Raw genomic sequence first — 266,897 nt, 5'->3', positions numbered from 1 at the left:
GAGGGTGCTCTGGGTACCAAATAGCCAGCTGGGCACGCAGCACTGCATCCATGGTGACCCCGAGATGGGGGGGGGGGGAGGTGGGAGGTGGGGGGTGCGCCAGGCTGCCTTGCGCTCACCGCTGGTGCCAGGTCCACGCTGGGAGGTGCAGGGAGCCGGGGAGTCCGGCGATGCCGACTCCGGGCAGGGCAGTACGGGAGCGCTCGCCCCCCGCCGCTCGCTTGGCAGGCAGCTCACAGCCGGCCGCGCCGCTATTGATCCCAGCCACCTGCACGGTGGCTGCTTGGCAGAGACATGGCAGGGCTGGGCCTCTGCGCACCGGGCGCCTCTCCAGCCCCGTGCCCCGCACAGCAGGGCACCCCTTCCCTGGGGAAACCGAGGCACAGGTGGGGGACGAGGGATCCCAGGTGGGGGGCAGGGGCCCCTTGCCTGCCGCGGCGGAGCGGTGCCCCCGGTGCGGGCTGCCTGACGGGGTCCTGGTGCCCGCAGGGACGAGGGCGAGCGGATGCGTGGGCTAGTGCTCGCGCGCAGGCAGCGGTGCGGGGTGAGCTGCCGGAGACGCCGGGGCTGCCCAGCTCGGCCACCGCACTGCACGGTGGGCAAGGGCACGGGGGGCAGGGTCCCCCCTTCCCTGGAGCGACCCCTGCCCCTTTCCCAGCCCAGCGCTGCCCGTGGGTGCTTCCCCTTCCCCTTGGCATCTGGGACAGCTGAATCTCAGTCCCCCAAGTCAGCCAGGCCCTAGTGCGTCTCCCCCCCGGCGGCAGGCACTCACCCCAGCGGGATGCAGGCGGTGCTGGGGTGGAAACCCTGCACGGATCACACCGGCACCCCTAGGGCCGCAGGGCCTGGGGGCAGCTCCCAGCCGTGGGCTCTGCCGTGCCGGGCGCTGAGCGGCGCTGCACCGCGGGCTCACCTGGCTGCCGGGACCCCCTGTGCGCTGGGCTCCTCCGCAGGCAGCCCCGGCAGCAGCAGCACCCCGCGTGGCACCCCGCGACCCGGTGCCCTGCAGCCCAGACCCCAGGCGGCTGCACCCTGCTCGGCGCCCCGCAGCGGGGCCTGGCTGGGTGCCGGCAGCCCTGCAGGGCAGGCAGGAGGGCAGGGTGCCCGGGCAGGGCCGGCGTGCGCCATGCGGCCGGGAAGCTGCCGTGACGGCTGTCAGCGCGAGCGCGGCAGACGCAGCCTGCCCAGGGCTGTTTGTTCTGGCTCGGTGCCGCGTGGGGCTGGCACTAAATCAAACCTTGCGGAGCCTGACAGGTGCTTGCAGGAGGGGACCGTGGCGCTGGCGGTGCCGCCCGGCGCTGGGCCCCCCTCCCTGCAGAGCCACCTCCTCCCGGCACTGCGGGCGCCTCGCAGCCCGCGGGCGCAGCTGAGCGCGGGTCCCGCCTGGAGGGCTGGCAGGGCTCGGTACCACCCAGGGGCTGGTGCCGGTGCCCGAGGGATGTCGGCAGGGGGACCGTGCCCCGTGCCGGTCCCACAGAGCCCGTGGCCTCCACCACCCCCCGCTCTGCACCCAAGGGTGCTCCCTTGGTGCTGCAGCGCTCCCACGCATCGCGCACATGCCTGCGGGCAGGCTGGCTCCAGACGGGGCGTGCTGAGACCCCTTCCCACCCCGGTGCCGCCTGGGTGCCCATGGTGCCCGGGAGCCCTTGACGCTGCCGGGTGCTGGTGCACGCACCCCTGGGGGTGTAGGGCTGAGCACGGCTCGTCCTCGCCCCCCGGGCAGCTGCAGGAGCCGGGGGATGGGGGCTCGGTTCCTTGGCCCCTCCCGGACAGCCCGTGCCGCCCCAGGGACGTGCCGGTCACAGCCGTGCACCTCCTGTGGGGCACGGACCCATGGCGGGATGGGGAGAGGCGGCAGGGCCGGACCCGGCACCCCAGCCTGCCGCGTGGCCGGGGGGGCTTTCCTGGCCTCCCACCTGGTCGCCTCCCTGCTCCAGCCCGGGGACCCAGGGCTGAGGGTGACCTTGACGCTCCTCCCAGCAGGGACACAGCTGAGTCGGAGCGTTTGATCTTTGCCGTCAATTAAAGGACAGCCACAAAATCCACTCGGCTCCAGCCGTGGCACGTGGTGCTGACCAGTCGCGTCCCCACCACGCTGTCCCAGTGCCAGGCTGGGCTGGGGGAGCCCTCCGGTTCCCCACTGAACCAGGGCCAGGACAGGGCCCCCTTCCCTGTGCTCTGGTTGCCGTGTCGGGGCTGGCATGGCTCGGCTCGGCTCGGCTTGGCTCGGCTCAGCTCCCGCAGGCAGGCTGGTGCTGGGGCACCGTGGGGCTCTGCGGGACCCCTGGGGCCAGTGGTCGCGGCGTTGGGTCCAGCTGGGAGCAGAGCCACAGGGCAGCGTGTGATGGGGCCGAGAGAGGCCTGGCTCCAGGGGTGCCCGGGAAGCTGGCAGGGTGCCTGGCACCCCGTTGCCCCCCAAACCGCGGGGGAACGTAGCCCAGCTCCAGGCTTGGGCACGGTCCAGGCCAGACACCCCCGGGCAGCACCCCGGAGCGGGCGCTGGGGCGGTGCGAGGGTGCTGCGTGCGGGGAGCGGCGCCAGAGCTCACACATGCTAATTGCATGTAATGGGGAGAATGTTATCAGCTAAAATCCGTAATTAGGCAGCTCCATTGTGATTGCAAACCCGCCTGACTAATTCATTCATAACAATCGTGCGCTTAATCAGCGCCCAGACGCTGCCACGCGCCCGCCGGGAGACGGCACCCTCTGCCCTCGCCGGCCCCACGGCGGCATCTGCCCGCGGGCCCCTGCGTGGGTCCGGCCGCGGTGGTGACACCCAGGTGGGGACGTGCCTGCGGCGCTGGCGCACATGGCTGCCGCGCCGTGGCTGCCCGCCCCGTGCCCCGCGGGCCCGACCTCCCCAGCCGCTCGTGGTGGCTGCGCCGGGCCGGCCTGTGAGCTGAGCAAGAGCTGGGGAGCTGGGACACGCGGGTCCGGCCTCCGGCTGGCTTGCAGGGACGCGCCAGGCGCTGGGAAATTGGGGCCATGCTCCTGGGGCAGGCAGGGAGTGCAGGCAGGGCTGGGGCACCCCCCGGCACCGTGCCCCTCGTGCGCGGCTGCCCGCCCTGGAGCACGGAGGACGCGTCGGCAGCCCTGCCGTGCCAGCGCCCGTCACCGCGCTGGCTCCACGTCCCCGCTGCCGGGGGCTCGCCGCGTGCCAGACCGGCCTGGGGCCAGGCTGTGTGCCCCGGCGTTGGCGCCCGACCCTGCTGGCTCCCTGCCCGGCTGGGGCTGGCGCCGTGCGCTGGCGTCCCCGCACCCGCCCGCGTGGTGCTGCCGAGTGCCGCTTCGGCGCCCAGCGCCGTCGCCCGTGGCAATGGGTCCAGGAGGGCCCTCGCTCACCCTGGGGGTGCCAGGGACCTGGGGGTGCCGGGTGGGCAGCCAAGGCGGATGCAGGGGCTGCGTTTGTTCCAGGAGCTTCGGAGCAGGGTGTGCGGCTGGGCAGCGCCAGGGCGATGCCGCGGGTCCTGGGTGGGGGCCGGCGGGACCTTGCGGCTGGGCTGGGGTATCCCGGGGGGCCCTGGAGCCGGGCAGCACGGGAAGCAACCCGGGAGCTGGCAGCGGCTCCTGCGGCTCCTCCAGGCCGGCCTTCCCAGCAGGATGTTTCCATGCTCAAAGCCTCAAAAGAATTTTTGATGAAGCGAGTTGTGCCAGTTCCCTCCTCCGTGCCGTGCCGAGAACAAAGTGCCGGCGTCGGGGCCCTCCTGCTGCTTGCGCTGCTCCCGCACCCCGGCATCGCTCCGGCATCCCCCCAGGCCATGGCGAGGCCCCGCTGCCCTTGCTGCGTGGGGCGGTCGGTGCCGGCAGGCACGGCCAGCACCCACAGACTCTCCCTGGGTGCTGGGCACCGTGGGATCGACGTCCTCTGCCCCCCAGCGCCTGCCATTCCCTCGTTTAGGCCAGCCCAATCAGCAGCAATTACTGCTTTAATTACCTGCTGTCGGGGTGCAGGCCGGGCGCTTGTAAAGCACGATAAAATCTTTCATTTTAATGGAGTGCCAGGCCTGGCGCAGGCCACGATTTATGGGGCTCCAGCTGGGGACTTAATTTGCTGCCTGAAAAGCCCGTGGTGATTCGGGGAGGTCCCCGGAGCGCGGCACCGCCTGCAGCACGGTGCCCTGGCGCTGTGCAAGGTGCTGCTGGGTGCTTGCGGGGATACGGGTGCACGGCTGGGGCAGAGGGACGGGCTCGCCACTCTCCCGGTGCCCGCTGCCAGCCGGGGTGTCCTTGCAGGGAAGAGCCCGAGCAGCATCGCGGGAAGCTGGTGCCGTGGGAGGCGCCGCGGGACGGGAGCTGCCGCCGCGTGGGCTGCTGGCAGCCGCCGAGGACAGCCGCTCTCTGCGCGGCGCCCGGCTGCACAGCAGCTTTCGGGGTGGATTGGAGGCGTCGGAGAGCTCTCCAGCTGCAAACAGCTGCTTGCTCCCTTCTCCTGGTGCAGCTGCGCCCGAGCAGGAGCGCGCTGGCGTGCCGGTCCATGCCGGGGGCCATGCGTCCAGCGGGGCAGCCGGCTCGGCTGGAGCGGAGCTGGGTTGGCAGCGCTACCTTGGCACGGCCGTGCCCCGTGCACGTGCCAGCGTGCCCCCAGATAGCAGGAGGGCGTGCGCCGTAGGACGCGAGCTGCTGCATGCACGCAGCGCCCTGAGAGCGTGGCCTGCACGCCGGCCCTGTGCGTGCTCGTGCAGCCTCGTGTGGGCAGGGTGCTGGCAGGACCCTCACCCATCCGAGGGAGACCAGTGCAGCCACTCTCACCTGCGGCCTCCTGCTGCCTAGCGCGTCCTTGTCGGGACAGGGACCGAGCGAGCCGGCGGTGCACGGCTGCTGCTGCCGGCGAGGGGGCGCGGGACCCTGGCGCTGGGGAGCAGGCGGGTGCGCGTTGCAGGCGCACGTTGCAGGCGCACGGCGAGCTTGCGGTGCCACGGGCTGGCGCTGCTGCAGCTGCCCGCGGGCAGTGTCTCCTCACCAAGAGCACGCTGACCTTCCCGGCGTCTCCGCGCGCGGCTGCAACAGGCTGCAGGGCCGCGCTGGCACCAGTGCTGCGGCTCAGCGCCGCCGAGGAGGCTTGGCATGGGGGCCAGGCTGCAGGATCAGCCCCATGGGGCCTGGGGCACCAGGCTGGGCAGAGGGACCCCCCCAACCTGCTGGTGCCTGGGGTCGTGGTGGGTCCGGCAGACCCCCGTCCCTGCCGGGCCATGCACGGTGTCCCGCGGGGATGTCCCTCCCTGCCCAGCGGCACCAGTGCGCCTGGTGTTTCTGACGCCGGAGGGTCCCGTGCTGGCGGTCCCCAGCACCGCCTGGAAAGGCAGCACGGCCAGACAGGCCCCAGGGCGGCAGCGCCTGGGGGGGTGCAGGGAGCAACCGGGCATGGGGAGGGGGCAGGCAGCTGCCCCCCGCGGCGCCTGTGCCGGGGCGCCCCATCCCCTGCGGGGGCGGCAGGGCCAGGCCAGCCCCTCTGCACCCTAAATTGGGGCCCCTGGCCCTGCTCTCCTGCCAGCGCCCCCAGCCCGCTGCCGCCCTTCGTTAGGCCTGCCAGCGTGCTCGTTAGCCCACGTGGGTGGGGGATAATTGATAATAAAGCCCTGTCTAATGCGCTGGGTTTACTGGCGGTGATTTATCGGCGCCGGTAGCGAGCCGCGTTGCCGATCGCCCGTTCCGCTGCTGAGACAACGGTTGGTGGGGACCGTGCCCCCTGCCGCGGTGCCGGGGGTCCCGGGGGTGAGCAGCACCCAGCACCCTGCTGTCCCCCCCCCCCCCGTCCCCCATCCTCCCCGAAGTTGCGCGCCTCCGTTTGCCAAGGTGACATAAGCATCTCGCCTGTTTCCATGGCAACGCAGCGGCAGGTGAGCGGAGAGGCCGAGCTGAACGGTGTGGGCCCGGCGCGTGGGGCGCCCACGGCGCGTGGGGTGCTCGTGGTGTGGGGGGCGCCCACAGTGTGTGGGGGGGCCCATGGCACGTAGGGGTGCCTGCAGTGCTTGGGTGGGTGCATGGGGTGCCCGCAGTGCGTGGCGCACCTGTGTCGTGTGGGGCACCCGCCGCGCACTGGGCAGCCGTGGTGCGTGGGGTGCGAGCGATGCCTGTGGTGCACAAGGTGCCGGCAGCGTCTGGGATACCCGCGCTGTGTTGCATACCTGCGGTGTATTGGATACCCGCAGTGCATCCCATGTCCGTGGTGCGTGGGACAACCGTGGTGCATGGGGTGCCTGTGGTGCAGGGGGCACCAGCTGTGAGAGGGATGCTCGTGGTGCATGGGGTGCTCGTGGTGCACGGGGCATGTGCCGTGCATGGGATGCTCGTGGTGCCTGGGGTCCCTGTGGTGCACGGGGTGACCATGGTGCACGGGGTATGTGCCGTGCATGGGATGCTCGCGGTGCCTGGGGTGGCCGTGGTGCCTGGGGTGGCCGTGGTGCTTGGGGCACCCACACTGCAGCCCTGCCGCTCCCTCGCTGGGGGCTCCAGGCCAGCTCCAGCCCCTGCCTTGCGGTACGACTCCGGCCCCGCTGGGGCCTGTCGGTGCCCCTGCCTCAGGGCTGGCCGTGCCCGGGCTGCAGCGCAGAGCCCTGCCGGTGCCCAGCGCGGTGCAGAGCGGCAGCACGGCAGCCTGCCCAGGGCTCTGCAGGTGGCTGGTGGCCCCCCACACTCTGCTCGCTGCTGGGCACATGGCCCCAGCCTCATTTGCTGCCGGGGCCTGCCACTGCGGGCGGCTGAGACCGAGGCGCTCGGCACCGCGCTTCGGTGGGTGGCTCGGGGTGGCCGGGGCGCTCGGTGCTGGGCTGCACTCACCGGGGGTCCTGGCTTGCCCCAGCCCATCGCTCCCCCAGCCCCGGGCTTCCCCGCACCCCTGCACTCAGCCGCAGTGGATAAATGCGCAGCTCAGAGCCCGCTTACTCATTTCACGTGTGATTAAAAGGCAGGTCTCCGGAGAACCGCTATCCCATTAACCCGGCGTGCCAGCCCCAGCCAGGCAGGGGAGAGGCTGTTTTATTGCCGTGCAGAGGCAAGCCGGTTATTGAATAAATAAAGTCTCGGGCGATTGATTGCGTTTGTGCCAGTCCATAGCCTGCCGGCAGCGGCGTGCCGGGTGCGGGTGCCGGCGCAGGTGGCACCGGGGATGCCGGGGTGGGACGGGGGGAGCGGGGCAGGCGCCCCGCTCGCGGCATGCTGCATGGCGGGCGCTGCGGCGAGCCCTGCGCCAGGTGTCTGTGCCGGCCGCGCGGCGCGTGGGGGACCGCAGCGCCTGGCCGCACCGCGACCCCGGGGCCGGCCCCGGGCTGCGCTTTTGGGGGGGGGGGGGTTGTTAAATCAGTGAAATATGAACCGCCGTTATATCCCGGACAGGGGTTTTAATTAAATTAATTGCCAGCGACATTGTAAAAGTGCTGATGGGGTAATAACCAGCGCGTTATGGCGGCCGTTTATCTTCCCGGCGTAAATTAGCTGCCGCACCGCGCCGGGTGCCCGCAGCCGTCCCGGTGGGCGTCGCGGCCAGGCTCGCTCGGCGCCCGCCGCCTCGGCCCGCGGGGGCTCGCCCGGCCGGCGGGGAGCAGCGTGGCCCAAGCCCCGCGGTGCCCCCCGCTCCCGGGGCAGCAGGGCTGCATGGGGCGCCGGGGCCGCCCAGGGGGACTCCGGCCCCAGGCGGGCGGGGGGTGCTGCGGGGGCACGGTGGGGGGCCTGGGGGGGGGGGCGTGCAGTTGCCAAACGAAGGCTCTTAATTACTGCGCATTCCATTCCATTTAATTGCTTATTAAATCCTAACCAGCCAATTAGCAGCAGCAATTACAGCTTCATTCAGTGACACAATCGCTATTTTATCGTTTGTTAATCAAATGCTTATTTAGGGCCCTGTTTTATTAACTCTTTCTGCAGCAGGCGCCCGCACGGGCAGGGGAGGGCAGCGGAGGCGCCGGCCGCCGGGCCACCCAGCCCTGGGTTTGGCATGGCCGCGTCTGGGGGCTGGGGGGAGTTGCAGGCAGCACCGGGACCCTGCCGTCCCCGCGGGATGCCTGTCCTTGTGCCCGTGACCTGCCACCCCCCGGGCGGAGCCCAGGGATGGGCGACCCCGCGATGGACCAGGGCGCCCGGCGGCCACGTGTGCAGCTCCGGGATACCGGGCCGAGGAGGCGTTCGGGGCCAGCCAGCGCCACTGCGTGCTGCCCCAGACACAGGGAGGGGGCAGGAGGCCTCCCCCGGAGGGCCGCCCCATGGCGCGGGGGCGAAGAGGGGCTGCGGGCGCTGCGCTGCGCCCCCGGCGGAGTGAGCGATGTCCCTTATTGGTCACGCTACATTTCCTTTTCATTAGCGCTAAGCGTGGACATGAGGGATCGGCGCGGGTTCAGTGGGCGCAGCCACCGTGCCGTTACTCGCCCTGATGGATGAGCAGGGCCGGGGGGGCTGCTGCATCACCGGCAGGGGACAGGGGGACACCAGGCACATGCCCGTGGACGTGGCCGAGCCTCCCGTCTCCTTGCAGGTGCTCAGCAGAGCGCGACCGTGGCCAACCCTGTGTCCGGTGCGTCCCCGGACCTGCTGCCCCGCTTCCTGCTGGAGCCCGAGGACGTCTACATCGTGAAGAACAAGCCGGTGAGCCTGGCCTGCCGGGCCACCCCCGCCACCCAGATCTACTTCAAGTGCAACGGGGAGTGGGTGCACCAGGGCGACCACGTCACGCAGCACAGCACCGACCGCAGCACCGGTGAGCGCCGTCACGGGGAAACGGGTGCTGCCTTGCTCGCCGCGACTTACCTTGCACCAGGACACTGGGAACGGCGTGGAGCCGCACGCTGCTTTCAGGGGGTGGCGCGGCGCCGGGGGCACCAGGGCTGCAGGGGGACGGTCGTTGCAGGGTCCCTGGGGCAGGAGCCGGCCCTGCCACACACCCGCCTGGCCGTGCTCCAGCTGCCCCAGCGTGATGGCAGGGCCGGCAGCGGGGACCCTTCTCCGTGTGCCGCTGTGGCCGGTGCTGACGGGCCCCTTCCCGGCTGCAGGGCTGCCCGTGATGGAGGTCCGCATCGACATCTCCCGCCAGCAAGTGGAGAAGATCTTCGGCCTGGAGGAGTACTGGTGCCAGTGCGTGGCCTGGAGCTCTTCCGGCACCACCAAGAGCCAGAAGGCCTTTGTGCGCATCGCCTGTGAGTGCCGCGGGCCGGCCGGGGGGTGGAGGTGTCGCGCTGGCCCCTGGGGCCGTGGCTCCCGGTCTGCCGCGCAGCACTCATGGTGCTGGCGCACCGCGCTCTCCGGCGGCGCTGCGTCCCCAGCAGTGGAGCAGCCTGGTCCCCCATGTGTCTGCATGGAGATGCCTGTGGTGCTGTGGGCTGAGCATCCCTGGCCAGCGTGGGCGCTTCGGCGCTTCGGCGGGGGCGGCTGGGCGCTGGCCCCTGCCAGCCCCGCTCACCCTGTGCCTCCCCAGATCTCCGCAAGAACTTTGAGCAGGAGCCCATGGCCAGGGAGGTCTCCATTGAGCAGGGCATCGTGCTGCAGTGCCGGCCGCCCGAGGGCATCCCCCCCGCCGAGGTGAGCCGTGGAGGCACCCCGGGGTGGCACCCTAACAGGGTCCCCCGGCCCTGCCTGGGCGCCCCCGGTGATGTCCCCGTGCCCCGCAGGTGGAGTGGCTGCGCAACGAGGAGCTGGTGGACCCGGCGCTGGACGCCAACGTCTACGTGACGCCGGAGCACAGCCTGGTGGTGCGCCAGGCCCGCCTGGCCGACACCGCCAACTACACCTGCGTGGCCAAAAACATCGTGGCCCGCCGGCGCAGCGCCTCCGCAGCCATCACCGTCTACGGTACGGCCACGCCGGGCCCCCGCGCCGCGCTCCCTGCCCCGCTGTGCAGCCCCGGTGTCGCCCTCCCCATCGTCGTCGTCGTCGTCCCCCCGGCCAGCCCCGCAGCGCGCCAGCGCCGGCACGGCGGGGCGCTCACGGCTCCCTTTCCACCCAGTGAACGGCGGCTGGTCGACGTGGACGCAGTGGTCGGCCTGCAGCACCAGCTGTGGACGGGGCTGGCAGAAGCGGAGCCGGACTTGCACCAACCCCACGCCCCTCAACGGGGGCGCTTTCTGTGAGGGCCAAAACGTGCAGAAAAGCGCCTGCACCACCCTCTGCCCAGGTACCCGCCGGGCAACGCGGCACAAGGCTTGCCTGGGACGCACAAACTCGTGTCCTGCATGAGCGCTGGGCGCCCCGCTGCTCCCCAGCGCTGCCCTCTGTGTCGTCCTCCCACCCTCCCTCCGTGTGTCCGTCTCTTCCGTCCCGTCCGCGGGGCAGGGGAGGCCGGGGCGCCCCGCGGCCGGGCGCTGACCACCCCTGTGCCCACAGTGGACGGGGCCTGGTCGGAGTGGAGCAAGTGGTCAGTGTGCGGCGCCGAGTGCACGCACTGGCGGAGCCGCGAGTGCTCGGAGCCGGCGCCGCGCAACGGCGGCCAGGAGTGCCGCGGCCCCGAGCTCGAGACCCGCAACTGCACCTCCGAGCTCTGCAGCCACAGTGAGTGCCGCCGGGGGGGGGCAGCGCCGCAGCTCGTTAGCGCTGCCAGGGTGGGGGTGGGGGGCTGCCAGGCCATTTCGGCGGTGCCGAGGGTGCTGGGGTGCGCGTGGCGCTCACGCCCTGCCGCCAGCAGCCGCCTCGGGCGCCGAGGACGTGGCGCTGTACGTGGGGCTGGTCGCCGTGGCCGTGTGCCTGGTGCTGCTGCTGCTCGTGGGGGTGCTGGTGTACTGCCGCAAGAAGGAGGGCCTGGACGCCGACGTGGCCGACTCCTCCATCCTCACCGCCGGCTTCCAGCCCGTCAGCATCAAGCCCAGCAAGGCGGGTGAGCGAGGGCCCTGCCTGCTGCAGGGGACGCCGGGGGGGGTGCACACCTGCACTGCGACCCGCGTGCTGGCGGGGCGCTGCGGCCCTCGGCCCCTGGCCGGCTGTGCCCCACGGGGTCCCTGGGACGGGGTGCTCTGCCCTACGGGGTCCCTGCCCCTAGGTATGGGCTCTGCCCCATGGGGTCCCCAGCCTTGGTTAGGAGACTCTGCCATATAGGGTCCCGAGCAGAGGCTCTGTGCTCCATGGATGCCTGACCCTGGATCAGGGCTGGATCCCTGGCACTGGGCAGGTGCTCAGTGCCCTATAGGGCTCCTGGCTGTGGGTTGGGAGCTGGCTGTAGAGGGTCCATGGTCTCGAGCAGGGGCTCTGTGCCCCATGGGGGTCCCTGGCCCAGCTAGGGGCTTGGTGCCCCATGGACCTCCAGGGGTGGCCATGCCCCTAGGGCATCCCTGGCCCTGGGATAGGTGCCCTGTGCCCCCCGGCTCCCCAGGGTGAGGGCTCTCCCGGTGCTGTGGTGCCCTGTCCGAGGGCTCTGGCGCCACGGCCCGCTCTGTGCCCGCAGACAACCTGCTCACCATCCAGCCCGACCTCAGCAGCACCACCATGACCTACCAGGGCTCGCTGTGCCCGCGCCAGGACGGCCCCGCCAAGCTCCAGCTGCCCAACGGGCACCTGCTGAGCCCGCTGGGCGCCGGGCGGCACACACTGCATCACAGCTCACCCGCGGCCGAGGGCGCTGACTTCGTGGCCCGCCTCTCCACCCAGAGCTACTTCCGCTCCCTGCCCCGCGGCACCACCAACATGGCCTACGGCACCTTCAACTTCTTGGGGGGGCGGCTCATGATTCCCAACACAGGTACAGCAGAGTGGGCAGGGGGGCGCGGGGTGCACGGGGCTGCACATCGCTGCGGGGCTCACCCTGCTGCCCGCGCCCGCAGGGATCAGCTTGCTCATCCCGCCCGATGCCATCCCGCGGGGCAAGATCTACGAGGTCTACCTGACGCTGCACAAGCAGGAGGAGGTGAGGTAGGTGCCGCGGCTGGGGCTGACGCGGTGCCGGTGGCGGGGCCCCCGCCGTGCCAGCCCCCATCACCCCTCTCCTGCCGCCCCAGGTTACCCCTCGCCGGCTGCCAGACGCTGCTGAGCCCCATCGTCAGTTGTGGCCCCCCGGGCGTCCTCCTCACCCGCCCCGCCATCCTGGCCATGGGCCACTGCGTGGAGGCCAGCGCTGAGAACTGGAGCATTCGGCTCAAGAAGCAGTCGTGCGAGGGCACGTGGGAGGTAGGTGCCTGCTGGGGTGATGTCACCCCCCCCCGCCGAGGGTTCACGGGGGGCAAGCGGAGCCGGCCAGGCCCCCCCATGCCCGGGCAGGGACCGCATCTCTCTCTCCGTGCCGCAGGACGTGCTGCAGCTGGGCGTGGAGCCATGCTCGGAGCTGTACTACTGCCAGCTCGAGGCGCAGGCCTGCTACATCTTCACGGAGCAGCTGGGGCGCTTCGCGCTGGTTGGGGAGTCCCTCAGCATGGCGGCCTCCAAGCGCCTCAAGCTGGTCCTGTTCGCGCCGGCCGCCTGCCCCTCGCTGGAGTACAACATCCGGGTGTACTGCCTCAGCGACACCCAGGACGTGCTCAAGGTACCGCCGCGCGGGCTGCCCGCCTCCGGCCCGGCTGCGGACACGGGCGCGGGGTTTGTGCCCTGGCCTCGGGTTGCCTTGGGGCTGGGTTTGCGCCCCGGGCTCAGGGTGCCGTGGGGCTGGTTCCCAGTGCAGAGGCGGGTGCAGGGTTTGCACCCTGGGCTGGCGGGTGCTTGGCTGACCTCCACCCATGCTGGCAGGAGGTGATCCAGCTGGAGAAGCAGATGGGAGGCCAGCTGATCGGAGCCCCCCGGGTGCTGCACTTCAAGGACAGCTACCACAACCTGCGCCTCTCCATCCACGACATGCCCAGCTCCCTCTGGAAGAGCAAGCTCCTGGCCAGCTACCAGGTAAGAAGCCCGGCTGGCCCTCGGCTCCGCTCCCTGGCACAGGAGCCCATGTCCATGGCAGGGGGGGGCCCTGCCGCCGTGACGGCGCGTGTCCCCGCCGCAGGAGATCCCCTTCTACCACATCTGGAGCGGGCTGCAGCCCTACCTGCACTGCACCTTCACCCTTGAGCGCCTCAGCCCCAGCACCTGCGAGCTGGCCTGCAAGATCTGGATCTGGCAGGTGGAGGGCGACGGGCAGAGCTTCACCATCAACTTCAACATCGCCAAGGTGAGGGGAGGGCCGTGGGCCCGGCGCTGGGGCCGGCGGGCCCCGTGCCAGGCTCACCCCCGCCACGCTCCCCCAGGACACGAGGTTCTCCGACTGGCTGGTCCCCGACGGCGAGGTGGGCTCCCCGGCCCTGGTGGGCCCCAGTGCCTTCAAGATCCCCTTCCTCATCCGCCAGAAGATCATCAGCAGCCTGGACACGCCGTGCGCCCGCGGGGCCGACTGGCGGACGCTGGCCCAGAAACTCAACCTCGACAGGTAACCGCCGACGGGGCCGGCGCCGGGCACCGGGTGGCCGCGGCCGGCCCCTGACGCTGTGCCTCCCGCCCCGCAGCCACCTCGGCTTCTTCGCCTCCAAGCCCAGCCCCACGGCCATGATCCTCAACCTGTGGGAGGCGCGGCACTTCCCCAACGGCAACCTCTCGCAGCTGGCGGCCGCCGTGGCCGAGGTGGGCAAGCAGGACGGCGGCCTCTTCTCCGTCTCCGAGGCCGAGTGCTGAGCGCGGCCGGCCCCCCGGCCCCTGTACAGCCCCTCTCCCGGGAGACCGCGGCCGGCCGCGGGGCAGCCGGGGGCCCCCACCGCCCCGGGCGCCCCGGAGCCAAAGACGAGTGGCGGCGGCGGCGGCGGCGGCGGCGGCAGAGCCCCCGGCCGGGGCAGGGGCGGGGGGCCGTGGGGCGGGCGCTGGGTGTGCGTGGTGCGTGCGGTACCGTCGTGCTGTCTCCGTGTGGGGCCGGGCGGCCCCGGGCCCCGTGCCGTGTTGTGTAAAGACCGTTTTTTTAATTCTGTATTAAGTGCATTCAAGTATTTACACTTGGCCTTATGTACATAGCGGTGCCGCGGGCGGGCGGGGGCCGGGGGGAGGGGGGGTCTGGCAGACGTGACTGTAAATAAATTCGATATATATTGCTACGTGGGGCTCTGCCCGGCCGTGCGCTGCGCCCAGGCCCCCTCCCCGTGCCCCCCCAGGAGGCGGCGGTGCGGAGCGAAGCGCTTTATTGGGGGGAAGGAGGCGGCGGCGGCGGCTACGGCGGTCCCTGCGCCTGGGCCACCCGGCAGTGCACGGCGGCCACCAGCGCGGCCCCTTTGCCCGAGCCGTCCTCCGACTGCAGGAAGGTGACGGTGCAGTTGGGCGCCAGGTCCCGCAGCGTCCGCTGGAGGTGCTGGGAGAAGCTGCGGGGACGGGAGAGGAGGGTGAGCCGCCCCCGGGGCTCCCGGCTCCGCTCCGGCGGGCGCCTGCTGCCGCCCGCCCGGCCCCGCTCACCGCGGGTGCATCTTGTAGAGGGTGCCGTCCACCCCCACCGTCACCGCCAGCTGGGCCAGGCCCCGGCTCTCCCGCATCTTCTCCACCACGGCGGCCAGGCCGGCGGCGCAGAGCTGGGCCGCCCGCAGGGACACGGCCTGGCACACCTCCCGCACCAGCACACTGTCCTCGAAGCTGGCGTCGAGCTCCAGGTCCCGCAGGACCCCACGCACCTGCCGCAGGGCCAGCCCATCGCTGCCGGCGCAACACAGGCCCCCGTTAGCGCCACCAGCTTGCGCCGTGTGTCCCCCTGCCCGCGGCTCCGACGGAGATGGCGTCACCCCGCCGGCATGGCACAGCACGGCATGGCACAGCACAGCCCCCCACCCCCCCCCCCGCTGCCCACGGCTCCAGCACTCACATCTCGATGGTGGAGAGGAACTTGGTCTGGAAGATGTCCCTGGTCTGGAGCTTGGGCGAGGGCTTGCCCCGGAACAGGATGTGTTTCTCCACCAGCGCCAGCAGGATGTGGCGCACAATCTCGCCCAGGTACATGCCGCTGATGAGCTTCTCAAACCTGCCGGCGGGTGGCCTGAGCCAGGCACAGCCAGCCCCACCCCACCCCGAGGAACCCCCCCCCGCCCCAGGGCCCTCGCCCACCTCTGCTTGCCCGGGTTGATGGTTTTCTCGTCCACGAGCTGGTCGAAGTCAGTGAAGATGTCGTCCAGGCAGCCGTTGTCCCCAAAGGCCCCCCACTCCATGTTAATGCACATGCGGCCCTGCTCCCCCTCAGCAGTGCCCACGTTCTGCATCTCCTCCATGTAGCAGGCGTTGGTCCCCGTGCCTGCGGGCGCAATGAGGCCATGCCCAGCAGGCTGGGGTGGTGGCGGTGGGGATGTGACACCCCTCTGTCTCGTGCACGGGCACGGGGTAGCGCTCACCCACAATGAGGCCGATCTCGCAGCTGGGGTCGTCGTAGCCGCAGGACATCATGGTGCCCACAGTGTCGTTCACCACAGCCACCACATCCAGCCCAAAGTGCTGCAAAGCAAGTGTTGGGGACGTGTGTGGCTTAGAGGCACCCAGCCAGCTCCTGGGGATGGTACTGTGCTGGGTGGCCCTGGGGCTTGGGGGGGGGGGGTGCCAGGTCCCCATCCCCATGCATGGCAGCCCCACACCAGCCTGTCTCTACCTGTTTGCGCTGGGCAGCCTCCCGCAGCATCTGCACCACGTCCTTTCCCACGCAGCCTGAGGCACTGAAGCCTTTGGTCCAGCTCAGCAGCACCGCCTGGAAGAGAGATGGGAGCAGGGGCCGGGTCTCCATGGTGCAGCCCAGCGCCTTCCCCAGCCGGCATGGGGCTGGAGCAACTCCCTCACCTTGTCCAGGCCCAGCTGCTGGCAGGGGAAGGAGAAGGTGAAGCCAAGTGGCAGGACCTGCCCTGTCAGGCCCTGCTTCTGCTGGAAGTCCATGATGCAATCGATGATGTGGTCGAAGAGCTGGGTATGGTGGACGCCGTGAGCTGGGCTGGACCAGGGTGCAGGGCCAGCAGCCACGTGGCAGCAAGGTGCTCACCCAGCTCCTGCGGCCCCAGCGGCACCCCTGCTCCCCTGCAGCGGAGGGAGATGCGACCCCCCCACCCCCACCCCACCCCATCCCGTCCCATCCATGGAGTGCTGGTCCTGCATCGCTGGCAGGGCCGGGAGCAGCCCAGCCAGTCCCGCCAGGCGCCTCACCGCCTCGCCGGTGCCCTGCATCACAGCCAGCGGGATGGCGTAGATCTCGCTGGCCATGCGGATGCCGTCCTGCGCCACATGCACCACCAGCACGCGGAAGTTGGTGCCCCCCAGATCCAGGGCCAGGAAATCACCTCTCTCTGCAGGGAGCCGGCATGGGGTGTCAGCGGGGCCGCAGCACCCCCCCTGGCCGTCGCGGTCCCCGTGCCCCTGCCCCAGCCCTCACCGGTGCCATCTGGCGTGCCACAGACGTAGGTGGGCAGCATGCGGACGGAGGACTGAGCATTGGTCTCCTGGCCCAGCCCCAGCTCCATCTCCCGCCGCATCAGCGCCTGAACACGCTGCAGGTCAGTGGGGCCGAGCCGCAGCGGGGCCAGGAGCTGGTCCACCTCACGGCGCTGGGCCGCCAGGCGGAGAGCCACCGCCATCACCACGGCGGCCCCCCGCCCACCCCCATCCGCCGAGGGCACCAGGGTGGCCACGCACTCGGGGGCCAGCAGCTTGGTGACACGCTGCAGGATCTCCCCGAACCTGCAGGAGGGAGAAGACGGCGAGGGCCGGGCTCCCTGCATCACGCTGGGGCAGCCACCAGCACCGCGGGGGGGGGGATCCCACATGCCACCTCACCTGGCGTGGCCCCGGTACACGGCGCCGTCCACCCCCACGTTGGCTTTCAGCTGCTCCAGCTCCCGGCTCTGGCACATGTGGCTGAGGATGGCGGCCAGCCCCGCGGCACAGAGCCCCGCGGCACGGGTCACCACCGCCCGGCAGACCTGCTGCACGTGGCAGCAGTCCTGCTCGCTCGGCGCCAGCCCCAGCGCCTGCAGGGTGCCCCGCGCTGCGGCCAAGCCTGCCTCGTCGCTGCAACACAGAGCACGGCGCTAGCACCCGCTCCTGGCTGGGTGCCACCTGCCCGCCTCCACCCTGTCGCGTGCCCGCGGCAGCCCCCAGCCCCGAGACACTCACTCGATAATCTCCAGGACCTGCTGGGTCTTGAGTGTGTCCTTGGTCCCCAGGATGGGGACACCGCTCCCGCCAAAGAGCTCTCCCTCCGTGGCCAGCTTGGCCAGCACGTGCCGGACAATCTCCCCCAGGTACAGGCCACCGATGAGCTTCTCAAACCTGTGTAAAGCCCCCTGCGGGCATCAGCACCCACAGCCCCCGCTTCCCCAGCATAGCCACCCTCACCCATGCCCAGCGCTGCCCCAGCGCCCTCTCAGCCCTGTGAGAGCACCCAAGGGCATCGCAGAGGCCATTTGCTCGTGTTTGTGGGCCCCAGGGCTGGGTGAGCACCCAGGGACCCTGTGCTTGCTGGGGAGGGTGTTGCACCTCTTCTCCCCAGGTTTGGCAGACTCCTGGTCCACACACTGGTCATAGGGGGTCAGGATGTCACTCAGGGCGCCATCGTCCCCAAAGGAGCCCCACTCAGTGTTGACACACATCCGCCTGCTGGTCTCCTCCGCCATCTCCACGAGCCGCCCTTCAGCCATGAAGCAGCTGTTGGTGCCCACATCTGCAGGGAGACGGGCAGCAGGGGGGTGAGCACCAGCGTGGGGCCCCCCCCAGCACCCACCGTGCCGGCCCATGGGGCACCTGCTGCTCACCGATGACCAAGCCGACCTCACAGGGCATCTCCTCCATGCTGCAGCTCATCATGGTGCCCACCGTGTTGTTCATCAGGGCGATGACATCCACGCGGTAGCGCTGGCCAGGAGCAGAGCGAGAGCCGCGTCAGCCCCTCGGTGGGGGGCAGTGCCTCATCTGGGACCCTCGCCCAGCTCCCCACCTCCTGCTTGTTGATGGCCGCCTGCAGCAGCTGCACGACGTCCTGCCCCTCCACCTCACTGCAGCGGAAGCCCTTGGACCAGGCGATGAGCTCGCCCTGCGGAGAGCACGGCCGAGCTGTTGGCCTCCGGCACCAGGCCAGCTTGGCACCCCGCTGCGAGCACGCTGGGGGGAGCCAGCCGCGGTGGGCATCCCTGGGGATGCCTCGCTCACCTGGTCCAGCCGTGTCTGCCTGCAGCTGAAAGGGAAGACGAAGCCCAAGGGGAGGCGTTGCTGGGGGTCGCCGGGGCAGACGCCGTCCAGGAACTGGCACAGGCACTGCGCGATGAAGTCGAAGAGCTGCCAAGGCACAGCCGGGGGTTACTGCTGCTCGCCCTCCCCAGCGCCTCAGGGCCGGGTGATGTCCCCGGTCCCTGGCACTGGCCCCAAGAACAGCAGTGTGCCGGTGGCCACCCTCCGCCGCAGCCCTCCCCATACCTCTTCCCCCTTGCCCTGCGTGACGTCCTCCGGCATGTCAAAGAGCCGGTCCCTCAGCTGGGGGCTCTGGTTCCCATCACCCAGCAGGGTCACCCACAGGGTCCGCACGTGGCGCCGGCGCAGCTCCACCACCAGGAAGTCACCCTTTTCTGCAGGGGAGTGGAGGTGCCATCAAATCCCCCTGCCAGCCCAAAATCTCCTCCTTACCTGTCCCAGCCAGAGCTACTCGCCCCCAGCGTAGGCAGCGATTCCCAGCCTGGGACCGCTGCAGGGGCTGGGGACACTGGCTCCTGGCCTCTGCCCCACGGCAGGGCTCTGCCCCATGGCAGCAGGGCCGGCGGAAGCCGTGCAGGGGCGGCTTATGGCCCCGTAACAGGCAGGAGCCAGCGCGAGGTGGGGCCTCCTGTTGCACCTGTCCCTGGCAGCCCCATCCCCGGAGAGGCGTGTGGGGCCGCAGGGGCAGAGCAATACGTCTCCCCAGCCACATCCCTGGCTGGGCTGTCCTACCGGTGCCGTCAGGCGTGGAGCAGATATAGGTGGGCAGCATCCGCATGGTGGCCTGCGCATGCATCTGCCGGCTCAGCCCCTTGGCCATGGCCTCCAGCATGTGGCCCTTCACCGCCTGCAGCGTCTCCAGCGAGAGGGTGAGCTCCAGCAGGGCTCGTTGCACCTAGGGGCGGCTCGTTAGGGCTGGGCCAGGGGACATCTTGCCCTGGGGGGACCAGGGCAGGGACCAGCCTTACCAGCGTGAGGGCAGGAGCCTCATCGCAGCAGCCCGGCTGTAGGTTCTCCTGAGGCCTGCAAGGCAGGAGGTGGCCCATCACCCAGCTGAGCCTCAGCCCACAGGAGGACACAGGCCAAGTGCTGGGGCACATGCCTGGATGGCCGTGCACCCAAGGGGCTGGCGCCTGGCACTGCCCCACCACCTCCCCGCTGCGCCCATGCTCTGCGGGGCCAGGAGCACCGTTGCTTCCCACCGTCCTTCCCCTGTGAGCATGACCCAGGAGCCGGGGCCGGTTGTGCCACACAGTGCAGATGGTACCGTCACAGTCCAATGTTGCAGGAGAAGGGGTTGCCCCATCTCACTGCGCCCATCCTGCCCACATCTCCCCTCCGCGGGGAAGAGGCCGGAGGCTGGTTTGTCTCCAGGGAGGGGAGGTGCACAAGCACAAGGGGAGCTGCTCAGCCCCAGCTTGCGCCCTGCTCCCTGCCATGTCCCCAGTGCTGACAGCGGCTTCCCCTCCCAAGGTGCGTGGCTTTCCCCAGTCAAGGCCACGCCAGTGCCGGGGGCAGCACCTGGCTGCAGGAGCACCTTGCACCTCAGCCCCACGGGCCCCTCGGCTGCAGGCCCAGCAGGCCCCGCGGACCCGACCCCTCACCAGTTCAAGGAGCGGGCTGGGGGCACCCAGCTCCTCTCGTCGTGGACCACCACCAGGCCCCGCGGGAGGAGGAGGATGACGTCGGTGGTGAGGGTGGTCGGGCCCCGGCCCCGGGAGGCCCTCGCCTCCCCGCCACGCTGGCCAGAGGGGGGCTGGCCACCCCCAGGGCCGCGGGGCGCACGGTGGGACATGGCTCCTGCGGCAGGGGGGACCAGGCCCGGTGGCGGGGGGCCGGTGGATGGTGGGGTGCTGGGCTCAGCGCCTGGGGACTGTTGCTGGCACGGATGCCGTTGCCTTGGCAACGGATGCAGAGCCCCCGGGGATGCCCTGCCACGCCATTGGTCAGGACGCCGTGCCGTGGGCCCCAGCAATGACCAATGGGGTGGCCTGTTGCTGCCCAGAATGCCCCTGGGGGCCCCGCGCCCATCCCCAGGGCGTCCGGCACCACCCCGGCCCGCCTTCACCCTGCCTTCACCCGGCCGGCACGGGCGCACCCCCGGCTGGGACTCGGCCCCAAGCCGGGGTGGCCTATTTCCAGGCCAATTTGCATTTGGCTGCGTTTCCAATTAGCACTTTTAAATTTGAGCCCAAATTTTAATTAGCTCAGCGTCAACTTGTCCCATTAATTAAGCAGGCACATTAATGAGCCCTCCCCTTCCTAATGAGGGGCTCCGCAGCAGGAGGCGAGGCTGCTCCCTGGTTAAGCAGGAGGCCGTCCCAGGAGGCCGTGTCAGGGCCACCGCGGCTGCGGCAGGACCCCTGCAATGCAGTGCCCGCAGGGAGGCCGAGTCGCCCCACCGCCCGAGGGCCTCCGGGCACCAGCAGGTCCCAGCCCGAGGCTCTGTGCTGCCCTCGAAGTCCCTGGGGCTGTGAGCATGAAGTGGCAGCAACCCCGCCAAGGCAGGGGGGGACGCTGGGGGCAGGACGAGCCCCCCCAGGCTCCAGCACAGGGCACTCCACACCCCGGAGCTAGGAACAGAGATGTCCTTCTGCCAAGGAGAGCAGACCAGGGTCTCGCCTGGCTTGACACAACTGCACGCTCAGCACCTGACAGGGCCACCCAGCAGACGGGGTGAGGACACCAGGGTCATGGCTCTGGCACTGCCTGCCTGGTCTCCGTTTCCCCTGCCTGTGGCTCTCAGCTGGCACCAATGTCCTCCGAAGCTACTGGTACCAGCAGACAAGCATGAGCCTCCCAGGAGGGAAAGTCATTCACATGCAGCTCCCCCAGTGTGGAAAGGGAACAGCTGGCAGCAAAAGTTCACATCAAAGCACCACCGTAGGGGGCACAGACAGGCTTCCCCCTGCCAGGGGCGCGTAGGGACGCTGGCATGTGCACAAACCGATGCCAGAGAGGACAAAGGACCCCACAGCAGCTGGATTACACCAGCCACCAGCTGAGCTCACATCTGGCACCAGCATGGCTGGTCAGGGTCCACAGCTCCTGACTCAGCTCCCAGCAGCGTCAACCTCCCAATCCAGGGCAGCAGCAGCCACGCAGTTGTCCGCACTGCTGCCTGCTGCACGCTGTCACCTTGGAGCTCTCCCAGAACGGGCACCGCAGCACCCTGCGCTGGCCCCACACTGCTCAGGCAGGGACAGCCCTGTGCTCACACCGCCTCGCAGCCCCCAGGAGCCCAAAGACAGGCCTCAGGAAGCGTGATTTTAGATGCATCGTCTGCTATTTCTCCTCTCCTCCCTCCAGCGCCTCCCCATTCCCCAGAGAAAGACAGCACAGCTCCTCCGTGTTGCTGCAGTTTCATAAAAACATACATAAATATATTTCCATTTCTTTAACGGGAGAGCAAAGCTGCACAGGCACCTATAAAACACACAGTCACTTCTCCACCCAGCGCTCCCTGCACAGATCGTATAAAACATATAAAACGGGGGTGGGAGAACAAGGCTGCAGGTGAAGCATGGGTACGGCACTGCGCAGATCCTCGCTGGCCGAGCACTCCTGCGGCTCACGAAGCCACCCTGGGAGGCCCTCTGCACTGCTTATCTCAGAATTTCCTCTTTCTCCGCCGGCAGGCTTTGGTCTGTTGCCGACTGCCCAAGCGAAGAGTCAGGTGTGGCTCCAAGTCCACCAAGCAGTCTGCGGCTTCTGAAACGGAGACGCGCGTTTTTGCAGGGGAAACGCTGAAAGGAACGTGCAAAAGGGAGTTCGGGCTATCCTCAGCCTTGTCCTCAGCTCGGGATGAGAAAGCAGGAGGCGACTGTTGGTCTCTTAGTCTAGAGTGGGGGGTCCCCGCATCAGCACCTGGAACGAAAGTGCACACAGCCAGGTGAGAGCACTGGTGAGGGGAGGAGGATGCCATGAAGAGCATTTCTCCATGCTCAGTTATCACCTGTCCTCAGACCCATGGGGGAAAAGCGCCCACGTCCAGGCAGGGAAGGCAGTGCTCTGCCACCCCCAGGTAGCAGGCAGATGGACGGACGTTTCTTGGCACACTGGCTCAGAGCACATCCCTGCCTTCCTGGGCTCTGGGCATCAGAGCAGGATCCCGGTCTGCTGAGTGCCCTGCCAGCAGGAACAGACAGGGACGTGTCTGGCCACAGGAGCTTTAGTATGGTCCTCAGAGCCTGCAGCACACTCAGCAGGCCAGCCACTGTCTTCCCAGTCTGGGAGCCACCAAGATGGCACGACAGTTCCCCAGCAACACAGATCTGGGCTATGCCATCACTGACATGTCCTTCAGCATGCCAGGGTTTCCTGCCCCAGGTCTTTGTGGCAGCTTCGGGCCTCCTGAGGGGGATGCAAAAGGCCAGCTAAGCCCACAGCCTTCTGCTCTGCTCAAGAAGAGCAGGCTCCTTCAAGGGTAACATGCTGCCCACACAGCCCAGGCCAAGCCGGGATCTGCAACAGCAGCTGAAGGACCCGAAAGGAGACAGCTAGGAAAGGGAAGGTTCGGCAGCCCTGACCTGGCCAGGCAGGCACAGAAAGCAGCTTCCCACCTGCAGATTTGCTCTCCGAGAGCTCCAGCATGCTGAGGAGTCGCCCCTCATGCCTTCCAATGTCCTGCCAAAGGAGAGGAGAACAGCCATCACAGCACTGCCGCAGAGGAACACGTCCCCTCCAGATGCCCATGCCCAAGGTGGCCCCTTGGCTGTGTGTTCCCCCAGCACACAGGGTCAGGCTGGGCACAAGCAGGGGTGGCCACATTTCCAGAGCATACAGCTGAGCAAGGCCAGCAGCCAACATGAATGGCACTGCCCCGGACCCAGCCTGACCAGTGCCCAAGCAGAGGCAGCCGACAGCAGTTAATAAAGCAGAGCCTGATCAGAAGGGAGGCCAGAGTGCAGGAAGCCATCCCCAAGTCCAGCGAGTGAGCACGGGGCTGTAACACAGAGATCTGGGCACAAGAGGCTCTGCCACACCTCAGGCACATCACCCAGGCACTGTGACTCTGAGCGCAGGCTCCATCCTGCTCCATCTTAAAGAGATCTTGGTGCTGCAGCGAAGGGACTTCCTCCATGGCACAATCAGATGAAGAATTAGCCCCTAGGAAGACATGGCCATGCTGGTCACACAGGCTAAGGGAAGAGCACTTTGCCTGGCTGCTCCAAGCCTTGCTTGCCCAGCAAAGTCTCCTCTCCTGGCTGCCCTCTGTCCCCCAGAACTGCTGTAGAAGTCACTGGCAGCCCTGTTGCAAGGTTGGAGCTGAAAATCACCCCAAAAGGGGCCTGGGCAGGAACCTGCAAGCCCAACAGTGCCACCAGGAAGCTTTCCAATGGCCCGGCCCATGCCCAGGCATGACTTGCTCCCCACGGGTGAGCTGCCACCTCAACCTAAGGCAGAGCCAGAGGAAACACAGAGCATTGCCAAACTGTCCCAAAGGACAGTCTGGCTCCAGCACCTTTCCCAGTGCCCTGTGCCCATGCCTGCACGCAGGACCTCCAGCATGCCAGCTGGCTAAGCAGGGCAGGGGCAGAGTCAAACAGTCCCATGGAGCTGGTCACATGCAGGAGCAGCCATGCCCTGCAGTACTCTGAACCACACAGCGCTTGGCTGTATCCCAGCCAAAAATCATCAACCAGAAATCTCATCATCTGCATCTGAATCCCCAAAGGGCTGAGGCCTGCGATGGATTTAAGGGATTATATGAAACTTAGACATCATGTTGCATCTTCATGCTGAGAATCACATTTCTGAGCGCAGGCAAAGCTGCTGCATTAGGGCTTTGCCCACAGGAACCAGCGGGGAGGCCTGGCGGGCCCCTCTCTGTGCTCCCCGCGACAGCCATGAGCAGGAAAAATCATGGTGGGGGTCAACACGTGGCAAGCAACTGTGTGTCAGCTGCTACCCATGCTAACTGCCTCCCACCTCCCCTAGCAAGGCATGTCCCCCACATACCCAGCACAACAGCCACCATGCTCGCTTCCTCACGTTTCTCCTGAGACGCTTCGGTTTGCTCCTGGCGCTCAGTGATTCTCCCTACTTCGGCTCTAAAGCCCTCCCTGATGGGAAGGGGGTTGTGGATAGAGTCAGATACGCTTGTCATCCTGACACTGCCCTCCACTCCATCTATATTCAGCCAAAGAAGCCTGCAGGACTGAGGCGCACTGTTTGGCAGCAGGACAGCCCTGGCTCCCTGCCTGCTGGAGAGGTTACTGGCAGCTCCGCTGGATTAGCTCACCCCCTGGGACTGGTCCATGCTCTTGCAAAACGCTGTGAAAGGGAGGGCAACAAGTTCTCTGGCCACGGCTACCCACACAGGCAGGCAATCCTACACCAGGTCAGCTCATCCCATCATCCAGGGAAACGGCTCCTGGTGGCAACCCACCCCCAAACCCAGCACAAAGCAAAGGAGACGGTCTGCAGGGTCGCCCCTCACCTTGGCACTTCGCAGCCTCCTGGTTCCCTGAGCTTGCCTAGCAGCCTGAAGGCAGCTGTCCACATGCCTCTGATACTGCAGCAGTGGCACCAGTGACTTACAGAGGTAGCACTTCTCACACCTGCCAGGCAGGAAAGGACAGAGCACTGCATTAGGATTCACCCTGCACTGGGCTACCAGCCACCAGCGGCGACTTTCCTCCTCCAGGCCATGCCACAGAGGAGACATGTCAACAGATCGGGACTTGCTCAGTGGGGTCAGGCCAGCACCAATGACAAAGACTGAGTGATTATCAGTTTTCCCTGCCTGCTCCTCTGCATCCTGCTGCTGCAGCAGCAGGACAGTAATCAAATCTGCTCATCTAACTATCTCAAACACCACTGACTTCTCCCCAGACATAAAGCACCCTGTCAAAATTCGCAGAAATGAAGTGCAAGGGCTTTGCAAAGGGGAGTTAAATTCTGCCTGAAAAGCAAACCAAGTGTGCTAAATCAGAGAGACATTTTACCAGGGCTGGATGAACTTGTCTGACTAGTAAATCAAGTCTTTCTCTGTACTGTCTCCATTTTACATCAAGCCATGTTGGGAGAGGAATGCGGAGCACATATTCCTGCTGGGCGACTGTCACAGGCACCCTCTCTTGCAGCCGCGTTCCTCAAATCCCCTCATGTGTGCAGAAGATGCCCAGGCTCATGCAGGATGGATTGAATGTGCCTGGGAAGAAAATTACCCTGGGTGAAGGGAGATGAAGGTCAGGCATGGATTTATACAGCAATAGTCGCTTCCACGCCAGCTCTCAGCATGGATGGTACCATGCAGAAGAGGGCACTGGTTCTTCAGGAGAAGAGCATCCACCCGGGGAGTTACTCAGGAATGGACCGTCTGCATGAAGAGACGAGCCCTCAGGGACCAGCCCCAGCAGTATTGTGTTCAGTTTGATAAGCAGCACTCACCTAGTAAAACTCACCCCGGGCTCTAAAATGCATATGGAGAGCCCCCATCGAGCAAAACTCTGCAGTACTTTTCCTGTATTTTCTTTCCAGTCAGTGCTGATTACCCAGATAATGTGTCTAAACAGAAGCTGTCCTCTCTATAATTAGCCTAATTCCATTAGTGATGTTGCCATCCACTGTTTGTAACAGCAAAATTGCTTCCATAGCAGGGATTTTACTGTCAGATCCTCTCTTATGATGCTTTGTGTGGGTGTGAGGAGGAGGGGCTGCATGGGAAGAGATTAAACAAAGCCACTGCTATTCTGAAAGTCTAATTTAATTAAGAATATCACTACAGGTGCCATGTTGACAGCCTCCCTGTCCAAGTCTCTCCTTTTTCTGGGGTTACCAAGCTCAAATCTCTCATTAGAAACTGGCTGAGTTAGCACCGTTTTAACTACAGCTCCCCTCACAATGGCCAGAGACTGCACATCCCAGCTCACCATGGATTTGGGCAAAATGAAGTTAGTGCAAAAATAAACAATCTGAAAACAGCAAATTCCTCTTGCTTTGGTATAAAAATATCCAGTACTGCAACAAGATGGACTGAGGGAAGGCAATTTCTTAGGAAGATATTGCTAGAAGGCCGACTCCCAGCATTTATTCAAGTATAAAGACATCCACAGACAAGCTAGAACTGGAGCACAGGAAACAATCTCAGAGGAGCAAGCATACCTACTTACTTGTCAATGTCTAAGGATGCTGGGCCACTTTCACTACTGACAGCTTTACTTCTTGCTTCTCTCTGACGTCGGGTAAGCACTGGAGGCAAAGCAGAAAGGGTTACCCACCATCCACCCAACCGCATCCCTACACAACATCCAAAAAGAATATATTTCAACCTCTTCCACTCAGGTCTGCAGCAGAATTCACGACAGAAAAGGCAAAGAAACACTGGCCTGGGATAGGCAGGGCCTTCTTTCCTGCAGAAGATGTCGCTGGCCAATTGTCCTTTTTTTCCTGGAGGGGATACTGAAGAAGTTACCTTCCCTGCACCTGCAGAGCAGTTAGCCACTTCACACTGTAATTTGTCTTGACCACCGGAAAGAGCTTTATCAACAGTACGCCGTTTACAGTAATTTTAAAGCTGATGTGCAGCAGAGCAACAGCCTGGGAGAAGAGTTACACAGCTGCTCCAGCATCATGGTACTGCTCACTGCCAAACTGAGCACCCATGTCTACCGCAGGGGAGCGAGTCTGGCAACTGCAGGTTTGCAGAGAAAAGGGAGCTGAAGCAGGGGCTGTGAAAAGGTATCAGCCCTTCTGTTGATGTGATAGGAAGAGCTAGTCTTGCTGCAGAGAGACACAGCTCATGCTGGAAAGGGAAGGTTTCAGCAAATAGCCTAAACGGTCACTGCTTTTTCCCCCCCTCAAAGTGAAAGGGGGGGTGATCTTTATGATTCTCTGCATAAAGCTCTATGAGGTCTCTGGATGGCTCTACCAAAGTTAGGCATCACTGACACTTCTCTCTAACAGCAGCAGGGAAGGGCCTGCTCCGATATGCGTAGGCAGCTAGCAAAATCCTGGCCTGACTAGCATGCTGATCACAGGAGCCAACATTTTCTGTTCCCTCAGCAATCCCAAGCAGTCTCTCCAAACCTGCTCTCCAGGCATCTGCAGGGAGCATGTCTAAGTGTTGTCTCTTTCAGTTGAATTCCTCTCAGCATACTCCTGTTGACATGCCACCAGCAAAGATCCTCGGGGAGCATATCAGATATCTTAGCTTGCTTCACCAGGGACATTCAAGATTCCAGCTCCAAAACAGATGTTGCAGTAAGCACTCTCAGCAATCTGGCTAAGGGAGAATGCACGGAGCTGTTTTACAGCCTGGTAACATTGCTTCCCATACTTGATATTCTCATTAAAAGAAAGGCCTGAATCCACTGTATAGGCCTGTTATTATTGGCACAAAATCTGTGGGAAAGAAGGGGGGAATTCTGCACAGAATGGGGGGAATCCTTCAGAGCTTTAGTAAAACCCCATTTCCAGAGCATTAGGCAACCCTGCAAGCCCCAATATTTATCCCTGATACTGATACAATAAGGCCTCTTCATTACTAGCCACCTCTGATCTGCAGTCACAACCAGCAAAAGCGCTGTGAGCCCCTTGGGAGTTCTTGGGCCTGAAGGGAGACATCCACGCTGAAGCTTGGTCAAGCTTGAGCACTTCCTAGGACGTGGATATCGTCATCAGGTGATGATTGAGACCAACAGCTTTTTTCTCACAGGCACCAAAGCAGGCATCTCTGTTTAACTTAGCCTGGCCCAGATTTGAAGTGGCAGTCTGATTAGGAGGACTGACAACCATGGCCAACCCCCAAGCCATCCAGCCTCCCAACAACCCAACTAACATGTGCATTTGACAGCGTGGTGAAAGCTGCTCTCCAAATCAGTGTGCACTTGTTAATATTCTTTTAACACCGTCTCAGGAGCCTCATGCACTAGCTCAGGTGTTAATCAGTTCTATTTTTTTCCAAAAGCAGTGAACACATCTGGCATAATGGGCCCATTAGAGATCTCTGGGACCAGCTCTACAGATGCCCAGGGGAAGACCCCCAGCTGTGCTGCTGAAAGCAGGAGCACAGGAGAGAGAACAGGGCCAACAGTGCGATAGGCTTGGTGAAGCACAGCAGTCAGCCTGCTCCCAGTTCACATGTTCACACACACTGGCAAGGCACAGCCCCTGCCAAAACACACCAGCAGCCTGCAGGAAGGGGGTTCAGAAGAGAACTTGGAGGAAGAAAAAAGCTTGCCACAGGGAAAATCCCCACTGCAACTGAGCAGCCCTGACCGGCTGTGTGATGAGAGCCTTGGAACTCTCCCAGATGTAATGCTCTTTGCTAGGTCAGACACATTCTGTAGCCTGAAAATGACCTTTTCACCAGCTCTGCATTTCTTCGGGTTGACAAGTCATCCCTGGCCTGCTCTGCTCCAGCTCTCACCCGGGGGAACAGGATCAAGCCCTTCCCAGCACGGCCCCGCTGTTGGCATGCCCACCTCTAGGCTTACCTCCTGGGGCTGACAGGGGAGGTCAGCCAGCATGCCGAGTTGCAAGGCCATATCGTACTAAGCTCCTTGCCTTGCTGCACTAGGCATCTGCTGTTCACTGCACCAGGTTTCTCCTCCATGCACCCAGATCCCTATTCTTACTACCAGCTGTACTATTTTTGTGCAAAATCCTATTAATGGCAGGCTCTCCAGCATCTTGTCCTTTTTCACAAGTGATGAAGCTTTTCTCCGCACACGTTCTGTTACTCTTTCTGCTGTAATAGTGCCACTTCTATTGATGTCAGGAGCTTTTTAACAGTACCATCACTGCTGCTTCTGCCACTCTGAAGATTGACAGCTGCTTCAGGTTGTATTCAAGGCTTTGGGAGGAAGGGATGTATCAAATCCTCTTTTTCTTGGGCTCACTTGGGAACTGAGAAGTTGTGAGTGCATAGATGGAGGGCCACAGGAACAGAGTACGTCTCAAAGCTCAAGCCTATTCAATATGCTCAGTAACAGCCAAGACTCGCTTCCAGACTGAGACCAGCAGATTCTGGTACTGGCAGCAGCAGAAGGCGATGGATCTGACGACTTCATCGGAGAGCCCCTCTCACAAGCAAGCCCTTCAAATGACTGCACATAGGAAGGAGGAGCTGGCACAGCACTTCCAAGGGGTTCATTCATTCTCCAGGAATTAGTAATATTCACGGAACTGGCAACTAGGGCTCAAAGCCTCCCCAAAGCAACAGCAGGCTCTTCCACATCATTTACTCGGATGACAAGGAAATGGAAATTCATGACCAGATTTTCATACAGTCCAGGTATGTGGTGATCCAGGCATCCAGCCAAGGCAACCATGTACATACACAAGGGAAGCAACTGTAGCTCATCTTGCCCAGCTAAATAGTCTGAAAACCTGTCCTTAAATATCAGCCAGCCTGAGCTGGCCTCCTTATACAAAACACTGAAAGGCTTTGGTGGACGATTAGAAGAGGGAACAAGTGGAGCAAAACCGAAAGAATCCTTTTGTAATTTTAAAACAGAAAACACTAAAGATTACAGCAATCTGCAGTACTAAAGATATCAGGAGTAAATCCAATTAGTAAGTCCTAAGACAAATCAGAACCCCTAACCCAGTGCAGTAAAAGGAAACTGAAGTCGCATTTTCTAAATAGATCAGGACAGGGCTTAGGGGGCCAAAACTTTGATTTTCTTTCACACAAGGTTATTGCTGTATTCTTGGGGTTATTGCTTCTGTTCTTTGCTTCAGAAGACAATTCTCCCACCTTTTTCCCCCTCTTACATTAGCTTTACGTATGGATTTTGTGCTAGTGGAAGACGGCACAGTAACAGCCTGGAAACAGAGTCCCTTTGTACCTCCATAAGACATGTTCCAGGCTACAGTCTTGCCTCACCTCAGAGCTAAACATCATCCCTGCCTACACGCCCCAAATGCCTCTGATTAGCTCACCAACTGAGACCTTCCAGGGTGGTTTTTGTTTTCGTACAGGCAGTGGGAACTGGACTGAGGTGCCCTACAAGCCAAACCTCAGCCAGACATCATGTTTTGCTCTAAGTGCAAGTAGCCCACAGTTCCGTGAAGATTTTTGGCCCAAACAACACAGGCATCAGAGACTGTTATGGCTAGCAAAGCCTGGTGTCTACAGGGAAAATGCTAGACTAACTGAAAATCAAAAACCCAAATTACTGTGATTTTGTCCCAGAACCATTGCTCCTCTTAGAGCCATTATTGCAGAACAAAATCACTTCTATTCCAGGCTAGTTTTCATATGGGGGGATTGTTCTGAACAAGCCAGAGTAGCAGAACAGCAATTCCAAAATAGCTACCCATACAAACATCCCCAAGGAGACCAATCTGGAAGCCGAGTGAAAAGGTCAGCCTTGAACTCTGTCCTGCTGAAATACAACATCAAAGGAAAAAACAAGTTCCCTTGCATTGCCAAAAAATTCAAAGCCTTTTCCGGATCACAGTCAGGATTCCCTAGGATCAATGGATATACTCTCAGTCCAGGCACACTGGGGACTGGATTACCACAGGACAAAAGATATCCTGCTAAAAGGTATATTAAAAATTCTGCTTCATTTTGTAGCACGGATAAGACCTTTATGAGTGTTGAGGATGGGAGGGGAACTGTGATAATTCAAGATTTGCATGAGCCATTCCCCTTTTGCAGAAGTAGTTAGTTTGTGCCTGCAGAGACAACTCCCCACCAAAATTCAGCTCCAAGCAGTATCAGCTGCTACTCTGGCTCTTTCTGTCTTGACAGGACCCACATCATATCTCCAAAGATTTATATAACAAGGACCCTGTATTTTAAAACTACATCAACTCTGCATTAAGGTTACATGGTGAAACTTCCTTTTGCTAGAGAAATGCAAAAGTTACAGTTCTTGTACCAGCTCTGATTTGCTCACATTGCTTAGACATCATAGATTAAGGTTGTACTTAATAACTCAACATGTAACTGAAAATTATATATGCACAACCTGAAAAGTTAATCTTATTACAAGCTACTACTTTGATATTACCTGACATTATGCTAATACAGGCTTTACATATCAAGCAGAAGCTAAAACATAACTTATTGAATATGTTGATAACCAACTGGTGTATTTGTTCACTTAAGCTCTACAAAGGTTGGTTATGAAAAACTGACATGGAGAGAACTGCAAAGAGGGTTTAATATCAGCATTCTGACCACACTTCTGTGCTTCAGTCTTCACATGAAGGAGAAAGATCTGAGCTCCCAGGTCGATAGTTATCATTTTATAATTTTAGAGGAACAAGAGGAAAACTTTTCTACAGTCTCTCACTGCTGAACAAACCATTTTTACAGATACAAATGTCAGACTCGTTGTACAGTGCAGACTGTGCTCGGAGTCGTACAGAAGATGCTCCCTTCCTGAGAGCCCTGAAGGACGCTCTCACTTGCTTGGCTCTGGAGTCTGTCATTTTCTACCACTGGCAAATTCTCTGCAGGTCCTCACAAAACGCACAAAAGATGTGCTTTTTGAGTGAAGCAGCCAGGGCCAGATCCTGGGGTAATATTCAGCTTATACACTTTCCAAGGGACTAATAATACGATCAATTATGAAGCCATTCAGAGAGAAGAGCTATCTGTGCAGTAGGTGCTGGAAAGACAGGAGCATCCAGTAACTCTCTCCCTGGCCAACTTGGAGATGGAAAAAGGCAGAGAGAACAAATCAATCTCTCTACATGCCACAGACAAAATATCCTGACAGGGACAGCATTACAGAACAAGGCTGCAAGCAATAGGAAAGGGGGACAAGCACAGAGAGCAAATACACAAAACCAGTGCTTGGCAGACCTGGAGTGTCCTCGCCAGTCTCCTCTCCCATGATGCCGTTGCAGTACATGGCGTGCAGCTCGATCTCCGTGGCTGGAAAGCCTTGGTCACACAGTGGGCACGACACACGGTCAGCAGCTGCAGGGCTGCACTCAGACGCAGTCCTGCCAGCATTTTCATCTCCCCCAGCCTGAGGAGGAAGAAGAGGAAAAAAAAAAATCAGCCAGACAGGTCATTGTGCTGCTTCTCTCCTTTTGCTAGCTGTTGAGCTCTCTGCTGCCTGGGAGCTACTCACCCTCCCATAGACTCAGCTTTTCTTGGAAAGTTTTATTCTCCCTTCACCACATACAGGGCAGAAATAACACCACTGGCTGAGTAAACTGTGCAGTACTATCTAATTCTTCTTCCAAAGGCAACACGTCCTGCTGAATCACAGTGAAACTTCCCTGCACAGCCGTGCACAACATTTAAGGCAAACATCACCTGTACTACTGCAGAAAAACAGCAAAGCCTCCATTAATCAAGAAAGCTCAGAAGCGAAACTGATGGAAAATTCATGGCGCAAAGCAAGAGTTCAACACCTGACTTGTGCTCATCAGTCTCTGGACATGATCCACGCTACAGAGGCTACACTGTCTGGGAATAGATCTTCTTCCAGGATGAAAGGAGGCTGCTGTGCACTTAGCAAGTATGGCGAGATCACTGGGGAGCGCCTCCTCTCTAGAGGATGTGGCTGGAGCAGTCATCAGAGGGGACACAGATCAAGGAGAGAGGCAATATAGTTAAAATCCATGTCACATAAAATTACTAGAGGTGGCTTTTCACCAGTGTTGCGAGGGCAAAATGTCACAGCCCATCTTTGTTCTTTGGGTGCCGTTATCACTGATACTCTCCTTTTGCATTGATTACACAACGGCAGAAGTGCACCACTATTCACCCTCTGAAATGCTAACTGTTCCCTACACTATTAATGTGCCCAAGACACAGCAGACTGCCACCATCTCACTAGTAACTAGAGCTCTGCCTAGTCAAGCTTTCTGCAAGATTTCTATAGATTTAAGAAAGAATTTATTTTTTACAGTGATTAAAAAACTTATTTAAATATTAACCATGTAGAAGAAACCTGTAGGAAATTAATATAGGAGAGTTTTCTGTCCTTGGTTCTAAGCAGTGACATGTATGCAGTATGCAGTTAAACTGCTGTCTGCTTCCCTCCAACAGTGTAATTTCGGGGAAGCAGTAATTGGGGTCAGCCAAGACGCTCAGTGCCGCTGGAGCAGTTTGTCGTATTACTTGGTTTATCACCTGCTTTGCCAAATGAGGGTTTGATCCTGAGCACCCATCCTCATTTTTATGTCCTGAGGGGAAGAAGAGCACTTTACTGACTTAGAAGAGCTGAGCAAAAGATTGCAGAACTGGGCCTTGAACTGAGAATCCAACTCAGAAAACCCTTCCCGCCAGTATCTGGCTGACAGGCCACGGGTAGCGACCCCCAAGGACAGACAGCACATTCATTTCCAGGGAAACTCTCTGCACTATGGAAGAGCTGCTACAAGAATTTCTTCATCCAAACCTAGGCTGTTGAAGTACATCACTTACAGCATTTGCTCTCATACTCTGCTCTCACATTTCAGTGTCACTACATCTTGTGAAGTCCTCACCATAGGGTGTCACAAAGAGGAGTCATACAAAACAAGACATGTCAAATATGAATGATCAGATCAAACCTGCGTTACTCTAGTCAGACAACACGGAAATATATGATGGGAAAAGCAGCAGGCACTGCTCCTTCTAGCTGCCATTTTTAAAACAATCTTAGGAGATCACCAATTCTGCACACCCTGCCCGCCTACATTCTGTGGTAAATTACTAATTTTAAATGGAAATGCAACATTCTGTAACAAAAGGCACCACGGTCCCGAAACTGCTTGTACCAAACCTTGCAGGAACAATCTAAGAAACCTCAACTGCAAAACCAATCACCCCTGCCAGAGGCAGGAATTGTTGCCTCTGCTGTTCAGCAGAGAAAAGTGCCTACAAGACAAAGTGCTTGTAGCCAACAGCCAGCCAAGAGCAATGCTAGAGGCTGAACTCAGGAACAAGACTCCTCTATCCTGGCTCAGCATCTGCTGGGAAGAGGTCAGTCCCATGGGCCTATGCCTGCTTCACGCTACCGGCTGATCTATATGATAGTTATTTCAGCAGTCTTCCTGGAAGGCTGCAGGCTCAGGACTGGTGCCTGCTGCCAATGATAATGTTGTTGAACAATCCCTAGGAAGCACAACCACATCACTCCTGGACATTGGTTTGACCATCTTGCGTCCAGCAGCTGTCTAGGCAGAAGCTTAAGACCCAAAGGCACCATCAACAAAATGTGAGGGACAGGCCAACGTTCTGGCCATAACTGAATGGGTCACGATTGCACTTTAGTGGCGAAGGCTACAGGGCCCTGCACAGAAGGCTGACTGCCTCTCCCTGCTGCAGTCTCTAATTGACTGAGGGGCGCTTTGAGATGCCTGCAGAATGAAAGGCACACAAGAGCAGAATCTGGTTTACTAAGGGGCCTGTGACAATGAGACACTGGAGCTGCAGACACCCTGTACAAGCTGCAGACTCCCAGAATGAGCCTTCCACAAATGAATCCTCTTGTCAAGAGCTGCACGATTCTGTATTCATGTACCCTGCCAGAGCGGTACTTGGCAACCCCTTTGATACAGCTCTCTAAATTACTAGACAAAGGGAGTTTTATCAGAAGCAGGAACTGAAGTCAGATGTTGGTACCGTGACAGCTGCACAGCAATTGCTGCACAGGTGTGCCAACACAGGAAAAGGAGCCACCCAACAGCGCACATCTGCATCAGGAGATAGAAAGGATGGCCCTGCCACTGACTTACTACTGCTATTAACTACTGCTGCATAAAAATCAAGATTCCTGGGCTCAGCTCACTCTCCTTGAACTGCAAACCATCACCAGCTCTCAACATTTCAATGTCATCTTTATCCCAACCCAATCTCTCTGAGTGAACCTCTCCTCTCAGGCTTTCAGAGATGGTCTGTGGAAAACAAAAGACACTGAAGTTCAAAGGACTGTAGCAGGGAAAAATGTGTCACAACATGATGCGACTAAGATTTACCAGGAATCCCACCAGAGCTCCTGGAATCCCCTGCATTGCTGACCACCACAGCACTATGCTTCTAAACCTGGGCAAGCAACAGCGCTGCTGTCCAGACTGAGGATATCATCCAGCCCAGGAATGGACACGATATAAAATAACAAGCTGGAACTGATATCAGCTCCCCAGCTCCAGAAGCAGCTGCAGGCAACCCTTGGCCAAAGGGGACTGGAGTTACGAAGCAATTGAAAGAAAAGTGAAAAGAGAAGTGATTATGAGGATCCTAGCAGCAGAAACCTATGCTCTCAACCACCCAAGGGGAAATACTAGCATAGCCCAGCTGAGCAAAAGACCTAGAAAGCAAGACTGGAAACGGGACACTTCCCAAGCTTCACACTCTCTTGCCTGCATAGGTGCATCTTTGCTGTCCGAGCAGAGTTCTTCTCTCTCTGGCTCATTATCTTCCGATGGACTCGGCTGGGTCTCTGCAAAAAACATTGCCATGTCAGTGAAGGTTTGCAGCCCCCAAACTTTCTCCTCACTTGTTGGTGTAACTTAGCCTATTTCTTAACAGTGTTTTCACAGCTTCTAAACATTTTTTAGACTTGACACAAATGTTAACAGACAATGTGCAACAACACAGCCGGATGAGGGGTTAAAAGTCACAGCACAATGGTGTGAGGACAAAGCCACTGTAGCTTTGCAGCTTCATGGGGAGTGAGACTAGACACAGGGAATGTGCGTGGGACACTTGCTGCGATAGAGACAATGCAAGAATAGAGCTCTCCCTTACACCCAAGGAGCAAGACAGAGCTCCCATTCTGTGGTCTGTCACGCAGTCGCACCTTGTTCAGACCTCCATGTTTTCCTTAGCAACAAAAAAATGCCTCCAAGCACCATCATGACCTCTCCCTCTACAGCTGCTCGTGAACAAGAGCGGTCTTTTCATCAGGTTTCTCACTTAAAACCCTGAACTGGAAAATCAGTTGAAGAATCACACATGATAGAAAAGACCAGGGAAGAAAAACTCATTGGTCCCAAACAGGTTTGTTAATTAATATAAGATAAAATCATTTCAGCTCTCATGCTTTACATAGCTTCACACCAAAGGATCTGAAAATTTCTTGATGGTATTGAAGAGACCACTCCTGACATGTCATTTTGAATGAGCACTCTGCCCTGACATACGTCCTGGCATCTCTTCAGCAGCAGGTCCCTAGCAATTTCTGTTCACAGAGCTGTAATACTGTCTTAAAGGAAATGGGCCCAAAAACCAGGGAATTAAACAAAATAAGTTAGTTAATTTCAGCCCTGATAAACAGAGCTGGGAAGGAGATCTTGTTTTGCTCAAATAACTTGACAATTCTCTTCCTTTCTCTGAGTTTTATCAGTGTGTTACTTTCAATGCAATATTCAGAACATTCCCAAGTGCCTCTTACCCGGGCAAACAGTGACCTCTTCTTCAGCAGAGTTTTCTGTGGCAATATCTGGACTCCTTCTATTGCCAAGTGGGGTCAATACAGAGATGCTGTCAAAATATAAATATACAGCATAAATTTCACATCAAATAGGTGTTACAGTATGCACCTGCCTGTCTCACACAGTTTAGAAAGGCACACAACTCTTTAATTTCCAATAACCAAGAGAACAGAGAAATACATGGGTTTAAAATGCTATTCTAAGCAAAAAAACCCAAAGGAACTACTTTTCTTCTAGAAGCCCTTGATAAAAAGACACAAAGGGTCATTATTTCATGTGAGAGGAGCAAAATTACTTGCTCAGATCTGTGGGACTCTTGATTTTTCTACTCTTAGATTAGGGAATTGTGCAGGTACCAGCACTTCCTCACCTGTGTCAAGGCTCTTCTTAGAGAGGAAAGACACAGATTTGCTTGACACTGTATTACTCTCCTTCCCTCTTCATACTGCTAATTTTCTTTCTTATCACTGCACGTGGCAGCCAGAAGCAGCACCAATGCAATACAACACAGAGCTTCCTTGCAGCAAAGTCCTGCCAACATTGGCGTAGCGGTTCCTTTGCACAGCGTTGTGTACAACTCCTCTCTTTTTGACCTTTGTATTCCTCCGTATTTTTTTCCCCATAGAGCACAATGTCTTTCTGAAACAGGCAGGCATTGCTGAGTAAGTCTGGCACCCATGCTGACACCCTCAGCGCTTTGCATGGCTTTCTGATTAGTCTGATCAAGTATGCAAGAATACACTTTAAAAACATGAATCCCCATACTGACAAACAGAAGATTTATTAAGCTCAACTACAGGCCTTAGAGAGGAGAGAACAGCCACTGCTGATTTATGATAAATAACAAAATTCTGATAGGAAATCACAAGTGGCTTCTCTCTCTAAATAAAGCATCTCAAAGCATTTGTTATGAATCTAGGCTGAGCGTGTTTTACTCTGTGTCTAACATCAGGGCTCACTTCAAAAGAACTCACACAAAACAACTTGCTATGACATTTATAAAATGGGCTAATCAATTTGAAGTCAAACCACATTGCTTGCTACACCAGCTATCTCCTGGTAACAAAGCCTATAATCATTTATTAAAACCCCAATCTACCAGACTCTGCACAAAGCATAAAACAATCAGGCAGAGTGGCCCACAGAAAGCAAAGCAGCTTCTTTCCACTACTGCTGCTTCCGAAACTGTTTCAATATCTCAAGACTCAACTCAGAGCAGTGTTTTTCCATTAAGTGGTGCTGAGGCCAGCCAACGAGGGTGCCTGAGCTTTACCCAAGACTGTTCTGGCAAATTACCAGGAGCCAGATGGTAACACTTAATGTGCACAAAACTGAGAAGACTGCAGCCATCTTTTGTCCTACTACAGTTGTGCCAGCTGCTAAACGAGGGGCACAGCACACCGAGGTGAGACTCAACCCTAAGGAGGGCAGCCAGGAGCTCTCAGCTGGCAAAGGGCAGGAAGGTTTCACCAGCTAAACAGCGTATCTTAGCAAATAGCCAAACCAGAAAAGCCTCTAACCCCATCAGCTACACAACAGAGAACCCTCTCTTTTCGTATTCAACCCTGGCCTCTTCTGCCTTAGACACGAGGGAGGCCAGAGCTCCTGAATTCATACCTTAGTGCCTTCCACACAAACGTGCAAGCTAACAACTCAGCTGTCACAGACGCATCAGCTTCTGCAGCAACTGCAGCCGCAGGTTCCTTTGCTCCCCAAGGCAAGCTTTAAGCTTGTTAGAAAGGTGCAAGCAAGAGAGATTTTCAAACCCTGCATATTAATATCAACTGTTCAGACCAAATATCATTAGACTGGAGAAAAGCTGGCAGTTTTGCTCCAAAATAAGTTTGAATTATAAAACCTAGCAAATAAAAAACATGACATATCTGCCCTCTCTTGTGACTTCCTCCTTGAATCCTCTCCATTTGCCCTGCTTTTCCCACAGTCTTCACTGCAGAACTGCATCCCAGAGGAAAAAAAAAAGGAAAAAGAAGAGAGTAGGCTTAAATCTGAAGAAAATCATGTTGACTTGTCCCACACCTGTCATATTCTGAAGTGGCTTTTCTGGAGCACTGCACTCTATCTTTGGCTGATAGGCAGTGCCGTCTGGCTTCCTCCTCCCTTCTTTCCTCTTCTGCAGTAAGGCAAGAATATAAAAATACACACACACACATCCAGTAATCCATCCACCATGCTGTATATGTGCCTTTACAGACAGGTCCCTGCTATAACTCACCTTCAGCTCACCTACCCCACTCTAGAGCTTTACTGTTCACCAAATTAGACACAGCTTTAGAGGGTAAGGATCAAGTCCTTTTATTTGTGCTAGAACCAGCTTGCAAGTCTTATAAAGTACCAATAGTAACTGATCCCTCTCCCTTGTTGCACCTCACCTGTCTCTCCCACAATGCTCCAATGCCACATATTTTCAGTGCTATATACCAGCAGCAACTACAGGCAGCCTTTGCAGCAAGACCTGCTGCCAGGCTCTGCAGCTCCCAGGGCTCCAGAGAGCCCCAGCGAGATTGTGCCTCAAACTGCTTCAGGGAGAGTGGAAGAATCCAGGCCACAGACCCCATGCTTGGAAATGACTCTCCTCACCTCTGTGTAATTTGCATTGGTTCCCCATCTTCAGGCACATCCTCTGCAGCCAGCACCTGGGAGGCCTGAAAAGGAAAAATTCTGATATTATATAAAACAATGTACGCAGCTAAGAGGGTCAAAAGGGATCTGCTGGGTCATCAGGTTCTGTCCATGGTATTGAACCCACTCTGTCATGTATTTTTTTCCAAAATGGTTAAGTATTCATCTTGAACTAGTCAGCTTTTTGCCTCCATTACTCCTTTTGGTGTGTCAGCAGTCCTCTGCAATAATGGCTGGCAGTACCTCTTGCTACCTTACTGCCCAGAGGTATTCCTGGACACGTTCCTGCCCATCGTTCTCACTCCAACCTTGTCCTTCAACTTCCATGGCCTCTGCCGGTCCCTGGTATCTACCCTGATGTATTTGTAGGCAGCAATCACAGCCCTTCTCCACCTCCATTTCTGCTGAGCTAAACAACCCAAGCTTGTTAGCGTCCTCTCGCATTCCCTCAAACACTCTGGCAGCCCCCATCTATTCCAGTTTAAAATCTTGAGCTTGGCTGACCTGATCAACCGTTACAGCTGATGTTTGACCAGAAGAAGTACTTTTCTGAATTTCATATAGATAAGCTCTGTTGCATTTTTCTCGACTAGGAAATCAGCTGTCCCATCAAAGTGAGAAAACAGATTAACCTGCACAATCTACAGCTGGTAAATCCATGTGCGTTTTATCCCATTTTCCATTTACCTCTATGACTTTACTTATTCTTTCCTTTAAAAATTGTTCAAAAGCCTTATGCACTGCTGAGGTCAGGCTGACCTGCCAGTCATTACCCAGATCTCTTTCTTCTTCAGTGTACATATTACACTTGCCATTCTCTAATCAGATGGAATTACAACAGTTTATTAGCAGTCCATGCTATCAGACCTGCAATTTCTCATGCCATTTTCTCAAAGAAATCTAAGGGAGTTTTCTCCCTCTTTCCCTGAGTATATTAAACTCTCCAAGTTTGATTTTCACCATAGATTTTGACTTAGATCAACTCCAGTCCTGGATGGCTGATGTATTTCCCCAGCAACCCCCACGCAAAGCCTCTGGCCAGAGTTCCCTAAAGTGATTCCAACCCAAAAAAGTTCTGTTTTATCTAAGATGTTCTTTATTTCTTCGCAGTGTAACTCATCATTAACATAAAATACTACACCTCCTCCTTTATTTTTATTTCTCTCTTTCCTGAAAAGTGCATATCTTTCGATATCTCTGCTCCAGTCACAAACACTGTATCACCATGTTTCTGTTATTCCCAATAGGTATGTTTGAGGGTATGGCACCAGTTCAGATCACAGATTCTAAATCTCCAGAATTTGGTCATTTTTCTCTAAATCTTTTAAAGACTAGGAGTCTCCTAACCTTATTTGAAAGAGTATGAAGAAAGGCATTCTATTAGCCCTGAAGTTTGTTAGTACAGGTTCACAGGCTATGAGATCTCTGGACAACAATGATTTTCTCTGTACCAACATTACTCGGTTGCATGTTGCAGTTGCAGCGATTGACCATTGCCTGGATGGGAGGTCACTGCCCGCTGGAAATGAGAGGTTTCAAAGCAGGCGTACAGATGGGCTGCCTCAAGCAATCGTTTGCACCCTCATTTCACTGGCACAACACAAGGCAAGAAGCTTTTCCAAGAACTGCTGAAAAAATAGCCACTGCTTTAAACAATGGGTGTGGCGAGTCAGAGCACAGCTTCGAGTCCCCAGGATGTTTTCTAGCCTTGGCACAGCCTAAAATCTCCCGCGATTCCCACCAGCCGTGCAGCCCCCACGGCAGCGGGGAAGCCCTGGGGCAGCGCAGGCAGCAGTGGCCTCTGAGCAGTGCAGCACACCAGGGACGGGACTGCTCTGGGTCCTCCTTCATCACTGCTGGTGGAATTGTATTTGATAGAGAAAAGAAATTGAGACGAGGCACAAGCAAACATCAAACATATCGATCTTGAAAGTAAATCACCTGCACTGGCCTCAGCAGGCAACTGCAAAGAGAGGCAAAAGGAGAAGGGAACAACCTCTTAAGCTAAAAGTGATAAGGCAGATGAAGGGATATTTAGAAATTGTTTTCTCTCAAGTAAATAAAAGACTCGTAGAATTTTGCCTGGGGTTGAAATTTTAAGTTTGCTTTCCCCTCCTTTCTTGTTTTTTCATCTTAAAATATCAGAAAGGTTAAATCTACAATTCTGTGGCTCTTCTAGAGAGCTCCTGTGGTCAGGATGAGTATATGCAGGTTCCCACTCAGCACCACTAAAACCTCTTTTCTCCCCAAGAATTAATTAGGTATTAGCGTTAAATGGATATCAACAAAAAATACCCCACATTTTTCAATAATGATTAAAAGTTCTTGCCCCTCCCAGGTGCTGCAGCTTTCCTAGAGTTTTAGCTTACACCTTCACAGATCAGCAGTCACCCCAATCTTCCAGAATAAAGAAACCTCAATTTCCGAAGGAAAAGACACAGAGAAAAAAAGCAGTTTGCATTAAGAACCTTTCAGGTCTTTTGTATCTATTCTAAAGAAATGAAAAAGGGCTTAAGTCCATTTCTTTCCTCTGCAGGTCACCTCTAAGGCTTGTTTAAATCTATACCTGCTAAACCCAACCCAAGCACTGTCATGAAAAGTCACATTTCAGCACAGGCTGCTCTGCACTTTTTCTGCAACCAGAAAATGCAGACATGACGTTTTTCCTAAGTGTTCAATATTACAAGACAGAATATAAATATCACAAAACAAGTTAAGTATCTTTCTAACACCAGGGTAAATGATCAAATACACTTGAAAACAGGAACAACAGAGCTGAGGCTTCAGTCACAGAGAAGATAAAGTTATACAACGATCCGGTAGTGAAGTCATTATGAAAAATGAGGGTTGGAAAAGGCTGACACAAACCTAAAATACAGCAGTAATAAATACTTCATCTGACTAGCAATCTGTTTAAACTTAGCAGTGACAGAAAGCTGCCTTCCGCTCCAACAAGAGAACCCTGACAGAGACAGAGGCTGACACCTAGCGTCTACCAAACCCAACAAGCAAGTGCGGAGAGAGGGTGCCCAACCACCAGAACAAGGACAGTGAGGGCTGCTGTGATGACAGATCACCTCTGGGCAGGCAGAACACACGTGCAAGCATGCAGAGCCTCTCAGCTACAGCCGGAGGAACAAGGGGAGAAAGAGCACATGCAAGGGTGAAGCACGTTCAAACACAAATGACCGTGTAGATGCAAAAGGAAAGATGCACTGCAAGCACAAAAGCCACGTTTCTGTCTGCAAAAGCTACAGCTAAGCACAGCACAAAGGAAAACGGAGAGCTCCCCACAAGGCCCCAGGTTCCCCTAAACTGCTTTGTAGGGCCTGCCAGTGGTCAGCATTCTCTCAGAGCTTGCTGTCCTGATGTACTGCCATACACCCCTCAGAGAAAAAGTGTCAGCTGGAAATCGTCTCAGTGGTGCATTAATGGACAACTGCCAGGCTGCACTGTGGTCACTACCATTTGTGAGCTGGATCCCAGCCTGTAGACTTTTCCTCTCCCTTTCACAGTAAGCTGCATGGCTAGGGCAGGAAGTCCTTAAATTTAAGAGAAACGTTCATCAGCAATACCTGCTTTGCAGAAGGAACTGAACCCTAAAATGGAAGGAAAGCATGACTCATCCCTGCTCAAACTCTGATCTGTGGTCAAGCTCTTACCTGGCAGTAGCTGGTGGTTGGTTCATCATCGGAGGCAGAGTTCTTCTCCTCTTCCATGTTCTGCCCTGGACTCTCCTCTGCCTCCCTCCTCTTTGAAGGGAGGAGCCAGGTGATGCTCTCTGATTCCTTCTGCACTTCTGAGTCTCCATCTTCTGTATCATCACCAACCCCGTTCTCCCTACTTATCTGATCTCCTTTCCCAAGCTCATTTTGGCTCAGGGAAGAAGAGCTGGGCACAACTGGGTTACCAAACTCCTTCTTATGCAATAGCTGCCTCTGAGCCTGCTTCAGGCTCTTCTGGTAAACCTCCAGCTGACACAAGATGACTTTGGTGTACTGGTTGGGGTCCACCCCTTTGGGGCAGAACGGAATGCCCCAGTAATAGTGCACTGTGTCTCTCGCCTCCTCCTTGCTTCTGCTCTCCTCTGGCACATTGAGCATGCAAAGCTCTGGGGCACTGTCAGGTTCCTCGTTCTGTTCTGCTTGCTCTGTGGAAACACAGACTTTGGTGCCATGCCCGGACTGCCAGGTGTGTTTGGTGCTTGCCCCTCCACAGCTCCTCCCAGGACTGTCACACTGTTCCACAGTCCAGGTCTTCCAGAGTGTGGCTGAGCTCCCAGCACCAGCTTCTCCCACAGAAGGACCAGTGCCAGGCAGGGGTTGCTCTTTTCCTTCGTGGTCCGCTGCTTTTGAAGGGCTGCAGGGGCTTGTGAACAGTCTCCGAGGCGTCAGTCGCCAGGAGCCTGAAGCAATCCTGCCAAAGGTGGGACTCAAAGAGATGAGGTCCTCTCCAAGAGCGCTGGGTAACATGTTACTAGAATCACTTTTTGCTGGTGAAAAAGGCTTTTCACTTGACCTTGTTAAAGGCTGGCCCTTCCCCTGAGACACGATTATGCTGGATACTAGTGAGCTTTCAACGATTTCCTGGCTTAACCTCCTCAACACTACAAGGGGACTCCGGGCGACATCCATCTGTCCATTCCCATCAGCTCTTGCACTCTGTGAGCGGGAGCTGCACTCAGAGCGAGGGGTGTCAGAGCAAACCGCCAGACCTCCCAGGATCTCAGAGCCTTCTTGCTCAGTGGGGTGGTTTTGGCCTGGTCTGTCCACTGCTTCTGCAGGCAACTCAGGCGTTGCGTCAGAGGAATCTGAGGGCTGACAGCTCTGAAAAACAGAAGGTTGATTCTCTATCAGCAGAGCGTAGCAAGGACATTCCCAGCATACAGGCAGCTGCAACTTGGACTGCTGGAACCTGGGCACTGTCCCCCCACAGATCAAAATTGTGCACCCTAAATTAGAGGACAGCCTCGGTTAGACTTCACATGCCTCGTTAGGAATGATATAAAACAACTCTCTGTGACTGTTCTATCTCCAGCCTGTGCCAGAAATAGCTAGGCCCCCAGTAAAATCTTCTTTTGTGCAATATGGCAAAGCAGCCACAGAAAGCAATGTTTCTGAAGAACCCTAGTAAGCCTCTTCACAGAAGCACACTTACATTAAGGCTCTCAGCAATGGCCTTCCTCAAGAGCTCCTCCTCTTCCTCTTCCTGACAGTTCACTTGTCTGGCTTCTTGCTCACTCATTTTCAGGGCCAGAGCAAACTGTTCCTCTTCAGTCATCTCTACAGTAGAAAGAAAGGATAATGTCAAGTCACAGCTGCAGGTGTACGTAAACACCCAACATTTATCCAACTTCTGAGAGAGATGCCCAAAGAGCCCCACCTCCCCAGGATGAGCACAGGGCAAAATAACCAGATCTCAGCTTTCCTTAAAAGGTACTACCAAGTTGGAGCAGGCAACACTAAATGAAAATAGTACATCTGTGCAGAGCTGAATCACTGAACACAAATCAGTTAATTCAGTTAGGGTTTCTATAGCAATCTAAACTCTGAATCCTTAGGTGTATTAACGACCATGGGACATCTTACCACCCTCATCCAACAACATATGCTATAGCTACAGACAGCATGTTCAAAGACAGAGGAGAAAAAGGTAGATTTCCAAAGTATGCGTGTTTTTGCATGGGATAGACTCAGAAGCAAGGCAGGATAAAGAGTAGACCTTCTCTAATATACTTCATTACTAGCCAAATAGCATGTTCCATTGCCTTCTGACATAAATATACTTGCAATACCTCAGAGACCTAACCAAGAGCAAAAGAGCTACATGTTATTCACCCCAAGCCGCAGGTGTAAACCTTTGCAGAGGATAATGTTACTTGCTCGGTGGTACCATGAAGGATCTTTCACATGCATACCTCCCCCTTCTGCTCACATCACTACTCCACTGTATCACTGAGCCATTCAGGCACGGGAAAAGGCTTCTTAGAGTTGTAAGTACTATTTCAGCAGAAAATTTCTTCCTGAAAAAATTCCTCACTCAGAGCAATCTAGAAGTTGAGACTGGCTATTTAGAAACAAAGCAGTTAGTTACTTTGGAAACACCTGTTTACTTAGATTCAGTCCAACATTTTCACTATTCTTAAAATATACAATGCCTGCAGAACAGAGTGCAGCTTGGAAAACAACTGAGCAGCTCTCCCAGGAGCTGCAAAATACATCTTCACACTCGCAACAAACTGACAGATTTCCTTCAAAACCCCCTCGCTCCTTCAGGCAGAATCGTGCACACGCCATCTCATGCATGAACCAAAAGGCTTGCTTTCTGATGGGTTAGGCAAGCTTTAAAAGACGGGAACTGAACAGAAAGGCCGCCCAAGCACGAAACATGCCTTCACCACAGCCAGTTTCAAGACAGAAGTTTCCCTGGGTAAAGCTGCATTCAGAAGTTACAGGCTCCCATTTTCTAACCCATCCTCTTCCTACCAGCTGCCACCAAAATACAGCAGCACAGCCTCCCTCAAAGAAGCCTGGTATTGCACTGGTCTTAGCAAAGACTGTGCATTACAGCACGACTGCATTGAGGCATCTACACAGCAGCAGGCTTTCGTTTGCCCTTCCCCCAGCTTGCTGCTAATGTCAGGTTGATTTTTTCCCTGCTGAGGCAGGATCTGAGCATTTTTGACTGTTCTGAATACCAGCAGTAGATTCCCTTACACGTCCTACCAGATCAGCACTTAGTTTTTGGTTTTTTTTCCTGGGAAATTTCTTTAAAAATCAAGAAAGAGGTTGAAGTGAAGGCAGACTGCAGTACACTCAGGACTCATGGGGATCTTTTGTCCTTGGACAAAGTCACTCTATAATGTTACAGCCAGAAGGGACTAGAGAAAAAAAAAAATGTCCTTTTAATGGAAAACACTACAATCTGGTACATGAGGAAGGCTCCCTGTCCCCCAAAACAGCAGTAATACTCAGCACTTCCATAATACCCAGCACCTCCCAAGCACTCAGTGAGTACGTGCTGACTTGTTTCCCTGCCCAGACCATCACAGCAGGGAAAATTAGGCCAGACCCTGCAAACTTTGACACGTGCAAGAAAAGTGGTGCATGCGATCACTCCCCCCCTGAACACAATACTTCCCACGTGCTTAAATTAAAACAGGGGCTTAAGTGTTCACCAATTCAGGCTATCAACATTCATGAAGCTTAACATAAAGAAACATTTTCTGGCGAGTTACTAGTGTACATTTTGTTTTCTTCTCCCTCCCTGGCACAGCAATTTCCCCTCTAGGGACAGGGAATGTGCCAGACAACCGCTGCCTCTGGCAAAGAAACCAGAGACAAACAAAATGCACTTAGTTCACATTCCAACTGAGTAGGTGCTCTGGTGATGGGGAAATCTTGAGTTTAAATCCACCTGGAATTATGGTGGGAAGAGCAAGTAGCAGCTCTGGTCTCGCACCTTCCAAGAGAGCTGACCTGCTTTAAGCTGAGGAGTCTGGAGCTGACTAGCTGGCGGTACGCTGTGCTTCACATCTCATCATTTCTCTGCAGCGCGTGCAGAGACTCGCATTTTGCTAAACTTGATGTTGATTACATTGGTCATAATTTATGATGATTAGAAATTCTGAGTATTGTGTTAGCCTCCGACTGATGTGTACAAATTTGAGAACTCCGAGGAGCTAGCACAGAAAGCATGTTTATGGGGCAAGCCGTGTTTCAGGAGCGTCCCAGCTGGGCAGTGGGTTACTCGGGCTTTCAGAGAAACAACCCTTCTCCTTCCAGACAGAAAAGACTGTTATGCTCACACACATCTTAACTCTTTCTAGGTGGATGTCTCTGCTGTCTGGTGCAAGAAGTAGGGATAGCACTATTATCCCAAGCTGGGAATTCTGTATTTCACATTTCAAAATCCATTAATGACACATCCATCTCAATGCAATACGAAATCCAGCACAGAACGTCTTCTGGGACCAGTCCCATCCAAGAAACACACAGAAGGGAAGGAGGGGTCAGGAAAAAACTGTTTTGAAGGCATTACAGCTCTAAACAAATTAAACCATTTCAGAGCCTTTTTAAATGCTAATATGGCAATTTGCTAAGCGATTTATGTTCCATTTTGACGTTTGCAAAGTGAATTAGATGCAAAACCCCACCAGTTGTAGTTCTAACACTTACTAATAAGAGATTTACTCAAAAATAATGGAAATGCAAGATCTCAGTATTTCCACATATCCAAAGTGCAATTACAGTAAAAACATTCAAATGTGCTTTAAAGTACTGACTTCATCCAGAAAAAAAGAGGGAGACTTCTTTAGGTTTTTTGTATTTCCATTTATCCTGTCAGGATGAAACGTCATAGATATATTTTAGTTATGGCTTTAGGTTAAAATGAATAAAACCACAACAAAGCAAAAATGGGAGGATATGCTTTATAACCAGAGCCTGCAAATATCTGCAATTTTCCAGTTTTGAGGAGAAAGAACTTACTCTACCCAGGAGCATCAAATCTTTACAGAAGACCAATTTGCCTTGCAATTCAAGGAATATATTTAAAGACACTGAGAAAAAATAATTACTACTTCAAATCTCACTTTGCCTAAAAGCAAACACCAAAAGTCTAATTATAGTTTCCAATAAACGAGGGAGCAGACCCATCACATGTGCTTAATAAACAGGTGACCGCTCTCTAACAGAGAACACTATCTGGCATCCAAATGTACCGACACCTTTCGTTCCAGCGCAGGTTCTGATGAATGATAAAGCTCTGCCACGAACGTCAGCGTTCCCCAAGCAAGGCTGCGCGCCCCAGCCTGGCACCACGACCCAGCCCACGGAGCAGGTTGTGTGCTGCAGTGCTCCTTGGCGGCAAGGGGGGGAGAACAGGTGAGAAGGGCAGCCCATCCAAGCAGGAATCCCACTGCAGTCTATATCCCCGTTAGGGAAAGGAGGTGACTCTGAGCTATCTGGCCCGCAACAGGAACAGCCAGTGAAAAAAACCACTCCCGGTCCCTCTCCTACCCGTACGCTGCTCCAAGCCCCAGGCCCGGGGGCAAGGTGCGAGTGAGACCGGACATTTCAACGCACTCGGAACCAACTGCTGGCCAGATACCCCCAACCTATTGCTTCAAGGACACAGAGACACCCACAGAAAAAAGGGCAGCATTTGCCCTAGGAAGAGAAAAATTATTATCAAGAATTTCAGCATCTAGAAATGCAGCAAAACTCCCCTGTAGTACAACAGCTAGAGAGCTGGCAGCGTCTCGTGCAGATTTTCTGGAGCACCCAGAGCACCTTTCTCACAACACCAGCTGCTTAAACCAGTCACACTCAAAGATGCAACGAGGACATCCAACTGCAGCAATATGGCATTCTTAGCACTGTACCTTTGGTCACATTTTAATGGTACCTCTGAGGATTTTTAGGGGTATTATTTTGTTTATCTAAAAAAAACCAAACAAACCAAGCAAACAAAAACACTCGTCCCCTGCTTCTGACTTTGTTATCTTACTTGTTTGACACAGGATGTGCACAGTGGATTTCAACTCCCACAAAGAGCCAGGCTGTTTCATGCTATGGCCTTAGGCCTCTATTAAAAACAATTTAATTCACACAAGCCCTCTGAGGACAGACATGCCCAACTGCTGCTGCTTGCGGAGCACCAGAGTGCTCCATTTTGTTCAATGATTGCTTTGGGTTTTGCAGTAGACAAACGTCCTCCAATTTTAAAATATTCTGAATTTAACATGCTAGATGGACTGCTGCCTTACAAAGTATAAGAACACGAGAGCTGATCCACTGGGTCAGAGCAATGGACCGTTTGGCTAAGCAACTGTAGCAAAAACTGAAGCTATATAGGGAGTGCACACAAGCTGGCACTTTCGGTGGTCCCTTCCGCTTGTATACCCACAGCTTTCAGAACTGCTGTATGAGGGGTGTTAGAGGGAATATGCCAGCCTGTTCTCTTTAGCATCTGTTTATAGACTTGTTGTCCATGGATGTGTTTAATCCATCATTAAAGCTGCTGATACCAACCTCTCTGCAACCTCCTGTGGTAAAAAGTTCCAGGAGTTCACTAGGTGCTGTGTAAAGATTTACCTTCTTTTATCTGTTTTAAACCTATCTCCTGCTATTTCCACTGAGTGCATCCTAATTCTGACTTTGTAGGAGCTGTTAAACAACAGCTCTGTGTTCAACTTATGTACTGCCTTCCTGACGTGAACTTTGATTCCATCCCTCTCAGCCTTCTCTTCTCCTAAATGAAGAGTCCCAGGCTTTTCAGTCTCTCCTCATAATGCCGCTGCTCCATCCCCTTAATGATTTTACCTGTCTTTCTCTGGATATCCTGTAACTCCACTATGTCCTTGAGATGCAGAGACCAGAACTGCATACAATGTGTGATGTGGGCACACCTACATTTTATATAACAGCAAAATGACACGTAACAGATCTCTTGCTCTTAACACCCTTCCTGATGATGCCCAACATCGCTGGCTTTTCTGGCTGCCCTGTGCTGTGAGCGAATGATTTCAGAGAACCGTCAACTGCAACTGAAATCTTTCCTGAGCTGTGACTGCTGGGTCAGAGCATCATGAGGCTTCAGGGAAAGACAGCAGCAGAGGGGCCTGAACGGGAAAGCACTTTATGACCGACAATGCCTTCAGACCAGCTTCAACTAGTCTTGAAGCCTGAGGAGGGACAGACACCCCCACACACCTATTTTAGAAGTGCACCAGTTTGTGCACATGCAGCCCTGGGAGCAAACAAGCAACGGTCTGCCTATTCAGGAAGGCAAATTTTACCATTGAGGAGGGTCTTCTCTGAGTTGTACATCTCAAGCTCCATCACAGCCTTTCTGCAAGGGAAATAATGTCTAACACAAACAGTGGAAGCTGCTCAGGACCAGTCTGCTTCCCCAACCCCACACTTGAGACCTACGTGCAATTTTTCTTTTAGCAGCAAACTTTGTTCTATCCAGCTGCTGTTTTGTTCTTTTCTTTTGCAATCCACTCTCCTCCTTTGACTCCTGCTGCAATGGAAAAAAAAAAAAAAAAGTGAGTGCACACAATATGTAAAAAATACTACCAGCCTCCTCCCCCCTGCCACTCTGATACAAACATTGGTTCAAGAACAAGCCTCCATTTGTGTGAAATTTGAATTTCAAACATAATTCAAGCACATTCTGTAACTATTAAAAGCTGTGTGATAAGCATAATGAGCAACAAGAGTTACAGACTGACATAAACATAGAAGTAGGAGAGACAATAGACTTCATGCCAGTCACCACCAGGCACTGCACCTGCTGCCCATGATTTTAGAGAGGATTTGTTTGGCCTTGCTAAAACACTGGTATTTGCAAGCATTCAAAACAGAAAAACAACACCTTTTTGTAACAAAACATCTCACACCTGTAAGCCAGGACTGTTTCCTTTCATACAGCTTCTAGTACTCTGCCCACACAATTTTAAGGGCCCAAAACTAGAATTCTTCTAGCCGTTCTTTGAGCACCCAGGCTAACGCATCTCGAGGGCAGGAGGGCCAGCTGCACTAACTTCTAGTGCTATTCTCATTGTACTGCCCTGAGTATTGCCACAATTGTTTAATTTTTGATGCTTGAATACCTCAGATATTTGTAGTCATGTGGCCTCCTGGAATATTACTCACAAAAACAACCTAAGACCATGTTACTTTAAGCACACTGACTTCAACGAGAATGGTCGCAGGCTTAATTGGCACACATTTCTGCAAGTCGCTGTCCTAATGCCTTAAGTGAGGGCGTACACATTAACAAAGGCTGGCACTGGACTCCTTCCAATTTGTCTTTCTAAATCAGGTAGGATCAGAATCAAAAACAGTGTTTCAGGGAAAGACACCCACACCCAGCTAGGAAGGGACTTCATATGACTCTGTCTGCAGTTGTACTTGAGGTTTTTGCAGTCCCATGAGACCCATGGCAAACCGGCTACGTGCTCGTGCCTTACAGCACCTTCAGCCCCTCTGCGCCAAAAGGCAGCCTTCAAGGTGGTGCATGTGGTTTGGACTATTTTAATGCAAATCATTACACAGCATATTTACAAATGTAATCTATTTTTTTCTGTTCGTTGCCCATGCGTCTTAATCTATGTAGTCCTTTGGACTGCATCTCTATGCTGAGTTTTGTTCAAGACTATTCAAGTGCTATCTGTAGACTTTATTAATGTATATATACCACTTGCTCCCTCTTACAGATCATTAATGAGGATGTTAAAACACACACAGCCCTAATATTGATCTTCTTGGCCTCAGCCTTAGATCTCCCCAGAATGAGCCTCTCTGTTGTTCATCACAAGCCTTTGCTGACAGTCTCTTACAGGATTTCAATCCAGGAATGTTACTATCGAGACCAAATTGAATTATTTATCCAACTAAGATTTTGCAAGACATGCTATTAAGTGCTTTTCTGAAACCCTAATACATTACACCTTTTACATCCCCTAATGCATACTTCACTCCTCTCTTCTACTGATTTAAGAATCTGCTCACAATAAGGAAGCAATCATGCTTAGCAAGTCGTTCTCGCCCCCCCACACTCACGCTCACTCCTAAGGGGTTTTTCCTTTGGTTGATTCCTTCCCTTCTCCAACCAACCTGGTTTTAGTGCCCCATTTCTAAGAGCTGCCCCTTTGTCTCCAAAAGACTGTTTCACAGCCAGATTCTCACTTGCTAGAAGATAGATGCTACCAACTTCTGAGCATGTCTAGCTCAAGCTCAGCAGTTAAAATCCCCTCTCTCCCAAGGCACCTCGCCCCCTCCACAGTTTTCCATAATGCCGTTGGCTCTCCTCTACCAAATCGCTTACCACTTGCTAACCTGCAAATTGCCCTGACATGGTTTGCACTGGCATCCCCCATGCTGACCCTGTGGGTGGCTCACACATAAGGAAGTGGGGAAGAGTCTGTGGGATCACATCCAGATCTTGTTAGAATTACACACTGGAGGATGTTATGCAAAAGCTCTCCCACTAAATGCTGTCCAACAGTGCTAAACAGTGCTACTCCTGCTTAAGACGGGGCAATTTAATCCTAGCAGGCTCTGTAAATCCCCAGTTCTTCTCTGTAGGCATCAATCTTCCCCTTACCACTCTTGCACTTGCCGGAAGGTCAACCCTGACACTCATCTGCAGCTCTCTTCCAGGGCACTGATGTGATTTATGAGCACACCAAACTTTCCATGGCTACCAACGTTTGGTTTGTATACAGAGACACACATTTACAATAAGCAGTACAAGACAGTACGGGGCTCAGACTCCTCCGGGGCTTTGGGCTAATGGCAAGCCTGGGTCCCGGGAGAACTGCCTGGTCTCCTTGCTCAGTGGAGTACATACCTCTGTTCCCCATGCTGGGTCCTGAAGAATGTCGACATTTACACCAGTTCCAGGAGCAAAATTATTGCAGGACACGTGCTGTATGAACCTCATACATTTGAGAAAGATGTTTAAATTGCTTAGCAGCATTCTACTGAACAGCTACAGTACAGGGAACTGCTGAAGCAAATCCAATTAATCCTGATGGGCCAAAATATACACACACATCTCAATTCCAAGAATTCTTAAATCTTCTTTATTTTTAAAACCAGAAAATAAAACATACCTTTTAATTAGGATTTATGGCTGTTTGTACCTCTGCTGGGAGACAGCCCCGCAGGCCCCAGAGTGCTCTGCATAAATGCAGGCATGGATGGTAGTAACAGAAGGGGCCAAGAAAATTCAGAGAAGACAACGGGGCTTGCTCTATCTGACCCAACCTTTTAATGCTCATCTGTCTACAAGGATAATAGGAACTCAGGGGGCCACTCAACCAACTGCCTTTCTAATAAGATCACTAGTCCAAAAATAATCTTAATCAATTAAAATATTCCCAAATTGCAACCAATGCTCTTAGTTACAAGGTCATCTCCAACACACAACTTCCAGGGGAAAACAATTATTATAGCTGAGGCGAGGTGGGAACTGCGCACCTCTGCTCAGTGCCAGCCTGGATAGTGTCTCTCCTCCATTGTCATCAATTTAAAGCATAAAGGCCAGAAGGAATCCAAATTTTCTTTCTCTGTGTCATGCTCTGCAGTTTAATTTATGATGCTCTCCTATGAGCAATTTCACTGTCAACATTGTACACAGATCAAGAAAAAGACAGGTTTCCAAAGTTCTTTACACATTCAGTGGAAGGCAGCCACTATTCTTCCTCCTTTTTTAACCTGCTGGGTTGCGACAGACAGCAGAAAAGCAAACTCCCATTTTAAAAACACTTTGGCACATACTTACAGGACCTGTCAGCAGAAAATACACAACTCTACTCACTTCTAAAAGCCCATAAACTGAATCTAGTAGCCACTCTCCCACATGCAGCTCCCTTGAATCCACATTATAAATGACAAAAACCAGCTTCTACTGACTCAGGAAAGGAAAGGCTACAAAAGAATGTCTCCATAGCTAACAGCACAGACTGCAAAGTCAAAAGGTCTGGTTAATTTTACTGTTCAACAGCAGTTGGGACCATCTAACAATAGGGCACAGCCAAACAACACACGTCCTGCATGGGAAATGCGCAGATGAAAACGAGACTAAATTATTTTTAAAAGCCAATTAGATGTTGGAAGTGCCACATTTTGGCTCTAGCCAAGGCTGCTGCTGAAATTAATATCACACCCTACTTTATTAGTCTCTGACTTCAGTTCAGAATTTGTTTCAGCTCTGCTCTGTCTTTCAGCTCATTAGAACAAACCTCCTGGAAGTGCAGACTTGAACAATGAGACACAGCAGAGCTCATGCCAGACTTGTAGTTTCAGACCCACGGGAGGGAGCCCTGTGTGGAAAGAAAGGGCTTTTACTGGGCTGTCAGGAGGCTGGTTCAGACCCACTCTGACTTCCAATGAGAGAACGCAGCAGAGCCGAGAAGCCTCCTCAACAGCGTACCTGAGACAGCGTTTTTCCCTGGGGACCGGAGGCACTGGTTCCCTTGGTACTACAGCAGAGACAGGAAGCCAGAGGGGACAGCGGGGTGCTGCAGTGATATTCTCATACGGTTCTGGTTCACAAGAAGATGGGCAGCAGTATAACATGGGCACTACTATCCTAGCTGTGATGCTTTCAGCACCGTCATCTCTATAGCAAGACCTTCACTGGAGAGAGGGCCATCAGGCTGTGTCTGGTCCCAAGATGAAATGCCCACTGTCACATCTGACAGAAAATAGGACAGGGCAGGGGCCAATTATTACAGCCAATGCCTGAAAATGCTTCCCTTTTTCTACTAAGACCAATATGGTCTTATCTGAAACATCTATAAACTTAATGCTATTTACCCAGACACTAAGTACCTCCAAACACAGGAATATTCAAGCAAAGAGATCCACATCTAAAGGAAGACAGGCACTGGATGCCATGCAGAAGTAGATGGCACTGTCACCCTGGAGTCTCGTCATGCACCCCAAGGGCTGGCAGAATGATGAACAGAAGATCTGGCAGAAGGAGCCTGCAAGACTTCATGCAAACTCTATAAGTGGAAGCAGGTATCCTCTTGGTTCCCAAAGGATCTAAGAGAAATGGGTTAAATCACCTTTGTGTGACCCTTCTGCAAGTTCCCCCAGCAGATTAGCAGTCTTTTAGGATCAACTGCATTGAAGGCTGCAGATCAGCCAAATATTTTAGCACCACTATTTGGCCTCTAGCCATGTTCAATGTTCTTGCTTGACCAGACCTCCTGCTGGGTGAAAATCATGTTTCAGACACGGCTTCAGAAAATCTTGGCGGCCAAAGTGTCTTTATCAGCGCCCCAATTCAAGCAGGAGCATCAGGAGATAAGCCAGTATTTGTTTGAAGAAAGCTTTCCTTGGCACTACCTGGAATATTGCGTATTTGAGGGCAAGTGAATGACTTACCTTTCTTCTGGCATTCCCTGAAAGATTCAAACAGTCAAGGGAGACAGTAACCATTTTATTCATTCATCACGTCTGTGTTTTCAGAGACCCTGTCTGCACACGGCGAAGGTCATCTCCTCTTGCTTCCACAGAGCCAGAGAGACTATTCTTAATTCGTCTGACCCTACTCAAAAAAGGGACACATTCCCTGAAACCAGGATTAGATATAACAGAGATCAGAAAACCCCATGTCCAGAAAAATTCCTTCTGATGCAGCTCCGCAAATGCCACAGCATAGACATGAGCAAAGAAAAAAAATTTGGCAAAATAACATGGATGAGCTTGATAATTCAGCATGACTGAAAAATTCCTGGGAGAGGCAGTCTGCCAAAGATCATCAAAAGTGAGAAGCTGGAGGCTTTCCAGGTGCAGCTGCTACAAGATCTGCTGGTCTGGAAGCAGAACTAGGGACTTGTTCTATAGATACCTGCCAAGAGACTGCCAAGGAAGAAAGCCATTGAATCAGTGATGCCCAAATTGTCCTTGTAGCTTTTGATTCATAAGAAACCATGTCCTAACAGATGCAAGATTAATCGAGAATGTATTGTTCTCCAAAATTGCTATTGATCTGAGATTCTCACACCTCTTCTTGAACACATAACAAGGTCTTACTAGAGCAAGAACAACAGTTACAAGGTCTGAGATTGAAATTCAACTTGATGCACACGGAAAAGCTGAGACAGTTACAGAAGCCAGACAGTTATTTTTTGAGATCCCATGTAAATCAAATTTTTGGTTGTTTTTTCCAGAAAATAACACTGCAAGAGACTGTGGCTCTGGATCTGGAAGCTGATGACTCACAGAAAGAAAGAGACTGAACTGAATAAATCCACTTATTCAACTGACTGAACTGTTGTCACTTAAACAGAACCTAATTGGCTCTTTAACGGCCTCTCTGAGCATATCCTTTTCTGTAATATGACCGATTATGCCACCAGAATTTATTGTTTATAGACAAACTTACAGAACAGTCAGGGAGCCTAACCTTTTTATAGATGTGTTTTAAGAGACGTTTGTTTCCTCTTTTTCAGATACGCGCACATTGAGATGAATAATTGTAGACAATAACAGGTCCTGATCTTTTATGTACTGCAGCATCTCTTATAACTGCTGATTTCTTTTTTCCTTATAGGTTTCACAATAAAGGCCAGCGATGCAGCAGACATCTGAAGTTAACTTAGCATATTGCAGAGCTAAGGGTTTAACCCCAATGAACTATTACTGCCATATGTTCCATTTCTTTCAGGGAATTTCCCAATGGGAAAGAACTCAGACAATGTGAAGAAAAAACATCCAATATCATTTGCCCTACAGCTTTTTACTGTTTATTTCTAGTGCTTTTCCCCTTCTCACATGATAATCCCCTTATTGTAGAGACTCATGCTCCAGATGTGGGAGCGAAGGGGACTTGATTTAAGATCTACAGCTTGAGAGTGAACTGAAATGCTTTTGAAAATGGTGGAATTACAAAAAGCAGCTTAGGATCCCAAATCACAGGCAAGACAGAGCAAAGCCTTAACAGCCATACGTAAAGAACTGATTCTAATAACTTCCTCTCATGTACCTCACTTTGGTTGAAGCCAGATTCTCAAGGCTCTGGATTTCCCTCCAAAAAGTAGCACCACCAGTGCAACAGTTACAGGCATTTCAATCTTTTAAGGTAAGGCTGACATAAGCTAATGCTAGGGATAAATGATCTGGGCCTGTAGGTCTTGGCCAAGCAAACTGACACTGCAGTTCACCTTTACACCCTATGGAAGTGCATTAAAACCTCAGATCTCCATAATTCAGGATCGGTTTATCAGACACCAGCTGTGTTCTGAACTACTTGCAAGCCTGTGTTCTGAATCATTTTCTTATCTATTTGCACATAATACAGAATCATGTTTCTGTGGTTTAGCTGGAAATCAATCAAATAAAAATTATGAAAAAAAGATTTGTAAAGGGATTGAGGAAAGGTTACTTTTAAATTACGTTTCAAATTCAGTACTGAGAGGATTTGGTTATCAAATCCCAGACTCATAACTCACCCTCACCAAGCACACCATTCATTTCCTAGTCAAATAGGATTTGATTCATCTCATATATAAGAAGAGGAACAGCACAATACACGCAGAGCGAAGTCTGACCCCAGCACATACAGTGTGGGATGCTTGGGCACTCTCCTGGAACAGCAAGGCCCTGCACAGATTCTGGACTCCACATTCTGACCACTGACCTCTCCATCGCTGTCAGATATAACAATAAATGCGTCCACAAAACTGCGCTTCTTCTTGGCATTGACTGCACCCCTCTTCTCTTCCTCCTCTTCCTCCCCATCCTGACCTCGAGAGTCAAGGCCCTCTGTGGGTTTCTTCTTCCTTGGCATCCTTCACTCTGAAATGAAGGGAAAAATTAAAAGCCGTTTGTTTCCTTCTGGTTTAGATTTCCCCTAACAGTCATCCTTTTTTACTATTTTTAGGCAAAATACTCCAGGCATTAGAACCTTATTATAAAGCGCGGTAGATTTAGTGTTACTGGGAGCCACACGTACAAGTCACCACTCGTCTAGTTAAGAATACTTTATTACAGCCGATTGTTAGAAAGGAGTTTCAGGGGAACAGCAGCGCAGACAAGAGGCACTCTGAGTGCCCTTGCTCCAAAGCAATGAGGCAATCTCCTCTCAACTTCTCCTGTTAAAGCTCATCAGCAAACTCGTCCAAACCTTCATTTCACAGCACGTCTCCCGCCCTCCATCATGGCCCCAAGCTTCCCCTCCTTGGTCCCACACTTTCACTGTCCTGATGCAAAACAAACCAGGATGCGGCAGTGAATCAAGCTAAAATTTGCAAGCAAGAACAAGACACCACAGCAGTAGAACCATTTGCCAGCTTTTATATTCAGTAAAACACGGGGGAAAGGCGTGTTTCTCAGAGGATGCTATTTTGCTCTCAGAACAGCAGCTCCATGGAAGGCTGCACAAGCCCTACAGGAACGGAAAACACAGACAACGGCAGTAGGTAGGCTGGAAACAAGAGCACAGGTTTATCTCATGGCTTGGATTTCTCAACGAGAAGCAGACTCCGCAAGTCCTCTGCACAGACATGCCTGAACCATTTGTATTAAAGAGGGCACTTGACAAGCAGGGAGGAACCTGCTGAGCGTTATTAGTGCAAGCCTGAGTGCTCTATGAACAGCACAACCGAGGGCAGGTGCCCACGCAATACAAGCTAGTACTTCAGTGGCTCCGTTCCTTGCCAGCCTCTAGACTGTTGGAGAGAGCTGCACAGCAAGCGTTAGCTGCTTTGATCAAAAAGGACTCAGACAAGAGGACCAGGAAGAGATCTCGGTGAATGAGAGCAGCAGGATGGCACACAAAGTTAAACCCCCATTTTCCTTCTCTGTTTGCCTTTCAGTTGAGCAAATGACTTACAACAACATCCAGTGCTTCTTGGACGGTGATCTAAAAGAGCCTGACAAAGCAGACTGAACATTATCAGCTCTGTTTCAGTCAGAAGTAAACATGTGCAGAGCAGTTAAGCAACAAGCCCATCGTTACACACCAGACACTGGCAGAGTTGGGAACGCGGTTCAAGTTGGCTGGTTCCCAGACCAGTGTCCTTCCACAGGACCACTCTGCCTTCCTTCAAGATCACTGAAATAGCTCAAACGTACTGCTTGAATCTAAACTAAGAATATAAGAGCAGATGCAACAAGGACCCTACATTACCCAATACAGAGACAGATCTTCTACTGTAACACCACAGAATTGCAGACAAACAGCAGCTATGTATAAAAATGCTAATAGGCAAGAACTTCAAAATCCACATTAGTACTAAGAACAGCAATGCACTCCCCATCTACAGGACGCAGCAAGGCAAGACTAAGGGAGGAATATATGCAGCCCCCCCAGATTATCTGCAGCCTTTGAAAACTCTCTTAACCTCTCTGCCTCCCTTTCCCTGCAAATACATGCACACACATGCCTAGAGGAAAAAGATGATTACCCTGGTGAAAAATGATTTGTACTAGAGGTTTGCTGAGCACTGTGAAGCCAGAATATTGTACAAATTGCACGCGTAGCTTCATAAGTGATTGCAGCTATCACTGCAGAGTCCACAAATGTCTGTCTGTTTGGAAAGGGGAAATAAAAACAAGCGTGGCTTGTGGAAAAGCATTGGCTCTTGCAAAACAAAGTTGTTCTGCTCTAGCTGAGCTGAACTCAGCTCTTGTTGGAATATCCTTGTTACACTTTCTCCATTTCTTATCTTTTGCTCCAAACAGCTTCTTTGCCCTCTGCCCTGAGAGATGAACGAAGCTTCATACCCAACTGCCAAGAACTGCCACCACAAGACGACTCTCTCTAGGTGGGGAATACTCTTTTATCAGAAGAAAAACACTTATGCAGACAGGCTTTTTGGCACGATGGCAAGGATGAGTACTGGAGAGGCCTGTGCTTCCAATACGCGAGTCTATGCAGGGTCACTCTATATTTGGAGAGACAGTCTGTAAACCTTTGCCACTCAAACAAAAGCAAACAGCAACAAGCAACTGCCTCACAGTCTTTTTTTTTAATCCATTCTGGTATCACCAGCTCCCCTCTGACTGCGCGATACATCTCTTGCCCGATACACTGTGCTAAATAAGAAATCATGGAGAAATATCAGCTGGAGTTATGATGAGTCACCTACCTCCAACATTTAAAGAAAATAAAAAAGATGTAAGAGATGTAACCACACAACTCCCACTATGCTTCTGAAAACGAAGGGACTTGTGGCAAAAAGAGTCTCTGCAAATGTAACTAAGGGAACAAGACAAGTAAGAGAGCACATGTAGCTGTGCTAGTCTGTGGGTATGAGTAGGAGAGCAGTAATAGCTTTTATTAGACAAACTGATGTAGCTGAGGGAGAAAAAACAAGTGTTAGAGCACACACCCCCCTTCTTCAGGTAAGGAAGTTAAGTACAGAAACTGTATTTTGCTTTTAGCACTCTTGGAAAGGACAGTTATCTAAGGTGAAAATATCTGGTTTCAGGTTCAGTGAAAAAAGGCTAAAAATACCTTTGCAATGCAGCTCATGGACTAGTTTTCCAGTTATTCACTTTTCCCAACTTTGAATTCAAGAAAATTTCTTTGTAAATGCTCTGACAGCAAAGGTGACCTCCTGACAAGGGAACTCACGCATGCCACATTTTTCCAGTCGCATTTTTAGGGATATCCTTGAAGATCCCCAACTTGTGATTATTTGTCATTTTCCCTCTCATCTATCATTTTGATGAATCAGAAAGCAATTACCGACAGAATAATTCTAAATCTTGACACTGCAGCTACAGACCTGCCAAGCTGTGACAGCTTGAAAAATGCTTGAAAATGAAGCCAAAAATGAATGACTCTCATCCCCGGATGAGTTTCTGAGCCGTTTGAGACACAGGCTGTCGCTTTGTAAACAACTCCCCCCACCTCAGAAACAAGAGACACGATGCTCTCGGGCAGCGCCACGAAGCAGCTCCCTGCTCACGCAGGTCAGCACCACATGCACCCCTGGAAATACCATTCCCGGAGCCTTTGCTTTTCCCTGTCACGCAGGCACCAGCTGATGCTCTGTGACCATCACGACATTACGGTTCGCAGCACCCCGGAGGGAAGGAAATTGTTTACAGGAATTATCCGTTTATAGGCCTGACCCTTCCCGAGAAGGGGCCCAGAGACCACAGAGGCCAAGTACGTCCAAGCGCTGTGCATCCGCAAATGCCGCTGAGCTCCGCAGGAGACGCTTACTGCTCAGCTCCCCTCTAACCAAGCCCAACAAGTCCTGCACACGGCAGCTCTCTCCGCCAAGGAGAGGCCCTGCGTGGGGAGAGAACGACCCTTCCCACAGCACCCATCCACACGCCCGAGGTCCTCCCATCCCCTTGCGGCATGGGCACGGACGCGCTCTTCCCAACCCACTGCCCTCAGGCACGGAGGGTGACGAGGGCTGGGCTGGCCAGGAGAGGATGAGGGCTACTCAAAAAGTGTCACCTCGGGGAGGAAGCACGAGTGGGGGGTCATAGGCTGGACGGTGCGTGAGCTCGGGAGGAGCAGGATCAGCCAGAGGTAGGGTGCACTAAGGGAGGGGGAGCGCTAGGGCCACCCCAGGACGAGGGGAAGGAGGCAGCCCTGGGGTCAGCCTGGCAAGAGGGAACCGGGGAGGCAGGGAACCGGCCCCAGGGCTGAGGTAGCAGCACCCCAGGGATGGGGCCGGGGTGGCCCCTGGGGGTCAGGTCCCCCGGGGAAGGGGGGTCACGCCCGGGGAGTCAGTACCAGGTCCCCTCCGTAGAAGGGACCGGGGACAGCCCCGGGGGGGCAGTACCGGGTAGCCCGGGTGCAGAGCCCGGCGGCCGCTCGGGGGGGCGGGCCCGGGTTCCCCCGGGCGGAGGGGCCGCGGACCGGCCCCGGGGACCCCGCGGGGGGGCGCGGGCGGCCGGTGCCGGGCCCTCCCCCCCCGCGGCGGATCGGGGCCCGCGCGAGCCCCGGGGCAGCGGGCCCGGAGCGGTGCGGCAGGCCCCGGGGGGCACAGGTACTCACCGGGCCCGGGCCTCCCGCGGGCCGGCGCCCCGCCCCCGCCGGGCCGCCCCGCCGCGCAGCGACAGGCGGCGGCGCTGCTGCCTCCCCGCCGCGGCCCGCACCGCCTCGCCGGTCCCGGTCAGCGGGTCTCTTGCCCTCACTCAAGTTGGCGGCGGAGGCCTCACTGCCCTCTCCCAAGATGGCGGCGGCGGCTTCGCCGCGCGTCACGTGGTCGGCGGCGAGGCGGGCGGCGCCATGTCGCGTGCGGGCGGCAGCCGTTAGCGGCCCCGGCGCTGAGGCGGCCCCGCGAAGAGGTGTCGCGGCCCGCGCCCGCCCCCGCGGCGGCGCCGCACCGCGCTCGTGGGCCGGCCGCTTCCCCAGGCGGCCCTGAGGGGCTCCCGCGCCCGGCGTGTGCGCAAAGCCCGGGCTGCATCCTCCCCCCACGAGGGACATGGCTGAAATAGGGTGGTTTGGAGAGCCGGTGGTTCCATAGAGACAGCACAAAGCTTCCCTGCCAGGTCTCTTGGGGATGCAGAAGGAGCGCTGCCCCGATGAGGCAGCGCTGAAGATTTAGTGACTTTGCTGTGTGTCAGTCACCTAGAGTTGTCCTGTCCTAGTGGGGCCCACAGCACTAAATCCGGCCGCACCAGTAACAGGGGCTGTTGGGGGTCACCCCGGCGGTGGAAGCTCCTCTCCCGGCCTTTGCGGTGCCCTGGCGCGTAAAGCAGGGGCAGCTGCTGTGGTGGATAGTTTCATTTGTGGTTTTATTTGCTTGGTGTTTTTGTCATATAAAAGTTTTGGATTAAAGTGATTTTACAGCCAGACTGAAGCTCTCAGAAGTATTTATCCAAGACCCAGTTGCATGGCGTTTTGGTTTTTGCACAAATATCGTTTCAACTTGCAGTTGTTCTGGGGCTTTCTCAGGAATGGGGTGTTTCTGATCCAATGCCTCCACGAGGGCTGTGTACTGCGGGTCAGCGCGAGGGCTGGCGGCACAGGCCGTACGACTGCCACGAGGTCAGCAAAGAGCAGAAACGCATCAGAGCTGAGAACAGGGGATCGTTAGCAGGGCAGACGCGCTGATGTGCCTACTCTCTTTAGAAATCCTCCTGCTTGCAGGTATTCATTTGTAAGCTGTGTTTCTGTTTTATGTTAAACGGAGAATACCCTTGTCCAGTCCAGTGCAACCTGAGCTATGAATGATTTAAAGCATTTTTCCTGGTCAAATTCACAGGGAGAAAAGCAGTTTAGGTCTTTTGGGTATTGCTCAGATTTCATTATGGGCTTTAAATCCAAAAGCATCCTCTTGCTTAACTTTTTCCTTTAGAGAAAACGTGATGAAAACCAGTAGCGTCATTTAAAGACCCAGATAGGGAAGCCGACGTGAGACCATGGGTGACCAGCTCAAGAGCACTGCCCGGACAGCCGCGGTGGCAGCTGCAGGGCCGTGCCGTGACCCGGGGCTGCCTCGGCCCGGCCCGGCCCGGCCCGGCCCGGCCCGGCTCGGTGGAGCCTCCGCTCCCCGCAGGAGCCGCTCTCACCGGCCGGCCGCCGGCGCTGCCCCAGCAAAGCGACGTGCCCACAAGCAACATGGCCGCCCCCGCCTCCAGCGCGAGCACGTGACGGCGCGCGGCGCCTTCCGGCGGGGCTCTCGCGGGAAGCCGCCCGCCGCCGCTTCTCGCGAGAGGTCGCCGCCTCGCTCCGCCCTCCCCCGCGGTTGCTAGGCGCGAGGGAGCGCGCGGAGCCCTCGCGAGAGCGGCGGGGCGGCGCGGGGCGGGGCGGCGGCGGCGCGCGGCTAAGATGGCGGACGGGGCGGGTAGCAACGGGGACGCGGTGGCGCTGCCGGTGGGCAAGGAGGCAGGTGAGCGGGGCCGGCGGCGCTGCCGCTGCCCCAGCGCGGGCGGTTGGGTCCCGGCGCGGGGCCTGTTGCGGCCGCGCCGAGCCCCGCCGGGCCGCTCCGCGGCACGACCCGACCCGACCCGGCGGCGCCTCCCCCCGGGGCAGTGCCCGGGACGGGCCGCGAGTCCCCTCGCCGCCTTCGGGCCTGCCGCCAGGGCAGCTCCCGGGCCGCCCCCGTTCGCCTGGCGGTGCTGGGCGCTGGCGGCCGCGGTACTTACGTCTCCCACCTTTGAGGCAGCAAGTGGCTTTTCGGGAAACTTGACTCCCCTGTTGTGTTCTTTGCAGTCGATCGTATGATCAGAGAGAACAGTCACATTTTCACAGACGCCCAGTGTAAAGTGTGTAGTGCTCTGCTCATCTCAGAGTCCCAGAAGCTTGCTCATTACCAGGTTAGATCACAGGCTGTAACTGAATTTCTTGATTTGCCTTTAATTAAAGAGAGGATATGGAAAAGTGTTAAACAATAGGGTTTTCTGTGCTTTCTTCAGAGTAAGAAACATGCAAACAAAGTGAGGCGGTATTTGTCTATCCATGGTGAAGAGGAGCTTGCACATGGGAAGAAAATGAAGCTGGATGCTAAGCAGGTAAAAGTACAGCTTTTTTTATTGTTATTATTATTAAAATTCAGAAAGTTGATTGTTACATGATCTGGGGGCCCTTGAAAGTATATGAAGAATGTGCTCTCACAAAGGGTATTGCTGGAACCGAGTAGCTCAATGGTAGTTTTGTCACTAAGCCATATTCAATGAGTACGGTTTCTATTGCCTTTTGTATTTAAACAACTACGTTTCCTTTTATTGGTGGTCTTCCTAGGAATTATTTGAAATGACAGGGAAAGTGTATAGGAATGATTTTTCCTTTCAGTGAGGGCATGTTGTGGAGTGACCAGCTACTGGAATTCACTTTCTGGGGTGATCCCTTATTACTTGGCTTTTTTTAACTGGTAATTAGGAACTACTGGTCAGTAAAGGGAGCGCATTCCGCTCAGCCATCTGTCTGCCCCATGACTCATTTGGGAAACAGATTCTACTTTTATGATTGCTTCAGCTTTAATCCCTAACCCTCAAGCATTTGTAGCAGAGGGGAGGGGGGATAAAAAAAGGATTCCTTTGCACATAATGTTAAGCTTAGAAATGACTGCTGTTGTCTGCTCAGCTAGCATCGTATTGCAGATGACCCAGTTGATAGTGATGTCTGTGCCGCTCAGTTCACACCTTGCGGAGAATAGAGGGCTGGCTGTTCCAATTCTGGCAGCCACTCATTTAACCTTATCCTTAACCCTTGTAGGCCGGGACTGCCCCTCTAGCTAAAGTGTTTCACTAACAGGTGAAAGCAAGAGGCTAGTCTGAAATGAGATCACTGTCCAGTGAAGGCAAGTATGGTGCTGCATCGTGGAAATCCTGTTCAGTCAAATCTCCTCAACTTAAACATCTCTGATTATCTTGTTTTCCTAGATACCTAAACCATAGTATTTCCCCTTGTAAACAGGAGAGCAAGCAGGAGAGCAGCAATGGGGAAGACAGGAACAAGTGTTGTCCCATCTGTAACATGACCTTTTCCTCTCCGGCTGTGGCAACCTCTCACTACTTAGGCAAGACTCATGCCAAGAACATGAAGCAGCAGTCCCCCAAAGTGGAAGGTATGTCTGTCTGCAGTGCCTTTGCGTGGTACAAAGGGAGGCTGTTCAAGCTAAAAATTGCTGTGTGTAAAGATTCCAAGCTGAGAAGTGGCGTTGGACCCCATGTATAAGCTTTTGTGAGTAAACAAATGCCCTTACGTATGAGATAGGGTAGGCTAGCAGTGCACTTGCTGAGATGCAACCTCTCTCGGCAGTAAAGTAAAAGTTGGGTGGGGTTGTGTTTTGTTTAGATAAACACAGCTTGCAGCCGTGTTGTATCCATCTCTGTATGCTGGGAATGGGAGAGAGCTCTTCTTCATGGAACGTGAAGTTAAGCTGTAGAAACGTTTGTTACAGGATATGGTGCCTGCTAAAAGCTTAGCGACTGAAATGATTGGGGGAACTCATAAAAGACAAATTCACTAGGGCTATTCAAAACAAAGATGTAGCCTCTGTGATTCAGGGACTTCTCAGCTGCAGATAGCTGGAAACTGGGAGAATATAGCTGGAAAGTATCAGTATGTGCTTGTCCTGACCTTGTGCTCTTCCCACAGCATCTGCTGTTGACTGCTGTCAAGACGGGGTACTGTCCAGGCAGACCTTGAATCTGACCCAGTAACAGCTGCCTGTGTTTCCCACCCCTTTGTCAGCAGATAGAAGGGTCTGGTGGGTGGAGGGGAGCAGGTAGGGACATCTGAGAGTCCTGGGTGGTGTAGCTGGTCAGGACAAAATAAAAATGTGGCCTGGGTGCCCCTGGGGAAGATGGCTTGTGCTAGCACCAAGCTGCAGTAAGCATGAGCAGTCTGGAGCATACCCACCCTTCAGTCCGAGAAGAGTTCTTGGGTACTTAGAAAGTTTGTCTGTCTGGTGTTTAAGTACCCCTTAATCAGAAAATGTAGCAGGTGTCTCCATCATACAGGAGTGCTTGACTCTCTGTGTGAATTCACTTCATTAGACCTAGTCCTGTTTGTGCTGTTTCTCAAGCAAGACTCTTCTTGACTTTGGTTCAGGATCAAGTCCTACAGTTACACAGTGTTTCCAGAAACCTGCTTGCTTTTTCTATAGAAGGGCTGTGTTCTAACTGCCTTCTGTTTTCTTTGCCTGGATGATAACAGCAGAAGGGAGACAATCTATGCAGTGTCTTTTGCATAAAGCCATACTTATGTTAACTCTCTTTAAGGAGAAATATGCAAATCTGATTATTTTTAACCCTGGAAGTACTTCTGGCCTACTCTAAATTGTCTTACTGCATGCTTCTGATTCTGGAGTGTTAAGAGGTAGGAGCAACCTGAATTTATTTAGAGGTCTTGCATTCTGTCTAAGATTGTTTTGGTTTTCTTGTTTTTGTTTTTTTAATATGGATTTGGGGGAAATGAAATGACTGCTTTTTACATCTAAGTTCTGTGACTGATCAACAGTTTCGATCCACCCTACAGAAGTGGTGCCCCCCCAGAAACATCCTGCCACCCTCCCTGCCTCTACTGTGTCTTCTAATGAAGAGAACAAGGACATTACTGACCCAGACAAGTTCTGTAGCCTCTGCCATGCTACTTTCAACAACCCCCTCATGGCAAAACAGCATTATGTAGGCAAGAAGCACAGAAAGCAAGAGACCAAACACAAGCTGATGGCGCACTATGGCCGAACCCCTGATGCACCAGCATCGTCCTTCATGGGTGAGTTCTTAGCAGGCAGGTTAATAAATCGCTGAAGAGCAGGGTGGGAGAGTAGCAGTATGTGTCTGACAGGTCTCTGGGCCAGACAGTCCATGAGGAGGGAACAAGGGAGAATTGCTTGTGATGGGCGATAGTGATTATTCACTGTAAGATTGATTTGATTGATGTTGTAAACCCCTGGCAGCAAGAGAGGGGTTGAGACTGCAGCTTCTTGTGACTAGCTTTGGGTTGTGTTCTGCGATGTTGTCTAATCGGGTATGTCCGTTTTATTCTCCCTGTGGGTAACCCAGGGATTTTGGCCAGTACTGTTTCTAGCTGGGTGGATTATGTCCAAAATGGAAAGATAAAAGTAGCATTTGATACAAAAAAAAAAAATCTTCAGAGGGGACCAGCCAAAGATGGAAGAAATAGGTTTGACTGCAGCTGCTGCTTCAAAGCGCATGAAAGCCGGAGAGATTTCTGCCTTTTTGCCTCTGTGTGGGCACTTCTATCTGATGAACTAATGTAGCTCTCTGAAGCAGGCAAGAATGTGAAAAATGGAGCTATTAAGGAGGAACTTTAGGCAGACAGTTCAAACTCTTCACTTGGTTTATGATCTGCTGCTTATGAGTACTTCTAAGTGATGAAAGCTCTTGGAGTCCAGTGAAAGTGTTAGGAGCCCACAGTAAACTTCCTTGTTCTTTCCAGCAGCCCTCTGTTGGACCAGGAAATCTAGTACCTGCTGGATGCTTGAGGTAAAAAAAACAAGCAGATAAATTGTCCTAAGATCCTCTTCAAAGGCTTCTTTCTCTGACATAAAAGCCCCCATAAGCAGAAGATTAATTATCCTAACTCTTTGCAAGCCACCTTTAGATATTGGTAGCACTTATGAGAAATGAGGCTCAATTATCCAAGCAGTATTCTCTCCCACATTGCATAGTCATGTGGGAGGTGGAAAAGGTGCTTGATATCTAGTGTTATCCATCTGTTCTTTACCTAATTAGTGGGTCCTGATCAATGGCTCCACTTCACTGTGTCTCGGGATCTGACAGTGGCAGGAGCCCCAGCCCAGGCAGGTTGGGTAAGTGGGTGGTTCTGTGGGATTGATGTCTTCTGTGAAGCGCTTACAGAGCTGGAGTATCTATGTCCACATTTTCATGGCACTTAAGCTGTTCCAGGCAAGGTTTCAGAGCTTGGACTATAATCAGGAGCTGTTCTGATGTGATGGGTGGCTCAAAGGGCTTCAGTCAGGGATGTTTTCTCCTGCTCATTTTGCCCCTCTCTGTGCTATCAGCCATGCCAAGCTGGCATGCCATCAGATTTCTTCCCAGCACAATCCGCTTGGTTCTCTTTTTTATAAAATTGAGTTCAGATTCTGATTTTTATTTTCTGTGAGGATGCTGGTATCTTTTTCTGGCATGTCCTATCCCTAAACCTATCTCTGCTGGGATCTGACTGGCAGCAAGTGAAGGTGTTCTTCTCTTCACAAAACAACACCCGCATATTATCTGCCTAAAGTTCCTCTAGGAACCATCAGCCTGGGGTGCAGGAGTGCAGCTTAAAGGACTTAGTACACACACCTGTTTGCCAGAACTGCAACAGAGATCTTGACCTCTGTCTTGCAGGGGAGCAGATGTGATGACTGTAATGGGTTGTCTGGCCTTTCATGCCTGTGTCCAGCTCTCCGTTTTGAGAGTTAAATGCCCACTAGTGTCTGAAATATCTCTGCAGTGAAGCAGCCAGATGGGGAAATGTCTGCTGCATTGTGTTGTGCTTCTTGCTCTCAAAGTTTACATTGCTCTGCACCCCTAGGGTGAATGTCTGGAATTTTTCACCTTAAGGAAATATTTTCTTTATGTGAGACTCAGAGGCAGAGCCCTTCCCCAGAGAGCTTGAATTCGAGAGTAATTAATGTCTTGAGGACAACTGCCAGGAGTTTCCCCTCTTACAGGCTCCTGTAGAGAGCTGTACTACCATGCTTGCTTGTTTGGTATCTGTGACCTTCAGAACTTTCATTCCAGCTGGAGTTGTCATGTTACACAAGACCGTTGATCTGTCTAGTACAACTATTGTTGGAAACTTTTTTACAGTTAACTGATACACTGACTGTAGCTGAACTGCTTGAGGATAGAGTTTAGTGTTCTCAATTCACACTTCAACAAGGCTTAACAGAACGCTGCATTGTGGAACTTGACATAGTGTATAATCTCCTCTAACTTTTTTTTTTTAATTGAAACATTTCAGACTTACAAATTTAAGTATCTTCCTTACATTCTGTTATGAAATATAAAGATCAGGAGAAGTGAAAATTTGGGAGAGAAGTGGAATTGCAGTGTAGTATAACGTCAGGTTTAGTTTCCTAATGCTAAGATTTTACTAGGCTTGACAGTGTGAACTGTTCATAGGAAATCTCTATTAATTTTTATAGATAAACCTGTGTGACCAAGAAAACATTTCTGGCTTAGTGATTCCCTCGCACCTCTCCACAGTGACTGACCAATGTCTTAAGCTGCTGATGGGGTGGTTGGAATCTGTGACCTCCCTGCCTGGTCAGGGTATCGACTTGTTATTTCTTTCTTTAACAGTTAACTAACACATAAAGTGATTGATTATCTCACTTGTTTCTACCTCAGGCACCAGGTTGTTGGCTAGCTGTGTGTGTTAACATTGATGTCTGTTTCAGCTGGGAAGGGGTACCCCTGCAACACATGTAACATAGTACTGAACTCCATAGAGCAGTACCAAGCTCACATCAGTGGCTTCAAACACAAGAATCAGTAAGTAACTTTCTTGTTTAAGTGTGTTTCCAGCCTCGCTGTTCAAATCAATGGCTTAACTGTACTGTAAAATACAGTTTTGAATGCATATTTCAAGCTGACTTGCAAGCAGAGCAATACAGTTTTGTGAAAGCTTGTGCTGTTTGTTCTGGAGCAGATTCACACTTGTGGTGCTTTACACCTGCTCAGCTTCTTCCACAGCTCCCTCTGCAGACAGCTCTGGGGTGCTGCTGAAGTAGAAGCCCTTCGGTTGCTTTTGGCTCTCGACGGCTGAGATCAATGTGGACCTCTGAAGTGAATGCATCCAGCCTGACACCCATTAAACAGTTTCTGTAGCAACCAAGACTTTAATTTAATTCAAGACTGGCTTAGTGGAGGTCTGCTGGCCATTCTAGTCTCTCGTGGAGTTGCTTGTCTTACAATTCAGGATGTAGTCAGCACACTCTGGAAACCTGGACTATATTGCTGAACTCACTCTCATGGTTAGTGAGTTAAATAGCAGGATCCCCTGGGAGTATTATTGACCTGAACACTTTAGGCTGCCAGGGAGATGATCCATGATACTAAAAATACTTGTTCTGGACACTGTTAAAGTTGGAATCTTTAATTCCAGAGCCTTAACTAAGAGATGGTCAGTAATGAAGCCAGGTTGGTTGGAGATTTTCTTAGAAGAAAGAGCAATGCATTAGAAAACCCTGCCTGAAGTGCAGACAGACTCCTAGCCGAATTTCCCAGAGAGGGTAGGGGGAAAAATGGAACCTTCTGTTGCTTACGTGTGGAATAACGGCCCCTCGGCATCCTGGTACTTGATAAGAAGACATATGCTCCATCTTTCGTCCCACAAAAGTTTCAGCTCTTGGAAGAGCACAGCAGGAGCAGTGAATAGCAAGTATCCAGCCTGAATTCATCCCACTCTAGAAAGATAAACGTCGAGGATGTTCCCAACACACATGCATACTGTTCCCATTAAGGGCACAAATGTTGTTCCAGTTTTTGGAGCTACACAGCTCCCTTTCAGAAAGCTGCTTTTGGACTTAGCTCTGACATGTTCCAGGCCAGCTCCTACAGTCTGAAAGGAGAGCAAGGATGCTTGCTTCCTAATGGAAGCTCTTAACAGCCTTTAGCTGTGCAATAGCTGATTCCGCCACGCTATAGGTGGCTGTTTGCACTCATGTGCATGCGCACACACAGAGGATAAGAATGCACTTGAGTGCTTTTTTGGCAGGTCTGTTGACTTGGCGGTAGTAGGCCATTACTCCACTGATAGCAGTGCTTGCTGAGCAGTGTTTGCAGCTGACGGATTTCAGAGCAGTTCTGACATTCTCCTTTCTCCATTCTCTTCTTATTGCTCCCTTGGATGTCCAGGATGCCAGGAGCAGTGCCGATTGTAGGACCATTCCCACCACAGCAGTATGTTCGGGAAGAGTCAACTGCCCCAGGAGGCTACAGTTATTTCAGCCAAGACTTCTAGAGCAAGTTGCAGCACTGTTCTTGGAGTTGTTGGTGGCCCAAGAACGCACATCCTTTGCCAGCCCACAATGGTTTCATTATCCCTCTGGATAAGCAAAGCCCTGCCCTCCTGTATGTGCCCGTTGAGCAGAACGGGGGCTGAATCTGTCAGAAAAAGGATCCAGCTGGAAAAGACTTGCTAGACAGCAAATACTTCACTCCCTTAGAGTAGTTTTCATTGTGTAATTGCTTCCTGTAAAGGTGGGTGCGGTGTGAGAGGAAGTGTGTATCTGGAATAAGGAGGGTTTGGCAACAGGCTGGTGAAGGCCACCTCCTCCCTCACCAGAGCAAATAATGGATTCTTGCACCTGGAAGGCCAGCATCCCTTGCTCAAAGGTGTCTGTTGCTGGAGGAGAGCTCCTAGACCCTAGCAAGCAGTGCTTATGCAGTGTGGATGGACACTGTGCAGGCTGCCCGGCTTTTTACAGACCTAAAATAGGAAATAGCAGTGTGGCATCTCTTTGTGCCTCCTCTGGTCAGGTTTGTGTGCAGGATTTTTTGAGCTGCCGCTTGCTGTTACAGCCTTTCATAGTACTGCAGCCATTGGTTCTGGAGCTCTGTTGTCTAGGTCTGGTTAACAAGTAGTCGCAATTTCTGTTGTACAAGCTGCTAGTAGTAGGAGTGGAGGGCTGAAAGAGGAGTTAGAGCTCCTGGCTCTCCAGACAGCTCAGCCCTCTGCTTTGAGGATTTCCATGTGGAAGGAAGTAACTGTTTAGCCTGGTTTCCTATGGAAACAGGTGTATGTGATCATTCACCATGTGTGTCTTTGTATCCCTTGTAACTTAAATCAACCCCAGCCAAACTTGGCAGTGATGGAGATCTCTAAGATCTAAATGCAAGCAGTAAAGAAAGGTAGAGTGAGATGAACTTATCCCTAACTTTAATTCTATCAGGGTCTGCATTGGAATGCAGAATTTTCCATTTTGCCACCAAAATACTCTGGGGAAGGAGGGCTTTAAGGAAAACAGGAGGGAGTAAATCTGGATACAGCAAAAAAATGGTACAACTCAGTTGAATTGTCAGCTGACCAAAAAAACCTACAAATCCTCTGGAAACCTGCCTTCATTAGTCCTTTGCTAGATGCTACTTGCCCAACTCTTCTCCACAAAGTTCTTACAGATTTGTATCACCCTGGAAAAAAGCTGTTCTATATTTCAAACATGGAAATTAAAACTTAATGGTCTCTTCATGGTGCTAATGCACAAGATCTGTTAGAAAAAGCCCTGGAAGGAAGGGCAGGCTTCTGAGACTGTGTTTTGGATGAGTTCTTCAAATGTTCTACCCTTAAGCTAAGGCATTGCCTTAGCTTGCTCTGCTGGCCTGCCACATGAGCCATGTGTGTTGGGCTGGCCTTACGTTCAGTGCCAGTGCTCCAAGTCAAACACCCCAGGGTTTTGTCCCAGCCTTGGTGCCTCCATGGAGCTGAGACTTTGCTAGTCTGTGGCTAATCTCCTGCTGCTTTTCTTCTGTGGGCCAGAAGGACAGGGATGTGGCTCCTCTCAGGACTTGCCTGGCCAGCCCCAGCTTCGTGGGGCTGACAAGAGTGTGGGTGATGGCTGCAGACGCCCTGCGCTGTTGGGGTGGACTGAGCAGAGCTGCTGTCTCCCATCATGTGGTTTCGGCAGCTGTTGGAAGGGCAGGCTGGGGCCCTTCGCTCCAAATGTTGTGTTCCAGGGTGAGCAGCTGACGCCCTCACGAGGCTGAGAGCCAGTCTTTGTAAAGGCACTTCCAAAAACCAGTGTGTGCACTGATCAGGTTAACCGGGGGGAGAGAGAGTTGGATGTTAATCTCTATGCTTGGAGCGAGTGCCTTCCCCTCCCTGCTCCAGAGTGTGCATGTTCTTTGTTTTTTCTTCACCCTGCACAGAATCTGCCATCTTCCCTTAGGACAGGCTCCTGCTGGTCTGGGTTTGCCTTCCTAATGTTTTCCAGTCTTGCACTACTGCTGAGGTCTGACCTTAGTCTCCTGCTAAAGAGGGAGTGCTTTTAAACCTTGCAAGTTGATCAACGAGCAGAAAATTGCAATGAACTGAAGGAAGCATTGTGTGCCTGGGAGCACTGGATGGCCTCCAACTCCGAACTCTGCTGCTTAGCTCTCGTCTCGCTGTATGAGGGCAGGTGCCTGCTAGATGTGCTATGCATTGACACCAAGAGGGATCCACTTCCAGCACTGCCCAGTCTGGTGTGTCACTCCACGGTCTGTGTACTGACAGTTTTGCCTTCTCCTGTACCCAGTGTTTATGTATCTGCTGTTTCCCTAAGGTGAAGCTCTCCAAATAGAGTGTTTATTACTACTTTTGGGTGCTGTGTCTCTGGTACAGCCTGTCCTGGGTTTTTGCTACCCTTCAAAGCAAAGAACAGGATGCAGACACCTTTGAAATATTTGGGATGGGAGGGAGGCTTGTGTTCTAACCCACCTTCCTCAAGCCCCTGCTGTCATCCCAAGGCACCCTGAGGTCCGGACAAAGCTGGTTAAGTACCTTCCTCCATGCTCCTCTGGCATGTCAGTGTGGCCTTGGGCATGCCGCAGTTGCCGAGGGGAAAGCGGGACAGTCTGGACTTAGGCTGCTGGCACTTCTGCAAGCTGTTGTGTGGCTCGTGCTGGAAAAATGTCAGTGACTGTCGTAAGAGGCTGTTCCCTGTTTTCTGGCAGTCCTGTGGCAGCACAGGAGCAGCATGATGGCAAGGCTGTGCTGCTTCTGTCTGTTCGCACCATGCCTCGTTGAAGCAGACTGTTTGCTTGCTCTCCTACTTGATACAATGTGCCAGATCTGAGGCTGTCTCAAAATAGCTTGTCTTGTGCCGGAGTGTCTACACGTGCTGGGCAGAGCAGTGCTCCCCTGCTTTGAGAGGGTGCTGCTTTGCTGATCCGTTCCTGCATGAGAAATGCCATAATCCAGGGCAGCTCGCTTGTGTGCCGTGTCCTGCTCCTTGGCAGCCAGGGCTGTGGCGGATGGCAGAGCACCAGAGTCCTGGGAGCAGTGCAGAGCCTTGTGCTGGCACAGAGGATGGTGCTGCCCTCGCACCCCCCCCCCCCCCGAGCATGGTACTGACACATGCTGGGAGGGACTGGTTGAGTCCTGCAGGCCTGGCACGGCATGTCCCCTAGGGCTGCGTGCCTGCTGCTCCCAGGCTGTCCCTCACTGAACCCTCCTGCTTGATCACAGCTGGGCTGCAGTGTTTCCTGCAGCTCCTGGCCCTTAACTGGGTGCAGGTGCTCACTGAGGGGGGTGCCCGGGGTGGAAGAGGTTCCTGGGCAGCCCGTGCCCTTAGCATGTCCCCTTCCCCAGTGGAGGGACGGCTGGCAGCAGTTTTGTGGTGGCAGTCACCGCCAGATGGCAGCCCTGCCAGCCACACCTGGTGCTGCGGTGGGTGTCCCACAGCCCAGGGTGCTCGGAGACATGCCGGCCCATCCCTGTGCTCCAAACGTGGACCAACCCGGGTGCCAAAGTCACTGGCATCCCAGCTCTGCTGGGTGCGTGCTGTCCTAGTGGCTTCTCCAGCTGGGGGGCTGCTCTGATGGGGGCCTGGCAGCCTTGGTGCCCATGCAGCACCCAGCTATGCCTGCTTGACCAGCCAGGCCTGTGGCTCAGCCCCTCTGCCAGGGCCCCTGCACTGGTTGCTGTGGTGCAGCACCCATGGGCGCCCTGGAGCGTGATGGGACAGACTGTGGCCTTGCTGTGGGGCTGGAGTGACCCATGCACTGGGGAAGGCTGAGGTCTGAGTGTGGCTCTTCTCTGCAGCCTCTGCTGGGCAGGCTGCAGCACAGAGCCCATGCCGGCGCGCTGCCCCGTGCTGCTGCGCGGCTGCCAGCCCTGCTCAGCCTCCCTGCCCGGGGCCTCTGCAGGCGGCACCTTGCTGGGCCGGGGCTCTGGCTGCCTGCGACAGGCCCAGCCCCAGCGCCTTCCGGGCTGGCAGGCACCGCGCAGGGCACGGAGCCACCAAGTAGCCACATCCCTCCGCGGAAACGCCGCCGTCCCCTGCCCGTGCCGGAGCCAGCTCCTTGGAGCCTGCCAGTCTGAGGAGCCAGCTCATCCTCTGGCCTGGCACTGGTGCTGCCATGGGGCTGGGCCCCAGGTTCCCCCCTCACCGGGGGGATGTGGCCCTGTCTGCAGCCCTAACCGCTCCCATCCCTTTTGGCCCCACTGTCTCTAGCAAGTAAATCAGGTACAGATGTAGAGGCAGGGCCAGGCGCCTGCTTGCGATTAGGGGCTGGGAACATCAGGGTGGCCCTGTTCCTGCCTCGCACCCCCCTGCTGTAGCCACACTGCTTCCAGGAGGAGCCACGAGTGCCTCACGGGGGACGGAGCTCGCGGCAAGGCTCTAGCTGTGCTGCGTCCCAGAGGCTTTGCCAGGCCCTGCTTGTTTGGCCTGTAGATGGGCTCCGGCTGGCACCATGGCTGTGCAGTCCAGCACACAGGGTGTGCAGCTGCCCAAAGGGGAGCAGCACCCATCCTGGGCCCTGTGCACCCCTGTCCCGGAGCCTGGTGCACCCGGTGTTACGTGGGCATGGCTGTGCCAAGCAGGGATGCAGCGGGGGCAATCTCTCTGCTCGCTCCTTGCCAGCAGGCTCAGTGCTGCAGGGCCAGCCCCGGCCCCACCGAGCTCCCCACTGGGCCTGGAGAGCTGTTCCTGCCCCATCCTGGAAGGATGTGCCCGTCTCTGCGGGTGCTCCCGCGCCAGGCTGGGGGCTTGGCCAAAGCCCAGGGTCGCGGTATCGCTTGCCTGGGAGCCCCTGCACCCGGCCCTGCACTCTGAGCTCCCCAAAGACAGCAGCAGGTTCATGTTTGCCGAGTTCTGCCTGGTTAAAACTTAACCGGGCTGAGTTGCTCCATCAGTCCCTCCCTGCGGCAGATAAGGATCGCCAGGCGCGCCGGCGTCCCCGTGGGGAGTGCTGCCCTAGCCCCGTGCTCAGGCCGCAGCGCAGCACGGGCTCTCGCTGGGGTGCTGGGGGAAAGCAGAGCGACAGGGCCAGGCTTGGCACAAGGCTGAGCTCCTGCCCTCGCCACGCGGCCCCTGCTCCGCCAAGCAGGCTGCGGAGCTGGGACCCGCTCCCCATGCGCACGTCCCGGGGAGCCCCTAGACACCGTGCCGCCCCGTGCGCAGCCCACGCAAGGCGCCCACCCGGAAACGCCGGCACCTCCGGGCCAGGTGCCAGCAAAGGGCCCTGCGTGCAGTCAGCACCAGCGGCAGGAGGGCAGCTACCGGCAAGGCTGGAGCCGGGATGCTGGAGTGGGGCCTGGCTCCTGGCCTCCCCGGAGCGCTCCTGCCCGGCCTGGAGCCAGCCAGCGTCCCCTCCGCAAGGCACCCAGTGCAGCCCCTGCCCTGGCTCGCCGGGTCCCTGCTGATAAGAGGGCTGCAGATTGCGGCCAGGGCTGTAAAGCTGCCGGCATGTCAAGGCCAGTGGGGCTGGAGGGAGCCAGGAGCCTTTGCACTGGGACAATCCACCCGCTCCAGGCCCCCTGCGCACAGCCCCTCACGCTCTGGGGCTGCCCTCTTCCCTCGGCACTGCAGGGCTCTGGTGGCCTCCACACATGGAGCGAGCTTGCTCGGCCTCAGCATCTGGACCCTGTGCACGTACGGGCCTGGGGTGCTAGGAGCCAGGGGAGCCTGTGCCCCAAACAACAGCCGTTCAGGAGAGGCCAAGAGAAACTTCCAGGAGGAAAGAGCCCCCCGGGCTCCGGCCCCCCCAGGAGCCACTGGGCCGCGTGCACTCATGCTGGCCGCAGGTGCGACCGCAGCAGGAACGGCGGCGAGCGCTGGGGCCAGGCACAAGGGGCGGCTGTGTTCCCGCAGCCCCGGCTGCCTTCCAAGAGCAATATTGTTGGCACCAGGCAGGCTCCCTGCGCCGGCAGCGCATACACGGGCCTTTCATGAGGGGAGCAGGGATGATTTACTGCCTGGGGGAAGGGGCAGGGGTGGGAGGATGAAGCCCTGGCATGCCTGCCCCTGCGCCCAGCCCCGGGTGCGTGCTCGCTGCCGCTGGGCTCTGCACACACGAGCGGGGCTGTGGGTCTGGCTTGGCGTGGGGCTCACCGCAAGTTGCCTCCCCGCAGGCAGCACGGGGCAGAGCGGGTGCCTCCGGGGACGGGGAGGGTGCTGGGGGACGCAGGTGGTGGCACCAGGCTCTGAGCGGCAGGCATGAGTGAGGCGAGGGTGCCCACGTCAGCTAATGCGGCAGGGAGCAGGAAGCCGTGCCACCACGGGGGCAAAGCCGGGACCGCGGCAGAGCTGCTGCGCCCTGCGTTTCGCCAGCGACACCACCCTGCCTGGAGCCGCGGCGGTGGGTCCCGGTCTGCATCATTCCTGCTACCTTGCTGCTCCGTGCGCAGCGCCCGCAGGGCACGCTCCCTCTCCGGGCACCCCTGCCGTGCCTGAGCTCATGCCCTCCGCGGGGATGGGAGGACGCGCGCTCCCTGCAGCGCTGCGGCTGAAGGCAGCAGCCGGCGGGGCCGGGTGGAGCGGAGCTGGAGCGGCAGGGGCAGCAAGGGAGGCTGCTGGGGCAGGGGCGCCCCCGCGGCACGGGGGAGCCGGCGCTGGCACAATCCCCCCTTGTTGCGCTGCTGGCGTGGCGGAGGCCGCGGCGGCGCTGCCGGAGGCGGGCAGCAGGCGGTGGGCTGTGCTGCCGTGAAGGGCTTTTTGTTTGCCTTCAGTTGCTGTTATAAATCAAGCGAGGCAGCCGGAGCCCCCCGGCCCAGCTCAGCCCCACGGCAGGCAGGGGACGGGCTGGCAGCCTCCTGCAGCGCAGCCCCCCAGCACAGCCCCGCCGTGCCCCACGCCTGCACCCCAGCACCTCCCTGCCCCGGCGGGATGCTCGGCCTTGTGCAGGAGGGAGCTCTGGGGCAGGGGACCCGTGGGCGATGCGGGGCTGCAGGAGCACATCTCGGTGCCAGCACGGGGTCCTCTTGCCCTGCTGCCATCTGTCCACACTGTCCTGGCTGGGGTACGTGGGGTCTCAGCCAGACAGGGATCTGGGGGCCCATGAGCCATGTGCAGAGCTGGGCCAGCACCCGGCTCCTGCTCCCACTCCGGAACAAACACGTGAAATACGGGCAGAAACTGAAGGGAACCTCCTGCCCCTGCTTGGGCTGCAGATAGGGGCAATGGTGGCTGCTGGCACCTCCTGCCAGGGGACATGGGCATCGCTGGGCATCCCTGCCTTCGCCTCGCTGCTGCCCACATGCTCCCCTGTCCCCCCTGCCTGCAGAGCCCCTTGGCAGGTGCCCAGCCTGGTCCAGCCACAAGCCACCAGCAGACGTAGCCCCAGGCACCAACGCGTGGGAGCGGGGCCGGGCACGGCAATGCCCCGGTGCCCCGGAGCAGGGCAGCTGCCCAGGCTGCGGCTCCTGCGGGCGCTGCGCTGCATGGCCACATGCACTGCCCTCCCCTGTGTCCCAGTGCTCCTCTGGTGTTGTCCGTGCTGGGAGGTGACACCTTCCCACGCTCGCCCCAAGCGCCCTGCACTTTGCACACCCTGGCCCAGGCAGCCGGGGGGGATTTGCTGCCCTCCAGCCCCTCCGCGCACCCTGGTCCTGCCTGGCTCTTCCCCTCTCCAAAGAGGGGAGCAGAGCGGGGCCAGCTGCAACTGCTGCCTCTTGTTTGCAGGGGCTTTCCGGGCTCTTTCTGGGTTTGATTTGGTTTCGGTTCGAATCGAGCTGAAGCCAACGTTTTTCTGCGCTTCCCGCATGCTGCAAGCTCTGCAGAGGCTGCTGCTGCTCCGTGAAATTGATGTTCTCATCCGCTTCACGCACCGGCAGGAATGTCGACCGCGCCAAACAGCTGCCGGCGGCCCCAGGGGCTCCCAGCCCCAGGGACTGCTCCATGCACCAGCACCCTGGGCCCCGGCCCAGCGCCCCAGGAAGGGCATGTGTGCACTGGGTGGTGATTGCCACCGGCGCTCATAGCACAAACCGGCCAAGCCACCATTGCAATGAGATTTTATCATGCTGGAAGTTGCCATCTTTGCGTGACGAAGCAGCATGCGAAAAGCTGTGCCTGGCCCTGCTGGCACGGCCCTGCAGGGTGGCGGTCTCAGACAGCGACAGCGCTGTCCCCACTCACGCGAGCCGCATCGAGCACAGGCAGGCCATCGGCCCCAGCAGCACGGCACGTGGTGCTGGCACATCTCGCCCCAGCTCGGGGCACGTCTTGCGGGAAAGCAGACAGACGGCAAAGCAGAGAGCAATGCAGCAAGGCACAGCAGCCGCTCTGAGCCAGCCCGTGCACAAGGAGGGGGCTCTGGGGCCGCATCCTGGCTGGGTGCTGATGGTCCCCCGTGCCTTCCCGTCGTCAGCGGGAAGCTGCGCCTGGGGCGCCGCAGTGCACGGAGGGGCCACAGCTGCCTTGCCGTGCTCAGGGGTCCTGCGCCGGCGGCACGAGAGGCGGCGGGGCCCGGGCCCGGCGCAGGCTGCGGCTGCGGGAGAGCAAGGCGACGTGTTTATCGGTCGGATTAGGGCCCCTCCAGCCCTGGCGCGCGGCCTTGCTGTGTTTTACAGCAGTCTGTTATGGGCTCCTAATGAGGGTCACGGCCACTTTATGGCACCGGCAGCGATAACGCTGCAACTAATTGCGGCAGAATTAGCGAGCAGGCTGCTTCCTAGCGAGGAGCGGCGCCGGGCACCGGGCAACGCGCCGCGCCGAGCCGCCCTGGCAGGGCCACGTTCCCCACACCGCGGGGCTGGGGACAGAGTGGGTGGCTTCCACGGCACCCTCGGCATTTCCAGCACCTCGCTCGCTCCACTGGCTGGCAGGGGAGAGCAGACGCGTCCCTGCCGCCCGGCAATTGGAGCCGCCACACAGCAGCGCGGGAGCGAAGGGGGCAGAGGTGACCTTGCCTCCCCGTGAGCGATACGGGACCCACCTGCGCCCAACGTGCACCGGGAAGCAGCCCTGGGGCTTTCACAGGGAGGGGGAAGGCCAACGTGTTTCCCGTCCAAAAGCCTCCCCGTGCCGCCGGGGGCCCAGGCTGGGCCTTCCCCGGTGCACGTCCTGCCTGGCTCCCCGGCACGGACACCGGCCCTCCGGGGTGCCCCTGTCCTCGCGCTGTGCAGATGCGGGGGCTGGCGTCCTGCCTGCAGGGACCGCGGTGACTGCGCGGGCACCGCAGCTCCCCGTGGATGGGTCAGGGCACCTGGGGAGGGTGCCCACGAGCCACCCGTTGGGTTCTGAAGGGGAGGCCCTGGGCCCCCGCGGGGCTGGCGCCTGCCCTGGCTGCTGCCCTCCCCCAGCTGGGCAGCGCCTGGGTTTGCAAATGAAAAGGTGCTGGGCAGAGCTGGGGCTATTGGAGGAGCCATTAGCACAACTGGGGGGGGGGGGGAACCTCAGCCCCAGCCCGAGGGGAAGGCAGGGGCCTGGCTAATGTGTCTGCGGGAGGGAGGCTGGGGGCACCAGCGCATGGAGCCAGGGGACAAAGCCGGCTGATGGCCCGGGGCATTGGTATGCAGTGGGGCAGGGAGGCTGGGGGTGGCGGGGGTTGAGATGCCGGCACTGGGGATAACGCGTGTTGGGAGGTGCCCCTGGCATCTCCCCACTGCTGCCTCTCCCCGCAGGCCTGGCCATAGCGCCTGGCTGGAGCATCTGGTCTGGGGGTGACGGCGGCAGCGGGGGCCCCGTGTCCCGCTCTCCCGTCCCTGCCCGCCTGGTGGGGAATGACATTTTCATGTCCCTGCAGCAGCCAGGGCCAACCTGTCCCAGGCCAGCTGCTCCCACTCCGGTCCCAGTCCCAGGGATGCTGCGGCACTTGGCACTGGGAAAGCCCGGCAGCCAGGCGTCCCCGCTCCCCGGGCACACAGGGGCGCCGGGCTGGTCCAGCCAGGGCCCGAGCTGCCATGTGCCCCCACAGGGCCTCCCTCACCCCGCTGCCCGGCCCCAGCACTGCCCGCGGCCCCCACGGACCCCCGCCGGGGCCCGGCCTGCCTCTGCCCCACAGCAGCAGGCCTCGGCCCCACGGGGCTGCCTCGGCCGCACACCTCATCCCCACGGGACCTCACTCAGCCCCACGGGGCTGCTGCAGCCCCCGAGGCCGCTCAGCCGCGGGCAGCGGCGAGGCCCCGCGGGCCGGGCAGGGCCGGGCAGGGCGGCGGGCCGGGCCCGGCGCGGCGCGGCGCGGGGGAGGGCGGCGCGGGCGGGCCGCCCCCGGCGAGGGCCGCACGCGGCGCCGCTGTAACCCGAGCGCTTCCCTACAAAGTGCCCGCGCCCGCGGCCGCCGCGGCAGAGCCGGGACGGCGCGCACCGAGGGCGGGCGGCGGCAGGCGGGCAGGCAGGCAAGCAGGCGGGCAGGCAGGCAGGCAGGCGGGCAGGCAGGAGGGCAGGCAAGCAGGCGGCGGCGGCGGCGGGGTGCCGCCCTCGGCAGCCGCTGCGCCCGCCATGGGGCCGCGCTGCGGGCCGCCGCGGCGCTGAGCCGGCCCCGCGCCCCGACGTGAGCGGCGGCGGCGGCGGCGGCGTCGGACTTTGCCCGGGCCTTCCCCGCGGCGTGCGGGCGGCTCCGCCGAGGGAGCCCCTCACCGCCGGTAACGACCCCCGCGACCCCCTTCCCCTGGGCCTCCGCTGTGCTCGGGATCCCGGTCCCCTCTCCCCTCGGGGCTGTCCCGGACCACCCCCCAACCCCGGTTCCCGGCCCCCCCCCGCCCCCGTCTCTGAATCCCGGGACCCCCCCCCGTCCATTGCGCCCCCTGATCCCTCACCTCAGGGCTGTCCTGGCCCTCCCCCCCCATCCCTGTCCCCTCGGGGCTGTCCCCTCCCTGGGACTTGTAATCCCCCCACGTCGGTGGGGCCCCAGAACCTCCACCCCCCACGACGCTGGTCCTGGGACCCTCTACCCTCGGGGCTGCCCCGGGACCCCCCTCACCTCGGGGCACCCCGACCCTTGCAGCTGCAGGCCCCCTCGGACAAGTGGACCTGTCCCCAGTGCCCTGGCCAGGCAGGGTCAGGGTCCTGGTCCCTGCTGCTGGCTTGCAGGGGTGAGGTCCCTGTGCCCAAGTGGGGTCCCCCAGTCGTGTCCCCCCACCCAGCCGTCGAGGTTTGAGGGCTGGAGGGGGCTCATCCCATTCGGGGTTCCCCCCACTGCCATGACGACATGCAGTGGGGACTTGTGTCACCCAGGCGCCCCACAGCGTGCCCCCCTGGCACCCCGGGCAGGGCTAGGACGCAAAGGTGACACCCCCGTCCCTCCCCACACGTCCCAGTTGCGGGGGCTGCGCGGGGGCGGGAGCTGGCTGCCCGATCCAGGGCACGGCGCTGGCGGCTGCGGGCGCTGCTGCTGCTGCTGGCTCCGGTCACCGGGCTCCTGCCTCTCCTGCAGGGTGCGAGCCGCCGCGCCGGCGGGGCCTGGAAGATGTGGCTCCCGCTGCACATCCTGCCGGGGCTCCTGCTGGCGGCCGCCGCGGCTCGGCCGGCTGCTTCCCAGGGCAGGACGCTGGAGCCAGGTACAGCTGCCGGGGCACGAGACGGGGCTTGGGGAGAGGGGACGGTGGGACTGGGGTGCTGCCCTCTGAATGCATCCCCAGAGGCTGCAAGCTGGGCAGCAAGCCCTTGGGGCTGGGGTTGCTGGCGCGCTCAGCACCTGCTCTGCATGCCCGGGGCTCGCGGAGCCGCCCAGCTCCGTGTGTGTGCGTGTGTGTGGCCGGGCAGCGGGGGCTGAGGGAGCGGGCAGCACCCGCGTGGCTGGGTGCACGGCACGGGAGGTGCTGAGCCCTCGGCTGGAGGCTCTCTGGAAGGAGTAGGGTTGGCTCCGGACGGGCAGTTTGCTTGGGGTGGGCGTCCCCGCGTTACCGGGGGCTCGGGTTTGCTCCGTGGACGAGTGCCGCAGAGCGGCATGGTGTGAAAGCTGTCGCTGTGGCACTTGCATGTCATTCATTAGCGAGTGGGAATGCCCAGGAGGTGCAGGCAGCCCGAGCCTCTTCTGGGGGCTCGAACGTGTACCGGAGAAGCACACGTGCGCAGAGGAGCAGAGGCCACCCCACGTCTTGTCTCTGGTGGCAGAGCAGATGGCTGGGGAGCACATGGGGGTGCGTGTGCAGGACCCACAAAGGCAGTGACCAAGACAAGGCTCAGCTGCTGGCTGGGTCTGTGGGAGGGCTGTGGACGGGCAGGGCTCATGTCATTTGGGGCCAGGCTGGGAAGGGGTAGGTGTTGCTGGGCCACTGTTCCTGCTTTTTGCAGTCCTTGCGTATTGGTTTGGTCCCCAAGATCCCAGCATGCAGACAGTGAGGGTGCAGTTGGTGTTTGCCGAGCTGGCGGTTGGGTTATTTCTGCTCTTGATGTTCACACGAGATGGCCGTTAGCTGGACACAGCCAGGGCTGGGTTCCCGGCTGTGCTTGGGGCGCGCAGACGTGTTGCATGTGACAGGCGGTCTGGCGGAGGAGGGTCTGCGGACAGGGCTTCTGCGCCCGGTGCTGTGCGTCCCTGGCTCTGGGTCTGCTTTGCAGGCGCTCGGCTCCTAACGTCTCCCCCAGCCAGGGCTGCGCTGTCCTTGCACCGTGGCCCTGGCCCAGCCTGGCTGCTCCCGCGCTGGGCTGGGTGGGTGAGGGTTGTCTTTGCTGGGGTTTTGCTCCACGGTGGGCTTTGGCTCCGGAGCTGGCTTTCGCAGCGGGGGGAGAGCAGACCATTCCCAGGGAATGTTGGTCCAGGAGCCAGCACTGAGCACTGGCTCCCAGTGAAGTCAGGGCTGGCCCAGGCAGCACCCAAAGGGACAGGACGACCGGGGCTCAGCCTTTGCCCAGGCAGGGGCACGACTGCAGGCCAGGCGTCAGGCCGTGGGGAGCAGCAGCCCCAGTGCACGGCAGGAGGGGGTGCAGGGCATGGAGAGCCTGGCCCCAGCGGAGGGGACGTGGGACAGCGTGATCAGAGATCCTGAGCGGCCGAGTGGGCCAGACCCTGCAGGAAGGGCTGCCAGGGAGCAGCAGACCTAGGGCGGCTGAGAGGGTTTGATGCCAAGCGCCCCTGCTCCTGTCTGGGGCAAGGCCAGGGGTATGGAGGAGCCGGGGAGCCCCTGCCCTCGGTCAGTGCCAAGGGGCACCCGTCCTCCATGGGGCACAATGGTCTCAGGCCCCCTGCGGCACAGGGAGCGGCGCCTCCAGAAGGGCTGTGTCATGTGTGGCCTTGGACAGGGGCACGGCAGTGCCAGGCAGGCGGCCGGGGAAGCCTTGTCCCACACCCGAGGGCAGAGTCCAGCCCTCACCCATGGCCACAGCCTGGATGGGCTGGTGGAGCCGGGCGCTGGGCCATGCCGTGCCGTGTGCTCTCTGCACCAGGGTGGGTGTGTGCCGGGGGTCCTGCTGGTGGGGGCATGTGAGGAGGGGTGAGCTTTGGGTCTGGTGCTCAACACGTTTCTCCTGGGCTGGCAGAGATGTTCGAGAGCCCTTTGCTGGAGTCGGAAGAGGAGCATCTCCTGCTGGACCCAGGCAATGTGTTGAAGCTGTACTGTGATGCCAACCACAGCAGTGCCAGCGTGGTCTGGTACAAGGAGTCCAGGCCTCTTGTCCCAGGGGGTCGCATCCGTCTCCAGCAGAGCCTGTTGGAGATCTCAGAGGTCACCTATGAGGACTCAGGGCTCTACGTGTGCCGGGCACGGGCGACTGGGGAGATCCTGCGCAACTTCACCATCTCTGTCGTGGGTAAGAGCCCAGGCGGCACCCAGCCCACTGCCTGGGGCAGCCATGGGGAGGAGGGCACCCCACATCCCATGCAGTCCTGCAGATAGAGGTGTCCCTCTCAACCCATCTTCCCTTGCAGACTCATTGGCATCTGGTGATGACGATGAAGACAGTGATGGGGATGGTCCCCACGGAGACCGGAACGAGGAGCCCGTCTATGTGCACAGAGGTCAGTGCTGCCCAGGGTAGGGAGCAGCTCGGCCCACATCCGGGGTCTGGCTTGCCCCGGAGAAGGCCGTGTGGGGCAGGGCCTTGCTCACAGCGTGAGGGGCTGGGAACAGCTCAGCCAAGCTCCGGGCTGCCCCTTGGCCCCTGAGCTGGGACATGCACCTCGTCCTGCTGTGCATTAACCACGTGCCTCCCCAGCGCCCTACTGGACACATCCGCACCGGATGGACAAGAAGCTGTACGCGGTGCCCGCAGGGAACACGGTCAAGTTCCGCTGCCCGGCCTCGGGCAGCCCCAGCCCCAGCATCCGCTGGTTCAAGAACGGGCGCGAGTTTCGGGGCGAGCACCGCATCGGAGGCATCCGGGTAAGGACACAGGTTCCCCCCTCAGCATCTGCCTGTCCCGGGCCCAGCTCAGCAGCAGCTGTGTTGCCCTCACCCCCCCCATCACCCCTCACCACATCGCCTCCCTCTCTGCAGCTTCGGCACCAGCACTGGAGCCTGGTCATGGAGAGCGTGGTGCCCTCCGACCGCGGCAACTACACCTGCCTGGTGGAGAACAGGTTCGGCAGCATCCGCTACAGCTACCTGCTGGATGTACTGGGTGAGCAGCGCTGGTGCTGGGTCTCTGCTCATGCAGGGCTCTGGGAGAGGGGCACAGGCTCACGGGGAAAGAGGCAGAGGAGTCTGGTCATGTCCTCACTGCTTGAGCAGCCCATATGTCCCTGGAGAGTCCTGAGCACCCAAGGGACATGGGGATGCGAGACCAGGCTTGGAGCTGCACTGATTCACTGCCAGGTCCTGGGAAGGGCTCACCATGACTCCGGAGGTTCACAGAGGGCAGGGAGGGAGGCAGAAATAAGGCCCTGCCCCAAGTGTCACGTGCTGTGTTGGTGACACTGCCCTGCTTTCCTCTGTGCAGAGAGGTCCCCACACAGACCCATCTTGCAGGCTGGGCTGCCCGCCAACACCACGGCCCTGGTAGGCAGCGACGTGGAGTTCTTCTGCAAGGTCTACAGCGATGCCCAGCCCCACATCCAGTGGCTGAAGCACATCGAGGTGAACGGCAGCAGCTACGGTCCTGATGGTGTCCCCTACGTGCAAGTGCTCAAGGTAATGCCCAGCCCTGGGAGATCAAGGCTGAGCCACCTTGCAGGCCGGGACTGGAAGTGCCCGGACCCCAGATGCCCACCCTGGAGTGGTGGCGAGGGGTTTGCACAGAGCCTGCCTTCGAGGAGGGGTGCTCACGCTCTGTCCCCTTCTCTGGCAGACCGCGGACATCAACAGCTCGGAGGTGGAGGTGTTGTACCTGCGCAACGTCTCCATGGAGGATGCCGGCGAGTACACCTGCCTGGCAGGGAACTCCATCGGCCTCTCCTACCAGTCAGCCTGGCTCACCGTGCTCCCAGGTGAGGGCAGGGGCTCCCGGGGCAGCAGCACAAGGCTGGTGCGGGAGCAGGGGGCCTGTCTGGGAAACAGGGGCCTGGGTGTGTGGGGACCAAGGCTCTGGCCAACTCGTTCGCTCCCTCCAGAAGAGGACCTGGAACGGGAAGCCGAGGCCCCCGAGGCCAAGTACACAGACATCATCATCTACACATCGGGCTCGCTGGCTGTGGCCATGGCTGTCATCATCGTGGTGCTGTGCCGGATGCAGACCCAGCCAAGCAAGCAGCCTCTGGAGCCCATGGCTGTCCACAAGCTCTCCAAATTCCCACTCATCCGACAGGTGCGTGCCAAGCGGGAGCCCTGGGAACATGGAGGGCCGGCTTCTGCTAGTGCCACCTGCACCCATCCCTCCTTACTGTCCTGCCAGCCCTCCCCACTGCCTCCTCCTGCCCTCAGCCCCGGGGAACTCCCTCGCCCCATTGCTCTTGAGTGAGGGTGTCTCTGCGGCACCACTGGATCCCCGCATGTCCCTGCTGTCCTTGGGCTGGGAGCTCTGTTCGGCCCCAGAGCACAGGGCCAGATGGCTGAGGTCTCCTGGGCTCTCTCCACAGTTCTCCCTGGACTCCAGCTCCTCCGGGAAGTCCAGTACGTCCCTGATGCGCGTCACTCGTCTCTCCTCCAGCTGTGCCCCGATGCTGGCTGGGGTCATGGAGCTGGACCTGCCCCTTGACTCCAAGTGGGAGTTCCCCCGAGACAAGTACGGTGCCGCGCAGCACGGGGGAGAGGGAGGTCTGTGTCCGGGGGCTGCTGTCTGCAGCCACCCCTGGGACCAGCAGCTTGCGGGCGCTGGATGGGGAGGTCTCCTGGCTGCCCTGGCTCCCCGTCAGTCTGTAACGCAGACCTGTGGGTCAGGGCCCCCCATCACCAGCGACCGAGAGCCAGCACCGCTGTACCCCAAGGCTCTGCATCAAGAACTGTGACAGCCGCAGCTGGTGCCAGCGCTGGGACTCTGCACTTGCCCCGGCCCGGGACAGAGGGGGCAGCCACGCCGGCTCTGCCCCACGGTGTCGGATGGTGCTGTGGGGTGGGCAGCAGGGCTCTCCCTGCGGGGCGCTCACGGATCCGTCTCGCCCTGCCAGGCTGGTGCTGGGCAAGCCCCTGGGAGAAGGCTGCTTTGGCCAGGTGGTGCGGGCAGAGGCGTACGGCATCGACAGAGACCGGCCGGACCGAGCCGTCACTGTGGCTGTCAAGATGCTCAAAGGTAACCGTTTCCGTGCGGCGTCCCAGGCACAGAGGTTGCAGCGGTGCCAGGCGCGGGGCCAGGCTGCGCTGCCACCCCCGCTAGCACAGTGACGCGACCCTCCTTCCCCAGACAACGCCACTGACAAGGACCTGGCTGACCTCATATCCGAGATGGAGATGATGAAGCTCATGGACAAGCACAAAAACATCATCAACCTCCTGGGAGTCTGCACGCAGGACGGTGAGGGGGGCTGTGCAGGCAGGGCTCGGGGGATCGGGGAGAGCAGGCACAGGGCTGAAAGGGGCCAGGTTGTGAGCAGAGGAGGGGGGACTTTGGGGTGGGCTGCTGGGTGGGCAGGGAAGGGTTGGAGGGGGCCCGGACGGGGCGCTGGGGCTGAGCGGTGTGGATGCCCTTTCCAGGGCCGCTGTACGTGATTGTGGAGTTTGCTGCGAAGGGCAACCTGCGTGAGTACCTCCGGGCCCGGCGGCCCCCGACGCCTGACTATTCTTTCGACATCACTGCGATGCCTGAGGAGCAGCTCTCCTTCAAGGACCTGGTCTCCTGTGTCTACCAGGTGGCCCGTGGCATGGAGTACCTGGAGTCCAAACGGGTACGGCTGGCACAGCCCGTTGGGCTGCCTGTGCCTGCAAAAACCTTGGGGTGGGCACAGCGCTGATGGAGGAACTGTGTGTTTCATGTCCCTGCTGAAGCCACTGTCCTCTCTCTGAATGGAGAGGGGGAACCCAGCCACCTCCTCCAGGCGGTCCAGCAGCTCCCAGCCACATCCAGCAAAGCTCAGGGCAGCATCTCGGAGATCTCCCCAGAACCATCTGTGCAGGACAAAAGACCTGTCCTGCCTCCTGGTTCTCTTCCCCAGATGCTCCTGTCACTGCAGCCAGCCCCGTGTGGGGGTGACCCTGACGTGGGAGCGTGGAGGGGACTGGTGGGGCCGTGGGGTGCATGGGAGGTGTGTGGCGGTCAGGGTGTGCGGAGGGGACATGCTGAACCGGAGCCACTGTCTCAAACCTCCTGTGGGTGATGGTTCCTTCCTGGCAGTGCATCCACCGTGACTTGGCTGCCCGCAACGTGCTCGTCACGGCGGAGAGCGTGATGAAAATCGCTGACTTCGGCTTGGCCAGAGATGTCCACGACATCGACTACTACAAGAAAACCAGCAATGTGAGTGTGGCGGGGACTGGGAGAGGGGAAGGAACGGGGACGGGGGCCCGTAGCCCTGGCTAAGCAGAGGGTTTGTTCTCGCAGGGCCGCCTGCCCGTGAAGTGGATGGCACCAGAGGCCCTGTTTGACCGTGTCTACACGCACCAGAGCGATGTGTGAGTCCTGGGGACTGGGGGCTGCTGTAGGGTGTGGGACGAGGCAGCTCCATGGGGCTATGCCCACACTGGAGAGCCCCCATAAATAGGCAGACAGTGCCCCGCAGGGATAGCAACGGCAGGGCACATCTCTCCCAGCGGTGACGTCTGGACCTGCCACCTTCTCCCATCCCTCCTCCCACGGCACAGCAGGGTGCTGTGGGGGCAGCGAGGGCCCTGCCTGCGCAGGAAGGGGTCGAGGACGTGGCTGACCCCCCCTCCCCTTGCTGCCTGTGATCCCAGGTGGTCCTTTGGGATCCTGATGTGGGAGATCTTCACCCTGGGGGGCTCCCCCTACCCCGGCATCCCCGTAGAAGAGCTCTTCAAGCTGCTGAAGGAGGGGCACCGCATGGACCGGCCATCCAACTGCACCCACGAGCTGTGAGTAGCGGCCAGGCAGGGGCAGGGGCAGGGGCAGGGGCAGGGGCAGGGGCAGGGGCCGCGGCACGGCCCCGCTAACGCGCCCTCGCTCCCCAGGTACATGCTGATGCGGGAGTGCTGGCACGCCGTGCCCTCCCAGCGCCCCACCTTCAAGCAGCTGGTGGAGGGGCTGGACAAGATCCTGGCGGCCGTCTCCGAGGAGGTGAGTTGCGGAGGGGAGCGCCCTGCATGGTCCCTGCGGGCGGCGGGGCAGGCGGCACTGGGTGCTGATGGCCCCATCTCCCCCCTGCAGTACCTGGACCTCTCCATGCCCTTCGAGCAGTACTCGCCCTCCTGCGAGGACACCACCAGCACCTGCTCTTCGGACGACTCTGTCTTCACCCACGACCCGCTGCCGCTCGCTCCCTGCCTCTTCGCCTACCCCAGCGTGAGGACATAAGGGCGGGCAGGGACGGGAGATGCCGAGGGCGCCGCCGCTCTCGGGGGCAGCGGATCTGGGCATGAAGCGGGCGCAGGGCTGTTCCCTGCGGTGCATGGGCAGGGCCCCGAGCCGCGGCGCTGGGGCAGGGGGTCCCTCTCTCCAGGGCCTGGGGGGCCTGGGCTCTTCCCTGCCTGGCCTCCATCTCTGCACGGTGCCTTCAGTCCAGGCTGAGACCTGCAAACCCGGGCCTGGCATTGCATGAGCCAGTGCCTCTCTGGGACGGGCACTGCCCGGGGCACCTGCAGCGTCACCCGGAGAGCCGGGCTTTGTCCGGCATTGCTTTGACTGGACGTTTTGATGGAAGTGTCTCTTGGCGGGAGCCCTGCTGCCTGCCTGGCTCCCGCCTGCCCCTGTACATAGCCATAGAGATGAATATTTATGTACATGAACTATCGAGCTGATAAATTATTTTTTGGAATAGACCCTGGTGCAGTTTCTGGGCTGCTCCCGGTGGGCGAAGGGCCAGGCGAGGGTGAGCAGGGAACGGCCGAGCGGGGACGGCAGGTCGCTGCAGCCCAGCCAGTGCAGGGGGGTGCCTGCGCTCCCGGGGGGCACCGAGGCAGTGCCACAGGTGCAGGAAGCAGTGTCCCCGCTCTGGTGCCTCCAGGCGCTCCGTGCAGCGCTCCTGCACAAAGCGCTGGTGCATCTGTTCCCCATTAGCCGCTGTTGCACTAAGCCACCGTGAACTCCGCTACCAGCGTCACCCTGAAACTGATCCACCAACTGCTGCTGGCTCCCAGGCTGGGAAAGCGCTCCCGGGCCCGGCACCGCACGCAGGGGACCCCCTGCCCCCTCCCCACCTGGGCCGGCCCCCGGACACCAGATAAAAGTGAGTTATGGGCTCGGTGCTGCCTTCCTCTAACCCCGGCGCCCCTGTGCTCCTGGGAGCGTGGGCTGGGGAGCTGCAGCCCCAGGCCCTGCTCTTCGCCTCCCCCGTTGCCCCACGGCACCCAGCCCCACTCCCCAGCCGGCTCTGCGGGGAGCGTGGGCAGGCAGGGGCTGCAGCTGTCTCTCCCCCTCCCGCCGGGCTGCTCGCGGGGTCTAGGGTTTCACCTCGTCTCCTCCGCTCCGGCGAGGGCTGGGCTTTGCCGGGCCGTTAGCCCCAGGATCCTGTTTCCTTCTCCGGCTCCCAGCTGCATTCGGAGCTCCCGCGGAGGGAGGGGGCAGGCCCCCACCCGGCCTGGGAACCGGCTCTCGCTGGAGCAGCCCTGGGCGCACGGTGCCGCAAACCTGCCCCGGGGGAGCAGCGAGGGCAGGAGCCGGAGACAGGAACAGCCCGGTGCCAGACGGGCTCAGGGCGGCTGCAGCCGATGCCTCTGACTCTTGCCTGGACGGCTCCGCTGCACAGGCACCAGGGCCAGGCCTGGGCCCTGGCTCGCAAGGGACGTGGCCTTGTGGCTGGCTCCTGTGCCACCTCGGCAAGCTCGTGAGCCGTCCCGGGGGAGCCCTGTGCGTGTGAGCCCCGGGCCGGCCCCGCTGTGGTGCTGCCCCGGGTGCCGAGCCTGCCGGGCGCTGCACGTGCCGGGAGCCCAGCAGCGCGCAGAGCCGTCCCAGGCACCCTCCTCTCCACAGCCCCGTCGCTGCCCGCGGTGCCCCCGCTCACGCAGCCCCGGCAGGGCTGCCGGAGGGAGACCAGTGCCTTGCAGCCTCGGTCCCCCCAGCGCTGCTGGCAGAGGGGCCCTCCGGCCGCAGCAGGGCCTCCCCCCGCTCCCACGGGGCTGGCGGAGGCAGACGGACCACCAGCAGGTGTGAAACCTGCCATGTCCCAGCAGCCTCCGTGCCCCGGCGAAGGATCCCAGCTGTCTGCTAATGTGCCAGAACCAATGCATTTATCACAGCCCTGAATGGGGCATTCACACGCCGGAGGGCAAACTGCCCAGGCAGCCCGCGGGGGCGGCCGGCCCCGGCTCCCCGCCGGAGCGCCCTGGCTGGGGCCGTGAGGGGAGCCGGCCTTCCCCAGCCAGCCCGGGGGAACAGCGTGAGCCGGTGCCCAGGGCCGGGGTCGAGCCGTGGTGTTGGCGCCCTGCCCGCACCGCCGGCCCCGGGGTGGCTCCGCGCTGGGGCTGCCGTGCCGGGGGCACCGGGGCGGGAGGCAGGCAGCACCCGCTGCCCAGCGCGGTTCGCAGAGCGCTGCCCTGCTCGCTTTCTTGGCATTCCTGTTTTCACGGCTTCCCTGGAAAACGGAGCCGCGGCCAATTGCGAAGGCTGGGGAGGAGGTGGGTTCGTTAATCGTTAACGCCAGGTGCGGGGACACAAGGGGAGATTGTGAGCAGGGAGGTGACACCCCGAACGCACGCCGACGCTGCGCCCCGCGGCCCAGCGCAGCACCCGGGGCTGCCAGGTGCCACCAGGGGGGACACAGCACCGGCACCGGCACCGGCACCGGCACGGGCACGGGCACGGCACGGCGGCCCCCACACACAGCCTGCTCCGCACGGCGCCGCTCCTTTGTCCCCGCTGGCCTCGCCAGAGCTCCCGTCGGGAACGCAGGCGCCTCGTCTCCGCGGCGTGGTGGCATGTGCATGCCCGGAGCCACCGAGTGCTGCTGTCGTCGCCTTCCCCTCTGCCTTCGGGTCCCCTCCGCCCGGCGAAGCGAGGAGGACGCCGGCGCCGCGCAGCCCCGGCGCTGGCTGCCTCCCTCCGGGCGCTGCCCCCGCGGCGAGCGCTGCGGGGCGGCTCGGGCCGCGTGCGGGCAGGGGAGGCAGCCGAACAACTGGAGGCAGTTTTATTGTTGAACATTCCTGGTATTTTCTGTCAGGGCTGAACCAATTGTCCTTAATCCGCCAGGCTCTGCTGGCCAAACAAGTGCGGCTGAGCCACCGGCATCCTGTCCCCGCGAACAGGCCCCCTTTGTGAGGGGGATTTAGCGTGTAGCCCAGTAAATCCCGCCGGTTTCCTGAGGCCGCGTTCCCACACGCCCTCCCCCAGCCGCCCGCCCCGCGGCCGCCGGGCCCTGGCACCGCTCGCCCGGCCCGCGGCACCCTGCCCGCCGGGGGCTGCGCCTCCGCTCCCCGCAGCGCCCCGGCCCCGGACGCCTGGGTCCCTCCCGAGCGGCACCCGGGCCGGGAGGCAGCCGGGAGCCGCGGCCCGAGGAGATGCCGGACAGGGACTAGTTCCTCATTCCAGCTTTCGGGACGTGGCTCCGGCGCCATGCTCAGAGACGCCTTTGCTTAACGACTCCCTGTTGTAGGGCCAGGAGTTCCTGTTGTCCTTTCTCCCCCAAACAAAGGCGAAGGGATTTTTATCTCTGAGGAGAATCTGGCTTTTGTGAGATGCAGAGAGCCTCTGCCCCGGGGCTGCCGCTGCCCCTGCCCGGCAAGGAGGGATGAGGGGGGAAGGCAGCAGGCTCCTGCCTCCTCCCTGCCTGCCGCTGCCCCTCTGCCTGCTCCTGCTGTGCCCAAACCCAATGGCCCGTGTCCCATGTCCCGCGTCTCGTGTCCCATGCCCCGTGTCCTATATCCCACGCCCTATGTCCCATAACCCTTGTCCCGTGTCCTGCAGCCTGTGTCCCATGCCCCAAGCCCCATGCCCTGTCCCCTGTACCCCATGTCCCATGCCCGTGTCCTGTGCCCCAGGCACACTGCCAGTGCCCGGTGCCCAGGCTGGGGGGAAGGAAGGGCCCCATGGGCCAGAGGACAGTGAAATGGGGCCCATGGGGACCCGCGCGCATGAGCACGCTGCACTGCTTCCTGGGCGCCATGAGGAAAGGGTCTGTCCTCTGCCGTGGAGCAATCTGAACACAAGCAGACCCTGGACATGCGCACATACACACACAGAAATCCCCCACACAGCCCCTACACACCCCCCAAGCACCCCCCCCCCTCCATGCACACAGCTGCCCAGTGCACACACATGCTGCTGCACACACACACACACACACACACACACACACCCCCTGTTTGCACACATCCCCTCGTGCACACAAACACCTCATGGACATGTACACACACACACACACACAAACATATCAGCATATTCCCCCCCCCTTGCATTCCCATCATCCAAACTTCTACACACCCCATGCACGTGTGTACACCCCCCCGCATCCCTAAGCACACCGCCACATGTGCACATACACCCCATTCATGCACGCACCCCAACGATGCACGCACATTTACATCCCACGCACATACACACCCCCGTGCACACATACACCCCCCATGTAGCCCATGCACACACACACATCCATACACACCGCCCCGTGTACACACTCCCACACACCCCCGTGCACACACATGCACACATCTGCACGCACACGTACACACACATGCACACATACACGTCCCCGTGCACACAAACCCCATGCACATGTGCACATCCATGCACGCACACGCACACACATGCACACAACCCTCCTGGCTCTCCCTGCGCAGGGCAGAGCTGCCTCCCACCCTGGCGCTGCCCATGGCTCTGTGCTCCAGCCGGGCTCCAGGGCAGCCCGAGCTGGGGGTCCCAGTGAGGGAGGGCCGCAGGGCTGCAAGCCCCCTCGGCCCTGCCATGGCCCCGCAGCCCTCTGCGCTCCTCCGCCATCCCCAGCTCCGCGCGGGGCGGCTGGGGGAAGCTGGGCTGCGAGCCCCATCTCCTGGCGAGCAGGAGCAGCTCTGCGCAGAGCGGTGCAGAAATGGGACCGGACAGGCAGCTCTCCCGCTCGGCTCGGCCCGGGCCCCCTGGGACGCGGGGCAAGAGGGGGGGTCGGGCTGCAGAGCCACGTCACGCCCCGGTGCAGGCCCTGGACCTACCGGCATGGGAAGGCTCCCGTGCCCACATCGGGAATACGGCTGTGTCTCGAATGGCCGGAGCAAAGCCCAGCCAGGCACGGAGAGGGCTCAGCTGTGCTGCGCCGGCATGGAGATGCATCTCCAGGCCGGGAAGTGGGGAGATGCCTGCAGGGCCCCCTGAGCGCCGTGAGCCTGGCCGCAGCACAGCGTGGCGGGGCGCTGGGGCAAGGCTCTCTGCAACGGGATGCCAGGCAGGCTGGCGCTTGGTGTAATGGCCCTGGGGTGGGCAAGCATCCCCTCCGGGAGCAGGGGGATGGGAGCGCATCTCTCCCTGGGGACTGGAGGGAGCAGGAGAGTCCCCAGCATGCAGGGCAAACCTACTGCACAGAGCATCCCCCACGGGCTGTCCCCAAAACTTGCCCGGAAGCAGCCGGCCCCTTGGCACCTGGGGCTGCACTGGAGAGCTGCGCTGGACTAGGAGGTAGAGCAGCCAGCAGGGAAACCCGGGGGCAGAGGAGAGCGCCAAGCCAGGCCTCTGCCACCGAGCCTGGGCCCTGGGCAGGGAGAGCAGTGTCCTGTGCCAGTCCCCTTCTCCCGGAGAGGGCAGCTCTGGGGGTCCCATCCCCCCATGTCCTGCTGGTCCTCAGTGTGCCAGCTCCAGGGGTCCCGTCCCCCTGTGCCCTGCTGGTGCCCAGTGTGCTGGCTTTAGAGGTCCCATCCCCCCATGCCCTGCCAGTGCCCAGTGCACCAGCTCCGGGGGTCCCATCTCCCCATGCCCTGCCGGTGTCCAGCATGCCAGCTCCAAGGATCCCGTCCCCCCATGCCCTGCTGGTGCCCAGTGCACCAGCTCTGGGGTCCCATCCACCCATGCCCTGCCAGTGCCCAGTGCATTGGCTTTAGACATCCTGTCCTCCTGTGCCCTACTGGTGCCCAGTGCACCAGCTCTGGGGGTCCTGTCATCCCCCCCCCCATACCCTGCCAGTGCCCAGTGCACCAGCTCTGGGGGTCTTGTCCCCCCCATGCCCTGCCAGTGCCCAGTGCACCAGCTCTGGGGGTCCTGTCATCCCCCCCCCCATACCCTGCCAGTGCCCAGTGCACCAGCTCTGGGGGTCTTGTCCCCCCCATGCCCTACTGGTGCCCAGTGCACCAGCTCTGGGAGTCCTGTCCCCTCCATGCCCTGTTGGTGCTGTGCGCCAGCTCCGGGGGTCCCATCTCCCCAAGCCCTGCTGGTGTCCAGCATGCCAGCACTGGGGTCCCATCTGCCCGTGCCCTGCTGGTGGCCAGTGTGCCGGCTCCAGGGGTCCCAGCCCCCCATGCTCTGCCGGTGCCCAGTGCACCAGCTCGGGGGTCCCGTCCCCCCATGCGCTGGTGTGTGCTGGGGCTGCTCGTGGCCTGCTCGTTGCAGCAGGCCCCCAGGAGGGGGAAGCTGGCAGCGCAGGGAGGCCGCAGCGCCGCAGGGCCTGCGAGGCCGGGGCTGCCGCCGCACGGGGAGCAGGCAGCCCCGTCTGCCTGCAAAGCAGGGCCGGCCCAGGCCCCGGGCCGCAGGCTGCGGGCACGGCGCAGCGGTGCCACCGGGCACGGAGAGGGGCTGTGCCCAGCTCGCTCCGCGCGGCTCTTCACGGCTCCATCCAGAGCGGCTGCAAGCCTCGGTCTCGGGCCTCGCGAGCCGCTTCCCGGGGGAAAGGGGCCCCCGGCAAGCCCTCCGGGCAGGATGCTCTTCTCCTCCTCTGCTTCCTTCCTCTCCCCCGGCCTGACCAGCCCTCCCCCATGCCCACCAGAGCTCCTTAACCCTTTCGCCCGCGCTGGCTGGCCACGCGCCAGCTCTCCGGCCCCAGCTCCCAGCCACCCTGCCCGGCTCTTTGTGCGCGAGGGCCTGGGCTCGGGGCCGTGCCGCAGCTCCCCGGGGCCGCGCTCCCCACCCCAGGCCCCTGCAGCCCCCCCGGCCTTCCCCCCCCCGCCGCTGCAGCCCCCCGCAAGCCCCTTCCCCGGGGCTCCACGCACTCGCTCCAGCCGCCCGGCCGCGGCTGCTCTCCAAGTGTCTGCCGGGGATTGGACAGCCGCGGCCGGGCCGCCTTCTCCCCGGACGCTGCTCCGCAGTTATCCCAGCCCAGCCTGTGTACGTCGCTGATCCCGCAGGCCCCGGCGGGCGATAACTCCTGGCATTCGGAGCGCCCCGTGGGCCGGCTCCTCTGCGGATGCCGCAAGTGCCTGTGGCCCCCCCCCCCCCGTGCTGTTTTCCCCGGGAAGAGCGAGCGAGAGCCCCCCGTTCAGGCTGTGCGCTTCCCCGCGGCCAGAGGCGCTTCCCGCTGCATCCCTCTCGCCCCCCTGCACAGCGGAGATCGGCCATGGCGGGAGCCAGGGCTGCACCTCGGGGGCTGCGCGCCCGCCGGGGAGCCGCGGGGCGACCGTGCCACGCTGTGCCGCGGGACCGGGGCCTCCAGAGGGAGCCCGCAGCGCCGCGCCAGCGCCAGCGCCAGCGCCAGCGCCCGCGGCCGGCGGCCTAAGCGTCTGCAGGCGCGCGCAGCCCGCCCCGGCTCCCGCCGCGCATCGCCTGCAAAGTGGGAGCTGGGAAGCAGGGCTCGGAAAGGGGGTGAGGAGAGCCCCAGGGTGGGGAGCTGGCAAACGAAGTGCGGCACGGAGGGACGCCTCCGCGCGAGGCTGCCGGGCGTCTCGGCTCCCTCCCCGAGCCCGCAGACAAAGCCCTGCGCGGCCGGCAGCAGCGGCTGCCCTTGCGCCCCCCCTGCGCCGCACATCCGGGCCAGGAGCGTGCAGGCGAGTGGTGCCATTTGCCTGCTCCTGTGCCGGAAGAGAGGAGCCGGGGAAGTTCCCCTTCCTGCCAGGCTCTAGATGCGGCGCAGGAAAAGGTGACACAGCAGAAGCAAAGTGCATCTGAGGGCAGGGCGAGCCGCGGGGCCGTGTCGGGCCTGTGCCACATCTGCACTGGGCAGCCGCGCGGGCAGGCCGCCACGGGCGCTGGATGCTGCCAGCCGAGCCCGCAGCCGCCCCCAGCCCTGTGCTCAGCTGCACCCATAATGAAATGGCTGCGGAGGGCAGCACCGCAAAGGGACCCGCTCGAAACGGCTCCCCCGCTGCCCCGGGACCATCGGCAGGGACGGGCCACACGGGCGGCAGGGCAGCAACGTGCCTTGGGGCTGCCGGCGGGAACGTTATATCCCCCCCATCGCCACTGGCATCCCCGCACCCGTGCGACCGAGCGGCGAGCTGCCTCGCCTGGCTCTGCTGCCTCACGAGCCTGCGCGGGTGCTGCAAGTGGTGCCGGCGAGGGCCGGCGGCGGGCTCGGACTTCAGCAGGGTGGATCAGACACCTAGGTGCGAATAGGCGCTGTCACATGCGCGGCACTTCTCGGGGCTCAGGCTGAGGCCGGGATGTACTCTGTAGGCAGCCTTGACTCTCCCTGCTCAGCAAACGTAAGAGGAGGCAAGTCAGCAGGGCAAGAGGAAAAATTGGTGCTGGTTTGGGGCATGGAGGCAGCTCCCATATTTTGGGAATGCTGTCTTAAAACTCTTTGCAGTGCCACGTCAGCTCTCATTTGCTGTGGGTTTTTGTCTGACTAAAACATCAGGGAATGAACATGGGGAAACTGCTCCTCCAAACGCATTCATCCTGTGCAGAGCCCTGCATGCCCCTGGGGTGTTTATAAATAAAATCATTAGCTTTATTTTGGGCATGTGACGGAAATGCATGTGGCAGGTTACTCCAAAGAGGAAGAGAAAGTCGACTCCTGAGCCATCGCCTCAGCCAGGTTGGGGCATGCAGCATCACTGTGAGAGGAGATGGGCCGTGCTGGAGTTACATTCCCAAGTGGTTTGGGGAAATGGTGCAAACCAGGCCATTTGGCAGCCCTCGTGCCAAACGGGGGTGCTGCCCCATCACCGCTGGCGTGGGAGAGGACCAGTGGCCTGCAAGGTGTTTGGGGCGAGGGCTGGCGGCGCTCCCTTTGTACAGCACCGCACGCGGTGCGCTTCCAGCTCCCGCGTGTTGCTGCAGCATGTTGTCACCGGTGGTGCAGGGCGAGACCGCTCACGGGCAGGTTGGGTCACCGGCCTGGCCCAAACCCCAAGCTGGGGACCTCTTAGTTATAAACAAGTCATGAGGAAAACCTCCGACTGTGGTGCTTCCTGCCAAGTCACTCCACCCTCTGTGGGTGTGCTGGAAAGGCGAGCGGTACAAACGAAACCAAACAAGGCAGTTTCACTGAAGGGTGACACGCTGATGGGATGGGGGGACAACAGGTCAGGGGCCTTGCACGGCCACAGCGTGACACCTTTGGGGTGGACGCCGGGGACAAACGAGTGGCCCATGAGACGGGGCAGGAACGGGCCAGGATGCCCCGCGAGAGCTGCAGCGCCTAGCAGCGAGGGCAGGGGAGCGTGGCACAGCCAGACCAAAGGGGATGAGGAGGGTGTGGAGAAAGCCACGAGCCCGCAGCACCTGTTGGAGCGGTGGGATGTGCGGAGAAAGCCACCAGCCCAGCTGAGCAGGGCGCTCGGGAGGGGAAGAGAGGCGGCGCGGCACCGGCCTGCAGGCCGGATCCTGCCCGCCGCGCCGCGCCGCCGTGCCAACCCGCAGCCGCTCCGGGACGCTCTTTTCGCTGCGGGCGGGCTGCGTCCGAGGCGCGGGCGGCCGCGCCGCCCTGCCTGAGTGTGCAGAGAGGCTGCACCGGCGGCGCCCCGGGGCCGCCCGGCAGCCCGGGGCCGCGCAGCCCGGCTCGGCTCGGCTCGGCGCGGCGCGGCTCGGCACGGCGGCTGCGGCCGCGCCGCTGCCCTGCAGGGGAAGGAAACGCGGCGCAAACACACCAGCGGCTCCTGCACAGCTGGGCCGGGGGGGAAACAAAGGGCAGCGCCGTGCGGGGGGGAGCGGGCGAGCGCGGCCGAGCCCCGCGGCTGCACCCAGCCCGGCACCCCGGGGGGCGCCAGCCGTGCCCTCCCCCACCGCCACCGCCGGGCAGCACCGCCCCGGTGCCACATCCATTTACTGCCCCGGCCGCTGCCCCCGGCGCGGCCGCCCCCGCCCCGCGCGTCTGCGGAGCCGGTGCGGCGGCGGCGCGGCGCGGCGCGGCAGCCCGGACCCCGCGCCGCGCTCCTCGTCGCGGAGACCCCGGCCCCCACCTGGAGGTAGCGGCGGGGCCGCGGAGCCCCGCGCAGCGCCGGCCGGGGGGGTCTCGCTAATGGCCGCCCCGCCGTGCGGGCGGGCGGGCCGGCGGCGGCGGCGGGGGGCGGCGGGGGGCGCTCGCCGGCGGCCCGCGCTGCCCGCAGCGGCGGAGGCAAGCGAGGACGGGCAGGCCGCGGGCGCCCGGGCGCCGCTCGCTCGCCGGCGGCCCCGCGGAGGCGGCCGCGGCCGGGCCGGGCCGGGCCGGCGGTGCGTGAGGGGGGTGCGCGGCCCGGCGCGGCGCGGTGCGGCGCGGTGCGGTGCGGGGGCGCCGGGCCGGGCCTGGCCCCCGGGGCGCCGCGGACAATGGCAGCGGGTGACCGGGTAACCCGAGCCCGGCGGGGGAGGGCCGCGGCCCGCGCCGCTCCCGGCCCGCCTGGGCTGAGGAGGGGCGGCTCCCCGCGGCCGGCGGGCAGGAGCCGCTGCCCACCGGGTGCCCCGGCGGGGCTCAGGGCCCGGCCGCCTCCATTTTGTTCGCGCCCGCTCCGCAGCCGCAGCCGCTCGCAGGCCCGCGACCCGCCCGGCGGCCCCGGGGACGGGGACGGGGAGGTGGGTGGCGGCCGCACGGGGCGCCGGGGCCCGCAGGTGAGGCGCGGCCGGGCCGTCCCGTGCCGTGCCGTGGCGTCGCGGCGGAGCTGGCGCTGCCCGGCGGCCGCCCGGTGCCCGATGCCCGCCGCTGCCTAAGATGGAGGCGGGGGCGGCGGGCCCGACGGCGCGGGGCAGCGGCGGGCCCGCCATGTGCGCGCGGGGCCGGGCCGGGCCGGGCCGGGCCGGGCCGCAGGTGGGGGAGCCGGGCCGCGCCGGGCCGGGGCAGGCCGCGCACCGGCCGTTGGCAGCGGGCGCGCCGGGGGGGGGCAGCACTGAGCGGCCCCCGCCCCTCCCCCACCCCCGGGCACGAGGCGCGCGCGGGAGGGGGGGGGGCGCCCGGAGGGGGGGGCGCGCGCGCGCGCGCGCGCTGATTGGCCGCCGCCGAACCCCGAGAGCGGGCGCGGGGGGCGCGCGCGCAGGCGCGCGGCGCGCGGCGGGGGCGCGCGCCGGCGGGATGGCGGCGGCGGCGGGCGCGCGCATGCGGGGGAGGGAGGGAGGGAGGCGGCGGAGGAGCGCTGGCGGGGCCTGGCCGGGCCGGGTCGGCGCGTCTCCTTCTCGGCCCGCACCGGGGCAGGCGGCGAGCCGGCCGCGGCGGCCGCAGGTGAGCGGGCCCCGCGGGCGCGGCGCCCCGCGGGCGGCGAGGCCGGGCCGGGCTGCGGCGCCGGGCTGCGGTCTGGGCCTAGCGCGGCGGCGGCGGCGGCGGCGGCGGGGCCGCGGCGGCGGGCGGCCCGCGCGGGGCCGGCGGAGCGGAGCGGGCCCCGCGGGCGCGGCTGCCATTTTGGAGCGGCGGCCGCTGACCCCATTGTGCTGTGCCCCCCGCAGGTTGATGCCCGCGGCCCGGCATGGAGCAGGCCTGCGAAGTGAGCCGCCGGAGCTGCCTCGTCCCCTTCGGCACCTCGCTGGCGGCCGCCGAGGCCAAGGGCGGCCCCTTCGGCGAGGGCCGCGGCCCCGAGCCGCCCGCCATGCAGCTGGCCGCCGCGGCCGCCAAGCCCGTCTACGGCCAGGACCCCTCGTCCTGCTACATCCCGCTGCGCCGGCTGCAGGACCTGGCCTCCATGATCAACGCCGAGTACCTCGGCGGCGCCGCCGACGGCGCTGAGGCCCTGCCCGACCCCGGCTCGCCGCCGCTGCGCGCCCCCGCCGCGCAGGACCCGGCGGGCGGCGCGGACTGCCCCGGCCTGGCGGCCGACGTGCCCCGCGGGGGCCTGGCCTTCCCTCTGCTCCTGCGGGACGGCGAGGAGGAGGAGGAGGAGGAGGAGGGCGCCGAGACGCCGGAGGAGGAGGAGGAGGAAGAGGAGGAGGAGGACGACGACGAGGAGGAGGACGAGGAGGAGGACGCCGAGGAGGCCGAGCTGGCCGCGGCCGGCTCGCGGGAGCGCGGTGGCGTGGCGGAGCCGAGCCACGGCGGCGCAGGCCGCCCCGCGGGGCCGCCCGGCGCCGGCTGCCGGGATGCGGCGGCGGCGGCGCGGGAGCTGCCCCCGCCGCCCTGCCCGCAGCGGGCGCCGCCGGCGCTGACGGCGCCTCCCGAGCCCCCGGGCAGCCCCGGCGCGCTGGGCAGCGCGGCCGAGAAGCCGGAGCCTTCGGCCACCGCCGCCCTGCAGCTTGTAAGCAGCGCCGGGGAGCGGGGGGAGGCCGCGGGCATGACCCGGGACAGCGGGCGGGGCCGGGCCGGCGGCGGCGCCGGTGCCCCGCGTCTCACAAAGCGGCCGCGGCCGCCGCTGCCATTTTGCGCGGAGGCGGCGCCGGGGGGGGACGCGCCCGGCCGCGGCCCCGGCCCGGCCCGGCCCCGGCGGCCGCCCGGCAGCTGACATCTTTGAGGTGCCGGCGGTGGCAGCCATCTTGCTTAAGGGACAGTTTTGACACTCGGGTGACTCCACGCCGCGCTCGCCGCGCAAAAGTTGCTGCCGTTTACAGCCCTGCCGGCCGTGCCGCGGGGCCGCGCTCCCCGCCGCTGGGGCTGCCGCGGGGCCGCGCCGAGCGTCCGGCCGGGCTCCTCGCTGCGCCCTCTCCGCTGGCGGCGACGCGTGGGGTCAGGAGGCTTGTCTGCATTCACGTGTTTGCGTGCTAGGCCTTAAGAGCAAACTGTCATTAACAGATGAGACCTGTAGCTTTGTTACAGTGCTTTAATTCTCTCTCCCACTCTCTCTCTCTATTTTTTTTTTTCCTTCTTTAAAGGAAGAGACATCCAGTTGCTCCATCACAGAAGCAGGATGGCTACAAAGTTCTGGCGGAGTTTCTTCCCATTATGGGATTTTTATTTTTGTTTTTTTAGGCCTTTTTTTTAATAACAAGGGCAGAAGCAGAGCTTTCGTGTCTTTTAGCATGCCGTGTTTTAAGGCTGTATCAGCCTGCTCTCTTTGTTTGGTCTAGCTGTAAGTTACCCAAGCCATCAGACTTTCATGATCGCTAGGGAGGGGCTGTGTCGTGGCCTACTAGGTCTCCCTGTTAGGAAGTCTTGCCCGTTACCCAGACTGAACTTTTCCTTTGTAATTTCGCTCCGCGGTCGCAAATATATTCCCTGAGTTGATTTTCTGATGCGCTTTTTGAGAGGCAAAGCAGATTAAGCCTACAGAGTTCTGAAAGTAGTTAGATGTGTATAACATTTTTGGTTTATTTATGTCTTGTGAATGTGGACATAGTTCTTGGATTGGTTTCAGCTTTCCTTAGTGGAGATTTTATCTATGTTTTATATAGATATATGGATAAAAGTTGATGCAGTACTTAAATATTTTCCCTGAGTACTTTTAATACGTTTTTGTAAACTTACAAGTTGCTTGATCAAGGATATTTTGTGCCTGGGTTTTCAGTAATACTTGATGCAGGGTGTGCAAATTACCTAATGTGATGACATTGACCCTTGAAACCTTCTTATTCTTTTTAATTTCAGTATAGATATTGAAGCCAGACAGATGCTACCTGTGCACATAGTATTTGAGGAAAAATTACTTGTTTTCAGCTGTGTTCTTTGAGCAAAACAAATCAACCCACGTGGGAACCGGTAAGGTTTCTCCTGTGTGCTACGAGAGATGGGGAGCAGTTGTCACAAGTGCCCGCAGAAGGGGCGACTCCAGGAAGATGTTCAAGGCAGCTTAATTTTTGTGGCACTGTGTTAGGCTCCGCACTTGATCTGGGTCACGGATCCTTTTGAGTGTTTCATAGGAAGAAGCAGTGTCCTTGTGGAGACCCCTCCTTTTACCTTTTTTTCGGGGGAAAGCTGCAGTTGGTCTGAGGTTTGTGTATGCTTAGCTTTGTTTTGCAGAGTAAAGCAGGGACCTCTCAGCAGACATGTGCTCAGTGATGCGGTTGTGGGAGGGTCTCGCTTTGTAAACAGAAGCTAGCAGAGGTACTTTCACAACTCTTGCCTCTACTATCAGTGGCTTTACACGCACCGCAGAACACTGGCTTGTACAGCGGGAAAACTTTTTTTAGTGATTGAGCCTGTTATTTGAATATGCAACGAAGGGTTGACTTTCCAATAAAAAAGGCAATCCTGTTTGCTGCAGGGTGAGATTAATCTCATTGCGTTGTTCTGGTGGCTTAAAAGAATAGCTGCGTTTAGTAAAAAATACGAAAAAGAAAGGCATGTTTTTTGACAGCGTAGCATCCTTCTCTCCTAGAGTCTTGCATTCTTTCTTTAATAAGTAAGAGGTTTTTTGTTTTGAGTCTGTTTTTGCATGGTTGGGGAAGGTTGACTATTCCTTCATTTTAACCCTGCTGATTGTGGGATGGGAAGAGAGATTTTAGTCTGTGCCAGACACCAGTGGGATACGTAGAATCTTTTAATTGCTAAACATGACATCGTAACTAGAAATAACCAGACTTGCTCTTCAGATCCCGTATTTGTGCAGGCATTTAATTCTTGTCCCATTTTGTATTTGGGTAAGCAGTCACCTTTATTGGAGAGCCTGCTCAAATTAACAAACAAAACCCCCCAGGAACTCTGCACTGCTGCTTTTAAGGTGACTTGTCGCAGTTGGGCCATTCCTTCGGATAATTGCTTTTACCCCCACCCGAGGATGGAGCTCCACCTCACAGGAGGCCTTTCTCTGCGCTTTTATTCATGAGGCTCACAGCTCTGAGTATGCCAACTGCTTCTTAAACTTCCTGTTTTGCCAAGAGAAAAGCATGCATGTATCTCAGGCCTCATCTTTATGCCTGGTTCAGCAGCCCCTCTAACCCTTGCAAATTTTGGGTTTTTCAGCTGGATCATTGAGAACTCGCTTTGAAAAGGCTGCTTTCCAAAATGTCGAGGGGGCTTGCAGCAGGATGAACAGGATTTGATTTAGAGCCTTTATTGGGATGCAAAGTCCAGCATTTAAGTGATGCCTTGGGTGAGGTGAGGCAGCAGGCAGGTATTGTTTTGTATGGTGATTTGTTAATAGCTCTGGCATCTGTTAGCACTCTGATTGCACCAAGCTGGGGAGGGGTTGCTCAGTATTCAGGTGTAAACAGGGATGTGCATGTTCTGAACCGATTTTTTTCTTTTTTTTTTTTAATACTGAATTTCTGTTAGTTCAGGATGGACTGAAACTCTTCTTACAGCAGCTGCTGCCAGATTTTGTGTTGGAGAGAAACGAATTATAACAGCAGTTCTTGGGACCACTGTTACTGCCCCAGAAGTCACCGTACAGCGACTGCTGGCATCTGAGGTGTTATTTCATTCTGAACATGGGGTTGATGTTGGATTATAGCAGGTTTAAACTGAAATGGAAGGTCATTTCTGAACTCCTCTATTTATTGCTATTATCATCTTGACGTGAGCTTGTCACGCTTCTGGCCTTTTTAAGCTGTAAAGGTCCTTTGACAGCATTTTGGGGAGTTTTATGGAGAATTAGGCCCAGATTCTGCAGTGCTGGTGAAGGTGTAGCCACACAACTTGTGACCAGAGAAGATGTTGCTTGAACTCAATTGCTGAAGTATTGAAACAGGTGAACTTGTTTCTGACAGAATTCCCATGTTTAAGTTTTGCTTTTCTGTGTAATTTTTGGTGTCATCTTACTTTGCTTTCGCTTTGCCAGTTTGTTGATTTTTAATCGCTGTCCACAAAGCGCCTTAGGATCATTGAGTTTGCTGAGCTGAGCACTTGAAAGAGAAGAGTTCTTGGGTTTAAGTAGGTCTGCGCTACTTTTAAGTGCATGTACGTTATGCAATGTACAGTCTTGGGTTATGTGTTCGCAAGCTGTTTTTTCCACAGGACCCTGATGACTTCAGGCTGCAGGATGTGCAGCGCTCGGAGCGAGGCGCTCGCTCAATGTTGCTTTTCATTCTTCTCATACTATTTCTTTGTTGCCCAACTCAGCTCTGGAGGAGCATGATGTTCTTGTGACGGAAGTGAGGAAACGAGATGCAGGGAAATCCAAAGTTGTATTTTTTTCTTTTTGTTGTGACTGAAGATGGCTACTTCCAGTGGTTGGATGTATGAAATGCGTAGGGCGCATGTGCAGAGCTATTAGAAGGTTTTTGTTTTACCAGCACTCTGCTGTGTTCAACACACGCAGCATGTTTAAGTACTAAAGGCCAGCAAAAACCATCTCTTTAAGCCTAGAATTAATCCATGATAAACTTCAGAGTTCTGTTGCACCCCACAGATGTGGGAAAGTACTTTTACTATAAAGAAAGTGTTAGGCTGCCTGTATACAGGAGTTATGGTAGTTCTCCATATATTGGCTGGCTTGTCTCGTGTCATTTCTCTCTTTACTAAAAATAAAATACAGGAACTAATGCTTTTTGATACTAGCTAGACCTGTAAACAATTCTGAAAGGATCTTCTGCTACAGTGTTTAAGACTGAGTGTTGCTTTAAGGTATGAGTAATTACTGGTAACATCGTATCCCTGAGATATAATAGGCATGGCAGTAGTTTGAGCAGGGAACATAAATTTCCTTGGTCAGTTGACATCTCCTTCCCAGTGGGGAAATGGATTCAGTTTGGCTGTCTGTACTTCAGGCAGGCATATGCTCACTGTCCGTACACCTAATGAGAGCAGAGGCTCTCGGGATACTACTGTCTTTGTGCTTCAGATCTTTCACAGAACCTTTTTTACTGCTGACATTTATCCTCTTTGGAAGACCTTAATTCTTTTCAGAAAGGAGCATGTAGCTGGATCTCGTCTGGCTTCAAAGTCGGCTGACATCCACTGGGTCCCCTGTATCTGAAGTGACTAGTTCTGTCATATAAAAGTGCGTTCATGTTTTGAGCAGATCTCAACTTGCATGCAGAAGACTTCAGATGTGGTGGGTGTCCAGAAGGAGCGTGCTTTGGAGCACTCTCCTGGGTTCTGTTGCTGCTTGACCATAAATTTTTGAGGTCCTTGGTGACTTCAGTGCTTTCATGATGTAAATGATAGCACTGCCTTACCTGTTAACGGTGATGTGAGTAGATGGCTGTTAAAGATCCTGCTACGGTACGACTGTGCACCGTAGATGTCGGGAACGGTTCGCTTTTGAGTGACTGCAGTTTTATGAACAATCTGTAGGAATTAGAGCTCTCCTGCTCAGTGAACTGAATCTTGGAAGTCTCTATTCTAGCATTTGGCCGTGTTTGCTTTTATTCTTCTTGTTTCATTAAGGTTCGTTCTCTAATCTAGTATTTCTGATAAGGTGTGAAATACCTGTTTGCATATGTGATGTTACAGAAAATAATGTGGTTTGTCTAGTGAATATGGATTTTCTGACTACCTGTAGTGCAGTGTGAAACTTGTGTGATCAATGCCTTCACAATTCCTATGGGGGCCGTGCAGCTGCTTGAAGCTGAACACGTGTTCATGTGTAAATAGCAAAATCAAAGGTATTTTCTTGCATATTGGATAGTCTTGAAGGTAATGTTTTACTGAATATAATGGGAAAACCTCTGTGTCATTTCTGCTTTCTAAATTTAAAAAAATTTTAAAGCTTGGGTCAGAGAGACTTTGTTCAAACCATGTCCCAATTAACATACTCTGCTCTTCACTGTGTTGCTCTTAGTCGAGTATTTATGACTTTAAGCTGTGTTAATATTGTTAGCAGAAAAGTGTAGACTTCACTCAGCTGTTTAGTCATTAAGATCAAGCCTATACTTCATTTAGGATATTTAGTATATCACCTGCTACTACAGAAAAAAAACAGCCTACAGTAACAACAAAACCAGCTTTTACAGGGACTTTTTTAGATTGCATGCTGCTTTGGTTTAGCCTCTCAAGGTCTGCTCATGATTTTTGTCTATAATTATTGGTGATTTCTTTTAGAAAAATGCATCTCACAGAACTTCAGCTTTTCCTAACAAATTTAAGGTTTGAGGCCGTGATGTTTCTAGTTCTGCTGTTACAGCTTCTTCTAAGCGCTTGCTAAAAATTAATGGTAGTGGTTCGGTTTGATTCTGTAACGGTAGATTTTGATGGTAGGATAGAATATTTGTTCTGCGTGAATTCATGGATCCGTTGATTTCTCTTGCAGTGTAGTAGCTTCTTTTAGAACTCATTGCATGCTATTTCCAGAAGTGGGATTAAAATGTGTGGTTTTCTTTTATGACGGTGGATTGCATTAGTAGAAGCTCCATGATTATTAGGTTTTTTTTTAATTTCCCCATGTTTACTTAACAGCTCAGTAGCTCACTGAAGAGGTGTAAACTTTGAATAATGAACTAACTACTTGAGGCCCAAGAAGAAAAGTGGTGTTTCCTGAGTTACTATTTTTGATTGTCTTTCTTAATTTTTGAGTTAGGAGTGTCTTTTTAAGTATTATGAATGACAACTTTCATTGTAGCTGCCTTAGAACACACTTCTGTTTTTCTTTGCTGTGGTTGATAACTTGTTGTATATAGTCATTTTTATTGTTTTTTTTCCCCCCTACGGTCATTTGCTGTGGCATTTAGAAGGGCACGCGGAATAGAATCGCCTGAAGAAAGAAACACAAAATCCTAGCAAGAGGGGGCTTGTCCTAGAAGCTTTTTTAAAAAAGAAATTTTAACTTAATGTCACTTTTAATACCAGAAAAAATGACATATGTTTTGTTCTGTCTGCATGGAGCCATCTGTGCTGTGCAGTGCAGTCTTAGCTCAGTAAAATGGGAGTTAAATCCTTTATGATGGTTAAGGCATTGCCAGGATTTCCAAGTTAATGGGTGGAAAAGGTCTGTAAGAGAGTCTGCTTTGAATTAGAGCAGCAGTTTTCAACCTCTATTGATTTGTGGACCCCTAAACACTTCCCAGGTGCAGACTCTTGTATAGTGAATTTAGACCTATCAACAATAGCCTTGCTTTCTTTTATATATTTTCAGGGCATCGGAGTATTTTTCTGTGGATACATGTTTGCAGACCACCAAGTTAAAGGATGTATTGCAAATGTTAGTTGTGGTGTCTGACCTACATGATATTTGTGTTGAGTAAAACGTAAAAGGCGCCATATGGCTATAATGTTGCAGTTGTCCTTTGGGTCATTTTTAAAAGCAAACTGTAGCAGGCAGGTGTGCCATAAAGCATATGCGATTTGCTGCTGTCAATATGTTGCAAGAATGTTTGATAAAAGTTGCAGCGTGCTTTGATGAAATATTTACTGGAAGTTTAAATGTTACTTTTTGTGTATGTTGATGTTATGCCGTGTTATCAGTTAAGTTCAATCTGGTGCTTGAAACCACAAGGCGCAATGGCATCAAAGAACTGTCTTGGCTCTGGCACAGAGGATTTTAGGGTTATTTGGTGTGCTACGTTACAGGACTGTGAACTGTCACAGGTGTTGCCTTCCCACTGCTCTCTGGTAAGGGCTGTAAAGAGCAATTAATGGGTTTAGTCTGCAGGAAGATCAGAAAGCTGCAGCAGGGCTCGTGCTTTTAGGTTGGGAGATGCTGAAGCTCGCAGCGGTGCCTGGGGATTTTAGGGGCTTCCTTGCAAGGTTCGCTGGCAATGCAGGAATAGGGCAGCAGCAGGAATGTTGTTAATGATATGCGCAGGCGACGGGGGTTTGTTTGGGCTCCCTCGGGAATGTGACGTGCTCCTTCCACCACGCAGTGGCAGAGAGGGAGAGGACTTGCGGCACTGAAGGAATTTGGCGTGCGTAGTGTGCTGCGGTGCCGTGCAGGGGCAGATAGGGAGGTGCAGAGTTGTGCTTCCCGCCGGCTCAGACCTGTGCAGGAGCACAGCGGTGGGTTTGGCTGGTCTAAGCAGGTGCTGCTGACCCATTTCCAGAAGAGCAGAAGATGCTGCTGTGTGTTAGAGGGAGGCTGTGGCTGACACGGATCTCTTTGCAGTGGCCAGCTAAAGTTATCTGTTCTTCTAGTTTGTTTTCATCAAATTAGGAAACTGGTTTTAGTATGGCTATTCACAGGAACATTTTTGGCAGTGATTCTTAAGTGCTCAACAGAGATCAAGATGCTCTTGGTGTCCATCAGTCTCTTGTGTTTCTAAAAGTGTTGATGAAGCCAGGAGTAATTTCAGCAGTGCACTTTGTCTTTCTCTTGAAAGAATCAAGAAGAATTTCTCATGGAAAAGCATTCATTAAAATTTACACATAGACTTTGTTTAATTGCCGTTATGATTACATCAAGATTTGCCTCACCCGTGTCTTAGGAAGAATGGCAAAACAAGAGGGGAGGGGAAAGGCAGGAAAGTCCTTGTGTATCACTTCTCGTTCCCAGTACTTGCAGAGATGGCCTGATCCTGGCCGTAGAGCCTTCGCTTCGATCTGTAGTGCCGTCCGAAGAGCAGCCGAGTTCCCCTGCTCGCCACGTTGCACCATCTAGCTACGGCCTCGGCGGTGGCGGAGCAGCGTGATTCACAAATGAATGGGCTGCCGGGCAGCTAGCTGCCTCCGTCCGCTGCTTCCACAGTGATAAATTACTCTGTGCGAAGGAGCAAGTCCGCAGGTGAAGCGTGCGCTGCTTCTCAAGCTGCGCACGTGGGAAGGAAGCATCGCTGGGTGTGCTGTCAGTGCCGAAAGCAGGGGGAAGGCAGCAAGCCTCCGATCTGGGAGACTTCTTCCACGTCCCTTTCCATCCTCTCCAGGGTTTGCATGGGTGGAGTGTTGATGGTATTAGGAAGCCTGGTGGTTGCTAAGCAAAGCTTTGTTTGTATTAATTCTTGATAGGGAACTTGTTCTGTAGGTTACATATGGCATCCAACGTTTATGAATGCTGTTTGAGAGTGGACATTGACACTGCTCTGGTCTTCAGAAAATAAATGAGTTTTATTTTAGTTGGTAACAAAATAGGGGTTCAACTTCTATTAACTTTCAGATGCTCCTTAAAAGTACTGCATTAAGGACTAATTTTTCACTTTTGTACTTGCAGAATTGTTTTTCTAAATCAAACCAGAAGTGTTGGGTTGGAGAGAGCAACCCTATAAAATGTTATACAGCAGGCAAAGGATGTTGTGTTTTGCTTTGGGTCTTTTCTTTGGTTGTGTGCTTTTGTTTGGTTGGAGCTTTTTTGGAGGGGGGGGAATGTTTGGAAAAACTGGATGGAGAATTCCTTGCCCAGTGACATCTCCGGACAACACCTAGGGAAAATTTCAGCTTCCTTTCAGCTCCTGTAGAGCCAACAGTGTTGAGTGTCCAGCTGGACTCTGGCCCTGAAGCCTACTCGAAGCTTCCATGTCCCTTTTGTTTTTTAAGAGTTTGTATTAATGCTCTTTGAGGCTTAGCGAAAAGACAGAAACCTGCCTGTTGCCTAATGCAAGAAAGGCTAGGAGCACGGTGATTAGCTCCCTTTTAAGAGTTTCCATGCTTGCCCTGGTGTTAGCCTGTCCTTGGTTTTCCCAAGCACCTGTTCAGGCTTCTTACTGTTCTGGATAATGTCGCAACTGCCCACAGATTTCTAAATAGCAGCAGTGAAACAAATCAGATTCTTCTTAATTCGAGTTGGCTCTGGTCTCTTGGTATGCTCATGAGGATGTTTAGGAAGCTAGTTGCACAACGTAAAGCTTAGGAAGCCTCTCCTAAGCATAAGTTTGTAGAAACTGGTAGCCTGAACCTTCCTCAGGGCATAGCTCTAACTGCTAGTATCAAGGAAAACAAAACAAAAGTTTACTGTACTGCTAGTATTCAAAAATTCTGATTCCCTTTTAGTAGGGATTAAGCAAAAGCAGCTGACATTTTCAACTTAATTTAAAACTTAATTCTATGTGAGCTTAACATTCATTGTCTCTTCTTGGTTTGGAAAAATGGTTTGACTGAAACCAGTTTGCACGCTGAATGCTTTATAGCTTTGAGGAGGTTACAGTCTTGCTTATGGTGGCATCTTTGCAGTTTGAATGACTAAGTGGGATCATTCAGCCTCCTCCTGTGGGCAAATCATGATTTCTGCAGAATGTGAAACTTGCAAGCCCTGCTTAAATATTTGCTCTTTTTAAAGAAGCCTAGGAAATTAAAGAAAAAAAAGTGTTAGTGTAGTTACATGTTTAATGTAACCCCAAATCCCAGTTTTTAGGTGTTAAAGGTTCTGAAGCAGTATTCGCTCTTTTGCATTGCATGTGCATGCTGTTCTCCAGTACTACTGCATTCTGATTACTGCTCAAGTCGGAAGGTGTGCAGTGTACACATACTAATTGGAATAGCCAAGCTTAGTTTTGCACAATCTTGATTTGGGTTTTCAATTCACAGATTTTGAAGCTTAATTTCTAAAACTAACATTGTATTTATGAGACGTCTTGCTTGTGAAGAAGTTCTGTTCCACCATAAAGGAACACAAAAGGAAGGCTAAACAGAGGGCAGATTTGATGACCGGATTTCGGTTTGTTTTTTTTACTAGCTCTCTGACATTAGAAAATATTTGATGATACGTCTCCTTTGTAAGACGTCTCCTTTGTAAGACGTAGCAAAGTTCTGGTAATGCCTGCATTTCCTCCCTTTCTCGAGACAATTGGTGTTGATTAAGGAGCCAGACTCAAAGAGAGTTTGGTTTAGCATTAAAATGTATGCAGATAACTCAGCATGAGTGTTCCCAGGAATAGTTTCCCTCTATCTCGGGCCGCTTGACAGCGGTTGGAAATCTTCTGTATGTTTGTGATCAGTATCAGCCTGGGGACTTCTGCCCACTGGCAGCCTGGGGGAGAACCTCGTACTCTGTCTCTCCCACTTCTTCCCCCTTTCTTTCTCAGATCTTGCGTTTCTGGTTATTATGACGCAAAAGTGCCAAAGCTTGATATCACTCTGCTGTTCTGTTGAATTCACCGGGTAAATGATCACGATTGAGAGAGTGGTAAAATAGAGATGCTTTTAACCAGTTGTCTTTGTGTCTGAAACTTGGTGTTCTCATGTTAGTATGTTCTTTATTTAAAATATATACATTTATAACTCCTAAATTTAAACATCTGCATGTATAAATTACCCAATATAATGCAATCAGCTCTTTTTATTTTAACCTTTCACAGTAGCTTACATATACATAGAACCCTTTCATATTTGTAGGCTGCCACCACCTGGAAAAGGGTATTAAAAGCTAGTCAAAGACAGCAAATATCCGTAAGCACATAACTAACAGAAGTTTGGCTTGTATTGTAATCTCTGCTTTATTTTTAGCTAGTGAATATTTAATTAGTGAGCATTTAACACTTCTTTGTGATGAGAGTCTCAGATAAGAGGTATTGTACTTTTGCAAACATGATGTAGGTCAGATGTCTATTTACTTTTAACTACTATGCTGAAGCTGAAGGAAGACTAATATATCATGAACAGGAGCGAAAACCTAATCGTTTTGGTAGTGCAAGCCAGTTAGAGAATCCTCTGTTCTGGCAGCCGCCCCAGAAGAGCTGGGGTCTTGGTTGGTGACCCTTGTTTGCAGATGTGTCCTCCACAACTCCCTTTGGCCTCAGATGGACGTTCCCTGATGATCTGTCCCTGAGCAGTGAAGATAAAGGATATGTCCTGTTGTCTTCAGTCATCCAGGATCTGTTGGTGGGTTTTCAGCAGGCTTTTGTAATTTCTGTGTTTGAATTGAAGCTTAAAGAAGTTAAGTGCTAGTGTGATTATTTTGGTGAGGGTGGTGATGATTTCGGTAGTTAAGCCATACAATGTGGTGTGTGGGTGTGGTTTTTTCTTTTCTTTCCTTTTTTTAAATACCTACTCCAGTTGGGCTTACCCCATTTCCTGTGCAGGGATTTATTCCTGTAGGAATGCTTGTACCAGTGAGCAGAGGGCTGCTCTACCTGCACTAGGGCAGGTTCAGCATCGCAGCTTCTGTGTGTGAAAGCTTTCAAGCTCATGTGCTTTATGTTGCTACTCTGTGCTGAGGAAACTTTAATTGATAACCTCTTTTTGCTTGGTTTCAGATACTTAAGCTATGAAGTGGATATAATTTAATTTCTGTCCACTTTTTGTTTCTTGATGGATTCTATTTTGATTTTAGAAAAGCTTATTTGAAACAAGAATCTTTGCTAATGAGCATTTATTTTTTGGAGCTTTCATCACAGGCAGTTATTAATTTCCATTCTTGACTTTGCTTCAGTGTTGTTCTTAATCTCATCTCCTTTTTATCGTTTCATATAATATGTCACAAGCAAAGATTATTTTCCAGGTCCTGTCTGTATTCAATATTCCTCCTCCTCTTCATATTCATTCAATTCTCAGTGCATGAGTGCGGGAACTGACTGAGATAATGAATAGTGGAATCATGAGCAAGCACTTAAGGATGGGGGGGTGGAAAGAAGACTAAGAGCAGAAGAAGTGGTAGAAGTCTTATATTTAACTACCATTGACTCTCAGAAGCAGTCACTATGCGTGTGTTGGAGCATAGCTGCTTAGTTTCTATTGCCTGGGTTAAAGGATCTGGACCCACGGTGATAGGAGCTGTACAGGCTCAGGACAGAAGGACAAGCCTGAGCAAAAAGGACTGAGATTGAAGTTGCTCTGTTTTGTCCTAAAATGTAAGTTAACTCAGGGATGTAAGAGTAGGGAACAAAGAGTACTGGCCTGAGTTTGCACAGAGGGAAGCAACATCCCATGAAAACTTGTGGGATCATGCTAGCAATGCCCTTTGAGGTTGATTGTGTTAATAGATACTAATTTAAGCAGACTGGTCCAGTCTAATCCAAGTGCCTTCAGATCTCATTTATGTCTGAAGTTTGTTCTTGTTTAGAATTTTTTGCTGTTAAAAAGAGATGCCGATCTTGAGCAGGTTTAGCAATGTTAGGGCACCTGGGGTGGGCTGGTGGCTGGTAGGAATTAGAGGATCTCATCCTCTCATCCCATTCAGGCAAAGACTGATGATTATTGAGTTTTTTAAAAATAAATAAGCAAAAGGGCAGCAGACTCATCCTCACCACGGCTTCCAGCTCTAGCTGGTGTGAAGCGGGTGTTGGGAACAGCTCCTTTGCAAATGTTCTTGGGGTAAATGGGCTGTACGGAGAGACAGGAGAGGTGATGCCCCAGGAATGAACTGCAAAGAAGGTTTGAAGAAAGCCCTGGAAGCTTATGGGGCAGAGTTGTGGCTGCCTTCTCCACTTGGCATTGATATATGCATCAGCTTACGTATCAGGTGGTGAATGTTACCTGGCAGCTACTAGTGTGGTAAGATCTACCCTGAGATAGGCCGTGCCTGTGCTACAGGGCCCTCAGCAGATGTCTGCTGCGCTTTAAAGAAATAAGCGGTTTTATGTTGTCTGCACGCTCAGCTGAAAACACTGTTAGTGTCATTGTTTATACTGCATTGTTTAATTATGGTTTGGATGTACCTCCTCCGTTCTTGACTTTGATTCTGCCCACTTCTTGCCTTTAATAGGCTTGACATTATCTTTCCCCCTTATCCTTAAGGGTCAGTTCTTTCTTTTCTATGTCCTTGTCACTCTTCTTTCCTCTAATGTTTTTTATTCCTTCTCCTCACTGGCTTTTTTTTTTTTTTGCTGTCCCAGGTTCTTTCTCCCAAAGTATGTTCTATCCCTTGCTTCATTTAATTGTAAAAATAACATTATTCAGCCAGGATTAAACCATGAGGATTACTTTGGCCAAGCTTTTCCATGACAGCTTCCTGAAGTGGGCCTGGATTTAAATAGTGTGCAGGGCTGTCTGTGATGGATGCAGCTTGGTGCTTGGACTCTAGAAAACTAGGCTGTTTGGGTGCATGTTAGTTAGGATCTTGGTCTACAGCAATATATTCTTCTGCCTCTTTGCACATACTTTGGTGTTGCTGTGACTTTGCCAAGATGGTCACTTCCAGTTGCACTGCTTAGGACAGCAGAGATGCCTGTCACCTTGGCCTGCTGTGCTGGAGATGATGGGGACGGAGACTCTGATTGTTAAGCCAAGGTTGACCAGTGGTGTGTGAAGGTGCACCGTATGGACAGCAGCATATGTGTGCACTTGTGGGCTTGTGCTTCGTGCCACTTCTTCCAGCAAGATTAATGGATTGAACAGCAGCTTAAAATGACACAACAAAGAGTGGTTACTGGATAATTATTGTTTTTGTCATCACTTAATAACGTGGCTATTTTAAAGGGAAGACTACTGGTGAGAGACAGAGTCCAGGACTACAGTACCTGAGCAAAAATAAAATCATTTAGAAATGTAACCTTTCTTTGCTCGATATTTGTTTTATAGTTGCCTTACAGTGGGAATTGCAGGAGTGCAGAGATATTACTTGTATAATTGTCATGTCTATTAGAAAGCCTGTTTTCCCAAGAGATATTGTAAGTTGATGCTCAGCTTCACTTAGTGAATTACAAAGATTGGTATGTTTTGCATAACACACATTCAGGAGGTGGCTTCTCAAGGTAGATGCGTTTGTGTCACCCTGTTGCTGTTCCTCAGCTTGTGACCCCATCCTTGGTGATTAATGGTTGTTTTGAGGTTATTCTTTGGTGGAGAAGGTTTAATTAAAACACCCCAAAGATGCATTCTTTCTCTTTCCAGAAATAGAACGAAGTGCTCTAAAATATTGCTTGTAATCTAGAGTTTAGTCTATAGCTTGTCCCATCCAAACTGCAAATTAATGCCAAACAGTTGATAAGGGTAGACAGTACTGACTCCCTTTAGGAGAACGTCTAACAGTGCAGAAGCTGTAATGTCGCTTGCAAGCAGTGCAAGGCCCTGTCCTTCCCATCCTCGCTAACCCAGGCTCACGTCTGCTTTGAATTACTTCAGTACATCTCCACGGGAGTTACAGCATGGTACCTGCCTCGTCTGCAGTGGCTCGTTTGTAATGAGTTAGCTTTGTTATTATTTAAACACTTGAACTTTTTAATGCTCTGAAGATAAAGATTCATTACCGGGGTCATATATAAAGACTACATCTGAAGTTCAGTATTTTGGTATTGCGTTGAAATTCGGGGCTTTCCCTAGCCCATAGAAAGGAGGTCGTAAATGGCATCACTGCAGGACTGAAATTTGGGCCGTCTGGATATATTAACGATTTGATCTTGGCGTAGTAAATCCTAATTGCACTAGGAATGAGATCTGTTGTATTCTGACTCAAGAAATACACGCTTTGGGGGCTGTAACTATGGCATCACGCCGCAGAACTTAAAGGAAGAGGCAAACTGTACCTGGAAGTGATGATAACCACTTCATAAGCGCCTGCGCCAGTGGGTGGGTTTTTTTGTTTTTGTTTCTTTAATGTTACAGATTTTAAAACTCCCTAGGAGAAATTTGTCTCCTGGAAACATAAAGGCATTTCCAGCAGCCTGGTGGGAATTCGGGGGGAGTGGAGAGAAAATAGTGCCAGACAGCAACCTGTGTCAGTGTGTCCTGTCACGGTGTTCTTCGTTAAGGCCATCATAACACTGTGCGCTTGGGTAATCCCTCTCGATGAGCACACCGAGGGGGCTTTTATGATGCTTAATGCTTAATGTTGAGGTCAACATCTGACTTAGAGCGCTAGGAAAATGAGAAGGCAAAACTGGTGAAGAATTAAAATAACTGAACTGGACTGTTGACAAGCTTGCTGAATGCTTGGAAATAGAGTTAACTATTTAAGCCTTGCCTGAATAATTTCTTGAAAGCTGTATTTTCATTAGGCATCTGTGTGCGGTATTAGAGGGAGAGAGCAAAGAATTGATTTAAATGCAGACTTGCCTCTAGGCGGGGGTTGTGGGTGTCACTCAGGTGAATCACTGTGAATATCTTTGGCAAATCTCCAGCATAGCTTTCCTGTTTGGTCCAGCTGACTGTGCTCAGGTTACGGTTTTCAGGAAGGCGCGCGCACGGAGATGATGCGTGTGCTGTGCATTGCTTTTGTGAAACTTGTATAGTTATGTTATACATATGCCCCTTAAATTTCGCTTGGGTTAAAAGAATGGGCAAATGGTACTTATGCGTCAAACTCTTTGCAGGAAGAACGCACAAGCCAGAAACAGACAAAAAGAAAATTGTTTTTACCACTGAATGTACAGCCGTGTTTTCTAAGTGCCAGCAAGGGCAGCACATCTCCGCGTCCCGAGCTCACGGACGCGTTCTTCGTTGCGGGCAGCTTGCACGTGCGGCACGGCGGAGGTGCGGAGGAGAAGTGGCGAGGCCGTGGCGGGGCGGTGGCAGAGCTAGGAAGTCCCTGTGATCCCCTGCCCGGTGCTCCGGGTGCTCATTCGCATTGCCTGTTTCTGGACTCTTGCTCAGGAATAGGTTATTGCATGGCTTTTGGTGGCGAAAATTTTGGTGCGAAAAGGGTTTTAGCAATGTAGTCTGTAACGTAATTACCTGCTTTTCCTCATGTAACAGAGAAGTTTATCCTTTTGTATTCTCTCTAATCATATGGAGAAAACTCATAAAACTCTACCTGAAGTGGAATATATATTTTATTAGAGAGATCTGTTGCATTTTAGTCACTAGGATGTTGAACTGTGAATTGTAGGAGGCACGCCTCAGAAAGACTAGTAAGCAGAATTAAAATGTGATGTGAGATGGTGTACATTTGTGCCATGACAGCTTTAATGGGGAGCATACTGCTGATACTTATTGGTAAGAATAATATGTGCGGCACTTCTTAGAGCTCTTAAACTGCTGAACCCACCTGGAACAGGTCATTGGCAGGTGCTGGTAAACGAGCAGGATACCCTGCAGCCAGGCACAGGGACTCCTGTTTCTTGTGAAAAGCTATTGTACCATGTCTCGGCTCAATTTGTCACAACGCGTTTAAGCTCATGAATCCTTATTTTGGCAAAGATCCCACTGGTAGCACTGTGTCCAACCAAAGAGGTCTGCATACTTAGCAAACAAAACGGGCCTGCCCTCAGCTCCTCTCTCGAAAGGCAGAAATGGCATTAAGCAGCATTAGGGTGCTGTGTGTTGGGAGGATTTGCCGTTCTCCCAGCTGCTCCCAGTCCTCTGAGGCAGAGTGGGCTTGGGTGTTCGTTCCTACAAGTTAATATTTGTAAGCTGTTTTTGGAAACGGGCAAGTTCCTGTGTCCTGTCTGCCTCGTGAAGGGAGTAGAGGACTGCAGGGTAGCTTCTCCCCTATTCCCGCTGTGTGGTTTTGGGGGCAGAGCAGGGGCAGTTCTGCTCATGTAAACCACAATTTAGAAGATGCATAGTTTTTCTGACTGTGCCTGCCTTTGATTTTGAATATTTGCCTGTGAACTTTTTCCTGAGCATATCTGAGAAGCAGGGCATCTATTAGCTTGTAAATATAAACCTTTCTTTTTGCTATTGGTAGACACTTTCTGTGTTGTTCTTATCACCTTCTTCCAGTGAGGAATATTTTATTTTCTCTTACTACTTTTTCTGTACACTGCCACCTTTGAAATGAATGGTTCGGTGTTAGTGAAGTATTCAGTGCTAGTTGTGACCTGAAATATTTACCTGGTCGACTGTATGAAGTTTGAGTGCAGTCATTTACCAGAGGTCACATTCTTTGCTAAAGAATAATAATAAAAAATCAAGCCCTAGTTTATTGTTATGCTCTTTCAGAAGGATGGGGAAAACAATCATGTTCTTTGAAGGTGTAGGGGCAACTAAGTAAAATCAGAGCTTGCCTTTTAATGTAACTGTCTCTGGTGGCCAGATGTAATCTGTACACAGGGGGGAGGCAAATCTCTTTAAAAGCATCTGGAGCTTTAGTGATTTCTTGTGTTCTGGTTTTTCCCCAAAGATTCGAGCCAAGAAGAAACCTACTCCAGTGAAGTATGAAGTTGGGGATCTTGTTTGGGCCAAGTTCAACAGACGCCCATGGTGGCCATGCACAATTTGTCATGACCCAGTGCTGGACTGTCACTCAAAAATGAAAGGTACTGTATCTACTCAGACCACAAAGTGGAGGAGCTGTGTATGGCAAGGTGCTGCAGTTTTTTTTATTCATTAAACAAACATTCCCGGCGCTTGATAGGTCTAAAGAAATAGACTCTACTGTAGAGAGCTGTGGGCTCTATAAAGTAGACCTGAGCCTGGGAGGTATCAGGAGGAAAAAGGGGCTGAAGCTGATGGAATTGAGAATGAAGTGGCACAGATAGCTGGACATGTTGGCTCTGGTTCACAGGGTAGAAGAAGGATGAGAAGCTACGCTGAGTGCAGGGCAATGCAGAAGAAAGAGCAGCCTATTGAGAAAGTGATATAGAGAGAAGGCAAAAAAAAAAAAGGGATGAATCAGAGAGGTGGAGACTGAGAAGTGCAATGGGTGAAAAGGGTGGGCAAGCAGAGCTGGGTAGCCTGGAGTGCGTGAGGATGTGGAGAGTCAGCCAGGCTTGGAGAAGAACGGGAGGCAGGAGAGGCTGTGAAGTGGGGTGTGGGGTAGAACAGTGTAGCTGCTGAGTGCCTGAAGGTATGATGTGAATGTGTGGGAGGAAGTGAAAAAAAATTTTTTTGGCGTTGTTTGGCACAAGGAAGCAGGGGGCTGTTTATGGGGAAGTGTCAGAAAAACCTGGAGATGGAGCCACATATGTGAAAGTTTAGGGCATAGTGTGTTAGAGAGACTAGGAGCAGCTGAGTGTAAGAGGAAGAGATGGAAGGAAATAAGGCAGAGCTGCGCATGCATGAACACGGGAAAGAGAAGGGAGAGCTGGGAGGGAACAGGGTGCTGTAAGGCCAAGGCAGAGAAGTGTAGATGAGTGATCAAGTGGGAAGTGATTGTTTGGAAATTGCCTTCTATTTGAAAGTCCTCAGATTGCTTTTAGGATCATATTAGCTGCCATGGGGAGGCTGCCACAAATGGAAAGGCTCATTACATGTGTATTTCTTCCTGGTTTCTCCTTCTGGTTCTTTCTTTGTTCTGTGGGTAACTGGAAACTCCTTGCAATGGTACCGTCTGTCATTGACAGCTCTGTGAACTGGTAAGGTTGCTGCTCACTGACGTATTTGTCTGCAGTTTTTGTGACTTTTGCTGGCCTAAGAACCAAGTGCTGAGAGTGAGCAGGTTTCGTTGACCATCAGCTCAGAGCTCTTTGCTATTCCTCTAGACACACGAAGCAGCTTTTTCTACATCGCACGTGTGTTGCCCCAAGTCTGGTTGCTGCAATCTTGCATGCTATTTCTTCACCTCCCTCTTCTTCCTTTGGGAGGCATTCGTCCTGATTCTAGATAATACCGAATGTGCAGTTTTAAATAGTCTCTTCTGAACTCACGAAGAGCATGTAACAAAGATGTTGCCTGAAGATATGCCAGGCATGCTTCCATCCCCTCTGTCCTTCTGCCAATGAAATTTTGTATTGGATTTAGTGTATATAGCTGTCCAGTAATCCTGTCTCAGTCTTTATATGATGATTTCTAATATGGGAATTCTGCAGGGAGGAAACATGCTGTTAACAAATTCCAGCAAGGTCTGATCTCCAGCCACGTGATAGACTCTCCCATCATGTTTTATCCCTGTTCAAACCAATAGATATCTGGGGAAAATAGTATTTTCCAGTTGTGGTTTTATTTAATCTGGTTATTTTGCCTCCCTGAGCCAGAAATGGAAGACCGGTGGAATCTGAACTCTGGTGATTTTGGGCAAAGGGAGCTGCCTGAGCTCTGTATGTACCATAGGAAGCACAGTCCTCCTACCTTAGCTGCCTCTCCCGTTGTCATGGGAACAGGCCGTTCAAAACAAGACAGGTTGCTTCAAACTCATCACTTGTGTAAAAAGCTTTTCTCTTCTTGGTCTGTGGCATGGTGTTTTATTTAAAGCAGTTTGCCTCTTCACAGCAAGCTCTTGAATGACAGAACTTAAAAGATTTTTGGAGCTGAGAAATTGAGGCTCAGTAGCTTGGTCCCTGTATTGTAAATGGGATGGATGAAGTCTGTCACCTTTGTCCTTGGTTTGATGTTGCCCCACTTGCTATTTGTCATCCTCTCGATGGTCTTGGTCAGAATCTAAATGTCCGCATTGCTGAACACCAGGGCAACTGGCACTGCCTTGGCATTCTTAAAAGAGACATCACAAACCAAATGGGCTGTGAAACTTGAGCTACGTGTTCAGAAGGTGAAGGTATTCCCAGCAGAACATTAAGCAGAGGTTGTAGGGAAATGCAGGGAAAAGTTTATATCCCTTGTTCCAGCCTAGCTAGCTCTGCTCTAATGCCCTTAACCTGTCCTCTTTCACCAACATACCTAGTTACTGATTCAGTTCTTAATTGTACCACATTTGTCCAGTGTTCTTACACAGAAAGCACCATTTAAATCTCCAGCGTGGTTGTGATTGTGCCATTAGGGTGGAGTTTCTTCTCTTTCTTTGCACCTTAGTGACCAAAGTATGGATATATTCATTATAATTGGCGTTTTGTCACATTGCACTTAGTAGTAGTGCATGTATGCGGCATTTCTGCTCCAGAGACATGCTTGCTTAAATGCTGCTGTTAATGCTTTATGTTAAGAGTAAGAATTTGTTTGACAATAAAATGTGCAACAAGATGGGATATGTTGTTGTGGGGGAGGTAAAACCTGTGTGAGTAAATCATATCCAGAAGGATGTTATTTCTGGGTGTTGCCAGCACACTCTTGCCTTTTCCCGATGGACAAGTGGACTGGACTGTTTAATCTTTAATCAGGGAGGAGCAAAAAGAAATGTCCTGCCTAGTATGTTATCTCTCTCAAGGAAAAAGATATTTGGATACTTCTGCCATTTTTTTGCAGCCAAACTCTAGTCTTTGCTCTAGGGAGACAGGTCATCTTAGACCTGTTGATCAACTGTTTGTAAGGAAAAAAAAAAAAAATCAGAGATGCAGAGTAGCAACAAATAACACAGAAAGTGGAGATCAGAGGGATCTCCCTAAGTTCTGACTAGAACTCCCCAGAACTGGCATTCATATGGGAGTGTTATTAAGCAAAGTTGTTAAGAATTGACTAACAAACTGCTACTGCTTTCTCTGATTCTTTTCCTGTATCTTTATTCTGTTTTATGCAAGAGATTAATCCTGTTAAATTTCTTGAAATAGTTTCCAATCGGAGACCATACCGAGAGTACTATGTGGATGCCTTAGGAGAGCCTTCAGAGAAAACCTGGGTTGCTGGAAAAGCTATTGTCCTCTTTGAAGGAAGACATCAGTTTGAAGAGCTGCCTATTCTTCGGAGAAGAGGAAAGCAAAAAGAAAAAGGCTACAAACATAAGGTAAAAGATCTGTTTTCTCTAGTATGTTTTTGATTCTTTGGATCTGCACAGTAAAAATAATCCTTTGTGTCTGGAATTGCACTTTGACAGCTTTCTTTTGTGGCGGTGATTTTGAGCAACACAGCTAGCAAAGTGATTCTTTGCATCCTTATAACAAGCATAGTTTATAAGCTGCCAGGAGTTTCTAGGCTCTTTTATGTAGAGGTGTGGCCTGTTGCTTTTGTTGCCCTACAAAGCTCTGAGAGGTAGAGGAGTTCAGGTCTCTCTGTCAGCGTGAGATTTGTTCAGCTGCATAACCCTCTCCTGATGCCAATTACAGTGCGCTTTTAAATAACTTCCTCTGCTCTCTGGCAGCCTCTTTTGGCTGATCTGAAGCAGAGGTGGAGTTGCACACTTTACTAGATCACTGAGTGAGATAAAGCAGTGGGGTTTTTAACCCTGCTTCAGCAATCCTCTTTATAGAAACCTGTAAGTATTTGTAATTTGACTTGGAAAATACCTTGTCAGTGAGCCTGTAGGAATGAGTTCTGTGGCTCGTCGCATCATCTGCATTTGCCTCTTTTCCAAACATAACAGCTCCAAGCAGCTGTGGCGAGTGTAATGTAGTGTGACACAAAGGTCTGTTCTACATCTTGAGGAAGGAGACTGGAGAAATTCACTTTTTAAAATTGTTAAAGAGAAGAAGTACAGAGGCTACTGCATTACTGTAAGAGCAGCAATGGTGTCTCTGGGTTTTTTTTCTTTTTTTTAAATAACAAATTTATTAGCAGTTAAGTACTTAGCCCGTGTTAATGGAAAGCACCAGATTAAGTATAGTGCTCTTGCAGATTTGAGCTCCCTGTATGTAATACTTTCTTTGGGTTTCCCTTTTCCAAGAGAATGCTCGATATCTTCTCTCATGACTCTTCCGCTTGTGTTCCCAGCTTCCTAACCACTAGTTACATGCTCCCAAGTAACTTTTCTGGTCCTAGAAGTTAAAACGCTTCGTGGGCTAAAGTCTCATTCTGTATGTAAATTGTAGTGCCATTGTGGCTGCAGCAGAGGGAATTGGATGTTTGTTGCTTGCCTAAATGTCCGGGTTTGCATCCCCAGAACTCAAGATCTGATGCAAGCTGAGAGTATTTGGCTGCTTTGCTGCTAGGCTCTATACCTTTTTGTTATCTACTGAGATGAGGTTGTGGGGTTTTTTGTTGTTTTTTAGTTTTTTTTTTTTTTAAAGAAAAAGACATCAGAAATTTGAGTTGTTCCTCCTGCCTTGGAATTGGTTTTAATTTTAGGAGCAGTTGTGAAGCCTTTGATTTATTACTGTGCAGCCAAGAATAACATGTGCAAATAAGAAACAAGTTTCTTGTTGTTTTAGTTGTCAGCAGAGATTCCTCTCCAATATGCAGAGTGCCTTTTGTTTTATGCTAAAGGTAAAGGGATAAAGCTGGGAGACTTCTAAGTAGTAGAAATGTTGAATTTGTTTGGGTGTATTTTAGTTGTGTGTGTCTGGATCTCAACGTTTGTACCTGGGTGAGCTGATGGAGAGGACAGATTGAATTGTGCTCCGAATTCAAGCGATGTAGAAGAATCAAGAGAGAGCAAAGCAAACATGTCTGTTCAGATATTTTGAGAAAATGATGCTGCAGTTGCCTTGAGAGGCCTGTTGGCTGTTGCTTTGCACTTCTGTGCCAGGGATCCATATGCATTCCCCTTACAGACTGTCGCATTCAGGATGTGCTAGGGTGCCAGGACATTTGGTCCCTGGGAGAACTGTGCTTGAAGGACCTTTTTACTGTTTTGGGAATGTACATGGATTTTTATTAGGTTCATTTGGAGTGCCAGGTATTTGTCCAGGAGAAGTATTTTCTGTGTCCTCTAGGCACTGTCTATGGGAGTCCATGTGATTGTCCCATAGATAACAAATGCAGGACCGTTGCTCTGTTCTGTGCTTTGTCCGTTTCTCTCTCCCTTTTATCCTGTTGGTTACCCCCTCAAATTTTTTCTTTTTCTTTTTTCTTTTTTTTTTTTTTTTTTTTTTGTCTCCTCCAACTTTAAGGTTCCTCAAAGATTTATGGCTAAATGGGAAGTCAGTGTTGGACAGGCAGAAGACATTCTTCTCGGGGGGCCAGAGGATCAAAAGTGCAGCCAGAACTCCAGCGAGCTGGACAGCGAGAAGGAAGCGCAGTCGGAATACTATGCCAATGGCCCTGGAGCAGAAAGGGACAGGCAGCTGAATGGTTGTTTTAAATCCTTGGCGTTTGGCTCCAGACACCCAGCCAGTGAAAAAGGAAAGTTGCACATTAAGCCACACATGAAAAAGAGCTCTGACAGTAGAAAAAGGACTAGAGTAAAAAAGAGTGGCACAAGAGGGGAAGCATCTAGGGGAGAAATCAAAGAAAAGACATCAGAGAGCATAGTTAGAAACATGATTGTTGGGGACCTACCAGATAAGCATGCATCTCATGAACTTCGTCGCATTGCAGACAGCCTAACAGCATCCAGTGGCCCCAGGGAAAACCATTTGCTTTCCTCCTTTGGAGAAAGACGTTTTGAAAAGGCAACTTTGAAAGCAGAGTATGAGAGTCGTAAAAGTGACACTCTGAAAAACACACTCCAGGGGGATTTGTTTTCCAGTGCATCTTTGGAGAGAGAGAAGAGCTCCCTGGGCATTCTGTGCAGTTCCAAATTACAAATACACTATTCTGCGTCTGATACCGGTATTGAGAAAAAGCAAACCGAATCGGATACATCCTCTTCCCTCTCCGATGATGGAAACAGTGATGTAGATACCATGGACCAAAGTTCGGAGAGAGCCTCTAGCACTCTTGAAGTTAGTGATTCTTCAGATAAAATGGAGAAGGAGTTTCCTATGACATCAAGTGGAAACATTAAACTTTCCATGTATCTGTCTCAGAAGAGCAACAGGAGGGCCAGGAAGAAGTCACAGAGAGATCGCAAACCTCTGGGAGGTTCAGTAGTCAGCAGACTTGATGCTGAATTTGCAGATGGGGAACTTGAAGGCGGCTCCTCTGATGCTGAGATGTCACTGATGGCTCTTGAGTGCTCTTCAGATGTGAGAAATGACAATCTTTCCCTAGTAAACAAGCACACTACTCCCCAAAGTGTTTCCAAGGACAGCTCCTGGGCTGCTGTTCCAAATCAAGCAATCTTAAAACCGAAAAGTATGAAACTGCCCCGGATCAGGAGTATAAAATGTAAACATAAAGAAAAAGTTGCTGGCTTGGAACCTTCTCTTGCGGAAGAGGAGCGTAGCATGAATTGCTGCTCTCCTGATACCAAAGGTTTCTCTGGCCTTCATAGAGATTCTCTTCCTAAAAGTGGAAAAGTTGATGGTCAGAAACTGTTAAACAACATGCATGAGAAAGCCAGGGATTCTGCTGAAATAGAAACAGCTGTGGTGAAACATGTCTTGTCAGAGCTGAAGGAACTGTCTTATCGGTCCATAAATGATGATGCTAGTGACTCTGGCACTCCGAAGGCCACAGTACCTTTACTTTTCTCTTCCACCTCTGGTCACAGTCGTTTGCCTATTGAGCCAGATTACAAATTCAGCACCTTGTTAATGATGTTGAAGGATATGCATGATAGTAAGACAAAAGAGCAGCAACTGATGGCTACTCGGAATATGGTCCCATATCGAAATACCAGTACGGCTGATGGCTCCGGAAGCAATTCTGCGAGTGGTCTGAAGTCCTTGGCTGTTGTAGGCCCCCCATATAAAATAGAAAAAAATGGGGATTGTGTCCAGGAAACAGTAAATCCAAACTCCAATATAAGCAACTCCTCATTTTCACGCAATCCTACAACCAAGTTAACGGGGATTGGTACTAGCAAAAGGGAGCCCACGAATACTGCTGTTTCTGGGACAAATGGCACAAATTGCGTATCCAAACGCAACTGTTCAAAATCTAAGCAGCCATCAAAACTTGGAGATAAAACACTTTCAAACAGAAAGGACTTAAAACCAGGAGGGCCAAGTAAGTTGTTAAGTCGGTTATCCAGAGATTCAGGAGAACATGCATTCCGTGTTCGTGGTTTGGTTACCAGTCCTCTAGGTAATGAAGCAGAAGATACTGAGAGGAAAGAGTCTATTGATTTAACAGAACATTCAACTGATGAAGACTCTGCCTGTTTATCTGATGACAATTTAGATCGTATTGGAAGGAGACCTGAACCTGGTAGAAATATTGAGAGCTGCATTTCTGCTGAAAATGGGGAGAGTCCAGACTTGGATTCAGAGGCAAATAGTGAGAGCTCTCTTGGTGATGAGTCTAATGATATGAATCACGTAGCACCCAAAAAGCGATGGCAGCGTTTTAACCAAAGCAGTGCTAGATCCAATAAGCACATCAGTAGATCTAGGGAACAAGGAAACTTGGAGAGTGCCTTTGGCCTGAATTCTCGTGGCTTTTTGCTGAAGGGAAATGAGTGCTTGGGACGTAGGCATTCCTCTCATTCGAAGGTGCTTGAGGGAGACCTAACAGATCAGGACTATGAGAATCATTTAGACTTAGTTGAGAAACGTTTGAATGTATGTGGTAAGCCAAACAACAGTGTGATGGACTCAGAAACAGAGCTTGGCAACTTTGCTCCCCAGTCTGAATTCTCTGCACAAGGTAAGGGAGCTGGACTTGCACCAGAGTGTGTATATTTGTATACATTTTATAAACTTTTATTTAAAATATAAATTATGGAATTTGGGGCTATTTGACAACATGGAGATACGCATATCTGTGAGCTGAAGAAAGTGTGATATGTTCTTTTGGGGGTTCTCTGTAAGGACGGAGAAAAAAGGAGGTGGATTGATTATGGGGATTTATTTATCTCCACATTGAAAGGTAAATTACTTATCCTAATGAATTTGGGGCTTTTTTTTCTTTTTTACTTATAGCTTCCTACCATAGTCCCTAGCCGTGTGCTTGTTCTTAGCTGCATAGATCAACTCTAGAAAGTTATGGGAAACTGATCCTCAAAGGTTCAATGGCTCCTTTTTTTTTTTTTTAAATGCTGTTTGACTTAGAATCCATGTTTAGTTTTTTCTGTAGGATTTCATCAAGACTTGTTGTGTTTGGTTCTTGTTTTTTTGCTTCAGAGTGGAAGTTTATTAGCTGCTGATAACCCCACAGATTTCCTAATTTACAGCTTGTATGGGGCTGTCTGAGGGATAAGGAGAGAATAGAGGAGAGGGGAAAGTTGCCAGGGAGTTTGGAACAGAGGTGGGTCTGGAAGATGGTAGGCGGAAGTAAGGCAGCCTCATCCAAAAGAAGGTGACCTAGGAAGAAGGAAGCTGCTGAGGGCCGCAAGGTCAGACAACCCTGCCTCTCCCATGAAGATAATGAAAAGATCAAAATGAAATCTTTGCAATGATTTCACCAAACCAAAGGGCTTTAATCTGTTTACAAGTAATATTGTAAATTAGTATAACTGACAGAATTTTTGAACCTCTGTTTTGTCGCTTCTGCTCTATGTTGCCTGCATGCACATTCTGATGTGTGTATATTTTGTCATTAGTAAGATGCTGCTGGAGGTTGCCTGCACACCTCTGTTTCAATGCAGAGAAGACAGAGCACCTGGCCCAGTGGTCGTAGGAACTGGTAAAGGCAAGTCATGACAGGCACAAAAATGAGCCCATAGGGTGTAATGCACTGGGTAAAAGTTCTGTTTTGAAAACATGACAAGCTTAATCATTCATTAACTCCTCTGACTGTGGCTGTGTGGTTTTTGAGGACTTAAGTACACACATCTTCACAAAACAAGTAAAAAATATATTCTTTGTACTGGACTCATGCTGTGTAGATAGGCTCAACCATGGAGGAGTGTCCCAGCCTCACCAAGGGAGTGAATTCCTGGCTTACTCTAGATGCAGCTGGATTCCTATGGCTTCATGATGTTTTTTTGTGATTGAAGAATCCCTCTCTGTTGCTATGTGAGATGGAGATGCAAGTCTACAGAGAGAACTAGAGACCAATAGTTGATAAGGGGTAACGCTGCTGAGAGAAAAGGGAAAAAAAAAAACAGCAGAGCAAGGCAGATGGCTCCCAGGGTGAGGTGGCATTTGGAGAGCAGAGCTGTCCAGGTGCTGCGTGCAGGAATGCAATGCAGGAACCCTTCAAGGGCCTGGGTTTGCTTAGAAACATGACAGATCAGCAAGTGTAGTGTAACCTAACTCCCCTGCCCTAAAAAGCACATGGGCTTTGAAGCACATCTGACGCTTGTATTTATAAATGTGCAATAACAAGGCACCAGAGCCCCCGTGAATAAGGAGCTGTCTGGAGTGCTTAAGGTCAGCAGCACAGTATTGGTACTGAGTAAACTTCTAATGCTGTGAAAAGTCCCTTCATGGAAACTAGTTTTCCTTCCCTTATATCAGACAAGGCCAATTCTATAGAGAGTAGAGTGTATGATGTTGGAAATTTGACTAACTGCAGCTTAAGAGAATGAGTTTACTAGTGCTTTGAGAAGACATGATTAGTCCTTGTCCGCAGCAGGCAGAATATCAGCGAAAAGGAGCATAAAAGATTGCATTCAGAACTCTGTAATTCCCACTAAACACAAACTGTATGATTCCTCGTCTTTGTTGAATGGCAATGTTTGGCATATTCTTGCTACAAACATTTGTATGTTTTAGAGCAAATAAGGCAGAAATGAAGACTGGAATTTGCTGACTTGGAGCATTTTTTATAATAATAGTTTCTTAAGGTATGTGATCTGCCATTGCCAATCAGACTGCATTTGGGATTCTTATGCAGGATTCACTTTGGAAACAAATGCAGTTAAGCCACCCTTCTTGGCACAGTGCTCTGTGCTCTGCTGCATGGCTTTGAGGCTCTGAGTAGTTGCCTAGTGAAGATACTCATCCTATAAGCTGGTTATATACTGAAATACATATTTTACCCAGACACCTGCTCAGAGCTTTAATAGTGGCTGGGAATAGTTGTGTTTGAAAAAGTTGTTCCTTTCTTCTCTTTTGGACAAGTTTGACATTTTAATGCTTGTTTAACCACAAAGCCACAATAAAGTGTAGCAATCTTGTCCAACATCCCTGTTTCTTAAGTATTGCCCTGGAATCCTTTGTTATAAAATGTTTCCGTTTAAAGAAAAAAAAAAAAGAAAGAAAAAAAAGCCACCTCCTACACATGAAAAGAAGTAAAGAAGAGAATGTTTACTGTTTGTTCCAACGTTGCAGAGACTGCAAATGTTTTGGTGACCAGGAGCCATCTTTTGAGAATACTGTTTAATAATTCTGAAAATAAATCAAGGTGAAAAAGAGTCATTTGGTCAGAGATACTCCAGAAAGTGACAAAAAGAAATAAACTTACATCATCTTGCTTCTGAAACTTGCTAAGCAGAGCTGGCATAGAGTGTCAGGGCTCTTTTTTTTGAAACTTGACAAGTGTCAAGGTGTTGTGAGGTAGTATAGCACAGGTGGTTATGTTTGTACTGGGGAAATACCCGTTACTGGATTTTCCCCCTTGTGAAGGTGCAGTGCTGTTCAAACTTACAGAAGACACCTGACCCTGAAGAGCTTCCAGTCTGCTGCAGACTGATCTGTTCACTCCCTGGTCATCCTGATCTGATTGTAGAATCTGTTGGGAAGCAAAGGGAATAAACAGGCTGGCAGCAGCAAGTGGGAATTGTAGGCTCTTGTAGCATTGTAGTGTAGAAGAGGATGTGATGCTAGGGAGGAAACGGAAGGAGCTAGGCTTATGTGTTACTAGTGAAACTAGTAACTGAACTGTCTTAGAGAAAGTAATGTTTTTCCTTTGCCCCCACACTAAAACCAAGGGAGTTTGGGTTAACAGGAAAAGTAGTGTGAAGAGTCTGAGTTGCCAAACAGGCTTAGGTTTGGGTGAACGTACTGCAAGAAGGTTAGATGTCATTTGTCTAAGGAGATGGGCGAAATTCCTTGGAGCTTCTCAGTCAGTCGGATAGCTAATGTTTTTTTGAATTCTCACCTGCTGAATTCCTGCTTGAAGTCTCTTAGGTCCTTAAAAATCCTACCTGCTACGTCAGGATTATGAAAAATATGAAGCTCCAAGATTATAAGGCTGTATCAAAGGGAATGAAGTCACAGGGCTCTTTCCACATGGAGCCTTTGGAAGAGAAGGCAGGAGCAGCTATTTTCTACAGATCATAAGGAGAATTTTGTCTTGTGATCTTCTCAGAAACATAGTCTTGAAGCTGCTTTCCTTTTTCTTAGTACATTCAGAGAGGAAACGCCTTAGAAAGCCAAGTAAACGGCTTCTGGAATACGCAGAAGAATATGATCACATATTTGCACCCAAGAAAAAATCAAAGAAGGGCCAGGAGCAATTACAGAAGGTAGGTTAAGGCAAATAAGCTCTTCATGGCTCTTACCCTAGGGCTCTGGTTTGTGTCCTTCCTGCTTGCTGAGTTTTCTTAGTATGTGCAGTGCTGTGCAGGATAATGCTTTCATCTCCACGTTTTGCTACGTTAGGTGAATTCTGTGGTGAAGTCTGAATTTGAAGGAGGGCTTCCTGCGCAATGCAGTCCTGGAAGTGATGCCCAGCGAGGGCAGAGCCCTTTGGTTTCAACTCCATCTTCAACCAAAGACTCCCCTCCAATCCTTGAAGCAGTGTGCTCCCTGTCAGAACTAGGATCCCATTCCACTGATCCCACTGACCAACTTTTAGAAGGACATTCAGACTTGCCAGAGCTGGTGTTGTCTTCCTCAGATGTTTCTGAAGTTTCTGCTTCTCCAGAAGCAGAGGAGAGATTCCTGAAAACAGGTAAGTTGGGGGTTGTGTGATTCTGTTCACATAAGTGAACATGTCACAAGTTCAGTGGAAATTGTTGCTCCAGTCAGAGTGAAAAAGGTTGTTTTTTTGCTTTGCTGCATTCAGTGACTGTTACTAGTGTTTGAAAGGGAGAGGACAGGTGAAGTGGGTGTCCCAGTGAGTTGATTCATTACATTTTTGGTTTTAGCATTCTCTAGTGTGTGATGTCTTCCTTTTGAAGACATCATACACTAGAAGGCTCAGAGTGCCCCTTTATCCAAATGAAGATAGCCATGATTCCTTTTCTGAATCCTTGTCATCTTTGCTTGCCTTGTGCTTGCGAACAGTTACGTTATTTTTAGCTTGACGGAGTCTCGTAGTTAAAACATTTCGGATGAGCATTGCTGTGCTGCAGTTGATGTGCAAAGTGTGATCTTTTGCACAGGTAATGGGCTGGACCTTTTGGTCTCATAGTGAGCTCAGGGAACTGTAGCACAGAACTCCCTCCTGAACTTTATTATTATTATATTTTTTAGAGGTTTTAAGTATCTGAAGAAATCAGAGACTTGCACCAGCAGCTGCGTGTGACTGCAGGCCAGGGCACTAGCATTCAGCAAGGCACTGTATATGAAGAGAGATTGTGATCTGATAGACTTTCCATTTCAACAGAGTCAGTATCAGAGTACACCTAACAGTATGTTCTCTGGTAGTGTCTAAAGATATGTCCAGGGTAGAAGCCTTGGTGTTCTGGCTGCGCTAACTTGTAGGCAACGCTGTGTCTGTTCTACAGGCCTACTGTGAAAATAAACCAAGCAGGAAATTGAGCAGGCAGGAAGGTACAGACACAAGGAAATCAGTTAGCCTGCTCTTTTTGTGGAGACTTGTGGGCATCAAAAGGAAATGGAAAGTTGGAGAGGATTAAAGGAGGGAAAAATGGGGACGTGAACCCGAGGTTAGAGATGCAGGAGAACAGTACAGAGTGCAGCAGTAGGAACCGACAGCCGGTAAGCAGAGGGCACACAGCTGTTCTCACTTCTAAGAAAACTCTCTTGCTAAAGGAAACAGCCCAAGCTGTGGGCAGGAGGCTTACCTTGAGAGTGATGTCGCGTTGTCCCTTCATTAGGCATCTGATGCATAAGCAGTGCAAGCAGAGGTGTGTGTCACAGGGGAGACATAGCCAAGGATGAGAAAGGAAGCAGATGAATAGGGTATGAGTAGGCTGTTTCTGTGGATTGACTTGCGCTTCATAGCACCATAACTTCCTGGTCGTTTCAAGTTTACACTGTTGCCTAAATCAGTGGATGGTCTACATTCTGGTTGCTTGTTACCTCCTGAGTGCCAGCAAAAAAGCTTGAGCAGGATCTGGAAACTGATGCAGTTGAAATTATTATTATTATTTTATTTTATTTTTTTCCCTCCCCAGGTAGTACTTAACGAGGATCAGGGCCTTTAGCTTGCTCACCATACCTAGCATGAGTGCTGGTGTGAGTGGTGGGGGAGTGGGAGCAGGAGGAGGCAGGGCTACATCTGTAGCAGGACTGACTTATGCCAGATCAAAGTGATTCTGAAATTATAATCTGAATTGCACTGCCTGTGTTATCTGCTGGCATTAACTTCATAGTCTGTCTTCTGTGGATAGATTTTTGTTTAAATATTTAATATTGAAGTATGCCTGAAGGTCACAGCAGGTGGAGGTCCATTTTTGTGAAAGTTGTACAGATGCAGATAATTGGCATCTCTGCCCAAAGACCTTACAGTCCAGAAGACAAGGTGAAGCAGGTTGAGAGTTTTGAACTGTTTGTTGGTATTTGTTTAATGGCGTTAGTCTGATTGAAGAAATTCCTCATTTATCTAACAAAAAGAGTTTTATTGCAGGAAACTTTGAAAGCAAGCGTCAAAGGAAGCCCACTAAAAAGCTCTTGGAATCCAATGATTTGGACACTGCCTTTATGCCAAAGAAGGAGTGGACTCCCCAAAAGAAGGTATTTCCTTCCCAGTGTTTTGAAGGCTAGATAGAAAATGAGCCCAGATAGCACACTCTCCTGAACAAGGCATGCGATGCAACGGACTGTGTTTTTTTTGTGGCTGTGGTCCAGGAGGGAAGGTCCACCTTTCCCAAAGGTGTTGGTTGCTGTGTTATGATGAAGAAATCTCTTGGATACGGTGGTGTTCTCCACCCCTCCCCACTTGTAATGTGGATTGGGAAGTTCTGGCTGTAAAACCTCCTCTCTCTATTGATTTGTATGGGAAAAGGATCTGTCTGAATGCTGGCTGGCGAGGTGTGAGCAGAAATGTTCTGGGCAGGGGTTTTCTGTCACAGGGAATCCCTATTATGCTGCACTGTAGCTTGAGCTTGAACCGAAGGCTTTGTCCTTTTCTGTCAGATTTCCTCTGAATAGTGTTTCTTTTGTTACCCTCCCCAGGGGGCTGGTGAACGGTACGTGAGTGTAGAGCTTGTAGCAGGATGGAGGCTTGAGTTATATCGCATATGCAGTATGCAATGCTTGGTTCAGATTTTTAAATAAAATGCAGCTCTTCTCTGCTAAATATTCAAAGTTCATTCAACGACGTGGTTTGAAAAAACAATTGTAAAGAGTTATTTCAAGTGTTGCACCTGTACAAGACTGATCCTAAGGTTCCTAAGGTTTGTTCCTAAGGTTTATTAAGAGCAGTCTTGCTTTCTTTGTTCTCTCCCTGTTTGGTACAGTTATGGCTGCAGTAGTGCAGAGGCCAGTGTGTTTCAGTCTTAGGCTCCATACAGGTGTGAAAGCGGGAGAGAGAGTCTCTACCCCCCAGTAACTTGCAGGGTGTTAGCAGCCTTTCCAGAAGAGCTCAGGAAACAGCAGGTGATGCTGGCCAGCATGAGACACAGCAGACTTGGCGTTCCTCCCTTCCCAGAGAGTGTTGACTTTTCCGTTTGGGATGTATCAAACACAGAAACCAAATGTTTTCTTGTACAGTCTCCAATCATTGATGAATTTATGATCTGAAATGTTACTTGTTGCAGTTGTTTGTAAAAGTGCTGAGTGGTTGAGGAACGTGCATCTCTGATTTGCATCTGATTGCAGCCGGTGAATTGTGTCTGTGTTGTGTTTTTGTAGGGTACTGGCCCTTCGGAGAGTGACAGCTCTGAGCTATACTCTCCAGCCCACTTCTCGGACCTGGGAGAAGGTAAGTGAAGATAGGACCATGTGGGCAAACTGTTGATACCGTTTGGATTAGTGCCTGTGGCTTTAGCATGTATGCAAGGTCTTACATGTCCTGAGCTCTCAGAGGGTACTTGCCTCAGCTGAGGCAGTGGCAGAAGATATAGGTACTGAGATCGTTTATCGAAGGTGCTGCTTTGTCTGACTCTCCTATGGAAAGTAGAAATGTAGGATTCAAAATTCTCCAGGAAGATGTTCACTGTTTTTAGTCTGGGTGCTTGAAGGAAACCCATCACCATGGGTCCTGTACCAATGCAGTGTCTTTTGCCTGATGGTGTGTTGTGACCAGGCTCAACAGTGGCTGCTCTGTCCCATGAAGAATTGTGCAGTTGTATTGTATCATTTTGTTTTGTTTTGTTTCCTTTTCCCTGCATTGGCATCACACTGGTATCGATGTAAGAAGAGTTTTTGTTGCAGTGTGTTGGGGGAAGGCATCAAATCAGCATTTGATTATTAATTTAAACTTTGCGTTGGTACCTTCTTTCTTGCTGGGGGACAGTCTCAGAAAAGTCAAAGTGATGTTTTTTGGCAGTTCAGCAGAAGCTGCTTAGACTAGTATGAATCAATGTCATTCAAGTCTTCTGATGGCTGCGGGACAGAGGGCAGACTGCCCGGAGGCTAATGTTGCCCCAGGCTTTACAGCCTCCAAGGCAGTAGGACCTAGCCTGAAACTGTCAGCAGGAGCGTGGAATTTGCTGGTGGTGCCTGTAGCAAGAGAGTTGTTATTTCTGCATTTTTCTTGAGTGGTATTTCTGTCCCATCCCAGCTCCTGAAAAGCTCTTGGAGAAGCAGCGGAAGCGGAAGAGACAGCGCCATCAGTCTGTTGCGATGCACTCCAAGAAGGAAAGAAACGAGGAAGGGCTGGGGGAGGCCCCACACTCTGAGGTACTGTTGAGTCTTCCTACATGCTGTGATCTCTGTAACCTGTCTGCTGCTCCTCAGGGCACTGTGCAGAAACAAGGCCAGGTAGTCTTTGGCTGGCTGAATGTGAGGTTGGCGTTTCAGTTGGGACTTTGTCCCACTGATGTAGTGGCATGAGCCTGGGGTTGAAGCTGAAGGTACCACCTTGATTTTAGTAGTTATTTGATGGTGACTGCTTAACTCAGGCTCAGTTTTTAAGCTGCTACTCAGCTAATTCTCCAGGAGAAAGGCTGTTCTGATCTGATAAAACCAGGTTTTGCCTGGCATTTTGCTTTGCACCTCAGAAGGTCTTCTTGATGTAAAATGTCTTGTCTGCTGGTGGTGGGAATCTTGCCATTTTTACATACCAGTATGAAGTGCATGCCCCTGGCATGCTAGGGTGAGCTGAAGATCCATGTAGGAGGGGATGGGGGGGACCCATATGTGATTGCTCGCAGGAGCCCCTCATTACATCCTGCCATCCAACAGAAAGGGATAACTGGGGCAACTCCCTTCTACTGCACCCCAGCAGAGCTGGCATACAAATATCTCTGACAAGCACATTTTGCCTTTTAGGAATGAGCCAGGTATCACCAAGTATAGGGGAAGCAAGACTTTTCCTGGGAGAGGCGGGACACCTCTGGGCCTCCCACCATCGCCTCTCTTCCAGTGGCCCAGGTTGAGCAGCAGGCTGTTCTGTCAGGATAGTCAGTATGTATTTCAGGAGCCAATTATAGACATATACTGTTATATTTGTTACTGTTATACAGCTTCCAGCAGAGCACAAGCAGCACACCACTTGTCTGAGCAGCGCCAGCCACCCTGCTGTGTGCTGCTACTGCTTTTTGAGAAGGGCATTTCTGACGGGGGTGATAAAGTTTGGGGTAATAACCCTGGGCTGGGCAATCCTTCCTGTGCTGTTTTTAGCGCACAGGTCATTCTGTTGTTTCTGAAGTGTGCTCACCTGGAATCGTGTTTCAAGAAGCCTGTACCAATATCTTTGCCAATGCTGGGGGGTAGTTAACACTGTCTGCTGTTAGACACCCACTAAGATGCTGGCTTAGTTCAGAGTGAGCAAATTATCCATGTGTCTTCTATAGGGAAGAAATGAGGGAGCAGTTCAGAGCACCAGGGTAGCTAGGCCAAAGCTCTGAATTTCTCACTCACCATTCACTGCAGAGGAAGGCCAGGGAGTCTAACTGCCTCCAGCCTTAGACATCTGTGTTGAGTACCTGAAGTTAAGTAAGTCAATGCTTGGCACCTTTTACCAGCATCCATTTCCCTGTGATTGTGGGTCTCTTGAGCCGCTTGGCTTAGATGGGTGCATGGGTACTGGTGAGTATTGGGGTGCTGTGGAGATGCAATTACATTTTCACTTGGAATTCAGACCACGCTGGTCCCTAAGTGACTGTCCACACGCCAGGCAAGGAACCCCCCTTTCTGCTGAATGGTGCTGGAAGAAATAGATGGTCTGATGATACAGCACAGTGAAGTCTTGGATCCAGCTGCTTTCAGAGGAAAAGAGGGCAGAGGAAAGCTTGTCCAGCTGGGCTGAACTAGGCATCTTTCTCTGTCCTTGCCTGTCGATGGAGCCAGGAGTGCAAGTTCACAACATCAGGGCAGCAAGAGACTGAGAGAAGGGGATGGAAAATGCTGTTGAAATGGTTGTCAAGGTTGTGAGCCAAGGTCAGGCTGTGCCAAAGAACAGGCCAGGCTCTGGAGGATGTTGCCAGATGCAGCAGCAGAAATAGCTCTGGAAGAAGACCCAAGATGAGAGACCTGCCCTCTGTAGGAGGTATGTAGTTTTGCAGTGCTCACACATTGGGTAGGGGAGAAGAGGGGGAACAGTGTGACAGGTTCTTTTGAGTCATGGCCTTGGATGGCAATTCCTTTTTCCCTGTTCTCAAAGCACAAATATCTGGCCTTGCCTATCTTTCTTGGCTCTGACATTCCCTTCCCTATGTGGCTGTAGGAAGCCTTGATTCAAATAAGACTTAGGTTTCTGGTGTGTGAAACTTGCAGATTGGCCAGATATTTGTAGAACAAAGTAGGATGGATTTAGACTGAAAAGATCAGGGCTAGAGCATGCTGTGCCACACTGCACAGTGTGGGCCCAGTTGTTAGCATTTTTGCTGCCAGCAAGTGCTACCAGCTCTGAAGACAGGGTTGCTGGTTAATGTTATATAACTCTAGATGCATTTTATTCTGCCATTCCATTAACACAGGAAACATGGCCATCAGGGTTCAAAACAAGTAGTCCTAGCAGCTGCGGGCCAGAAGGATAGAAAGACGAACCACTTTGAAATCTCTCATATCCCTGTCTGTAGCAAGTCTGAATCTCTCCCCTTCCCTCCTTCCAAGACTCTCTTGAACCTTTGCTACAGCAGGAAGCTAGTGCCATTAATCACAGGAGTGGCGCCTGTTTACCAGCACCCTGTACCTCCTGAAGTGGATCCTCAGTGACCGTGAGGGGAGCTGAGCTCACTGTGTGTCTGCAACCCTGGGGCCCCAGAGTGAGCAGAAGCAGTAGCTGACATTGTTTGCCAGTACCTGTAGCTGATTAACCCTGCTCTTGTTCTTTGTTACAGTGACCCCTGCAACCTCGAGGTCACTGCTGAGCTGAGCAGAAGAGGGAGCACGAATGTAGGAATAGGAGGACCTGAGCTGTACCCAGTCCCTGGAGCGCTGGTCTCCAGTGCTGCTCCTGGAGCTGCAGGCTGATGTGGAAGAGAGGGCTGTCAATGCATGCAGACTCGAGGCAGAAGTAACCACATGAATTTTAGGGTACCAAATCCAGCGTTTGGGCCAGAGGGCTGTCTTGTGACAGACTGTGTCCTTGCTAGCAGAAGTAAAGGCTGCAGGAACAGAGGTATCATAGGCAGCACTTGAGAAGATGCTGTTGGGTACAGAGGTAGACAGCAGTAGTGTTGTTAGCTGGTCTTTATACCAGTGTGGTAGAGACCTTTCTTGTCCCTCCACCAGGGCTATGTGTTAGGGTGGCAGCGGCTTAAATGCTCTTTCTCAGCATTCCCACAGGCTGTATTGCTGCTGGCCTTCCTGTGCATTTGTGATAATAGTCTGTGAGGTTGTACACTGTGTGGTATATTGGGTTGGCAGTAGTTTGTAGCTGGGAATTTGCTTTTTTGTGCTCAATAAAGGAAGTTTGTACCATTCATCTTTGCATTGTGTGTTTTAATATACCATCAGTGCATCTGTGCTTCGTTGCTCCACAGAACTCACATGACTTTAAAATATCCCATAATGAAAGCATATTGTTGCATCCAAGGAATGAAAAACAAGCAGAGGGAAGCAACATTATCTGACCAGGATACCAACTCCAAGTTCTTCCCACTTAGGGACATAAAACTTTCCCAAAATTTGTTTTGCCCAGGCTAATCATGTGTCCAGAGTGTATCTAGTTCAGCTTGCAAGCTGTATTCACATCCGAGCGTCCTAGCATCAGTGGCACAACAATTCTAATTGGTATTCTCCCATACAGAAGCTGGTGTCAAGCTCCCTCTCCTGATTGCTATTTGGATACCCAGTAGTGGGCAGCATCAAGCGTATTGAGAATGATGGCTGCTACTCCAGACAGGAGTTTGAATTCCTGACAAGGTCTTTAAGGTGTACAGTACATGTCTGGATATACACTGGGTATGGCTTTGTGACCCAAGGAGGAAGTGGTGGCTAGCCATTGAGATCTCTTGGCTATCTGTGCAGTGGACTGGGTTATTTAAAAAAAAAAAAAAAAAAAAAAACATGGCAGGCTTCTCTAAACTTAGCCAGTTCCTAAGCAATATGTTGGTGCAGTGGTGAAAGTCCTGTAAGGCTTATCCACTATGGAGTAGCAGCTGGGGCTCATAAAAGACTGCAGAAGTATTGCCTAGATTGTACCTAAAAGCTTAGAAGTTGGAGTGGTCACGTTTCCTAGCTGAAATCATCTGTCCTGATGAAAGCGAAGGATGTTCTGCCATGTGCCAGCTGCAGAACAGTTTCTTGTGGTGGCAACCAGTGTCTTTAGCACAGCTGCTGCTCTCCTCCCCATAAATAGTCTCTGGGCAGGTCCTGCATGCATGTGAGAGGGTATCCTTCCACCTTGGGAAATGCTGTGGCCTTTTTGGCAGAATCTGCCAACTTGGCACATGTGGGTGCGACTGAGTGTCCATCACGCAAAGTCTGTCTGTCTTTCTGCAGGATGCTTGCTCTCTGTTAGGTGTTACAGTCAGTGCTGTCCCAGTCACCCAGGTCAAGTGCTTACTATAGACTTGCCACCTCAGGCAGGATGGGTAGCGTAAATGCCCTGCTTGTTGTTCATGTTAGCGTGGGCCTGCTAATTCATAGTACTGTGGGCCTTGAGTACCTGTGTGGGTGTGTTGTACAGGGGTAGTACAAGCTGAGAAGAGCCTGGAGAAAATAAGCTCATTTGCTGGGTGAAACCTGCAGTAAGGATTGTTTGAAGGTTCTTATTTGCATTTCCAGTGCAAGCAGACATCATGATGCGGGACACTTCTCTGGCGTTGGGTGGAGGGCATGATTTCCAGACTCTTCCAGCCTGCCTAGTTTGTTTCTATGCAGGGTAATATCTGTCTTCCACAGCCATGATTTTCCATTTTCATAGCAAAATAGTTGTATTGAATGTATATATATATATATATATTTAATGATTTAATAAACTAAGAGCTCTTTTCTTCCCTTTCTTAAAACTTTTGGTGGAGTTGTATAGGGGTGTTCTCTCCAGGGTGGGTAACAAAGCCTGTAGTGCAGTACGCAGGCTGACTGCCAAATCTGTATGTGTTTGCTAGCCGAATTTGCAATTTGCAAGTCAGTACAGGAAATACTGACAGTCCCAATTCTGGATTTTTTTTTTTAAGGGGGAGACATCAGTTCATGGGACTGCTGCAAGCCCCAAAGAGGGTAATGAAGAGGGGTCTGAGAATGACCATGGAGTGCCTTCGTCCAAAAAGATGCAGGGGGAGCGTGGAGGAGGAGCAGCTCTCAAGGAGAACGTGTGTCAGGTAGTGTCCTTGAAGGGATGTCTTTGAAACTTTACCACCCTCAAGTTTTCTCATGTAAATTCTGGCATGCACCAGTGCCCCAGCTAACCAGGTAGCCTTAAGGCACTTCTTAAAGAATTAACCAGCTTTTTGTGTTCTGTGTGAGGGCTGTGCAGTTCTGGAGGCTTTGACTGTCCTTTAGCTGGTAACATCCCTTGTTCTGAACTGAGCCTTCCCTGTGTGAGCATGTCTCATCCTGCTAAGTTAAGGATGTGAGAAAGGAAAACATGACCAACGCATAACTTATTTTAGCTGATGCATGGTAGCAGGGACTGGATAGCAAGTGGCAGTGGTGGTGCAGAAACCGCTCAAACTTATTGCATCAAGGAGAGCTCAGAACTTTTCTGCAGGATCTCTGCTGGCAGTCTTGGCCAATGCACAGGTTGCTGCTGCTGTCTGTGACTAGTCGGGGAAGGGGGTTGCTCAGAGCTGATGGTGTGCTTCCTTCCCTGTAGATCTGCGAGAAGCCAGGGGAATTGCTGCTGTGTGAGGCGCAGTGCTGTGGTGCTTTCCACCTGCAGTGCCTTGGGCTCTCCGAGATGCCAAAGGGCAAATTCATCTGCAATGAGTGTTCCACAGGTACGGCAGCCTTTGTGAGTGCAGAAGGACAGGGAGCTTACTGTGTGCTTACCTGGCGCTTTCTTCACTGCAGTATTTATGCCTGCAGTAGGGCCGTTAACTGCCTCTCAGTTCTCTGCTTATTGGCTTAATGTTTGACGATCGCTTTCCAATTAACTGGTCTCATTATTGAACAAATATTCTTCAGGCAGGTGGGTTAGGAAGAAGGGAATGCCCAGAGCCTGGTGGGAAAGAGAAGGGGAAAATTTATATATGGTATTAGAGAGAGAAGAGTGGTAGGGAAGATGAGTCCAGGGCAAGCTGGAAAGTGGGAAATATCTAAGTGGAGTTGTTGATTTTTCTTTTCTCTTCCCCCAGCTCCAGCCTGTGATCACAATTATAACAATCTTTGTTTCCATTTGGAGTTGTATTGCAGCTGCAGGCAAAACCAGCCTGCTGCAGAGAGCTGTGCTTTGGGATACATACAGTGGGTTGGGAGGTCGTACGGTGCTAATATGTAGCTTGGCGGAGGTGGCAGGTTTTCATTTAGTTCTGCTCTCTGACTGGTGCTATGTCTACTGCTCTTTCTCCAGGCGTCCATACCTGCTTTGTGTGCAAGAGTAGCGGGGAAGATGTAAAACGGTGCTTGCTGCCCCTCTGCGGGAAGTATTACCATGAGGAGTGCATACAGAAGTATCCGCCCACGGTCATGCAGAACAAGGGCTTCCGATGCTCTCTGCACATATGTATGACTTGTCATGCTGCTAACCCAGCAAACATCTCCGCGTCTAAAGGTACTATACTTCTCTAGGGTGGTCCTGGGAGGCAATCAGAACCCTTTTCTTTCTGTTTCATGTACACTGTGCTGTTACATGGTCCACTAGTTGTTTGTATTGATTTTCTGTCCTGGCCACACTGCTTGCTGTAGCATTTGCTGGGGAGCAGCTCCTCTCCAGTGAGTAGGCGGGGAGGTGTCCGTGTGTGAGGTTGCTGCTCATCAGCACTCCTGATGGTCAGAGGTAGCAACTAAAATGTTCTTGTCTGTCCAGATACTTGGCTGCCTGCACGTCCAGCGATGCCACGTTCCTTTCTGGGTTTTTGAATAAGTCTCTGGAGCTGTATGGACTCTCTCGCATTTCTCCTGCTTGCTTTTCACTGTGTTAGTGCTGCAATCAGTGCCTGCTTAGCAGCACTGGCTGTCAAGGCAATGGTACAGAAAACAGCATAGTACTAATTTTGGTATTGTTTTCCTTTCCTTTTTTTTTAACGCAAATTCATCTTGTAGTGACACCCTTGGGTTAAGCTTCTCAGGCAAATGTTTGTTTGAGCTGTTCACAACAATACTTTGACCTTTTTTCCTGCACAATTAAACTTAAAACTTTTATATGTCTTGTATATTTGCTTCCAAAACTGCCTGTCTTTACATCCTTGGTATCTTAAGACTGGTGACAATAATATTAGCTGTATTTTTATCCTTGAGCTCTGTTATGCCTGTCCTTTTTTTCCCACATACTGATACTTAGTGTAATAGAAGTCACCAGGGCCTCAAGCCCCCAGCTGACCCCTTCTCCACTGAACGTTTGCCTTGTGTTTCTCTGGCTACTTCTTGATGGTCAAATTTACCCCTTTCCTCTGATCTCTTCTCCCTATTAATAGTCTCCTGTGAGGAATTGAACAGAGGCACTGAAAATTTTTGAATAAATTAGGTCTTTAGCGGTTTCTAAATTCTCTGTTCTGGAATTTGGTAGTAAAGTGTGAGGCGAGTGCTGATGTTTTCAAAAGCCACACAGATTGTTTTCCTGATGTTCGGCTAAGCACTTGGAACACCCCCACTGTAGTTACTGTCTGAACTAATTTGCTAATTATTTGTGTATGATAGGAAGCAGTCCTAGTCTGTGGGCTCTTGAGCTGTTTCTGTGCTGCATGCAGGAGGTTTTTCACTTCTAAATAATAGGTTTTGTTACATTACGTAATTTGATAGGAATCTAGTGAGTATGTCATGGATTGTCTATAAAAAATAAAGGTCAGTTTCCATTCCCAAAAATCACCTACAGTTGCTTGTTTGGTACTCATATACCAACAGAGACTAGTTTTGAGAAGAAAAGAAAACTTGACTTCCTTTAGAGGTTCACTATGTTTCTGACACGTTCTGGTGCTAGGTCGCCTGATGCGCTGTGTGCGGTGTCCGGTTGCATACCACTCCAACGACTTCTGCCTTGCTGCTGGGTCCGTGGTCCTTGCCTCCAACAGCATCATCTGCCCCAATCACTTCACTGCGCGGAGGGGCTGTCGCAACCATGAGCACGTCAATGTCAGCTGGTGCTTTGTCTGCTCGGAAGGTGAGACAGTCTGTGCTGGGTCTGCTGTCACTGAGCAAGGCCCCAGTGTAAATGATAAACAGTAACAGAAACGCTGTCAGAAGAGCTCGTTGTAGCAGGCAGAAGCTTTGCCTGTGCAAAGTGTGCCAGTGAAAATGGAAGAGAACAGGTTGTCTTCTTATTCATCCCCACTGAAATCTAACTTCAGGCTAGGACTTTTTCCGGATCCTTAAAGAGGTTCTTTGTGCAACAAGAGTATGGCATGAGCTCTTGAAAAGGGTTCGCAGAAGGGCATCATACTTTTTTGCCAGCTGTTTGATTCTGTCTAGAAATGTAAAGGCCAGTGCCTCTGCACAGTGACTCTGCTAAATATCTGCTCCTTTTCTTTGTAGGGGGCAGCCTTTTATGCTGCGAGTCGTGCCCGGCTGCATTTCACCGTGAGTGTCTAAACATTGAGATGCCGGAGGGAAGCTGGTATTGTAATGATTGCAAGGCAGGCAAAAAGCCACGCTACAAGGAAGTAGTTTGGGTGAAAGTTGGGCGCTACAGGTAGGTGAAGGCAGAACAGATTTGTCCCCATTCCTTCTTCGTGTGGTGCTCGTGGTGTCCAAGATGAGAAACTGCTCCTCTTTGTAGGGTACAGTGCAGCAGCCTCTGACTTATTTCCATGTATGCAGCTGCTGGTAAAGTGCATGCTTTCCTCCTCCTGTAGCCTCTTCTTTCCCACCAGCCTTGGTGATTGCCCTCACACAGTTCTTTTCCCATGCCTCTCAACCCAGTAGCGTGCATCTGAGTCCATTGCAAGTGGGGAAGTCCAAGGTTTCATCTGCACTTCCCTCTGTAGATGGTGGCCAGCTGAGATTTGCCATCCCAGGACAATTCCCGTCAACATCCAGAAAATGAAACATGACATTGGCGAGTTCCCCGTGCTGTTCTTCGGCTCCAACGATTACCTGTGGACCCACCAGGCTCGTGTGTTCCCTTACATGGAAGGTGATGTCAGCAGCAAAGACAAGATGGGGAAAGGTGTGGATGGCATATACAAGAAAGGTAACTCATTGTGATCCATGGAGGTACATGATGTCTTCGTGTTCTGTTTCTTTTCTTTCCCATTTGGAGAAGCGGTGCTCTTATGAGAGAGAGAATGATCTTTCAGAGCTAAAGCTAAACTAAATTTGCAGAATAAACTGCTTTTTACCTATCATCCAGACCACCCAAAATTTTCATAGGTCTGAGTTCCTGCAGGACGCACAGATCTTGAACTCTTCTCTAGCTCTGCCACAGCTGCTCTAAGTCTGGGCAAGCTGCTGCTCTGTCTGCTTCCCTGTGTCTAATACAGTCATTATGTCTATATAAAAATGCAGTTAAGAGTTCTGAATGCAGCTGCCTGACACTTCTTCATAAAAGCAGGCAAAGCTAGCTGATGGTTTGGATGTTTCATCACCTAGGCAAGTCCTTTACTGTAACTCCTGTGACTGCCCTACTGCGTTGGCTTTTTCTTCATGTCCCTCTAGTGAACCTTTTCCTTTCCCTCCAGAGCAACATGCAGCTCTCTGCTGGGGAGGTTTGGTTGTGGAGAGTGAGAGCTGGTCTTCTGAATGCCTTGCAGCTCTGTGTTGTCAATGGAGCTGTCAATTCATGATTGCTGGTGAACCTTTCCTGTGAGAGTCCAGCTCAGACACTGTTGGGGGGCCATTTGCAGAAATCATGCTCAAGATTACAGTAACACAGGCTGCCCACTCAGGAGAGTGCAAGTGCCTGAGCTTTGCACATGAGGTGGGCACTCACAGCCTTCCTCCTTGTGAGCAGAGAGAGTTCCTCGTAACACACTCTGTTCTTTCACTTAGCTCTTCAGGAAGCTGCAGTAAGATTTGAAGAGTTGAAGGCACAGAAAGAACTGAGACAGCTTCAGGAAGACAAAAAGAATGACAAGAAGCCTCCTCCCTACAAACACATCAAGGTGAGGGCAAGTGTGGGGGGACAGGTGCAGAAGACAAGTGTTGAGCTATTGGTGCAGGTGATTTATAGGTATACAAACATTTCTACTGTTTGCGCATCTGGCTGCATTTGAAGGTTACTTTGGTCCCACTGGCATCTTCAGACATGCTCCACAGAAAGGATTCATGTATCAGCAGAGCTGTATGGAAGCTGGACACCAGTAATAGAGGTACTCTGATTTACTGGAACAGATCTGGACATCTCTGTTCCATGTCATTTGTGTGGTGTGAAAGAAGTGTCTCTCTTCCTTGGGACTTAAGGGAGAGCACTAGTAAATGCACTAGTAAGTGCAGTGTGCCCAAGTACTGTGTGCTACTGGTGCAAGGTGGGCTTCCCACGTGGTGTGGGAAAGCAGACGGGTTGAGGTATAGTGGAGCAGAGCTGTGGAGAATATGGTAACCCACACTGGAGGTTGGTAGTATCTTGTTTCATCTCTCCTGTTTCAGGGTTTTCTCTATCAATTGCTGACTGAACAGAACCACTAAAGCAGATGTATGTGCTGGAATATCAACCCTTTTGCTGAGTTTTGGGGAACTGTTCAGATTTAGGGCTGTGTTTTGAGTTAGATTTGGAGCAGTAAAAGAAGAGAGTACTACAGGATGGAGATAACTGAGAGGGAGAGGTAGGGCTGAGCAGGCTAATGCGCTTGAGGTGTGGGCCCAGCTGGGATGCAGGGTGATCAGAAACCCAGTGACTTGGGGACTGTGCTCCTTTTTTCTTTGCCTCCTTCTGCTCCTTCCCTTTTTTATGTGGCAAACTATGAAAGCTCAACTGATTGCTGGTCTTTTTTGTTTCTAGCTAGGATTTCTAGGCAGGCAGGTAGATCCTGCATGACTTACTGTACAGTGCAAAGAATACAACTGAATGCTGTGGCACTGTGCCAACAGCATGGGCCAGGCAGCTTCAGTGGTGGAAATCCTGTTTCTCATTAAAGGTATTTTTAAGTCTGTCTTTGGCTGCAACACAAAGAAATTGTGGAAGCAGTCTGGGGCCTTTTGGATAGTCTTTTAATATAAATAATAATAGTCATGGCTATTAGCCATGACAGTTGTTCTTCTGAGGTCTGGGTACAAGCTGTTTGTCTCTGTGAAAGCAAAGGAAACCATTTGCAGGAGTGTACAATGAGTTAGGCAGGGCTTTAAGTTGGAATGGCAGAAGATAGCTGTGTCCCCTCCCTTACCTGTCCTTCTAAGGACATCAGCACCTCAGGTCTAACCTGAGGATTACCAACACAGGGGACTGCTGCAAAGTACACTTGGGATCCTTCATGACACCAGGATTAGGGTCATGGCTTGTCCAAGCATCTCCCTGCTTGGGAACTGGTTTTGTACCAGTAATGTCTCAGATTAGGGCCTTTCATGCTGAGAGGGTGATCTTGCTTAGACAGCATTACAGTTTGGATTGGCAGTGCCAGAGTCAGCAACAGCACCTCTGTCTGCCCAGTGCTGAACGGGTCTAATTTTGTGAGTCTCTCATCACTCTATCAAAGTGATGAGCTAACAATTTAAGTAAGAGATGAGAAGCAGCAGAGGAGAGAGAGGAACACAGAGTTACAAGGAAGGTCACAGATGGGAGGCAGTAATAGGAGGAAGAGACTGCAATAGTAGGAAAAGGAGACTGCATGTGTTAAAGAGATTAACCTGGGTGTCTGATTGGTTTGCTTTTAAACAAAGAAAGAGGATAAGGCCTAGGCCAGCCTGTGGCAGGCTGCCAGTGCAGAAACTTTGCTCTGTGGGTGGGACTTGAGAAGTTGTGTCCGGGCTGGAATAGTTTTGCTAAATGATCCCCTCCTTCATGTTTTTGGGAGAGGAAAGGGACCTGATGGTATTGCTCGCCCATGCAAAGTACAACAAGGAGCTTTTCTTCAGTGTCTCTCTCCAAAGTCCTGACTCTCTGTTGCCTGCCTTTCAGTGTTTGCTGCCTTTAACCAAAACCAAAGGACCCTGCTCGTGCCACAGACAAGCCAGTCACTTCTCCACCTGGTGCTGCACTCTGCTTCCTTCAGGAGCGGTTTTTAGAGAGCTCCTTGGCTTAACTCTGAGCTCCTGTTTGGGTCTTCCAACCCGAGCCTTGTCTGGTTTTTCTTTCATTTACATCTGCAGGAAAGTTGGGTAGGGAGATAACTGCTTGTGTCCTGGTGTGTGGGTAGGCCCTCTGCACGCTGTCACAGGTACGCAAGCCTGGTTCTTGTAGTGACAGCTGAGAGCACAAAACGGCTTGAAGGTAACAGATTCCAGAAAGAGGGCTATAAGGAAAGATAAGGAGAAAGACCCGACTCCCAGGGACTGGAGAAGGTGCTGTTTCACACAGTGAATGCTTGGTGTCAGTCACGTGTGGTGTATACCCAGCCTGAGCACTGGGCCACAAGGGATGAGATGGGGCTGGATGTAGTCACAGTGGTGCTGGGAGGGGGACACTTTGCAGCATCTCCCCCTTCAGGGGCTAAAGAACACACACTGCACCAGGTGATGCTAATGGGGGACCTACATCCTCCTTAGCTCTTTCCTCTACATGTACACATCCTGAAATAATGTGCGCAGAAGTACATATGGGCCTGTATATTTGTGTCCTTCTGCACCTCACTGTAACTAACTTGCGCTGCAGCCTGTAAGCTCGTAGGCAAGGGTTAAGTATAGCAGTGACTGTTGTGATGAACTGTTGTTCCTACGTAGCTAACATCCTTCATGTGCCTTCAAGGTAAACCGGCCAGTGGGTAAGGTGCAGATCTTCACTGCAGACCTGTCGGAGATACCACGTTGCAACTGCAAACCAACGGATGAAAACCCGTGTGGCCTGGACTCAGAGTGCATCAATCGCATGTTGCTCTACGAATGCCATCCCATGGTCTGCCCTGCTGGGGAGCGCTGTCAGAACCAGTGCTTTTCCAAACGGCAGTATCCCGAGGTACAGATTTTCCGCACGCTGGCACGAGGCTGGGGCTTACAAGCCAAAACAGACATTAGAAAAGTAAGTACTCCGTTTCTACATTTAATTTCCTCTTGCCTCAGTGTCAGTTTTAATAGATATGTTCTAATGTCTTCCATGATTTGAAAAATACTTTCTTGCCGTAGAATGTCATTTATAAAAGAAATGGATGAATTTAACTTTTCCAGTCCTGACAAGAATGTTCTGGCTTAGCTAAGTACATGGTTTGTATGTTAATGTAACAGGGTAACACAGATGATTGCTTGATTTGTCTGTTTGTGTGGACAGACACTAAAGTGATTGAACATTATGAATACACTAGAACACTGGCCTGAAGACAGTGCTTGAGATTTCCAGAAAAGGAACAGTGGGTTTTTTTCCCCCTCATTCTTGAATAGCCAGGCTCTTCTAACATGAGAATCTTGTTACTGAGACCAGGGCTCGGCTCTTACAAAGGGGGAATGTTTTGGAGATGGCTATAATTATTGCTGAAACTAGTATCTCCAGGCAGCTGAAACATTTATTTATTTATTTATTTTAATCCAGAGAGTGGTTATTCTGTGGCCACACATCTGTGCTGAATGAAGAAGAGTATTATAACAAACTCAAAGCGAAGAAATGATGAACTGAAACAGAGGACAAGTAGATAGCATAGTAGGAGAAGAATGTCTGAAGAAGGAGGAGTATGGAGAACATACTGTGGGGGAGGGCTTGATATCAGTAGGAAAAGTGCAAGAGTCTGTCCTGTTTAGGCTTCACTGCCTGCTGTGACATAGGTTGAAGGATTTCTTTGCCACTCCATGTGCCTGTTTCACGGTTTCCACACCGACAGTTAAAAGAGAAACAAAACTCCATTATTTAATGGAGGCACCTCTTGGCTCCAGTGGAGCAGAGCTGTGGTTCCCTTTGATGGCTGAAGTACAGTCTCTGTAGTACTTTGCTACAGGTGACTCCCTGGATTTACTGCAGGAGAGGATGCCCTAAGTGCATTATGCTTCTTGTTTTTGCAGGTCCGAAAATGGATATTGCTTCCAACTGGAATGCAGTTAGGTAGTATTTTGAACTTTGCAGCAAAAAACAGCTATCTGTGGCTTCCTTTATGCTATCCCTGAATGTTCATTCTTTCCATAGCACAAAGAATAATGTGATGACTGTTGTTGCTTTGTTTAATTTACTTCATGTTATTTTTTGGGTATGTGAAATGGCTGTATAATTCAGAGCTCTTAGTGAAGGTTGTAGGTCAAACTGACTGCAAAGCACAGAGGAAGGCTGTTAGGAAAAAGTTTCTACAAAGGAAACAGGAACTAAGTTCTAGCACAGAGATGGATGTCCCTCTCTCCTGGAGGGAATTTGTTGTATCATGAGCCTGTTGTTTTCTCTCTGGCAGGGTGAATTTGTTAATGAGTATGTTGGGGAGCTAATTGATGAAGAAGAGTGCCGAGCCCGAATCCGCTATGCTCAGGAGCATGACATCACCAATTTCTACATGTTGACACTGGATAAGGTATGTGGAAGGAGTTTCTCTTGCCAAGATCCTAGGCAGAAGTGAAATGATATTTCGAGGGCTGCATGATAGCGATCTTCCACTTCCGTAATTATAAAGGTGCTAAGAGTGCTGAGGAGCTGGTGTGCATTTCCACTAAGATGAATGGACTTCCACTAAAAGAATGGACTTGCTGTGCAGTGGAGAAGGTTCAGGTTGGATATTAGGATCAGGAGCAAAGTCTGAACCAGCTTCATTGGAGTTTATACAGAAGAGGTGAGAGAGTTGTCTAGGGACAATTGTCTGAGGATCGTGGATCATGCTTCAGCGTGTAACAGGGTGAATTTCATAACCTCAGAGTCCTTCCCAGCAGCTGAACCTTGCATAGTCCAGGACTGGGCTGGTGAGTGCTGGAGAAGACATCAGCCCTTGGATAACAGCACCAGGCACAAGGGGACCCTCATTTAAGTTCAGGACCCAGGCCTTGCATGTCAAAGGAGACAGGGAAGGAGTTTGCTCCAGCCACAGAGAGGTTCTCAGTGGATTCTGGAGGCCCAGTTGTTAGTGTAAGTTCCTGGCTTTTAGAGGTAAATAGTTTTGTCAACTGCTTTCCATACTTTGTTGCTCAGGCTTGGAAAGATCTGAAGAAAACCATTAAAGCAGGCATAGGAAAAAAAAAAAGCAGTGTGTGGAACAGGATAACAGTGTGGCTGCTTTCTAGCTCTCCCTTTTCCTCTTTCTTCCTTCTTGTTGGAAGTTGACATTGGCCATATATTGTTCTCATTTGGAAGCCTTTGAGGCAATTTCTTTTCTTGTGAGTTTAAGCATCATGGGGCCTTGACTCTCCCAGATATCACAGAATCACAGAATCGCTGAGGTTGGAAGGGACCTCTGGAGATATCTAGTCCAACCCCCCTGCTCAAGCAGGGTCACCTAGAGCATATTGCACAGGATCGTGTCCAGGTGGGTTTTGAATATCTCCAGAGAAGGAGACTCCACAACCTCTCTGGGCAACCTGTGCCAGTGCTCTGTCACCCTCACAGTGAAAAAGTATTTCCTCATGTTCAGATGGAAGTGTCTGTGTTTCAGTTTGTGCCCGTTGCCTCGCGTCCTGTCACTGGGCACCACTGAAAAGAGTCTGGTCCCATCCTCTCGACACCCTCCCTTCAGATACTTGTACACGTTGATAAGATCCCCTCTCAGCCTTCTCTTCTCCAGGCTAAACAGGCCCAGCTCTCTCAGCCTTTCCTCATAAGAGAGATGCTCCAGTCCCCTCATCATCTTCGTAGCCCTTTGCTGGACTTGCTGCAGTAGTGCCACATCCCTCTTGTACTGGGGAGCCCAGAACTGGATGCAGTACTCCAGATGTGGCCTCACCAGGGCTGAGGAGAGGGGGAGAATCACCTCCCTCGACCTGCTGGCAACACTCTTCCTGATGCACCCCAGGATACCATTGGCCTTCTTGGCCACAAGGGCACATTGCTGCCTCATGCTTAACTTGGTGTCCACCAGCACTCCCAGGTCCTTCTCGGCAGAGCTGCTTTCCAGCAGGTCAACCCCCAACCTGTACTGCTGCATGGGGTTATTCCTCCCCAGGTGCAGGACCCTGCACTTGCCTTTGTTGAACTTCAGGAGGTTCCTCTCCGCCCACCTCTCCAGCCTGTCCAGGTCTCTCTGAATGGCAGCACAGCCCTCTGGTGTATCCGCCACTCCTCCCAGTTTTGTATCGTCGGCAAACTTGCTGGGGGTGCACTCTGTCCCTTCATCCAGGTCATTGATGAAGAAGTTGAACAAGACTGGACCCAGTACTGACCCCTGGGGGACACCGCTAGCTACAGGCCTCCAACTAGACTCTGTGCCACTGATCACAACCCTCTGAGCTCTGCCATTCAGCCAGTTCTCAATCCACCTCACTGTCCACTCATCTAGCCCACACTTCCTGAGCTTGTCTATGAGGATGCTATGGGAGACAGTGTCAAAAGCCCTGCTGAAGTCAAGGTAGACAACATCCACTGCTCTCCCCTCATCTACCCAGCCAGTCATTCCATCATAGAAGGCTATCAGATTGGTTAGGCATGATTTCCCCTTGGTGAAGCCATGCTGACTACTCCTGATCACCTTCTTTTCCTCCACATGCTTGGAGATGGCCTCCAGGATGAGCTGCTCCATCACCTTTCCAGGGATGCAGGTGAGGCTGACTGGCCTGTAGTTCCCTGGGTCCTCCTTCTTGCCCTTTTTGAAGACTGGGGTGACATTGGCTTTCTTATATATATATCCAATACCTAAGAACTGTGCTGTTGCACAAACTAGCTAAAGACTTTCCAGCAGCCAGAAATATGGATATGTGCTCTGTGCTGCAGATGTGGATGAGAAAACTGCATTGTCAGGACAAAAGCCAACCTCTCGTCTACACACTTAGGGCTGACAGGGTAAATGAGAAGGGAAAAGGGGCTTTTCCGAGCCGACATTCACAAAATAAGTCACTCGTGACAAAGTATGGCCCAGCTCATAGTGAATTTCTGTGTGTTGTGTCCTATAGCATACACCTTCTGAGAAAACTGGCTCCATCCACTGAGTACTCTCTCCTTGTTTGGCTCATGGGTGGGAGCAGGAACAAAAACAAATATTAGTATCTCTCGAGTCAGCAACTGTGACAAAACCAATCTCAGTTGCAATTCCCCTCTTCTCTCTGACGTGTTATAGCAAATCTTAGTACACTGTGCAGGGATGTTGTCACCTCATACATTACATACTGTTCCTGTTTCCTGTTGTTCATTAAACTATAAGAAATAGGAGCTGATATTTTGCTTTTAAGCAGAAGTTAGGGTCTGGAAGTGCAAGTGCTGCCTTGGATATGTGCAGGTGTGGTGTTTATCCAGTGTTGATATTACAAGAAGAGCTAAGTTCCCAGAAAGCAGCAGTAACATTTTGCCAGCTGTTTGGGAGACCACATCTTTTTGAAGAGGAGGATGTTGTCCCACAGGACACTCTACTGCCATATGATCTGCCAGCCCTGTCCAGAGATATCAGAGTGCAGAAACTGTTTGGGTATCTTGACTGTCCAAGGAACACAGAGTGGTACCTGTCACTTACACCTGGTTAAAGTGTACATACATTCTCTGGTGCTTTGCAAGTGTCACCAGATGTCTCTGTGCATACTTTTCACTGCTATAAAATGCTTTCTTGGCACACCGGTACCTCTGCTGGAATGGCTTGAGCCGGAAATAGCACTTATTAAACATGGTTTTCTTGTCCTTTGCAATTCTAGGATCGAATCATTGATGCTGGGCCAAAGGGCAATTACGCTCGGTTCATGAACCACTGCTGCCAGCCAAACTGTGAGACCCAGAAATGGTGTGTGAATGGGGACACTCGGGTTGGTCTCTTCGCGCTTGTAAATATCAAAGCTGGTAAGGAACCCCGCCTGTCAGTACCTGGAATGTAGTGGGGGGTCTGTAAGCAAAGGGAAAGGTTTGTGGCTCGCTGGGAATATACTTAATTTCTCTGTTTTCACATAGGCCTTCATGAGACAAAACACCAGCACTGACACAGTGAAACGCACACGTCCATGGTATAAATGGAGGTTCATGGGTATAATTTGCAGAACCAAGAAATGGAACTAAGTGTGCCACAGCATGGGGTTGAATGCGCTTTTCAGCTCTAGTATGTGGTGGGAGAGGGGAGTTGCACTGAGTTCTCAATCCACCCAGATCTACAGGAAGAATAATAGTTGATATCCCTGCATAGTTTTGTCAGTCATTTGAGTCATCATATTTCAAATGTACTTTAGCAGTAGTAACAAGACATTCTGCTACGTAGTTTGTTACGACTCGTCTTCTGTTCTTGATTTGCTTTTGTGTTAGGAACTGAGCTGACTTTTAACTACAACCTGGAGTGTTTGGGAAATGGAAAGACAGTTTGCAAATGTGGTGCCCCAAATTGCAGTGGCTTCCTAGGAGTACGGCCAAAGGTATGATGCCTCTTTTAAACTCTTCCAAATGATCTCTTTGCATAGAAGTGGTGCATTTGCTACAGAGATTGCAGGAAGGGTAATCCGTTTTCACGTGGCTGTGAGAACACTGCTTGAATTGGGATGAATATCCAGGCTTTCAATCTCAGAAGTGCAGATTTTAGACCTCAATTATTAGAGTTGGAATTGCTACAAATAATCACAGGAAGCTGTATTTTATAACAAAAAATAAATGAAAGTTTTTTTCAGAATTTTTTTCTAATTGTCATGGCAATTTTCATCTTGTTAAGGAGGGAAAGGACAAGCATGTAAAAGACTTCTATCAGATAATGAAGCAACCTTAGCTCAGCCCATTTCTCTAAGTAAAGGCCTGAGTAAATTGTGAGCATACTTGGAAGGCCAGCACACCCATATTCCTTTAGATTGGAGTTAGAAATACCATAGAGCCAGAAGACTTCTGCATCACCATCTTCGCTGCAATAAGAAAGTTCCTGTTTTTTCTTTCTTTTACTTAAACGATGAAAGTATACACGTCAGACAGAAAAGGAAATTTGCCATTTCTACAGTAGAAGAATCACTAGTTTTTAGAACTTACAGACTTTTGAGAACTTAGTTTTGTAAATGTGATGTTGCAGTAACAGGAATTGATTTCAATTACCTTGCTCGTGTGAGCTGGTTCTTACTGGGAAAAGGAAATTACAGAAGCAGTTGGCTGAGTTCCCAGCTGTCATCAGCTAAATCTGTCTCAGCTGTTGGTTTGTTTCAAGAGATGCACCAAAGCACTCTGTAAACACTCTGCTCTGGCATGTAGATGCTGGCAGCTTACCCGCAGTTAAGGGTTAAAAGTTCTAGCAGCACAGCTGTTAAGCCCCATGAAAATATAGAGAAGGCTTTGCATATTTCCCAGAGAGCTAGGCCTTAATTCTGCAGAAAAATTAATTTCTGATAAAAAATGATGTCTTCAAAGGACAATGGATGAGGTGAATTACACATCTGGTGTAGTTATTTCTCTTTTTTGTTGTGATTTTAAAGTTCAATTTATTTTGCACTGCCTCTGGGTTATACGTGGCTCAACTGTCATTTTGGTCCTGAAATTGCAGGCTGCATGATGGAAATCAGAGAAAAGTGCCCTTACATTGGCATTAATGTTCCATTGTGATGACTGAGGCAATTCATTCCACCTCGATGAGATGGGCTAAGAAAAAATACCCAAGAAACAGTATCTTCCCCCCCCCCCCCCCCGAAATTCATCCCACAATAGATACATTTTTAAACTTCCTGAAGATACAGCAAGACAAAACTTCATTGATTATACTCACAGTTCACTTCTAAAAGTGATCTTTCTAACTGTGAGTTTGGAAGAATGCTTAGGAGTCTATTGTACTGCAGCGGAAAAAGTGAGAATCACTGAAATTTAGCTTAGGACCTTGTTGAGGACATTCAGATTAGTTGTGAAAGGTTTTTCTTGTTCTCTTTTGTATTTATGTGGCTGAAAAGCAGGAGAGAATAGGTAAAAGGTAGTGACAGTTTAGGTGTGGCCTTCAAATTGAATCATTTCTTTGCCTGTAGTTTCAATAAGATAAAAAAGGCCTGACTCGTCCCTATTGTCAATGGGAATGTGGGTATGAAAACAGAAATATCCACACGTGAAAGGGAAGCAAACATGAAATGTAATACATTCGTGGCAGGGCAGCTGGACAATCACCAATGCAGAATTCTGAAATTGTAGGTCTGGTGACAAAGGTTTTTAAATGTTTTTATTTTTATCTTGATTGGAGAATGACAAAAAAGAGTGCCTAATATTTATGGAGAATAAAGGCATGCAAAAAATCAACTTGTAGGTCTCATCTCAGCACACTGAGATATTCTACATGCAGCATGTAGAACACGTACTTAGACACAAAGATGCATGGAAAATGGCATAAAATTTAGCTTGTGTCTATCGAAGAGTAATCGGGGTAAACAACACTAATAGTTCTTTGATAAGCGCACTGATTGGGCACAGAAAGGTGTCATCTTTCTGGACTTGAGCAGGGTGTTCGATACAGTGGGAGGCAGCCTGGAGAGGATCATTATTACAGGAATTAGGCCTTTGCCAAGGAGTTCAATCCAAAGCGGGTAGCAGTGCAGGCATTGAAAGAGGAAGTGTTAGGCCAGGGAAATAAGTACTTAGGCCATTTAGGCATCAGTCTTGGGAGCAGTCCTGATTATTTCATTATTGTCTCTAACACAGATGTTGGAAGCCTGCTAATTTAGGTGTACTGATGACACAAAGATACCAGGTGTCGTCAGTGCAGGAGAAGATTGGACAATTGCAAAGGAATACTAGAAATGGGATTAAATTTAGTGATTCAGTATGCCAGAACACACACCTGGAGGGTAACAGCAAAAACAAATCTGCAATAAGAAGGTCATCAGTGAGAAATAATGGTGGAGAAGGAGCTCTTGTCTTGTTATATCACAGCATGACTGTGAGCTGCTGTTGTGATGCAGCTGCGAAAAAGGCAAATGCAGTCAGGGTGCTTGGAGAGAGGTATTTCCAGTTCAGTTAGAGAAGTGTCAATCTGGCTGTACACAGCCCTGTGAGGCATCATCTGAAGTAGCGTGTATAATTCTGTAACTTGTGTTTGGGAGAGATGAACTCAATACAGGCGGAGAAAAGCCATTAGGAAGACAGGAAATCAAGACTGTAAGAGTTTGGTTTGTGAGAAGGACTGTGACTGCTGCCTGTAAGTGTATCCTGGTGGTTACTTCAGGGAGAGAGCAAAACTTCTTCAGGAAAAGAACAGTGTTGACACAAGAACAAATAGGTCTAACCTGATTGCAAATAAATTCAGGCTGAAAATAAGGAGAGGGGTGAGAACATCAAAATGTCCAGGAAGGGCCTGGAACGAACTCCCCGTGAGAGTCACGGGTACAAGGAGACCCAACTGCTTTGAGAACCTGGAGAGTTCATGAGAGGCTGCCTGCAAAGGGGCACGAACTCAGCGCCACCGGGCAGCCCTCGGCTCCTTGTTCTCCTGTTGCTAGTTGCATGTATCATGCATCTAGCCAGGCTTTGGGTGCAGAGCTTCCAGCCTGTTTTCCACAAAAATAAGAACAATTTACTATAGGAACATGGTTGCCCAATACTACGAAGCATCTGTAGAGATGTTTCAGGTATGGCTGGCAGCGGCTTTTAATTGTGGGATTTGTGGTTATAATCCACTGTAGCAGGGAGGGAACAGGTGGAAGGGGCAGAGACCTGTATTAACTGATGTTGTCTCACCTGCAGAGCCAACCCAGTCTCACTGAGGAAAAGTCCAAGAAGCTAAAGAGACGGCCACAGATGAAGCGCAGGTCACAGGCGGAGGTCATGAAGGAGCGAGAGGACGAGTGCTTCAGCTGTGGGGATGGAGGGCAGCTAGTTTCTTGTAAGAAGCCGGGCTGCCCCAAAGTTTACCATGCCGACTGCCTCAACCTGACCAAGAGGCCTGCAGGTCAGTGCGCGGCTCGGCTCACCTCCGGGAGAAGGGGAGCACGCGTCGGTCTCTGGTGACAGTGCTGGCTCACGGTCTCCCCGGCACTGCTCTCTGTGTTGAGCTCTCTCTACCGTGTCTAAAAACTAGAGAGCTTTATCACTTCAGCACACTTTTGCCCCACACAGTGCAGCCCTGGTTTGCACCCCACTGTGACTGCAGAGGGTGAATTTATTGCCGACTGGGGAGCTTGTCGTCACCTGGAAAATGGTGCTTGTGAGCTGACCCCGTCCTCTGGGCCTGGCAGAGGACAATCCCAATGATAGGAGAGATGTTGTTTGCTCAGATTGGCAGTTTTTCCAAAGCTGAACAGAAGTTAGTGAAATGAATCATGAGGAAAAACACTAATGAAAAATGGGAGTTAAAGAACGTGTTAGATGTCTAAAAAGCTGTGGTTTCATAATTAAGGAAGAGAACAGTATCAAAGCATATTCTCCTTTGTGGTGAAATACAGGCAGAAATTTGGCACAGAAGGCAAAAGTATTCAAAAAGTAGTTCTGGTTTGTGTGCAGAGAAAGAAAAAGTTCGTGTACTCACTGTATGACAATGATTAAACAGTTTCCAGTTGCTTAAGAGATGTAAAGTAGCATCTATTAGAGGAAAACATTTAAGTTACTTTTAGAAGTCTTGAAGGAGCTAGTTGAGAGGAGTGTTTCCTCTGTTGTTGCAGTACCTCTTGGTTACTAAAGAAATTCCAGGGACCTTTGAGTGTTTTGAGTTAATCAATATTCAGAAATGAAAAATGTCTGACCTGAGTCTGGTAGGCCAGTTAGCCTGATTTCTGCCAGGCCAAGAGGATGGAAAAGCTGATATGGGACCAAGTGCCAAAGAAGAAAAGGGTAAGAATGTAAACCGTACTGGATAACTAAGTTTTTAACCAGAATAACTCATCAAACCTAATTTAGTGTTTTGCTAAGATTATAAATTTGGTTAATAAAGGCAACTGCATTGATGTAATTGGGTTTAGGGGTTTGTATGTCTTTTCAGTTAGTACTCTGTAGGGTTGTCATTAGAAATTCCCTGTGCAGCTCTGTACGGTATTTTCTGATCAGCTCAGAGGCAGGTTAAGAAGCATGTAACCAAGAGGTATCTAAAAGAAACTGTCAGGAGAGTCAGTGTGCAACAGAGCGTTTCTGTTGGAGCTCTGCAAGGAACCAGAACTGGGCATTCAACATCATTAGCTGTAATTTAGCGAAGTATAGAAAGTGCTAGTAATACATTTTGCACATGACAGAAATTATCAGTGTGTTTAAACATTAGGGAGAATAGGACATTTGTACAGAATAGCTTGGGTTGCTCTGCTCGTTGAAGAAACGCTTTAACACAGCCATGTGAAAGCTGATGACGAGTGCAGGCAATTCTGTGGAAACGTAATCAAACAGGGCTAGGGAGTCCTGAATATTGTCCTTTCCACGCCATCTTTCTGTGCTAAGACAGGACCTTGGAATATCCTGGCAAATATTTTCCCGTGCTTTCGAATCTCCAGTAGGGCAGAATCCGGCATCTCCCCAGTTCCTCTGCTTTACATTTAAGAAGTTTCTTCTGTTAAACAGCCTAACGTTTTGAGCAGACTTGAAAAACAATGCACTGCTGTCTCTCTGATATCAATTTTTTACGTATTGGAAGACTTGTATTATCTCCTTAGTCCTTTTCCAGATTAAACAAACACAGTCTGTCCTTGCAGCTCTTATTTTCTAAAATTATAATTCTTGCTCTACTCTGGATTGTGTCCCATTTGCCGACATATTTTCTAAAGTGCAGTAATAAGAATATTTAAATGTATTGCCACCGAGGCCTTGCTAATGCCGACAGAACGGAGTAATTACATTTTGTGTTTTACATAAAATTCTTCAGGAAATGAGACTGGACTTGTTTTGCAAAAGCAACAACATTTTATTTATATTTAGTTTGTGATTTGCCCTATTGTCTTTGAGTCCTCTTGTCTTGATCTTGTTCACATATTTGTTTTATTTCTTCTTCCTAAAATCATGCTTTGCACTGGTCTTATTTTATGGTGTCTTGTTGGTGTAAGAGTATCTGTCCAGTTTATCAATATAATTTTGAATTCTGAGCCTGTCTAGCCAAATTTTTACAGTCCCTCACAGCCTTGTTGTCATCTCCAGATGTTCCTGTGAAGGTATTTACTATTCTGCTTCCAAAATTTAAATTAAAATATAGACTAGAACAGTCTCCTGTAGGACCTCATTTGAAATGCCCTCTCAGTTTGACAGAAGACCATTGATAGCTGCTTTTTGAGAATAGTTTGGAGCCGGTTACAGCCATTTTACCATTTGTTTTTTTTTGTATGTAGGCTGTTATTTTCATAACCTGCAACTTTAGAATATCGTGCAGGATGTTAAAGGCTTATCACTTTTTACTTTAAAAGTTTCTTCTGTCATGGGATTGCTGCTGAATAGTAGGAATTTCCTGCTTGTTTGCATGCTACTAATTATGTGATCATAATTCTGAGAGCTCCTCTGCTCTGGGCCCTCTGGAGAGGCTCCTTATTCATTAGGTCTTTTATCCTGTCCGAGGCCATTAGCGTGGTTTGATGCAGTCTAGCCTTGATGAAAGATACCGGCAGTTTTTGTCTTATTTTATTTTCAGTCGTTACAAATGACCTCTGTAATAATAGTTCCAGAGTCTCTCCAGTGGCCAAAGTGACTATTCGAAGGGGCTGTTCTCTAATTTAATAGCAGCGTGTCAGGAGAGCTCAGCAGTCCGTGCAGCGGGAGAAGGTTTGGTGCAGGGGCTGGCGTGGTGGTGATGGGGGGAAGCAGTGATACCTGTGCTGCAGCACTGCAAGGCTGAAATGGGAAAACCATATCTAGTTGGAAGCTTCCATGCTCTGAAAATGATGTTGAAAAATTGGAAAAGACACAGAGAAGCTGTGTACATTTTTTTGAGACCGGAACAGAAGTCTTGGATTAGCTTCAGAGAAATGGAAAAACAAGCTGCATGTTCTCTTCAGCCCGGGGGGAAAAGCAGCATGTGAGGTGGTGGGGAGAGGAAAGCTGATGTTGCACAAGTGCATCAAGAAATGACCACAGCTGCTCAGTGCGGCGCGGGAGTCTCTATCTCTTCCTGCCTTTCTTGGAAAGAGCTAGTAGCCAAAACCACAGATGTGTGGGCTTGGGTCGGGGAGGGTGGGGAGTGCTCCAGCCCTGGCACTGCCTTGCTGCCGTGCTGATGGCTGCCTCTGGGGGCAGACGGGCCCGTGGCTCTGCTCCAGCCTCCTGGGGAGGGCTGCTCAGCCAGCAGCTGCTCGCGGCAGCAGGACGTGGCACCCCTGGGCACTGGGAGCTTGGGGGACTGGACACTGCAGAGGCCTCGCTTGACAGCATGATGTGAGATCAGAGACTCAGTGCATCATGTACCTTGGGTGCAAATGGTTCTTCTTGAGGCCGTAAAGCCGGTATCCGTGGACTAGTTAGAAGCTTGGTTGAGACGGCAGCAGCCTTGGCTGGCAGGAAGCAGGGAGCTGAATCAGCAAGATCCATCTTCACGTGAAAAAAAACAATATAACCTCTGTGAACTGTCATGTTTATTTTCTTTTCCTCCATGATGGTTTTGATACTGGCAGTGAACAGATTCAGTGTGGACAGTGAGCTCCTCAGGGCACAGCTTGGCTTTGTATTAAGAAGCATTTTTATCATGGGCATACACAGAGGTTAAGGAAGATGCCTTGGGGACGGAGACAAGAGAAACTCATTTCCTTATATCCGCTGTCCTCTGACAACTACTTTCTGATAAACAGGAAGGGAGGAAGTTGGCCCCAGAATTAATAAAGACTTAGGTGAACCTGGAACATCTACAAATCATTCAGCATGGAAGGCCAAATCTGCAGCAGAGCTTGCAGGAGTCTGTAATCTGGATGGCCAGGATTTAAAAATAGTTTGGATGAAATTACTTCAAAAAGTCCATTGGGTGTCTTGTACACAAATATTGCTGGTTTTTTGTTTTTGTTTTCCCTGGAAATTAGAGCCACAGAGAGGTGCAAGCTGGAGGTGTCTGCTCTTGTCTAGGTGCCCATACTGGTTGGTGTCATCCTGAACTCAGATGGGCCTTTGGTCTCACCTGTCATGGTTTGTGTTTGTCATGATGATAATTTCCCTCGTTGCTTCTAAGGACTGCAAATTCCTGTTAACTGGCCTTCCAGCCTAAGAGTTGTGGCAGAGACTGAGAAGAACCAGCAGCTGTAGAATTATATCCAAGTGTTACAGGGGTGTTCCCGCTGTCCCTTGAACTCTCTTTGCAGCAGGCCTTGTATCTTCCCTTTGTACCACTCCTAAGTTATGTCTTTTCTCTTGTGTCCGTACTGCAGGAAAATGGGAGTGCCCATGGCATCAGTGTGATTTGTGTGGCAAGGAAGCAGCTTCCTTCTGCGAGATGTGCCCCAGATCCTTCTGCAAGCAGCACCGAGAAGGCATGCTCTTCATCTCCAAGCTGGATGGACGTTTATGCTGCACGGAGCATGATCCCTGTGGGCCCAACCCGCTGGAGCCAGGAGAAATTCGTGAGTATGTGCCTCCCATAGAAGCACTGGCTAACGGCGATGACACCCAGCCACCAGAGCAGCCGTCTGCAGATACAGACCTGAGCGTTCAGTCTTTGGACAGGCTACCTCAGTCCATGGCCTTCAGACTGCAGACATCGGACAAACCCCCTGCTACCCTAGCGCTGAGGCTGCCACCATCAGACAAACCCCCCACAACCCTAGCCCTGAGGTTGCAGCCATCAAACAAGCCCCCCACCACCCTGGCCCTGAGGCTGCCTCCACCAGACAAACCGCCTGCCACCCTGGCACTGAGACTGCCACCATCAAATAAACCCCCCACTACCTTGTCGCTGAAGCTGAAGCCATCCAACAAACCCCCCACCACCCTTTCACTCCGGCTGCAGCCTTCGGACAAACCTCCTACCACCCTGTCGCTCCGTTTGCAGCCGTCAGACAGGCCCCAGGCTGCCCTGTCCCTAAGGCTGCAGTCAGAGAAGCAACCCATCGTTGTAGCGCTGAGGTCTCAGCAGCCCGACAAACCTCCCACCAACGCGGTGCTGTGGCCACTGGATGAGTCTCCTAGTGACTCCTCGCAGCCACATCTGCCGAGCAAATCTCCTCCGGGAACTCCGCAGTCATCAGACGAGTCACTTGTTACTGCTGGTGACCTGCAGCTCCAGCTATCGGACAAACCTCCTGCCACTGCTGGGGTTTTGGGGTTCTCAGACAAGTCTCTCATTGGCGCCACGACCCAGCAGCCTCAGCTGCTGGATGAGTTTCCAACAAAATGCCTGCATCCTCAACTGTCGGACAGACTTCTCATCACTGCAGGGACCCTGCAGTCCCAGGCAGTGGATGAGCCTCCTGTGGCTGATCAGCCTCAGCTGTTGAATAAAGCTTCTGCCCAGAGTCCACAGCCTCAGTCCATGGAAAAGGCTCCCAGCTCTGTGGTGCCACGTGCCCCAGCATCAGAGAAGGTTCCTGGCCCTGGGGTGCTGTGGCCTCTGCCCGTTGAAAAAGTTCCCAGCTCCCCAATCTCACGGATCCTGCCCACGGAGAAGGTTCCTGGATCTGGGGTTCCACGGCCCCTGCTTCCAGAAAAGGCTTCCTTCTCTGGGGCCGTGCGGCTCCCAGTCACGGAGAAGGCTCCCAGCTCTGGGGCACCGCGTCCCCTGCCTTTGGAGAAGGCTCCTGCATCGGGGATGTCACGGATCCTACCCATGGAGAAAGCACCCAGCTTAGGCATACCACGGCCCCTGCCTCCAGAGAAGGCCCCTGGCTCCAGGTCACCGCACATCCTGCTGGCGGAGAAGGCTCTCGGCTCGGGGATGCTGCGGCTCCCACTTGGGCAGAAAGCTCTCACCCCTGGGGTGCTGCGGCCCCTGCCTCCGGAGAAGGCTTCCGACTCCGGGGCACTGCGGGTCCTGCCTCCGGAGAAGGCTCTCGGCTCCGGAGCGGCCCGGCCTCAGCTGTTAGAGAGGCCTCTCACTCTTACAGCCCCATGGCCTCAGGCATCAGACAAGCTGGCTGCGGCTGTAGCTCCTCGGCCTCAAGCTTTGGATAAGCCTCCAGCTGCGTCAGCTCCAAGGCTGTTGCTGTCTGAGAAGGCGCTGCGGCCCGTCGACCAGAACGCTCAGCCGAAAGAGAGAGGAGCCGCTGCTATAGAGGTGAATCCCCAGCAGAAAGAGAGGACCATGTTACCTGGTGAGCAAATCTCTTGGTCTGCTGGGAAAGCGGCAACGCATGTCGGACAGGTACCTTGGCCTACGGAGAAACTACAGACGCATGAGCAAACCCACTGGCCCGCTGCAAAAGCCCTGACGCCTGCAGACCAGTCTCCTCGGACAGCAGAGAAACTACCAGAGCCGACTCTTCAGCCTGGCTGGGAAGTGGCTTCAGCCCCCGCAGAGCAACCCCCTTGGACATCAGAGAGATTGCGTGCGTTTGAGCAGACCCCTCGGCCTGCCAGGGAAGCACCAGTGCCCCCAGAGCAGACGCAGTGGCTTGTCAGGAACGTTCAGACAATTGACCAGATTTCTTGGCTGGCTGGAAAAGTACAGACTCCTCGGGGGCAGGACCCTTTGCCTGAACAAAACACGGCGCTAGCCCATAACCAGGATTCTGTCTGTCATGAATTGGCTGACTCAGAGCCAAAGTGAGGTTGGTGAATATGGGAGGCAGGTTTCAGTCTTTTAATGTTTAGGGAGGGGGATGTTCTTTGTTTTTTTTATTTTATTTTATTTTTATTCACTTCCCTGAGCCCAGCCCCTAACCCATGCACATCCTATCCATATTCTCTCATGACATGAGCAAGGACATTCACTTAAGTCTGAGTGCGGCCCAGCCAAGGGGAGAGAGCATCCGTGACCTTTTCCTCTTCCTTTTACAAATGGTAAAGCTGAAATAAAGAGTCCACTCTGGATAAAATCTCAAATTCCATTGGAATGGTCACATTACTGATCCAGCATGTTCAAGCTCCAGGTCTGATTCATAGGTGGGTTCCCAAGTGCAGCTAGGGGGCCCTTTCTTATTACTGTGTTTAGAGGAAGCAGATCAGTTAGGCTGCCCTGGGATTGGAGATGTTTCAGGGATCAGATGGTGAGCAATCAGATGTATTCCCTAGACTCTGTAGAAGCAGGGAAGGGGGTTATCTGTTGTCTGCCCAGTTCTCTGTCCCTGCAGGGTTTTGCTTTGCAAGGTTTGTCCATACGTTCACTGGGATGTGCTGCGTGCATGGTTCACTGAAGGACAGGTATTGTCTCCAGCTGAGTTAGGAGAGGATCCCACTGCAACCGGTCTGTGCAGTTTACTCCAGCAATAGGCAGTATCCATTAAGGCTCCTTTATACAAAGCTGCCACTGTCCAGGCCTGAGAAATGGGAAATCTGAAGGAGGTCAGAGGAAAGAGAGATCTTGGAAGAAGCCATCTGGCAGTTTTTTCATTCTTGTGTCTTAATCCTTTAGCACAGGACACGCAGAGTGTTTCCTGCACTTGAAAACATTGTGACCTATAAAGCAGCAATAGCAGAGTAGAGCAGAGTGAATTTCCCCAAGGTGCTGTGCACCACCCCTGCAGGGTGTCGGTGCTCCCTTTGAAATTTCCATCTAGTCTCTTCTTGACTTCTGTCATTACCACGAGCCAACAAACTAAGAGGTCTTTTCTTCACTTGTCTCAGACGTGTTCAGGACATGTGTTCGCATCATATCTGGTCTTCCCAGCAGAGTGATGCACTGCAGAGCTGCAAGTGAAGCCTGTGTCATTCGCTCTGCAGCACAGAGGCAAGAATGCTGTATCTGTATCGGGACCCATCTCAACACCTTCCCCTTGGGTAGCTTCTGGCTTAACTCATCTACAACCAAAGGAGACTTGAATTAACTGGACTATATTGGTGTGTGTGTGTGCGTGTGTGTGCGTGTGTCCTTCCAACTGAATAGTAGTTCTCACACTGGAACACAGTGGGCTCTAGCAGCTGGCTGGCATTCTTTTTTCCTCTTCTCCCTTTTCCACTTAAGGAGATGTTTTGTACCTGGTGGTTGTCAGGCTGGTGTCCAGACTAGGCCTGCTGAAGGCAGTCGATTACTTGAGTGTTGAGGCAGAAGTTTGCTTTGCCATGACGCTCATGGGGCAAGCGGTAGAATCCCAGGGACCAAAGGAGTGGCACCTTGTGACACCGGCCACTGCTGCCCTTGCAGACAGGAGGAGGGCAGGCGTCCCCGGGCGGCACTGCCCACGTTTGATGGGGTTCAGTACCCTGCCATCAGGAAGCGTTGCTGACCAGCACACTCTCCCACTCTCACAACACATTACCTCTGATTTGCCTGAGCTCCGCTGATGCGGGTCCCGCAGCCTCGGATCGCTCTGTGCCAGCCACCCGACTTTTGTACAGCTCCAGCGTATCCTTCTAGGTCCAGGCAGATCTGCAGGTCTCCCCTCAAAGGGAGAGTTTAGCTCCAGGCTGACCCTTTCCTCCTGACTTGGGAGCAGGTTGTTGTTAGCATTTGGCTTGCTGCTCCCGGAGCCGGCTGGTCATTAGCTTTGCAGTGTTCTATGAAGGGAGACAGACACTTGTACCAGGACAAATCCTGATCCGTTCTCCTTTCCTGCTGTGTGCACCCAAGACAATGTCCTGCTGTAAAGGCCGGGTGTGCTGGGCACCAGGGGACATTACCAGTGCTATGGTGCATCCCTTCTCTAGTCCGAATCATTTCAGATCCTTTGTAGAATAGCTAGCGACTTTGAAAAGCTTTATGGCTTATGGAAACTTACTGTTTAATGTTGTTTTTTCCGGGAAGACTGGCAGGTCAATTCCTGCTTGCTGCTGAAACTGGGGAAATGCAAGCAGCTTCTGTTTCTGCGTGACTCCTGCACAAAGGGAATCAGGACAACTCCTCAGAGCCATTGAGAGAGAAGATATACTAAGGGCATTTATTAACTTTTTTTAAACAAAATAAAAAATGGTAATGAGGTTGAGTATATTAAGTATTTATCATGTGTGAGAAGGAAAATAAATCTTGAATTTACATTTATAGGCCTTCCCATGAGCTGGACTTAGTCATGTAGATTGTGTAAGTAGGGTTACCTCCGTGCCAGCCACCCAGCCAGCTACAGCTGTAACCAGAAAGGTATCTGCACTGCTCTGTCCAACTCCGCTTTGCATTGTCATGTGTTAACTAGTTATTTGTTTCATGAAAAATAAACTGTGAATATTTTTGGTGCAGGCTATTTTAAATCTGTATAATGGAGAAGTTCTCAATGAATTCTCGTAAGTGCAGGTTTGAAAAATCACTTCTATAAATTGTGTGTTCAAATAATAGGGTGAGGTTCACAGCAGCAGAAGCCTTTCACACAGCAAGCTGTTATCTAAAAACTTGTTTTGAACAGTGAACATAGATTGAACTGTTGCATGGCGTTTCAAACCCACAGCCTTATTCCCTGCATCTGACTTTACCCTGCTTCTCTTCTTGTCTCCCTTCATGCCTTTTCCATGCGGAACCAGTTTTCCAGCTTGCTATCTTCCAGCTATGTGTTGGAAAGTTGACTTCAACGTAGCTGGGAGGCTGCTCGGTAAAATGTGACCTGGCATTTGGAAATGTCATTGAAAGAGGAAGCCAGCAAGCTGTTGTTCCCTCTCAGCCCTTGTGGTCCCCTGGGTAATGTTTTGTCAAATCAGGAGGGTTTTATAGATGTGCCTGGGGCTCACGGAAGGAGAAGTCTTGCTTTTAGGAATGACTGACTGTGCTGGGTCACCTCAGCAAAACGGGCAAGGCCTGAAAAGGCATGGAGATAGGTCCCTCTAGGCCAGACTGAGAGACGTGCTCTGCTTTTACCAGCCTGTCTTTCATCTGGAGGTGAACAACGTGATCTCAGGGTGGCAGACCGCTTTGGGCAACAAAACCCTTGTGAAGAAAATGTGAGCTTCTTCAGCACTTGAGGGGATGCTTACTGTTTGTGGTAGCTGGTAGCACGTCCTTGGAGGAGGAGAGGGAGAGGTGTGTACTGCCGCTACTTTGATTCGGTTTCTGAAGTACATTGCTGTCTTGCAGAGTTTTGCCAGTTTGAGTCATTGGATGTTTTTAACGTAGAAGGAAGCAGCAGGTAACACGTTGCCCTGGCAGAACATTAACGCAGGAGGGAAGCTGCTGGTGTCAACCCGTGACACCATGTGCGGGAGGTCCTGTGCCGTGGGAGATGGCTGGCGTGGTGCTGCTGGCACAGGAGGGAAGCTGCCTTTGCTGTTGGGCTATAGCTCCACGGCTGAGGCCAGGGCACTTTTTTGGATAGTGGAAGGGATCTGATCTCCTGGTCACAAGTGGTCTCAGATCAGATGTTGTTGCACACAGGGTGGAGGAGAGATGACTCTTGTGTTAATATGCCACCATGGCGAGTTTTAGAAACACAACCAAGGGTAATTGTCATTTCTGCTCAGAGCTGTGTCCCTTTCCGTAGCACCTTGAGGAGGCTCACGGAAACTTCCCTGTAACAGTCCACTCGTAAAAGTGTCTGTGACTTCCCACGGCTCTGATGGGGGCTGAAACCGTTTGCTGCCGCCCTGATGGGCAGCCGCCCCTGCCAGTGCTCCCTGCTTGCCAGTGGGACGGCCGGGCTTGGAGCAGTGCATAGCGGTGGTGCCTTGGTGGGCTGCGGTCGCAGTCCCACTGACTGGGGCACCGCGGTGCCCACTTCAACGGTGGGTTTGCCCATTGGGCAAAGTAGTCTCCGTTCACCTTTGCCAATAGAGGAGCTCTTCTGAGGGATAACGGCGCGGTTACAGACTTCCCAGGGACAAGATCCACCTGCCAAAAGAGGCGGGAGGAGAGTTGCGGAGGAGGAGGAACCATGGGGGTTTGTGGGGTGCGCGTGCAGGAGAGGAGCAGGGCACTGGCTACCGTCTTGCTCCGCTCATCCCGTTTACACCAGCTTGCTGGGCTCACTCCTACTGGTCCCTGCCAGCCAGGGCTCCGGTGAACCCGGCGTAAAAGTGACCATTGTAAGGGATAATCCCATACTGTGTATCTTCAGATACTAGCTAGCTCACGGTAGCGTTATTACTGTTCTCGAGTTAAAACTTTTCCTATTTAAAAAAAAATAACAGATTCATTTCCGTGCACAAACTACCCAGATAGTACTGTGGGAGCATGCATTATAATTTAGGATTTAACCCCCTCCCCCCACAGGCTCAGACTTTGCTTCAAAGGTGGGGGCAGTATTAAAATTCAAGTGATCAGATATATGGTTAAATCTAAAGAGCAGCAACATATTAAGGTGAGAAGATGCAGAGTTAGGGTGCTAGAAAAGCTTTGACTCTGTTTAATTGAAAAAAAAGAATAAAAAGAAAGAAAAATGAGGCTTAACCCTAATGCATCTTGCCAGCTGGTTTAACCTGAGCACGCGGTTGATGTATGTTGCTCGTACTTGGATGTGGTAGCCAGCATCACTACAGGGTAGAGGAGAGTTTGTTTGAGAGACCTCAGACCTTCAACACCTTCAGTTTATTTTTAATTTCAGCCTTAACTTCTGATTTTGCTTGATGTTTGGAATAACCGTACTTGTAACCTGCTTGTAATGTGCTTTGCCCTAAATTACTGATGAGTCTTTCAGCCTTTGCCAGCGAGTGAATGTTAAAGCAAAGTGTCAAACTGTGCAGCTACTCTGAAAGGAAGCTACAGAGGCGGCCGCCTGGGTTCAGCGAGTTCTCATGATGCGGTTTGATCGCCCGAGCTTTGTCCGCACTAGTTACTCCCGTGCGATGGTGACACCCCAGTGGAGGCATTTGCAACCGAGGCTCTGACCCTTGCATCGGCATGGCCTTGCTGATGGGTGCTCTGGGTTCCCGGGCCCTGGGAGATGGGACGCTGTAGTTTGGGGACCGCTCTGCCGCTTGCCTGGCGTCAGCCGGAGACCTGCCTGTGCGGCGGTGACAGGATGGCAGTGCCCGCAGTTAACAGGAGGTAGGAAATGCCCATTTGTGCTTCGGGGTCTCCTAAAGCAAAGTCAGGTGCAGGTGCTCTCCAAGCACGGCAGCAGGACAGCGTGCATGAACTTGGGCTAGGGAAGTGGCAGTGATGGACAGTCCCTACAGCACTGAATCTACCTCCAAGGGAAATCTCAAGAAATTGGTGATGCTATGTCCTATTTCAAGGTAAAGTTTTAATCAGTTTGCCCTTGGCTAAGCACTTGGGCTATTGTGGTGCTATTGTAAAACGTTTGGCAGCTTAGCGCAGTAGGGCTGAACTCAAGCTCCCAGCCCTTGGGCTGGAGTTCTTGTCAGCTGAATCCTGTCCCCCGGTAGCTGGGACTTGGGCTTTGGTGTGTGTGACAGAAACAGGACAAGGCATGTCTCTTAAGCCTGGAGAGACTCAATTCCTTTGATTTATGATGGTTTTGAGACTCAAACCAGCGTGCCAGTGGGCCCCATTAGTGTAGAGAGCGAATGGAGCTACATGAAGCAAGCCAGGCGTCTGCTAACTGCATGTTCTTTGTGTCTGTTTGGTACTGAGCTGGTTTCAGTTTTTGTTTTTTTCTGATGTTTCCTAGTTGTTGACTTCAAGGAACTGGGTTTTGTGTATTTTTTTTAGACACTGGGAACTTACTAAAAGGAAAAGCAGCAGCACCAGGAGGCTCAAGGTGAAGCAGGGCTGGAGCTGAGGGTTGCCCCTGCCAGCACGGGTGGGAGTGAGTTTGTTCTGTCGGCCGTGGTTCGTGCCGGCACGAGGGCGCGCGGGGAGCAGCGGTGCTGGTGGCACGCTCCACCGCCTCACCTGGGCTCCCCTGTAGGGTGGTAGAAACATTCTGGGAGCAGTAGTCCCAGCCGTGCTTGCACACGGTGCTCCATTCCCCACCCCGCCGGTCTGCTGGCTTCAGAGACAGAACATGTCGGGAACTGCGCGTGGTTTTGAAGTCTCACGGCACCCTCCTCCTGCGCCGCTTGGCGGTGGGCTCCCGGGGAAAGCGGCTCTGTCCCGCCGGGCGGCAATCCCAAAGAAAGATGTCCTTCTGCGAGCGGGGTGCAGCCCGGCTGCGGAAGAGCACCGTGTCCCCAGGCGTGCAAGCGGGCAGCTGGGGATGGGGGTCCCCCGGCTGCCCACTCCCTCCGTCTCCCTGCCCGGGGTGGAAGGGAGCGACACGGGGTGCAGGTGCACAAAGCCACCCTAAAGCATCGGGGGGAGATTCGCTAGGCGCTAACCCTGGCGTCTGCGCCCTTCGTTTCACGTGTGCGCGCGATGCTAGCGGGCAGCGCTGGGGGCCGAGAGCTCAGCCCCAGCATCGAGCGCCGCGTGGGGGCGGAGGGGGGGCCCAGCGCTGGCGTGAGCCGCACGAAGGAGGCGGCGCGGTGGTTTTCGCCGTTTGCCGCACCAGGCCCGAGGTCTGCTGCCTGCCGGGAGGTGGCGGGGGGGAATCCCTTGCAGGGTCCCGTTTTTCAGGCTTTGCTGAAGGAAAACTTGACTGAAGCGTGGGTGCCCAGCTGGCGCAGGGGCCTGCCGGGGGCTGGCCGGAGCTGCGTGCCCGCGCCGCGGTGGTGTCCGGGGGCGATGCCAGGCGTGGGTGCTCCTGGGAGACGCGTAGCTACTCCGAGCTGCCCGGGTCTTGTCCGTCAGTTCCAAGCGGGGAACGCCAGAGCGGGTGAGAGAAACCTACATATTTCCAGCATGTATATTATTTTTAGAAGAGGGAGAGGGGAGAGTCTTGGACCATTGATTACTTTCATTTTGCTCCCCTTAGACTGTTGGCTGTGTATGTGAAACTTATAATGAAAAGAGGGTTGCCCTGCCCAGGTGCTCCCAGAACATGTACTGTAATTCTTTGTATATAGAAGAAAAATTACTGTAAAGTAAAGTTTAACTTTACTCTCGATGTCCTCTTGTGTTTTGTCTTGCTGCGTGGGGGCGGATGCTGCGCGGGCGGCGGGCGAGCGTCCGTACAGGGAGGGGCCGTGCGGATGTAGCGTAGGAGGGAGCCCCGCTGCGCCCGGCCATATCCCACTCGGGGGAGAGCAGGCCGGCAAGGAGCATCGGCTCAGTCGGGAATGCTGCATCTTCCTCCCCTCGGGTTGTCTGGGGTAGAAGGGAGAGACCTGCCCGGCTCCTGCAGCCGGTGAGCCGGCGGCGCTGCCCGGCCGACAAGCAGGACCCGGCGAGCGGCTGAGTGAAGGTCAGTTTGGTCACGGCGCTTCCGGGTCCAACAGCCGGCAGGATTCGCGCGAGCAGCAGGGGCGATCGGTGCCCATGTGTTTGACGCTGGCTCCACGCCGGGGCTCACCGGAGGAGGGTGAGGTGCCGTGTGCGCACCAAAGGGCAGCCTCTGTGCCATCTTTGTGCAGAAATGAGCCTTTCAAACCCACGCGCTGTTCAGCAAGGATGGGGCAAGGCTGGGCTGTACGAGGCCCGAAGGGAGGCTGCGTTACTGCTCCTGTCTCGGAGCCCTTCGGAAGGACAAAGCGCGGAGCCTTCCCCTCCCAGCAGATTGACTTGGCCTCTCAGAGGCCACGGCAGGAATGGGAGATCCTCCTCCAAAGCCGGATCAGGTTGACCCAGAATACTTCAGAGGTGCAGCCCTTTGGGCAGCTGGGCCAGGAGGAAGCCCGGAGCCCCACGTGTGGCTGCTTGGGGAGGGGGCCCAGGAGCGGGACCAGCGCAGTGGGCTGTTACACTGCCGCAGTGCACAGGACACAACGCAACCTGGCCCATTTTTCCAAGGACCCTTCCAGGACAGGACAGACTCCTGACTGCAAGCCTGGGTTTGGCATTTTTCAGTGTGGCTGCACACAACCACCCAACAGTGGTCCTAGCTCAAGCAGAGATGTGGTCAGAGCGAGAGCTCCAGGCCGACTGCTCTGGTCCGGGCCCAAGGGCCTTGCAGGAGGACGGGTTAATGCCTGTTCCTGCTGGGAGGTAGGATTACCCATGGCGGGCTGCACAGCTGGTGCAGCGAGTTCAACAGGCCTCAGGGAATAGCATGTCAAGGTGATTATCAGCTCTGTTGGGCAAGGGGGTGGCCTTTCACAGTAGCTCAGGGATTGCTGAGGGCATGGGATCTTTCTTGCCCCAGGCACAGGCCTTGCACACTTCAGGAGACGAGTTTTTCCCCCCGCACCTCCACAGGCTGAACCCTGTTGCCTGCCCTAGTTGAGGCACATGTTGATGTCTCACCTGTAAGCCCGTTCTCAGACCACAATGCATTTTATTTACATTGTATACCTCAAAAGAAGACACTTAAATAATCTGTAAAGGATCAGGCAATATCTCCAAGAGAATAAATTAACAGCTGCACTGGGCCAGAGCTGTGACTCAGGGAAGCAGCTCTTTCCAACACTAGGTAGCAGATACACCCTCTGCAGGGAGAGGTCTCCGCGAGCGTCCCGAGGCGTCACAGTCCGCAGCTCCTCACACAGCAGCAGTGTCCCAGCACCGTGCAGCAGCCCACTACAGCTGGCGCTGCTCTGCACGCCAAGTCCAGGGAGATGAGAGCAGTCCGCAGGGCCGTGCTCCGTTTCTACGTTGCCAGACAGCCCATACAGCTAAAATACAGCAGGTAAAAAATAGGAGAAGTCTAGAGAGCATGGACTGCCCAGCCCACAGCAGCGATTCCCTTTTGGCAGAAGGTCTCAGTGGTGGCAGCAGCTGTACAAGTAGGTACCGCTCTTCTGGCCCAGGTCAACGCCTTTCTCCTCTGAAAGAGAGCAGTGGGGTAAGGCAGCGTGTTGACACATACGGCACCATGATGCCAAGCAGAGGCCAAAAGTTTCCAGCCCCCTGTCAGCCTCAGTCCCTGGCCAGGCCTGGCCTCTGGAAAGCCAGAAGATCCCTCTGGGAGAAATCTCTGGCACAAGCAGGTTTAATACAACCCATAGTGAAACTGCAGGACTCATCGCTATGGGACATTCCAGAGCTGAAGGCAGAGCTGAGCTGAGCCTAAGCAGACAGGTGAGGACAGGCCCAACGTGAAGTGCTGGAAGCAGGTAATGCAGCCAGGGAGGAATCTTTCTGGTACCTGTTTCCCAAAGGCCTCTCCATGGCTCAGTCTCAGCACGCACCGTGCTGTGCCATGCAGAGTCTGTCTTGTGTAACAGGCTGATACAGGGACACCACGGATGGGGAAGTTCCTCCGAAGCTCTGCTGGAAAAACCCTGGCGTGGAGCCACAGCAACCTCAGGAAGTGGGGGGTGAGACTAGCAGGAACCTGTAACTATGCTCCTGCTCTGAACACCCCCACGGAGCAGTGCGAGGGTCTGGGGCCTCCTGCCCCTCAGGCGTCAAGCAGGGCGAGGGCAAGGAAGGACCCTGTGAGACCCCATGGTGCTCTTCATCTGTGCCCTCACCCAGGGGGCTTGGAAGAACACATGCCCCAGGTCCAGCACCTGGACAGGGTGCTCCAAGCAGAGTGCCCTGTCCTGACGCGCTCACCTGTCATCACCTGGAAGGCGGTGAAGTGTACAAAGTCCTCGGCCACCTTCTGGAACAGCTCATCTGTGACAGGAGAGAGCGTGTCAGTATCTTCCCGCACGCTACAGCTGGGCAGCTGCCAGGACCCTCCAGGCAGGAGGTGGCTGAGGGCAGGGACCAGGCCACACTCTGCCTGGGCACGGGACCAGCGTGCTGGAGCCAAGCACCCAGGCTTTGCTCTCCTGCCTCGGGGCAGCTACTGCCTCCCCAGGCAAGGGCAGAAGCCCCCTCGCCCCTGAGCTCATGGCTGCTCCTGCCATCTCTGCTAGCCCCCGAGAGCAGCTCATCGAGGTGCTCTGCCCCCTTGGCAGCTAGTGGGGCCACCCGCCTGCACCGAGCCCAACCAGCGCCGGAGCTGCCCTCCAGCACCGCTCAGGCGAGGGCAGAGCACAGCCCCGCAGAGAGGGGGATACTCACCAACGCTCTGGCCCGTCTTACTGGAGGTTTCAAAGAGGTCTGCCTTGATCTCTGAAACAACGGGCACAGGTTAGGGCCCGTGGGTGCGAGATGTGGCCCCACAAGTTGAGCTCTCCCCTGAGCCACCCTTCCCCTGCAGCAGCAGTTGTGGCTGCTGTCTCAGAGATAGGAAGCTGGCTGGAGCCCAGGGCAGGGTTCAACAAGCTGCTCCCGCCACCCTTCTCCCCAGCTGGCTTGGCACCACTTCCAGGACCCTATCCCACCGGTCCGTGTACGCACTCTCAGGACACACTGTGCTCGGGGATTTTCTTGGAACACCCGGAGGCTCGTTCCACAGGGAGCCTAGGCCACGCTGTGCCACAAGCTGCTCCTGCCATTCACCCAGAGGCACAGAGCCACTGGATCTGCTGCTGGACTCTGCGCTGGGCAGGGGTGGCAGCCCTTCACGCCTCACAACCCCCACAGCTAAATCTTCTAGCTCACCCCCAGCCCTGCTTGGCCCTGGGGAAATACGGAAAGGCCAGACACTGTCCGGCCAGCGAGCTTCACGGCTCTGCTGGAGCAGTGCGGCACCGTGGTGACTCAAGAGCCTGGGGAGCAGGGAGTGAACAGCAGCTGCCCAGGTCCAGCCATGCAGCAGAGACGTACCATCCACGTAGTCCTGCACGTCGTGGAAGTCAACTCCCCGCTTCCTCCTGTCCTCTTCCAGCAGGTCACTTTTGGTGCCGCACAGATAGATCCGGCAGTTCTGTGGCAGGTAGGGAAGGGCCAGGTTAGAGGCGCCTGCGAGCTCAGGCATTGCCACCGACTTTTTCTCCCTTCCCCAAAGCTGCCAGGCAGCCGCATGCCTGCAGCTGGCGGTAAGCAAGAACAGACACACTGCAACCCTTGGTCGCATCCTGTGGCGTCCCACAATGCTCCTAAGGCTCAGGACGAAATGCAGCAAGGCTCATGGCAGCCCAGCAAAGTGCCATATGCCCAAGGGGGCAAGACGTCCTGCTCACGTATGGCAACAGTTTCGTGCAGGAAGGTGAACCCCCAGTTCCTGCTTGTCCTCAGCACATCCAGAGGGTCCTTCCAGCCCTGCAGCACGAGCTCTTTTCTGCAATTTACCTCCTCGAAGTTCTGCAGCTCGTTCACCCAGAATTTGGCTCGCTGGAAACTGCTGCTGTCAGTGAGATCTGGGAGAGAAAAATCAGGCTCTGCCCTGCCCCAAGACCCTCCGCGCCATCCCACCCTCCACGCCCAGCAGAGCAGAGCCTGAGCCACCAGCACCCGGGGCTGAGGGGCAGCATCTGCGCCCGAAACGTGGTGCACCCGCAGCCAGGCTGCTTCGCCCAGCGCCGCTGCTTTGCCCCTTTAGCGGGGCTGGCGTTGCCACAGGTGTGCTCACACCAGCGAAGCCTTCGCGGCCACCGGCTCCTTCGTCTTCCCGCTCAGAGGAGCGGAGGGCCCAGCGCCTGGCCACAGCAGCCCTCAGCTCCCGCGCACCCCGCTGACACTGCGCCCTTACCGTAGCACACGATGGCTGCTCGCGCCCCGCGGTAGTAGATCCGGCTCATGGCCTCGTACCTCTCGGAGCCGGCCGTGTCCTGGGGATCGACAGGGAAGCAGTGAGCAGGGGCCCTGTTGGGGCCCGGCAGCGCCCACTGCCACTTCGTCTGGGAGGTCCTCGCGCCGGGGGGGTGCTCAGGGCCAGCGTCGGGGCCTGCAGCCGGCACGGCCCCCGGGCTCTGGGGACAACCTGTGCCCCCGCGCTTACCCAGATCCCCAAGGTCACGGTCTGGTCCCCCACAGGCATCACCTTGGCCACGAAGGCGGCCCCGATCGTCTGGAAGAGAAGCGGCAGGCGCGGTGGGGCCCGGCCTTTGGGGGGGGGGGGGCGGCCGGGCCTGGCCCTCGGCGGCAGGGGGAGGTGGGGGCAGCGGGACCCTGCCCGGGGCCCGGCGGGGGCGGGGGAGCAGGGCATGAACCGGCGCATGGCGGCCTGGAGCGGGCCGGGGGGACACAGCGGGGGCCTGGGCTGGGAGGGGGGCACGGTGGGGGCCTGGGCCGGGGCGGGGGGCAGGAGCGACCCAGGCGGGGCAGGAGCGGGCCCCGAGCGGGCCGCGGGAGGGGGGCGGACACAGGCGGGGCCTGGACCGGGCCGGGCCGGGGGGGACTCACGTTCTGGTAGGGCCCAGGGCGGAAGCGGCGGTGCACGTAGCGCTCCACCAGGCTGCTCTTGCCCACGCTCTCCTGCCCCAGCAGCACCACCTTGGCGTCCACGCGCCGCCCGCTCATCCTCACGCCGCGCCGGGGCCGCGCCGCGCCGGGGCGGAGCGAAGCGGCGCCGGGGCGGGCGCGGCGGAAGCGCGCCGCGGGGGCGGGGCCTAGAGAGCGGGGGGCGGGGCCTGGAGGGCGGCGAGGGGGCGGGACCTGGCGGCGAGGGGCGGGGCCGGGCGGTGAGGAGGCGGGGCCGGGCGGGCGGGGCGGACGTGGCGCCGCAGGCTCTCGCGCTCGCGCTCGCTCTCGCTCTCGCCGCATGGCGGCCGCCCAGCGGGCGCGGGCCGGAGCGGGCGCGGCGGCGGCGCGGGCCTGAGCGGCGGCGGCGGCCCATGGGGAAGTACTGCGCCAGCCTGGGCGTCCTCAAGGGGCCCTGGGACCAGGTCTTCGCCGCCTTCTGGCAGCGCTACCCCAACCCCTACAGGTGCGCGGCGCCGCCGGGCCTAGCCGGGCCTACCGCGCCCTACCGGGCCCCGGCGCCGGCGCCGCCCGCGGCCGGGGCCCTCCGCGCGCACCCTGCCCCGGGGCCCGCCTCGGGGGGGTCCGCCGGGGCCCCCCGCCCAGAGGCCCTCCGCCCCCGGGCTCCCCATCCCCCCCCCCAAGGGTCCCCCCGGGGCCGCTGCTGCCTCTCCCTCCCCCACCCCCGGGGCCTGGTGGTGCCGGGAGCAGGGCCTGACGTTTGCCCCCCCGTCCCCGTTTTAGCAAACATGTCCTGACCGAAGACATCGTGCACCGGGAAGTGACGCCGGACCAGAAACTGCTCTCCCGGCGGCTCCTGACCAAGACCAACAGGATGCCCCGCTGGGCAGAGCGCTTCTTCCCCGCCAACGTGGCCCACTCCGTCTACATCTTGGAGGACTCTATCGTGGACCCCAAGAACCGAACCATGACCACGTTCACCTGGAACATCAATCACGCACGTCTCATGGTGGGTGCTCGCAGGCAGGGGGGGGAGCACGCAGGCGGGCGGGCCCCGGGCTGCGCTCACGGGCAGGGCTGTGCTTTGTGCAGGTGGTGGAGGAGCGGTGCGTTTACCAGGTGAACCCGGAGAACAGCAACTGGACCGAGGTCAAGCGAGAAGCCTGGGTTTCCTCCAGCCTGTTTGGTGTCTCACGGGCTGTCCAGGTGAGTGGTGCTGACAGCCCATTGCTTAAGCAGTGGGGTGTTCCTCCGCTACTGTACCCCTGCCCTATGCCATTTCTCTCCTCTTCCCCCTTGCTCCCCAGTCCTCAAGAGTTTGTGGAGCCCAGAACCATTACTGCAGTGGCTTCTCTGCTGGAGGGGCAGCATAGCACCTGTGAGCCACCAGATATTTGGGACTGATTGAGCTGGGCCACAGCCCCAGAGACAGCACCTCTGTATGAATCATGGTCTGGGCTTGCATCTTCACAGACTCTTCTGTTGCAGGAGTTTGGTCTGGCCAGGTTCAAAAGCAACGTGACCAAGAGCACTAAGGGATTTGAATACGTGCTAGCAAGAATGCAGGGTGAGTACCTGAGGGTGAGCCCTGGCTGTCCAGGTCAGGTCTTCTGGGGTAACAGGCCACACCGGTACACCCCTGTGCAGGGGCAGGTTGTGGCTTGAACTAAACTGACTGAGACATCCTAGTCCCTTGCCTTTGCCCCCATGTCTTGGCACAGCCTGCTCTTCCTGAGCAGAACAGCCAGGTAGCATTTAGAGTCCCAGTTTCTTCAGAGGGCTGTTGTGAAGCTTGGCGGTGGTGGAGTGTGGGAAGGAAGAAGGAAGTAATACAGCAGTCACGTGTCTGCAGTTCTCCGTTGTGACGTGTCCTGACGCACGGAGCTGGGTGTCAGGAACAGGGTTTACCTTCCCCCACTACACAGGGAAACATCCTCTGTCCCAAGAGGCAACAAAGCTCAGGCTTGTCTAGCTTGCATCAGCCGGTCACTCCAGCAGCCCTCCAGTGCCAGGGCAGGGCGGGGACTGCTGGGTTAAGTTAACAGCTTGCATATTATAGGAGAAGCTCCATCCAAAACACTGGTGGAGACAGCCAAGGAAGCAACTGAGAAAGCCAAGGAGACAGCTCTAGCCGCTACGGAAAAAGCCAAGGACTTGGCCAGTAAGGCAGCCACCAAGAAGAAGCAGTACGTGTGAGCAGCTTGGCACAGGCAAGAATCAAGCCTGCACCAGAACAGATAGGAGCCTCTTAGATTTTATATTTTTAAACAAACTGTACAAGTCTGACAATCAGCTGCTGTTAGATCCTTTCTAAGATGTAATTATCATTAAAGAATCTACTTCCACCTCTGACTTTGCCTAGGGCTGGCCTATCTGGAACAGAGCCCTGTGATACCCTCTGCTTTGGGGGATGCAAGCGCTGAGTCCAGCACAGCTGCCACGGTAACAGAGCGCTGGGCACACAGGCAAGACGCAGACACAGATTTAGCCAAGTGCGTTTACTAGAATAGTGTCGGGTATATACAAGGTTGCAGGGGCAAGGCAGTTCCGGGAGCGTGAAGGCAAGTTGCTTAATGCACTCTTTACTCTTGCCTGGCTCTCGGGGGGGCGGCAGGGCTGTCCAGCACCCACTGCCGACAGACCTGGGCCCCGGCCTGCCTGGGAGCAGATGGGGCAAAGGCAGGGTGTCCCAGTTACAGCCAGGCTGTCTTCCAGTGCCTGTTCCGCCCCCCCTTTGAAGTGTGTTGCTGTGTGCAGCGGGATCCTGGCCCCGAGCGCCCAGCACTGCGGCCAGTTCAGCTCAGAGGCCCAGCTGCAGGAGGCAGAGCCAGGCGCCCGTCCCCATCCTCAGCCCCTTCTCCAGGCAGCCACGGCGAGGCTGCGTTTCCGGCAGAGGCAGGCTGCGCGGTGGGTGGGGAGGTGGGAGGTGGAGCAGGCGAAGGCGGTTCCAGAGCGCTTCTGCAACAACCCCGGGGAACCGCGGGGCTGAGCTAGTGCCAGGCGCTGTCAGGACCAGGGCCCGCGGGGGCTGGAGTAGCTGTGGTCCCTCCCGGTGCTGAAGCTGGCCAGTAGGTCTCCGCCAAACACGACTCCATCCACATCGATCTCAACCTCCTCTGAGCACAGGGAACGGCTGGGTCAGGGCCTGGAGGCCACCCCTCCCTCCCTGCCCAGCCCGGGGCAGCCCAGCACACCATCCCCTCACTGACCTCCATCGGAGCCAGAGTGCTCCGAGAGCTGGGACGAGTCCAGGCTGTCTGCCCTCGTCCGCTCGCTGCTGGGGGGCGAGAGCAGTTGCTCCAGCCTCTGTTGCAGACTCTGTTGTTCACAGCGCAGCCGGTCCTTCACCCTCCGAGCTCTCAGTTCCTGCTCCTCCAGCCTCTGCAGGGAACCGGAGGGCTGTGAGCAGGGCTGCCCCATCCAGCGGGCCAGGGCCACCCCATCCAGCGGGCCATGCTCACCTGGATATGGAGCCGTGCACGGTGCAGGAGGCTCAGCGTGGTGGAGCGGGCACACTCTGTGCCCGCCGGCACCTGCTGCTTCAGCTGCTCCAGGCAGTGCCGGAGCTGGGCTCTCCTGCAGTGGGGAGAGGGCTGTGGTCACGTCGAGGGGCACAGCCCGCCACCCCCTCCCTGCTTCTCTCCCTCCCTCCCGCAGCCGGCCCGGCCACCGGCGGGTGGTACCTGTGCTTCTCCAGCGCGTTGTGCACCGACCTGCAAGAGAGCACCGACAGTGAGGCCGGGCACGGCCGGTCACCTCCCGCCGCCGCCGCCGCTGCTGCCCCACCGCTCACCTGAAGCTGCCCACGGCCTTGCGGGGCCGCGGCGGGCGCCGCACGGGGCACAGCGAGGCGTAGCCGTGCTCGGCCTCGGCCAGGCACGACGGGGGGCGGGCGACACCGGCAGCGGCCGCCCCGCGCTCCCGTCGCTCCAGGAACTCAGCCGCCTGCAGGAGCACCTGGATGCTGCTGGGGGCCGGCTCCATGGCGGGCAGCGGCGGCGGGAGGGCGGAGGCGGCGGGAGGGCGGAGGCGGCGGTGCGGGCGTCCCGTCGGGGATGCCGGCGCGGCGCGGCCCGGCTCGGTGCGGATCGGCGGCGGCGGGGCCGGGCGGCCGCGAGCCGCGCGCCCATTGGCTGCGGCGCCGCCCGCTCCCGTGACGTCGGCGCGCTTTGGAAACAACTTCGGGCGGGAAAGCGCGTGCTTCAAATTTGAATCGGCGGGAGGGGGCGGGGCGCGATGAGGCCCCGCCCCCGGCACCTGCGGCCCCGCCCCCTCCGGCGGCTCCGCCTGCGGGCTTTGTCATGTGTGCGTGTGTGTGTGCGCACACGTGTGTGCTGTATACAGACGTGACTGTGCACACATGTGTGTCCATGTGTGTTCCCACACAGTGTGTGTGCCCGTGTGTGCATGTGTCCATGTGAATGCACATGCATGTCTGTGTGTGTGTGCATGTGTATGTGCACACGTGTATGTACACATATACATGTGCATGCGTGTGCCTGTGGGGCTGGCTGCACTGAGCAGGCCTGGAACACGTGTGTGCATGTGTGTGCACACACTCAGGGTCACGCAGGGAGCGTGTGTGTGTGTGTGTGTGTGTGTGTGTGTGCTCAGATGCCAGAGAGGGCCAGGCAGGGTGTGTCTGTGTGCACACACACGTGTGCACCCATCTATCTGCCCATGCATGCACAGAGTGTGTATTGGGGGGGCGGTGCGTGTGCCTGTGCACATGGGTGCTGGCAGGGTGTGCGTGTGCCTGGGGTGGCAGCACGCACCCGTGCATGCACGCACACAGGGAGCCTGCGCAAGGTGCAAGACGTGGTGCCGCGCTTCCCCCCCCCACCATACCCTGCCTGCCCTGCAGCTGCATGGGGGTCCCCACCTGCCCCAGCTCCCCGAGCACTGTGGCACAGCCCGGGGCAGCCAGAGTGGAGAGGTTTAAGGTGTTTATTAAAATCCGGCTTGCTGAGGCAGGGCCCCACGAGCGACGGTGAGCCTCGCGGCGGTGCGGCACCCCGGCGGCCTCGCGGCAAGCCCAGGCAGCCCCGCGGGCACCTGCCGTCATGTGAGGGCTGTATTTGCACGTTCTCAGGACAAGCCCCGGGCGAAGACTCTGCCCTGGTCCGAACAGCAGCCAAAGTTCACCTGAAAAACGCAACGAAGCACATTTCCACGCCGGGGGCAGGCGTGCGCTGGCGGCAGCGGCAGGCAGCGCGCCCACAGCTCTCCGGGAGCGGGGCACGGCTGCGGGGCCGGGGGCTGGGCAGTCCTGCCAACCTGCACCGGCGCTGCGCCCCTGGCCGCAGCCTTTCCCACCCTGTTCTGCGGCGGCGTCCAGATGCAGTCGCCGTCCAGCCGGGAGCGCGGCTCCTGCTCCCTGGGGTCCGGCCGCGGCTCTGGGCAAGAGATGGCCGCAGGGCCAAGCACCTTGTGCGCACGGGTCCAGCCCGCAGCGGGCGTCCCCAGGGCTGGTGCGAGGCCGCCTGCTCACCAGTGCCCGGGCACGAGATGCGCGGCGTAGCAGTGGGCACAAACGCGCACGGGCCGCGGCTGCCCGTAGTGCGGCAGGGCGGCTGTGTGCGGGGAGCAGCGGGAGCAGAAGATCTGCGGGGAGAGCGCCAGGGCGGGGGGTGAGCAGGCACCGCCGCGGCACGGAGCCCGCCGCCACGGTCCCCCCTGCAACGCCGGGCCCCGACGTACCTTGCCGCAGCTTCGGCAGTGGTGCCTCCGGCGCAGCAGGGTGAAGGGCGCGCGGCAGGCTGAGCACTGGCTGCAGCTGCTGTCCGGCACCCACTCGGGCAGGCCACGGGTGCCTGGGGGGGGGCGAAAGCACCGGTCAAGGGGCTCCCTGCCGCCGAAATGGCCCTGGCACTGGGCAAGCTGCAGCCACACTGCTGGGCTCTGAGCCGGGACACGGCCAATGCTGCCTGCGTGCCCTCCGGAGCTGCACCCCCCAAGTAGGGAGGCAGGACCGGCTCGGGGGCCGTGCCGGGCACCGGTGCTGGCATCTTACCTGCCCGGCGGAGCCCGGCCGCCTCGGCGGTGCTGGAGCAGAGAGGGCAGCCGGCCAGGCGGGGCGCGTTGGCGGCGCGCGCCTCTCCTTCCTCCTCCTCTGCGGGGCAAAGGGGCGCCTTCAGCGGCGCAGCCGGCCCCGGCCTCGGCCCTGGCCCCCCCTCTCCCCATGTCAGGAGGCGCGCGTGCAAAGCGGGGGGGGGGGTCCGGGCGGCAGCGTGGCCCCCGGGCCTGGCCCCGCTGCCCCACCCGCCCGGGGTGACTCACGGCTGGCGTCCGCCTCCTCCGCCGGCTCCGGCTGCGAGGCGACGATTTTGAAGACCGTTTTCAGGATGCTCCGCAGGTCGCTGGCGAAGTTGGTCTGGAGCTGATCGGCCACCCCTGCGCGGGCAGGGCGCCAGGTCAGCGCCCCGGCAGTGCGACTTGGGGGGGGGGGAGAGCGTGGCGCCCGCCAGGCGGCGGGGGGGCGGCGGGGGGGCACGCTCACCCGAAATGCAGACGAAGAGGGTGTGCAGCATGTCCTTGGTGCTGCCGTAGCGGGAGCGCAGCTCCCCCCAGCCGGCGCCTTGCGGGGCGCCGGGCCGCGTCCGCGGGCTGCTGCCGGGGCCCTGGCGGCTGCTCGGAGAGGAGGCGACGATTAGCCGCGGGGCGGCGCGGCGGATCCCCCTCCCCACCGGGCTCCGCCGGCCCCCGGCCAGGGGCAGCGAGCCTGGCCAAACGCTGGCACCCCTCCCCGCAGACCCCTCGGCGCCCCACGTGCCTGTGCGCGCCTGGGTCGCCGGCCACACCGGGGGGGCCCGACCCTGCCGGGCAGACGGGGGCCGGCGGCTCGGTGTGGGGAGCCTCCAGGAGACCCCAGGGAGCGGGGGGGTCCGCTGTCGGGGCTGCAGCCCCCCAAGCCGGGGCGGCGGCCGGACCGCGGGGATCGTCCAGCTCGGCGGTGCACAGGCTCCTCTCCAGCAGGGCGAGCTCCTCCGCGGAGAGCACCCGCAGCAGGTCCCTGCAGCGAGGGCGCAGCGTGAGGGGCGAGCGCCCAGGCCGCGTCCCCACCGCGAGCCCCCCCCCCCGACCCCCCCGACCCCTTACCTGATTTTCTTCAGGAGGTTGTAGAAGGGGCTGAAAACCCGGGACATCTGCTCAGGGCTCTGCTCCAGGCTGAGGGGCCCCTCGGGGTAGATGAGGAGCCCGCTGCGAGGGCGAGAGCACCCGGTCAGCATGTGCCCCGGGGGCTGCCCCCCTCCCCATGCTGCTGCCCAGCACGAGGGGCTGCCCCACGGCGAGGGGAGCACCCGAGACACCCCGGCACCCAGACCCCCCCCCCGGCACCCGCTGCTGCACCCACCTGATAATGGCCAGGCGAGGGATGGTGAACATCAGCAGCGGCTCGTAGCCGTCGATCATCTCCTGGGTGAGGTAGCCCAGGCGCAGGGCTCTGCCGGGGGGGGACAGCTTTAGAGTGGGGCCAAGGGCACCCCGGGGTGCCCAGGGCCGGGGCGACGCAGGGCGAGCAGGCGTGCATGACCCCCCAGCTGCTCCCCATCTCCGGGGCGCCCCGGCGGGGAGAGAAGCCCAGGCATCCTCTGCCCCGGCCCCGGCGCGCTCCTCACCTCTCCACCGTCTCGCAGAAGAGCACGATGATCTCCTGTTGCCGGTAGATCTCCTCGGGCGACTTCACCGCCACCAGCGAGGACACGTAGCTGGGAGGGACGCGGCGGTGAGGACGCGGCGGCGCAGCCCACCCTGCCCCAGCGCGGCACCCGCGCCTCCTCCGTCCCACCCCACGGAGGCCACAGCACCCACCTCCCCGCCGCAGCACCCACCTCAGCTCAAACTCCGCAAAAAGCCTGTCGAACTGGATCAGCACGGCCCGCACGGGCTCCGAGTAGGTGCCCGGCTGGCTGAGGCTCTGCTCCCGCAGCACCGTGCGCACCAGCTCCAGGCTGCACAGCAGGTTCCTGGCCTGGGGCCGCAGCTGGATGCTGTCCGCCTCCTCCACCTCGATGAAGGTGCCCGCCAGGAGACACTGCCGAGAGCAGGGGGGCGTCAGGAGCCCTCGCCCTGGGGCAGCACGGCCCAGGACCCCATGGGGGTCTCTGGGATGGGGCGGTCGGCTGCAGGGTGTGCGGCGCTGGCCGGTCCCTGTCGGCCACCAGCCTGGGGGACACGGTCCCCTTCGGCCCACCACAGCACCCGCCATGGCCCCTGCCCACCCAGGGCTCACCTCGGCGGCAAACAGCATGTGGTTGCCCAGGTTGTCCACCAAGAGCTCCTCGGGGAACTTGACCAGGTAGTCGCGGCTGTGCCTCTGCGTGGGGATGCACTCCTCCATGATCTGCTCGATGACGGCCAGCAGGTGAGCCTGGGCGAGAGCAGGGACGTCACCCGCAGCCACCCCAGGCGCCCGGGCGGCACTGGGAGCGGGGCAGCCCGCACCGGCCACCCTACCTGGCTGAGGTGCAGCTGGTTCAGGAGCACCAAGTACTGCTGAGGGTCCATCTCGGCATCCAGCCCGTTGATCTCCGTCACCACCCGCGACACCTTCTCGTCGGCGTAGAAGAACTGCGAGAGCAGCCGGGGGTCCGACCGCTGAGGGGAGAGCAGCAGGAGCGTCATCCACGCTGGCACCCCAGGGCGCAGCGAGCTGACGGACATCCCCCGGCGCCCTGAGCACCTCAAGGACCCAACGGCTCTGGATCCCGGGGCAGGGTGTCCAGAGCCACCCGGAGCCGCGGACTCCAGGGCTGCGCAGGGGCAGGGCTGAGCTGAACCGGCCGGAGGGCGAGATGCAGGCTGGAGTCGGCGCTCGTGCGACAGATGCGCGGAGGGTCCCCGGGGCCGCACCGCCGGCCGGACCCCCGTCAGGGCCGCGTCGTGCCGCGGGGCAGCCCCCCGGCGCCACGCAGGGCCCGCGCATCCCCTGCGCGAGGCCGCGCATCCACACCCACGGCAGGTATGCGGGACCCGGCAGGCGAGCGGCCAGGCAGCTCCCGCCCCGCGCGGCGCCTCCCGGCCTGCCGCCGCCGCCGCCGCCGCCGCCGGCCCGGCACGTGGGCTCGGGGCCGAGCCCTCACGCAGGCTCCCGCCGCGGCCCGGGGAGCGCCACCTTCCCCGCCCATGCCTCAGTTTCCCCAAGGGCAGAGCAGGATTGACGAGCTCGCCTGCATCCCGGGAGCGTGGGCACGGATCCATACGTGGCTGTAAACACCAGATCAGGTGAAAGGGCTGCGGGAAGCCTTTTCCCAGGGAGCAGGCCACCAGGAAATGAGCTCATTGCCCAGTTTCTTCCCTGTGCTTTCCCCAGGCCAAGCGGGCTGGGTAAAGGGCAGTGCAGCCGGGGGCTCGAGGGATGGACGGTGCCGCGGGGCGCAGACCCCACGGAGGGAGACCTCCGCAGCGCCCGAGCCCGGCGGGTCCCCACTCCCCCGCGGCGCAGCCGAGCGCGGCGGTGCTGGGGCGGGCGCTGAGCTGCCCAGTCCTGTCCGGCGCCCCACGGCACAGCCTCCGCCGCGCCTTGAGTCATGGGCCAGGCTTGCCGCCCGGCTGGCACCACTTCCTCCTCGCAACGCGCCCTGGGACGGCCGGTCCCAGGCTGCTGCTGCCCCCGCCAAGCCCCGCCAGCCCTGGCCCCGGCCCCGGCCCCGGCCCCGGCCTTGGGCTCTTGGCTGGCCCCGGTGCCCCCCCCACCGAGGGGTCCTCCCCTCCCGGCGCAGCCCCGGGGCTCTGCCCCAGCCTGGCCCTGTCAGCCCCGCTGTCCCGGCACCCCTCCCCGGAGCCCAGGCTCTGCCCGGGGGGCCCGCACGGATCGGGGCCCCAGGGAGCTCCCGGGAGCCCCCGGTGCCCGGCGGGGCGCCGGAGCAGGTGGCCGCCGCGGCCCCCCCCACTCCGAGGCAGCCCCGACGGGGCGGGCGGCGTCCCCGGCGCAGCCTCCCCCGCTCTCACCTTGGGCCGGTGCAGCCACCTCCGGAGGGCAGCGGGCAGCATGGCGTGACCGGGAGCTCTTGCTGCCGCCCGGCTCCCTGCGCCCGCCGCTCGCCGACGGGGTGGGCCGGCACCGGGCACCGCCCGGGGGCGGACCGAGGCGGTGTCTGCCCGCCCCCGGGCATGGGGCCGCGCGGGGACTCGGGCGGACCGACCTCCCCGTCCCGCTTGCGGCGGGACCCCCCCCCGCCCCGGTGCCGGAAGGCCGCCGCCACCCGACGGACCGGTTTCCCGGCGGGATCGCGGGCGAGGGCGGATCCCCGTCGGGGCGGACAGGGTCCCCCCGCCGGCAGCCCCGGCTCCCCCTCCCGGTGCCCCACCGCCCTCGCAGCCCCCCGCCGTGCAGCAGCGGGGACGGGGACACCCCAGGGCACGGGGACACTGCAGAGCGGGCCCAGCTCGCCCGGGCTGGCGGGGAAGGGTCCCGGGGGCAGGTCGCGGCCCCGCAGCCTGGCTGGGCCCCAGCCGAGCGGGACCTCCCGAGGGGCCGGGGCCCCGGGGGGTGCTCGGGGCACCGCGGGGACAGGAGGCGGCTTCTCCCGCCACACCGGCTGCCGGGCACGCCGGTAATCTAGACGGCCGAAACCCTCATTGGGCCAAATCAGGGGCAAAAAACCCACGGAGGGCCATTGAACGCGGGCACCGCGTCGGCGGGGGAAGCCGCCGAGCCCGGGCTGCTCGGAGGCCGGGGGCGCCGCGCAGGGGCCTCGGCGGGGCCGGGGGGGCGGCGCGGACGGGGCGCTCGGGGCGGCGGGCGGCAGGCGGGAGCGGGGGGCGCTGCGGCGGCGCCGCCTCCGGCCGCCAGGCGGCGCCGTGGTGGCGGCGCTGCCCGCTCGGGCGATGGCGGCGGCGGCTTCCCCGCGCCGGGCCGCCCCCCCGGGCAGGGGCCGGACGGGCCGCGCCGCCATATTGGCTGTTGTCCTGTCTGCGGCGGGCGGCGGGCCGCGCTCGCCATGACTCGCAGGCGGAACAAGGCGGCGGCGGCGGCGGCGGCGGGCGGCCCGGGGCCGCGCCGGGAGCGGGCGGGGGGCGCCGCCGCCGCCGCCGCCACCGCGGCCCCCCCGCCGGAGCCGCCCGCGCCGCCGGAGGTGGCGGCGGGCAGCAGCGCGGAGCCGGGCAGAGCCGCCGCTCAGGTACGCGCTAGGCCCCGCGGCGGCGGCACCGGGGCCGGGCGGCGGGGGCTGCCCCGGGGGCCCGGCCCGACCCGCCGCGGGGCCCCCCCGGGCCCTGCGCCAGCCCCACGCCTGGAGCATCCCGCGGCGGCCCCGGTGTCCCCCGGGCGCCGGTCTCCGGGGGTCCCCGCGGCGGCGCTCGGTGCCCCGGTCCCCGCTGGAGCCGGGGGGCGGCCTCGCCCGCCACCCCCGGGGGCCGGGGCGGGGGGCGGTGGCGGGGGCTGCTCCCGCCCGAGGGGTGGGGACGGGGCCCCCGCTCCCGGCCCCGCTTGGCGGGCGGGGGACGGGGACGGGGACGGGGGCGCGGGCCCGGCCCCCGGCCCTCCTGCGCCGCGCCGCCGGCTCGGCTGGTCCCCGCCGTGGGCCTGCGGGGGGGGGACGGGGAGCTGCGACATCCGCAAGTGTCCCCGAGCGCAGCTGGCAGGTGCGGGGCGCGCTCGGCTCGGCGGCGGCGCCCAAAGCGCCGGGGCTTGGCGGCTGCGTGTCCGGAGCGATGCCCAGGAGAGGGACAGCCCGGTCCCCGCTCCGGCGGGAGAGCGCCTGGCAGGGCCTCCGAGGACACCGAGCAGCGTGCCGTGGCCAGGAGCGCGTCACGGCGGCGGGTGCCCCTGAGCAGCGTGGCCTGGCCGCCCTGGGCTGCCGGAGTCCCTTTCGCAGCCGTGGGAGTGCTGACTCCCGGGACGCGCGCGGGGTCAAGGTGGCTCCCGCAGGCGCGCGGGCAGGCCCTGCGCTCGGCTTCCCCGCGCTGGGCAGGGTGGCTGAGCTGGCTGCGGCCTTGGGTTGCGGGCGCAGGCATGGGCATGTCGAGGAGCTGCAGCAGGACTTCAGGCCGTCTCTGGCGGATGCCTGCGATGTTGGGGGCTCTCACCTGTGGGTATCCCCCAGCACAGCGGGAGCTGGAGCCCTCTCACAGCAATTGCAAAAAACTGAGCTTAGCTCTTGCTCGGGAAGTTGAATCAGCCTTAAGTGAGCCTGTCTGCCACGGCTGCATGCTGCTGTCTGTGGACAGGGCCAGCAGCGCTCAGCAGTGTGTGGGAGCGTGAGGGCTCTGCCAGCCCCGGGGCCTGCGTGCCCCTTGCTCCATGTGTGTGTAGAAGGATGTTAGTGGTCTGCCCGAGGGGCCCATGTGCTCCCTGGAGGGCAGAGCCAGGGCCTGGGGCCACGCTCTCCTGTCTGGGTGGCTTGGTTGTACTTCAGAGATACTCCGACAGCTCCTCCTTGCAGGAGGATCCGGCTCTCTTGCAGGGCCTGGGCGATGGCAGGTGACTCGAGCATCTGCTGGATGGGATGTGGGCTGCCTCCGGCGTGCCGTGCTGCCTGGCATCCCTCAAAGAGCCTGGTTGCCGCCGCCTGCGGGGAGGGAGCCCGGGGGATGGGCCCCAGCTTCAGGTGGACGTGCACGGCGGGCGGGGGAGCGCCGTCGTTGCGCGCGTGCAGCGGTGGCCGCGTCTGCCCCCAGTGAGGCACCGGGCGGCCCGGGAGCCGCCTCCTCCTCCCGGCGGCAGCCTGGCTGGGAAGGGAAGCAGCTTCCCTCCCTCTGCTCTCCTTGGCCTCTGACCTTTGCTTCACCTTGAGCCTCGGAGACGCCATCTGTTTCGCAGCAGCGGTTAAACGCGCGGCTCATTGTCGCGGGGCCCGCGGCGGCGGCAGACAATGGGGGCCCCCTCGCCAGCGCCGCGCTCCGCTCGTCACGGCTGTCAGGCCTCCGGTGAGCCTGCGGGCTGCGGGCGGCCTTCTGCTGCGGTGCCAGGCAGCGAGCCCCGAGCTGGCCGCCTTGCGCCGGGAGAACGCAAAGAGGGCCGGGGGCTGCACCCCACCCCAGCGCATCGGCGCCGCCGGCCGCGCAGAACAAAGAGACAGGCAGCAGGGCCCGCAGCACTCGGGTAGCGAGGCGGGGGGCCCACGGCGGGCAGGGAAGGGCGGTTGTGGCTGCGGGGCCCACCCTCTGCGCCCCTGTGCGGTGACTTCTGCAGGTCCCGCGTTGCCCTGGTGTTCCCCTTGGTCTTGTTGTACTGGAGATACAAGCGGGAACTGCTGGTGGCCTCACAGCCTGGCATGCTGCTGGCTGTTGGTGGGACTGGCTCTTTAGCATACTGTAGTCTTTCCGGGGGTCGAAAATGCTGGCAGCTGGCGCATCTCGGACTGGCATCAGCTGGGGAGCCCTGAGGCTGCTGTGTTGCAGCAGGAGAAAGTGCAGTCCCATATGTAGCCTGCAAGAAACCCTCTGATTTGATGTCAGCATCCCGGGGCAAAGGCCTCACTTGCTCCCCCATCTGCCCCGCACCTGCGTTGACCTGGTGCCCTGCAGCAGGATGCGCCCTGCCGTGAGACCGGTCGTGCCCTGGGGTGACTTGTGGCCTGTGCATCCCACTGCAGGTGCTGCCCACCGCCAACCAGTCAGTGCAGACATGCTGCCTGCTGTGCCACCGGGAGCGCAAGGACTGGGGAGGCCCATCCCACAATGGGCTTGTTTCCCCGGGTGAGAGGCTGCCGCCGGACTTTGTGCCAACACTCGTGCAAAACCTCCTGGGAGAAATGCCGCTGTGGATCTGCCAGAGCTGCCGGAAGAGTGTGGAGGAAGAAGAGCGGCGGGCGGTGCAGGAGCAGGCCCTGGCGGTAAGCGGTTGCGGAGATGTGGTTGGGAAGGCCAGGGTCATAGCTCCCTGGACCACGGCAGCGTGGTATTGCTCATCATATGGCATTAGCTGGGTGCCTGTGTTTCCTCCTTGCTCAGACCCGAGTGCCTTGGGCGTCTCCGCATCGCTGATCGCTGCGGCCTCGCCACCCTCCCCGGGGCTGGTGCCAGCTCCTGCGGGAGGGACCTGGCTGCGCGGTGTGTGGTGGAGCAGAGCATGGGGTGGGGGCTTGGCCGGCAGCCTGCGTTGCGTTGGAGCTGCTGGCGTGGCAAGGGTGGCAGTGCCGTGGGCTCTCTGCCTGCCCTGCTCCGGCGGGGCTTTGCGCCGCATCCCTCCTGGGCCAGCTCCGTGCTGTTACACCGGGGCTCCCCAGAGCGGTCTTGCACGGGACGAGGGTGCAGTGCCTGTCCGAATGTGGAGCTCAAGGGAAGAGTGGCTGTTTCCTGCTTGGCTTTATTTAACCCTGGGCCGGTTTGGTTTGAGCGGGTCCAGAACAGGCACATGGCCACATGGCATAGGCTTGGCTGTGCTGCCTTGGGCCCCCAGGAGCTGGGGGCATCGCTGGGGGCTGCACGAGCTGTTTGCCTTCAGCGAGAGGTGCAATTCCTGTGCACTGGGCCCCAGTGTGGAAGATCCCGCATGAGAGCAGCGGAGGGGTCTTGGTGCCAGGGCACCGAGGGCTCCCACCTCCCCTCCCAGCCTGCTGCAGCTTCACACTGTGTTTTTCTTGCCAGGTCTCGTTATCCCACACATCCTGCAAGTCGCAGTCTTGTGGGGGTGGCTCCCACTCCTCTTCCTCTTCCTCCTCCTCCTCTTCCTCCTCGTGCCACGGGAACTCAGGGGACTGGGACCCCAGCTCTTTCTTGTCTGCTCACAAGCTCTCGGGCCTCTGGAACTCGCAGCACAGCAATGGGGCTGTGCAGGGCAGCCCCCTCGGGGCCCCCCCGGCTGCACTAGGTGAGTCGAAGCCAGCTGTGGGATTGAACGGTGCTTTCTGTCTGGGCCTTGGCTTAGCCTGTTTCCTTGCAGGCACCTGACTGGTGGGCAGGGGTAGACAGCCAGGCCATGGAGCTTCTCGTTCTCCTCTGTGACTAGGAGACGTTGAGCAGAAGCAGGCCCTAGCTCCGCTTTCCTTTCAGGTGACAAGCATCCTGGCCTCGCTCTCTCTCCGGAGTGCGTCGGCCAGGCTCCTGCCATGGCGCCTGGGCTCAAGGCCTGTCCGTACAGCCATGCGGCCTCCCCCACGTCCAGCGGCGCTGCCCCAGGCTCGCCTCTGCCTACCTCACTCGACTTCTGCAAGACGCTGCCGAAGCAGTTCAAAAGCATGTGCCGGAGGGCCACCCCGCCAGGTGTGTGCACGCGGGGCCAGGGCTGGCCTGATCCTCCCAGCCGCTGCTCCGTGCTCCCTTCCTGCCTCAGCACCTTTCCCCTCGCTCAACTGTGCGTGGGGCAGAGCCAAATCCAGTGTGGGGGGACAGTAGGACATCGAGACCCCTTGCAAGCAGGGGTGGCTTCTGGCCCAGGTGCCCTGCTGCCTGGGGGGAAGTAGGGAGAGCCCCCCAGAGAAGCAGCCTGTGCAAAAGTGCTGGGTGCTCTCTGTCCTGCTCCCTCAGGAGTGGCCCCTGAGCACGGCCTCCTGGCTGAGGAGTAATGTTGTGGGCATCTGTCAGCCCCAGTGGAGTTTTTGGGCCTTCTTCAGGCCAGCCTGGATCTTGTGCCAAGGGACCTGTGTGCTTCTGGGCTTGAGGTGGCCAGGGGCCGCAGGGGTGGCTCTTGAGTGTGGCCTTGGCCTGCACAGGGCAGGGGGTGTCTGACCGTCTCTGCTTCTGCCCATCTGCAGGTGAGGCCTTCCACTCCTCAGAGCATCATCAGCACTCGGACCTCACTGCTCCTCCCAACAGTCCCACCGGCCTCCCCTCCCAGCCGCCAGCGCTGATCCCCTCCAAGCAGACGCCTGCCCATCCGGGGCCCTTCGGCTCCCCGCCACGTGTCCCGCTGGGCACCTCCCCACAGGCTACGCTCTTCCCTGCGCCCAGCGTGCAGGCAGCAGCCCTAAAGCCAGCATCTGAGTCCCCTCCTGCTGGCACCGTCTCACACAGCCCGGGTTCCTGTAAGAGCCCGCACCTGCCCCCTGCCAATGTGCCGCTGCTGAAGATGCCGCCTCCGCTTTCGGGTTGCACTCATCCCTGCAACGGGCACTGCAGTACTTCGCTCATCCCTCCTCCTGCCTCCCACCAGCTGCCCAGCACAAACAGGTGAGTGGACCAGCCTGCATGCTTCCAGCCTCTCCTTGCTGGACAACGCACCCTTTCTCCCACCCCTGTCCCAAAATGTGCTTTCCCCTGCCAAGGGATCAACTGCTGTGGAGTGGCGATGCAGAGAGCCTCTGCGTTTGCAGGCCGAATCCACTGCCGTAGTCCCCTGGTCTCTGAGGCTTAAGCTCTTTCTCCCCACGTGTCTTCTCCCTGCGGTTGTCCTTTAGTACTGCGGTGCAGAAGAGACTGTGCTTGCTCCTCCTCCAGCTAAAAGACCCAAAGGAACCGCCTGGTCAACCTGCTGTTGGCCAACAGGACCTTTGTCAGTGAGACGCGTCGGGCAGCTGTGGCACTGAGCCAAGGTCCTCAAGAAGATGAAGCCTGTGGACTTGTGGTTCTGCTCGCCTGCTCCCCTGGCCCTCTTTGGGCTGCCTGTGCCTTGGAAGAGAGCACGCTGAGTCAAGGGCACTGGTCCCTCTCTGCTGATTAGCGCTCCCTGCGGAGGGCCAGCCCGCTCCCCAGCCGGAGCTGGAGGAACGGCGTTGTGGGCCGTGCCCTGGCCTCCCTGTCTCTGAGCTGGGTAGTCTGTGCCTGTGGGAGTCGGGCCTGCCAGCCCGTGGGGATGTCTGGCAGCTGCATGCAGTTCCAGCGTTTCTCACCTGTGCTACCCGCCGCCCCCAGTGAGTACCCTCCCTGCCCTGGAATCAGCTTGTGGCCTTGCAGGGGGACACTGCTTTCTGGAGCTCTGGCGTCAGCCTCCTGCGTGCCAGAGATCCTGGGGGGCGACGAGCTACTGACATCTTCTGCCCTGGGCTCCTCTGGCATCTCCTCTGGAGGAGGATGCAAGGGATGGGGTTTGTCTGCCCTGCAAATCCTTCTGCTCTGGCACAGGCCCTGGGAGGGGTGTTCCTATGCACACAGTGTGGGGTGATTGCGAGACCACCGGCTCCTGCTCACCTCTTGCCTATTTTTCCTTCTCCTCAGGGACCCCTCTTGCAAAGGGCACAAATTCCCAAACGGTACCAGCTGCCACCCGCCGCAGCCGTGCGAGGCGGATGAGGGGCTCGGGGAGGATGAGGACAGCAGCTCAGAGCGCAGTTCCTGCACCTCCTCCTCCACCAACCAGAAAGACGGGAAGTTCTGTGACTGCTGCTACTGTGAGTTCTTCGGCCACAACGCGGTGAGTGAGGGTCTGGCCCACAGCCACCCCTGGTCTTTGTGCTCTGCTCTGTGGTGCGAAGTGTTAGCCTCTGTGTAGAGGGTGTGAAGATGAGAACAGCCCTGCTTGCAGGTCTGGCTGTGACTCTTCTCTGGCAGCATGTGCACCCACCCATTCATTTCCATCCTGCCTCATCAGCCCAGTGGTCCCCTTGCTCCTGTCCGGTGGATTCCTGCCTGTCCAGCCCTGGGGCTTTCCTTGGCATGGCCAGCCAAACCCTGTGGCTTCCCTGGGGAAAAGCAGTTTGGTTGGGCTGCACTGAGTTTGTCTTGTTGGGACCTTGGGGAAGGGAGCAGTAGGGTAGCTTGGTGGGGGAGAAGTGTGGGAGTTGGGACTGCCTGTGTGCCGCCCTGGCTTCGTGTGCCTGACGGCTCTGACATCCCGCAGCCCCCGGCCGCTCCTACGAGCCGCAACTACGCTGAGATCCGGGAGAAGCTACGCTCGCGCCTCACGAAGAGGAAAGAGGAGCTGCCGCAGAAACTAGGGCACAGCAGCAGCTCGGGAGAGCCTGCTGTAGACCACCGCAATGTGGACGAGCTGCTAGACTACATCAACAGCACAGAGCCCAAGCCCCTGAACAGTGCCAAGGCGGCCAAGCGGGCACGGCACAAGCAGAAGAAGAAGGTGAGGCTGGGCAGAGGGAAGCACTGCTCTGTGCCCTGCCTGGCTGTACAGGGGGGCAGGCTGCAAGGGAGAGGCCTGTATACCCCTTTTTGGGAGGTCAGGGCAAGACTGGGGGCTCCTTGCAGGACTTCACTTTCCCTCGTTTCCATCCATTTGATTTCTGAAACTGTGTCCTTTGCTGCCCCTGTCCCCTGAGGTGACAGCCGGTGCCTGGTCCCTGGGGGCTGCCGGCATCTCTGTTCACGCAGAGGGCAGTGCACCCTGTCCAGGCTCCACCTGCTCCATGCCGTGGCCCTGACAAACGCTGTGTGTGCGTGGTGGAGAGAGGTGATGCTGTGACAGCCTGTGTGCGCTGTTTGCTGGGGCCTCATGTCCAGACTGGTGTCTAGTGTGCGAGGTGGTGGCTGTTGTGGTGCTTGTGGAGGATGTGTGATAGTTCTGGGGGCCGTGGAGGATGCTGCTTAGCCGGGCTGAGCATAGGCGCTTGGGTTTGCTGCCTGGCAAGACCAGAGCATAGCTAGTGCTGTGGCCTGCATGTGTCGCTCAGTGGCCCAGGCCGTCTGAGCCTCATGGCACCTGTGTTGCAGGAGAAGGAGAAAGCTCAGCTGGAGGCAGAGGCCCAGAAGCGGGCTGAGCGTGCCCCTGCAGCCAGCCAGGCCAGGGAGCCAGCCGAGGAGAAGCTGTTGGAGTGGCCGGAGCTGGAGCTGGAGCGGGTGAACAGCTTCCTCAGCAGCCGGCTGCAGGAGATCAAGAACACCATCAAGGACTCCATTCGGGCTAGCTTCAGTGTCTATGACCTCAACCTGGATGTCAATGACTTTCCCAAGAAGGCAGCTGTCCTGGAGCAGAAGAACCTGCTCTCCCACCTCAATGGCTCCTCTGACCTGCAGGACATAGACCTGGCCCTTGCCCCACTCAGCCTGGGCCCTGCCAAGAGCCATGCGCTGCTGCGGGGCGAGCTGGGCCCCCGATGGGGCGAGGGGTCCGGGGAGCAGCTGCCAGCCCCGGCAGCTGAGAACGGTGTGGTGAAGCGCCTCAGTGCTGTACCCAGTCTCTCTCGGATGATCTGGGTGCAGTCCAAGGCCACAGACTCTGCTGTGGATGGCGGTGGGCCAAGCCCAGAGCCCAAGGAGGGACCGCAGCCCAAGGGGCCGGAGCTGCAGGAGCAGGTGCCTGCAGGGGGCCGGCAGCGGAAGAACAAGCGGCAGAGCGGGCAGGTGAAGAAGGGGGACGGCGCCACAGTGCCTGGTGGCCAGGCCAGGCTGGAGAGCCCTGGTGCGAAGGGGCAGGTGCTGGGAACCAAGCACCCTTCGAAGCCCAGCGCCCCGGAGCCGCAGCGGGTGGGCGGCTGTGCCGAGCCGGGGGAGAGCGGCAAGGGGCAGCCCTGGGGCTGCAGCAGCGCTAGGCCAGAGAAGGAGAGAAGCAGCGATTGGAAAGGCCAGAGGGGTGAGGGCAAAGCGGAGCTGCCGGAGCTGGTGCCGCCGCCTCCCCCAGCTGCTGGGGACCGCCAGCTGCCTCACCCCACCGCCCTGGGGGGCTCCCCGCAGCCCAAGGGCAAGAGCAGGAAGAGCCGCAACAAGGTGGAGAAATCCAATACCTCTATCGGTGAGTCCCGGGAGCTCTGCCCCGGTCCCAGGGCGGTGTCGCACCCCTTCCTCACCTGCCGTGCTGTAACCGGTCGGTCCTTTCCCTGCCAGCTGCTGTCCCCTTCCCCTCTGCTCTGCTCTGTCCTGGCGCGGGGGTTCCCCTTGCACGGCACTGCCCTGCCCCGCTCCGCTCGGAGCGAGCCGAGTGCCGGAGGGGCCGCGGTGTTGTGCTGACTCTGTGCTTCTCTGCTCTGCCAGATGACGTGTTCCTGCCCAAGGACTTAGATGGGGTAGAGATGGACGAGACTGACAGAGAAGTGGAGTATTTCAAGAGGTGAGGGAGCACCTGGCCCTAAGGACCCTCTGCAGATGGGACAGTGGCGAGCCCTGCCCGGGGGCTGCGTGGGGCTGGGGGCGGTGGAGGAGGTCGTGGCTGTGGTGGGGCCTTTGGTGGGGAAGCTCCCGCCTCACCGGGGCTCTCTTCTCTCCCTGGCCAGGTTCTGTCTGGATTCTGCCAAGCAGACGCGGCAGAAGGTGGCCGTGAACTGGACCAACTTCACCCTGAAGAAAACCACTTCGAGTGCAGCCCAGTGAGGTGGGGGGCAGCCCCCCGCCACCCACGGCCGCTCTGCTCTCCTCACTGTGCCCCCCGCCCCGCCCTGCAGGGCCCTGCTCCCCGGGGGCCCCCCGGCTCGCCGCCGCGGGGCTCGCCGCCACCACGGGGCCGGTGCTCTCCTCGGCCGCGGGGCCCCCGGGGCTCGGCCCCTCCGCAGGGCCCGTCCCTCCGTCCGGGCGCCCGCCCTGCCATCCCGTCCCCCCCCTCCTCTGCGCCCCCAGGCGCCCGGCTCCCTGCGCCGCGGGGAAGAACCGTGCTGGACCCAATAAAGAACTTTTTAATTTTTTATTTTATTTAAACCCAGCTGTTTGGTAGTTTGTTCCCGCGCCACAGGGCCGTGCCCACTCAGGAGGTGTTGGGGGGGGGGGGGGGGAGTCGTTCGCGTATTGCGGCTAAGTTTGGCCTTCGAGGCGGCCCGTCGGGCGCTATCCCCACCTCCGGCTTCCGTCACGCGCGGGGACGTTGCTAAGCGACAGCGCACGCCCCGCGGCCGGCACTTCCGCTGCGCGGGATTTGCGTCCGGGGCGGCGCGGCCGTTGCGTGGAGACGGCGCCATGGAGGCCGCGGCCGAGAGGAAGGTAGGGCCGCGCCGGGCCGGGGCCGCGCCGGGCCCGCTCCGCTCTGGGCGGCCCCGCGGCGCCGCGCTGCGCCCTGCCGGGCCGGGTCGTGCCGCTGCGCACCGGGCCGGCCTCACCTCGCGTGTCCCCACAGAGGCAGCGGGAGGAGGCGTCGGAGGCGTCGGGCCTGTCCGGGGAGGACGACGACGACTATGTGCCCTATGTGCCCGTCAAGCAGCGCAAGCAGCAGATGGTAACGGGGCTCCGAGGGGCTCCGCGGCAGGGCCGGCCGAGGGGAGGCCGTGCGTTGCCGTCGCGGTGTGGGCTCCCTCCCACCCCCTGCCCACCCCCCTTTCTTCCAGCTGCAGAAGCTGCTGCAGATGCGGCGGAAGGTGGTGTCAGAAGAGGAGCAGCGGGACAGCGGGAGCGAGCAGCGGGGCGACGAGGATGATATCCCCCTGGGGCCCCAGTCCAACATCAGCCTCTTGGATCAGCACCAGCACCTCAAAGAGAAGGCAGAAGGTAGGGGAACAGCTGGCAGGAGGGCTGGGTGGCTCCGGGGCACTGAAACCTTCTAACTGTTTCCCTGACTCTTCCCAGCTCGGAAGGAGTCAGCCAAGGAGAAGCAGCTGAAGGAGGAGGAGAAGATCCTGGAGAGTGTGGCAGAGGGCCGAGGTGAGTTGTGGGAGCTCTGTGTCCCTCAGGCTGGTCTCTAGAGCTGTCACCACAGCAGGGAGTCTGTCAGTTGCCTTGCAACGCTTGGTGATATTTACACCCAGGGATGGGAAAGGAAGACATAATAGGATCTCTCAATGGGTAGCTGACTGTTTGACTTAAATTTTAAGACTTTGCCATTGCTGGCCCCTAGACACACCAGGCCTGCAGCACCTAGTATTGCTGTGCCCAGAAGTGCTCTCTGGCGTACTGCTGTTTTTCAGCCGTCTCTGAGCATGGTCCCCAAACCTTTCCCCCAAGTACTGCTTTGGTGAAGTGGCATGTGTCTGGAGATAGATAGTTTGCACTGATCTTGTTGGGTCTGTTCTTGCAGCTTTGATGTCGGTGAAGGAGATGGCAAAGGGCATCACATATGATGATCCTATTAAAACCAGGTATGTTCTACAATACAGATGTTGTCTTTCTGAAAACACCACTTCCTTGCAGCTGAAGAGAACTACAAGCTATGCAGCCTAGTAGGTAGAGTGCTGCTCTGTGACCACTGGTTCTTCTTGTGCTGCACTGACTGGTTTCTTATCCCTGTTTGTAAGATCAAAGACTATCTGGTCGTTTTGGATGTTATTTTACATATGGTGATATAGTAAGCTTTACTAGGGTACATCTGTGTTAGGCTTGAAGACTTGATCTGGATTTTCAATTCTTGGAGAAGGCTAAGCTAGAGGAGGAGACTGTGAGAGCCCAAGGAGCCAGCAGTGCTCAAGGCCCTGCAGTGGCAGGGAACTGATGAAGTGAGACGTGTCCAAAAGATTTTGGCACGTTACGTCCATCATCCTTGGACTGTTTTCAGTTGTTGGCTTGGGATTTCTTACTCGTTCTCTGGGGAAATGTTAAATGCATGGGCCAGGCTTGGATCCTCCCACATGCTCGTGCCGTGAAGCCCCGTGGGGTCACCTGCTTTCCCTAGTGGAGCATCAGAGCCAGCCTGGGAGTTCCCCGGGGCCTTGGCTGGGGCCGCTGACTGCGGAGCGGCAGGCTCGTTCTGCACCGTGACCTTTCCCTGTTGCCTCCCCAGCTGGAGAGCGCCTCGTTACATCCTGGGCATGTCAGAGGCACGACACGATCGTGTGCGCAAGAAGTACCACATCCTTGTGGAGGGAGAGGGCATCCCCCCTCCCATCAAGAGCTTCAAGGAGATGAAGTTTCCAGCAGGTGGGCCGGGAGCGGGAGCGTGGCTGGCAGGGCAGCGGAGCAGTGTTCTCCTGCAACACTCACCTTGGCGAGCAAAGCTGGCAGATCTTTAATACTGTGTTAGTGAAATCACAGCTTAAATTCAAGATAGTAGCTGTGTTTCCTAAGGTGTCCAGCTGCTGGCCTGGAGTGTATTTATCACTGGTGCAAGAGCTGCTTCTGAGAAATGAACTAGGAGGAAAGCAGAGGAAAACTTCAGTCTCCGAACCTGCATGTCTCTTGTTTTCTGACAGCTATCCTGAGGGGCCTGAAGAAAAAAGGAATCCAGCAGCCAACGCCCATACAGATCCAAGGCATCCCCACGATGTGAGTGCTCTGTCCCAGTGTGGGGAGTGTTCTCTTCCCTACAGCCCACCCGGTGGTATCAACTGGGTGCTTTTCCTGCTGATAGGTGAAACCCCCTTCACCCTGCACGCAGCCTGCCCTGCAGGTCTGAGCCGTTCTGTGATGTTCCCACTCACGCTCAGCCCTGTATCTCTGACAGCCTCTCAGGAAGGGATATGATCGGCATTGCATTCACTGGCTCTGGGAAGACCTTGGTGTTCACGCTTCCCGTTATCATGTTCTGCCTGGAACAGGAGAAGAGACTGCCATTTTCCAAGCGAGAGGGTCCCTATGGACTCATCATCTGTCCCTCTGTGAGTGTGTTGGGGCACCTTCCTGCAGGGGTGCAGTGAAGCATGGCAGGAAGCTCTTACCGATGCTCAGTGGGAACAGATGCAGCTGCGAGGGGATAAGCAGAGCGCGGGGATTAACAGTTTTCTGTCTGCAGCGGGAGCTGGCCCGGCAGACCCACGGCATCATAGAATACTACTGCCGCCTGCTGCAGGAGGACGGGCTGCCCCCACTGCGCTGTGCCCTCTGCATTGGGGGCATGTCTGTCAAGGAGCAGATGGAGACGATCAAACAGTAAGGCTTAGTGTGGGGGGCTGGAGCTGTGCTCTTTTTTCTGGCAGAGAACTAAGAACTGGCATCCAGGTGGCCTGGTGGGCGAAGGCGAGGGCCCGGGCGGGTGTTACTGGCCTGTCAGCCCACAGCATGAGCTCTGGGGTGGGGAGTGTGGATGCTGAACAGTTGCACCTTGAGCCTTTCCCTTCATGTTGCTGTGTGGGGCAGGAACCTGAGTGCCTGACTGTGGCCTTCTCTTGTCCCACAGTGGTGTACACATGATGGTGGCAACCCCTGGCCGCCTCATGGACTTGCTGCAGAAGAAGATGGTGAGCTTGGACATCTGCCGGTACTTGGCCTTGGATGAGGCTGACAGGATGATTGATATGGGCTTTGAGGGGGACATCCGTACCATCTTCTCCTACTTCAAGGTACTGAGCTGGCATGATACGAGCATCCTACCCTGGGGCTCAGTCCCTGCATCTGCCCATTTGGGTGAGTGCTAAATCCTTACCTGCACTATGATCCCCGTGCAGGGCCAGCGGCAGACCCTTCTCTTCAGTGCCACGATGCCCAAGAAGATCCAGAACTTTGCCAAGAGCGCCCTGGTGAAGCCCATCACTATCAACGTTGGGCGAGCAGGTGCTGCCAGCCTGGACGTTGTGCAGGTGAGGTAGCTGTGTGCTCCTCTGTGCCTGTGTGGGAGGCCAGCGCAGTTCACAAGGGTGCTTGATACTTCTCCTTGTCAGAGACCTGGACTTCTTGGCCCTCCTTGGCAGCCCTTCCCAGCAAGCCATGCAATACCCCCCAGTAGTAGTCCCTCTGTTGTCTGCCTGACCTGTCCCTGTGCTTGTTCCTAGGAAGTGGAGTATGTGAAGGAGGAGGCCAAGATGGTGTACCTGCTCGAGTGCCTGCAGAAGACCCCGCCACCTGTGAGTAGTGTGCTCCTGCTGCTCTGGCAGCACGTCTGGGTCTGTGTGGGTGCACCTCAGCCTAGGGACATGGATGTAGCTGACTGCTACATTCGCTACATGTCCCCGAGCTGGCAGTGGGGACGTGGTGTTGATGTTGCAGGGCAAAATTCGAGGCAGAGCCGCGTATGGGGGTAGGCGTTCAAGTGACCCATACTCTGTGTACAGTCTTGGGCCCAGAGCTATCACGTGCTCTGTCTGTTCAGCAAGAGGGAGGGAGTTTCTCTGGAGGTTGTGCTGGTTCCTAGCAGTACCGGCAGGCAGAAGGGCTGTTCTTTCCATGATGCTTGTGCTGTGGCAGGTGCTGATCTTTGCGGAGAAGAAGGCAGATGTTGATGCGATCCATGAGTACCTGCTGCTCAAGGGTGTGGAAGCTGTGGCCATCCATGGAGGGAAAGGTCTGTAAGGGTGTCGGGAGGTGCAGGCTGGGCCTGCCCAGGCAGATGTTGCCTTGTCTCACCCTTCTCCTGCTACTGTGGTACCTGAGTACGGCAGGTCCCAACACGTAGCAGTTCACAGTGGTTTGAGGAAGGACCATGGCAATGTCAGGAGCACCTAGGAGTGTCCTGTCCTGGGTGGGAAGTAGGGTAGCAGCCAAGTTTGAAGCAGCCATGGTCATTTTAGATGGGACATGCCTGTGAAGGCATCATTCACTAGCATAGGAGGTACAAACACAGCGCGGCTCCCATGTGGCTTTCATTAAATATGCTCTCAAATGCATTTTGGGTCCTTGTGCACAGATGCACGTGCCTGGTTGACTAGGTTGGCGTTTGTCTCCAGGGCTGTTTCCCTGAGCCCTGCTCTCTGTATCTGCCAGGATGGGGGAGCTCGCCTTGCCAACCTGCTTCTATCAGCTGAGCTGTGTGTTGCCGCAGTGCTGGGTGGCACCGTGATCATCCCGGGGAGAGCTAAGCCCACAGAGAGCTTTGGGTCCTGTGCGCATTGGCTTAGCCTAAAAGGCAGAGCCTGGGAGCGGTTGGGACTTCCCATGCCGGGTCCCTGCTGCAAGGCTGGCTGGGTCTGTAGTGTAGTGAGGTGCCTGGGGCTGAGCTGCATCTCTGTGCACCCAGCTAGGCATCTTTCTCTGCATCAGTGGATGAGGCAAGGGAGGTCTAGGATGCCGCTAGTGACAGATCTGCATGTCCATCTGCTCCCCTATTTAGGGAAAGGATGTGTAGGTTCGCTCCAAGTGGGGGAGCTTGGGCCGTGAGGGGTGCTTGGCTCTGGGGCCATAGGACTCAATAGGACTGGGAGCTCTGTCCTTGCTGATTTTCTGTGCTGGTCCATTGCAGATCAGGAGGAGCGGACAAAAGCCATTGAGGCCTTCCGGGATGGGAAGAAAGATGTCCTGGTTGCCACTGATGTAGCTTCCAAGGGCCTGGACTTCCCGGCTATCCAGCATGTCATCAACTACGACATGCCAGAGGAGATTGAGAATTACGGTGGGGAGTGGGCCATGTGGGGGGAACTGTGGGAGCACAACTGGGTGGGTGCAGGCCCGCAGGGCTGCGTGCTTGTCCTTGCAGTGGCTGCGGCGGGGCTGTCTCTCGCTGCCACGTTGCCTGGGCTGCGTTTGCCCAGGCCTGACCCTGTCTGTTTCTCTGCAGTTCACCGCATTGGGCGTACAGGCCGTTCAGGCAACACTGGCATTGCTACCACCTTCATCAACAAGGCCTGTGGTGAGACATGGCGTGGGGCTGGGCTGGGGGCTGCCTAGAGGGCCTGCGCGGTGGGCTGCAGGTGTACGAGGCGATGGGGCAGAGTCACTTGCTTCCCCGAGAGCTGCCTCTGCCTCGGCAGTGGTGGTGTTCCCAAGCAAGCAGGGCCTAGTTGTTAGGGCCTGTGGAGGGGAGATGGTGGTGCAAGACAGTGCTCCCCTGCCTCCGGCAGGCCTAGATGGCCAGCAGGCCATCCTTCGGGGCACCCCTGTTTCGGGCCCCTGCTTGGGCTGCATCTGATCCGTGTCTCTGCCCCCAGATGAGTCAGTGCTCATGGATCTGAAGGCTCTGCTCTTGGAGGCGAAGCAGAAGGTGCCTCCTGTGCTCCAGGTGCTGCACTGCGGGGATGAGACCATGCTGGACATTGGAGGTGAGAAGCCCCAAAGGATAAAGAGCTCCAGCAGGGTTGTTGGAGCGACGTGGGCTGCAAATAGGAAGCCCCAGCTCCCATCGCTTCAGGCTCCCAGCGCAGTTTCTGCCTCGCTGCCCCCCGGGGTACCTGCCTCGGGGCTGGTGTTGCCCAGCTGTATGGATGGCCCAGTGCTGCTGACAGGGTGGAGGTTGCAGGCAGCACCCGCTGCTCCTGGGGTGGGGACCACCCTCCTGCCTGGTGCCGTGTGGCTCTGCCTGACCTTGCTCCTCCCGTTGCAGGCGAACGGGGCTGCGCCTTCTGCGGCGGCCTGGGCCATCGCATCACCGACTGCCCCAAGCTGGAGGCGATGCAGACAAAGCAAGTCAGCAACATCGGCCGCAAGGACTACCTGGCCCACAGCTCCATGGACTTCTAGCCTGCGGACGATGCTGCCCAGCGCTGCCTCCACCCAGGCTGGGACAGAGGGCTGCGCTTTGGTTCCCTTTGGACAAACTGTGCTGTCCCAGCTGCCCTCACTTTCCAAAGCCCAGACCAGCCCTGGGCTGCAGGCCTGTCCTGCACTGCTGTGGCCCCTTTTCCAGGTATTTGGCCACTAGGACTGTTGCCAGCTCAGCCTGACGAAGCTCCTGTTCTAGGAGGAAACGTGAAGAGCTGTGCTGCAACAGCCATTACGTCAGCGGTGTGTTGGTGTGAAGCGTTGGGCAAGCAGGTAGTGGTGCCTGTGGGGTGGTTGTTCTGCAGCCAGCTGCCTGCTGTCTCTACTCAGCTTCTCCATGGTGGTATGGCTGGGGTCTTATGTTGCTCCCCTCCAAAAGCCCCTGGATTCCTTTGGGACGTTCTCCCCAGCTCATGTGCACCCTCAGCTGGCGGCTGCCCCTTTCTGCTGTTCTCTGGCCAGGGCAGTTTCTGTTACCGCCAACTGTGCCCTGATGCAGCCAGGGCTGGGCAGAGCACGCTGTGCTCATGTCAAGCAGTCCCCTAGGAGCTTCCTGTGCTCTTGCTGCGTGCGTTCTGCCCCACTGCCCTTGTCTGAGGGGGAGGGAGGATGGACACCTCCGGTGGCTCAGCCTGCCCCTCATCCCACACACCAAAAAAGGGAAGTTGCTGAGAAAAGGAAGTCTGCCCCATGCAGTTGCTTCAGCTGCAGCCGTCACATTTCTCTGCTGATGATAGTCTGAGTCCCACATCCTTGCACCGGCTGCAAGGGCAGTGCTGTGCCCATGGAGAGACCTGTGAAGGATGGGATCCTCTATGTGCAGCACAGCAAATTTGGAAAGGTAAAAGGCGGAGGGTGGATTTGGGGTGGGATGCAGAGCACTGTCTTGCCCTGTTCTGCCTTGACACTAGGCGCTGGGGGAGGCCCTCACCGGATGGGGGAACTGGGCTCTCCGCAGCTTAGGAAGGGGAGAGATTGAGCCAGACCCCTTGGGTTGGGCAGAGAGGGCCCTGGGCTCTGTAGACGTAGCAGTGGGGTGAGGTGGCTCTCCCCATGGCTGAGGGGACTCACCCGAGCAGGCCGCTGCTTCACGCTGACCCCCGTGTACAGGGTCTGTCTCCTCGCTTGATCACCATGCGATTCGCAGTGAAACAATAAACGTATGTTAATGAGGCACAGCTCCGGTGCGTACGTGCAAGTGGGGCAGCAGGGGTGGGAGCCCCTCACAGCACATGGGGGTGGCGGGACCATGTGTGGGAAGTCGCTGTGCACTGAGCCTTCAAAGAGCCTGGCCGTGGGGGGCAGTGCTGTGGGAAAAGCCAGCCGCAGGGCTGGACTTGCTGCCCAGCTGCTCTGTGCTGGGTCCTAGGGGATGGGCACTGAGCGTCGAAACCCTCTGGGCACGTTACGGTGCCTTGTGGTAGCAGAGTCCTGGTAGGGTTGAACCAGCCCCATGGAGCTGTGAGATGGTGCTTACAAGGCAGGTCCCACCAGCTTGCTGGCCGTGCCCAGCATCCCCACTGCCTCAGCAGGGTGGCTGTGCCCCTTCCTGCAGCCCGCGGGGCGCAGACAGCCCTCCCTGTGCTCAGGGGACCTGCTGGGCCACGACTGCGCCTTCAACGCTCCCACGGAGCTGCTCCGGTCTCCCTGCCCACGTGAGCTGAGCGCTAGAGCTGCAGCGGGCAGACCCTCATGTGAGCGGAGGCCGGTGCCCTGCCGTATAGGACCCAGGTGGGCCTACGGTGGCGGGTATTTTGGGCGCTGGGCTGGGCTGCGTTGGTTTCGCTGGGGTGGAGGCCCTGTTGTGCCCTTGAGGCGTGTGGGGGGAAGCACCCCCTCTATCCCATGACAGGCCGGGAAGGTGCTGGGTACCACAGAGCCTCCCCTGGGAGGAAGCGGGTTGCTAGCTGCAGGCACTAGCTGTGCTTGGTAGGTGTGAGGCTGCTTGCAGGAGCCCCAGCAGCTCAAAATGGCTTTAATTTGCATCAGGGTCTGTCCTGAAAACAGCTCAGCTGCAGCAGCGGCAGGCTAGCGCTTGCAGCAGGGACCAGAGAGCAGGATGCCTGGGTTCCCTTCCTAGCCGAGGGCGAGCGTGACTCACCGGGCAAGCGTGCAAGCATGCGAGTGGGCAAGTGTGACTCACCGGGCGAGCGAAGCTGAGCTTGCTGGAGGGCCAGGCTGGCCACCTTGCCGACCTGGCAGCCGGCAGCCCTGGCTTTGGGCCTGGCCTGGCCTGCAGGTGCTGGGGGACCTGTGCAGGCCCCTGCTTGCTACGTCCTCCCCCAGCATGCGCAGTTTCCCTGGCCTTGCCGAGGGTGCAGGAAGGGCATCGCCTGTGCCCGGTGTGCCCTGTCCTGCCAGGCACAGGCTGGAGCCCTTACCATGCTGGATGCAGTAAGGAGGGCAGCGCTGGCAAAGATGCAGCAGGCGGCTCTTTGCTGACCTTTTTCCCCCTCATCTGTGCCCTTCCCGCACCCCAGAGGTGCTGGAGGAAGATGCGAGCGCAGCTCTTTGCTGCCAGCCCGTCCGGCGTGGCCCGGATGGAGAAGTTTGATGTGCGGGATGACGGCATGGCGCTGGAGCAGTCCTCCCTGCGGAGGTGCGCCCGCCGGGTGATCCGCCTCTCGGATTGCGTCTCCGTGGGGCCTGTCGGCACCGAGAGCTGCCCCAAAGCCACCGCTGCCTTCTACCTCAACACCACGGAGAAAAGCTATGTGCTGGCAGCCGAGCAGCGGGATGAGTGGATCTCGCAGCTCTGCCAGCTGGCTTTCCAGGTACCATGAATTCGGGGTGAGCGGAGCGGTGGGGTGGGCAGGCTGCACAGCTGGGACCCCCCTTGCCCTGCTCACCCTTCAGGTGAGCTGGGGGTGCTCCTGGGTGCTGGGGGCAGGTGGGGGCCATCACCTCGGGATGGAGGGTGTGCCACCACGGTGTGCTCGGAGCAGCCCCAGGGCCGAGCTGCGGGACAAGGGTACCCCGGGGGGGGCACACTCACATCCCTCTGTTTCAGGGTGCAAAGGAGGCGCCTCAGAGCAGTTCCACAACCCAGCCCAGCCCCGACGTCCACATGGAGGAGAATTCCCTCTACTCCTCGTGGCAGGACCGTATGTGCCGTGGGCCGGGGTGGTGGATGGGGCCGGGGCAGGCAGCGGCTCAGTGCGGCAGGGCTGACCCCAGCACCCTTCTGCTCCCGCAGTGACCGAGTTCCTGGTGCTGGTGCTCAGGACGGATGCGGCCGCCCGCTGCGGCCTGCATGGGCATTACGTGCTCGCAGTCCTTCCCCAGAGCCTGACGCTGAAGGACCCGCAGTCCCGCCAGCCCCTGCTCACCTGGCCCTACCCCTTCCTCCGCAAGTTTGGCCAGGAACAGGTAGGTGCTGCCCCGCTCTCCGGCTTCCCCCGGGCAGGTGAGGTGGGTGCCAGCCCCTCACCCTGCCCTCTGGCCCTGCAGACCGTCTTCTCCTTCGAGGCCGGCCGCCGCAGCGACTCCGGCGAGGGCACCTTCACCTTCAGCACCCCCCGGGCCGCGGAGCTCTGCCGGGCCGTGGCCGCCGCCATCGCCTGCCAGCAGCAGGGCAAGGACATCCCGGAGACCCAGCTTCCCGCCCCGGGCACCGAGCCCCAGCCCCGGGCGTCCGGCACGGAGGAGCCGCCGGCTGGACCGGCCGTGGGGAGGGCGCAGCCCAGCTCCCAGCCGCCCTTGGGCCTCCTCCGCTTCCCGCCCCCGGAGCCCGACGGCACCGGCCCCATCATCTACGCCTCCATCGCCCGGGGCCAGCAGCCGCCCTTCGGGCCGGGGCAGCCGGGCCCCGGCCAGCCCTGGGCCGCGGGGAAGCCGGCCGCCGAGCACCTCTACGAGAACATCTTTGCGGCGGAGCCGGGGCCCGCCGCGGAGGAGGAGGAGGAGGAGCAGGAGGAAGGGCAGTGGGAGCTGGGGTACCGGCAGGCCCCCGAGGGCCACAGCGGCGAGGCAGGCCCTATCTACGACAACCGGGCGGCGGCGGCGGCCCCGGTGTGGGGGGGCCCGGAGCAGCGCTGGGGCCCGGCGGGGCGCTGCACCCAGGAGGAGCCCCCGGGGCGCCCCGGGCCCAAGCCCCAGAGCAACCTCAAGGCCAAGCTCGTCCGGCTGCTGAGCAGGGAGGCCCCCGGCCAGCGGGACTGGCTCTGAGCCGGGGCCGGCCGCGGCTCGGCGGTGCGGGAATAAAGAGCCTGCGCCGGACTCGGCTCCGTCCCTGCTCGCGGGCGGGAGGGGGCGGCCGCGGCGCCCGCGCCTCGCCGCCAGGGGGCGCCGTCGTGCCCGCCCCGGCGCGGCGGGCGGACGCGCGCGCTGATTGGCTGAGCCGGCCGCCGGTGCCGCCCGCCCCCCCGCCTCGGCCGTACTTAAGGGCGGGCTGGGGGCGGGCGGGGGCGGTGCCCCGAGTTCGAGCCCCGCGTCCGCCTGCTCGGCCCAGCTCCGCTCGGCCCCGCTCCGCTGGGGCGGCCCGGCCGCAGGTGAGCGCGGGCCGGGACCGGCACCGGGACCGGGGCTGCGAGGGGGGCGGGAGAGGGGGAGGGCTCATCCGGGTGGGGGCCCCTATGGGGCCGGTGTGAGGCAGGGCTGGCTGTGGGGAAGGAGTCGGAGTGGTCAGGCAGGGCCTGTGCGGGGCAAGGCTGGGGGCCCGGGGCCAGGATGGGGGGGCCGAGCTAAGGGAAAGGGGGCCGGTCCCGCCCGAGCAGGGGGCTGTGTGGGGCAGCGGGGGGGACCGGGGTCGGGGTCAGGGACAGGGAGGCCGACCCAGTCCGAGCAAGGGCCCCGTGTGGGGCAGGGCTGGGGAACGGGGGGGAGGGCCTGAGTGGGGCAGGGCTGGGGAAAGGGGGGGGGGGCCGTGTGGGGCAGGGCTGGGGAACGGGGGGGAGGGCCCGTGGGGGGCAGGGCTGGGGAAAGGGGGGGGGGCCGTGTGGGGCAGGGCTGGGGAACGGGGGGGAGGGCCTGAGTGGGGCAGGGCTGGGGAAAGGGGGGGGGGGCCGTGTGGGGCAGGGCTGGGGAGCTGGCCGGGGGGGGCATGTGGGGCAAGGCTGGGGGCCCAGCCCGGCTGCCCGTCAGGTGCAGGTGCCCCAGGACCCCCCAGGTGCCCCGCGCCAGCCCCCCGGGACGTGGCTGTGGGCCCCACCTGGGCCGTAGCCCCTCGCAGAGGGGCTGCGTGGGCCCACCCCATCCCTCCGAAGCGCTCCTCTGCCCCCCACCGGCACCCCGACCCACGGCTGCCGGAGACCCCGAGCTGCTGGGCCCCCCCCCGGCCGGGGCGCGTGGGGGCTGCGGGCCGCCTCGGTCCCGGCCCCGGAGGACGCGGCGCCTTGCCCCGGTCCGCGCGGCCGCTCGGCGCTGGGGAATGTCTGACACGCAGCCTTCCCGCAGCCTTCCCGAGCAGGGCGCACGCTGGTGTCATCTTACAAGCCTTATATAGCCCGCACGGCCTGGGGAGAGCGGGGGCACGCTGGCCCCCCGGCCCCGCTGCCTCCTGGCCAGGAGCCCCTGGCCCTCGGGGCGCTCGGTTTGCCCCTTCCTGGCAGGGGCTCGAAGGGACCTCCCGAGGCGCCGGAGGGCTCCTCTTGGATGAGGTGCAGCCGGGAGGCCGGGGCTGGCCCGCGCGCCCCCCGTGCCCCCCGTGCCTTGGCCGGCTGCCGGCTGCCGGCGCCGTCCCCGCTGGCGCGCGCGGAGGCGCAGGGATTCCCTCCTCGCCAAAGCCCCAGCTCTGTGCGCGGGGACAGGCTCGCTCCCAGGTAGCATCTGTTCAGCCAGCTGCCGGAGCACGCGCCTGGCTGCGCTGCCAGTGCGCTCGGTTGGCATCGCGCAGCTACTGTGCTGCTGCTAACTCGCCCAGTGAAGACGCTTCTGGTTTCCATCCTTCCGCACCTGCTTCTCCATGGTCTGAAACAGTTTCGGCTTTCAGCAGTGTGAGCTTCCAGGGTGCTGCTGCGTGGGAGAGGACGCCCCAAGTTTGGGGAGAGCCCGTGAGCGTGCCGAGTGCGGCAGTCGGGCTGCATCCAGCTCCTCAGTGCTAGTCAGCGTTAGTTTGGGCCCCTCAGCTGTAGGAGATGCTGATGGATTCGGGGTGCGTCTCTAACCGCAGTGTGGGATAGTCGGGGTGGAGCCGGTCCTGGAAGTGCGACCTGTCTCCTCCTGCCCCATCCTGCCAGGTGCTGGGCCCCTGCTTGGCTGCTCTCCCTGCGTTGCTCCCGTGCACCCTAACACCGCGATCGCACCCTCTTCCCTTGCAGAGATGGGCGACGTGGAGTCCTACAAGGTGATTCTGGATGGGCCTGCGCCCTGGGGGTTCAGACTGCAGGGAGGGAAGGATTTCAGCATGCCGCTCTCCATCTCCAGGGTAAGAGAAGCTGGGCCTTGGTAACCCCCATCCTTTTTCTACTTCTGCGGGTGGGAGACTGTGGCTCCTGGGTCCAGGTGACTGAGGCGGCAGCTGTATGGGGATGTGGATAGGCCAGGACCTGTGGAGTGCTGAGTCCTGCCATGATCTCGCTCTGCTTAGCCTCTCCTGAACCACCTCATTTTCTTATCAGCCCCAGTGCGGCACGGGGGCTGTTCCGGGCAAGAAGCGCAGCAGAAATTTGAAGTACTGCAGAGGCTCTGCAGAGTCACTCTGACTGCTAGGGGAGGGAGGGGAGGCCTCTTCCGGAGCCCGTCCGGCAGCTGGGGGAGGGGAGCCGCTCTTCCAGCGTCCAAGCCGTGCAGCCGGCCTCCTGGTCCGGACTGTGACGCCGGGCTTGGCGCCCTGGGATCTGGGATGGTGCAGTGGGGTCAGCCCTTACGCCCTCCCTCCCGCTGCTCGGCTTCCAGCTCCGGCCCAAGTCCGAGCTCCTGCTGGCCCGGGAGTGAGCAGGGAGGGGAGGAAGCCCACGCTGCCGCCTGCGCTGGGACAGCAGCCCCTGGCCGCAGCACCGGCCTGTTTTTCCAGCACTGAACGTGTGCTGCCGGCTGCTTGCGGCCGAGACTCTTTGTGCGAGCTGCTCCTGGTGCAACGCTTGCCCAGGCCTGGCCTGGTCCCTGGACGCTTGTGTGTCCCTCTTGCTGGGCGGACAGGTCCCCGCGTGGGTGCTAGCGGGCGGCTCCGACCGCACGATTGCCTTATAAGCCTTGGAATGTGTCCGCGTCGCCTGTGCTGCTGACGCTCGGGCAGCTGGCGCGGGAGGCCGCTTCTCGAGCAAAGGCTTCGCTCGCGGGCACCGAGTGCTGCGCGAGGGCCCTGCTCCCTGCCACGGCTGTGCCGGAGGGTGTGGGTCCCTGCAGCACCCCGGCAGGGAGCGCAGACCCTGGGGGCACCTTGCGTGGCTGGAGTCACCAGCACCGTTCCCCGCAGGCCTGCCGACCTTCGCCGAGCTGAGGGCTCTGCACTGAGACGGCTCCAGCGAGTTTATTCTCTCAAAAATGTTTCTCTTGGCCGCAAGCCAGCACCTAACAAAGGGTCTGATCAGATGGAGGAGCCTCCGAGGGCCCGGGGCAGGGGCCTTGCGCAGCGATGGCCTGATGCGCGCGCGGGCCAGCGCTGCTGTAAGGGCTTGGGAGACGCTGCCTTGCAGGGCAGGGCAGGGCACAGGGCCCAGGGCGGCGGCGTGCTGCCTGCTCGGGGCTGGAAGCAGCTCCTGAGAAAGCCCAGCCTGGGGCCAGGCAGCCGTGCTGTGGTGATCAGCGAGGACGTTCCGGGGGGACGTAGCTGGTGGGCTCTGGCGCGGCTGGGCTGTGTTGCGGGGTCCCAGTCTGAGGGGAAGGGGTGACCCCGTGTGCCGCTTTGCACCCCAAAGGCATTTCCCCCCAAAGTTACGGTCTGGAGCATGCTGCTGGGCTCTTGCTCCAAGCGAGGGCCCTTCCCTGGCAGGGTGATGCTGATGATGCAGACTGTCCTGGAGGCCTGAGGCCACTGGAGCAGGGTGGAAGGAGGTGGCCCGGCCCGAGCCCGAGGGCTGCAGCAGCGCCCTGCTCCAGAGGGTGAGGGAGCACGGAGAATGAGCGGCGCCAGTCCACGCTCTGGCTCGGGGCTGCATACGTCGCCACAGCCACGCAGGGTGGACCGGGAGGCCTGTTGGGCTCTCTACGAGCGGTGGCCAAGCCTGGGGCAGGGCTGCCCCTAACCCTGGTGCAGACACCTCCCCGGGCCGCGGCTGTGCTGGGGCACCGCTGCCTTGGCTGCAAGGTGCTCCTGGAGGCCATGGTCCTGAGCTGCTGGCGTCGGCCCGGGGTAAGAGTTGGTTAGCAGGGCCTGGTGGAGCTGGCGTCTGCTCCCGGGATGGAGGTGGCCGGCGGGCGCTCTGCTGGGCACGGTGGCACCGGCTGCAGGAACAAAAGCCAGGCTGGGTGGAGAGGGGAGGAAGGAAGCCCTGGTTAGCGGGGCCGGGCAGGGGGCACGGCCCTACGATGCGGGAAGCGGGAGGCTGGCAGCTCCCGGCCGAGCCAGCACCTGCGGAAGGGGCTTCCTGGCGTGCCGGTGTCGGAGGGGGCAGGGGAGCGCAGCGGTGCCGGCGCGGGCTGGGTGCGGCTGCGTGACGCAGCCTGCCGAGCTCTCCCCTTCCTGAGCAGCCGTGTGAAAACCTCTCCCAGCTCCTGCCTCCGAGCCCACGCAGCTCGGCTCCTTCCCCAGCCTCCAGGGCAGCAAGCTGGAGCTTGCCAGGCCCTGGAGCGGCCGGAGAGGGCCGGAGGGCGGAGGCGCCATCCCGCCTAGCGCAGCAGCGGGTGCCGGGCAGCTCTGGGGGACTGGAGGGGATGCCCCGCTGGGGATGGCAGCGAGATGCAGGTGGAGCCAAGCTGGGTTTTATCCAGCCCAGGAGTGGGATTTGGCCGTGCGCAGCGGGCCGGCGCTCACGCTTTGTACCTGGGGAAGGGATGCGCTGCGCCCGGGGCAGCCTGGGCTCTGCGCATGGGCGAGGAGGGCCTGATACTCAGTGGCAGGGATTTTCCAGCCCTCTGACAGCGCTGGGAATCTGGCTCGCTCCTTTTATGTTCATGTCGAACAGGACTTGAGGAAATACTTGGGCCTAGTCCAAGCGCCTCAAGTTCTTCTGCGCTGGAGGAGCAGGAACGGCTGCAGCCTGCCCACGTCTGCCTGTCTGTCAGTGCCTGGGAGCTGCGCGCAGCGGCGCACTCGTGCCCTGGGCCCTGCTCGCCTTTGGTGCCGGACACCTGGGCCCGGCATCCCAGCGGGGGCAGAGGGCAGGCCCGCCTTGCCGACGCAGCGCCGTGTCCGGCGCAGCTGCGGATGAGCCGGCTGGCGTGGGCGAGGCAGCGCATGGCCGGGACGATGCTCCTGGGCCGGGCGAGGGAAGCCTGCGGCCGTGCTCCCGGCCGCCCCCTTCCCTCGGCAGGGCCCGGCTCGCTGTTCGGTGCGGCCCGCCGGCGAGGCGGACACTCCCCCCGCCATGGCCCGGCGCCGGCGTCTGCCTGGAGCTGGGAGAGGGCTGGAGGAAGCGGCGTGGGTGGGGGCGGGTGTCTCCCTGCCCCTGGGTGGCTGGTGCTGCTCTGCGGCGGGATGAGGTAACGTCTGCGCCTGCCGACACCGGGAGAGGAGCGCGGCCCGGCCGGGGGAAGCGGGGGTCCGCGGGGCCTGCTGGGGGGGGGGATGCTCCCCCTGCCCCCTCTCCCTCCCGCCCCGCTGCGAAGGCCTGGGAAATGCCTGTGGTTCGCAGCTCCGACAGGGCGAGACGTGGGCTGCGCTGCGAGCCCTGACTCACCCGGCTCGCTTCCTGCCTCGCGGACCCTGGGGACGGCTCCGCGCAGCGGCCGGGGCCTCCCGCTGAACCTGAGCTGGCGCGGCCTCTGCGTCCGGCCCTTCGGCGCCGCCCGGGAAGGTCTGGGCCTTCCTGAGGGCCGTCTGCAGGGAGGGGGCCGGGGGGGGCCTCCGGGGTGCACGGGGTGCTGGGTGGCCCCAGCCGTCCTTGTGCCAGGGCCAGGGGCCGGGCAGAGCCCTGGGAAGTGCTTCTGCGGCAGAGAGGGGGAGGCTGCTCTGGCCTCATGAAATGGGAAACGTGGGGTGATCCGGGGGGTCTGTGCCCACCCCCGGGTGAGGCCCAGCACTGCTCTAGCCCCACATTAATGTGGCACCACGCTCAGAGACAGACCCTGCGTGTGCTTGGAGGGGGGAGGCCTTGCCGGGCGTTGGGAAGAGGTGCCTGCCCTAAATCTGGGTGCTCTGCAGCGGTCAAGGAGCTGCCGGGTGTCCCGTGCCTGTGCTGTGCCCCACGCGGCAGTGCCCCATGCCCTGCAGCTCTCGGTGGCAGCAAGGGGCAGGACGGAGGGTCTCTGGGGGTTGGGGAGCTCGTGCTGCGCAGGACAGTCCCGGCTTTGCCACGCTTCGCACCGTGCCCCGGTGCTGGCGGGGGAGCAGGGCAGCACAGCCAGCTCCGGCCGTGCGTAGCAGGGTGCTGTGCACCGGGCTCCCATGCAGAGATATCCTGGCGACCCTTCCAGGCTTTGCCAGCCCCGATGGCAGTGTGGGGCTCCTGTCCTGCCCTCCCCTCCGCTCCCGGCCTGGGAGCGCTGTCTGGATGCAGCGCTGCCACCCAAGGCATCAGTGGGGGGGACAGCAAGGGTTGGTGTTTCCCACCAGCGCTGTGGGGTGCTGGACCTCGCATGAAGGGAGCTGGGCCGGTGGCAGAGCCCTGCTCTCGTGGGGTTGAGAGCGTCCCCTGCTCCCGCGTCCCCGCTGTCCGCCCTGACTCTCCCTGACTCCTCTGTCTTGCAGCTGACTCCGGGCGGGAAGGCGGCCCAGGCTGGCGTGGGAGTGGGCGACTGGGTGCTGAGCATCGACGGGGAGCTCACCAGCCCCATGACGCACATCGAGGCCCAGAACAGGATCCGCGCCTGCGGGGACAGGCTCTGCCTCACCCTGAGCAGGTAGGGTTTGCGGGCAGCCCCGGGGCGCCACGAGCAGAGCCAGGGCCCTCGGCCCAGCGCCGTCTCCTGGCACTGCTGCTCCTCGCCCGGAGCCCGGCGGCCCTGCGGCCCCGAGGCGGTGCGAAGCAGGCTCCGGCCCCGGGCTTGGGCTTCCCCGCTCGGCTGGATGCGGGCCTAGCCTGGCTGCAGGGATCCTGGCTCGAACCCGTCGCTTCTGAGCCCTGAGGCAGTGCCAGCCGGCCGTACCTCCCCGAGGGCCGGTGCCCTGTCCCTCCGGTGGCATCGGCCCGGCTCTGGTGGATGCCGGGCCGGTTCCAGCACCTGCCTTGCTGTCTCCTCTCTTGCAGAGTCCCGAATGCCCTGGGGAAGCAGCAGAAGGTACGTGTTGCTCCCGGTGCTGCTGGCAGCAGCTCGGGCCTGTGCTGGGGGAGGGCTCAGATAGAAGGAATAGACTTTGCTCCCGGGGCCCGCAGGCTTCTGGGGGACCAGGGCATGTTCAGAGGGCTGGAAAACTCCCTTCTGGAAGAGCAGCTGTGACCCCTGGGAGCACAGGGAAACCGAGGGGGCAGGTCCGGTCTGGCAGTGCCCCCAGACCCCAGCTGCCATGTCTCTGTGCCTCCCCTGGTCCTGGGTGCAGGCAGGGGTGCGGAGGGGCCCGCGGCAGGGGAGGAGGCCGGCAGCCGCGGCGCTGCCTTGGGGCCCCACGTTCCCTAGTGCCGGGGAGTGCCCTGGCACAGAGCTGCACAGGGAGGCAGGGACAGGGCTGGTGGCTCCTGGCAAAGGCCACCTGCACGCCTTCTCCTGCCTGCTTCCCATGGGATGATGTGTGAGCAGCGTGTGTGCATGCGTGACCCTCCACGGGGCACCTACTAATCTCTCGGTGACCCTCGGGCCAGCTTAGCAGCTGTGCTGCTGAGCCCGATGGCCGCGGTCTGAACGCCCAGCGGAGAAGGGACCTGGCCCGGCAGAGCTCGGTGCCCGAGGCACGTGTGCTGTCCGTGTTTGTGTGCCTGGATGTGTGTCCGTGCAGGGACCTGCAGGCGAGGGCAGGTCTGGCTTTCTCACCTGGCTGCCCACCGCACTGCCTGGCCCGGGGCTGCCCCTTGCATGCTGCTTGACGTATGAGCCCGTGTCCGTGTGTTTTGTGTCTCGCTCAGGACTCACTCCCCTGCTCTGAGCCCCCGAAATATAACTTCGCTCCCAGCACCGCCCTCAACAAAACAGCTCGGCCCTTTGGGGCCAGCTCGCCTCCGAACCCGCGGCCCGGGCTGGTGACGAAACCCGTGACGTACGTGCCCCTGGCGCCCGCCTGCACCCCCCAGCACAATGGGTACGTTGCTGTCCGTCCTGCTCCCCGAGGATGGGCTGGGGGCAGCCGGGGGCAGCCCTGCCTTGCCCGCTGCCTGGCCCCGCTGTGCCCTGCATGCCAGGCACCCGCGGGTGGGAGCGGGCGACGGTGCCTGTGCCACCTGCTCGGGTCCCCTGATGGCTGGTGCTGTGGCTGCACGACAGGACTGCCACGCGTGGGGACTCACGCGCACACACATCTGTTGCTCGCTGGGGGACGCGTCCTCCTCCCCTGGGCATTGGGGGGCCCTGCGGGGCACAGCCTGGCAGTGCCTGGGTTCAAGCAGGGCACTCGCTGGTGTCTGTGAGAGCCCTGCTGCAAGGGGCAGGGGGGAGCTCCGGCCGTGTTGTGTGGATGCTCTTGCAGCCCTGCTAGCCCTGAGGCTGCGGGGATGGGCTGGGGAAGGGGGAGCCGTCAAACCCAGTGCAGCACTGTCTGTGCCCCGCTGGCTGTAGACTGGGACAGAGCCCTAGGAAGAAGCCGCTGTCTCTGCGCGGTGCCTACCAGGCCGCTGCGTGTCCAGCAGGCTGCCGGTCCCTGCCTGTCCTGGCCAGGGCCGTCGTGGCACCCTGAAACTAGGTGAACTAGGGATGTGGCCTTGCCGGACCAGGGCCTTGGCTTGCCCTGTATGCCCAGGCCTGTTTTGGGGGGCTGAGGGAGGTACAGTCTGGTCCATTGGCATCTGCCCCTGTGGCCCAGTGTGCTCCCAGCCCTGGGCGAGCTGGGCAGGGGTCTCGGGGCTGAGGGGACTGGTGCAGGCTGTAGGTGAGCTCTGGAAACATCTTGGGTGCTGTGGGTCTAATTTCACCTTCCTTTTCTTTCTTTCTCTCCTCCCTTTCTCTTTCCCTCTCTCTCTCCTGCAGGTGCAGAGCCTTGACAAGTCAGTAAGCCTTTTGCCTGTTCTCTCTAGTCTTCCTGCATGCCTCTTGCCCTGTTAGTGCCCTGTTAGTGCCCTGTTCTCCAGGGGCAGGATTAAGCCCAGGGGCTCCGCGTCCCCAGAGCTGGCTGCACATCCGACTGGTCGCATCGGTCACTCCTGGCCTTGAGCTGTCCTTGGCCTGCAGCGCTGGGGCCCAGCAGTGCAAGTGCTGCCTGTCCCTGCTGGCAGGGCCCTGGGGCGTCCTCGCGCTTGGCCCCCCTCGCTCCCGAGCTGGGGCCCTGCCGCCTCTGCCTGGCTCACCTCGACTTGGGGTGCCTGGCTGCACCGTGCACCCTGCCCGGGGCCAGGCAGGCGGGGGGCTCAGGGCTTGGCACCGGAGGCAGTTCCTGGGCTCTCACGCTGCTCCCCTAGGTATGATTTTTACCTTGGCTTACGCTTGCCCTGTCCTCTCTCCTCCTGGCCCTTGGGGCCGGTGCCAAATGGCCCGAGATGGAAACAGCCCTGCGAAGACTTCCTTAATGGCCTCAGCCCTTCCTATGCGGAGGATAAGTAAGGTGGCGGGGGGACGCGATGCGCCGTCTGCCAAACGTTCGCTGTTGTGCCGCCGTTGTTCGCCTGAGGAGGTGCGGGGCGGCCCCCAGGGAGCCGCCACCGCGGGGGTCCCCCGGGGTCTGGCTGGGGGCACAGCGGTGTGCGCTTGAGGTCTGGCCGCGTGCCTGGGTGCCCTTCGGGAGCGTTTCCCCGTGCCGCTGCGCGAGGGCAGGGGCAGGGTGCTGCGCGCGACGCCGGCTGAGCACCCTGCCCTCTGTCGCTCGCAGGCACCCCCCGCGGCCGCTGAGCCCCCCGGGCCTCCTGCCCTGTGACCCCAGCAAATTGAGGCTGATAGAGGACGCAGAGGACTGGCGGCCCCGCACTGGGACCTCCCAGTCCCGCACCTTCCGCATCCTGGCCCGGCTCACGGGCACAGACTGCAGTAAGTTCCTGCAGGGGCCCTGGCCCTCGCTGGCTCCCTCGGGATGCCCGGCCCTCGCTGGGCTTCGCCTGGGCGGCTGGAGCCCGGCACGGGCCGTGTGGTGCACGGTGGCACCCAGGCTGTAGTTTTGGCACTGTCTTGTCCTTTCTGGGGAGCAGACAGCCAGCAGGGAGCTGCCCTGGGCTGTCCGTGGAGCGCAGGCCTTGCGTGGGCACGCGGTGGTGCCGCTCGGATGGAGCCCGTCCTTCGTCCCGTGGCCCGGCAGGGGTGCAGCCGCGGGGTGTTTGGGGGCAGGAGGGGTGAGGGAGGAGACGGCAGGTTTTCCTTCTCTTCCTGCTCTGCCGAGGGCCTTGGGTGCAGCAGACTGACTCTCTTTCCTCCTCTCTCTCCTGCTGCTCTCAGTGGAGGATCCTGATGATGAGCTTGTTAACAAGTCCAGGTAAGGGGTGTGTGCGCCAGGGCAGCAGCATGAGCTACTGGGCTGCGGGGCCTGGCCCCGGCTCCCCGGGCAGCAGAGGCCGAGGCACGGGCGGCTCTGGGACTCCTGCTCCATGGCACGAGGTGCCTAGGGCTCGGTCCACCCAGCTGGCTCGCCCTCGCGCTAGCTGCTTGTCGGGACTCCAGCAAACCTCTTTCTTCCCGTCGCTGTAACTTCTCTTCTTTCCCTGCCTCCTCCTTCCTCCCTTTCCCTCTCTGTCCTTCCTTCTCTCCAGAGCAAAGTTCTTCACTGAGCTGCAGAGCCCGCGCTACACTCGCCTTCGCGACTGGCACCACCAGCGCTCAGCCACTGCTCTGAACGTCAAGTCTTGAGGGGCCGGGTCTGCCCAGGCCACCTCGCTGCCAGCCAGGGTGTCCCCACGGTGGGATGTCCCCATCCATGCTGGCTGTCCTGGCCAGGACCCTCTGGGCACTGCTGGCACTGAGCTGGGGAGGCTGAGCTGCACCTGGCGTCCTGGGCAAAGCGGGGCAGGGGGAGCCTGGCGGCACGGGCAAAATCCTGCTCTGGATGCTGGAAACTGGTTGGCAGTAGTTGGACCCCAGCCCCGACACCCTGGGAGCCTGGGGCAGAGCTGGAGCGAACGCTGCCGGTGCCCCTGTGGGGCTCGGGCCGCGCGTGGAGGCAGGGAAGGGAGCAGGGGCTGGGGGAGGCTTGTGCCCTGCCTCGCACGGAGGGGGCAGGGGGTGGGCAAAGCCCCTGTTCAAGGCGCCTCTTTGGCCCTCGGCCTTCCCGCGGTGGCGCGGGGGCTCTGGGTCCGCCTGGTTTGTTCTGCGGCAAATAAACACTCCTGTTCTTGTAGCCGGCTCCTTTTCGTCTCTGCCCTGGCGGGGTGCGGAGCCCCCGGGCTCTCTCCTGGCTCTCCCTTCTCTCGGGGGGGCATCGCTGCCCGCGGCTTGGCTGGAGCCGGGCCCCCTCCGGGCGCTGCTTGCCGGCCGTCGGTGCTCACCGCTGCTCCTGGCTGCTCACGAGCCCGGTGCTGGCAGCGTGCCGTGGGGGGCGCAGCCTGGCCCCCCGCACCAGCCGGTCCTGCGGCATGGCGGAGCCCTGAATTTCCCCGGCCGTGCTGGCGCTGGGCCCCAGGACTCCCTGCGCCAGCTCCGATCGAAGCCCCTCTGCGTCGCGGTGAGGCTGGGGGGTGTCTGGCGCCTGTCGTGTCCGAGCGGGCAGCAGCAGCCTGCGTCATGCCCTGCTCAGCCTGGAGCACCCCAGAGCGCTGTGCTGGGTGCAGAGACCCCGGGGGTGCTGCGGCTCTGCGGGGCTGGTGGTACTTGGCTCAGTCCCCCGTCACCAAACCAGCTCCCGGGCTGGCGCGGGGGCTCCCGCGTGCTCTGGTGGGGTTGGGGGCCCTGCTGATGTGCACAGGCCCCCTGGGTGGCCAGCCCGGGCCACGGGGGCAAGCACGGCAGGCTGGGTTAACTCGTTATTCTGTAGCCAGGTCTCCGTGCCGGACCCGTCCCCGGGAGCAGTGATGAAGACGGAGCCGGGACTGGGTAAGCAGAGAATTTCCTCTGGGTCTTTCAGGTCTGGGGGGAGACAAGGGAAGGGCTGGTGCTGGGGGATGGCTCTTGCCCTGTTACGGGATGAGGGTGCTGGGAGGGGGCCGCAGAGGGGTCGAGAGCAGCGTCCTGGAGATCTCTGTGTGCGCACAGCCCCCAGGACCCCCACTGCCACCTCCGGCCCTGCCAGCCGCCCGCCCTGGGCTGTGGACCCATCCTTCGCCGAGCGCTACGCCCCGGACAAGACGAGCACGGTGCTGAGCAAGCACAGCCAGCCGGCCACACCGACCCCCATGCAGAACCGCAGCTCCATCGTGCAGGCGGCGCAGCAGGCGCCCGAGGGCCTTGGCCGCACGCCGCTCTGCTACAAGTGCAACAAGGTCATCAGGTGAGACACGGCCTCTCCCAGCCAGTGGCCCCAGCTGCACCATGCCAGGGGGATGCCAGGCCGTGGCATGGCTGACGTGGCTCTGTCCTGCTGCAGGGGACGCTACCTGGTGGCCCTGGGACACTACTACCACCCGGAGGAGTTCACCTGCTGCCAGTGCAGGAAGGTGCTGGATGAGGGCGGCTTCTTTGAGGAGAAGGGCTCCATCTTCTGCCCCAAGTGCTACGACGCGCGCTACGCACCCAGCTGTGCCAAGTGCAAGAAGAAGATCACCGGGGTGAGTCGCTTAGCCCTTGCTTGCCCTGTGCTGTCTTGGCGTCCCGGACATCTCTGCGTCCCTGCCTCTGTCCCTTCGCACCCTGCCGGAGCTCTGCCCCGAGGCTCCCTTGCCCCTTTCTCCCCCGTGTGGGGGGTCCCGCGCGGCGCAGGGGGTCCTGCCCCAGCTGACAGCAGCTCCCCTCCAGGAGGTCATGCACGCGCTGAAGATGACCTGGCACGTGCAGTGCTTCACCTGCGCGGCCTGCAAAACACCCATCCGCAACCGTGCCTTCTACATGGAGGAGGGACAGCCCTACTGCGAGAGAGGTAGGAGCCGGGGCCCCCGCGCGCGGCCCCCGCGGCCGCTGGGCATCACCGGGCTGGGGGTGAGCGACCCTGCGTGGCGGGGCTGCCCCCTGGCCACGGGGAGGGCAGGGGCCCCCCCCGCAGCCGCCGGCCCTCCGTCACTGTCCTCCGCGCTGCCGGGTGGTGCCGCAGCCGGGGCTCCCGCATTGCCATGGCGACGAGGGAGGATGTACATCAAAGGCGAGCGCTGCACCCTGGGAGATGAGGTTCACCTCCTTCTCGGGGCAGCTGGGGACACCGTGCACGGCACCGGGGCGTCTCGTCCGGCCCTGGCTGCGTCGCGCCGTGGAGCTGGCACGTTGGGCCTCGTCCCCACCCGGGCTGTGAGCGCGTTGTCCCTGGGCTGCGCGTGTGGGAGCCAGGCTGTGCTGCAGCCCTGCTCTCCTGGGACGAGGGGTTGCAGTGCTGGGGACCGCTGACCTGGGCTCTCCCTCCCCTCGCAGACTACGAGAAGATGTTTGGCACCAAGTGCCGGGGCTGCGACTTCAAGATCGATGCTGGGGACCGGTTCCTGGAGGCACTGGGGTTCAGCTGGCACGACACTTGCTTCGTCTGCGCGGTGAGCTGCCTATCTGCCTGTCTCCCTCCCTCCTTGGGTGCTGGCGGGAGGCTAGCGAGGGTCCTCGGCTCCCTCCTGCGCTCCTGCACCCCATGGGGGCTGCCAGCAGCCCAGGGTCTCTGCTGCGGTGAGGTTTCCCCTCCTCGATCTGCACTAGTGGCTCCAGACCCTGGGCAGCAGCTCTGGGCCTGCTGCTCCCTGGTGTCCGTATGACATTGGTGCTGAGCCCCAGGCCGCGGGCAGGGCAGCAGGGGCTGAGCCGCAGAAGGGGAGGCCGGGCGCTGGCTCAGCCCCCCTGACCGCCCTGCTCTCCTCCCCAGATCTGCCAGACCAACCTGGAAGGGAAGACGTTCTACTCCAAGAAGGACAAGCCGCTGTGCAAGAGCCATGCTTTCTCCCACGTGTGAGGGGCGAGAGTCCAGCTGTGCCCACGCATGCCCCTGGCCCTGCATGCTCCTCTCCCCCCTGCCCTGCCCCGAGGGAGCCGGGCTGGGAACTCGCCCCTTCCCCTTGCTCCTGCCTGTTTCCTGGCAGCTCCTGGCCCTGCTCCAGCCCGGAGGCAGCACGGGGCCCTGAGCCCCTTTTGGCTGGGTCACTTGTTCTGCGCCCCTCTGGCCGACCCCAGGAGCCACGGGACGGGCACGCAGCTCAGGTCTCCTGCCCCCGAGCCGCTCAGCACGGTTGCCGCGGCCGTGCCGAGGCTGGAGTCGGGGCAGGCTGCAGCAGGGCTGCTCCCGCGCTTGGATGGGGCCCTGCCGCCTTGGCAGCTCAGCGCTGGAGCAGGGCTGCTCCCCGCACGTCCCTGAGCAGGTGAGGACCAGCCCCCCAGCAGCGGTGCCAAGCTGTTCCCACCTTGCCTGCTTCGGGCTGGAGACCGTGCGTGGGGCTGGAGAGCCAGCGCTCTCCCGGCAGGGGCCCTGCCTGCAGCAAACCCACAGCCGAACCGTGGCCGCCTTGCAAACCGCAGCGGTGACTTCCTACCCCAGCCAGCCCCTGTGGCTGCGTGCTTGGGGGGGGCTGCGCCTCGCGCCTGCCGCTGCGGTGTCCCCGCACCCAGCTGCCTCCTGCCCGCTCCGCAGAGGAGCCGGCTGCAGCAGGGCTGGCCCGCGGCAGCCCCCCTGCCCTGCTGCGACCTGGGGTGCGGGGCTGCGTGCCGAGCCCGCCTCGGCCGTGGGCCGGGAGCGTTTGTGCTGACGTCCGGCTCGCGGGCTCCTGCGGGGCTCCGAAACGGCTTCCTACCAAAGAACATGTGCCACTGCTGTCCCTGAACTGTAAGTGCCTCTCCCAAACCCACACTCTCCCGTTGGGCTGTGTCTGATGTAGCCACGGTGCTTTTAGTGCCTTTAATAAACACTTCTCTGCAAGTGCCGGCTGTCTTGGGGCCTGTGGTTTTGCTGAGCGAGGTGCAGCACAGCTGGGAAGGTCACACACAGCCCTCGCCCCTCTGCTGCCTGGAGCCGTGCCCCGGGGCCTGACTCAGCTCACCAAAGCTTTCCTGGGAAAATCTGATTTCTCCTTTGCCTATGTCAGCCAGGCTTGTGCTGGCCAGACCCCCGTGTCATCTGGGTCACCCCTCCCCGTGTTGAGTGTGCAGCGCCTGCCCCTGCCAGGCAGCATCCCTCCGAGCGGGGATGCTGACGGGGGCGAAGCTGCAGCAAGTGCGAGCCGAGGGGGAAACAGGGTGGTTGAAGCTGACGCTGAGCTCAGCTCTGACCCTGCAGGGGCTCATGCCCTAACCCAGCCTCATCCCGCCGCTCCTGCTGCCGCTGTGCCCTAATGCTGAGGCCTGTGCAGGGGACGATAAGTCCCTGGGCCCAAGTGGGACAAGCGCAGCAGTTCTGGACGTGCTTCAGTGCAAGGCGGCCAGGCGTTCCCTCATTAAATACAGCTGCCGGCCTGAAGGACGGCTGAGAGGCAGCTCTGGCACCTCCGCTCGGAGCAGGCTCCGGGGGCAGTGGGTGTGGGGACGAGCCGATCTTACCGCTCCTATCTGGCAGCTGTAACGGTCATTAATAATTGCAGCTCTTAATGCGATGAGCAATTGTAAGGAAAATTGCGGCTTGCTAATCTGCTGGAAGGTTCTGCCGGGGCAGGGTCGGGCTGCGGGAAGCCAGCACCTCCCCAGCACGGCCGAGAGCCGGCCGGAGGCTGCAGCCGGGCGCAGTGCCGCGTTGCCACGTTGCCACCTGGAGAAATGGGAAACCCCATCAGAGACTGAAGGGGAAGAATGGGAAAACAGGCAGGTTTGAGCTGGCGCGGCGGCAGCCACGGCCCGGCAGAGCTCGCCTGCATGCAGCAAAGGCCGGGAAGCCCCGACTGCACCGCCCGAGCGGACGGCGGGTGAACCCCGCTTGGCTGCGCCGAGCCCTGCACAAGCGCAGCGATGCCGTGAAGGTAAAAGCAGCGCAGCGGCTAAGAGCGCCTGGCCGGTGCTGCCAGTGGGGCCCCATGTGTACAACCTGCTTTAAAGCCATCGGCCAGGTTTTTTTGGCTGTGCGAAGGGAGGGCAGAAAACCGACCTGGGACTGGGCCGCGTGGGAATCGCCAGCACGGGCTCGGTGGGTTGCAGAGGGGTGAGGAGGGTGATGAGCAATAGGCCAGGCTGCAAAAAGAGACGGAAAGCCAGTGCTGGCTTGGCAGGGCCAGAAGCGCGAGGATGTGGCGAGCGCCTGAAGGTGAAGGGCAGAGCAGGAGCACCTGGGTACGGCGCCGAGGTGAGGAGCAGCGGGCAGGGAAGGTGGGGCGGCTGCAGCCAGCCCGCGCTGGCAGCCACAGGGCCGGCGCTTGGCAGGGGCTCAGCCGGGGGGGCGGCGGGGATGGAAACCCGGGGCTGAGGGCAGGCACAGGGCAGGAGGGGAGGCAGCCGCGCGCAGCAGCGCCCCGGCTGCCAGGGTAGCGTGTCCTGGGAACAGGTTGTGCCAGCTCAGCCGCAGGGCGCCCGGCCTTGGAGCAGGGCCAGGGCAGAGCCAGGCAAGCTGGCCGCGGAGCCGGAGCCAGCCTGCCTCCCCCTGAGGCAGGTGATGGCTACGTGGTTGCAGAGCAGAGCAGCTCCCCAGTACCCTGCTGTGTGCTAGGTACAGTGCAACGCCTGGATCCACTGGGGTCTCTGCCCCTGTGCTTTCTGGGACCCTGTTGCCTCTGGTCCCTACTGATGGCCTCTGCCAGCTGAGCTGCCCCGAGGCGCCACGGTGTTGCTTTGTGCTGTGTGGAGAGCAGCTCTGGCCCACCAGCTCCGCACACCGAGCGGGGGGCTTGCGCACAGGCAGCAGGAGGAGGGTCTCGGGTGGGCTGCGGAGGTGGAGCCTGGGGAGGGGCCGCGGCTGTGCTGCTCGGAGAACAAAGCCATGCGGGCGCTGCCAGTCCCTGCGCGGGCTCCTGCCCCCTCCGCCCCCGAGGCCAGCTGGGCCACTTGCAAGGCGCCTGCCGCAGCCCCGGCCACCTGCCCCCTCGCTGGCCGCTGGCGGCTGTTGGACAGCTGCTCGCAAACCCTCGTAGCCTCCGAGGGCGGCTCCGGGCGGCTCGGAGACGCGGGGCGAGCAGGGGGCGTGGGCGTGGGGAGGGGAGCAGCCAGCCCAGGCGGGGCCTGGGGCACTGCGGCCGGCGGCCGGCCGTGCCTGGGGGGCTATTTTCTGCTCGCAAGGGCCTGATTTGGGAAGGGCTGTGCCAGCATCAGCCCTGACCTGCGGGGATCAGGCCCTGTACGGCTCCGGTCTAGAGACCCCTTTGGCCCAGCTGCTGCCCCATTTCGCGTCCGCGAGGAGGGCAGTGCTGGGGGCCAGGGATGCAGGATGGAGCAGGGGGACTCCAGCTTCCCTGGCAGGCAGATGCTGGTCCAAGGATGCCTGAACTCTTGTCCCCAGGGAGCCCCGGGCCAGCTCCTGTGGGAACCCAGCTGCAGGAGAGGCCCTGGAGCCCAGGAGGATCTGGCCGAGCTCCCAGGCCCAGGGAGCAGAGCTTTGCTCCAGGGGAAGCCTCATGCCTGCCCTGGCCCCAAGGGGCCTCTCCTGGGGGTTTGCAGGTCCTCACTGGGAGCAGATGGAGCTGGGGCCAAGCACCCTGGGGGGGGGGGGGGCTGGAGCACCCAGCCTGCCTCCGGTTGGGACCCAGCAGGGGGCTCATGAGTGGGATCAGCCCAAGAGCAACTCAGTGGGTGTGCAGAGGCAAAACTGTGCGGAGAGGGAGCAGCTGTGTGCAGCCCCACTGGCAGGGTCTGGAGGGGACCAGAACCACTTGGGAACAGAGCAGGACATGTCAGGCAGCAGCTGGGACCAGCAGGCAAGGAGGGAGCAGCCTGGCAGCAAAGGGGGCCCCAAAAGCTTGGGTCCGCTCGTGACTTGTGTGGCAGTGAGGGCACAGCTGGGTGCATGGGGGAGAGCCCAGGGCACAGGGTCCCCGGGGTGGAGAAGAGCCTGGGGCACAAGGTCCCTGGGTGCAGGGTCCCCGGGGTGGAGGACAGCGCTGGGTGTGGGGTCCCCAGGGTGCAGGGTCCCCAAGGCAGAGGACAGCCCTGGGTGCGGGGTCCCCGGGGCGCGGGGTCCCCAGGGCACCGGGACAGCGCGGGGAGGGGCCGATGCTGCCGGCGGCCCCGGCCCCGCCGCGGTGCCCGGCGGGGGCGGCGGGCCCGGGCCCGGGGCGGGGGCCGGGGCGGGCGGGGGCGGGGGGGCCGCCGTTCGCGGCGCTAGGACCGGGCGCGGCGGCGGGCGGAGCCTCCCCGCCGCTCGCCCCTCCGCCCGGCCGCTGCGGCAGTGTCTCGGAGGCGGGCAGGCGGCCGGTCCCTCCGGTCCCCCGGCAGCATCCCGGCCCCGCCATGGCTGGCGTCGGCTTCGCGGCGCACCGCCTGGAGCTGCTCGCCTCCTACCAGGACGTGATCGGCGAGGACAGCCCCACCGACTGGTGAGCGCGCCCGCCGCCGCCGCCGCCCCTTTGTCCCCGCCGCCGGGGCCCTTTGTGCACGGAGCCGCCCGGTGCACCGGGCGCGCCGCCGCCGCCGCCGCCGCCGGGGCCGCGCCCCGCGATGCGCCCCGGCCGCGCGGGCCCCGCCGCCGCCGGCGGCCGCCGGCACCTGCCGCCGCACCGGGCCGGGAGGTGCCCGGGCCGCCCCGGCACACAAAGGCGGGCGGGGCCGGGCGGGCGGGCGGCGGAGGGGGTGTGCCCGGCCCGCCGCCCCCGGTGCCCGCACCTGCCCGCCGCCGGGGCCGCGCCGGGCCGCGCCGCCTCGCACCGCGCCGCACCGCGCCGCACCGGGCCGGGGCGCGGTCCCCGCTTTGTCTGCTCGGTGCCGGCACGTGCGAGCGCCGGGACCCCCCGCCCCCGGCCGCCGGCAGCCCCGGGGGAGCGGCACGGCGGGGACCCCCGCGGGAGCCCCCCCTCGCTCCCCCCCCACGCACACCGGGCACCGGGCACCGGGAGGAGCAGGAGGCCCGTGCGCGGCGGGGAGGGCACCGGGGGCCACCGTGTCCCCGGGGCTGGGCCCGGCCCCGGGACGCGGCGGGGCCCGGCGGGGCCGCGCTCCCTCGCCATTGTGCGGGGCCGCGGCCCGGGCGAGGGGGCCGGGACAGGAGGGCGCCCCCGCCGCGGCCCCCGGCCCCGCCGCCGCGGCCCCCGCCGCCGCCCCGGCGGGAGCAAGGCCTGCTGGCGGAGGAGGGCTGGGGCTCCCGGCCCCCGCGGCCTCGCTTCATTCCTGCACTCGGCCCCCCGCGGCAGGCCCGGGGTGGCTGGGGGGGCTGTGCCAGGCTGGGCACCCCGGGGACCCCCCCGCAGCACCGCCGGGCTGGGGTTGCTGTGGGCTCGGGGCCTCCTCGGGCAGGGCCCCCGTGCCCTGCCACCCTTGGGTGCCTGCGTGGACCTGCGCTGATGGGTGCTGACAGGTGCCCCCAAGCTGCGGGGGTTTTGGGCGCCCAGCCACTTCCAGGCCCCTCTGCCCCGGCTCCCGCCGCGGCCCAGCGCAGGAGCCCGCAGGAAGCATCTGCCCACTGCCGCTCCGGCCCTGTTTCTCCCAGGTCCGCAGGCAGCGCCGGCTGCGTCTCCTGGCCCCACCCAGGTGGCCATGGCCGCGTCCCTCTGGTCCCCAAGGCCCTCTCCTCGCTCCCCTCTGCCCCTGGGTGGGTGATGCTGCGATGCCCCCGGAGGCGCAGCTCCCGGGGCAGAGCCGGGGTGCTGGGCAGCGTTGGGTGCTGAGGGCTGGGGTGCACACTGTGCACCCGCTGCCCATCGGGGTGCTTGCTGCTCTCCGCCCAGGCTGCATGCTGTGCACCCGCTCTCCTGCTGGGGGGCCCACCAGGCCCTGCTCGCCGGCGCAGCCGGGGTGCCCCACAGATTGGGGGGGGGGGGGGCAGCAGCAGCAGCGCGCTGGGGCTGGGCAGGTCAGCGCTCCCCGCCGGCCCCGGGGCTCTGGGGGGCCCTTTGGCCCCGAGGGTGCCCTGAGCGAGCGCGGTGTGTGTTGCCGGCCAGGAGGCAGCTGTCAGCCCTGGGTCTGTCTTAGTTCCCGGCATCCGCTGCAAAGGATCCCTCCCTGCCAAAGCTGCTGAGAGCAGCAGAAACAGCTCCCAGGAAGGAGAGCGCCGGGACTGGGCCCCCTCCTCCTCCAACGCAGGACCCCAGCTGGGGCGCGAGCCTTCATCCTTCGGGCTGAGCTTGATCCATCCTCCCCATCCTCCCCAGCCCCTGCGGTCCCCATGGGACAGGCCGTGCCGGGCGCCTGGCCGCTCGCTGCCGGAGGCAGCATCATCCCTGCTGCAGGGCCTGGGGCCTTTGTGCTCGTCTGGGGGCGAAGGCGCTGAGCAGGGGGGCTGCGCGCTGGCCAGGGGCACTGGGGACCGGCCCCAGCTCCCGCTGTGCGCTCGGGGCTGGGGGGAGGGGGTGGGGGGCTCCCTGCAGGCAGAGGGGCTGGCTCCAGGGGATGCTGCGCTCTCGCCCGGCCGGCCGGGATCCCCGTGGCCGTGCAGGGGAAAGGATGTTTAGTCTGGGATTTCCCCCCGCCCCGAGCGGAGCCCTGGAGGGTCCAAGTGTCCCCTCCCCCTGCCCAGCCTCGCGGAGGCTGCTGGGGCCCATTACTCGATAGGAAAGGAATTTGGTGCTGCTTTCGGAGCACGCCGACTCCCTGGAGCTCGGAGCCACATTGGAAACACATGTGCCCAGGCTGGGGCAGGCGGGCTGGGGGCCGCCGCTTCCCTCCCCCGCCACGGCATGGGGGGCGGGCAGGCTGCGGGCGCCCCGGGCACCGGGTCACGTGTGGGCACCCGCTGGCGCGGATCCGCCACCCTCTGCTCCGCGCGTCCTCCGGCCGTGCAGCGGGGTCCACGTGAGGGCAGCGGGGCTCCCGACCCCCCACCCCATCTGCCCCCCGGCTGGGTGACGGGGGATCCCCCTGGAGCCTCCCCGCTGCACGGGGTGCCCGCCCTGCTCTCGCCCGTCCCCGCAGCCCGGGCGGGAGGGAAGAGGCCGCGCAGGCCTGAGTGATGAATAAAGCATGTGGGAAGGGGTCCGCGATGCACGTTGCAGCCTGCACCCTCCACGGCCCGGCCGGCCGCCCTGGGGCTCCGGGTGCCCTCGGGGCCGCGGGCAGGGTCCGTGCCAGCCTCCCGGGATGCTGCTGGTCCCAGCGCTGCTGGCCTGGGCTGGGCTGTGTGGAGGTTCCCCCGGGGCTCCGCGCGGCAGATCTGGGGCGGACGGCGGGTCCCCCCTGGTGCTCGCGAGGCTCCGGCTCTGCCCCGCCTGCCCTTTCCTCCCCTTCGCGGCCGGTCGCGTCCCCGTCTGCGAGCCCCTGGCTCCTGTCTGCAGCCCTGGGCTCCCCCAAGTTGCAGCCTTCCCGTTTCTGGGGGGGTGAAGCAGGGCTGGGGCCGCGTGCGTGCGCATGCAGGGGCTGCAGCACGCACAGGGCTTCGCGCCGGCTCCGGCCCAGGGGGACGGCGCTGGCTCAGGCTGCCGATTAGCTGGATTCGGATGTGCGGATTAAAGTCAATCCTGTTGGTGCAATTTTCTGTGACCGGCTGCAAGAGCAGGGCCGGACCCTGGCGCGGGGGGGAGCCCTGGGGTGGTGAAGGCAGGCGCGTTTCCCCCTGTTTGCCAGTGCAAATTTTCCATATTTAGCCCCGATGCTCAATTCCCGTCACGTCTCAGCATCCAGGATCCGGCCGAGGCCCAGGCTGGAACCGGGTGGACCACTATAAGCAACACCGGTCCCGAATCGGGGCCACCCCATTCCCGGCCCTGCCGCCGTCCTCTCGCCGGCAGCCGCGAGGTGCCCGGCGCCGCGGGGACGTTGCAGCGCGCCGCGCGGGCGCCGCCAGCCGAATGCAAATCGGCCGGGGAGGCGGGGGGGGGGGCGCCGGGGGGGGGGGGTCCCGCACGGGCGGCCCCGGCTTTCTGGGAGCAGCGCGTGACGGTAGCGCCCCGGCTTGGGTGGCTGCCAGGCCCCCGCTGCCTGCCTCCCCCGCTTCCCTCCGCTAATCACCTCGGCAGCGGGCGCTGGTCCCAGCCGGCGGCGGGGGTTGCTGTGGCGACGGAGGATGCTGGTTGCCTGGAGAAGCTGCAATTTCCATCCCGTCGCCCACGGCGCCCGGACCCGCTCGGCCTCCTTCCTCTCCTCTCCCCCCCCCACCCCGCAGCCTGCTCCCTGCCTGGGGGAGGCGGGGGGCGGCCCCGCCGCCGCGGGGGGCTCTCGCTGCAGCCCAAGCGGGGTTTCCCCGCGGCAGCGGCGGCGGGCGAGGGGACGGTATCCAAGAAACGGTCTCCATGACGGCCCCGTCGCACCCCGGCGGCACACGGATTTGCTGCTGCCGCCGGTGCTCCGGCGTCCTCCCCCGGCCTGGTGCCCGGTGGGCTGGTGGCTCATGCAGCCTGGCACGTGAGCGGCCCCGCCGGGGCGCCCGGCTGGCCCCGGAGCTGGCCAGGGGCGACACGGAGCCGGAGCCGGCAGGGCCCTGGTGGCACCGTCGTGGCCTCCGCAGGGGCTCGGCTGTTCACTGCGCCCAAATCCTCCTCCTCCTCCTCCCCTGTCCTGGGGTCGCCGCCCCACGGCGTGAGCTGCAGGCAGGGGAAGAAGCCTTGTCCCGAGTGCTGTGGGCAGGGCCCAGCGCCGGCTCCCCAGCGCCCTGCGCACCCCATGCTGGCGGGTGCTGATGGCCACGGGGGGCAGCTCGGGGACCCCCAGGGGGTCGCCGGCTGGTCCCCCGGGCTCAGCCCTGCCTGGGCCGCCCCGACGGTGGTGCGACCTGCGCCGGGAAGGGGAGCCGGGGAGGCCGCCGCGCAGGTGCTCACCCCGCCTGTCCCCCCAGGGCCCTCTACACGTACGAGGATGACTCCGATGACCTGAAGCTGGCAGCGTCGGGAGGTAAGACCCCGCGTCCCCGCGCCTGGCTGGGCTCCGTGCCCGGCCCCGGGGCCATGCGGGGCGGCCGCAGGCTGACCGCGCTCTTTGCTGCGCCAGGCGGTGGCTTGCTGGAGCTCTCGGGCCACTTCGAGATCCAGAAGGTGATGTACGGCTTCTGCAGCGTCAAGGACCCCCAGGCCGTGCTCCCCAAATACGTCCTCGTCAACTGGGTGAGTAGCGACGCGGAGGCACGGGCGCCCGCGGGGGGCTGCCGCTCGGCCCCCGCCACGGCTCAGCCTCCCCCTTGCCGCCGCCGCAGGTGGGCGAGGACGTGCCCGACGCCCGCAAGTGCGCCTGCGCCAGCCACGTGGCCAAGATCGCCGAGTTTTTCCAGGTGGGCGCGCGCAGGGCTGGGGACACGGGGGTCACCATCCCCTCTGCCGCCCCGAGCGCCCTGTCCGGGGGCGCCGGCGTTTCGGCCGCGGGTCTCTCGCTGACGGCCGGCGCCCCCCCAATCCCCGCCAGGGCGTGGACGTGATCGTCAACGCCAGCAGCGTGGAGGACATCGACCCGGGGGCCATCGGGCAGCGGCTCTCCAACGGGCTGGCCCGCGTCTCCAGCCCCGTGCTGCACCGCCTGCGCCTGCGGGAGGACGAGAACGCCGAGCCCGTGGTAACGTGGGCGCCGGGGGGGGACGGGGACGCGTCAGGGATGCTCTGGAGCGTCCGGCCGGCGCCTCCGCCGCGGCCGGCCGCCCCAGGCGCCGCTTCCTTTCGTCGCCCTCGCTGACGCCAGCCCCGTCCCGCGGGACGCCTCCTCCATCCCCCCCTGACTCTGCTCCGTCCCAGGGCACGACCTACCAGAAAACCGACGCCACCGTGGAGATGAAGCGGATCAACCGGGAGCAGTTCTGGGAACAGGCCAAGGTAGGGGCAGCCCCAGAGCAGCCCCGGGGCCGGGCCGAGCCGAGGCCGGGCTGACGGGCCGCTCCATCCCTTCCCCGCAGAAAGAGGAGGAATTGCGCAAGGAGGAGGAGCGGAAAAAGGCGCTGGACGCGCGGCTGCGGTTCGAGCAGGAGCGCATGGAGCAGGAGCGGCTGGAGCAGGAGGAGCGGGAGAGACGCTACCGGGAGCGCGAGGAGCAGATCGAGGAGCACAGGCACGGCGCGGCGGGGATCGCGGGGGCACGCGGGGTTGCGCGTGGCAGCGACTCGCGTGGGCACGGCTGAGGGGTGGGCAGGGATTCCCGCGCGCGAGCGCCAGGGTGCGTTTGCAGGCGCGTTGGGCGCGCGAGGACGCGTGCGGGCAGTCGGTGTGCAAGGACGCGCGGGGGCCGGAGCGGGTGCACGGGGGTCCGGCCCCGCCGCGGGCGCAGAATCGGGCAGCGTGGCACGGGCCGGGCTCAGCCCCTCTCCCTGTGCCCCCGTCGCAGGCGGAAGCAGCAGAGCATGGAGGCGGAGGAGGCCAGGCAGCGCCTGAAGGAGCAGTCCATCTTCGTAAGTGCCGTGGCGGGCGCGGGAAGGGCTCTTCCCTCCGGCACCCGGCTGCGGCACCGGGGCCGACGCCGCCTCTCTTCCCAGGGGGAGCAGCAAGAGGAGGACGACAGGCAGCAGCTCCGGAAATCGGAGTCGGAGGTGGAGGTGAGCGCGTGGCGGCCGTGCCGGGGGGCCGCTCTCCGCTCCGCAGCCGGAGCCGCCCGGGGCCCCGCGCGGGCCGGCGTTGCGGGGCTCAGCCTGCCTCCGTGCCCGCAGGAGGCCGCTGCCATCATCGCCCAGCGACCCGACAACCCCCGGGATTTCTTCAAGCAGCAGGAGAGGGTGGCGTCGGGCAGCAGCGAGGCCGTCTCGCCGGGCAGCCACAGGACAGGTGAGGGGCCGCGGGGGCCCGCGGGGGCAGGCAGGGAGCGGGCGCGGAGCAGCAGGTAAGTGCGGGGTCATCGGGCGCACCCGGACCGCCAACGCGCTGGACGGGCCGTCTGCCCCCGCCGCCGGCCCTCGTGCAGCGCTTCCGGGCGACGGCGGCGGCGAGTCATCCCGTCATCCGTCCGCCCCGCTGCGGCCCTTCCCGTGCCCCGGAGCCTCCGGGACCGCGGCGGTGCCCCGGGGCGAGGGGCTGCAGCCTGCCCCGCTGCGAGCCGCGGGGAGCAGGCGGGGGCCGGGCCGCCGCCTCGTGCCGCTCGCTGCCGGGGCTCTGGCACGGCCCCGCGCCGGTGGTGGGGGTGCAGGCGGGGGGGCAGAGCCGCCGGGGCTGGGGGCAGCAGGGGGGCAGCCGGCGCGCCCTTGGCTGGTGCATGGGGGGCTGGCGCGGGAGCTCTGCTTGCCCTGTGGGTGCCGGCAGGGCAGACGTGGGGCACCGGCCGTGCCCCTGGCTGGGTGCGTGTGGGGCAGACGTGGGGCACCCCGCGATGCCCCCGCCGTGGGGTCCCCGCCGCTGGGCTGCGTGCACGTGTGGGGCAGGGGGCCCCTTTGCGGGCTCTGGGCGATGCCGGCAGGTCTCCGGCTGTGGAAGTGGGGCTGCCCCTGTGGAGGGCTGGTTTTGGGGAGGGGGTTGTCAGGAGGGTGCCCCCCAGGGAGGCTGGTCTGCCCCACAGTGCGGGGTGCAGCCCTGCGTCCCCACTTGCGGCTCTTGGACACGGGCTGGCTGTGGGGCTGGTGGGAGCCTCCGGCTGCGGGGCTGTGCTGTGGGGCTGTACTGGGGCTGTGCTGTGCTGGGTGCTGTGCCGTGGGGCTGCGCAGAGGCTCCTGCCGTGGGGCCGTGCTGGGTGCTGTGCCATGGGGCTGTTCTGGGGGTCGTGCCGTGGGTTTGTGCCGTGGGGCCGTGGCGTGGGGCTGTGATGCGTGTTCGTGCTGTGGAGCTGTGCTGGGAGGGGGGGGGCTGCGTCGTGGGGCCGTGCTGGGGGTCGTGCCGTGGGGCTGTGCCAGGGGCCGCACTGTGGTTTGTGCTGTGGGGCCGTGCTGTGGATCGTGCCGTGGGGTCGCACTGAGGGGCTGCGCGGTGGCTGAGCAGGCAGGTTGCGCCATGGCCGTGTCCCGGCCTCCTCCCCACCCCACTGTCGGTGCTGCCTTCCTCCCCTCCATCCTCCCCATCCCACTGTAGGTGCTGCCTTCCTCCCCTCCATCCTCCCCATCCCACTGTAGGTGCTGCCTTCCTCCCCTCCATCCTCCCCATCCCACTGTAGGTGCTGCCTTCCTCCCCTCCATCCTCCCCATCCCACTGTAGGTGCTGCCTTCCTCCCCTCCATCCTCCCCATCCCACTGTAGGTGCTGCCTTCCTCCCTTCCATCCTCCCCATCCCGCTGTCAGTGCTGCCTTCCTCCCTTCCATCCTCCCCATCCCACTGTAGGTGCTGCCTTCCTCCCCTCCATCCTCCCCATCCCACTGTAGGTGCTGCCTTCCTCCCTTCCATCCTCCCCATCCCACTGTAGGTGCTGCCTTCCTCCCTTCCATCCTCCCCATCCCGCTGTCAGCGCTGCCTTCCTCCCCTCCATCCTCCCCATCCCACTGTAGGTGCTGCCTTCCTCCCTTCCATCCTCCCCATCCCACTGTAGGTGCTGCCTTCCTCCCTTCCATCCTCCCCATCCCACTGTAGGTGCTGCCTTCCTCCCTTCCATCCTCCCCATCCCACTGTAGGTGCTGCCTTCCTCCCTTCCATCCTCCCCATCCCGCTGTCAGCGCTGCCTTCCTCCCCTCCATCCTCCCCATCCCACTGTCAACGCTGCCTTCCTCCCCTCCATCCTCCCCATCCCACTGTAGGTGCTGCCTTCCTCCCTTCCATCCTCCCCATCCCGCTGTCAGTGCTGCCTTCCTCCCTTCCATCCTCCCCATCCCACTGTAGGTGCTGCCTTCCTCCCCTCCATCCTCCCCATCCCACTGTAGGTGCTGCCTTCCTCCCTTCCATCCTCCCCATCCCACTGTAGGTGCTGCCTTCCTCCCTTCCATCCTCCCCATCCCGCTGTCAGCGCTGCCTTCCTCCCCTCCATCCTCCCCATCCCACTGTAGGTGCTGCCTTCCTCCCTTCCATCCTCCCCATCCCACTGTAGGTGCTGCCTTCCTCCCTTCCATCCTCCCCATCCCACTGTAGGTGCTGCCTTCCTCCCTTCCATCCTCCCCATCCCACTGTAGGTGCTGCCTTCCTCCCTTCCATCCTCCCCATCCCACTGTAGGTGCTGCCTTCCTCCCTTCCATCCTCCCCATCCCGCTGTCAGCGCTGCCTTCCTCCCCTCCATCCTCCCCATCCCACTGTAGGTGCTGCCTTCCTCCCTCCATCCTCCCCATCCCATTTCAGCACTGTCTTCCTCCCTCCATCCTCCCCATCCCACTGTCAACGCTGCCTTCCTCCCCTCCATCCTCCCCATCCCACTGTCAACGCTGCCTTCCTCCCCTCCATCCTCCCCATCCCACTGTTGGCACTGCCTTCCTCCCTCCATCTTCCCCATCCCGCTGTCAGCACTGCCTTCCTCCCTCCATCCTCCTTCCCCCTCTGCATCCCGCTGCCCCGGCCTCGCCATGGCCACACTGAGCAGGGACTGACCCATCTCTTTGCTCTCTCTCTCTCCGTCCGTCTGTCTGTCTTTCTCTCGGCAGGTCGTCTGCACTGTCCTTTCATAAAGACAGCTGACAGTGGGCCGCCTTCTTCCTCTTCCTCCTCCTCCTCCCCCCCGCGGACCCCCTTCCCCTATATCTCCTGCCACCGCACCCCAAATCTCTCCTCTTTCTTTCCATGTAGGTAGCTGGGAGACACTGGGTGCGCAGGGCCCCGGGGCCGGGACGCGGGTGCCGGCTGGTCCCGCTGCGCCGGGTGCGCGAGGACGGAGCCGACGGCCGAGCCACCCCCTTCCCGCTGGGGGTGCCGGGCAGCACAGCGGGGGGCACAGATGGGGGGGGGCTGCGCCCCAGGGGCACCCTGCAAGCCATGGGCAGGGGCACGGGGCAGGCTGTGCCCCTGGGGCAGAAGGAGATGGGGCAGGCTGTGCTATGGCGTAGGGGTGGTGGGGGGGGGCAAGCTGTGCCCCTGGGGTGGACGGAGACGGGGCACGCTGTGCCCCTGGGGCAGATGGAGATGGGGCAGGCTGTGCCATCGCACGGGGTGGGGGGCACAGGGCAGGCTGTGCCCCTGGGGCGGATGGGGATGGGGCAGGCTGTGCCCCTGGGGCGGATGGGGATGGGGCAGGCTGTGCCCTAGCATGGGGGTGCACAGGGCAGGCTGTGCCCATGACATAGGGGGGGGCACAGGGCCGGCTGTGCCCCCAGGACACATGGAGATGGGGCAGGCTGAGCTCGTGAGGCAGATGGGGATGGGGCAGGCTGTGCCCATGGCATAGGGGGACACAGGGCAGGCTGTGCCCCTGGGGCAGAAAGAGATGGGGCAGGCTGTGCCCATGGGGCAGATGGGGATGGGGCAGTCTGTGCCCATGGCATAGCGGGGGGCACAGGGCAGGCTGTACCCATGGGGTGGGGGTGGGGGGGGGACAGGCAGGTTGTGCCTGGGACTGTGTGGGGCTGGGTTTGTGGGGCAGAGGTGGACATTCGGGCAGTGCCTGGGGCCGTGTGGGGCTGTGCCCATGGGGCAGAGGAGGGACACTGAGGCCATGCCCAGGGCCGTGCGCAGCTGTGCCCATGGGGCAGAGGAGGGACACTGGGGCCATGCCCGGGCCATGTGGGTCCATGCCCGTGGGGCAGAGGTGGGACCTCGAGGCCGTGCCCATAGGGCAGAGGAGGGCCATTGCGGGGAGGGCAGTGCATGGCACCCTGGGATGGGGCTGCCCGTCTCCCCCACGTGGGGGGCTCTGGCTGCGGGGCTGCCGAGGGGCACCTCTGCCCCACCGCCGCAGGAGGGGGACAGTGTGGTGACGGGTACGTGGCGGTGAGCGTCTGACTGCTCGTGGCCGGGGCTGGCATGGGAGGGCAGGAGCGCGGTTGGCCCAGGGGTGCCGGGTCCCCCTGCCCCACGCCGGCAGCCCACAGCCCCCCCAAGCCGTGTCTCCCTGTCCGCAGGCAGCCAGTCGGACGCCTACCGCAAGGCCTCGGCGGCGGGCTGCAGCCCCTGCGAGTCCAGCCCGGCCTCCACGCCGCGGGGCAAGCAGGGTGCCCGCATCCTGGGCGAAGAGACGCCGGCAACGCCCAAAGGTGGGCGCAGGGCTGGGCTTGCCTGTCCCCACCCCGCAGCTGCCCCGGCAGGTCCCTGCTGTCCCCCGCCGTACAGCCCCCCGTGCATGTGTGCCGTCTCCGCTGCATCCCCGGTGCATCCCCCCGGTGCATCCCCGCAGTCCCCGGTGCATCCCTGCCATCCCTGCTGCATCCCCCCTGCTGCATCCCCGCCGTCCTCTCTGCATCCTTGCCATTCCCAGTGCATCCCTGCCATCCTCTGCATCACCTGGTGCCACTCTGCCATCTCCGCCGCATTCCCCATTGCATCCCTGCCATCCCTTCTGCAGCCCGCAGTGCATCCCCGCCGTCCCCAGTGCATCCCCGCTGTCCTCTCTGCATCGCCTGGTGCCACTCTGCCATCTCCGCCGCATTCCCCATTGCATCCCTGCCATCCCTTCTGCAGCCCGCAGTGCATCCCCGCCGTCCCCAGTGCATCCCCGCTGTCCTCTCTGCATTGCCTGGTGCCACTCTGCCATCTCCGCCGCATTCCCCAGTGCATCCCCGCCATCCCTTCTGCAGCCCTCAGTGCATCCCCGCCGTCCCCAGTGCATCCCTGCTGTCCTCTCTGCATCGCCTGGTGCCACTCTGCCATCTCCGCCGCATTCCCCAGTGCATCCCCGCCATCCCTTCTGCACCCCGCCGTGCATCCCCGCCGTCCCCAGTGCATCCCCGCTGTCCTCTCTGCATTGCCTGGTGCCACTCTGCCATCTCCGCCGCATTCCCCAGTGCATCCCCGCCATCCCTTCTGCAGCCCTCAGTGCATCCCCGCCGTCCCCAGTGCATCCCTGCTGTCCTCTCTGCATCGCCTGGTGCCACTCTGCCATCTCCGCCGCATTCCCCAGTGCATCCCCGCCATCCCTTCTGCACCCCGCCGTGCATCCCCGCCGTCCTCCCTGCATCCTCGCCGTTCCCTCTGCATCCTCGCTGTCTCCGGTGCATTCCCGCCGTCCTCTCTGCATCGCCTGGTGCAGCTCCTCCATCCCCGCCGCGTTCCCTGTTGCAGCCCCGCCATCTTTTCTGCACCCCGCAGTGCATCCCCACTGTCCCCGGTGCATCCCAGCCGTGTGCATCCCCCCCCCCCCCCCCCATCTCCAGCGCATCCTCACCATCCCCTGGTGCCTCCCCGCCATCCCTTCTGCATATGCTGGTGCAACCTGCCCCGCATCCACTGGTGCATCCCTCCTTTCCCCTTCGCATCCCCCCCCCCTCCCATTCCCTCTGCACCCCCACCAGCTCCCCCCAGCAGGTTCCAGAACCCCTCTGCACCCCTAAGGGGTCTTCTTGCCCTGTGCGTGTCCCAGCCGCCCCCCCCCCCCAGCCTGTCCCCCTCGGCTGGGGAAGCCCCCGGTTGCACCCCGTCCCCAGTGCTGGTGGGGGGGGGGCCCCCGCTGACCGTGCTGTTCCCCCCCCCCCGCAGACTCCCCCAGCCCCGGCGCCCAGGAGGCAGAGCCAGCCAGCGCCGAGCAGCACTGGGCCTTCCCGGGGGATGAGGACAAGGCTGCGGAGCCCCCCGGGGATGACGCCAACCCCAGGCCGGCGTGGACAGCGGGGGCTGACGCCCTGGGCGACCTGGTGAGCCTGGAGCCCGCCGAGCCGGTCCCGGCGCCCGCGGTGGCCGAGCCGCAGCCCGCGGGGACGCCGGCCGCCGAGAGCCTCATCGACCTGTGGCAGAGCGACGGGGAGGCCCCCGCCGCCGCCGGCTGGCCCCTGCCCGCCGCCCCCGCGCCCGCCCCGGAAGGGCCCCCGGCCGCCCCCGAGGCCTTGCTGGCCGACGACGGGGGCTTGCTGAGCCTGGACGAGCTGCCGGAGCCGCCGGCCACCTTCTGCGACGCGGAGCAGGAGGAGGAGCCGGCCAGCCTGATCGCGCTGGAGGGCCCCCACCCCATGACGCTCAGCTACCAGCACGCCCTGCAGGAAGCCGCCCTGGGCCACCCGGGCGCCGAGACCCCCCTCATGACCAACGGGGAGATGGCCCTCAAGGACAGCACGCAGGGCCGCGGGGAGCAGGTGAGCACCGCCGTCACGAGCGCCGCCGGGCTCAGCGCGGCGCCAGGCGGGCCGTGCGCGTGCATCTCCCCGGGGACGGGGACGAGCCCGATGGCGATGCCCTTGTCCCTCCCGCAGGCCAGCGAGGGCTACTTCAGCCAGTCGCAGGACGAAGAGGTGCCCCAGCCCGAGGAGCTGTCGGCCAAAGCCCCCCAGCCCGTCTTCTACAACAAGCCCCCAGGTGAGTGGGGCGGTCTGGGGGGGGGGGGGTCCTCCCCCTCACCCCCGAGACGGGCGCACCCCCCCCCGCCGCCCTGACCCCGCGTGTCTCCCCCCCCCCCCCCCAAACCTCCCCCGTGTCTCCCGCAGAGATCGACATCACGTGCTGGGACGCGGACCCGCTGCCGGAGGAGGAGGAGAGCTTCGGGGGCGGCGTGTAAGGCTGGGCCCCGCTCCCGGCGCACGGAGCCAGCCCCCCCCGCCGGCGCGGGGCGCGCGGCGGCCGCAGCCGGGGGCCCGGCCCTGGCCCCCTCCCCACTGCGGCCCCGCGGGCTGAGGCCTCCGGCTGGGAGCCGGGGGGCCGCCCCGCAGCGCCCCTGCCCCGGGGCACCTTTTACAGCTCCCCCTTCTCTTTCTCTCTCTCTCTTTTTTTTAAGTTGTCGGTAGGAGACGTGTCAGTCCGCCAGCCCCCCCCCCCCTTCCCATTAGTAGCCCCCCCCACTCCGCGCTGCCCCGGCTCCCCTTCCCGGGGGGACGGTGCCGCCCCGCGGCGTCCCACGCCTGCCTGTGGGACGGGCCCCTTGCTCTCTCCTTGCCCGCCGGCTCCCCCCGGAGCCCCCGACTACTTTGCACGAGTTCAAAAGAGGAATAATAATAAACGAATATGGCAATAAAGCGACCCTACCGAGGCAAGGCTGCGGCCGGCTGCCCCCCACCCCCAAACCCCCCCCCCCACCTCCGCTGACCGCCCCCCCCCCGCCGCCTTCCCCGGGCCGGCTGCAGCCGGACTCCCCGCGCGGGGCCGGCCCGGGGCAGAGCGCGAGCGTGGCGCTCCCTCCATCCTCTTCCTCGCCGGGAGGCTGCCCGCCCGCCCGCCCGCCGCCCCCGCAGCCCGGGCACAGGGCATGCCCGCTGGACCCCCCTCCCCACCCCCCCCAAATCCCGTCCCCCTCCCCGCTTCGCCCCTCGCTTGGCCCCTTTCTCACGTACGGTAACTGTTTTTTGGAAAGCACAAGTTCTGTAACGGCGGTGTGCTCATGTATGTTAATAAATAAAGCGACTCCCGAGGGGGCTGCCGCCTGCGTGGGGCGCTGGGGAGGGCCGGGGGAGCCCCGCGACGCCAGCCCGGGCCGGAGGCCAGCCGCTTCCACAAACTTTTATTCTCAAACTGTAACAAACAAGATAAGAAACAGAGCAGAGTCCGGGCCCAGCTCCGAGCCCCCCCTCGGCCGCGGGGAGGGGGGGCGAGATGGGGAACCAGCCCCTCACGTGCTGGCGGCGGCCGGCGGCGGCGGCGCGGGCCAGGGCGCCGTGCCCGTCCTTGGCAGGGAGGGGGGGGATCCGGCTGGGGATGGCATTCCCGGGAAAAGCGGGAGGCTGAGCGCCCCCCCCCACCCCGGCGCGGCTCCGGAGGGGGCTGCCCGCCCGCGGCGAGCTGCAGCTCCCCTGCGGCCGCCCCCCTACACGGCCGTAGTCCTGCCGAAGAGGGGCATGGAGACCGGGAGGTGCCAGGGCCCCGGCTCGTACGTGTCCCTGCTGCTGAGCTCCGAGTCCGTCCAGCTGGGAAACATGCGCTGGGAGCACTCGGCCTGCAGGTAGAGGTCCGGGCAGGCCGGCCCCGGGCTGGCCGAGCGCGGCAGGTGCAGGGCCGAGCCGTAGCCCGTGTCCAGGAAGAGGGGCTTGTAGCTGGGCGGCTGCTCCTGCTTCTCCAGCCGCTCGTGGCTCAGGAAGGGGGCGTTGATCTTGCGGTAGAGCCCCCGCGTGTCCATGAGCACCTCGCTGTAGGGCGGCGGCGGCTCCGCCATCAGCAGCGCCTCCTCGTAGCACGGCGGCTTCGACAGGTCCGACTCTGCAAGGCAAAGGGGCACCCCCGCCCCCCCCGGCCCCGTCAGCACGGCGTTCGCACCCCTCTGTCCATCCCGGGGACCTTCTTCTTCCTGCTGGCGGCCCTGAAGCCCTCGTGCTGCCTGTCCCCCCCCCCCCCCAACCCCACCCTCCGCCCCCGCACCCCGGCAGGGAGGTGGCTCAAGGTTGCACCTGTCTTCCTGAGCCTGCAGGCAGCCTTTGCCGGAGTGTGCTCACGGAGCCGCTGCAAACAGCTCTTGCTGGAGCGTGCTCACGGAGACGCTGCAAGCTGAGGTTGGGGGGGGGGGGGGGCTGCAAACAGCTCTTGCTATAGCATGCTCACAGAGATGCTGCAAGCTGGGGGGGGGGGGGGGGCTGCAAACAGCTCTCGCGCAGGCTGGCAGCACCGAGCAGGGCCCAGCTCCCGGCTGGGCACCCACCATCGCCCTGCGGCCCCCGCCACCCTGCGGCATCCCAGCCGGCGAGGCCCCATTCCTTACCGTGCCGGCAGCTCCAGGGCCGCGGGGGAGGGATGTGGGGGTGGTGGGGCTCGATGCGGAGCCGGTGGGGGATGGCGATGCCGGGGGGGCTGCCGGCGTAGCCCTCGTAGTGCAGGGGCTCCAGCTCCAGCGTGCGCAGGCTCTGCTCCCGCAGGCGCTCCTCCTGCTGCCGCTTCATGCGCCGCCGCAGGTAGCTGCAGAAGCAGCACAGCAGCACGATGAGGCCCCAGATGAGCCAGAAGCCGGCGAAGCAGGTGAGGAAAGTGTAGGTGCCCTGGGACATCACCATCTTCGCTGCGGGTCCGGCGGGGAGGCCCCCGCCTCTCCCTGCCCTGGCTGGGGGACGCTCAGGGCCTCAGCAGGGCCAGGGCAGCAGCGATGCCAGTTGGGCCGCCGGAGCCCTCTGCGGCGCGGCCGGACGGCGCCATGGAGCCGACGGGAGCGGGGCAGGCGGCGGCGGCGGCGCAGGGCCGGGGCTCAGGCGGGGGGGTGGCAGCGGGACGTGGCGCCCCGAGCACCGGGCCGGGCCGGGCGGCGGGAGGGGTGAGGCGAGCCCCGGGGCCAGCTCCTGCCCATCGCTGTGACGGCGCCGCCGGGAAGGGGGCCCTGCGAAGAGATGGACAGACGGACGGACGGATGGACAGAGAGCGCGCGTGAGCGTGGCGGGGACGCAGAGGCCCGTTCCCATAGTGACTCGATCCACATGCGCAGCAGCTCCCGCAGCCAGCGGGATGCCGCGCGCGGCCCCACGCACGCCCACGCCGCTGCCGGGTGCCCGCCCGCGCCCACCGCCCGGCGCCCCATCGCACCCGGCCGCGAGGGACCCCCCTCCCCGGGGCTGCACCCCGCTGCAGGCGCCCCCCAGGCTCCAGGGGCTTCACGGCGGCACCGGTGCCCTCGAGGCGGCCGGCGAGCACCGAGAGTGGGCGCAAAGCCCGAGCAGCTCCTACCCCGGCAGCTCCGCACTGCTTTGCGGCAGGGTGCTGCGAGGCACCGCGGGGAGACGCGGCAGGAGGAGGAGTGCGGTGCGGGAGCCGGCCGCCGCGGGGACCCAAACACGTGCCGCCGCCGGCGATGGTGGGGGGATGTGCGCCAGCCCAGGGTGCTTCAGGAGATGGTGGCGCCCCCGGGCCTGGCCAGGGCAGCCGGCATTTCAGTGCTGCAGGACGGGGTTTTGGTGGCAAAGCGGGTGCCCCAGCTTCTGCGGGGTCCTTCGCTTTAGGCGGGCAGGGCAGGGCGATGGCTCGGCCGCTGGGCGAAGACCAGACCGTTCGCAGCCAGCGAGTGCCAGGGGGGACCTTGCACGTTAGCAAACAGGGAGCAGCACCCATGGGTGCCGCCAGCCGCTCGCCACAGGGGCCTGGTTGCGGCTAAGCACGAGCCAAGATCGTTATTCTGATTTGGAAGAAAACGCAATCGCCGCCCGCGAGCTCCGGAGAGGAGCGAGATCTCGGGAGCGGTAACTAAGGGCAGGGCGACCGCGGAGGTGCCGCGGCGCCCACGTGCCTTCACGCGGCGAAAGGCAAGGTCGCCCGCGGCCCCCGAATGTAGGTCGGGCGCGGGAGGGCCGCGGCGGCGCTCGGCGAGCGGGGCCGGGCTGCTGGGCGCCCGCGGGACCCCGGCGCCCGCCGCCGGAGGGAAGCGGGAAGCGGGAAGCGGGAAGGGCGCCGCGAGCAGCGCCGGGCGGACGAGGGCCAGGCCGAGGCGCCGGCCGGAAGGAGGCCGCCGCGAAGCCTTGGCCGCGCTCCGCAATCCCCACGTCAGGGCAGCGGCTGACAGCAGGGGGCTGCTCCGCCGCGCAGACAAAAGCGGAGCCGGGGCCAGCGGCGGGGCGCCGGGCTGCGGGGCGCCGGACCCCGCTCCGCGGGCGGCCGGGCTGAGCGCGGCTCACGGCACCGAGCCCGGCCGGCTCGGCGGCCGCGGGGCAGCGACCGGCTCGGCGCGGCCAAGCTCGGTGGCGGCGCGCGGCGACGCTTCCCCGCGCAGGAAGCGGCCGTGGCTCGGGGGGTGGTTCAGCGCGCGGGCCGGGGGCGTGGGGGGCCGCGGGGGGCCGGCGGCCAGGGACGGCCGGGGACCGGGGATGTTCGGGACGGGGGCGCTCGGGGCCCGGGCACGTCGGGGTGCGGGCACGTTGGGGGCAGGCCGGGGGACACCCACGCCGAGCGCGGCTCCCACGGGAGCAGACGGGCACGGAGCCGGCCCGGCGCCGCGGCCAAGCCCGCGGGCACCCCCGGGGCGCCCCGCCGCCCCCCGCCGCCGCTCCCGGGCCCCGGGTCGTCTCCGCGCCCGGTGCCTCCGGCGGGGGCTGGGGGAAACCTCCGCCCTCCCCGTGCCGGGCGCGGCATCCCCCCCCCCCTTCCTTCCCTCCCTGCCTGCCTGCCGCCCCCCGCGCCGCCGGGAGCGCGCGCCCGTCGGGGCCGGCGCGGGGGCGCGCAGCCCGGGAGGCGCCGCGCGCCGCCCCCCGCCCCGGCCCCCGGTTCCCGGTCGCGGCGGGCCCGCGCGCCCCGGCCCCGGCCCCGCGCCCTCCCCGCCGCGCAACAGGCGGCGGCGCCGCGCCCGCTCCCTCCGCGGCTCCCGTTACCGGCGGCGGCGGCGCACGTGGCTCAGGCGGCGGCGGGCGGCGGCTCCATGGGGCGGCGGCGGCGGCGGCGGCGGGGGGAAGGGAAGGGGGCCCGGTGCGCGCCCGGTGCGCGGCGCCGCCGCCGCCTCCCGGCGCTGCCTTTGTCTCCGGTGAGCGCTCCCGCGCCGCCGCCGCCGCCGCGCGCCGCCCCGCCCGGGCTCCCGCCCCGCCGCTCCGCCCCGCCCTCGGCGCGGGGAGGGACCCAGGCGTCCGGGACCCGTCGGGGCCCCCCCCGCCGCACCCCCCCGCGGCCCGCGGCCCGGCCCCACCGCGGCGGGGAGGGCACCGGCGTGGCCCGAGGCGCGGCGGAGCCCGGCCCGGGCGGGAGGTGGCACCGCGCCGCGGGGCTGGGCGGCGGCGGCGGTGGCTCCCCCCGCGGGGGCGGCCGGCGCGGTAATGGTCGCGGCCCCACAATGTCCCCGGGGGGGGGACCCCGTCGGTGACGGCCACGCGCCCCCCGGGGTGATGTCCGCGGGCCCTGGTGGGGTGACAGCCCCGCGATCCGCCCCAGGCGACAGCCACAGGGTCCCCACGGCGCCGCGGCCGTGCCGCCCCCCCGGGTGACAGTCCCATCCTCGCCCCGGGGTGACGGCCACGCTCCCGTGGGGATGGCGGCAGCGAGGGCAGGCGCCCCGCAGCCTGCGTGTGGCCTGGCCGCCCCTTGGCCGATAAAGAGACATCGACGGCCCCCGTGGGGACGCATTAGCGCGCTACAGTCGGACACGTGCCCTTCTTGCCCCTGGCGCCGGGCAGCGGCCGCCGTGGCCCTGGGGATGGCGAGGGGCCGAGGTGGCACTGGGCGAAGCAGAGGGGCTGCATCCTGCCCCTTGGGGACGGCCTTTGCTCCGGGCTCCTCGGGCTGCCCCTGTGCCCAGTGGGTGCCCTCGGGCCAGCCCCAGTCCCCGCTCCCCTTCCACTGTGCCCCAGCGATGCCCTCGGTGCGCGTGGCTCTGCCGGGAGCGCGGCCGGCGGGGCGGCTGTGCCAGGCGGGGGGGCAGCGGCGGGCGCCGGGCCAGCCGGGCCACGCGGGGCCCTGAGCCGTGCCAGGGCTGGAGGCCGTTTCGGTGATTCAGCCGCCGCGGCGTCCTGCGGGGGTGCCCCGGGCGGGCTGTGACCCGCTGCCACTTCCTCGCCGTGGGCAGGGCGGCGGGAGCCCGCCACGGCCTCACACTCGGCATATTGTTCTGCAGCGGGCCTGGCCGGAAAGACTTCCTCCCTTCCCGGAGAGGAGAGAACCTGGGAAAGCCGGACGCCGGCAGCCCGCTCCCGCTGCCAGCCCTGGGGGCGGCTGGGGCTGTGTCCTGGCGCCGTGCTCCACGCGAGGCCGCGCCGGCCTCGTCCCCCCCCCCCAGCCCGCGGCGCTCCGGCCCTGACTCACCTTGCTGGAACTCGCCTCCCGCGAGAGGATCTCAGAGCGCGGCCTGGGCAGCCCGGCACCGCGGGCTCGCCGCTCGCGGGGGTGCCCGGCCAGCAACCACGGCAGGCGGGAGGCCGCGGCCATGCAGGGGGGCCGGGGCGCTCCCTGGGGGCGCAGGGGCCGGGGCCACGGTCAGGCCGGGGCGCGGGCGGGCGGGGGGACCGGCTGCCCCCGGCGCGGCGGCGGGAACCAGGCCTCGGGCCCCGCCAGCGCCAGGCCCGGGGCCGGGAGCTGCCTTCCCGGCGGCGGCGGCGGGGGGAGGCAGGCGGGGGAGCGCTCCCCGAGCCACATGGTGGGCTGGAGGAGGAGCTGTTGCCCAGGCAACAGCTGAGAGCATCCTTCACCCCTGAAAATCGTGTGCCGGCGCTGCCTCCACAGCCCCCTGCCTCATGGCCGGGCCTGCGGGACTGGGGCGCCCGAAGCCCGGGACCCTCGCGCCGAGGCAGAGCTCGCCCAGCAGCCTGGGCACCGCGGCTCCCCTCCACTCCGGCTCGCTGGGGACCATCCTGGGCTGTGCACCAGCACCCCTTCGTCCCGCGCTGCTCCCACCAGCAGGGACCTGGGGGTGCAAACGGCCCCCGGACAGTGCTGTGCACGGCCAAGTGCTCAAGGCCGTGCTCTGGGCCTCCCCTGCTGTCCTCGCAGCTCAGCCCCGGGCTGCCTGCCACCCCCGGTGTGCCCCACCAAGCCACTGGGACTGGGGTGGGAGACCACTGAAGCTGCTGGTACCCCAGGGCTGGGGCACGGTCCCTGCACCGCGCCGGGCTGCTGCAGTCCGGGCAGTGCTGGAAGGGCAGCGTGACCAGCCCCAGCCGGCGCGTGGGATCGGCCCTCCCCAGGCGGTCCCCATCCCCCCACTGTGCCTTCCTTTTTTCCACGGCTGCAGAAAATTCCTGGATTTTACCCCAAGATGCCCCCTCCGAGTGTGAGAACTCCTCCTCGGCCCGCTCCCATAGCAACTGTTCCCTAGCTACCGCACCGCACTTGCTATTCTCATCCCTGTGCAGCTGTGCGCCTGGCCACCCCGCGCCGCGCACGAGGCTGGGGACACTGCCGCAGGCACCGCCACCGGCCCCGGCCCCGCAGCCCCGGCAGCGCCTGCAGCCGCCCCAGCCCTGCACGTTGGGCCAAGGAAGCAGCGCCCGGTGCTGGCACAAGGACCGTGCACAGCCCCCGGCTGTGGCCGAGGCCTGGGGGAGCAGGGTGCAGGGCCCAGGAGAGCGACGGGGCTCTGCCCCCAGCCCCTGAGCATGTTTGGGGTGTGCAGCACCCAGGAGGGACTGTGCCAAGGGCAGATGGGGGAGCTCGGGTACGAGCCCGGAGCAGGAAGGCACAGCAGACATGAGCACACCCTAGGACAGTGGCTGGGCACTGGCACAAGGCTTTGTACCTGCTGCTGCCCTGGACTGGTCCAATTCGCCCGGGAGAAGCCACCGAGGGCCACCTTGCTGCGACCCTGCCAGGCCAGCACCAGGTGAGGAAAGGGAACGAGCACAACGCACTGCGTGCTGCTCACTCAGTTCACCTCTGCACGACAGTAACACAGGACACAGCAAATCTTACACTTAACAAAAGGTTAAAAATTTAAATACTCTCAAACTTTAGTGCAAGGCAAGCAAATACCACAGGTCCAAGTAGGTGCTCAGCCCACCCATGGGGCCTGGCTCAGAATGAGCACGAGGCAGCAGCGTGCACGCACGCGCAAGCGCGCACACACGTGCACATGCGCGCGCACACACACACACACACACACAGAACAGACCAGTTATTGCTAGGGACGCAGCTGGGACCAAGTGTGCACAGGACCAGACAAGCAGAACGGACGGGCGGGAGAGCAGGGCCAAGCGACGCTGCTCCCCAGAGACGTGGGGGGGCTCCAGCGCAGGCTCAGGCCCCTCTCCCTGCTGCACTGCCCTACGGCACAAGGGCTGTGCCACCGGCGGCTCCTGGGGCCACGTGCTGGAGGACCCCCCTCAGGACGGGCACTAAGCTAAGCTGGTGCAGCGGGTGGGCTGGTCCCGGCCTTGCTCACTCTTGGGTAATGGTGCACAGCACGGCCCCAGCAGGGGACGTTTCCTTTACCACAGCTTTTCCACCCAAGAGTGGGGCCCCTTACGTGTCCGAGGTCTGACTGCGTGCCTGCTGCACGGACATACTCATGCCACTGCATGGCAGTCACCGACAGCAAGCTGGGCCCAGGGCCTGCCTGCACCCACCAGCTTTCCACAGCAAGCACAGATGGCTGGTCCAGAGCTGGTGGGACTGTGCTGGGGACCTCCTGCACCATGTGGGGCATCAGATCAACCCTTCAGACTCAGTAGCAGTTACCTTCCGTGCAGGTGCTGTGGGAGCAGCTACATCCTGCTGTGCTGTGGCAGCCCGCCAACGGTCTGAAGAGAGGGCCGGGATCAGCTCCCAGGAGCTGGCATCATGTGCAAGACAAGGCAGGAGGAAGCAGGCTCAGCAGACAGGGAAGCAGGGATGAAGCAGTGACGCTCTGCTGCCAGGATGCGATGATAGACGCTTTGGCACAGCAGTTTCCTGTGCCTCAAGGCTGAGCAATGGACTCCTCTGGAGCCAGGGACGCCTCAGCATGGCCAGAAAGGTCCAGGAAAGATGCTTTAGACACCTCAAGGCACAGAAGGCCTCTGCCCAGGACTCCCTGGTACAAAGCTGGGACTGTCACTCCCCCCATAGGAGGACATTTGTGCCTGTGACAGGGTGGGGGCAGTGCAGGCCCCCACCTATAGATTAAAAAACAACATGTGATATGTACAGACCAACGTATATAAATATACACCAAACCTGCAGTGCCGCTTCAGCACCGTGGAATGTGTCAACAGAGCTGCTCCAGCCTGGCCTCTGCCCACGTCAGTGCCATCCCTCCCTCCCACCCTCAGCCCGGGAGGGGAGCAGCAGCCAGTGGGCAGCAGCACAATCCCAAGTGGCAGATTCGGGAGCATCCAGGTCTGTCTTAGGGATGATGGCTTCCCAACAGTTAGAGGCTCCTTGGCCTGAGGCAGACGGTATGTGCTGCTGCCAGCCCTGAAGCCATCCTCACAGTCTTCAAATACAGATGTGCAAAGCTGTAAACAAATCCACCTTGTGGAGCCACTGCTACCTTGTCCTTCAGGCTGGCCTGTTGTTCTGCTGGGCACCCGGAGAGGCAAGAGGGTCCCAGGGGCTGGAGAACAAGCTGTGCTCTACAGCCGGGTGGGCTCTTCCTCGCTGTCGCTGCAGTTTCCACAGCAGTCCTGAAGTCAGAAGGGCAATGAGAGGGAAGAGGGAGAGAGGAGCACAGCAAGCAGAGGGTGAGCATGGTCACACAACCCAGCCTACAGCTGCCCTCTGGCAGGGAAGATCCAGGCTCCCCAGCCTGTGTGCAGGAGAGCTACACAGAGGGAATGGGCTAGAGGGGACCCCAAGTCTGCAGAGGAACAGCATAGCTGCATCTTGGGGATTGGCTCCTGGCAGACGTACACATGAGCACACAGCTGACTAGCTTGGAAGCTAGGGGGAAGATGGGGTCCCGAGACTATAGCCACCCCGGGGCACAGCTCAGTGCCAGCAGGTATAACCTGCCCCAGGCAGGGCTCATCAGGCCAGAAAGGCAACTGAAGCCCTCCTGCTGGAGCTGGGGCACAGGACAGGGACAAACCCTTCACAGTTTCTCAACCCTTCTGTGTGTCCTGGACAGCTGAACAGGGGAGGAAAGGGAACCCCGAGCTTCCTGTGGCCCCCTGGGAGCAGGGCTCCCAGCAGCAGCAATGTGGGGGCAGTTTCGGCTCAGGCTGGGGGCAAGGCTCCCCCGCAGCGGGGAAGGCAGCAAGAGCAGGGAAGCAGGATTAGTGGCTCAGGGGCAGTTAGAACAACAAGCAGCATGTGCTCTGCTGGGGGAAGGGGTTAGGCAGTGAAGGACCACTCCTCTCTCCCAGATCTTGCCATGTCCACGGGCCACCAGGTATTTCCCTGAGCAGAGCAGCCAGGAGGGAGACTGCTCACCTCTGGAAAGAGAAAACACGTGGCAAATCACAGCTCAACCTCTGCCACAGGCAGCCCATCCTTGGGCAGGTTCTGCCTGCCTAGGGAAGAGCAGACAGCAGGGTACCCCAGTCCAGAGCTGGCTCCGGCTAGGTCAGGACACAAGGCTCCCATCAAACAGTGAAGCACAACTTGGAGCTAGGTGGGGAAGGAGGAGTCAGAACTGGGTGGCTGAAAATGGGTCCAGAGCAGGCCAGAGCCAACCACGCTCAAGTCCCACAGCTGCAAGCAGCTGTTAAAGGACAGCAGCCCAGACTTTGCTGGTCCTGGAAAGGCAAAGGCTGTTCTGGCCCAGAGGAGACATGCAGGCAAGAAAACTAATAGCAGTGCTCAAGATATTCCCATCCTCCTCATCCCTCAAAAGCACTGCTCCGAGAAGTACTCTGCCTGTTCCAGATCTGGCAGAACTGCTCTGGGGAGCCCACAAACCCCATACCAAGAGCAAGGTCTTCCTCAGGGAAGGAAGCATTCATGTAGGAAGGGAGAGGACTTGCCATTTTAGTGCCTTCAGCAACATCCCTCCATCTGTATGACTGCAGCATGTTTTAGTTGGGACACTTGGTCCTAGTCCCCTCATGTGCAGCAAGGGGAGTGCCAGCCAGGTGAGGGCTGGCTCCCTGGGGCAGGCCTATCTGATCAGCAGGACAGAGGAGGGGCGCAGAGAAGGCAGTGGAGCTCCCTGCAGCCTTGCACAGGTCCCCTGAGAGCCCTGCGGTCAGGCCACCTGGCACAGGGAGACGCTGTGCCTGCTGCTCCCTTGTGTCCACCTCCCTGCCAGATCTGCCTGGCGCTGGTGGGCAGCAGGTTCAGCGCTGCTAGAGGACTTGCTGTGGAGGAAACGCTGGGCTAACACTCTTACCTGTCTGCTGAAGAAGCGCTGAAGTAAGCCCTTTTTGGGCTGCGGAGAAGGCTGCCCTTTCCAGTCCAGGTCTGGGGGCACTGTGCCGTCTGTGCTGAAGATATTCAGCTCCTTAAAACATTCTGTCTCAATCATCTGGAAAAGGGAAAAGATGGCTGCGGCAGCTGCCAGACACCTGCACGCAAAGCCCAGCATCAAGAGCCTGGCAGAGCGTAAGAACAGGAGGGAGAGCACAGAGACTGAACCCTGCAGGACACTGCTCAGCCAGCATGGCGAGCACAAGCAGGAGTGAAGATCTGTCCTGCGAAAAGGGGCTCCCCCCCACACCAGTCCCCACCTACCTCGTTCTGCCAAGGAATAGGCACGCTTCCCGTAGCAAACTTCTGGTAGAAGTCATTGTCTGTGGGCTCCAGCTCAACCCCCTTCACCGTGGAGAACTGCTCGATGTCCAGAACATCCTTGCAGTAGATGGCCTGGGGCTAAAGAGCACAAACACTGCCCTAATGCCAGGCTCCACAATGATGCCACACCACTCAAATAACTGTGCCTCCTGACCAAACCAAGGCCCCCTCTCCCTGCAGCCCAGAGCTTGCAGCCCCATTCTGCCAGGCTAGAAGAACTGGCCAGATCCACTTGCAACCAGCATCCCTCCTGCCAGCAGCCAGAGCAGCATCTCCAGAAACATCCCTGCACAGGAGGGCAGGGGGAAGGCACCCTCTCCTCAGGTGAGCCACCCCAGGACTTCTGCTTCCCTTGACAGCATCAATGACTGAAGAGGTTGAGACATGGACCGCTCTTCCTGGCCAGGCACTTACGTCCGGCTTGAAGGGGGGTTCCAGCATGCCTGCTTCCAGCCTCCGGAAGTTGAGGTGCTTGAAGAGAGGGTGTTCCTTCACTTCCCTGGCCCCAGCTCCTCGGCACCCCAGGCGCTCCAGAGGGTCTTTGCACAGAAGCTGCAACACAAAGGGAATCAGCACTGTAGGCGGGGGTCATCTGCAGGAGGAGCAGCCCGGAGGTCAGCTGGGCTCCTGTGGTACATCTCTAAGGATAGCATGAGCTCACTAGCCAGCCAGGACCGTGAGCAATCAGAGCACCCTGAACCTTCCCGTGCTGTCTTATCAGAGCCAGAGCAAGGGAACCTGGCTGCCACCAGCACCTCCATGGTGAGCAGCCCCGACACTCGGCTACTATGGGCAAAGGGGGTGGTGGGTGCAAAGGGACAGTGATGCCCACTCGTACCATGGTACAGAGGGAGCGGGCGCAGGGCGAGAACTTCTCTGAGTACTCCTCCTGCACATCCTTCACCAACCGCTCCACCTCCTCCCGTTTGATCTTCTTCTTGCGCTGCTGGAAAGGGGACTGTCCCTCGATCATCTCGTACACCAGGCAGCCCAGAGCCCACCAGTCTGGGCTGAATGTGTAGCGTTCATTCTTCACCACCTCTGGAGCTGCACAGGAGCAGGGGAGAGGGATGTGTGAGGGCAGGGAGAGCCTGTGTGCAGTCAGAGCACACTTTTTGACTAAACTGGGGCCACTTACCCATGTAGCCAACTGTCCCCACCCGGCCCTTGATTGTTTGGCCCTCTGGCACGTGCACAGCTAGCCCCAGGTCTGAGATACGGATGTGACCTGCACAAAGGAAAGGGCAAGTTAACAGGACAGGACCAAGGGACAGTACTTGAAGCTGCCAAGAACACAGGCAACCCTGGTTCAAGCATGGGAAGGGAGAAAGACCCAGGAGCAGAGTGGCTCTTCACCCTGCACTCACCATGGTCATCTAGCAATATGTTCTCTGGCTTCAGGTCCCTAAGAAGGAAGAGACTCGATTAGCAAGAAGCCTGTTGTCAAAGCAAGGTCACAGGAAGCAGCAACATATCAAAGTCACAGATAAGCAGCAGAGGGATGTAACACCCCTGCCCCAGGCACACAGATAACCTCCTCCTGGGGTTAGCCCTGCAAACTCCTCCCTCTTAGGCACAGAGGCAGGTCACAACAGTGATTTCAACCCTTCAGGAGAAGGAAGCGGTGAGCGCACTGCTGCTTCCTTCTTTGCGTGTGCAGAACTCGGCACAGAGCTGGCCCTGTAAGACGGAAGGAGCACGGACTTCTGCCTGCCCTGCCCATGCTCCAAGGCCAGCCCTGGGAAAGGCAGAAGGCAGGACTAGAGGGGACTTCCTGGCTCTGCATCCAGCCATGCTATCCCTAATGCTGTATCACACAACTCAATGAGTATAGTCAGCTTGTTCTTCCTCCTGCTCAGCTCCCAGCCTGAGTGTACCACAGCAGCTTACCCTCCTTTATTCTAGTGTCAATACTGTCTGTAGAGTTAAGCACCCAAGTGTGCGCCCTGAGGCATTCACAGCATGATCACATCCTGTTCTTGGTGTTCATTTACCAGTATAAGAAGCCAAGCTCTCCTATCTCTCCCACAAGATCAGCTTTCCATTCCTGATCACCACTCATCCAGCTCTGTGCTGGTTTCAAGTCTGAGCTTATTTTCTTGAGCAGACAGACCCAGCTGGGCTGGTAAGAGCAGCAGGAACCCTCTTGTTTCTGCAGCTGGTACAAGGTCTCCCAGTGGGGGACAGGCAGCACGCACCTGTACACTATCCTCTCCTGGTGCAAGTCCTCGAGGCCGCAGCAGATTTCGGCAGCATAGAACGCTGCCCGGGGCTCCTCAAAGCCAGCCTCTCCCATGTGGTAGATATGGAACTTGAGGTCCCCTCCATTCATGAGGGTCAGCACTAGGCAGAGAGCATCTTTAGTTTCATATGCATAGGCTAAGCTCACCTGCAATTCAGGGCAGAAAGGCTGTTAGAAGACACAGCTGCAACAGGGAGATGCCCACACTCTGATGGGCACCTTGTCACCCCAGAAGCCAGTCACAGCAGGACGGAGATGCCTCAACCCCCCATCCCCTACCAGACGCAGAGGGGCTGAGGATAGGGCCTTTGCCAGCAGAGGAGGCAGAGGGGGAACCGTTCAAACCCAGGGAGGACCTGGAAGTGCCCAGCAGCCCCTGCACACCCCCAGCTTTCCTCAGGTGGGGAGGATGCTGTTCTGAGCCAAAGCTGCTCCCCTCTGGGGGCAAGCAGTGCCCAAAAGCAACCTCAGGGTATCATCTGATGAAACCTCCATAATGGGAGGTGTCAGGCTGCCCATGCCTCAGCGCAGTCCTGCCTATGGGAGCCCTGCGACCTGCCTACTGGAACATTTAGGTCACCTTGTGGAGGCAGCAGGAGGTCCTGCCAGATCCCAGACTCATGGGAGGGAAGTGAAGTTCAGCAGCCGCCAAGACCCTATCCCATGGGCAGGGCCTACTCCTGCCTCTCCACACAGGGTGAGGAGCACAGAGGTGCTGGGCTGGCTGATTGCAGGAGAAATCAACCACCGCAGCCCCGCGGTGCAAAGTGAGAGCAACTCCTATGTACTTACTACAAACCTACTGTTCACTTTTTCCAGGATCTGCTTTTCATTCAGGGCCATGGCCTCTCCCTTCCGCTTTTTGATCCGTTTCTTCTCCAGCTTCTTGCAGGCATACATCTTCCCTGTGGCACGCACTTGGCAGGCACAAACCTGGAGGAGGGACAAGGCTCAACACCCTCCCACTGCCGCATCCAGGGCAGGGTCTATGTCCTGCTCTCAGAAAGAGGCATGGGAAGGCAAAGATGCCCTTGTCATAACTTCACTCTGAACAGATACATTAGCAGACACCCAGGAGGCGTCTGAGGCCGGCGCCTGGGAAGGCAGGAGGCCGCTCCAGAAACAGGAGGAAACCTGGGAGAGTGACAGTTTTCTGGACTGCTGTTTTCCCTGCCAAGACGCTGGGAATAGACCTGACCCTCTCCCCAGGCAGCAGCGTGCACCACAAAGCACATGCTACCCACCTGTGCAACCCCTTCCCGCATGTCCTGTGTCCAGCAAGAGGGGATCTCCTGCCCATCAGAGGGGAACTGACAGATAATGCAATGCCCAGAGTGCAGCGGGGCCTGGCACAGAGCCCAAGAGAATATCCCAGCGAAATCCCCCAGTCCAGCCAGCTACAGCACCTGCCTCCAGCCTGGGTCGGCAGGCCCAGGCCCCCACCTCCCAGTGGGCAAAGGTGGCTGCCAGGCGGCCTGAATGCAGAGGAAATGCTGGTCACTCACCTCTCCAAAGCCACCCTTGCCCAGCACACGGTACTGGCGGAAAGTGTTTTTGGTCACTGGCTGCCTGTGAGGCAAAGGAAACTGGAGTGAGATGGGAACAGGGAGGGAGACAGCAGGGGCTGAAGCCCAAACCACCCCCATGCCCTGGCCTGAGGGACTGTGGCTCACCCCAGAACCCCTGCTTGAACACACCTTGCTCCCCTGCAAGGCAGGCAAGCTGGGGTGCTTAGGAAAGGTTGCTTGTGCCAGAAAGGGCCCTGAAGGAGAGCAAGAGCAGGCAAAGGCCAGACCTTCAGTTCTTGCCAGGGCCCAGCACAGGAAGGAGCTGTAGGGACCCCTCAAGGCAGCCACTGTGCTGCAGGGTTCAGGTCTCTCAGGGATGCCAGGGAACATTACCGTTCCAGCCATTTCCACTGTAGGAAGCGGTTGAAGTACAAGCTGTCGAGGTAGTCAGCAAAGGGAGCCACGCTCAGGTAATCGTGGATAAGCCTAGGAGAGAGCAGAGAGCCCGTGAGGCTGCTGAGAGCTGTTCCCAGCCACAGAACAGGCCAGTGGTCCAAGCACAGAGAAGGTAAGCTGCTCCAACAAGAGCCCGATCACCTTGCCATCCCCTCACCCAGCCTGGTGCTGTGCTGAATCACCCACGTACCCTGCACAGCCCTGGCCCAGAAAGCCCACCCTCTGCGCTAGCACACAGAAGCCTGATGCAAAGAGAAGGTGTGCTGGAGGTACCGCTGCGACAAAAGCGGCACCCTGGGACAGGGCTGGCACTGCTAATTATGGCCTCTGCATCAGCCCTGGCTGCGGGACAAAGCGGGACGGTGGGGCTCTTTGCAATTGCCCCTCTGCTTGCACGGCAAATGCACACGCAAGGCTGTAATCAGCTGCTTCAAGCTGCTAGCAACATTCAGCACAGGGCGCTGAGCTGTTCAGTTTCAGCTGAATATCCGGCACAAAAGGCCACAGGGGATCTTGTTCGAGAGAGCTAACTGCCTTGGAGACTGGTGCCGGGGCTGCCCAGCGGAGTAAAGAGCCTTAGACACAGTGTCTAGACTGGAGACAAGCATCAAGGAGAAGCGGATGGGTCCTTCCCCTTTCAAGGCTTGCCAAGAGAAGGCAGGGCCCAGCCCGGAGGCTCTGCATTCAGACAGCGACACTAGTTACCACACACCGAGTTAACGCTCCCCAGAAGACTGCAGCAAACCCATTGCCACAGCCCTGCACTCGATTAGGCAATGTGCTCAAGCTACCGTTCAAAGAGGGGTGGAGGCCGTGAGCCCAGTTTGCCTAACAGCTTCCTCTTCACACCCAGATCCAAGACCTCAGTCACTGTTTCTGCCACGAGTCCAAGGAACAGAGGTGACCTCAGATTCCTGCAGCAACAGCTACCATAACCTAGCCACAACAGGCACATCTGCGGACAGTGGGAGAGGACAGCTCGCACTGGGACTGCACCAATCAGCACTGCATTACGGGTGACTATGAGACCCAGACACAAGACCAGAAACAGCACGGCCTGATGCTGAGGCTTGCCAAAATGGGGTCTTTCCAAATGGCAACTCAGACCTATGGCAGATTGTTAGGGGGGACAAAGGTTTCTGCTGCAACATGTGGTACCCAGAGCCCACAGGAGCTCCCTGTAGCTGTGCTGGCCAAACTCGCATGGATTGCTGCAAACTGCTAGCCTGAAACTCCCCAGGCTCCAGCCTGAGCAGTCTCAGCCTTAGCACCAGCCCTCACCGCCCTGGAGGAAGGGACCATGATGGATGAGGCGAGTTAGCTGCAGGATCTATCACTGGACCATGGTGCGACCCGTGGGGAGGCCCCAGCACTCCAACTTACTTAGTGGATTCTTTGAAGAGCTCCTTGGAAGGTTCCTGCTCCAGCCTCTCACAACAGGTACTCACCAACTGTGAGGGGACTTCAGGCACATGGTCCTCGCTCTGGGGACAAAAGGATAAAGTCAGACACAGGGAGCAGAGCCTGAGGGCCCAGCCTAGAAAGACGAACCCACAGGAACAGCACACAGGTGCTCATCTGATTTAGGGCCAGAGGGAAAAGCAACAGAGTCACTTGTGGGGTGACGGGAGGCGCTATACTCACCACTCTGCCCAGCATATTCACTGCAGCAGGACACGGGTAATGACAGTTGTTGGCTTTCCAACTGTTTTCCTACTGTTGCAAGCAGCAAACACAGACCTCTCACTCACCTTTGGCTTCAAGTACTTTTCAATCAGGTGTTGCCCGCATTCCTTCCGCTTCTCATCTGGAGCCACTTCGTACCCTGCCTGCACAGAGCAAACACTGTCAGGAGCAGGCCCAGCCAGTAATCAAGCCTTGCTACCAGGCAACAGCTGCACAGCAGCAACACCCTGCCCAAGGTACCAAGATCCCGTGCTTTCCCGGAAACCAGATCTCCAGCAAACTGCTCCCTAAGCAAAGGCCCAGCCCTATCCTGGAGAAACTGCAGCTCACAGGTTCTTCCTTCAGGAAAACCCTACAGGCCCAAAAGTACCTGGCAACAGCTCCAATGCCCAAGGCCAACTGGTCTGTGCCCAGAACGCCAAGAACATCCCTACCTCCCCCAGAGAAGCCTGACGGGCTTTGCTCTTACCACAGCATCCAGGAACTTGACGCAGCGTGACAGCTCAGGTCGTGTCTCGCAGAACTGCCGAAAGAGCATGCGCCCGATGGGCTGCTTCTCACACAGGCTGTGGTAGTCCCGCTCTGCAAATGTGGAGGAGAAGATCATGCACTGCCAACCCCAAAGCAGCAGCCACAGCCCACCGTCCTGGCCGCAGGCAGCCATGGAGAGGCTTGTGACTAGTCAGCTGGCTGCTCACACAGGCCCTGCCAGCCTGAGACTCCCAGGACAGCAAAATACACCCAACAGGGACAAGAGGCTGGCATGACTGAGCTTTTATGTCACCCTATGGAAGAGTTTTCTTCCTTGAAAGAAGTTTTAACAGCTTTTCTGTACAGTTCGCCCCTTCTTGTTTCTAGGAAGGCATCTTGGTATCTCCTGCTCAGCTGGAAGCTCTCTTCTCAATCCTCTACTTGCAGAGATGAACTGACTGTTCCAGACACACAACTTTCTTTGGGACAAGAGAAACACATCAAGCTTGTTCCTGGGCAGATCTCCCAGCAAGAGGTGCTCTGATGGCTCTTACAAAGCCCTCAAATTTACCAAGGATTTCCACCAAAACGCTGGAAACAGTAGTACTGAAATGGAGAGCATTATTTCCATAGTATTTCCTGTTAATGCTGTGTACAGCAATTAGACCACCTCTGCTTCACTGGACGGCTGCCTGTTTGTACGTCAGCTCCTACTGCCCTCTGGAGCTGTTTCCTCTGGCAATTCCCCATGCCCTTCTCCCCAGGGTCCTCTGCATTCTGGCATGCCAGGCCCAAACACCTTTGACTATCTAGAGCACTTCCAGCTCAATGAAAGATTAGTAATCTATCCTCATTTCTCCAGTCATCTTTAAAAGGTTTTTTTTCCCCTGAATATTAGTAGGTCTTTTTCCCCTTCCAGGTCACCAGTAAAATCTCAGCTAGTCTTGGGCCAGAGCAGATTTCTATTACAGTCATTGCCATGGAGGGTTATAGGCTGCCTGGAATACGGATGTGCAGCCATTCCCTGGCTCTTAGGGACTCCTCCATGCTCCCCGTAAGTGTGACACAGCAGGACACTTATTCTGCTACCCAAACCAAACCCCAGAGAGGTCTGTCTCATCTGTCTGCAAAGATCTCAGTGCTGGGGGTTTTTACCTTCTTCCTCTCCCTCTCCTGCCAAATTACATCAGATTACGTGCTGTTAGGAAGCTCTTCTTGAAATCTGACCTCTGGCTTCCCTGCTGCAGCATCCATCCAGTGCCTAGTGCCCTGATCAGCACCCATCTGTACTTCACCCTGCCCTGGGCCCTGCCCCGGGCCCTTCGCACTCTCCGGCGCCGGGTACTGCAGGCCTTCCCCGCCCTGCACAGCAGTTTCTCCCGAGGAAGCTGTGGCTTCCTGACGGGTGTACAAGAGCGCCGAGACAGCTTGGCCCGCCGTGGGGGAGGGGGCCATCGTGTCTGCTCGGCCCGTGCCAGGCTATTTCCTTGTCTGCAGGGAAAGGAGTTCCCTTTAGCTGGGGAAGACAAGGGTTTGCAGCCCGCAAGATCAGAAGTTTTCGGTTGCCCTTGCAACTGCCCGGGCACACACGAGGTTGCTCTCTGTGGTCAGAGCATGCAAAGCAGGCAGCCAGCTCCACCATGCTGGCGATCCTGCCAAACCTCTGGAATAGGAAGCAAATGTCTTTCTAGCAGGCCGCGAGAGCAAAACAAAGACAGTGAAGGGTGACCAATGCACGAGGAACGGGGCTGTCTCTCCCAGGGGGGAACCGAGAGGGACAGCCACCACAGGGGCAGAAGCAAGTCTCTCGTGCCTTCTCAAGGGGAAGTGGAGGCATGGGCTGTGACAGCCAGAGGCTGGGAGGGACTTGCCTCCCAAAGCAACACAATAGCACTGTCCTGGACACTGGGACAATAGAGACAGACAGAGCACCAGCACTCACCACTGGCAAACGGGCAGCATAACAAAGATGAACTTCAGTGCTGGAAAACATATCAAGACACCCACAGGAAGGGCAGCTGCACTCAGAAGAGAGGCCTCAGCTGAAGGAAAGCTCTGCTGAGAGCACACAACAGTCAGAAAAGCAGAAAGAGGTTGGGATGGCCAAGATGTGAACTACGAGGAGAGCCCATGCCAGAAATGCATTCAGGGGTCAGGACTTGCTCCAGAGATGCAGTTTTCAGCAAAACCAGGGCTAGAGCATTCAATTTGCTACACGCAGCTTTGAAGCCCACCCCAGGTAGATGGTGAATGGCATACGCAGGGCAGCAGACCTGGGCTACTGCAAGCTTGGAGGTACAGCGTGGATGATGGAAGTGAAGTTAGACCAACTGCTCCAGTCCAATGTGCCCCGAAACGGAGCCAGACCCTTTTCCTTGGGGCTACCAGGTTCTAGAACGCTTGGACAGAGTAGAATAGGGTCTGTAGCTGCAGAAACCTCCCAGACTCAGCCAGTTCAGTGACACCTGCTCTGAAGCAAGGCTAACCAGTATGCCACCATTCCAGCTGGCAGCTGAACTTAAAGCAGCTCTCCTTTTCCCCAAAAGATGTCACAGGTTTATTGCACAGCTTTGCTGCTCCCCAGTGCTCCCTGTTCAAGAACCAAAGACATGTCCCAACACAATTTCATATGAGATCAGGACCAAGCCTGCTGCACAAACAACATTAAAACCATGAGCAGTACAAAGTGCAATACTAAAATGACAGACCAAGCCCTGCCCGACTGCACAATTCTCATCCATGCTGTACAGCAAGAACACAATTTTGCCTGGAGTAAAGCTGCTACATTAGTGTTAGAAGCTCAGGTCTAAAGTTCAGGACTGAGTCCTAGCCAGAGAGTCCAGAGGACATTAGCAGAACCTGTGTTATTAATGTAGAGGCACCCCTGAGCTATGCTCCAAAGCTCTGCAACACTCAGCAGGTCTGTTTCCGCAGAGAAAGGTGCTTGTCTCTAGTGACAGCCATCGCAGTCTAGAAGGCTTGTGAATACATCAACAGGTATTGTCCAGCAAGCGCCATGCAGCTGTGATTTACCTACCCATCCTTTCTTCCCTGCACCCCGACTCTGAGTGAGCCTGGCTGGGCTTTGGCCAATGCGTGCCCCATTACATGTCCTTGACCTCTGCATGACTCAGTCGCATTTAAGTGCATCCAGCTTTGGCAGCACAAGGCATGAACAGCCCCATCAGCTGCACGCGCTCACCGAAACACACCACTCCAGAGCAGAGCCAGGGCATCGCTCAGCTCCCACCAAAAGACATGTCTCACCAAGGGTTTGTCGAAGATCCTCACAGAGGCTGATATGGGGGAACTGCAGCATCTGACGCCATTTCTTACTCTTGCCCTTCCGGTTTCCGCCACCGCCTGCAAGAGGTACAAAATTGGTATTATGAGTTATGAATGAAGGAGATCCAATTACAGCCCAATCTCACAACACTAGGAGCCAAGAGAGGTGACACCATTCTGGCCATTTACACAAGCAAGTCCAGGCAAGAGTCTACGAGGAAAACAAGACACAGGTGGTATCGCTGCCTCCTGGCTGACGGAACAAAAGTGCCAGATTCTCAGCCTGACTGCTGGAGGAAATAGATGGACTAACCATTCTGGCTGTCCAAAGGCAGCACAAAGTCACAATCAGTAACACTGACAACCTTCATCTGCCCATTTCAGTTACTTATATTTAAGATGGTAAAATCAAGGCACAGGGACAGGAGTGCCTAAAGCCACAGGTTACTCTATGTCTGCACAAGAGTTCTTGGCTCCCAGGCCTGTCCTTGGGACCTTTGCATAACTCATCACCTTTCGAAACCAAGCCTTGCTCAGTGTGAAGCTCCTCACTGTGAGTTTCCTGCTGTAGTGAAGATGTTGATGCCACCTACTCATTCCAGACTGACTGCTTACTTTAGGGAGGGGCTCTTAGAGAAAGGACATGAAGCTGGGAGACAGGAATTCCTAATCCCTGCTCCACAGACAACTCACTGCATTGCCTGGGGCTCATCACAGGTTTCCCACCTGTGAAGTGGGGACACTCCCACCTCTCTCCAGAGATAAGCTAGCCTCAGAAAAGCAAGATCCAAGAGCCAGATACCATTCCAGCTTCAGTTGTTGGAGTAAATGCCCACTGCTGTAGGACAGGGTGGGAAAGCTTCTAGATAGACGGAAAAATCTACATTACAGCAAGCACGAAGTACTGAAATACTTGTATGCCTGATTGCTCAGATCAGCAAACCTTGAGGGATTTTCTTCCCTCCTGCTCAGTCTCAACAAACATACAATCCCCAATCCCCCTTTGGAAGTGCATTAAACCACTCTGCTGAGTTGGGCCAAAGGCACGGCTTTCTTAAATCAGGGAGCGTTGAACATCATTTATCAGCTCTTGGGAAACAGTTTTATAACACATTCCTCCACTGCATATGCAAGATTACCCCTAACCCTAGACAGTCCCTGCAGCCACTCTCCTGGCATCCTGCACCCACCACCATAGGAAGCTTTGGACAGGCCCGTGGGACAGGGCCATCAGAGCCAGCCTTTCTGCAGCACGGGCCTCACGTCTGACCTCCTGGCACACTCTGGGTAGCGCTGTTACATCTGCCCCACACCAGCAGCTGGGCTGCACGATTGTACAAACTCAGGAAGGAAGTGACTCAAGGGTAAGCAGGGGTGGAAGAAACCAGCAGCGCAGACACCTTCTTGTCAGCCACGGCTTGCAGCAACAAAACGGACAGGGACAACCAGTAAGTGAAGGCACAGGAGGACAAGCCATCCCCATCCCCACGAGCATTTAAGGAAAGGCAGTAAGGCCCTACGACACACTGAGGATGAGGATCTGCACCTTGCAGTTCCTTGACTTGTTTGCTTTGAGAGGCGGCTCCAGTGCTCTTCAGCAAGGTTCTCCCCCGCCCTCCAGGCAATGCAGCAAACAACCGAGAGCAGGGAACTTGCATGCTGCGCCGGTGCTGCCTGCACACCTCCTGCCTGCACACCTCCATCCCCCCTTTGGGGACAGGACAGACTCCACCCAGGGCAGTCTCCACCCAAAGCTCCCCACAGAGAGTTTCAGGGCTTGATGATATCTCCAAGCTGGTCTATTGTCCCTCCACCAAAGGCTACAGGGCAAGGGGGATGACAGGGGATGGATCTTTCACCTTCCTTGGCCCAGACCCTCCTAAGTTCCTCAAACAGTTTAAAGGAAATGTAGAGCCTGGTCATCTTATAGCAACAGCTAAAGATTGCTGTTAACAACCTCCTCAGCAGGTCCAGGGCAACCTCAGCCCTGCACTCCCACACCAGATCAGGAGGCTTCCAAAAAGGCTGGGCTGGAGCAAAGCATGTGTTGCTTCTGGACCTGGCCAGCAAAGCAGCCCTGTCCTGTTACACCGGATGCTGCAGCTCACCTCAGAGGCCACCAAGGCCATGCAGCCGTAGGTGGGAGAGCAGTGGAAAGGCAGTGCAGCCGCCTGCTGCTTTTGCAGGCCACAAACTGCCTGGTACGCAGGGGTACAGCTGGATCTCCCACTCGTGGCGCTGGCACACGCTGCCTGCTCTGCCCTGGCACCCCTATCCCATACATCCAACACGAGCATGGGAGTGGATCATACCTGGTTGCCGCCAAAGTGACCATTATCTACAAAGGCAGAGAGGTGCTGGAGGCACACAGAAATAATGCAGCAGTTGTCCAGCTCTTCCCTCTGCACCACTGACCAAACTCCACTTTGTCGAAGGCACCAGACAACACAAGCCAGTGTCCTGGTCACTCTGCAGCGTCTCATGTCTAGAAGTCACAACTGCTGCTGTTTGGTTCTCTCTAAATTTGCTTTCATTTAAACCATAATGGCAAGGATTAGATTCCCCACCTACAGACACACTGCTTCTGTGGTCACCGTGCCTGAAGTATCTACGCTAAGCCTGATTTTCAAGCAGCTCAAAAACGTTTCTGCCCGTGTAAATTTAATTTCAGTCCTTTTTGCTCCCACAAATCTAATCTCTAAAGCCCTCTAACTAGATTTCAGTGGGCCCTCAGGCTCAAAAATTACTAGGGTTTAGCCAGCTGCACAAAGTGGGCCAGAAAGTTCTGCTCAGCGACAGGAGAGATTGCACTTCCCCCTTGCTTCATGTGCCCTAATGAACTCCCCAACGCCTGGCTGCATTCGATCTTCTCTCCAAAAGACCGGGCTCCTGCGTGATAAGATAAAGGCTTCCCAGTTCTGGTAAGCGATCCTGAGGCTTCCCCGCACAGCTCATACCACTATCACCCACGTACCTTCCAGACAACCCTATCGCTGCCTCCCATCCCACCCCAGGGCCCTGCGCCAGCCTTGTGGGCTCCCAGCAAAACTCGCGTCGTCGCCAAGCGGGACCGGGGCCGCGGCCGGCGTGAGGGCGGCGGAGGCTGGGGCTCACGGCTGCGCGGTTTCGGGACCAGCCCTCGCGTGGGAAGGAGCAGTCGCAGCGCAGTTTATCAGCCTGAAAGCAACTTTTCCACCCGGGACACCCCGAGCTGCTTTTCCCCTCCGGGCCAAGAGGCGCCTCCGGGCCGGGCTGCCCGGCAGCCGCCCAGGCTCCCTCCCGCCTCGGCCCCGGCGAGGACACACGGCCGACGGCGCTGAGCAACGCGGGCTGCCCGGGGCGGAACCGGCTCCGGGGGCGGCGGCGGCCAAAGCTGCGCGCTGCCGCCCCCGTGCCCGCAGCACCGGGTGAGCCGGGCCGCGGCCCTCCCGGCGGGCGCCGGGGACGGACGGTACCGGGCCCGGCAGCCCGCCCGGCTCCCCGGCGGCTTTCGGGGGCGGCCTGGCGCAGGCGCCCCCCGGGCCGCGGCGGGACTCGCCCTGCGGCGGGGCCGTGCCCGCCGCCTCCCCGCGGGCCCCGGCGCGCCGAGCGGGGCCCGGCGGCGGCCCGGCGCCGCCGCTCACCTTCGCGGGCCTTGAGGAGGACGGTGTTGGCGACGATGTTCTCCAGCTCCATGGGCCCGGGCGGCGCCGCCGCCGCCGCCTGCCGCCCGGCTCCGCGCCGCTCCCCGCCGCTCGGCTCGCGCCCCGCCGCCGCCGCCTCCCCCCAGCGCCGCCGCCGCCGCCGCCGCCGCCGCCGCCGCCGCCGCGCCCCGCCCCCGCCCCCCGCGCCCGCCAATGGCGGCCCACGCTCCTCCCGCGCCGCGCTCGCATTGGCCCAGCCCCCCAGGAAGCCTCGCCCCCTCCGCTCGCGCCGCTGCCCTCCCGTTGGCCCGCGGCTGGCGGGGGCGTGGGAGGGCGGGGGCAGAGAGGGAGAGCGGCGCGCGTCATTCGGCGGCCATTGGCGAAGCGCTGCCCGGGGAGGGGGAGGCGCGTGCTGATTGGGCAGGGAAATGTCAGTCAGAGAGCGTAGCCGCAGCTCCGGAAAACGATTGGGCAAGTCCCAACGGCGCCCACCGCAAATAAGGCCCCGCCTTCTGCCGCATCTAATTGGGCTGGGAGCTGCCACTCCGCGCAGAACAGCGTCGTGATAGGAGCGTTTCATGGGGGCGGGGCCAAGCGGCCCTATATAATGGGATTCCGGGGCAAAAGTAGTCGTGTAGGGCGGTGGGAGGGCACAGTTGTGAGGGGGAGGGTGCGCGGTCACCGGCCGTGTGTCGCTTCCCGTCTCTGTCTGCTTGTCACCTGCCGCTCTGCAAAAGGCCTGGGGGAAGTTTCGGGTTTCCTCACTGCGATCCCGGCGTCACCTCCGCGGCGCTCGTGGGGGCTGTGGGTGTTGTGCTGCCAGCCTTCCTCCCCCTGGGGCTGATTTGGGGGACTGGCTCTCCATCGTTTTGGTATTTGAGGCCCTTTAGGGCTTTTGAGTGAGTACTACTGCTTCTGGAGGTTTGTTCCTTCTCCTGATTTGCTCTAAAAGCTTTTTTTTTTTTTTTTTTTTTGGTACTTCAATTAGAAGCAGCTTCATCCCATTGAAAGGAAAGCTGCAGCGTAGGAGCCTCTTCACGTCTGCTTTACTCGCAGTATTGTGAATACGTCATTTAACTTTTCTGCAGAGCTTTGTCTTCCTTGAGCCCTCCTACTCTGCTGTGATGGTCTGTCAGCCCTGCAGATTATCTAGCTGGCTCCCTGCTTCCAGCATGCTTGCGAGCATTGCCTTTTATGCTCCTATGCCTTCAGTGACTGCTGCCTGCCCTGCGGTGGTCCTACATCTGCCCCATGCTCTGATTTTCTGGTGCAGGCATGACCTCCACCTCTGAATGATGCCGAGGTCTTCCTCGCTCTGGGGTACATGCACATGCAACTCCTCCAGCAGCAGTGGTGCTGCCTCAGCTCTCCCTGCCCAGGTGTGAAGTTTAGGCAGTGTCCATGGGCTGATCGTGCCTCCTGCCAGCTGGAGCACCAAGCAGGATGTGGTGGTTGTGAGGTCTCTCCACCAGCTGGGTGTGTCAATGAAAATCTGCTGGTGGAGGCCAATCCAGGCTGCCTCTGCGTTGAGCATCGCTTAGCCATGGCCTTGCTAGCAAGCTGGAAGAAAAAGGTTCATGTTCTCAGGTCTGTTAGGCCTGTAATAACCCAAATTATTACAAGCATCCATGCCTGTACAGTCTGTAATGACTGTGGTCTGCTGTGTACTCTTGCATCTGCTGGAGATCAGACTTTGCATCTTGGGTTGATAAGCAACACAGATAAGGAACAGGATATTTTGCCCTGCTGTGTTTTTGAGATGATCTCCCATGTCAGTCTGTCATTGAGAGATCAGATCACACTGGGTGCTTTTTTCTTTTTTTAGAGCTGTTTTCCTTTTAAAGGTGGCACATAGTTATTCTGAGCTTCAAATACAGTGACGTTATTGCATTTTCATGTATTTGCATGTTTATCCTTTTGGTTGCTACTTCCAGTTTCCTCCGAAATGGCATTTTACAGCACTGTTCTCACAGTGGGTGAATGGTAGTCATAGTCAAAGCAGACACACGCGTCCAGAGGTGTCCTGGTACCCTGCGACAGGTCCATAACTGCCCCAGATGGTGGAAACAGGACTCTGCTTTTTAATTCTGCAGAGGACACACAGCTGGGGAGGGAGGGGGCTACAAACCTACTAGAGAACAAGCTAAGAATTCAAAGTAGTCTTGACAAATTGGAGAAACAGCCTGGGAATACAGGATGCAGTTCAATACACACCAGAGCAAGGTACTGCATTTAGGCAGGAATAATCAGTGCTTCAAGGAAAATTATTTTCCAGGTAGTACTTGCGTCATAGCGGCTCACAAGCTGAGCAGGAGTGAGGGTTGCATGGCCAAGGATAAAACAGACTTTGTATGAACTTTGAGTAGAAAGGACCTCTGCTGAGAGAGAGAATAACCTGCTTGACCTGCTTGCTGCAGACAGGACATGATACTGGATTAAGATGCAGCGGGAGATGCTTGGTAGGAAAGTTTTCCCTGCTGTCAGGTGGTCAGAGCAGAGAAGCGCCAGGAGAGACTGCACAGAGAGCTGCAGCGCCTGGATAGCGGCTGGGGTGAAGGAGGGGTCCAGGTGCTCTCGGATCCCTTCCAGCCCTCCTCTCCAGGAGTTTATGATTCAGATATCAGCCTGAAGCACAGAATGGCAGCTCAGACCCAAACTGGGACCAGTCTGGCTCTGTAGGGTCTCCTGGCCCAAGCGGGGGTCCTGGTGCTCCTGACTCCATCTGTGCCTCCCCACTCCTCCTGCCTGGCAGCATCCCAGTGCTGCGAGCTCATGCCATTCCCCTGCTGGGAGAAGGGCTGGGACCTCCTGGTCCCTCGGTCACCCCTATGGCGTTGGGCAAGGTTGAGGGCAAGGCACTGTGGGGCACCAAGGCGATGCATATGGGGCTGGTGCCCCCTGGGGAAAGCTCTTTTCCCCCCCCCTCCCCTGGCTGAGCTGCCCTGGCCGTGTCCCCATCACATGCCCACGTCTCCTGGAGTATTTTTAGCAGCAAAGTGCTGTTTAATTGTGAAAACGCGAAAGGTCGTCCGCAGGAGGGGAAGCAAGACGAGAGCAATAGGGCAGCTCCTTCTGGAGGTCGTGCCAGCACGTCTCTGAGCCCTGGGGCCCGCTGCCTCGAAGGCTGCCAGCGCTGGGGCCCCCGTCCCGGGACAGTCCCCACTGGGAGCGGGGCCATGGCAGCGCCACCGTGTCCCGGCGCCAATGCCACGAAGGGCCACCGCGCTGCACTGCTGGGTGCAGGGACAGCCCGAGGGACAGTCAGTGCCACTGCGCGCACCCGTGCACCCATGTCCCTTAAGGACTGCTACTGCCCCGCATGGCCCCAGGCAGGACGTGGCCCAGCGGGTCCCATCCGGCCGTGTTGCGGCCCCAGGGCCAGCGAGGCAGCGGGAGGCTGGCTGGGGGCCTGCGTTCCTTGGGATCCA

The 266,897-nt window shown here is 58.0% G+C and overlaps 17 protein-coding genes across 45 annotated transcripts in view; 10 read left to right on the top strand and 7 right to left on the bottom strand.

Annotated features, from left to right (window-relative positions):
- The window catches only part of UNC5A (unc-5 netrin receptor A), a 15,338-nt gene extending 1,668 nt beyond the window's left edge, over positions 1–13,670 (top strand). The window contains exons 2-16 of the mRNA XM_067305075.1: positions 8,467–8,688; positions 8,981–9,124; positions 9,403–9,506; positions 9,596–9,776; positions 9,931–10,098; positions 10,308–10,472; positions 10,606–10,794; positions 11,359–11,652; positions 11,735–11,822; positions 11,909–12,077; positions 12,196–12,429; positions 12,630–12,779; positions 12,883–13,047; positions 13,124–13,302; positions 13,379–13,670. Coding sequence (XP_067161176.1) covers positions 8,467–8,688; positions 8,981–9,124; positions 9,403–9,506; positions 9,596–9,776; positions 9,931–10,098; positions 10,308–10,472; positions 10,606–10,794; positions 11,359–11,652; positions 11,735–11,822; positions 11,909–12,077; positions 12,196–12,429; positions 12,630–12,779; positions 12,883–13,047; positions 13,124–13,302; positions 13,379–13,544 — 2,618 coding nt within the window. The 3' untranslated portion in view covers positions 13,545–13,670. The remainder of the gene's footprint in view (positions 1–8,466; positions 8,689–8,980; positions 9,125–9,402; positions 9,507–9,595; positions 9,777–9,930; positions 10,099–10,307; positions 10,473–10,605; positions 10,795–11,358; positions 11,653–11,734; positions 11,823–11,908; positions 12,078–12,195; positions 12,430–12,629; positions 12,780–12,882; positions 13,048–13,123; positions 13,303–13,378) is intronic.
- A 397-nt stretch (positions 13,671–14,067) lies between these two features.
- Positions 14,068–19,102, bottom strand: HK3 (hexokinase 3). The gene is made up of 18 exons (XM_067305073.1): positions 19,025–19,102; positions 18,789–18,951; positions 18,282–18,430; positions 18,018–18,143; positions 17,806–17,901; positions 17,624–17,723; positions 17,349–17,532; positions 16,986–17,141; positions 16,647–16,880; positions 16,246–16,550; positions 16,020–16,159; positions 15,663–15,782; positions 15,478–15,573; positions 15,227–15,326; positions 14,946–15,129; positions 14,707–14,862; positions 14,307–14,540; positions 14,068–14,215 (listed from the first exon to the last, which is right to left on the bottom strand). The coding sequence occupies exons 1-18, from the start codon at positions 19,100–19,102 to the stop codon at positions 14,068–14,070; spliced, it is 2,769 nt and encodes a 922-aa protein (XP_067161174.1).
- Positions 19,103–21,404: 2,302 nt separating this feature from the next.
- On the bottom strand, positions 21,405–61,588 carry UIMC1 (ubiquitin interaction motif containing 1). 8 transcript variants are annotated; one of them, XM_067305150.1, is made up of 13 exons: positions 61,533–61,588; positions 57,207–57,364; positions 49,976–50,066; positions 44,196–44,320; positions 42,701–43,864; positions 38,997–39,061; positions 36,359–36,447; positions 35,325–35,404; positions 31,828–31,996; positions 26,174–26,252; positions 24,499–24,619; positions 22,619–22,682; positions 21,405–21,923 (listed from the first exon to the last, which is right to left on the bottom strand). In XM_067305150.1, the coding sequence occupies exons 2-13, from the start codon at positions 57,354–57,356 to the stop codon at positions 21,667–21,669; spliced, it is 2,454 nt and encodes an 817-aa protein (XP_067161251.1). In that variant the 5' UTR covers positions 57,357–57,364; positions 61,533–61,588; the 3' UTR covers positions 21,405–21,666. The 8 variants fall into 8 exon arrangements, with proteins under 8 accessions (XP_067161251.1, XP_067161252.1, XP_067161253.1 ...); XM_067305151.1 differs by having other exon boundaries at positions 49,976–50,063; XM_067305153.1 differs by lacking the exon at positions 21,405–21,923 and adding an exon at positions 23,042–23,165 and having other exon boundaries at positions 22,652–22,682.
- A 1,711-nt stretch (positions 61,589–63,299) lies between these two features.
- Positions 63,300–73,262, top strand: ZNF346 (zinc finger protein 346). 9 transcript variants are annotated; one of them, XM_067304710.1, is made up of 7 exons: positions 63,300–63,368; positions 63,696–63,799; positions 63,899–63,994; positions 64,899–65,049; positions 66,447–66,704; positions 69,367–69,460; positions 70,826–73,262. In XM_067304710.1, the coding sequence occupies exons 2-7, from the start codon at positions 63,704–63,706 to the stop codon at positions 70,929–70,931; spliced, it is 801 nt and encodes a 266-aa protein (XP_067160811.1). In that variant the 5' UTR covers positions 63,300–63,368; positions 63,696–63,703; the 3' UTR covers positions 70,932–73,262. The 9 variants fall into 9 exon arrangements, with proteins under 9 accessions (XP_067160811.1, XP_067160806.1, XP_067160810.1 ...); XM_067304705.1 differs by having other exon boundaries at positions 63,300–63,372; positions 66,465–66,704; XM_067304709.1 differs by having other exon boundaries at positions 63,300–63,372; positions 72,836–73,262.
- An 8,141-nt stretch (positions 73,263–81,403) lies between these two features.
- FGFR4 (fibroblast growth factor receptor 4) lies at positions 81,404–90,074 on the top strand. 2 transcript variants are annotated; one of them, XM_067304602.1, is made up of 18 exons: positions 81,404–81,476; positions 82,268–82,391; positions 84,313–84,582; positions 84,701–84,790; positions 84,988–85,154; positions 85,269–85,392; positions 85,711–85,901; positions 86,059–86,197; positions 86,321–86,514; positions 86,786–86,931; positions 87,314–87,435; positions 87,547–87,657; positions 87,837–88,027; positions 88,474–88,596; positions 88,681–88,751; positions 89,034–89,171; positions 89,268–89,373; positions 89,464–90,074. In XM_067304602.1, the coding sequence occupies exons 2-18, from the start codon at positions 82,301–82,303 to the stop codon at positions 89,608–89,610; spliced, it is 2,421 nt and encodes an 806-aa protein (XP_067160703.1). In that variant the 5' UTR covers positions 81,404–81,476; positions 82,268–82,300; the 3' UTR covers positions 89,611–90,074. The 2 variants fall into 2 exon arrangements, with proteins under 2 accessions (XP_067160703.1, XP_067160704.1); XM_067304603.1 differs by lacking the exons at positions 81,404–81,476; positions 82,268–82,391 and having other exon boundaries at positions 84,504–84,582; positions 85,740–85,901.
- Positions 90,075–100,668: 10,594 nt separating this feature from the next.
- NSD1 (nuclear receptor binding SET domain protein 1) lies at positions 100,669–171,057 on the top strand. 2 transcript variants are annotated; one of them, XM_067304688.1, is made up of 24 exons: positions 100,669–100,729; positions 100,951–101,732; positions 119,106–119,241; positions 122,362–122,534; positions 124,576–127,156; positions 130,741–130,862; positions 130,999–131,290; positions 133,154–133,260; positions 134,380–134,449; positions 135,251–135,369; positions 140,256–140,399; positions 140,894–141,017; positions 141,590–141,790; positions 143,156–143,335; positions 143,707–143,863; positions 144,159–144,364; positions 145,162–145,274; positions 148,010–148,279; positions 149,625–149,741; positions 152,989–153,130; positions 153,584–153,690; positions 156,965–157,169; positions 161,533–163,866; positions 164,882–171,057. In XM_067304688.1, exons 2-23 carry the CDS (start codon positions 100,971–100,973, stop codon positions 163,863–163,865), a joined length of 8,661 nt encoding a protein of 2,886 aa, XP_067160789.1. In that variant the 5' UTR covers positions 100,669–100,729; positions 100,951–100,970; the 3' UTR covers position 163,866; positions 164,882–171,057. The 2 variants fall into 2 exon arrangements, with proteins under 2 accessions (XP_067160789.1, XP_067160790.1); XM_067304689.1 differs by lacking the exons at positions 100,669–100,729; positions 100,951–101,732 and having other exon boundaries at positions 119,174–119,241; positions 124,576–126,517; positions 161,533–171,057.
- A 1,306-nt stretch (positions 171,058–172,363) lies between these two features.
- On the bottom strand, positions 172,364–176,412 carry RAB24 (RAB24, member RAS oncogene family). Of its 2 annotated transcripts, none has more exons than XM_067304658.1 (8): positions 176,229–176,412; positions 175,825–175,893; positions 175,576–175,654; positions 175,176–175,243; positions 174,711–174,810; positions 174,063–174,113; positions 173,607–173,669; positions 172,364–172,720 (listed from the first exon to the last, which is right to left on the bottom strand). In XM_067304658.1, the coding sequence occupies exons 1-8, from the start codon at positions 176,343–176,345 to the stop codon at positions 172,626–172,628; spliced, it is 642 nt and encodes a 213-aa protein (XP_067160759.1). In that variant the 5' UTR covers positions 176,346–176,412; the 3' UTR covers positions 172,364–172,625. The 2 variants fall into 2 exon arrangements, with proteins under 2 accessions (XP_067160759.1, XP_067160760.1); XM_067304659.1 differs by having other exon boundaries at positions 172,640–172,872; positions 176,229–176,411.
- Positions 176,413–176,572: 160 nt separating this feature from the next.
- PRELID1 (PRELI domain containing 1) lies at positions 176,573–178,598 on the top strand. The gene is made up of 5 exons (XM_067304677.1): positions 176,573–176,751; positions 177,030–177,255; positions 177,339–177,452; positions 177,735–177,813; positions 178,306–178,598. The coding sequence occupies exons 1-5, from the start codon at positions 176,660–176,662 to the stop codon at positions 178,440–178,442; spliced, it is 648 nt and encodes a 215-aa protein (XP_067160778.1). The 5' UTR covers positions 176,573–176,659; the 3' UTR covers positions 178,443–178,598.
- A 131-nt stretch (positions 178,599–178,729) lies between these two features.
- MXD3 (MAX dimerization protein 3) lies at positions 178,730–180,318 on the bottom strand. The gene is made up of 5 exons (XM_067304898.1): positions 180,040–180,318; positions 179,930–179,959; positions 179,708–179,822; positions 179,456–179,627; positions 178,730–179,362 (listed from the first exon to the last, which is right to left on the bottom strand). Exons 1-5 carry the CDS (start codon positions 180,228–180,230, stop codon positions 179,253–179,255), a joined length of 618 nt encoding a protein of 205 aa, XP_067160999.1. The 5' UTR covers positions 180,231–180,318; the 3' UTR covers positions 178,730–179,252.
- A 117-nt stretch (positions 180,319–180,435) lies between these two features.
- On the bottom strand, positions 180,436–186,416 carry LOC106489726 (lateral signaling target protein 2 homolog). Its single transcript, XM_067304897.1, has 13 exons — positions 186,198–186,416; positions 184,704–184,844; positions 184,480–184,617; positions 184,079–184,281; positions 183,866–183,955; positions 183,601–183,690; positions 183,345–183,446; positions 183,019–183,258; positions 182,746–182,873; positions 182,526–182,639; positions 182,260–182,358; positions 181,947–182,059; positions 180,436–181,850 (listed from the first exon to the last, which is right to left on the bottom strand). Exons 1-13 carry the CDS (start codon positions 186,237–186,239, stop codon positions 181,734–181,736), a joined length of 1,617 nt encoding a protein of 538 aa, XP_067160998.1. The 5' UTR covers positions 186,240–186,416; the 3' UTR covers positions 180,436–181,733.
- Positions 186,417–187,076: 660 nt separating this feature from the next.
- On the top strand, positions 187,077–196,643 carry FAM193B (family with sequence similarity 193 member B). The gene is given in 12 exon segments (XM_067304838.1): positions 187,077–187,109; positions 187,111–187,170; positions 187,172–187,369; positions 189,785–190,024; positions 190,779–191,001; positions 191,184–191,393; positions 191,885–192,299; positions 193,284–193,479; positions 193,906–194,142; positions 194,730–195,747; positions 195,987–196,062; positions 196,226–196,643. Coding segments are annotated over 12 exon segments (3,003 nt in total). The 3' UTR covers positions 196,323–196,643.
- A 232-nt stretch (positions 196,644–196,875) lies between these two features.
- Positions 196,876–203,201, top strand: DDX41 (DEAD-box helicase 41). Its single transcript, XM_067304817.1, has 17 exons — positions 196,876–196,922; positions 197,056–197,154; positions 197,264–197,423; positions 197,502–197,576; positions 197,950–198,010; positions 198,649–198,785; positions 199,058–199,130; positions 199,309–199,462; positions 199,597–199,733; positions 199,981–200,143; positions 200,249–200,380; positions 200,573–200,644; positions 200,985–201,081; positions 201,976–202,125; positions 202,291–202,362; positions 202,661–202,771; positions 203,053–203,201. Exons 1-17 carry the CDS (start codon positions 196,899–196,901, stop codon positions 203,187–203,189), a joined length of 1,854 nt encoding a protein of 617 aa, XP_067160918.1. The 5' UTR covers positions 196,876–196,898; the 3' UTR covers positions 203,190–203,201.
- Positions 203,202–203,980: 779 nt separating this feature from the next.
- Positions 203,981–207,377, top strand: DOK3 (docking protein 3). Its single transcript, XM_013949005.2, has 5 exons — positions 203,981–204,051; positions 205,691–205,984; positions 206,221–206,314; positions 206,407–206,579; positions 206,661–207,377. The coding sequence occupies exons 1-5, from the start codon at positions 203,995–203,997 to the stop codon at positions 207,375–207,377; spliced, it is 1,335 nt and encodes a 444-aa protein (XP_013804459.2). The 5' UTR covers positions 203,981–203,994.
- A 246-nt stretch (positions 207,378–207,623) lies between these two features.
- On the top strand, positions 207,624–222,223 carry PDLIM7 (PDZ and LIM domain 7). Of its 6 annotated transcripts, XM_067304693.1 has the most exons (14): positions 207,624–207,700; positions 209,468–209,574; positions 213,937–214,088; positions 214,436–214,466; positions 215,246–215,418; positions 216,300–216,320; positions 217,135–217,289; positions 217,692–217,728; positions 219,220–219,278; positions 219,438–219,672; positions 219,769–219,949; positions 220,137–220,257; positions 220,740–220,855; positions 221,176–222,223. In XM_067304693.1, exons 2-14 carry the CDS (start codon positions 209,470–209,472, stop codon positions 221,260–221,262), a joined length of 1,473 nt encoding a protein of 490 aa, XP_067160794.1. In that variant the 5' UTR covers positions 207,624–207,700; positions 209,468–209,469; the 3' UTR covers positions 221,263–222,223. The 6 variants fall into 6 exon arrangements, with proteins under 6 accessions (XP_067160794.1, XP_067160796.1, XP_067160795.1 ...); XM_067304695.1 differs by lacking the exon at positions 215,246–215,418 and having other exon boundaries at positions 216,300–216,316; XM_067304694.1 differs by lacking the exon at positions 217,135–217,289 and having other exon boundaries at positions 216,300–216,316.
- A 3,350-nt stretch (positions 222,224–225,573) lies between these two features.
- Positions 225,574–239,255, top strand: DBN1 (drebrin 1). 2 transcript variants are annotated; one of them, XM_067304765.1, is made up of 14 exons: positions 225,574–225,748; positions 230,131–230,186; positions 230,283–230,395; positions 230,485–230,559; positions 230,691–230,837; positions 231,029–231,091; positions 231,172–231,323; positions 231,597–231,660; positions 231,745–231,804; positions 231,916–232,030; positions 236,158–236,289; positions 237,728–238,317; positions 238,435–238,537; positions 238,666–239,255. In XM_067304765.1, exons 1-14 carry the CDS (start codon positions 225,663–225,665, stop codon positions 238,734–238,736), a joined length of 1,827 nt encoding a protein of 608 aa, XP_067160866.1. In that variant the 5' UTR covers positions 225,574–225,662; the 3' UTR covers positions 238,737–239,255. The 2 variants fall into 2 exon arrangements, with proteins under 2 accessions (XP_067160866.1, XP_067160865.1); XM_067304764.1 differs by having other exon boundaries at positions 231,014–231,091.
- Positions 239,256–239,657: 402 nt separating this feature from the next.
- Positions 239,658–244,958, bottom strand: PRR7 (proline rich 7, synaptic). Of its 3 annotated transcripts, XM_067304769.1 has the most exons (4): positions 243,442–243,598; positions 241,147–241,466; positions 240,861–241,054; positions 239,658–240,364 (listed from the first exon to the last, which is right to left on the bottom strand). In XM_067304769.1, the coding sequence occupies exons 3-4, from the start codon at positions 241,036–241,038 to the stop codon at positions 239,976–239,978; spliced, it is 567 nt and encodes a 188-aa protein (XP_067160870.1). In that variant the 5' UTR covers positions 241,039–241,054; positions 241,147–241,466; positions 243,442–243,598; the 3' UTR covers positions 239,658–239,975. The 3 variants fall into 3 exon arrangements, with proteins under 3 accessions (XP_067160870.1, XP_067160869.1, XP_067160867.1); XM_067304768.1 differs by lacking the exon at positions 243,442–243,598 and adding an exon at positions 244,859–244,958 and having other exon boundaries at positions 240,861–241,466; XM_067304766.1 differs by having other exon boundaries at positions 240,861–241,466.
- Positions 244,959–246,468: 1,510 nt separating this feature from the next.
- Positions 246,469–263,585, bottom strand: GRK6 (G protein-coupled receptor kinase 6). 3 transcript variants are annotated; one of them, XM_067304548.1, is made up of 16 exons: positions 263,470–263,585; positions 259,829–259,924; positions 256,560–256,672; positions 256,156–256,233; positions 255,788–255,888; positions 254,342–254,434; positions 253,946–254,009; positions 253,233–253,373; positions 252,397–252,587; positions 251,566–251,603; positions 251,337–251,426; positions 251,037–251,245; positions 250,613–250,750; positions 250,139–250,276; positions 249,798–249,932; positions 246,469–248,901 (listed from the first exon to the last, which is right to left on the bottom strand). In XM_067304548.1, exons 1-16 carry the CDS (start codon positions 263,519–263,521, stop codon positions 248,896–248,898), a joined length of 1,683 nt encoding a protein of 560 aa, XP_067160649.1. In that variant the 5' UTR covers positions 263,522–263,585; the 3' UTR covers positions 246,469–248,895. The 3 variants fall into 3 exon arrangements, with proteins under 3 accessions (XP_067160649.1, XP_067160648.1, XP_067160650.1); XM_067304547.1 differs by having other exon boundaries at positions 246,469–248,151; XM_067304549.1 differs by having other exon boundaries at positions 246,469–248,151; positions 252,397–252,541; positions 253,244–253,373.
- Positions 263,586–266,897: the final 3,312 nt, after the last annotated feature.

The sequence above is a fragment of the Apteryx mantelli genome, chromosome 14, assembly GCF_036417845.1.
Source record: "Apteryx mantelli isolate bAptMan1 chromosome 14, bAptMan1.hap1, whole genome shotgun sequence".
Taxonomy (NCBI): domain Eukaryota; kingdom Metazoa; phylum Chordata; class Aves; order Apterygiformes; family Apterygidae; genus Apteryx; species Apteryx mantelli.
The sequence above is the reverse complement of the archived record's forward strand: the minus strand, read 5'-3'. Positions and strand labels throughout refer to the sequence as shown.

Excerpts from the sequence above, each read along its gene's own strand:
- PRELID1 (XM_067304677.1), top strand. The coding sequence starts at position 176,660 with ATGGGGAAGTACTGCGCCAGCCTGGGCGTCCTCAAGGGGCCCTGGGAC. Across the intron at positions 177,453-177,734 it reads GTGTCTCACGGGCTGTCCAG|GAGTTTGGTCTGGCCAGGTT; the intron begins GTGAGTGGTGCT and ends CTTCTGTTGCAG. Across the intron at positions 177,814-178,305 it reads CGTGCTAGCAAGAATGCAGG|GAGAAGCTCCATCCAAAACA; the intron begins GTGAGTACCTGA and ends TGCATATTATAG.
- LOC106489726 (XM_067304897.1), bottom strand. The coding sequence starts at position 186,239 with ATGCTGCCCGCTGCCCTCCGGAGGTGGCTGCACCGGCCCAAG. Across the intron at positions 183,691-183,865 it reads TTCTGCGAGACGGTGGAGAG|AGCCCTGCGCCTGGGCTACC; the intron begins GTGAGGAGCGCG and ends CCCCCCCGGCAG. Across the intron at positions 182,359-182,525 it reads GGAGGAGGCGGACGCCAGCC|AGGAGGAGGAAGGAGAGGCG; the intron begins GTGAGTCACCCC and ends TTTGCCCCGCAG.
- HK3 (XM_067305073.1), bottom strand. The coding sequence starts at position 19,102 with ATGGGCCACCTCCTGCCTTGCAGGCCTCAGGAGAACCTACAGCCGGGC. Across the intron at positions 18,952-19,024 it reads AGGCTCCTGCCCTCACGCTG|GTGCAACGAGCCCTGCTGGA; the intron begins GTAAGGCTGGTC and ends AGCCGCCCCTAG. Across the intron at positions 18,431-18,788 it reads CTCCACGCCTGACGGCACCG|AAAAGGGTGACTTCCTGGTG; the intron begins GTAGGACAGCCC and ends ACTCCCCTGCAG.
- GRK6 (XM_067304547.1), bottom strand. The coding sequence starts at position 263,521 with ATGGAGCTGGAGAACATCGTCGCCAACACCGTCCTCCTCAAGGCCCGC. Across the intron at positions 251,604-252,396 it reads CAGGAGAGGATAGTGTACAG|GGACCTGAAGCCAGAGAACA; the intron begins GTGCGTGCTGCC and ends CTTCCTTCTTAG. Across the intron at positions 250,277-250,612 it reads AACCCCCCTTCAAGCCGGAC|CCCCAGGCCATCTACTGCAA; the intron begins GTAAGTGCCTGG and ends TGTGCTCTTTAG.
- ZNF346 (XM_067304704.1), top strand. The coding sequence starts at position 63,312 with ATGGCGGACGGGGCGGGTAGCAACGGGGACGCGGTGGCGCTGCCGGTG. Across the intron at positions 63,800-63,898 it reads AGAAGCTTGCTCATTACCAG|AGTAAGAAACATGCAAACAA; the intron begins GTTAGATCACAG and ends TGCTTTCTTCAG. Across the intron at positions 63,995-64,898 it reads TGAAGCTGGATGCTAAGCAG|GAGAGCAAGCAGGAGAGCAG; the intron begins GTAAAAGTACAG and ends CCTTGTAAACAG.
- DBN1 (XM_067304764.1), top strand. The coding sequence starts at position 225,663 with ATGGCTGGCGTCGGCTTCGCGGCGCACCGCCTGGAGCTGCTCGCCTCC. Across the intron at positions 225,749-230,130 it reads GAGGACAGCCCCACCGACTG|GGCCCTCTACACGTACGAGG; the intron begins GTGAGCGCGCCC and ends CTGTCCCCCCAG. Across the intron at positions 231,092-231,171 it reads AGTTCTGGGAACAGGCCAAG|AAAGAGGAGGAATTGCGCAA; the intron begins GTAGGGGCAGCC and ends CCTTCCCCGCAG.
- RAB24 (XM_067304658.1), bottom strand. The coding sequence starts at position 176,345 with ATGAGCGGGCGGCGCGTGGACGCCAAGGTGGTGCTGCTGGGGCAGGAG. Across the intron at positions 174,811-175,175 it reads AGCTGCAGAACTTCGAGGAG|AACTGCCGGATCTATCTGTG; the intron begins GTAAATTGCAGA and ends TACCTGCCACAG. Across the intron at positions 173,670-174,062 it reads TAAGACGGGCCAGAGCGTTG|ATGAGCTGTTCCAGAAGGTG; the intron begins GTGAGTATCCCC and ends CTCCTGTCACAG.
- DDX41 (XM_067304817.1), top strand. The coding sequence starts at position 196,899 with ATGGAGGCCGCGGCCGAGAGGAAG. Across the intron at positions 197,155-197,263 it reads AGCAGCGCAAGCAGCAGATG|CTGCAGAAGCTGCTGCAGAT; the intron begins GTAACGGGGCTC and ends CCTTTCTTCCAG. Across the intron at positions 200,381-200,572 it reads CCAGCCTGGACGTTGTGCAG|GAAGTGGAGTATGTGAAGGA; the intron begins GTGAGGTAGCTG and ends GCTTGTTCCTAG.
- DOK3 (XM_013949005.2), top strand. The coding sequence starts at position 203,995 with ATGGAGAGACCTGTGAAGGATGGGATCCTCTATGTGCAGCACAGCAAA. Across the intron at positions 204,052-205,690 it reads AGCACAGCAAATTTGGAAAG|AGGTGCTGGAGGAAGATGCG; the intron begins GTAAAAGGCGGA and ends CCCGCACCCCAG. Across the intron at positions 205,985-206,220 it reads TCTGCCAGCTGGCTTTCCAG|GGTGCAAAGGAGGCGCCTCA; the intron begins GTACCATGAATT and ends CCTCTGTTTCAG.
- FGFR4 (XM_067304602.1), top strand. The coding sequence starts at position 82,301 with ATGTGGCTCCCGCTGCACATCCTGCCGGGGCTCCTGCTGGCGGCCGCC. Across the intron at positions 89,172-89,267 it reads TCCAACTGCACCCACGAGCT|GTACATGCTGATGCGGGAGT; the intron begins GTGAGTAGCGGC and ends CTCGCTCCCCAG. Across the intron at positions 89,374-89,463 it reads TGGCGGCCGTCTCCGAGGAG|TACCTGGACCTCTCCATGCC; the intron begins GTGAGTTGCGGA and ends TCCCCCCTGCAG.
- MXD3 (XM_067304898.1), bottom strand. The coding sequence starts at position 180,230 with ATGGAGCCGGCCCCCAGCAGCATCCAGGTGCTCCTGCAGGCGGCTGAG. Across the intron at positions 179,823-179,929 it reads AACGCGCTGGAGAAGCACAG|GAGAGCCCAGCTCCGGCACT; the intron begins GTACCACCCGCC and ends TCCCCACTGCAG. Across the intron at positions 179,628-179,707 it reads GTGCACGGCTCCATATCCAG|AGGCTGGAGGAGCAGGAACT; the intron begins GTGAGCATGGCC and ends GGTTCCCTGCAG.
- PRR7 (XM_067304768.1), bottom strand. The coding sequence starts at position 241,149 with ATGGTGATGTCCCAGGGCACCTACACTTTCCTCACCTGCTTCGCCGGC. Across the intron at positions 240,365-240,860 it reads GCCCTGGAGCTGCCGGCACG|AGTCGGACCTGTCGAAGCCG; the intron begins GTAAGGAATGGG and ends TTTGCCTTGCAG.
- PDLIM7 (XM_067304693.1), top strand. The coding sequence starts at position 209,470 with ATGGGCGACGTGGAGTCCTACAAGGTGATTCTGGATGGGCCTGCGCCC. Across the intron at positions 214,467-215,245 it reads CCCTGGGGAAGCAGCAGAAG|GACTCACTCCCCTGCTCTGA; the intron begins GTACGTGTTGCT and ends TGTCTCGCTCAG. Across the intron at positions 219,279-219,437 it reads GAAGACGGAGCCGGGACTGG|CCCCCAGGACCCCCACTGCC; the intron begins GTAAGCAGAGAA and ends GTGTGCGCACAG.
- UIMC1 (XM_067305150.1), bottom strand. The coding sequence starts at position 57,356 with ATGCCAAGGAAGAAGAAACCCACAGAGGGCCTTGACTCTCGAGGTCAG. Across the intron at positions 31,997-35,324 it reads GCAAAGATGCACCTATGCAG|GCTGGGGGAGATGAAAATGC; the intron begins GCAAGAGAGTGT and ends CTTCCTCCTCAG. Across the intron at positions 21,924-22,618 it reads CTCGGAGAGCAAATCTGCAG|GTGCTGATGCGGGGACCCCC; the intron begins GTGGGAAGCTGC and ends CTTTCGTTCCAG.
- NSD1 (XM_067304688.1), top strand. The coding sequence starts at position 100,971 with ATGGAGCAGGCCTGCGAAGTGAGCCGCCGGAGCTGCCTCGTCCCCTTC. Across the intron at positions 143,336-143,706 it reads GTGCTTTGTCTGCTCGGAAG|GGGGCAGCCTTTTATGCTGC; the intron begins GTGAGACAGTCT and ends TTTTCTTTGTAG. Across the intron at positions 153,691-156,964 it reads TCCTAGGAGTACGGCCAAAG|AGCCAACCCAGTCTCACTGA; the intron begins GTATGATGCCTC and ends TCTCACCTGCAG.